Here is a 271,410-nt window from a genome sequence, read left to right on the forward strand (position 1 = left end):
TCTCAATGAATCTGGCAAGCACCCTAAAATGACAGAATAACTGCATAAATAATAATATATTGTTTGCTTTATGTAAATTATCAACATAACAAGAAGTGAAAGTTTGGTTGATCCGTGTTTTCTGATTATTCGTGCAATCTCTCCCCATCATTAGCCCAGATAATCGGGAGTGTGCTGTAATATGTACTCATGTGTCATTACCTTGATATGAGACAATGAGGCTAAAATAATTTTTCCAATCAGCATACCCTCATATTATTACTGATGATCATTAGACACCTAAGTCTTGAGATACAAAGCTATCGATATGCCATGTATGCTAAACATCGAGATTGATGACCAAGGTAAGTGTTTGGAAGGAGTAAACTTAAGAAATAGTAAACAAATTTTTTCTTACAAAATGACTAATTCCGAGGAATGGGTGCCACAAGCTCAGATAAAGTGCGCCCAAAAACTAAGGTTAGCAGTTCTACAAAAATGGCCATGAATGGAAAATTTTTCATTATCAGATTTGGCTTAACCCACAGAAATTTGGTACTCTACTTTATGTGTATCAACTCTGTATTTCACTAGAGAGTCATGGGTGACTAGTGAGGTGAGGGAGTTTCTCTCTAGTCATCATCACTGGTAGGAATACTATTAATGTAAAAATATACTTCAGATTAGCACCATCAAATCAATTATTGCTACACTCCTAATTTGATAATGAATAAAATGACAGCGCTTGTTCACACAATAATCAACTTTAATAAAAATTTTACCACCTTCACATACATCTATTCAATAAAATCAATCTACATATTCACCACGGTAAATAACCAATATTGAAACAATGTCATTTTAAAACTTTAATATAACAGTGGATAACAGTTTTGTATAATTATATCTCCATGTGAGAGCATGAATCCATAAAAATATCTCTATTAATAATACATGATTAGCATACATTTTATCATTCAACAGGGTAAAAATAGCAATATTTAACTATATAAAATAGTTACAGAAGACAAGGCTTTATTTCTTCCACTCTAGTGCTATAGGTCTTTACCAAATGTGCTTAGGATTGCAATGCTAATGAATGATATAACATATGCTCATTCAAAATACTTCATTACACTTCAGTCTTATGATTAAATCACAGTAAAGCTGTCAGCCTAGAGAAAAATTCTACAGCTTCGATTTTTGGACGCTAACAAGGGCATCATGCATTTCAATAAATGATTTTTCCAATGCTTGTCGGAATTTCTCGGCATTTGTGTCAGGGCAAGACTTGTAGGCAGATGTTCCAAAGTTGATTTCGTTTGGTAGTGGGTTGTAGCAGCAACCATAGCCATCAACAACCAAAGGTCCATAGCACATAAAAGAATCACACTTGCCCGAAACCTAAAAAATATTACATGACTTTACTTCCATATTTACCATTTACATTCAAAATTACACTAAATTAATGTAGTTAAAAATAATCTAGATAAATTATTCTTCAATTACATCATTGGTTCAACAAAACTGACTCCTACAGAGAAACAAATGAAGATCCACTTTAAATTTCTTGTGTTGGGGGCTAGAGGCAGGAGTTTTAAGTTTCTACATCACAATAAAATAATTTAATTACATACATGGAAACAGCACTGTCACAGGCCTACTTCGCCAAGTTTTTAAGCTAGGTAATTAAATTATTTTGACAAGGAAATAATTCTATTTTGTGTTCAAATGTTCAGCAACATGGAGATATTATACACCTAAAAGAAATCTACACACTTTTTTAGTCTATCTGAAGAAAACTTACCTGACTTGTAGAAATCCGCATGTGTGAGCTTCTGATATATGCTGTATCCATAAATAGAGTAGGTATATCCATTCCATTTTCAATAGCTATGAGCTTGAGGCCCAATAAGTGCCTATCCACACCAAAACCATTAACGGCCTATAAATGGAAAACAGATTGAATGTAGTGCTTTACAGATTCATTTATTGTTCTCAAAACATCTCTTGAGAGATACATTATGACATTATCTTATAATTCAGCCTTCAAGAGGACATCTACTTACCAAGAAAAAGTCCCAAGATTTTTAAACAACTCTAATTTTTTAATAACTCAAGCAAAGCAGTAAATTCTGTAATTGGGACCTATTTCTCTATCATCATAATTTTAAATTTGTTCCCTTAACATTAGATCTTTATTTTTAAGCAAAAATTGATAACAATCTAATATTATGTGATATGTATTTCAATCAAAAGGAGAGGACATGTACCTAGCTCTCCCTTATTTAATTTTTTATGGAATTTTCCCCGCTAGGAAGGGTCGAAAAAGGTTGGTGCTGAGAGTGTGTGATTATCTGCGACACCCTTCTTAACCCTTTCGCTGCTGTTCAATCTTCGAAAACCTACTCCTCACATGCGGCGAAAATGTTAAAATGCGTTTCGTGGGCCCTTGGAGCAGGTACTTCCAGGATGGGCGTGGTACACCCTCCGAAGGGTCGCTAATCTGCGACCCTATCCTCGACGAGCTCACCCACGCAGGGCCGTCTCTTCGACCCTACCAGCGGGGGGCCTCCCTCCCGAAAAATGACCGCTCTTACTTCATTTTGAAAATCAACCACTCAATCCAATCATCAAAAAATGATTGTTTGCATCGCACTCCTGCCAATCAGGCAATCAAGTACGTCTTTGAACCGTGTTTCTGCAATGAAAAATAACGATTTTGTTAGCTTTTCTAGAAACGTGGCTGCGGACAACCGGAAAAATGGCCATTTTAGCAAAGTTAACAAAATCGTTATTTTTCATCGCAGAAACACGGTTCAAAGACATACTTGATTGCATGATTGGCAGGAGTGCGATGAAAACAATCATTTTTTGATGATCGGATTGAGTGATTGATTTTCAAATTGCAGTCAGAGCGGTCACTTTTCGGGAGGTAGGCTGCCTGCTCGTAGGGTCGAGGAGACGGTCCTGCGTGGGTGAGCTCGTCGAGGATAGGGTCCCGGATTAGGGACCCTTCAAAGTGCTACGGCGAAAGTGCATGGCAGGGAGGAAGACACGTCCACAGCAGTAGCAGTAGCAGCAGAAAGTACGTCCACAGCAGTCTGCCGTGCGGACGTACTAGGTACGTCCACAGCAGTGAAAGGGTTAACGAATGTCCTGCAAAAATGCTCCGTATGGAGAGGACGGAAGAATCTCTCGGGGCTCAGTACAGCAGTCATGCTAAGGCGAGAACTCCACCGTCTCGAAAGGGTTAAGTGCAGAATCTTAGTAGAATTTTTACAGCCCCATCAAAACGTGGAATGTCAGACAAGACGAGACAACTGAATCAAAATGTCTAGCACCCTTGACTCAATAAACATTCAAAAATAGGAAAAATAGAATGCCAGGTGACGTCAACATCTATTTAGGTTGAAGCAGCGTCTTGGTTTGCACACTGAATAAATTTAAATAACATTGTATGCTAACCAACCTATTCCTTGTCCTTGTAAATACATAAATAGAATATTATTCAAAAGTACATATTGAAGTAATTTTGGGCGTTTTAAAATTCTTATTCATCACAGTAATCATGTAAGATTCACCTTGAATTTTGTAAAATTTCCCAGGAAAACCCGAAATTTTGCATGAATTTTTCCACTTCAATTTGCTGGACACCCAGGAATTTTTCAAGCGTGAACCTTACACTGCCTCAGAGTTGAAAGAAAGAACAACAGGAGAGTTCACATAAAGGTTACAAGCATATTACATTTATAGTAGAATCCTGATTAAAGATTTTTCTGGGGGACAAAAAAAACACTAACTGAGGACCTACCATATTTTAGATGTTTAAGAGTCTATAATGATTTGAATTGCTTTCTATGAATAAAAAATATCATTTAAAGTCACTTAAAGGTGTCAATGGAACAAAAACAATTTCATCAACTTCATGTGTTCTTCCAAAAGGTTAGAAAACTTTTCAGAAAACAGCTAAAAAATGGGAAGTGAAATTAATTCTGATAAGCAGTTTGTGCAAGATATTTTAAGAGATAATATCTACATGTTAACTTTGTGGCATTTTTTAGTGTCCCCCCCCCCCCAAAAATTTCTGGTACCCCCCCCTCCCCAGAAATTCCTTCGAACTTCCTCGAACTTCCTCCGAACTTATCCGCAGAACTTCTCCCGCCAAGAACTTTTCGCGCTAAGGTTTTTTCGCGCAAAGGATTTTTCGCGCAAAAGGCCTGTAGCAAAATCCTGTCTCTGCAAAATCCTGTCTCTGGAAAATCCTGTCTCTGAAAACCCTGCCTCTGGAAACTCAGCCTCTGGAATCAGCCTCTGAAACAGCCCCGAAACAACCCCGAACCAACCCCGAACCAACCTACCTGCAATGCAAGACTTATATAGGACTACTGCGGAGAAATTCTTCTCCTTGGCAAGCAAGGGGAAATCGGTGCTAAGGCCTTAGTATTGCACTTGGAGTGAGAAGTTTTACCATTGTCCTATCACAAACTCTCTCTCCCTCCAACACCTCACCCCAGTATCTCCTTCCCCTCCATGTGTTCCAATGAACGATTCCTCTGATGTCTCAACCCAGAAGTTGAGGGGAAAATTCTGGGTGCTGGCTGTTGTCTAAAAACCAGGGAATGGTGTTTTGTGGAGCGGCCGTTTCTGCAGGGGCAGTGACGCATCAGTGGGCGGTTGCTGAATTCGCCTGGCTACCCCTCCACTCCCTGGAAGAAGCCCTCCCCTCAAATGCTGTCTCGCCTTGCATAGGCAAGCCCTCTTTCTGGTCGAGACCTGCTGGGAGTCACATGTCTTGTGAGCCATGAGATTTTTAGAGCAATTTTCTGCTGGTAATGTTTCCTTGGGATCATGAATTTACTATCATTGTTTTCTGTAATACTTCTGATTTTTTGAATACTCTACTTTGAATAGATATCGTACGGTAATAACTCGTAAATTGTTTTTGGCTACCTTTTTCTTGTGAGCTGTTTTTCTTGTTTGTGGAGTCTTACCCTGATCCAGCATGTGACCGACGGTTGGAGTATTTCCCTTGTCTGGACTTACGTGAAAAATCAACCAGATTTTACGACGTAACGTCACATTTTGGTAGCAGAGCGTGGTTCGATTTCCTGTCCTTTCGTCGAGGTCTCCCGAGTGCTGGACAATGGTGACATTTCTCCACTATTTCTCCACTTTTTGCAGTTTCTGGTTGTTTCTTCTCTTAAAAGTGAGTTATTTTATGTTCCATTAAGTGCTTTTTGGTTCGTGTGGGATTACGTGACTAGTGTTGCCGACTTTTCCTCGTGGTCATATGCCATTTGACATTAATGTTCTTAATGCTCGTAATGTTCTTGATAATTTGGATAGCAGCTCGTTATTCTCGCACTATTTTTGGTGATTGGACTCTTCCAGCAGAGATAGATAGTTTTAAATCTCGCTCTTTCTCTCTCTTTTTCTCGTTGTCGTCACTTCACTTCTCAAAATGCCTGGAGGTAATACTGACAACCCGTACGAAAAAACTTATTTAACCACGGGCGAGGATCGTAAGGCCAGGGGTACGGCTAATGTGTCCGTAGGAAGTGAAGTTTCTAATAATGAACGGGAATCTTCTTTAGAAGTGGTTCCACCTCGCCCAACGCACGAGGAAAGCAGTGATTTTCACGTCTCTCACGAAATGTCTGCTTCTCAGACATTGCCAGTTTCTGAAGGTTTAGTGATTGTCAAACAATTACTCAGTGATTTTCCGCCATTTGAAGTGTCAAACAGTGAGAATTGGTTTAATTTCATGTTAAAAGTTAATGAAATCGTTTCTTTGTCCTTGGTTCCTCTGTCAACGTTATTGTACCTTGTAGTATCTAAACTACCTGCCAGCTCTCGTCATTTTTGGTTGTCTATGTTAAACTTGAATCTCGCATGGTCTCAAATCACAGAAAAAGTTTGGGCTAGAATTGTTAGTGACAGAGAGTTTGATCGTTTGATCACTACGAAAGTTAAAAGATTTCAGTTCCCTCGCGAAACGCCCCACGATTTCGTGTGTTCTGTGCGTAATGCCACTCAGGTGCTGGGTTTGCAGTATTCCGAGTCTTCTATTGTGCGACTCATTATTCAAGGGTTAAATCCTTTAACAAAATCTGCAATTATGTTCTCAAATCAGCCTAACACATTTGTAGAATTGGACTCTGTTATCACGCAGGCTTCTAAACATTTAATGGACTGTGCTGAATATTCCAACACTTTCCATCGTATCTCTAGGAATCCGTCTTCTGTTGCCTCTTCCAGTGCGCCTAGGGAAGTTTCTTTTCCTATTAATTGTTCTTACTGTCATAAACCTGGCCACAAAGTGAACGAGTGTCGCAAAAGACGACGCTTTACTCAGCCTGCCGTGAGTTTGATGAGCGTCCGTGACAAGTGTTCGACTCGATTGCCAATATTATCTATTAATCTTCATTCTATGCCATGCCAGGCTTTAATTGACACTGGGTGTTCAGTTTCACTGTGTGATGAAGATTTCTTTGCTTCTCTGAAATGTTGCCGGAGAAAGGTTATTCGTAAGAATGTTGACGTCGATTTAATCACTGTGTCGGGGCAGCCTTTTCATATTAATTCCTCTGTCTCACTCAAGGTTCAAATAGGCAAGTTTTCTTGGAACCACGTGTTTTATCTAGCTAAAATCCCGTTTCCCGTGTTACTGGGTGTGGATTTCATTTGTAATTCAAAGATGATTATTCGTCCGGCGAACGTCAGTTTTGAAATTGCCCCGAATTCTCTTTTTTCCTTTACGGACAATTGCGAAGCGTTTAAATCGGCGCCAGTTAGTAACTCATCCGAATCACATGTTCTGTCGTCCACTGAATTCACGCTGTGTGATAAGTTGAAGGGTTTATTGTCAAAGTATCCTGATGTGATTTCTCAAGAATTGGGGGTCACATCTGTTATGACCTACGAAATTGAACTGCTAGATTCTACTCCGATTCGATCCCATCCTTATTCATTGTCACCTCCAAAGGCAAATTTAATGAAGAAGCACATCCAATCTTTACTTGATAAGAAAGTGATTGAGGTTTCCAATTCAAACTGGTGTTCGCCAGCTTTTCTAGTGCCTAAAAAGGATGGATCTGAAAGATTAGTGGTTGATTACCGTAAGTTGAACAAAGTTGTTAAATCGGACGGTTATCCTACACCTTCTGTTGAACATGCATTCCAATATCTTGCTGATGCAAAATATTTTACTGTTCTTGATCTCAATTCTGCCTTTCATCAAATACCATTATCTGAGAATTCTAAGAAATTAACTGCTTTTGTGACGCCGTTCGGAGTGTACCAGTATAATAGATTGCCATTTGGTTTTGTAAATTCTCCTCAAATATTCACTCGTCTCATTAATGAAGTATTGGGCGATTTGAAATATTCATGTGTTTACCCATATATTGATGACTTGTGTATCTATTCCAAGTCTGCTGAAGACCATGTATCTCATGTTAATGCTGTCCTCAACAAACTACGCAGTGCCGGTTTGACGGTGTGCGAGGACAAGGTTAAGCTTGGTGTGGAATCACTCACTTTTCTGGGCCATCTCATCACAAATGGAACCTTGCAAGTTGATCCTGAGAGAGTGAGACCAATTGAACAATTCCCAGTTCCCAGAAATGTGAAGGAAGTGGCCAGATTCATTGGACTTTGTGGGTTTTACTGCAAGTTTATTCCAAGGTATTCTGAAATCTCTATGCCACTGAATCGCTTGAAACGTAAAAATGTTCCTTTTCAATGGACAGCCGTTGAAAATGAGGCTTTCTGCCAGTTGAAGAAAGCTCTCACCAATCCACCAGTGTTATCTTTCCCTCGATTTGACGAGGAATTTCATTTATTTGTCGATGCCAGTAATTTGGCGGTTGGTGCCGTTTTGAATCACAAAGTAAATGGTGATTTTGTCCCTGTGGCTTTCGCTAGTAAGGCACTCTTGGAACATGAACGTAAATTTTCTTCTTATGAATTGGAGTGTCACGCAATTCATTTTGGAATTCAAAAATTCAGTGTTTACTTACAAGTAAAACCATTTCACTTGTACACTGATAATGGTGCCTTGACATGGCTTTTCTCTCATCCTAAGCAGTTGGGCAAACTAGGCAGGATGGTTCTTAAATTATCCTCTTATAAATTCACTGTGCATCATGTTCGAGGAGCATCTAATTCTGTCGCAGATTGTCTTTCTCGCATTGAGCCATCCTCATCTACAAATAGTCATTTAGATGTGGAATCTAACACTCATAAGGAGTCAGCTGTTCCTTATTCTTGTGTGTTACATAAATTGCCTTTGTCATTTGTCGACATTCGAAAACACCAAGAAACTGATCTCGTTCTAAAGGATATTTTCAATCAGATTAATAATAATTCCTTGAACGACAAAAACTATTTTCTGAAGGGACAGCTATTATGTTATGGGAATTCTAAAATTAAGCGAGGAAGAGCTGTTTTGCCTACGGTCTTGAGGCCTATGATTTTTCAATATTTTCACTGCTCTAGTATGTCTGCTCACTTGGGCATGGCTAAAACTTATGATAAGATTAGCAGACACTTTTGGTGGAAGGATATGAAAAGAGAGGTTTATGACATGGTCAGAAAATGCCATCTGTGTCAAACTTGTAAACCCAGAAATGCTCCACCTCCTGGCATGCTATCGTCGCACAATCCTTCTGATGTTTGGGAAAGACTTTATATTGACTTTGTGGGTCCTTTACCTCTGACTAAAGGTGGACACCAATATGTACTTTCTCTTATTGATGGATTTTCTAAGTTTTGTTTTCTTGAGCCAGTTCGCAAGGCTACGGCCGGTTCGGTTGTTTCAATACTCACTCAAAGAGTGTTTCCAAAATTCGGTTTTCCAAAATTTTTGGTTTCTGATAATGCACAAGTTTTCAAATCTCATGCCATTAAGGAGATGTGTTTGCAACTGGGGGTTAAGCAAATTTTTGTTTCTCCATACTATCCCTGTTCTAATCAGGTAGAGAGATTGCATAGAAATCTAAAATCTGCACTTGCTATTTTGTGCAATAATGCTCACCATATGTGGGACTCTATGCTTGCTGACTTAAATTTTGCCTTGAACACTGCCTCTCATGAGAGCAGTGGTTATTCTCCTGCCAAAATAATTTTCGGCAGAGAACTAAAGCATCCTTTAATTAATCAGTGGGACATTCCAAAATCTTTATTCGAGAATGATCTCAGCGATAGTGACAGACAAGTTTTCCTGAATCATGTTATTGCTAATTTAAAAAAGGCCAGAAATAGGTATAAAGAATCCTATAATAAATCTCACTCCCAAATCACTTTCTGTGTGGGAGATCTTGTTCTCTGCAAAAACCATCCTATCAGTTCTAAAGGTGAACAGAAAATGGCAAAACTGGAACCTCTGTGGAATGGACCTTTCGTCCTTAAAAAGTATCTCTCTCCTGTAACAGTTATTCTGGAAGTTTCTCCTGGGAAAGAGAAAATTTGTCATGTTTCTCATTTAAAGGCATATCATGATGGCATTGGTAATTCCAGTAATTAAAAGGAGAGAAATATCATTGATTTTTTTTTATTCTTTTTTTTTTCAATGAATGCTAATGTTTGCTTTCTCAAATACTATTTGATGCTTGATTTCGGTGTTGAATTTCTCTTGATTCCTAATAATATTGTTTTGATTAATGAATAATAAGCCTATTTCTATGCTTGTAATTGAAATTGTTCTGAAATATTGTATTGTACTTGCTTATTCTCATCTGCTTAATTCACTCATGTAATTTAGTGTTGGTCTACTGTGATTGTGAGATGGGGTAAGGTGGAGGAATTATGGGTGCTTGGAGGGAGAGGACGGGAGATTAACTTGGGGGGAAATCCCCGAGATGGCTCGTTTCCAGATAAGCTGTGGAGGTGGCCCCAGTTATTAAGATTCAATTGTGTTTTGTGTCACCTTTCCTCCACCAAGACTTTATGGACATTCTCACAATTCTGGACAGTGATAAGTGTCGTGATTTTGCAGTGTTCAATATTCTATCGATGGCTGAGTGATTGAATTGATCAGCTGATCTTAAGACTGCCTACTGTGTTTTAGTGTGGCTTTTGGCGTTGAGTTGCGACCTTCATCGCCCGACAAGTATGAACTTTCATCTTGTCGCAACCAGCATGTAGCTCTCATTTCTATTGTTAATTGAAGAGTGAAATTTAGAGTGATTTCTTTTGTTGATGCAATATGCAGTTCTCATTTTGTTAGCATCGCCTATGATTCTTTTTTGACTTGTTTAATTAATACTGAGAGATATATATACACATCTTGATTAAATTTAGTCAGTACTTGTTCAATAGCTGACATGAATACCATATGCCTTATAAATTGTTAATAATTATTGGAAAATCGAGGAATTTAGTGCAATCTATTGTCATTTACGTAATCTTGTTGAATTTTGGAGGATTCTTTATTGATAATTAATTATGGACTGATAATATTTACAAACATGGAGGGTTTAAATGGGAGAAATACTAATGCCAATGTATATTAATTAAGTGAGACACATATTATGCTGAATATTTTTGCTGGTATTTTGATAACTAATAATTATTTAGTGAATAACCGTATTTTTGAATAAACTTGTACTTAATGATTATATAATATGGGGTATATATTTTGTTGGTCGACCCTAACTTTCTCTTGGGTTGCAATATGAATTTTGGGTAGAAGTTAAAACCCATTTTTGTCAATCGTTGATTTTTGATAAGGTGGTTGAACCCAACTAATGGGACAACCCAGGGTTCTGATGAACCCAACTGCTTCACCAACCCAATCTTGCCCATTTACTAAGTGGTTGGTTATTGTATTGCTTTACTTGGTTTTAAAAAAAACCACAAAATATCTCTGATGAGAAAAGGAACATTTGAGTTTGGTAAAGATATCCTGGTGTTATACCAATAAAAATCTTCCCAGTTCCTTCTGGTCGCTGATGATAATTATTTGTAATTTTGATTCACTGTTCACCGAAACAAGCATCACATTATGACATATTGATTATTAATTTCATTTTCTTGCTATGTAATACTAATTAATCTACTCTATATCAATTCAGCATATTTCTTGTCTCACTCTTGTAATTATGTCATGTTACTCACTTAAGAATTCTGTTGAATTCCAAACATCACTTCTGAGGTTATTATTTACAGAGTGATAAAAATGTATGTTCTTGTCAAAACTATTTTTGAGTGATATTTCTTGAATACTGTTACCTCAATCAATAAACTTTTCAATATTCAGTTCAATTCTAACCACTGAATAATGGTTTTTTGTAAATTCCATGGGGGGTTAAACAGTGGGGGTTCATCCAGTGAAAACCAGTGGACCTGTGATGCCTCGATAAGTTTTCTAGGCATTAATCAGTTCTTGGTGGACGTGTCTTGGTCCCCAAGTTCAAGCAATTTTTGTGGTCATTTTCCCACAGAGGATGTGGCATTTTTTAGTGTCCCCCCCCCCCCAAAAATTTCTGGTACCCCCCCTCCCCAGAAATTCCTTCGAACTTCCTCGAACTTCCTCCGAACTTATCCGCAGAACTTCTCCCGCCAAGAACTTTTCGCGCTAAGGTTTTTTCGCGCAAAGGATTTTTCGCGCAAAAGGCCTGTAGCAAAATCCTGTCTCTGCAAAATCCTGTCTCTGGAAAATCCTGTCTCTGAAAACCCTGCCTCTGGAAACTCAGCCTCTGGAATCAGCCTCTGAAACAGCCCCGAAACAACCCCGAACCAACCCCGAACCAACCTACCTGCAATGCAAGACTTATATAGGACTACTGCGGAGAAATTCTTCTCCTTGGCAAGCAAGGGGAAATCGGTGCTAAGGCCTTAGTATTGCACTTGGAGTGAGAAGTTTTACCATTGTCCTATCACAAACTCTCTCTCCCTCCAACACCTCACCCCAGTATCTCCTTCCCCTCCATGTGTTCCAATGAACGATTCCTCTGATGTCTCAACCCAGAAGTTGAGGGGAAAATTCTGGGTGCTGGCTGTTGTCTAAAAACCAGGGAATGGTGTTTTGTGGAGCGGCCGTTTCTGCAGGGGCAGTGACGCATCAGTGGGCGGTTGTTGAATTCGCCTGGCTACCCCTCCACTCCCTGGAAGAAGCCCTCCCCTCAAATGCTGTCTCGCCTTGCATAGGCAAGCCCTCTTTCTGGTCGAGACCTGCTGGGAGTCACATGTCTTGTGAGCCATGAGATTTTTAGAGCAATTTTCTGCTGGTAATGTTTCCTTGGGATCATGAATTTACTATCATTGTTTTCTGTAATACTTCTGATTTTTTGAATACTCTACTTTGAATAGATATCGTACGGTAATAACTCGTAAATTGTTTTTGGCTACCTTTTTCTTGTGAGCTGTTTTTCTTGTTTGTGGAGTCTTACCCTGATCCAGCATGTGACCGACGGTTGGAGTATTTCCCTTGTCTGGACTTACGTGAAAAATCAACCAGATTTTACGACGTAACGTCACAACTTTAAAAAATCAAACTCCAAATGTATTTATGGATGGTTATCAATAATATATCTAATTCCATTTTTATACATTTCCCCGTGGTCTTCAAGCATTTTTTCAATTTTATTCCTTAAAAGTGAGATATACATATATGGCTACGAATAAAAAAAAAACACCATCAATACATCACAGACATTACTCAAAAATTTTAAGCTGGAGCATAAGTATTTAATTGTCAATAAAATTTAGAATTTTGCAACCTGATGTTTTCTGACAACCCAGCTAAATGAGCCATTAAAAAGCTTCCATGTTAATATTTTGGCTTCCTAAGTCTAAAAAAGAGAATGTTATTTCTAGAATCTATATAAGTTAATGGTAATTAAACATGATGGTAACTGCAGCATATGATGTCTTTATGCAATTGGAATCAACCACCAATGAATTTTTGCAAGATTTTTGTTTTTTTTTCCACACTCATCTACTTTACAGAGAAAATGGGGCGACTTTTACACATTTCACATGATGCTGTTTCATACAGAAAGAATATTGCCACTCACCATGGATCCATGACAGGGGAAACACTTCCTAGGAACTAGGAAACCTCACCTCATAGGAAACTGACCTTGGAATGAATCTAAGAAAGGCTCTTTGGGTGGACTGTGCAGAAAATGTTGGGCAAACAATGAACTGCCCCCGTACAGTAGAGTTGAAAGGGGCGCATCATTGAAAATCACTGAATCATTGAAAAACACGAAAACCATCCTCGTAGCAGCCCTTAGAGAATAACTTGTGTTGTCAGTCGTCACATTATCATTGAAGTCAGACTCATGAAGTGAAAGGTAAGGTAGTCAGGTGATTTAGGATTGACTCAGCACCATTAGTGTAGCTGATTAGTGGAGCTGGGATCAGAAGGGGGGAGAGAAACACTACTGAAGATAAAACACCCGGCTTGTAAGTTGAATGTCACCACTCTGCATTCGTTGGGAATGCCGGATGAAGTACCACTCGATAGATGCAATCAATTCTTGCTAAAATTTCGTGTTAATGCATTATGCATTAAATGTCTTGTAAATGAGCAGAAATTAAAGTATATGAGTTATAAGTAGCATGGACTGTCATGAAAAAACATTCAGTTGGGTAAAAAACCATGTGCAGGGAAAATTTTTACAACCGAACACGCAAAAAATTGCATAATGGGAAAACCCTAAATAAGAATAAGTTTTTAATAGTGAATGAATCAGAACCGCAAATGGAGCAATAATTATAAAAATATTTGCAAGATCTAATATTTTTTAAATATAATATCTATGGGGTTAAATAAAATAATAAACTTCATACTGACCTCAATTGTGTACTGCTTGTGGCCGGTAACAGCTTCTTGAAGAGCTTTCACCTTTTCTTCATTTGATTTGCTTCCCAACATTGTCTTAGCAAAAGCAACTGATTCTAGAGAGCAAGAACGGATCACCTCAGTTCGTCCATCCAAATACTTTCTTGTCGAAGCAGTTTCATAATGTGCACCAGGCTCGTTGTGAATCCTTAATAATAAGTTAATAAACAGAAATTGAAAATCTTTCAAATCACTTTCAAAGCAAAAATTGCAACCATATTGGAGACGGTGCTTCACAATGCAGATGAAGCAAGATGATGTGGAAAATTTACCTATAGAACGCGAACTGGATAGCCATCTGTATATAACTATCAGGACTCATGCGTTGCGACTTAATAAATTCCTTTCCATATGCTTTCAAGGTAAAGCATGACATTTCTAGGTCATCCACCAACCTGCAGAAATTATGCACAAAGAATGTCATCAAACAAATTCTAAGGGTAAAAATAGTGGTCACCTAAATAAATGAGTAAACCATATTCATACATAATATCAAGTGTTAAGGAGAGGAATAAATAATTAACAAGGTATCTGAAATCAGTGGCGGATACAGGATAGGGACCAGGGGAGGGGGCTAAATTGGTTACCCTAGGGGGGGCTATTGCCCCCTAGCCCCTCTCTGGATGTGCCATTAGATTGTAACATACCGTAAGCATGTAAAACAGGCCCTAGGTTGAGAGCTAATTCGTATTCCAATTCGTAAAAGTAGGTTAATGTATCGGAAAATATAACTAAATACATTTGTGCAAAGAGGCAACCTAAAAAAAATTCGATTTTATCCAGTGTGTGTTTCGAACCAATGGGAGGGGCTACTGCCCCCTTGGCACCCCCCCTTCCCCCCCAACCATAGATCCACCATTGTCTGAAATCACATGCAATTAAAAAGGGGAATCCATGGATAAAGTAAATAGTTAATAAACTGTGGATCTGTCTCTGTTGCTAGCAGCCTTGTGGTGCTTAGTTAATAGAGCTTAATTTTAATCACATCTTACACTTACTTGTCAACATTTTCCTTGGCTGTCTCTAACACTTTCTGAACTTTTCCTGAAATATTGAACTTAAGTTTCTCAGGCTTAGGAGATTTTCCACCAGCCACATCTGATGGAGCTTTCTCACTGTAACAAAATTTTCAATCAAAAGAAATAACTTCTCATGGTCAAGTCAATAAATTAAACAAATTACAAACACAAAAACAGAGATATTTTATATAATTATACTAAAACCTCCATACAATGAATTTGTTTGGACCAGAAAAAATGATGCCCTGACTGTGGGGGTTTTCCTCTATGAAGGTGATATGCAGGTAGTGTCTTTGCAGGGGCATCCAAGTATTCTTAATGCTACACACTGTGTGGCGGAGCTCTCAGTTTCTCACAAAATTGCGCTCTTACTGGCAAAATTGCGATTCTCGTAAAATGCCGTACTCGCTAAACCGGGCTTCCACTGTACCTTCAAGTCTCAGTGGACAGTAAAACTTAAGAGTGGATCGGCTAAGACACACTACTCTCTGCTCTGGTTCTACTCCCTGCTCATTACATCAATATCGATGGAAAAATTACCTGTAAGAGCAAAACGTTTTTATTTTTTATAAATATTTGTAACACAGAGAACTTTTCCTGTTTTGGGCCCAGGGTTAGATTTCATTGTCCAGAGTTTTTGCAATTAGAGAGGTTTGTTACAAGACTTATTTTGCACGCATTGTCCATTAAAAGGGTCTGGAACATAGGCTCAACTTTGAAATATAGAGGTTACCCTAAAATTTTATTGCGTGAATTTCATTGTATAGAGGTGTTACTGCACATCTTCTTTAAAGATGAACATACACTATGAATCTGAAATTTTAGGCAATGACTACCACATACCAATTCTATGGCATTAGATATAAGTATTATATTTTATTCATTAATATCATGGTAACTCACATGTAGTTCACAATATGATCCATCAAAAATGCAATTGGAGGTCCTTCAGCAGGACTATGCTCGTATGTTAGCCCAACTTCTCCTTTATCTCCAACAATGAACTGAATTAAACAGAAAATAATTTCTTAGAATCTGTTGAAGATACCATCAAATTGAGATGCTAGACATCAAATTTAAAAGTAAATGCCACAAGGAAATAATTTAACTGAGAGTTTCAATCATGTCCCTTCAATACAAGGTAATTGATAGGGGGAAGGGCTTGAGGGAACTTAAATCCTCATGCATAAAAAATACCACTGTAAATAACTATAAGACAAATTCCCCCCATCAAATCATCACTATATAAAAAATGGACCCTAAAATTTCTTTCTGAAAATTAATAATGAAAATGTTTGCTCTAATAGTATGACTTAATTGCTAATTATCATTTGCCCTATATATTGAAAACACAATACACTGCTACAGCGTTAGCTGACCATGATACACCTACTTTTTTTATTTGATGCTTTATTGAACATATTACTACACAGAAAGAATGCCAGAAAATAGAATGGATGCTTGGCAACACTGCTCTCCATAAGAACTGTACTGCTCACCAAATGTGGAACACTCACTACTGGTAGTATCAAACAAAATATTTCAATAAATTCTACAAATCTCCAACTAAGTACAGTAAACTCTTGACCATACAAAGCAGGATATTACAAAGTTTTCGATAATATGTACTGAATTTGTGGTCCCGGCGAAAAACCTATGGTAAATACATGATGCTATTCGATAATAAGAAGTTTAAAAATACGAAATTTTTTGAAATTACGAACATCGGGCTTGCTCCCCAGGAGTAAATGGACTTCATTTATACAAAGTACGGCAAAAAATTTGTGAACATAACTAGTCATTCTAGTGAAAGCAGCAAAAAAAATCAACGCTTCCGACTGTGGTCCATCAAAAGAGTGAAATCATAAATAATAATGCAACTCTGGAGGAAAAGGGTTCGCCTAAAAACTTACCGTAGGAATCGAGGGAAAATAGGTGTTCAGTAAAAAAATTGTGGCTGACACAATGCCCCTATTTACGTGCCTACTCGTAAACATTGTGTCGAACATACTTCATAGTTAAACACATGAAGAAGCTCGCACGGGGTATTTCTTAAACTCCTACTTTTTCAGAGTAGGACAATAAGAAATACCCCGCGAAGGATTTGAATTTCGGAGGGGGAAAAGATCGGGGAAAATACTGCGGTTGTCGACGACGAGAGGTGGGGAGAGGTAGTAAGGATATACCGATGATGTAATAATACTTTATACACGAGCCCATAGTGAGAGTGAAATGGTTCTCCTATTGCCAATTTCAACGGGGATTTGATGATCCCATGCATTAAGTTTTTACTTCAGCAGCTTGCTATCTATCCACAAGGGAGGTGGCATCTGGCTGTCTTTCGTCCTGGAAGCACTGAATCATACAAAATGGGTTTGCACTAAATTCATGAGATAATATGTGAAGGCCTTCAGCAAGTGTCTAGGGAGTGTCTTCGCAGCAACGAGTAGAGAAGAAGCAGCGGCCGGGACTAGACACGACAGCAGTGATGAAGAAGATGAAAGTGAGGAGTATCTTAAATATTGGGCTCTATTTACCACCTAATTATTTTGCAGGCCACTCGTAATGAAGAGGCACTTCCAACTCTAACCATGAGCTTTCATGTAGCACTCCAATCTGTTCCCCCACTCCGAGTGATCTTTTTTTCCAAAACCTTTATTTTCTCTCTCCTTCCAGCTATTCCTGATCTTACTGGCACCCAACTTACGCATACCAAACCCCCCCCTCTACTAGCATTTCCCCCTTGTCAAGCATTTCCTACCCCTCTCCAGTGATGGAGCTTGAGTGCATCGTAAAAAACACAGCTTTAAAACTTAGTCTCAGGCAAGGCTCAATGCCCTTTACCCACCCCTCTTCCTCCCACCTGCTGCATCTCTCTTTATTCTGCCCCCACTTCCTCAACCAGGCAGCACGCATCCCACTCTTTCTAACCCCACCCACTTGGAATGTTCTCTGACTGTGGAGAAGTGTATGGTTCATCTCTACCGGCAACGGGGGTAAGTTTCTAACTGGAGAGAGGCTGGAAAAGTATTTTTCATTATCTGGGAAATGAAAAGGAAAACATTGCTATCCACATTCATTTTATTGGCTAGGACACGTGTTTTGTCATTTCTCAGCATATTTTTAGTCTTCCCTAGCTCCTGTGAGACTTGGTAGATTGACCATTAAGGAAATGCATCAGTGGTGTAAAAACAACAACCTCATTATTAATGAAGATAAAACTCTCTTCATACAATTCCTCATTAAAAGCTCTAACAAGAGAGTTCTTCTCCCTCATATTAATAATATTAATCACTCCACAAATGTAACTTCAACAAAGTTCCTGGGGTTTCTAATCTCAGATGGCCTCGATTGGTATCCTCATATTCAGGCCATAATCAATAAAATTTCTGTGGGTACTTATATGATCAGGAAATTATCTCCTATTGTGTCATTTGAAACCCTGAAAATGGTTTATTATGCCAAAGTACATGCTCATATTTCCTATGGAATATTGCTTTGGGGAAATTCAACTGCTGCCAAAAAAGCCTTTTCTGCTCAGAAAAAGGCAATTAAGACTATGCATCAAGTTCCTATCCGCACCCCTGGCAAGCCCCTCTTTGCTGCATCAAAAATCCTAACACTCCCTTCTCTCTATATCCTGACATGTGCCAACTTTATTAAAGCAAACCTTGATAAATTTCCTTCTAATGCCACCTTCCACCATCACCACACAAGATCAAGTAATAATATACACCACAAGCAGTACTCCAGCTCCCTCTGTTTAAAGGGTCCCAGGCATTCAGCCTCTGCTATATTTAACAAAATCCCTGACGAAATAAAAGATTGCACCTCAATTTATGTATTTAAGAACAAGCTGAAACTCCTTCTCTCTAAAAAGTGCTATTACAGCATTTCCGAATACATATATGGAAGATAATTTGTAAATATGATAATCTCCATGATGCTAGTTGTGACATCTTATTTTGTCCATACTACAGTAAAACTTTGATTTTACGCAGTTGGAGGGACCGAAATATGAGCACTGAGTAAAATCAAAGTGTGTAAAATCAAGAGTTGGTATTGAGGAGGAGTATAGTTTTCAGGATAACGCTAGCTCATTATTGCTCGGAAAATGAAGCCTAATAATCTTATTTACTCAAAAGCAACACCACAGATGATGTGTTACCTTAAGAGAAACAACTTTGCATTCCTGAACAGTGTTTCCCATTGTTGAACAAAATGATTGAAATGCCAGCATTTCTGGGACTAAGATTACTTCTGTTACCCAGGAGAAATTTCGGAATGGTGATACTAAATGCTCGCAGAGAAGCTACTTTTCGAAAATATTCTCATTAAAAGCAGTTTTCAGGATATCCGTTTAACCACCAGCAGACAAACAAAGATTGGAGATTGAAGAAATGAAATACCTGAGGATAGTCATCCAAATTAACCCCATTAACAGGGAGCAAAATTTTGCTAATACATCACAAAGCTTTGGCTTTACACCCTGTGGGCCGGGGTTCAAGTCCTGGCAGTAGCAGAAACTTATCAGAGATGGCCCTATTCCTACTTGAGTCTAATGTGGAGGGCACTTCCGGTGCACCACTCTGTCCATCAGATGGGAAGTTAAGTCCTGGTCCCTTTTGAGCTTATCATTACAACCTGGCTAATGCCAACATAGGGTTCTTATCCCCCCAGCCCTTACTTCATGGCGCTAATGACCCCAGTTGTTGGTTACCTCCAAATAGCATACCATAGATAATACGGAGCACACAGGACCCGGGATATTCGGAAATTCAGATTTTTACGGTGCTTAGATCACTTTTTTTAAGTGAGCTATTTAAATGACCGCGCAACTGCCGTCATGCCGCCCGTGATGAATAAAAAAATGACTAATAGTCCTGAACAATTTTCCTTCTTTATAATTTATACGCATTAAAAAAGCATTTCCCCATGAAATTTTAGCATAAGTAGATTGACTCTTCCGGGAATAGCTTCTCTGTCGGCATTCTTCCGCGAATTCAGTTCCGGGACCTTCGACTCACAAGCCGTGTGACTCAGCTTCACGTAATATTTGCTTTGCTTCCCCATATCTGATAACAACACCAGATAGGTCAAAAAAAAGGCCACTAAAGACAAAAAAGGCTGGTGGGAACAAAAGCAAACATATTTTTGCATCTTATTAAATAGGTTTGATATTACAAAACTCAATATTACGAAGTGCCAATTTTCCAGTCCTGCTGACTATGTATAAACAAGAGTTTACTATAACACATTACACAGAAATTTCATTTCACTCACCAAAATACGATACAAAAAGCTTTCCAAGTAGGCTCACATGTCATAGAAGGCAGTCTTTTTAACACTAAAATCGAAGGCCTAAGAATACATGCCTATCCTTAAAACTATTTTTTACCCAAGGTGATTTTACCATTAATAATACCATACATTCCATACTATTAACATGCACATGAACTTGACAGCATGCTAGCTTACAATTCAATGAAATACAAGTAAAGTTGGAAAATAAATAACAGTAGAAAAACATGTGACTCACTTGGACTGTCTTGTCAAACCACCTATTTCCAGAATTTGCTTCACTGCCATTACCATGGACTGTTTGTAATGCAGCTCTTGTTTGAAAATTCAAATTACCCAGGTCTGGATTGGGACCATCCAAGCACAGCAGAAAAAGTGAATTCTTGATGATATCTAGAGATTCCATATTTTCTCTATCTGAAATTAAAGGTAGAAAGGTTGGTAACACAGTCCACATCTACAACCACAGTCATCTTTTGTAAATCTTAACATCTCACAAACAAAGAAAAATGTTATCTTTTTAGGAAAATAGGATCAAGCAAGCTTTGAAAATAGATTTCTAAAAAACTTTTGATTAACTATTTACAATATTTTAATAATATAAAAATTGGAAAAAACTGAGATGAGGACCTAACTTTCAAACTTCAAAAATTAAAATTCCCAAATCTTTCTTATACCAAAACATTATTCAAATGCTTGTACATGTCCCATGGCCATGCATAATCACAGGTGTTATTGCTAATATTTATTGTAAAATATTTATAACCGAAGTAACACCTAAACTTAAACAAACATTAAAATTCCGGAAAAGCAATGGTTTCCCTTTCCAATGTCTCCATTCTTCCGGTGCTACCGCGTCAGTTGCTGGTCTAACAATAAGACAACAGTTTCATGGCACTGCTGCCAGCGTCTTCAGGTCAAAGATGAAACTGTTTTCTTAAACCAACCACTGACGAGGTAGAACCAGAAGAATGGACACAATGGAACCTCGACACCACAGAAACCTACGTAGACAACAGTTTTCCTTATTTACGTTCTCATTACTTGAATTAAATCTTTAATCATGAAGAATAAATCTCCAAATTTCAGAAGCAATACATAGTCACCAGTCAGCAATGAGGAGGTGAAATACTATAAAACTTGAAAGTTTTATCTTGAGGACAGAACCAATATTTTGTATAAATAATTTAATTACAAATGCGTATTTTGTAATTGTATTAGCATCCAATAAATTCTGCAGGATTTGAAGAAGGATATTTGAACTGTGAATTGGCCCACAAGAAAATTTGCAAACATTTTAAGTTCCTAGGAGTTGAAGAAATAAAAACTTAGCTTTTTCCACACCACATGGAAAAATCCAAGTTTTTATTCCTTCACCTCTAACTATAAAGGATTTACACCAAGTTCAACCGCAACTATTAATTATTTTAAGTTCCACTCAGGATGGAGTAGAGCTCAGGACACTTGATGTGAAACGTATTCCTTGTGATTACAGCAAAGTTTATGCTAGAGAAATAGGCCAAACAGTAGAGAAATAGGAAGGAGCAAAAGGGGTGGTTGCATCTTATTCACTGGGAGAGCTCTGCAGTTACCAAACAATGACTTTTTTACTGATTACCATACCAACGAAAACAGCCGGTTGATTTAAGTTAATTACATGAAACATATGGAGAACAATTATGGTATTTCACCTAATAATGAAGTTCCATCAAGTTACCCCTGAATCCATTTAGCTCATAAATTTTAAAGTTCATAAATTTGCCAGCCTTGGTGGCGGTGGGGTAAAGACCTTGCTTGCCAAACCGTAGGCTGTGGGTTCGAATCCCGCCTGGGTAGGTGATCCCTATCCAGGGCATGGATGTTTGTGTTGTACTACGTTAATGTAGGAAATCCTCGTTGTAAAAGGCCGTTATGTGCTATTTACGGGGATGCTGATAATAGATAAAAATCGATAAATAGATAAGGACATAGTATATATCAAAATGGATAAAAAAAATTTAAATGAGAGCAGCCTGTCAAAACCAGCCTAGAAAAGACTGTTTCTAAGAGCAAGAAGGAACAGAGCATACATAGCCAAACAGATACCACAGAGGAAACCATATAGACCCGGTATCTTCAGGCTTGATCAATTCACTATGAAGACAATACCAAATTATGCTACATAAAAGTCAGTGCTATTCATCAGCTACACCCTAATGGAAATTATTAAGTCATGTACAAAACTACAGGATCATTACAAATATTGATTAGGATAAACAAAATAATACATAATTTTCATTTCCACTCACCCTCCGACAATTTCTTGAATGCTTTACCCCATACATTCCTATTTTCAGCTGTCAGAACACCAATTGGTGGGCCAGGCTCACCGGCACTTTGAATAATTTCATTCAATTGCTGCAGTAGTTTTCCCCATGATAGAATATTGTTATTATCATCATACACTATTAATTTGTAAAACTGTGGGAAAAGCAAAGTTATGAAGTAAAAATTAAAAAGCAATATTCAGTATATGCGTGGAAAAAAATCTAATGATGCACTTAATTTTTCCAATTTGATTTTTATTATTCCAGAAAGGCATAAAATAAAAAAAATGGATCCTACTAATATTATTTTAAACAATACAATTACTAACTGGAGTTTACAAGGTTTGCATTTAAAAATGAGTTTTTTTCCAGGAAAACTATAGGTGATATTACCAAGTACTTGAAAATTTCTTATACGGATTGGGAGAAATGAATACTCTCACTTATACCAACAACTTTATATAGAAGTTTTTGTTATAATGAAGTGAAGTATTAATGGGATATGTTAGAATATAGTAAAAGATACGATTTTACAAAATTTTTAATCTATCTACATCATGAACCTAAGTCATGAAAAAAACGTTACAAATTTTGATGCATACGTGACACGATCAGAAACATCCACTTATTACAAATCACAAAGGTTTGCCACGTGCCTCACGCCATAGAATTTTAGAATTTCCAGGCTAACTGTGGTAGTTTGTGTTAGTGTTGTATTAGTGTAGACAAGTAATAACACTAGGCTGAGATTAGAGGGTACTCATTGAATGAGCGATCCTCATGGGGCACTGAATGTTTCCAAGGTGTGACAGAGGCAAGTTCATCAACAAAGATGCAATGTGTAAGACTCAATCCACAGCCAGCAGAAACAGAGGTGGTTCTTAACATGTATATGTGCATCCTAACATCGATGTTCCTTGACCTAATCTTCTACCTATAAACATAAAAGAGGATGTCTGTCTGTCTGTCCACAATGTTTTCCATACAGCTGCACAGATCATGTCCAAAGTAAATTTATGGGTGTATCTCATGCTCCAGAACCCCATACAGCTACTTTTGGTTTCATCTGACGCATCGTTTGTATCATTTTCTCATGACCGATTGTTATGTCATTCCATTCAACCTCTACGGTTGGACATCCTGCCGATTAGGCACACCCTAGACACTCCATGAGGGAAAACATATCTCAAAGGATATTACAATTACTTATTGATAGGGATATGCAAAAGTGGCATATGCGATAAAGCAAATTTTAGCGCGAATTTCTGGGTTTTCCCGCAAATACGTGAATTTCATGTTAATAGCGATATTCGCCAATTCATGGGAGATTTCAACCAACTCAGACGCGATTTTCATCATTTTTTTCTTCTGCTCAAGCTTCTCCCACGAAATTGTTTTCCTGCAGGCCGTAAAATCCAGAGAGATGTCTCAATTGAAAGCGGCCTGAATTTCATGGTGCCGTGCCGAGAAAGGCGGCCGGCAAAAATTCATCGCGTCTGAAAGTAGCCTCAAGGTAGCACTGTGTGTATTTCACGCCATAGATGGCACAACGCCGGGCCGGATTGAACTTTGCCTTGCTGACCGTTGACAATGCCTTGCCGTCAGCTGCGCGATTCGACTCGTTTGAAGACATCCGTTCAGACCAATTGTTATTTGAAAGCACGTTGCCAAGCCGTTGACGACGGCCAGAGCAAAGCCGGCTCGTCTGAAAGCGGCAAAAAGCAGCGGTGCGCTGTCTATGCCGTGAAATACACACGGAGCTACATTGAGGCAGCTTTCCGCCGAAACGATGTATCGTCGGCTGCCGTTCCCAGCAAAGTGCCGTGAAATTCAGGCCGCTTTCCGATGAGACGCCTCTTTGGATTTCACGGCGATGTGCCGTGACCGGTGGCCCGCGGAGATTCGTCGCGTCAGTGAGAGGCCAATGCAGAGAAAAAAATTCATGATTTCCACAAAGAAACACATTTGAGGAAATAAGGCGACTTGTTTGGCAGGAGGATGTCTAAACCACATTCACACGATGTCTAAAAAGTAGCCAAAATGCCATGGGAATCTGCTGGTTGACGCACTCAAATTACTGGAGGGTTCCAACTATCGTAATGCACACACATTCTATAGAGAGTTAGCCCTTTCGCTACTAACAACGAAAATATGCGGCAGGACGTTTCTTGACCCGAGAGATGAACTCTTTTCGACAGAGATTTTTCTATGCGTGAGAAGGAATGCCAAAACTATACATTACCTTACTCTCTCCCTTTTATGACGGTTGTGGGTTCGCAAAGTCTTAGTTTCGGGACCTAACTAGCAGGACTTAGGCCGTACTCTCGAAATCTGGGAGCAGGTACCTGAACCCCTCGTCTTATATTACCCCTTTTTGTGGTAAGGGACCACAGTCATGCATTGTTCATTCAGTTAGTTTGCGAAATAAATACATGCTTCTTTCTCAAAAAATATAAACCAAGAATTATATTCTTTGTCTTTTGAGCAGCATTATAATATTTAAACAAAATTCTACCATAAATATTAACCAATATCTCGATTTCAGTACAAAAATCAACATGGAAATTGTTAATGCATTAAATTCATTAATGCTGATGGTAGAGTTTCATTCAAAATTTTAAAATTCTCAGAATAAAACGAGGAATTCAATTGGAAGTCTGCAATTTACGTGCAAGCAACAATCATCCATATAGCTAATTCATATAAACAAAGCATGAGTTGACAGCGAACCAATGCCACCGGTAGGGTTATAAATCCTGAAAGGAAGAAGCCCATCTACCCTCTGAGTCCAAGATAATGAGAAGTCCCCAATAGGAAAGATCGAAAAACGTTGGTGTTGAGTGTGTGATTATCCATCAGACCTTTCTTAACAAATGTCCAACATAAATGCACCATACAGAGGTAACCGAAGAGTCTCATGGAGCTCAGTCCTCAATTCATGACAAGGAGAGAACTCCACCATCTTGAAAGAGTTAAGGAAGTTATAAATGAGTCTCCAGAATATTTATAAGAGTACTTTTTTTGATAAAACCACTTATTACATTTGCAAAACATGACAACCTCTAAAGCAGCTACTGTAAAGTCAATACCTATGCAGATGGCTGAAAAGGCATCAACCAAACTTAGTTCTCTGATGGTAGAAGACCTAAGCAGAAAAATAGGTATTTGAAAAGATATCAGTTTTTGATCCCCTAGAAGTTCTGACTACAGACATGAACCCTGGCAAAAAGACAAAAAAAATCATCGCCTGGAATCAATGGAGACAGAGAAGTTGATGTTGGGGTTGGGAGAATTACAGAAATTACTACAAAAGCAAAATTCCCGGGGTTCAGTGGATATAATTAAACCAATCCAGGAGCTCAAATGGAGCATCGTTTGCATCTAAGCGCCTTTAGGCAATTTGGTTCCCCTCTGCAAACCTGGACTCAGAAATATTTCTTTCCTGCTATAGCACTGAGTCAATAGATAAGAGAACAAACCTAAAAGAAGACAATATTTCATTTGAAATTACAGACATTCAAAGGTAATTTCTCTTCTATGTAAGCTGGATATATGGATTGGCGAAGGATAAAATATGTAAAATAGGTGAATTCAGTTAATACTCCATGTGTAATATTGCTTATATTATATTATTCCCAGTCAATAATATCCTAAATTTAGGGCAATGGGTGGGCCACAAAATCAAGGAGACATTTCATAAATTAATTGAATAATATATCTATCTATTCACAAAAAACAGTCAAATGACTCACATGATTTTTGTGGGAAACAATTATATGCCTGGGAGGATTATTGGGGTCTGCAAAATGTAGAGTATCTTTAGTTAATCCTGGCATTCTGCATGTTCTAAATACTTTATAATACTGAGACATTTCCAATGGTTCTCAATCAACATCAATTATTTTGACACTAAAATAACACCGATTTCAGGGCAGAATAACATCGCTTTTGTAAAAAAATATAACACCACTTTTGGCTATATAATAACCCCACCTTTTGCATGTCCCTACTTATTGATCCTCTGAGATCAAACCTTTTCGCTGGGGCATGTGTTCACGTGAAATTTTTGGTCCAAAGATGTATTGACACACAAAGATCTATGTAGTGGATTGCTGTATGAGCTGATTCCTTGCACCATATACGGAAATCGTTTTATCCATTGTTTGTTGTTTAATGTCTTCCACTCATCGTCTTGCTTCAATTTTGAGTTAACAGACATAAGGGGGGGAGGGGGGGGACCATCACCATACCTACTTTGTTCCTTTACCTAAAAATCCTACTAAGTGACCATGAATTCCAAGTTTTCCACTCCTCTAGGAAGGTATTATCCTTCCTGTGTAATGCACGGTGGACAACTAGTTTGTGATATTTCCTGACTTTTCCCGATTTCCCTGGTTGTGACAACCCTGACATTGCCAAGCATATCATACCATCTGAGCAGATCGGGGCTGTTTTTGAGAATGTCAGTCAATGTAAAGGAAAACATTGGAGGAGCTGGTCATAACTATTGTGATTTCATCATGCAAAAGTTTACATAAATTCAAATTTACAATGAAAACAACTAAAGAAAACTTTACACAAACTCATGGCAATATTCATGCATTATGTACATATTCAAATTTTTAAAATTTCATGTGAAAATCAACAAGACATTTCATAAATTAATTGAAAAAATATCAATCTATTCACAAAAAAGTCAAATGACTCACATGATTTTTGTGGGCAACAATTATATGCCTGGGAGGATTATTGGGGTCTGCAAAATGTAGAGTATCTTTAGTTAATCCTGGCATTCTGCATGTTCCAAATACTTTATAGTACTGAGACATGTCCAATGGGTCTTTTCCCAACTTCTCTACAGGAATGGCATCCCTATGCGCCATAAATCAAACATCAGAATAAGCATGAACAAAAAAATTACTAGAAAAATACAAAATTATAACAAAAAAAAGTTTTAAAATCATAGCCAAATATTGGAAAGATTGAATTTATAATACAAATAAACATGCTTATAAAATGCTATTACAAAATTTAAGATGATAAAAAATAAATATACAGTCCAGTCACCAAGAGTTGTCCACTGACAGACAGAGGGTCTGGTATGGGGTTGGGGGCAAGGTTGCCAGGTAAGAAAGGGAAATGCCCATGTCACATATAAACAAAAGGCTTCTGTGAAGAGAGGAGCCGGAAGCAACACTCAGCGTGAAGGACCCAAAGGAAGAATCCCTTGTTTTGGTAATTTGAAGAAAGGGTTTGTTTTGATGCTTCAGGCTTATTTCGGAGCTTCATACGCATGTGACAACGTTGCATGACTAAGCGAGAGTGTGAGGTGCGTTTGGGGGACAGCGATTGGCTGCTCCTTGCCTCTCCTTTTGGGTTGTCATTGGACAACTCTCGCTGGCCGGACTGTAGTCAAAAAGTTAGCTGAGATATTAAATAATAATATAACAGTAACAAACTACATGCATAGCACAATAACACAGTGTTCATGAAGATCCTTGTACAAGTAATGGAAAAATAAAGAAAATTATACAAAAGTATATAATGAGAACACTTGAAAGGTATTTTCAAGGTGTGTAGAACATTTGACTATCGCAGTGATTCAGTTTGAATTTTCTCTTACAGTCATAGTTATGGGAACTAATGCAGCTAAGTCATTAATAAAATGTTAATGCTATAGTAGAATCAGTCTGTCCATTAGAGGCGCTTCAACTGTTGCAAGCAACAGCCCATCCCCAGAGCAAGATACGACAAGTTTACATTAGGTAACTGATATGCAATACAGTCAATTTTGTGGCAAAATATTGTTATTTCTCTATAGTTATATACCTAGTGAAGAATACTCATCAATTATTAGCTTATGGTTTTCAAGTAAATAAGCTAGACAACTACGAGAATGCTCATCAGCAAATATTGATAAAAAGTATAACAATGAATTGGATGATAAGGTCCTATTCCATCTCAATCCAGTTATTATTTACATAAAAACTGCACAAAAATAAATGGATCCTGAGAATAAACACGGTAAAAATTTTGAATGCTGTCTCACTTCTTCACTGGACACTTTTCTCATAATATAAGTAATGAGGTAAATTATGAATTATTTCTAAATTTAAATACCTTGTTCACAAATATAAAAGCCATTTTACATGGGGCATATATTAGTGCAGATTAGAACTGCATGAATTTCTCATTAAGAATGCACAAACAAAATTAGAACGGGTTATTTTGCCATCTCACGTTCATGCAATCTACATGCATTCTTGCATTTCACCGCTTTACAAAATGCAATTTTGACTGAGCCTTAAATGAGCAGCTCTCTATGAACACGTAATGAGGCAAAACTCAAATTACCAAGAGAGGGACGACTTAAAGAGTTATTATTTAAACTAATCAAAGAGTGACTTCACAAGCAAGATTTTTGTCTACCTAAATACCTAACCATTACCTTCTATTAAGCAAAATCATTTATAAAATTATGACTTCAGGTTTGAGTGTATGTCCCCACCGATATAAGACATAAAAAAGCGTTTTGTTTCCATTCAGTATTTTATTACTCCACATCAGTGCTGTTGGATCTTCAAGCGAATTATTCAATGAGTCTAGCATTGCCTGAGGCAACAACAATACACAAGGTAGATGAACTGTTCCTGTGAAAGAGAGCCTTAACTCAAGCCCCGTAGGTAGTCACTTATTGAACTTCTAAATCATTCCCATAAAAGTCTAAATTTATGATGTTATCTGAATTTTAGCCCAAATTCGTAAATAAGGGATCACATAAGCAGGGTGAACGTAACTAGCAAAATGAACTCTTGCCAAATTACCATATCTATAATAACCATTTTTCAAACATAGGATATAGGATTTCTGGAGAGGTTGCTATCTAAAGAGTAGCAGTCTTGCTAACAGGCTACTCCACAGTAGTTCAGGTCTTCTGCATTGAAACCTCTAGGAAAGTGCATGGAGCCAATAGATACATCATTGAAATTACAGTGGAAGCCCCTTATAACGACAGCTGTTGGGAACAGAGAAATCTGTCGCTATAGTGAGTTGTCGTTGTTACCGAATGCAATTACATCGTCACAAAAAATCACTCATCAGGCGTCACCACAGCTGTTTCTGCCGAGAGGCGAAAATTGCAGCATGATAGCCGTTTTAAATCATTATTTTGAACATTTAATTCACTAATGATCATATTCACTTGCAATCTATGATCAAATCATATGTAATTATGCAGGATGCTATATGCCGAGGCATTAAGAAGTCGATTTTAAAAGTGCCAGCTTCAGACTCACTCGTACTGAACTGTGCATTATGAGCTGTTATTATCCTTATTTCTTGGATGCTCCAAATATACATGTCATAACTACCAGTTATGGCTATGCATCAGACTATTAAATGCTAAAACTTCGGAATCTGTTCAAAAATTCATACCTTCTATCTTTCCGAGTAGTAATGAAAATGATGGGTGGCTGCTGCAATTGGGTGACGAAAGGAGCGTGATAAAATTTTAGGGTTCCACATGAGCATTGCAATTCTATCTTTTTCAGGTTAACGGCGGAATGAAGGTGGAAGTAATCTTCTTATGCTTCAAGTCTGCCTGTATGAATGGTTTACTATCGTGTTTCAAAACAGCCGACTCAAATGCTATCGGAATCATGAAACCGAACAGCAATACGGCATCTAAAAGCATATTAGTCATATTAATTATCTTCGGTGGAAAGGGTGAAAAACTGTTTCAAATAAATAGAAGAATAAATGATAAATGAAGTCCACTCTTTGTCCGTCTGTTAGCAATATTTATGTTTCGTAGAGATTCACGCAATCGGACGCAATATCAGCGGACGTAGAGACCTCTAGCGGCAGTAGCGCACACTTTTTGATAGGAATGCTGACTGGAACTGAAGAACGCTCGTAGTGTTAGGCGGCAATAACACAATTTTAACGTTTCTTAGTTCTATTGGTGGGTGGGCTGGGCAATTGTCAATGAATAATAGTACTTTTTTATTCCTTCCACCAATCCTGGCATCAAACGCTCGTAACCACTGCGTGAAGATAGCAGCCGTCATCCAAACATTTTAATTTGCTTCGTAAGTGCAAGGGAGAGTATTAACTCCCTTAAAACATCGGGGATGGGCGGATTTCCCCACCATGGACGGTTTTAACTTATCTGAACCATCCATATTGGCGCATAAAAGAACAGTTACGCGGTCTTTACTTTTCTTCCCTCCTTTGCAGGGGTCCGTTCGAGTGGCGAGAGTTTTGTCCGGGAGAAGGTTAAAATATATGCCCGTCTCATCCGCGTTGTAAATATCGCAGGGGCTGTAATTGTCCAAATAGTCTTTAAGGACCGGAGCCCAGCCTTCCACAGCATTAACGTCAACACTTGATGATTCACCGGATAGTTTGTGAAGGGATATCCCCTTCCTATTTTTAAATCGTGCAAACCATCCATCCGAGCACTTAAAATTGTCTTCACCAAGCCTCTCACACAAATACTCAGCTTTAGCCTTCATCATTGGGCTGGTGATAGGAATCCCTGCGGCTCTTTGCTGGCAAAACCACGTGAAAAGAGCAGTTTCTAGCTGCGGATGCTCTCCGGGCCGCAGGTGTTTTTGAGTGCTTGGACGCCCTTCTTTAAGCACTCTCGAACGAATTTGTTCTTTTTTCATTAAAATAGTGAACAATGTCGATGTATTAATTCCACATCGCCTCACTATTTCACTCTTTGAACACTCTCCACTTTCACGATCTGCAATAATTCTCATTTTGGTTTTTAAATCCATGGACTTGCGTTTACCAGCCATGGTGCTAGCAGACGGGCGGAATAATTTTTAACCTCACTGCGGAGGCGCGGGAGGGAGATGACAAAAGAGCAATGAAATGTGTACTCGAGAAATTTATTAAGGAAAGAAGAATAGGAGAATACGGAACATGTAGACGTCGACGTTGGCGGAAAAAATGCCGTTTTAAAAGCATTGAATTCCAGAGATGTGGCACGTGGTCAAAAAGTCAACCTGTCGTAATTACGAATGGTGCAAGAGAGGAATCGAGCCATTATCGCTAATACGAATTTATTTTACATTTAAATCATAGGGTTTAAAATGGTTCCTTGGGTAGCTGTCGCTAATTCGAGCTTGTCGCTATATCCCGTACTCGTTATAAGGGGCTTCCACTGTACCTCGCCTTCTGACTTACAAATTTCCTCTCCTCAGTTGCTGATTTCTAAAATTAGAATAAGAGCAATTTTGCCAAATCATTTAGATAATAAGTTGACTTGGTGGAATATTTCTTCTAGGTAGAATTATTACCTCCTACATGAGTTTGTAAAAAGAAGAGAGAATAAAACATATTCACTCTTGTTTGATAATAATAACAAAATGAGGAAGAATTATTAATAATGAAGTATCACAGCTTAGTAAAATATTACTTACTCATCTAATTTCTTTTTATAATCCAAAGCACCGGCTATCATTTTGGCAGCATATGTCAATCTCTCGTCTGAAGACTTGAAATTCTGCAGAGGAAAAACTAACCCTGGGCTGGAGTAAACTGTTACAGGCGAACGAAACTCCAGATATGCACCATTAAGCCACCAATCTGCAAACTGGAGGAAAAAGTGTAAATACATGGTTTGGCAAAATCATTGACAAAGTACATACACCAGTAATATTAAACTTTTGGAGTAAATAATATAAAATAGTACACTCTAAAGACAACAAAAAATTCCTTAGAAGACTGCCATCTACGGGAAAATATGGGCCGATAGCAAAGAAAAGGGGCCTTAAACTTTGAAATCTTTAACTTCCATGTAACCAATCTAAGTTTATGGAAGTAATGAAAATAACAAATGACAAACAATTTCACAAGAATTCAACACGCATACAGCAAACTACTGATTATTCGGGCCAATGACACGGAGAGGCAGCATGAAGAATCAGAAAACACGGGTAATCCAACCTTTCACTTTCATTTCTTGTAATATCAAACAATATATTATTACTTATGCTCATAGTCTGTTATATGAGATCTCTTTCTGCAGGGCAATTCTACTAAACGGGGCCATACGTACAGCCAGCCGTAAGTTTCTTATGGTCTGACCCGAAATTACGACCTATACCGATTCCACTCTCAAAGGGCCATATCGTATGGCCCGGCCAAAAGTCTTAACGCCCTTTCTGCAGGCGAGTATGAGAATTATAATTGGTAATATAAGTTGGGTTCACTTTTTTAAACACTAGTCATTTTTTGAGAAGGAAGTTAATTCCAACGTGAATAAAAAATTAGTTATATGTTCCTTAACCGAAATGGACTCTTATTAAAGGATAAATCTGGATTTTATTTAAACACTCATCCGGCGGCAGACGCTGGAGATCTTTAAAAAAGTGAGGAACACAAATCACGGACGAGAAGAAGCAGAAGAAATTTGTACACGATTTGTACCGTGCAGTATTATAATATTCGTGAATTGTGCATGTAATGGATAGAGTTAGAACATGACATCATATTGTAGTTCTAACCCCCCTCCTCTCCTCCCAATGGTGTAACTATTGTCTCATGGCTGCAATCATTTGCCCCCAAAAGCCCTTAGAAATCCAGCCAATGCACGAAATCTACAGATGAAATTGAAACTTTAAGTTTCATTAGTTTTATTATCAGAGGCTAATGTTTAGGTAGCTGTATAAAGTTAAAACATCAATATGAGACTATAATTCTTTCCTTGATTTGTGGACGACTGTGTCCTTAACGCATCGACTTCCTGAAGATTGCCTTACTGCCAAAAAAAGTCTTGCCCTATGTTTCTTAGATATCCTCCGTCATGAACCGTAATGCTACGAGAATCTTAAAATATAAAAACATTTAATAGCAGATATTTCAAGCTACCTACAGCACAGAAAGCAAATAAAAGCCCGTTCCTCCGTTCATTTTAACAGAGCATCCATTAAAACAGTATTTCTAACTTTTTAACTACAGGCGAACTTTTAGTTCATACACTATATTTACTTAAAAAGTAAGTAACAACTTTTGACGCACGGAAATATTTGATGAAAATATCATCATCGTATGCGAACGGATTACCTACACGTATCCCGTATCCTCCTTATGAAATCGACGTCTTTCCTTCATATATCTAGCCAATCCCCATTGAATCCTCATGTGCTCACCCACAATATTCATATATTTCTTGAAATAATCGCTATGCAATCGATGACACTTCGTAAGTTTCTTTTATAACTCCTTAGGCGAGCAATGTTATTTCGTATGGCCCGTGTTATGACGGCCTCCTAGGCAGGCCATAGTATTACGACCTTTAGGTCATAGCTACCGCCCGACTTATGGCCTTTCGCACAGAGTAGAATCGCACGAAGCGATACGTATGTCTCAAGGCCGTAGTTATGGTCGATTTCGACTTATGGCCTGGCCATACGATTAGTGGAATAACCCTGCTGGACTCATTGAGAGCTTTCTTCACCCGACCTTGATCTTTTTAGCAGCAGTGATTGTACTCGATTCCCACTCCTCCATATACTCTAGCAACCTGTCTACACAGGCGAGCACCTGTCTACAAATAGGGTGGTTACCCATTATTTTTTTATTGCCTAAATCGAAAGATCATTACTCCTGGATTACGTATTTAACGCTTTTAGATTTTGATGAAATCTTCTCGGGAAATCAGCCGGGTGATGATGGCCATTGCTGCCAACGTTTCGATGGCCTTCTCTGCCATCGTCTTCAGGGCGAATTCGCCCTGAAGACGGTGGCAGAGAAGGCCATCGAAACGTTGGCAACAATGCCATCATCACCCGGCTGATTTCCCGAGAAGATTTCATCAACAGCATTCGCCGGGAAAGAACCAAATCCTGCTTTTAGATTTTTAAATGACGATATCTATTTTTCGTGATTAAATGAAAAGTGAAAATTTTCAAGCAAGCGAAAACGCGACGGCTAAGTAGGAATGATGGGAAAACTCCGTGTGACGTCGTTCTAGTTCCCTCTGCCGCAAGTGAGGTGACCTTGAGGCGAGGCAGGTAGCAGAGTACCCTGCTAGCAGGTAGCGCTGGGCTTAAATAAGGATTATTAATACCTTATCAAACGAAGGAAACTTTCCGACCTTAGGCAGTATTAATAGGTGATTATTAAGAGACGTTTCCCTTAGCTCTGTGCCTCATGCATGCATTGGTAATCTCAGATAATGTAAAACTCCTATCTACTTGTATAGAAACTAGGTCCCTGTGACGTCACGTGGAACGGCATCACATGGGCGCCAATCTGGCCTTTTTCAAATTAGGATAAAATTGACCATTGCCATTTGTCTAAACTGGGATTTCTAAAACCAAATAATTTGTATATTGTGAATACACTAATGGTGGGTAACAAATCGCAATCAATGCCTTTCGTTTTCTTTGATGAAGGAAACTACCCTATTACGCAATCTCTACTTCCTTTGTCTCTGCTTCTACTTCCCCTACTGCCTTCACTTCTGCTATTCCTTTCCCCTCCCATTTGACATAGACAAGTTACGGTGAAAAGATGCCCAAGTGCAACCACATCTCCGGTTCCCTTGGGTTTTATTCGACCTAATGCAAGGCCACGGTAGTAGTATAGGTACATTTGCAATATGAAAAACTCATTTAAAGACCATAGATAACATTTTTCTTAATTTACGATTGCAGTTAATCATTGAAGAATCTTTTAAATTAATTTTCCCCACCGCTCATCGTCTTCTGAAATGCTAGATCAGACGTCCAAGTAAACTTGAAACATTCCTTGTCAGCAAGAAAATAAAATAATTCTGGTTTCCGAAATTGATTCTAATGAAAATAATAAGCATGGTATAGTCTTGCATTAAATTGCAGTAACCGTGGGGTTCTTGCATCTGCATTTATTTTTTATAAAGATCGCGGACAACATCGAAGGAGAAATAAACTAATGCACGGATAATCCACAACACTGATAGTCTCCAGCCGAATAATTGGGAGTCTGCTGTACTTGATAATAATAATAATCTTTATTGGCCCCGTTGGTTTGGATTACAAACATAAGGCAGGTCAAATTATAAATTAAGATACATATTTCAAAGGTAAATTGGGTTGGAATTGATGAAAGAGTTCAACAACATACATAGAAATTTTAAAATCATCCTCTTTATTTTCATGCACACACAGTGGAACCTCGTTAAAGCGAGTACGGGCTATAGCGACACCCCCGCTATTACGAGAGATAGCCGATGCACCGTCAATTGACCCTATAATAAGCGTGTTAAAGAATTCGTTTTTACGAGACCCTTTCGGTGTTGGCTCTCGCCATTGCGAGGGTTTTATCGCCGGAAGACTTTCATGAAGACTCCTTAACCTCTGTAATTGCTAGCGATCTGTTAGAAATGGAGTGCTCAGTCTCAAATTTATGTGGTAAACTGTCGTTCGATAAATATAATGATTGACGAAACAGTGCTTTGCATGATTTTTATTTAGTGCGGCGCTTATAAATTGTTTGAATAGTTAGTCGTTATTTGAGTAAGGAAATTTAGTGATGCAAAAAAACATCGCCTTTCGTCTGGATTTATGCTTACGTTTATCGGATAGATGTTTATCTGTCGCCGCACCACTCCTGTTCCTGTATATCTGTTCGCAACAGGTATATTGGCTATTATTTGCTCCACCTCCGGTAAAGCGACAATTCGCTATAGCGAGTGTTTATTAGTGCACCGTTGGGTGTCGTTATATCGAGGTTTCACTGTACTTAACAAAAGAACTGGCATTAGATACGAAACTGAGTGAAAATACTAAAATCATTAGCAATTTTGACATTGTCGTAATGCAGCGATAGAACTAATTTTCTTATCACTACTTACAGTTTATTTACTTTCTTTATTCGTCCTCTTAATCTTTTGACGCACAAAAATTATGAAACTTCCATGTTTTCTATCTTTTGTCAAAATCAACAACAACCCATTATTGTTTTTTTCCATGACAACTTTTATACTTGAAGTTATTGAGGGTTTTCTATTCCATTTATAACATGCATATATACGTCAACATGTCATACACATTTACACCAGCTACCCTCCTAATATTTAAATCACTGATTTACCATATTTTCTAGCCCAAAAGACGTACTTTTTTATATTACGAGCTATATGTAATTCTATCATCACTATGCTCCAAATAACAATAAAACTTTACGTAAGGATTATGGACAACTATGCATAGAGAACTATACATAATCACTATAGAGAACTACAGAACTGTATTTTTTTAATTCTCACCCAATTAGTGGTACTCTTAGCTCTCTTTTCCAGCAATGACTGCAACTTCTCTCCAACACCTCCAGGGGCTCCAAACTTAGCCACAACATTTGAGGTTATTTTAAATTCTTCATCTGTTATTAATGGTTTAACAGTCCTAAATAATACAAATTTGACCCAAAAATTATTGGAATGTACAAATTTTCCTCTCATTTAAACATGAAGACAGAAACACCACCACAAATTTCATCTGTGTCCTTCCTTGGAGCAGTTAACCATTAAAATATAATATGTACATATAATGATATTGGTTTCTTACACTAAAATTAAAATGTGACATGGATGTCAATGGAAAATTATACCCACATCACTCATAATATATCAATGTTCCATTTTTCAAGAAAATTTGGGGGTGAAGGAGGAGCAGTTTATTTGAGCATGAGGTATTTGGGGCAGAGTTTACTTATAACACAAATCCACAAATTTTTTTAGGATATTTGAAATCATTGATCATTACCACCAGCCTTGGGAGTTAATGTGAGGCACTCCCTCTCAAAGAATGTCCAACTACAATAAATCAACTTCTGAAAGCATAGATCGGTTACCTAATTTGAAAAGGCAAAGGGCAAAGGAACCAATTTGACTGTGTGATAATTGGTCTACTACCCTTCCCTGAATTAATGGCTGAAACAATTAATTTTGAGTTGAATGTTAAAATGACAATTGATGGGAGAAAAACAATGAAGCAAGCGATAGTGGATGGTGATTGTTGTTGAGGGTGTGGAAGAGAATGGGGGAGTATGGTTGTAAAAGTGGTGGCGTGCGGGTGTGCGTGTGTCTTCGCTCCCGAGGGTTTCGCTATGTGAAGTGATTAAGTGTTTGTAAAGTATATAAACCCTATTTGTGTAATGAGGAGTAAATTTAAACGTTACAATTTGGTGCCGCGTCGTGTAGGGCACGACTACTCGTGTGCATCAAGACCACAGGAAACCTGAAATACGAGTTGTGTAGATAGTGGGAATTTTAAAATGGGGGGAGTGATAAAAACATCTTTCGAGTAGTGGATAGAAGAACAGGATAGGCAAGATAGACAATGGAGAGAAGAACAGGAGAAGCGAGATTGACAGAGGAGAAAAGACCAAGAAGAAAGAGAGAAGTTAGGGGGGACGATAAGGGCCTCTGCACACTAAGCCACCATGGTGGCGCCACCATGGAAGCGCCTCCACGAAAATCATTGAGTTGAATGTACAACAGCACACTGGGCCACTTTGGTGGCTTGGTCGCACTCCGTGGAGGCACGGCCAAAATTGCGGTGGCCAGAGCCCCCGACTTGCGCCAAGCTCCATGCTCCAAGCTCAAGCGCCACCATGGTGGCCTAGTGTGCAAAGGCCCTAAAGGAAATAATACAAGAGTGCATAACTGCGTTCCAGCAGGAATGTGGCAGTATGATCGCCCAGAGTAAAAATGAGGAAATATGCGACCCGATGGGAGAGGTGGTCACTGAAGTTGTGGAGACTAGCGATGAGTTGGAGGAGCTAGATTCTAGCCAAGCTAACGTGAAGACTGGAATAGAGGAAACCGAGGAGTGGATGAAGTAGATAGTGACGAAAATAAATCAAGAATCCACCAGCGGAGGATGCCAAGATTAGAGACCGCCAGGAGGCCGACCGCGACGATTCCCGGATGATAGAAGGAGCAGAGCCTGGAAAGGATATTTTTGCGGCCAGGAGCACAGGGATTTGCGGGAGAGGGGGAGAGTGTACGAGTGGGAGAAAGGGCGAAGTGCAGTGTGTTTGAATCTCCTGATTACTTTTAGTTGGAAGAGGATAAGGAAGTGAAGCGAAGTGTTGAATATCCTAAACTTGCAGTCGCAATGGAGGGAATTGAAATGTGTGTGACATATAGTTAAATACTCGAATATTGTGACCAAGTGGGGTGTGCTTTTGAAGAGTGGGCAGTGAATTTTGCGCTCCGAGAAGAATGAATGTGTTGACAGGTTACACTTGCATGTTTTTACATTTTGTGTTGATTATTGGCTTGTTTGAACATGTAAATGGGTAGAAATTGAACTTGAAGAATTCGATGGTATGAGTGTGATATTAGAATGAATGGTCAAGTGAATGGAGGAGAGTGAAATTAGCTGAGGAAGGAAATGTGTTACTGTATTTTCATAGGTATTGTTCCAAACGTGTCCTGTGGTAGAGCTTAATGTGCAAATTTTTTACTTATAATTTTTAAATTGCCAATCTAATATTCTTGCACTAGTCTCTAGAAGTCATTCATAGATTCAAATAAATTAATAACGGAAGGAATAGTAACTTTGCTATTTCCACATGGTGATTTTTTGAGACCGAGCATGGTTTCGTTACAGCGTAACAATGTCAAGGTGGTAATGTTATGCTGTAATGAAACCTTGGTCGGTATCAATAAGTCACCATGTGGAAATAGCAAAGTTATTATTCCTTCTATTCCTACGATTATGGATTTCCACCAAGTTACACCCACTACTATTAATTATAGCAACGGAAGGTTGAACCCAAGGCCTTTGCGTTTCGATTGTAAAATTTAAATAAGGATATGGTAACCAAATTGTTTGTAGTTGCTTTGTCTAAAAATAGTTGAGTTTCGAAGGCTCTCACCAGAAAATAATTTGTCCCACACAACATTTCTTATAATGGGGCTTATGTAACAATTAATTTTGAGTAGAATGTTAACGAGACAATTGATGGGAGAAAGACGATGTAGCAAGCGAGAGTGGATGGTGATTGTTATTGATGATGCAGAAGAAAAAATGGGGGAGTATTGTAATGAAAGTTGTGGCGTGCAGGTGTACGTGTGTCTTTGCTACCGAGGGTTTTGCTATGAGAACTGATTAAGTGTTTGTAAAGTGCATAAACCCTATTTGTGAAGTGAGTAGTAAAGAGGTACTTTACATTTAACTCATAAAAACTGTTTTAACCATATTTGTGAAGTTAAAGAGAAAAGTAAAACGTTACATGGCTTTCACTTCACCCTTTTCTAAGTCACTTCACCCTTTCCTAAGATAAAATAGACAGATTAAAAAGTGACACACGGATGTATTCCATGTGGCACATCAGATTTTTGCCCTGACGTTTTGTGGCCAAGAGCTGGTAACTTCTTCAAGGAAAAGGTAGTGGTGCTGGGTACTGCTGACTTGAAATTGAAATAAAAAGTCAGCAGCAGCGAACACCACCACCATTCCCTGGAAGAAGTAACCAGCAGTCAATCATAGAACCTCAGATCAAAAATCCCATTTACAACACAGCGTAAACCCATATGTCACTTTTTAATCACCACAAGGTGTGAAAGCTTTAACCAAGAAATATAATGGAGGATTTCAATTTATATCAAGGCCTATTTATATGTTTGCCTATGATAAGCTCTACTCTAACCCATTAAAGAGATATCAGGCAGTGGTGGGCTGTGCTCGTGATCTAAAAAGCAGCAGCACATTAATACTCTAAAATAGGTCTGTTAGGATCCTTTCTGAATACAACAGAAGTGATTTTCTGCACCGATCTAAGCACATGTACCAAGTCTTAGAACTCCACTCTGCATGAGGGACAGTAGGCCAAGGATATCCATCAGTTTTGTATTGGAGGCCATATTTTAAGAATTTAGCGGGAGCAATTCATTATTAAAGGCAATCTCTAAAGTGCCTTCTGCCAAAATACAAGCTTCTGAGAATATTAATAACAAAATCAGTAACAACATTAGAACCTAAGAGGTGTTTCTCATCGCTTGAGTAGATTAAGATTTATGGAATACCATGTCAAAGGAACAGCTAAGGGCAATACTCTTCATTGAGAATGATATGGTCTAAACCAGCGGTTCCCAAACTTTTTCTTTCCGCGACCCATTTTAGCTCATTCTTTTTAGCCGCGACCCCCTAAAAATGGTCGTCCAAGTTTAAGTACATTGTTCACCATATTATTAGTATCTCGCGACCCCTTTCCGAACGGCCTACGACCCCCTTGGGGGTCGCGACCCCCACTTTGGGAACCGCTGGTCTAAACAAAGCAAAGGGTTCAATACCAGGGTGATCGATAAATTCTGTAGCAGGAAGGAGCAGTATTTGGACTTCATCCTTTGCAGAGAGGCAATTAGATTTTAAATTTCTACACACTTCATTGTGGGGGAGGAGAGGAGGTAATGGAGAGGGGTGATGGGAAAGGTAGCGCAATGCTCATCGTCTGAATCAGCCACCACTGATATTAAGGCTACAATAAAGCCCCCAGTAAGGCAGAACTTCATGCTAGTACTGAAGCCTCAACTAATTGATTACGAAATACCACCACTGACATTACCGTTTATTACAATCATGGTAATTGTAAGCCACCTGAATGTCATACAAACAATTTTCTCTCTGTGATTCAATGCATATTACATCCCTACACATGGAGCAGTAGAGACCTTGTCCCTTATTTGCCAAAGTACTGTATGCAAAAAGTGACTTAACATGCAGTCATGCCCACAGATGCAAAGTAACTGGTAGTTTACCTGATTAGAAATCAGGAGATTCAGGTTCGAATCCCTACAGGGAAAAATGATTTTCACAACAAATTTTACCATTTGTATAAATAACTTTGCACCTCTGCATATGACTGCGCACTAAACCACTTTATACATGCGCTTCATAAAATGTCTGTTGGCATGTCTAATGCCAATTTCCTCCACCATGTAAACACTTGATCATCGATCAGGAGATCCGGGTACGAATGCAGGCAAATAAAAATGATTTGCTACAAACAAGGGCCATGACCTTTTTGAAATGCCTCCACTAATTTAGGGAAGCAAAGTCACCCTTTCATACACCTCCTCCTCATCCACCCCGTCCATCAAAATAATATAAGGTTTTCCATACATTAGTTTAATATTTATTAATATTAGATCTAGTGAAAATCAAATGATGACTCTGGTACCTGAGATACTTGTCAAGTGTCTTCTTCAAGGGTGGTACTGGAAGGTGGGGAAGATTCTGTTGAGTCATAATGCCTCTCATTGCCACAGTTATCTTAGCTTCAGAACGAGGAAACGTCTTTAAAAACGATGGACGTGCCTAAAATCAGATAGATAATACATATTTTCATCGTTTTCCACCAACGTGTCACTGTCTATGGAAGCTACATCATACTTCAACCACTCTTTTTTTCACTAACCACGGCACGGAATAATCCGACCAAACTCGTCATCTTCAGATTTGATGAATAAAATGAACACAACTTTCAAATTCGACGATATCGCACGGTGTATTGCGCGTTCAAATTAAAATTATTCTTAAAGTAATTCTTCAGACGGAGATGGAGGCTGTAACAATTAGTTCAGCCAAAAGGGAGAAGACAATGAAGATGCATGAATATTCAGGTTCGAGTTAACTACTACAGATATGATATCATAATTTTCCTCATAACTTATACGTAACAGTACCTTACAGACTCCTTCAAATAGGCAAATTCAATGGAATCCCCACGGAAATCCCCTTTTCGGATCCATTATGGGAACATCTGCCAATCGCGATATTGCGCACACCAATCGTTCATTCGTCATTTCGCACATGCGGTTCAGATGAAATGTGTAAACAAGAGTTGTTGTGTGAATGCGTGCGGTTATAATTTTAAGTTACAACTTTTATCTGTAGTTCACTGTGATTTGAACAAAAACGCTGTAACGGCTCGTGATTTCGTACCAAAGCATCCATTTCATGTCTTTCATTTGGTCTTAAAATGTTCAAGAAGCCATTTGTTAGCAAGCCGGGATTTTGCCCGAAGTGTGGAAGTATTCTCCCTGCAATGAAGGACACTGGGAATATAATTTGTTACTCATGCAAACAAGAATATACAGCTCTCGAAGGTAGGCCATCATAACCATTTTAGTTCCATCTATCGTGGTGTTATTGCGTATATCGGGTTCAATTGGTGTTGCCAGAAAGAAGGTCGTTATTCAAATATGTTTTTGTATCCGAATTACTACTGGTTATTAAGTAAAAGTTAATGTCCAATTGTCGAGTAATTTTCATTGTAAGTGAAAGGATTGAAGCTTACAGGTGATGTCCTAATCGTTAGTTGCCATTCAAAGGTCCCTTCCCTGATATTTTAAGTGTTTATTACTCAGTTTGTATCCGTATCTCGTCTCGCATCCTGAATGGAATTATCATAATAGCCCCTGCCTGCATCACATATATAGAGTGGAGTGTCCGGCTAGGCTAGTTGGAAACAATGCATTTCACAGAGCTATATGAAGTCTTTCTACGATTTCATTGAAACTGAAGCAGGTTGCAAGTGCTAACTTAATATGTATTGTTATTTGGAATTTAAAAATCTGAGTTCCCTAAATTATCGTTGTCATATTTATTGAGATCTTTGGTGAATATTGGAAAAGGTATGTCCATGGTTCTGATTGACGAGATTCACTGGGTGAGAATTTTGGATTGTGTACATGTTGGTGTCAGTAACTCAGAGATTCACCTCGTATGCATTTCACGGATTTCTCTCCTGCAGCCCCTGGGCTTTTTTTCATTAATTATTATTATGGGCCATTATATGGGCATAATATATATGGGCCCGTATTCATATGGAAAATGGTTCAAAAATGCTGATTGGCATTTATTCTTAGCAGTGAAGCTGACCCATAAGTATCAGGGCAGTGTAGTGGATTTTTGGTACGAGCATGACTATTTTGTACTGTTGCTCAAAAAAATCGTTATCTATTACATATGGGGAATATCATCTCAAATCAGACAGAGTGGTGTCAGGTAACCATCACTGATTTCTCTGAATTTTATATATGTGAAAGCAGTATCCTGATGGTGAATAATGATCACTTTATCCTAGCTCATAAATGAACCGAACACTTCGATGCACCACAAGGATGAATAAATGAGACCCTAATTTTATTTAGGTGCTCAAACATGTGGTGGAATAGCAGCTTGTTGAAATGGAGGAGGCAAATTGCCCACAATGGAGGTTTCCTTAAATAAAGTTCAACTCGCATAACGAGTGCAGGTTTTCAGGTGGCGCAAATTATAGGACTTAAGTGAAGTGCGATTGAAAAATACTCTGTGCATATTGCGACTCATCCACTGTTTCCAGTTAATAGCACTGGGTGTTTGCACACATTTGACACCATGGAAGTACACAAGATTGCACTTGCATTTAGTCAATGGATGCTAACAATCATTCAGATATGAACTTTTTATCCATTATGCATGCTAACTGGAACAAATCTTCATTTTTCCCCAAGATATGCAATCTTGGGGAAAAAAATAAATCCAAAATAAGACAATTTCACAGTTAACAAACCTTGAAAGATAAATAAATATACATCCATAGTCTTACCCAGCGAGGGACAGGGGGGCGGTGCCCCCCCCCCCTCTAGAAGCAAATTCAGAAAAGTCTTTAAGCAAAATCAGTACTGAATTGAAACGAAAGTATTCAACATATTTTTTACTTTAAACCCACAAAAATTATATGCATTAGTATAAGATATGTAACTAAAAAAAAACTTTTTTCAAGGAAATAAACTAATACAGCACTGTTATAATATTCTTAATATGTTGGTTTCATTCACCCTTTCCATGGTAAAATGTCACAACCTGGCTTACCCCCCCCCCCCCCCCCCCCCCCCGCCCTAGTTATCATCCTGGGTAAGCCCTTGTATATATCTTTATTTTTTTAATTTTCAGCCCTTTTACTGAATTTTAGTGTAACCCTTAAGCGATAGTTTCATAAAAAATTCGGGTATTTTTTGTTTTTTTTTCTCCAGAAATCCTCTTGCAACTGCAGTCAGATTTAACCTTTGGCTGTTGCATTTAAATGCCCGTTTGTCACCCTTCACTGCCAGATTTATTTTCAACACTGCCGTAATCATATGCCTGAATGAGCACGTGCCAGGCATCAAGTGGTGTTGTTTCCAATGCATGTTCGGACATGGTTGGAATTTAAAGAACCCAAGAATGCTAAGAACTGCACTGGATACTGAAACTAAACAAATGTGGCATGACTCAGCCCAGAGAATTTTCCATTCCCTGCCCACCTCCCTCAGTGGTCACAAGTACCTAAGGAAACTGCCTTAACCCACACGACCGTGGCACCTCCTCTGGTTGGAAACCTGAGGATTCATACAATTTATGAAAAATGACTCTAATGGTTGACTCCAGTTCCCAAAGAAGAGGGCCCAATCCCTTGTTAAGCTAGGTTTGGAAGGGCTACAGCATACTTGAGTTCACTGTTGAGCATTACTCTTTTTTTCATCCCTATCATTCGGTTTTGCCAATTTTCATTCTTTTGCCCTGGAAAAATCTCATTAGCCATTATGGCCATAGCCAACATTCATTCCTTGGCGAAGGGAAAGTTGTGTTGGCTGTGGGTGATTTTTGCCAAGAAAGATTTAAGGACACCTTTCACTTACAATCATATTCTTGTGGACTGGTACTGTTGGTGAGATATTTCACTGAATGCAGAGTATATCAATGAATTTATGGATAAAAAGAATTGCAGGTATGCTATTCAATGATAGCTGCTACATACAAAGCTTCATTAGCAATGCAACTTAAATGAAACATAGGGGACTTGTTCCCGTCCACTATCAGAAAGGATCAGTTTATTTAATTGAAGTAATTAATCAATGTTTCTCTAATTATTTTTACATATATCCAGGATATGCTCATAGTCACTGAAGTTTTATATTGTACAGTAAACACCTTGTATAGTTTGATCCAGGAGTAGACAGGGTTGCTGCATGATTTAATTGCCCTTAGAACCTATGTACTATATACTGACAACAAGCATGCATGTTGTTGTGGTACACAAGGCTTGTTAATAAAAGATGTAATATTTTTTTTCAGTTTATTCAGCAATGGAAAAAGAGTACACGATACATTTTAATTCAATAACTGGTAAAAAGTACGAAAAAAAGAAATCTGCTGGTTCTGAGGGGCCAATTGTTGAAAGGCAATGCCCAATGTGTGGCAATGACAAAATGTCTTATGCAACACTGCAGTTACGATCTGCTGATGAAGGGCAAACCGTATTTTACACCTGTACAAAATGCCAGTAAGTGTTTTTATACCATGTTATTGAGTATTTCACTATACATAATTAAAAACTTCAATAAAAATTCACCTTTTCTTTTCAGTTTCAAGGAATCAGAAAATTCATAAAGATGACCAACATCGTACGGACAATAATCAACGTGAGTGATGGCAACAACTGATGTACAATCTCAGGAATACGGTCCATATAAAAACATCAATACATACACCATTCCTCAGCTGAGTGTGTGAACAACAATGTCAAAGTTTCACCTATGACATACACCACAAATTAATTTATAATAAATAATTTGATTGTTTCACCTTCTATTATATGCCCTATTATATGGCCTTGAATCATGGTGATGTTTCATACTGCCACGTGGTCTTGTGCTTGCAGTGCTAAGAGCAGGATTCAAAGGTAGACCTCTCGATGGTCCAGCATTTAATTCAAAATCTTCTGTTGATCCCCTTTCCATCATCTTCAGTTTTGCCTCAATGGCTTGTATGACACTTAGGCGGCTAAAAAATAAATACAATATCATACAAAGGCATGGTTAAAGTAAAACTTAACAGGGACATATGTTGATACCCTAAAAAATGGTAATAAACTTAACCAAAAAAGATAATTACCTGACTTTCTTTTCATTCTTTGTGCCTGCAAGTGCTGGTATCTCTAGCTGTGGTTTCGGTCTTTCTAAGTCCTCCTGTAGTGAATAAAGGAAATATAACCAATGTATCCATCTCACACTAAACTTATTTTACAGCAGGGCAAGCGACCCACATGAAAAGGAGAGGGGTGGATTCAAGAATGGGTAATGTGTACCTACTACCTAAACAATGAAGATTTTTGGGTTTTCTGGGTGAAAAAAATTGAATACTTAGACTAATTTTTAATTTGATCCAGATTAATTTTTAATTTTATCCTAATAGAATCTCCCAATGTGATAAGATCACCAGTGAGTCAATTTAAAAGCATCATCTACAGGATTAAGGTTTTAGTTACAGGATTGTTTAAAGTTTTGTATTGCTGCCTCAACAAATTATTTCTCCTTCAGATTTTGCTGATTTTTCTTGTATGCATGCCTCTTCTGCCTCTGAGTTTGACAGAAGTACCTGAAGAGACCACATTAGTTTCTAACTATTGAAAAATTTGCAATGCATATCTAAACACCTTTTTCTTCCTCTTCTCAATCATCCATTGTTTTCTATTGAATAGAGTAGTAGCATTTGTGAGGGATGACAGTAGGTAGTTATAAATAAGGTCTACATATCTGTTAATAGTAGTTTAAATTTCAGTAAACATGTCTATTGGATGCTTTGTTCGTTAACATATCATTGAATTGCTACCACATCACGATCACTCAGCCAGAAACACACGGTCATTGCCTTCTCACTGTGTGGCAACAAGCACTCATGCCACATGGATGGCTGAAAATTAGGATTATGCTGTATATTAATTTGCTTCAATTGTACACATGAATAAATAGTTTTAGCCTTTGGAAAGCATTGGAAGACCGAATCTCTAAACCTGTGAAACAAGCTTTAATGTGAATTAATCCACTCGGTTCCCAAAGATGGCTGTGTATATTTTTGGTAATTTCTCCATAAACCTGAGGCCCCTTGAACACACACTGATTTTGGATGCTTGCACACACGCCAGATTTTTACCGGTCAAACGATAAGTTGGCCAGCTCCGATGATCCACACTGACAATGGCCAGCATCTAACTGGCTTTTTGTTGGTGCCGGCAATCGTTGTGTGTGCAAGCTCTCATGCCCTCCCATTGCCAGAGGTTAACGGCACTATATTGCGAGAGAAACTTTCACCACTCATTCCTTCATCGAAATGTTTACTCAGGTCAAGAAAACCTCTGGTTTTTTCTCTCTCTCACAAGCATTAAGGAAGAGTTCTTATTCCATTGTGAATATGCAAAGCTCTCTATAGCATGAGAACATTTGATGGTGCACCCAGTGGGTAGTAAACTAAATCTCCAGGGTGGTAACTACTTCTGTTCAGAGCTCCTTCACGTTTCAATGTTGTTTGTGGTATAAACATACCATGTTGTTGATCTTAATTTTAATAATTGTATTTGTTGTGGCAACACTTAAGTTGTTTACTTAAACTGTGTTATTCTTGCTGAATAAAACCTTGATTAGGTTTTTACTGAAACTGATATTTTACTACAATTTATTCAGCAAGAATTCTTTAGTAAGATGGAACAGCTTTTAAAGCCAGAAAGATTTGATACTGACCCTTCACATGTGGGTGCTGAATCGAAGTGGAAACACTGGAAAAGAACATTTGCTAATTTCCTGGGCCAAGTGAACAAGGTTTCAGAAGATGGTAAACTGCAATTACTCTGCAATTATGTATCTGCTAACGTCTTTCGGTATATTAGTGACTCAGAAAACTACTCAGATGCCATCAAAATACTAGATTCATTATATATCACAAAACGAAATGAAATATTTGCAAGACACTGCCTAGCATCTAGAACTCAGCAGACGGGTGAATCAGTCGACGAATATCTCCAGGTATTAAAACAAATGAGCAAAGATTGTGAATTTCAAGCAGTAACAGCTGATAAATATAAAGATGAGTACATAAGGGATTCTTTCATACGAGGCCTCAAGAGCTCTCGTATTCGAGAAAGATTACTGGAAAACACCAACGTCACATTAGAGAAGGCCCATGACCAGGCTAGGTCACTTGAGCTGGCTGAGCTACATTCAGCGTCTTATCTGAATACAGCAGATTCAACTCCTGTTGCTGCTGCTGACCATAGAGAAGATAGCCCTGAAGATACTACAACAACATCAGCTGCTTTGGTACGATCTGAAAAATGTTTCTTTTGTGGTAACAAACGGCACCCAAGGGACTCTTGCCCAGCAAAGGATATTATCTGTAGAGGTTGCGGAAAAAAAGGACATTACCAAAAAGTATGTAAATCAAGATTTAAACATTCATCTACAAATTCAACAGCTTCTACGTCGTTTTTGGCTTCTGCAGTAACAGCACCTCTATGCCTTCAAAAATCCATGACTAAGGTATTGATCAATGGAGTGGAACTAAATGCACTTATCGATACTGGAAGTTCTCTTAGTTTCTTGAATGAACGTTTTGTGGAGAGATGCGGAATAGTCGTTAAGCCTTACTCCGGTAAGATAACCATGGCTAATTCTTCTTTGAGTTCTGATGTTACTGGATGTGGTACGCTGACCTTGAAGATTCAGACCTATACATATGCAAATATTAAGGTGTTAATCATGAAAAATCTGTGTGCTGACTTCCTGATTGGGCACGATCTTCTGAAGAGTCACTCATCTGTAGAAATAGAATTCCATGGAGAACAAACACCTCTTAAAATCTGCTCACTAGCTACTGCTCGAGTTCCAGCAGCATCGCTATTTGCCAATCTCACACCAGACTGCAAACCCATCATAACTAAGTCAAGACGTCACACAGAATCCGACAAAATATTCATCGCTGCTGAAGTGGAAAAATTGCTCAAAGAAGGTGTAATAGAACCTAGTAACTCACCATGGCGTGCTCAAGTTTTTGTAGTTAAGGGTGAAAATCATAAACCTAGGATGGTAGTTGACTACTCACAAACTATTAATAAATTTACAATGCTTGATGCCTACCCTCTCCCAAGAATAGAGGAGTTGGTACGGAATGTATCACAATACAAGATATTCAGCACCATTGACCTCAAGAGTGCCTATCACCAAGTACCTATTCTAGAATCAGATAAGCCATATACTGCTTTTGAAGCTGCTGGAAAACTTTACCAGTTCCGCAGAATTCCTTTCGGGGTAACTAACGGTGTCCCAGCTTTCCAGAGAAACATTGACAGAATTATCAAGGAAGAAAAGCTCAAAGGTACTTTTCCTTATCTAGATGATGTAACAGTTTGCGGCCATGACCAACAGGAACATGACCAAAATTTGGAAAGATTTTTAGGTGCAGTAGAAAAGTATAATCTGACATTAAACCAAGATAAATGTAAATATTCAACTAAATCTGTGAAAATATTAGGATATCTGATCGAAGATAGAGTTATAAAGCCTGATCCGGATAGGCTTGCACCTTTGATGAACCTACCTGTCCCAAATGACATGCCAGCCCTTCAGAGAACCTTAGGTATGTTTGCTCACTATTGCCGATGGATTCCCAAATTTTCAGAGAAGATTCGCCCTTTTCTGGTAAAAGGACCATTCCCGCTGTCTGAAGAAGCTGTGACAACATTCAATTCACTCAAGAAAGATGTAGCAGAGGCATCACTCTCTGCAATAGAAGAAAATACACCTTTTCGAGTAGAAACTGACGCTTCAGAGTTTGCCATTGGGGCCACCCTGAGTCAAGCCGAACGTCCCATTGCCTTTTTCTCTAGGACACTTAATGCAGCTGAGCAAAGACATTCCTCTGTTGAGAAGGAAGCTTATGCTATTGTGGAATCACTGAGGAACTGGAGACACTACCTTATCGGAAGACATTTTGAGGTCATCACTGACCAGAGGTCTGTTGCCTTCATGTTTGATCAGTATCACTCAAGTAAAATAAAGAATGAGAAAATTATGAGATGGCGACTTGAATTAGCTAATTACAAATTCGATATCATTTACCGACCAGGCAACCAAAACACAACTGCAGACACAATGTCGAGGATTACAGCAAGTACCTACTTAGAGGGAAGAATGAACCTCAAAGAACTACATGATGCTTTATGTCATCCGGGTGTAACAAGAATGCACCACTGGGTTAGAGCTAAAAACCTGCCCTACACACTAGAAGAAATTAAAGGAGTGATTAATTCTTGCACCTGCTGCAATGAATTAAAACCTCGATTCTGTAGAAATGAAGGGCAGCTTATAAAGGCAACTTCTCCATTTGAGAGATTAAGCTTAGACTTCAAAGGACCCTTACCTAGCTCATCCAAGAACCGTTTTCTACTGACTATTGTTGATGAATATTCAAGGTTCCCTTTTGCATTTCCTTGTACAGATATTTCGGCATCTACTGCTGTGAGAGTATTGACTATGGTGTTTTCGCTCTTTGGTACACCAGCTTATATACATTCCGACAGAGGAGCTTCGTTCATGTCACATGAACTGAAATCATTTCTCACCTCCTTAGGCATTGCTACAAGTAGAACTACTGCCTACAGCCCCCAAGGAAATGGTCAGGTCGAAAGATACAATGGAATAATATGGAAGACTGTACTTTTGACCTTAAAGTCAAAAGGGTTAAAGACAGAACAATGGGAAGAAGTGCTTCAGTCAGCACTTCACTCTATTAGATCACTGTTGTGCACCTCAACAAATGCTACCCCACATGAACGTATGTTCACTCATCCCAGAAGATCTTTCAATGGTCGCTCCTTGCCTACATGGTTAACTAAACCAGGTCAAGTTTTAATGAAAAACCATTTGCGGCACAGCAAGTATGACCCGATTGTTCAGGAAGTCGAACTAATAGAGGCAAATCCAGACTATGCATATGTAAAGCTTCCCAATGGGCAAGAATCAAGTGTTTCCATTAGACATTTGGCTCCAAGAGGGGACTTCCCAGTCAAGCTTGACGGACCTCCCTTGAGCCCATCTATTGACTCCGGAGAACTGACATCACAAAACTCCTCATGCGATGAAGAGACAGGGCAAGATAAGGGCATACCTAATTCGAGTAAGTGTGTCTCTGAACAACCCAAGAGTCCATCTCCACAGAAAGGTTCTCCACGTGGACGGCAGCGAAGGCTACCAGCCTATCTAAATGACTACATCAGATACTAATCGATTTTTAGTGGGGGTGAATGTGGTATAAACATACTATGTTGTTGATCTTAATTTTAATAATTGTATTTGTTGTGGCAACACTTAAGTTGTTTACTTAAACTGTGTTATTCTTGCTGAATAAAACCTTGATTAGGTTTTTACTGAAACTGATATTTTACTACAGTATCGCTTCTTCAATCTCCACATGTCAAAGAATATTGTGTGTTTTGCAATTTCTAATCCTCTTATGAGGCAATTCCTTTTCTCAATTGGAAAGGATTGTGTGTTCTGCGTTGTATTTTAAGAGTAAATGCGTTATTACATTAATTTCTCCTTCTTATACAACTATACACTCATGTTAATTTTCTTAAGGACCAAGATACAACAAACAGAGGCCATTATCAAGGCCAATGGTCAAAAATTTAACACTGGTCAAGCAGAAAGGCACAATGAGAGAAGATGGAAAACAGTATTACTAAGAGTGGCTTCAACAAATGACCAGACCAATCATTCCACATTAAGTTTTTAACGCTGATAGTTTGGGTAGAGAAAGAGCTTCGTATGAGATAAGTGAAGTTCAATTACAATATTTCCCTCATAAGACGTCAAACGCAGGCGAACCCCATCACCAGATTGGCAAATTGAGTATATCATACCAGTGGTAAGCAACAGCTTCGAACATGTGAGAAAATATTTCTACATACCCACCAACTAGAGAGGGGTAGTAGCCCCCACCAAAGGTATCCATATTACACCAGATAAAGGGGTAATTCTGTTCAGTCCCCCCCACCTAGCCCCCCTTGTCGCTAACCTGGATTCGGCGCTGCCACAAACCTCCCTACTTCACGGTAACTGATCTTACTACATACAAGCATATAATCGTGCTTCAATAATTATTAATAAGCTTACCCTGCTAATGCTGTGAGCCCATCTCAAGACAATCCTCTTGCAACCAACCAACTTGCCATCCAGAGCAACTTTGGCTCTTGTAGCGTCTTCATTGCTCTCAAAAGTGACGAAAGCATAGCCTCTAGGCAGACCCACCAACGGTCCAGAACGATGAAATAGAAGATCGAACTTCTCAATAGGGCCGTATTTTTGCAGCAGTTTTAAGAGTTGATACCGTTAATAAGTAAAGAGAATACATTTTTTGCTGAAGCTGTTTTCAAAATTCAATGGAAAATTCATAGAAAACACAGGTAATTTTCTTCTGTTAAACTTACTCAGTAATTCTAGAGTCAAGATTTCCAATCCAAAGTCGCCTTTCTTCAAGTGCTTTCTCTGGCAAAGGCTCCAAGGGTAATGGCTTCTGTAAAGGCTGGTACAACAAGTAGCAAATACAGTAAGCATGAGCCCTGAACAAATGAAAACAAGTTTACATATCATGCAAATATATACCTCTACACCACTCATGCTGGCCTTGGAAGAATAATACGATCATCTTAATACAGAAGACAAATAAATATCAACGAGCCATATCGACCGTTCATTGACAAAAACAATTGATGGTCATAAATCCAAATGAATCCCAGCTTCCCTCGAAGTTGCCAAATGTATCTCGTATAGGGTCTTCTGCTTTTTAAGGGTTTTCAAATACTAATTTTTCACCAGAACTGAACATTTTGAACACTAATGACTTAATTAATTTACGCTAGGAGAATCTGAAAACGTGATATTTACGAAACTGAAAGATAAATCAGAATACTTTCACTCGTAGCCTAAGTCTGACTATACGCCTGGCAACAGTGTCTTTCTGTTGTGTTTTCAGTTGTTTGTGTAGTGTGTGGGCTTCTATGAAATTTCGCCGGAGATATTTGGCTGAAAAATGGTAAGAAAATTTATCAAGAATCGTTATGTGTTCATAGAACTTTGATTAATATATTTAATTTTCCTTCCAGTTGCCGTTAACTCTCCTTAAAACTGCTCAGAATCACCCTATGGTGAGTAATCTGTAAAATGGATATTACATGTCGTTGATGCTACGCATTATACCAACTTAAATTTTATTTTCAGCTCGTTGAATTGAAAAGTGGCGAGACCTACAACGGGCATTTGGTGACATGTGATAATTGGATGAATATCATGCTCCGAGAAGTCATCTGTACCTCTCGGGTAAGGAGTGTATCTCACTGTTTAAACACTATTCAAATATTTTCTCTGCTCTACCTCACTTATACTGATCATACCTACAGGAAGGAGACAAGTTTTGGAGGATGCCCGAGTGTTATGTTCGAGGTAGTACGATCAAGTACCTTCGAATCCCGGATGAAGTAATTGATATGGTGAAAGAAGAAGTGGCATCTAAAGCAAGGGGAGGTGGTCGTGGTGATGGAAGAGGCGGCGGGAATCAAAGGGGTGGGCAAAGAGGACGAGGAGGTGGCGGCGGCGGCCGTGGTAATACGTGAATTTGTTTGCTCTTTTGCTTTTCATTTAAGTCGATTTGATTTTTCCATTTATCCTTCGATGACTTTTGCAGGTGGTTTTGGTGGAAGAGGACGCTCTGGACCAATGGGGAGAGGAATGGGTGGACGAAACATGGGAAATAAAGACAAAATGAAGTAGAAGTATTCCGCTCTTTGCGAGAATTCATCTGTACATGAGGTCACCCCCTGTAACTATAAATTTTCATCACATGTTTACTGTGTAAATACTTTATTAATTATATTATGCATTAAATGTATCAAGATTTCCTTGTAACTACAGTGAAATTTATTTGATGGAGACAATGCATTTCGATGACCATTCAGGCTGTATCCTATACATATGTCATGCCATGAAAGGAGGAGTTTCTCTTCCTTCTTCCATGGCCATACGATTGAGTTCTCTTGCCGTACTATATTTCTTACGGTGGACTTTCTTGTATGAATATAGTGCATTCCACATTGTGCACTTTCTTGCATGAATTGGTGACCTCTGGGTTGACATAGTGTGAGGTATTTTTCAGCAATATTTCAGGTCTCGTACCTGGTCATTTAATTACACACATAACACTTACTATCTCTGGATAGATTTCAGTGGAGATCTGGTCTTACCTTCCCCACTCCAACTATAGGTATCTGTTGACTGCTGGAGGCTTGTGAATTTTTCAGTAGTATATGCATAAACATTCAAATCTGTTGCACTCAGATGACTGGTATTCATTGAGCTTAAATTTTCTAGTCATCCCACAAATGAAGCAAGTTCTTTGCTAGAAAGTGAAATGCCCATTTTTGTTATCACAGATTTATGAGCAACGTAAATATGTAATTTTGCATTATCCACAGTGAATACGTCAATAGTGCTCTCTTTAGCTTTATTACAGCCGTGTTAGCCATAGTGGTGGGCAGACCTTTGTTTTAAGTGCAACCTTGTTGAATAGCCTGAAATGAGATTGAACCTCGCTTGATTCTTTATGCTGGTTTATACCTATGATATGAATATAGGGTACCATTTGAAAATTTTTCCGTGAGTATGTACACCTGGTTCCTTGAAAAATTATAATCGTTGATACTAGCATTTAATGAATTCTAGCCATTTTAGGTGCTGCTTTACCAGCACCACAGATATGCACACTCATCCATACAGCATTGTTGTATTAATTGTAAATGAAACACCTTTTAAATATATTTTTAAAAAATACATTTTTGCAGCCACCTGTAAAATTAAAATTTGGCTTGCACATTATTTTGGAAGTCAAATTAATTACTTTTGTAAGGGAACCTCGCAAACTCCTTGCATTTTAGGATGCAGAAATACATGGGTGGAAAACCCTATGGTATGTCCCCACAAGCATATACTGTGGGACAGCGGGTAGCTCTGAAACCATCAAGAGTAAAATTGTATTTCAATGTTCATACCGTTGACAGAAGCTTACAATTGGTCGATTTAAGCATGAAACTCCTCAAAAGTAATTTCAGAAGGTAAGTAGCTAGCAAAAACCGCTGAAGGCTATTATTCCCGCTTTACTAACAAGATCTGAATGGGAGAATCCTACCCAGAGAATTCTATAGAAGCCGCCCCAAGGTATGAAGCTAGCAGCTAATCCTGCAAGATGAATTTCAAAAAGTACAAAATTAAGAGCCGCGCGATCAATCAATGCGTCATCTCACACATGAGTGACATCTAATTGGACAGATGTGCTGGGGGTCATCGAGTTATGGGTGGACAGCAAACATTGAACGACAGCGATATGTTTTGAATCTGATAACGACGGCGAGCAGCATCGTAGGCTGGCATTGGAGCTCTATATTTGAAGCCCTAATCCACGAAGAAGAATCCCTTCTCACGAAGACAGTTCATTTATAATTTGCATGTTGGACCCGCATTCGAGTTATTCTGCATAGTCTGGCACAGTGACCTTGGGGAACGGCGAAAGAGAAGTACCGCAGCAATGTCCTTTGTCAACAAAAATATCGTGAATGCACGAGAAAAGTGCGTTGAAGAAATGATGGATGGGTTGGCAGCTGCTTATAAAGGATTGCTGCATATCCATGAAAAGTATCCTAAAGTGGCATTCTCCAACTTTGTAAGATTCGCACTTAAACTTTAGATGTGATTCGGATGCGTGATGGTGTGTGGCAATAAAAGAAGGTACGTTTTTCAAATTATATCATTCTGATTGAAAACATTTTGCGATTATTTTAGATTCCACCGGGAAAAGTGTCTCTCCTTTCTGGCGGAGGGGCGGGTCATGAGCCCTTCTGTGCAGGTTACGTTGGAAAAGGTATGCTGTCTGCCGCAGTCAGTGGATCAGTATTTGCTGCCCCTCCGTCTTCTCAAATATTTGAAGCTATTCAGCAGTTGTCAGCCTATAATAACGGTAGGTTTTTGCGTGGTTGTCACTAGTATGCGGACTTGAAAGCATTTCGAGTGGTTATATCAAAGTTATAGGTTCCGCATTCTTGTAATCGAATGACCTATGTCGTTAATGTAGCGTTATAAAGATTCATTTTGAATCTTCACAGGTGCTGGAATTTTAGTCATAATTCCGAACTACACCGGAGATCGCCTTAATTTTGGCTTAGCCGTCGAAAAGGCACTGAAAGTGGGTGTCAAGGTAGGAATGACCGTCTTGAAAACCCTAGTTCAAATTTGGAATGTATCCTTTTGAGCACCATCCTTGTGGACCTCTTATTTTCAACCTTCACTTGCTTTCATTAGTTCTCCATTTTACCTTACCTATCATCGGCTGCTTCCTCCTTTCTTTCTTTAGTGAAATTTATTATTGCAGGTGGATTCGGTGATAGTGGGAGAAGACTGTGCCCATCAAAATGCTAAATCAGATTTTGCTGGAAGGAGAGGTCTTTGTGGTTTGGTCCTTATTTTCAAGGTAATTTACACAAAAAGGAGCATATATTACTCTTTCCTTAATTGCAATACACCCCCAATCAGCTATTTCAACTAGGGGAACCTTTCTTCATTAAATAGATTGATATTTCTCTTTTCACAGTGTATCCATACTTCACAGGGAATAGTATAGGCATTCATATCATGGAGCGATTACTGTTTTAGTTTCATTATGTGAATCCTGCATGCAATGATCAGGGAAAGGAGAAGAAATGGGGTGGTTTCCTATTATTTTTTATTGCCTAAATCGAAAGATTTTTACTCATGGAGTACATGTTTCATGATTTTAGATTTTTGCATGATGACATATATATTTCTTGATTAAATGAAAAGTGAAAATTTCCAAGTGCGCGAAAACACGACGGCTAAGTATGAATGCTGGGGAAAGCCCATGTGACATCATTCTCGTTCTGGCTGCCGCCGTGTGAGGCCACCTTGGTGCGGGGTTATGAGCGCCACCACGATGCAGGCTGCTCACAGGTATCAGAGTACCCTGCTAGCAGGTAGCGCTTGGCTTTAATAAGGATTATTAGTACCCTATCAAATGAAGGAAGCTTTCCGACCATAGGGAATTTTAATGAGTGATTATTAAGAGATGCTTCCCTGAAGTCTGTGCCTCATGCATGCATTGGTAATCTCAGGCGATGTAAAACTCCTATCTACTCGTACAGAAACTAGGTCCCTGTGAGGTCACGTGGAGTGGCATCGCATGGGTGCCAATCTGGCCTTTTTCAAATGCAGTTAAAATTGACCATTGCCATTCGTCTAAACTGGTAATTCTAAAACCAAATAATTTGTAAATTATAAATACACTAATGGTGGGTAACAAATCGCAATCAATGCCTTTCGTTTTCTTTGACGAAGGAAACTACCCTATTGAGCTATACATACTCAGGTAAAAATTTCTCCCTTGAAACTGGGCTGAAACAACCTTTAAACTCACTGCCTTGCTTCTATGCTGAAACTGCATTGAAATTGAAACAAAACCAGTGGAGTTTGGAAGAGGGATGGCAGTACAGTAGCAGTGTACTTAAGTACTCCAGCTACTCCAATGGAACTCCTTTGGCTGACTAAACTGAAGCTCCCTTGGCTAGCTAGACTGAAACTCCCTTGCCTTCTGAGCTGGAACTCCCTTGTTTGGATGAATACAATTCCCCTGCCCAATCCATTTAAATTCCCAAGTTAAATCATATGAAACACCATAAATTAACAACTTGCACAACCTAGCCAACAGTGGATGATCACATAGTAGGTTTCTCCCACAATTTTGCATGCACCTAACCTTGGGTTGGTATCTATGGACTTCTGGTCCATGAGAAATGGTGAAAGACCTAAGGTTGTTACCAGTAGTCACTTCCAGTTCCCCATCACAGTAAAGTGATGATGTGTATGAGCTATCAAATAAATACAAAGCCATCCAGTGCCGGCTTGCTCATTTAATCCGATCACCTTCCTGGACCAAAAATACTATAGACAAAACTTTCCAGACCCCTCCTTATCCTTCCCCTTCCTTTTCCTCTTTTTTGCCCTGCAAAGAGTTAGGCCTTGGGGAATTTATTTCTATCAACTGTCAGACGGCTGTAGAACTTTCATTTATTTATATGGTATCTTGTTAACTGAGGTATCCAGATAGAATAAGCATTCTTTGACAGCAGGGCTCAATTAACCTACTGATTGTCTGTGCAATAGAAGAATATGCTTCTTCCTCGCTTAGGCTGCAATCCTTGATTGGCTGCACTATTCCGGTATCAAATTCATTTTTTCCACTACCATTCTTGGTCTTGTTGAATTTGCCATGCACACTTAACTGTGCAAAGAGTCAGGACTATTCTAAGCATGCTCCCATGGGGTGTCATGAGTGGAGATATCTCAGGCCAGAAAGGAAAATGGGCAGCCTGTCAAGAGAAATACAAAATATCTTTGATTTCCATGCCTTGACAGGGAAAATCCTCAAAACCTTTCTTTCACCATTAAAATGATTTATAAATATAATATAATAATTATTACTCTAAATATTTGAAAAATATTATTTTTGCAATCAAAGTGATAGCAGACTATACGAAACAAAAAATATTTTAAGATTACAATTATTATAATTGGTTATCTACCAGTTAGGGTAGATGTATGTGGAAAATTTTGACCTCACAAACTAGTCCCAAGTTTTACTCTTAATTCCCTTCTTCAATTTAGCCTATTACTGGTAATTCTATGGGCAGATATACATATCTATGAAGCCTGTTCTCCTGCTTCCCCTATCACCCAAGTTTTAGGTAGCAGGTTGTCAAACAAAATTTAAGCAGTCAAAAGCTTTGCTCAGGTCAAAGGAAGCACCTGCAGCCATCTTATGGTCTTGGAAATCATCACAAATTTGGTTTAAAAATTGGAATATTGCAGTATTTGTTGAGTGGGTTTCCCGGAAACCATGCTGAGCACTTTGCAGGATGTTGAAAGGTTTTTAGGTATCACTGGGCTTAGTATGCACTGGGAGATGCATGCGAGAGGGATGACTGTCTTTATGGAGGTGCTGACTGCCCTTTTCAGTCCGCTGGCCACCTCAATATCATCTGCAGTGTGTGGGACTGGCTGTGATCTGAGAAAGTCCTCAGTGTTGAGTCTTTGGTTGGTCTACTTGGCAGCCGTATATTCAAACCTCTCAGGATGATTGGGCATACCTAGATCATTCCGAGGGGGAGCCTAGCTAGCTTAATTCACTATTTGCTCCATACTTCAAGGCCGTTACAATTGTGATGATGCGTGATTTGAATCTATACCATCAGCATGTCTCCCAAAATTGACCTGAATTTGCTGAGCACTGATCAGCATTATCTTTTGGAAATTTGAAATGCTGCATCTAAAGACATTTGCTCCAAAAATTTGGCCAAAAATCATCATAAAAGGCCCATTCCCTCTGGCTTCCAATGGCCAATAGGTTACAGTGGCTCTACTTGGCCACCATAAATCCAAGAACCAATTCAGTAAATTTAATAACTTTCGTTCAAAAAGTATACTTGCCCATCTGGATTTTAGTAAAGCAGCATCATCATATACATGATAGAGCTGTAAATTTTTGTAGACTCATCAACTGGGCGAGAACCCTGCCGCATGAGCTGAGAGCAGTCGTAGATATGAGTTTTTAAAGGATGGATTTTTCGGTCACCCTGAGAATGTACTGCTTGTTATGATAACTGATGAGCCCAAGGAAGAGTCAGGATGAGTGGATAAAAATATTAGAGGCACACAAGAACACATGTGTAATGATCAAAATGAGACTTGTGAATTACCAGATTTTAATATCAATGCAGAGGGCTTCCTGTTGCTGATAAATTGGGGAGGGACCATGGTACCTCCGGCTATGTCTGACCTTACCACTGCAGAAATTCAAAAATCCTTTGAGTGACGTTCAACTTTGAAGTTAAATATTCCCTGCATTACCCATGTGGTCAAAAGATTTGTGAAAGAGGTCATCCGAAGCTTTGTTGACAGCAGCAACGGACGAGGAGTGACGATTAGTAATGCATACAGAAAAGACTGGAAACTCGAGCAAAAATGCCAATCTCCAAGTCTCAATTAATTCTGTAATATAATAAGTTTTAAATTCAGATGCCTGTGTTAAGTAGTATTTTAATAGTAAAAACTTTCATATGCCAATAGAAATGTTCTATTAAGGCCTGATTACACGATACATTAACACATACGGGTTAATGTCTAGATGTATGAACACGAGAATGAACGCAAAAATGCACCATGTAACCACCCAACTTGTGCAAATGCATGCACAGAAAATAGTCTGTTCTAATTTGGTTCATGCATTCATTATGTTCCATTCCGGTTCACCAAAATCATTCGTGCAAATGTACATTAACTTGTACGTGTTAATGTGCCATGTAACCAGGCCTTTAGACAAGGTTATTTTATTTTCATCTGATTGGTAAAGCAAAATTTGCATGATTGTGTTTCAGAATATATTTAAACCTGGTACAGGCAAAGATTTCCTCACTTTTATTTACCTATGGATGTGTGGGTAGGAGACCTCAAAACTGGTTAACAGAGCTCACCTCGTGCATGTGAGCTTTGGTAAATATTTTTGCTTTAATTTGCTTATTTAAGGGAAAATTGTATAAATAGGTTGAATCCTGCACAATCTGCAAGTTTTTTCTTCTTCTACTTTTGTTATATTCATGGCATTTAACATTAATGTCCAATACATAATTCTTTTGTGATTGTTCTTCCGCTGACGATGCTGAAACACCTATAATATGTAGTGGCTAGCCTATAACGACATAAGGCACACTCAAGTGTTAATTTTGCTGTTCTCTGGGCATGGGAGGGGGAAGAGGCAAGTGGGTATGAGATGTGAGCAGCCTGCTTCTTCTCTTCCCAATACGCTGTGTGGGGATCGTAATATGTATTTTGTTTGCACATATGCACTCAAAATTGGCATTTTGTGCTTAACAGTCGCAGATACGTCACAATGCACGAAAATTTTGTTCATATGGACTCAGCAAAATTTATAGGGAATGACCATGTAATATAAAATTCACCAATTTGTGACCCTCCCTGCCATAAAATGGTCGATGAGTAAGGGTCTGGTGTTAAGTATGTTAAGGGTCGGGTGTTCACCTTAAGGTCACAAATCTTTTTGGTTTCATTTTTGATTAGTCTGACGACTTATTTACTGGGAGCCAGGTGAAAAAATCAATTTCTCCGATCTGCCTAAATATACATGTGTTTATATACTAATATGTACTTACTTATCGATTGGGAGACCGATTCTGATAGAGAAGAGGCTCTTTAAGCTGACAGATGGATGCCTTCATCATAATTCTAATTGATGTTACGAGTGTCTAACAAAAAGCTTTTTACTTAACTCTAACCCTTATTATTAACAGTCATTAATTGAGCGATTTAAACAAATCCTGTTGCTTCATTTTTTTATGGTTGTTGTATTATTTTTTTTTTTTAGATAGCTGGTGCTATGTCAGCCGAGGGGAAGTCTCTTGAGGAAATTGTGTGGATGGCCAAAAAAGCTGTGACAGTAATGTCTACAATTGGAATATGCTTGTCACCATGTATACTACCAGGTAGCCATTTAGTCTTTCAAGTTTTGAGTAAACACACATTTACCAATCAAAAAATAGAAGTCATTTTGAGGTGACTAGCAGGGCTATACCCAGGGTGTAAAGGAAAAGGGTATTGGATGTTGAGATCCTAAAATTCCACAATTTTTGGCCTTCCCCTGTTTGTATTTTTGGAAAATGTCACGCCATGTTGGGAAATACTTTTTTGTGTTTCTGTATTCCAGTGTGTAAACTCATTCTGGTGATGACTAGCAAGAGTAAATTAGAATATCATTACCTGGCTGAAATCTGCTACATACCCTGACAGCATCTTAACTATCATCTTGCCTTGTTGAACACTAGAAATCTGAATACCGAAATTTTGTACCAAGCTCATCTCCTTCACTCATACCTCCTAATTTCCCTCTGGTGGCCGCTGCTCCATCTCAATTAAGAAACTGTCCGATTCTCTGTTTTCTCTTCTCACAAATCTCCCTTTGTTCTCTTTGTACGTAGGTCACAATTGTACAGTTTTACCTTTCACTAAACAATGGCTGAAACAATCCTCAAAAAATGTCTGAGTTTGTGATTCCCTCAAACCTGATGCCCCGTTCACATTACCATCTTTCTTAACCAGCGTAAGATGACGTCAGAACCAACGCGCGTTCACACTTACCATGGTTAGACCCTGGCGACATCTGATGAGTGGTAAAGTAAGTGCAAGTGAAAAATGAATATACGAGAGCGTATAACCTTTTGGAAGGAAATAGAGAATGTGCAGGGAAAAGTTCTTGTGTTAATTGCAATGATTTTCAACGTATGTGCATATTATGAGCTGCTTATGAATTAAAAATTGCATTACAGCGTCGACAATCATTGTTCCTTGCTACGTAGAAGGTAATATAAATGTGTTCGTCCAACTAATCATTTCATCGATAGTGTGGCTTGCATTCTCCTACTGCTCTATTTAATACGAATAAAAGCGAATATTAGTTATAATTAGGTTGATATCAACAACATATACTACTACTTTCCCTTGATTCGGATGTGTTGACAAATCATTGATGTAGGTGGAGAAAATCGAGGACCTAATCTTGAGACTTGAGCCTCAATTGAGACACACTTGTGATTTGGGATGGAGATACACTTTTCGCTGCATTAAATTCTTCGCAATTATTGTTTTCTGATTTGGCAAAGGACATGATCCAATCCGATGCTCTACCGTAAATTAAAACTCTTATACCTCTTCTTCAAATGTGGACGAATAACTTGCAGAAATGTGACGATTATTGAAATTTAACTTATGAAATAAGAGAAAGAACGTGGTACTTTTGCGATATGTAGTATCACCCGAAGTTTCTAACTTTATTTTCTATAGTTATATCTGACAAGCCATTAGCCTGATATTTTATATTGACAGTGGAACTTTTGTCCAAGGATGAACATAAGTGATCTTTTTCAAACTGGGACTAAGCACTCTTACCAAAACATTAAAATCATAGTGACTTTCGGATTTCTATTATGGTAGTTTCGCACATTTTACTTAATTCTAGCAAAATATTAATATAGATTATTCAATCTGTCCGTAACAATACAATACGAGCTAAAAGCTAATTCACTACGAACTATATAGTATATCGCATAACTTAAATCAGGTCTAAAATCTCATAATATACAACAAATTACGGAATGAATCAATAACACTTTCCTTAGAATTAATTCTGACGAATATAGTTCAACAATAACGGCCGTCTCCTCTTCGAATGCTTTACTTTCTGTTTTTATTCCGTCTATCCCACCTAGTTGCTGCTTCGCCTTCTTCTTTTTCTAACCAGCTTTTAACCAACTTGCGTTCACACACGCATGAACTACCGCCAACCGTGGTCGGAAAACGGTGGTCAGAATCCCAACCACGGTTAGCGGTAACTTGCGTTCACACCTCGTTTTGTAACCATGGTCGGGGCTAACCGGCGTAAGAAGAACGTAATGTGAACGGGGCATGAGTGTGTGTGTATGATTGAGACCTATGCAGAATTTTGTTCCATAGAGCAAATCTGCTAGGTGAGTGAGTGAGCTTGCATTATTGTTTATTTCATTGTGTTTCAGTTTAATTTTTGTATATTATACTCCACCGTCATCCTTCTAACTTCCCACATCCTCCCTACTTTTTTGCCCAGCAAATTTGGGGAATTTATTTTCTTTCAACTTTCATTTCCTTTTAATTCAGTTATACTCCTTTTCTTATTCTTAAATGTAGTCGTGGTCACAAATTCATTGTGCCGAAGCGGTTTCCTTTTATATGACTCCACATTTTCCTTCTGTAATCAATATTTATTCACTGGTAATGATAGTTTCATTTGAATTTCTTCATTTCCTCTAAGATCTCCAGTCCTGCAATCTATTGATGTATTCAACGGTGTTCGGCGAGATGTTGTGGAACATAATGTTACAATGGTAAATGAAGAGCAAACTTAGTGCATGTCCACAGTAATTTTACTTGGTACGACGCATTTCAGCGACCTTACTTCGCTATCATCAGGTACAAAATGCCATATTATCGTCAAGAAGTCATATATATATACAATCATGCAAATGGGAGGGGTATATTTATGAGTCGGCGGAAGTGGGAGAGGGTTTGGGGGGGGTAAAGGATGGGGGAAGGGGGTGGGGAGGTGGTTGGGATACGTAAGGATTTGGGGTTCGGTTGAAGGTTTTGAGTGGGGGGGGGGGCTAACAACGGGGAATGACTCAGGAACTCAATGTCATTCAAAAGGTTTTCCTTGCGTTTTCTCCTCCTGGTAATTTCCCATTGCTCGAGTGCGTCGAGCCGACGTCCTTTTCCTTCGAAGGCCAGTATTTTAGGTTGGAAACTGCATGAATGGTTCTAGTTGATAAGGTGAGTGGCTAGCTGGGATTTGGTGTCTTTCTTATCAAAACATCTTTTGTCTGCAATCTGCAATCTATTCTTTAATTTCTTTCATCGCTGTCACAATAGTAACTCAAAAAGTATAATGTTAACGACCAAAAACAAAATTAAATTTAATATCATCAAAATGAATAAATACTTTTAACTTCTGGTTATCAAGTAATTAAATAATTTCACTCTCTTAATATGTGTCGATTTTTGAGGGTACTTACTTTTTTAGGGAGGTTCATTTGCTAGGGGCAAGTAGCTACTAGGTAAGACCATATCTCCATAAAATTTTTGGGATATTTCACGCTCCACTCCCAACGCTATAATATACTCTTTATTGCCATGTATTTTATTGACCACTCAAAATTTGACGACAGGCCTACGATGATCTTTGAATTTTTCTTTCAGATGGGACACCTTCATTTACTTTGGCAGAATCAGAAATAGCATTAGGAGTGGGTGTTCATGGTGAAACTGGGATCGGAAAGTTTGAGGTAAATTCTGAGGAGGACTTATGACAGTATGCTTTATACAAACTTATAATCATGCATACAATTTTTTCAGCTCATATTGCATTATTTTTAAAGAAATATAATTTCATGAGACATTTTGATTAGCCTAATAAGCTGACTCTTCATTTGCATTATTGAGTATGCTGACTGGGAGTTGTAATTCTTGCAGCAGCGACAGTGATTTAATGATCAATTTGGCCTGAAATGATCTACATACTTCTTCGTTAAAACTTTCGCGGGTGCTCGTCATGTTGAATTAAAACTTTTGGGCTATATCGCCGCATCAGATTTTGGGTGGCCCCAACGTTTCCCGACCTATGCTGGTTGCTTTCTCAAGGGAATCTGGGTCGCTTTCTCAAGGGAACAGATTCCCTTGAGAAAGCGACCAGCATAGGTCGGGAAACGTTGGGGCCACCCAAAATCTGACGCGGCGATATAGCCCAAAAGTGATTAACATGATCTATATACGTATGTTACTAGTTATGCTTTGCATGTAATAGTGATGGTGCACATATGAGTTAATTTATTAGTGCATTTAAAAGATTAATTAGTATATTTAACAAGGTTCATTGTAATGTGTACCCAAGGAGGCAAGTAGCCAGAAATTTGCTGCGACGGGAGCTTGGTGGTATGTGGGTTGCCACCAACCATACATTTCATTAAATCATCTAGGTCATTTCACCTCAATTCAAGAAACATTTTTCCCTAGAAGTCCAAGGTTTTGATGAAATCATATTTTTTCTATGATTCAAGGGACTTTTTTTGCATGAAATGAAAGTATATTGAAAAATGGAGTGCATCTGATAGGGTGGTTTCCCATTTTTTTTTAATTGCCTAAATAAAAAGATTATTACTTCTGGAGTACTCATTTCACGCTTTCAGATTTTTTAATGGCAATATCTATTTTTTCCGATTAAATGAAAAGTGAAAATTTCAAGCTCACGAAAACACAACGGCTAAGTATGAATACTGGGAAAAGCCCATGTGACGTCATTCTGGTTCCAGCTGCCGCCATGTGAGGCCACCTCGGTGCGAGGCTATGAGCGCTGCTACGATGCAGGCTGCTAGCATTTAGCGCTTGGCTTATATAAGGATTATTAATACCCTATCAAACAAAGGAAACTTTCCGACCTTAGGCAATTTTATCAGGCGATTATTAAGAGATGTTTCCCTGAACTCTGTGCCTCATGCATGCATGGTAATCTCAAACGATGTAGAACTCCTGACATCTCGTGTAGCATCTAGGTCCCTGTAACGTCACGTGGAGTGGCATCGTATGGGCACCAATCTGGCCTTTTTCAAATGAGGTTAAAATTGACCATTAACATTCTTCTAAACTGGGGAATTCTCATACCAAATAATTTGTATATCATGAACATACTAACGGTGAGTAACGAATTGAAATCAATGCCTTTCATTTTCTTTGATGAAGGAAACTACCCTGTTGTATAACAGAGCACTGATTTCTTCCAGGAAATCACATTTTTTTCAGTTAGTTTTTAAAAATATCTCAGGCATTTATTTTAAAGTCTCAAGTAGTCATTAATCTTTGCATTCTTATGAAAATCTGATAAGGATCACATCTAAACATCATTATCTATTAGCATTATATTTTTGGTCGGGCAGTTGTTAAGATCCTGTAAAATTTCATTATATTTCTTTTCTCTAGCAAAGCTACTTAAATGATACTGTGGTGATAAAGTTAGTTTCAGCCATGCTAAAATAGTTGTTGGTTTATTTTTATTATCAATGGCTTTTATTATTTTCAATAGCTGTGCTCTGCAAAAGACATTGTCTCTCTTATGTTGGAAAAAATTAAGGAAAGTCTCTCTCTTAAAAATGGGGATGAAGTGGTTGTATTGGTTAATAATCTTGGATCTACCACAGAAATGGAACAATGGATTGTTGTTAGAGAAGTGACCATTCAGCTGAGTAAGTTGTAAAATTTATGTTTTCCAAAATATAATGGTTAGTTCTTGGCTATTTGTATTATTTAATCTTTTAGGTGGAGATGGAATTAAAATACTTCGTATTTTTTGTGGACACCTGATGACTTCTTTGGGCATGTCTGGGGTTCAGATATGTATACTAAAATGCAAAATAGAAGATGAAACATTTGATGTGCTAAAGTGGGTGGATGCTGACACAAATGCACCAGCTTGGCCTGCCAATGGCTTATTGACCCTATCCCACTTACATACCTCAGGAGTCAAAAAATTAAGTCATAAAACAGTTCCATACATTGATTTAAAGGTAAGTCCACCGAATTGATCTTTAAAATCAGTAAGATACATGTGTGAGAATTATCGCTCAAAAGTCTAATAGATACCCCAGTAAGCCAAAATCTCCCTTAGCAAAAAAACTGTTCGATTTTTACAGTTACTGATGGATTTTCTACGGTTGCTGTTGGATTTTCTGCAATTACTCTTGGATTTTAACAATTACTGTTGGATTTTCACAGTTACTGTTGGGTTTCATCAGTCACTGTTGGATTTTCTATGGTTACTGCTGAGTTACAGCAGTTACTGTTGAATTTTCTACAGTTACTGTTGGATTCAACAGTTGTCCCAATTAACTGTAGAAATTTTCAACAGTTTTTTTAACAGTTTTTTCACTAAGGGCTGCAAGGACCTTAATCTCCTTCTGATTCCATGTACAGCACACTCCCAATTATCTGGGCTAATGATGGGGAGAGACGGCACGAATAATCGGAAATCACGGATAATCAAGACCTTCACTAAAATGTCTTGTATTGTTCATAATTTACATAAAACAAACAATATATTTTTATTCATGCAGTTATTCTGTTATTTTAGAGTGCTTCCTGGACTCATTTTGAGCTTTTCTCGCCAGTTCGCGATCTTTTTAGCGGCGATAACATGGCTGTACTCATATTATTAATGCTCCATGTGAGGACTAATTTCCAAAACCACACATCCGTGGCTGTGTGATCACGGTTACAGAAAAGTGGTTTGCACGAATACTTCAAAACCACTGCTTGACGTCAGAAACTACACTGTCAGGCACCACACTACGTAGTCTCATCTTGCACAAGTTGCCTCGGTCGCAACTGCTGCACAATGTGTATCTGTGATCAAAGGAGCGCGGTCACTCACTGCGAGGCTTGGAAAACAGGAACACGGTGCTCCCGTGAATGCAGCTAGCACATGATCGCTTCTGTTTTACGAAGGGAATTCTTACGGAAATAATAAGCATCCTAGCATTATTGCCATAATTCCGATGATTTTGCATCTGATTTTTTAAAACAAAGATCGTGGAAAAAATTGAGCGAGATTGAAAATCGTGCATGGATAATCCGCAACCCGGATAAACCGCAGCCGGATAATCGGGAGTCTGCTGTATATATCTATTTTTAACCATAATGTATGTAAAGAGCAATATTGTCAATCATGAAGTGAATAGAGCATTCCACCATCATCACACAAGGACAAAAAATGATATGTATCAGAATAATGTACAAACAAGAGCTGCCAAAACGGGGCCCAAAGAAATGGGCATTAATTAAACTGTATAATAATTTGCCATTATGTTTAAAAGAAACAAACAGCATCAATGCTTTTAAATCTGATCTATAAAGGTACTTAAAAATAAGCTACCTAATCTATTCAATCAATGAATATCTCATTGACTCTTAATGTTAAAATATTCAATTGTATATAATATGTGGATATATGTGTTTGATTATGACGTGCCTTATATCTATGCATACAAATGTATCTGATCTCCAGGCAAATAAAATGTATTATTATTATTATTAATGTTTTATTAGCTGAAGTTTATAATACCCCTTAGGTGGAGATGGATAAAAGATGGAAGTTGCCTAAAATTGATAAGAATGGAGAAAAACTCATTTTTACTTGCATACAAGATGCCATGCAGGCACTTATCAAAGAAGAGACTAAAATTAATCTGCTTGATACCGAATGTGGAGATGGGGACTGTGGTACAACTCTGCGCCGTGGGGCCGAAAGTATGTAATTTCATAAGAATTCCACGCATTTGGCATACGTATTAGAAATAGAGCAAAATCCCACTTAATTACAATATTTCCTGGCACATGAGACATGCTTTTTTAATTGCAAAAGTACCTTAAAATTAGCCTGCATCTTATGGGCGGAGGGTAAAACTTTGTCCTCTACTAACACAAGCTACTTCACTGAGAATACAGTTGTCTTTACAGCAGTTGCCAATAAAAACTAGTAGAATTATTTCTATTCTGATTTATTTCACGATATTTTTTGTCAGAGTTTTGACGAAAAGATTCAATTCTACAAATTGCCAATACATGAATCATTGTTTTAGCTAGCTTAAGCTTAAAATTGCCAACCTCACATTAAGGTAATGATTATTTATGGCATTTATCAAATTTATGTATTTCGTATTTAAAACATGTCTCTAATTTTCACTTGCCATATTGTTGGTAATGTTTTACATTCTCATGCCTTAGCTTCCAATCCACTAACTGAAGGTTCATTAAAGTGACTTAACTTTAACTTATTTGCATTCTTAGTGATAAGTGATGTTTTGAAAATATGTATATTCTTCCATCATTTTCCTTCTGATTTAAGTATTTTTCATAAGATCTAATCTGAAAAATGACATGCAATTATTTTCTGGTAGGCATCCTATCTGTTTTGGATAGCCTCCCTCTGGATTGCCCTGGAGCGCTAATGCCCTGCCTTGCTGCAGCCTGTGAGCCTCATATGGCAGGTACAGCCGGAAGCATTTACTGTTTGCTGCTAACTACCTGTTCTCCTCCACTTGCTGACATAAAACCTCAAGAGAATGAAGATTCTTGGCTGTTGTGGGCAGAGGCTTGGGGTAAAGCTTGGAGGTGTGGCTTGGAAGGAATAATAAAATACTCAGGAGCAAGAGTGGGAGATAGGACGATGGTAAGGATTCTTGGAGGAAAAAACAGCTAATAAAGTCAATCTCAGAACAGAAGTGATCAGATTATAGATATTCTTGATTACGGTAGATAGTATTGCAATTGCTCCAATTTATCCCCATGCATTAACTCAGATAATTATTTTTTATATAGCGTACAATATGAGTTATTTCAAGTCTCTGCCATAAGATATTCTTTGTGTCACCTCAGTCCCAAAATATGCAAGCAAACATCAACGAGGATGGAAAATACAAGCGAAATTTAGATCTTTCTTACTATGTAGAAATTGACCCTAGGTATAATAAATCAAATATTTTTCCTTGACAATGAATGTATTGAAGACATCAATAAACCAAAATACTATGAAAAGACTGAAAATTTTTTTGTCTATGGACGTCAAAATTTTTAGTTGGACATAGATATTAGAGGTATCCTTTAGTGTAGATCTCCAAGGCACCCAAAATCTTATACCTGTTGCTGGCTGGGGAATAATCTTTTCTTTTCGAGCAATATTTTTCCCTCATCTATCTCATAAAGTCATGCATTCATTAGTGATATTTGGTCAGAGTGAATTACCCCATTAGAAATATTTAAATGGTAAAATTTAAAAATAAATTCCTTACACTTGCCTTATCTTTTATAATGAAGATAGATGTTTTAGAGCCAGCCTGTACTAAGTACCAGCTTTCTGCAAAGAAATCAATTAAAGATTTGATGGTGGCCTTAGAATCAACATTGGAAGCAGCAGAAAAGGGCTGTGCTGCCACTGGAAAAATGATACCTAGGTGAGTTGTATTTTTACCTCCGAAAAAGTTGCTTGGGATGTATTCATACTTTAATAAGTGCATTTTAGGGTTTGAAATGTAATAATAGTTTTGTTGGTCTGTTGATACGTGGGGACAAATATTTTATTTACGTATTGTACCAGTTGAGGTAGGCTTACTGTTGGCCATCACCTCTCCCATTATGGATTCCCCTTCAATTCAAAAAAAGACCTACTCCCTTTCATTCCATCTGTAAATCCAATTCTCTCCCTCCCCTGATTTACAGGAACTCTTCCCTCTTGCACCGTTTTTAACATCCTCTACCTGCTCATTACTCACTCCATCCAAACCCTCTGTGACTTCCATATCACTCATCTAGAAGTTTTCTCCTTGCCCACCATGTCTATTATCCATTCCTCTTCCCCTCCACTTAACCTTCTCATTCTCCTCCTCACACAAATTTCGAAAGTTTCTTGTATCTTCTCATCTTCCATCCCTCGCACCTATGTTTTGGCTCAGTACAACTCTACACTCTAAATCAATCACTTCACTTTACTTATTTTTTGACTCTTACATTATGGTCTTATTAGACCCCTCAAAAAATAAGCCTAGAATATGCATAGCATTATAAGCATGAATTGCAAAAGAAAATTTTTATCAGTGGGTTATTTTATGAAATTTAAACAATTTAATGAAGTGTATGACAAATTCAAATTTTCAAATTGAATTTTGATGATGTAGCTACCCATTTGAATTACCCCATTAATTGTTGTTAAAGGTATAAACCTCCTCTACCAATTAAACAAAAATTGGAGGGGATAATATTTGATATAAAAAAGAAAAAATGTTGATTGAAGGCTTAAAGCTGGTCTTTTTGTTTACTTAGTTGCTATTGATTTAATTATGGTGTGTGAAGGGTGAGTCAAATAGTAAGTGATTGGCAGCATATCACTTCTCTTCTGTTATTACTTCGAGTTAAATACGTAAGTAATGCAAGTGAGAGGGATTATGTGAGTGTGGTTTCCTTTGCTCAATTTTCAGAGTGGGGAGAGCCAGCTATGTGAATGCAACAAACCTACATGAATATGATGCTGGAGCTTATGGGACTCTAGTGTGGCTAAAGGCAGTTATTATGGTCCTACAGAGACATTTTTCTCTGCTTTAAACTGAGAATATTCCATCATTTGATATTACTTTATGAGGGCTTTCAATTTAGAAAAAAATTGTTTAATAATCAAGAAACTTATTCTATTCTCAACATTTATAATTTGCGTGGCTATTTTCAAGTCTGATTACATATACATAAATGCATTAAAAGGAGGGAACTCGATTTCTATCAGCATTTTCTCGTGCCAACCTGAGTATTTTCCTTGATTTGATTGTATCTTGTGAAAATTTTACAATCATATAGCTCATTGCAACCTCAGCGTTTAGTTTCTTTTGGTGGCATGTGGAGGAATTAGCCCAGGGTGAAAGTGAGTTTGTCACCTCAGTATTGACATGAAATGTTTAGATTATCTGATGTGTTCCTTGGAGGAAATAACTGTATTTGAGGTAAAATAAGTGATTTTTACTTGCTGTACAATTATTAAATTAAATCTAAAACTGTGAGAAGATTTAGGCATTGGCATTGTGATGAAATGATGGGAAATTCCCCACATCATACCAATTATACATGTATTTCCGTATGGATTACTTGCATTAGAATTTGTGTAACTCCAGCTTACTACCTATATGAGATTTCATAATTAAAACTCGTGAATTTTTATATAATTTATTTTCTCAATATGTTCACAGTAGTTTAAAAAATGCTATGTACTTCCTATAATCACATTCTCAGTTGTGCTGCAAATGGCAGTGACTAGAGTGCAAATTATGCTATTGGAGAGTATTTGCACTTAGACGAAAAACAAAGGAAAAACTAACCTTAAACTATTCAATGAGATATAACATTTTAAAAATAATTCATAGGCAAACATTCATTAGTTGGATGAGTGTCATGAATGAAATTCTACATAAAAACTTGCTATCATTGACATATTGCTCATGTTCCTCCATGAGAAAAAAAAATCATTAAAAGTTTTCATGAAAATGTCATCAGAAATTAGAATGCTCAGGGTACCCAAATGGTACTCTTGTTTATTAGCTCTTTTGGGTACTATTTCTATACTTTTTTATTTAAGGACATGTAGAGATCAAGCTAAAATTAAACCTCATGCAGTGTTGATGACAAAGAAAGATTAACGTCATTGACATTGATTATTATGTATGCATGAAGCAAGCATGTTGCTTTGAATGATATTTGATGAACACAACAATCAACTAGGATACCAGAATGAGCTTACAATTCTACGATTTTATGATAAACTTTCCTTATACTAAACAATGAGTCACTATAACTAAGACAGAATATATGCTTATAAACATAAAAAATATTGGATGCACAGTGCATCGTATAAAAATTAGAGGACATTTCATGCAAAACATCATTTCTTCTCATTGGCTCTAAGTAACTCAAGCATATTTTCTCTACTTTTTTGATATTCAAGGATTCGTTAATTTGTACGACATATTTGTATTTAATATCTAACATTAACATTCACCTTCATGCCGTAATCATGGATCAATGTCTCATACACACCAATTATGTACAAGGGGGACTCAAAAATGACCAGACAAAATTGCTGCATACAATACTTAGTAATATGTGCCTATGGATGTAATTTAAAGCCTCCCTTCTAAGTCAGTATACAAAGTGGCATGATTTCAACTGACATCAGTGCGTCCCTGATAATCTCATACGATATACATTTTTCTACTTCTATGGAGTGTTGAGAAATGGCAAACTTTACGACCACAGACATAGGTGAAATAATGCTTTCTGCTAAGAAGAAGAGCATCATATTCTATTGTCATGCTATTCACTTTTTATTAAGAACCTGCCTTGAAAATTACTTCGTAGTGAGTTCGAGAGACATTCACAGTACAAAAGTGGCAAACTAATGATGGAAGACATTCGATGCCAAGGTGGGTCGTTTATTTGGTCGAACCTGATGAAAAAATGGAAATCACTTGAACATATGAGCAGGGGTGGATTCAGCGTCAAATTTGGGGGGTTCATAGCCTGGGTCCATGGAGTATTAACAGAGAAGAGAGGGGTATTTTTACAGTAGACGTGCTACACTCTATGTTAAATACAACTCATACGTTTCTCATATTTGGGATTTTTAGCCATGAATTTTCATAAAGACTCCCTTCACTCTTTTGCTAGGATACAAAAATTATTAAACTAATAGAAATCAAATATTTTTTATAAAATTTGCGGTCATAACCCCTGTGACCCCCCTAAATCCATCCCTGCACTTGGGCATTGTTGATGGCCTTACTGACCTATCCAGTCTTTTATAGAGTTTTGGGTGATGTGCATCGGTCAAAGATTAGAAGATCATGACACAGTGGGGAATGCTTGATCCACCATGTCGATACACAAGCTCACACAGCCTTTTCTGTGAATAATTTTAGTAAAAAAAACTAGCGTAACGCCACTCCTCACCCTGTGATTTGCTCATGTTCCCTTAGAAGAAAAAGGAGTTGATAGGGAAAAATTTCATCATGTCAAAATCAGCAGCCTAAGTGTAGAGTTAACCTCGTAAATGTAGACTCAACACACTAGGTTATTCCTGTTCTGTATTCATTGCAAGTTAATGAAAAATATAATGCCAAACATTGTGATTTTAATATAAAAAATCTAAGGCTAACACTATGCTGTGTCCAGTTATTTCCAACATAGTTACTCTACCTTTCGGAACACAAATACGGCTTACACTCTATCAAATCCATTCACGAGTCCATCCAAACAATTAAATTCTCTAAGGGCAGTATATATTTTATCTGTACACACTATTAAATACTGAAATTGCCAATAAATTATGATCAACAATCACACAAACCAACGATAAGGAGACTTTACTGCTGGAACATCTCTTAGTGCCACAGCTAGAAATTATTGAAATATATATTAGTGGTAGCTAACTACATCACTACTAGCTTATCTCTCTATCTAGACCAGGTGTTAATGTATTGATGGGAAAAGAGAGAGACATTAGTGTAGAAAATGAATAGGGTATGTACAAAACGTGGCTCTCCTTCAAAGGAAATTACTAAAGGAATAGCATTCCTTCAAGTCAACAAATGCATGATAGTCAATATTTAAAGCTGAGCAACTGTTACCTTCAAGGCAACTTGAGAAGCTTAGTGAACAAATCACAATTCCTACACCTCCTAGGACATTGAAAACTGCACATTCAAGGGGAAAATTCCTTTTCTCTGTAATCTCAATGATCCATATTTCCAGTCAGGGCTGCTTCCATCTGAAAAAAACAAACTTAAGAGTTAATAAATGCAGTTGGAGATGATTAATAATCAATCACAATGACTATATTCATTAATGTCTAACTTAAAAAAAAAAACATGTAATTGGAATATGGAAAGTATGTGCTGGTTGCTCATGAGAAACATGAAGTCAAAGCCAACATTGGATAAAATGACTGTTTGACCTAGCGAATATGAAGCGTCTTAAGAATTTCAATCATAAATTTTTTAATAATAAGCCTTATAATCTCTCAGGATTGTCCATGTAGACTTCCAAAAGTTAAAACTAGAATAACTGCATTTTTACAAGACCTAAAATTTTTGTAGTATTAAACAGTTAGCTTTTAAATACTTGAATGATTCCATATCTTGTAAGATTATGCATTTGTATACAACTGTCCATTGGAAATTAACTATAGTTATTAACAATCTTCAGATATTTTTAACACTTTAGAGGAAGTCCTGTTTTAAAGGGGTGCCTCCTCTCGTCGTGGGACTTCTTTTTCAGTGTTGTTGAAACTTTTAGTTACATTCTACTAGTATTATTTGGTTATTTTATCTTAACTTTAATTCTCTTTCTTTTAGAATAAATGCAATCCTTTAAATCAAATTATCTCTTTTACTTGGCCAGAGTAAAATATTAATTTTAAACAATGGTAGAATAATATTACGTCTCCAATTAATGTAGTAAAAAATGAACTAGTAATACTACGTCTTTAAAACTCTAGACGTTTTACTTAAAAAAAATAGATCAATCACTTAATAGAATCTTAGAATTGCAAAATGCAGAAATTCATCCTTCAAAATTTACTCTGTAAAAATGTTTTTCAGCATGAACGTTGATTCTTACCTCATCTTTATTCTTCTGGGACTTCAATTCCTCTTTTTTCTCTCGTCTGAAGAATCCCATCTGGAATAAAAATATTGAGCAATTTCAGCAACAAAGAATATATGTTTTGGAGAAACAAATTTAAAGAATGGTTTTCTAAGTAATTGAATGGTATGAGAACTACAAGAATATCAATGGAAGAGGAATAAAATAAGGAGATTAGCATGATAAGGAATAATTATCCATTCATATCAATTAAAACCTCAGATCTCAATTTTTCTTCAGGAATAAGTTTTGCTAGAAAGATGATCATGATTGATGAATTCTCAGCAATAAAGTAAATGCATGTATTTATGTACCCACAAAGCAGAAATAACCACAAACAGGTCCAAACTTCAGCATTTCAGATCTTGAATGAGAATGAAATTTTTCAAACCTTAACAAGTAGCCAAATGAGGAGTGCCAAAATCAGCAGTCCAACAAGTATCGCCAGAAGAATGAACCAAGGAGATATTTTTGATTCTGGAAGCTTCCCATAAATTATTGTGCTAGCATCACCATAGTCTGGCCTGAAAAGAGAAAAAAGAGGAATCCAGGATAGATGACACAACTATGTCTTTTGAAATATTTGTATAGCCTTGCTCTTTTCAACAAAATGTCATTGCTATTTATAATGCCTTGTTAGGCCTCTAGTCAGCCAAAATTATCATATGTTCCCTTTGTATTCAATAAGAAACTGATTGCCTACAAAGAAAGCTGAATCCAGGATTTTGTTCTGCATAGGCACAATGATACCACATAATAAAAAAATGCAATGATAATGGAACCACATTAAAAATCTTGACAATTTCTTAAGGGTCTGGGGGGGTTGTGCCCCCGTTCCCCCCCTAAATCTGCTAATGCCTACGAAGCACAGATATAATATGTGGCACAAATTGTCTGTGTCAAATCGTCTGTGGGGTATTTACTCTTCTTTGCTCTCATCTTTGCCCCCATCAGAAAAATAATTACAGGAACAGAAATTACCAATAGAGGGCAGCAAAGGCTTCCCAATTGATCCAAATCATGTATTATTCATCTGCTGGCTTAATTTCATTTTTTTTAATATGCTAATAATTTATGAAGTCAAATGTACCGTAAAGAAAAGATACAGCTTATACAAGCCACCTTGGGACCAATTATTAAATCAGTTCACTTATAACCCAGCTTTGCTTTAGCTCATCCGCCATGTAAATACATAGGGATGTATCACATGTTACCTGTAAATAGCGGCTACCAGTTGACATAAGCAATTTCCATGAGTAGACAAGTATATACTAGGCACTAAAGGGCAAGGGAATAAGAGGTGCCTTGTATTCTCTCATGAATATTTGAAAGCAGCCAGTTTCATATGCCCCTGTATACACGCAACACATCATGCACATATGATGTCGTACCTGTAAATAGGCAACCCCCAATGCTTATCGACATTTACGTAGTGTGCTCGCTAATACTGGTCGGAATTAAGTCCCAGATAAAAATGAGTAAATTTCAAGACGTAGACAATTTCTACTGAGAACAAATAGCTACATGAAGGGGTTGTAGAGAGAATATTTCAAGAATTTGAAGAGGTTTTCTGAGCCTCCGAAAAACCTCTTAGAATCCAGTTCAAATGTTCAAGGCAACATTACTATGCAATCACAATTTATCTAATGCCATGAAAAGGTTTTAGACATGATTAGTGTAGGCACGCAGCAGTCGATTCATAGAGAATAAGAAGGTGGGTCTTGAATATACCACCTTTTTTTACCACCTATACCACCTAGGTTTTCAAGAGACTTGCTGGAGGTTTTCTGTTGTCTCTCACCAAAAACTATTGGTTAGGATTTGTAAATGCTATGATGAGGTTTTTGACTGGATATGTGGAGGGGTTCTCAAATGTTGTACAGAACCCTAATAGATACATTCATTAAGTTTCAAGAGGATTTTGAAGAAAAATCATCTTGCAATATTCTTCAATACATACCAAAGTCTCTCAATGGCTCATGATTTTTGTTGGAGCATTGAATGGATATGAATACAAGTACTTTCATAAGCTGATTTTTACCTAACTGAAAAAACTATTTGAGAAAGTATCTCTATCATACGAGGGAAACTACATATTATAATAAATACAAATTACATACTTACTCAACAAGGGGTGAGAGAGGGAAGGATGCGGAAGGTCATTGGTGGGGTAAGAAAGGGTCAATTAGGATTGAAAAACATTTAAAAATAATGTCAGGCTGAGTATAATATGTCTCAGTTTGAGAATGAGCAAAAATTATTTTATCATGCATAGAATTTAACCAACCAGCCTTCAGGAGGAATCATTGGGTGGGTAATAATGTAAAGTTGAACGGTAGCTTAGCTTACAAATTACAGAAAGTGTCAAATATTCATTTAGCCTAATTTTTTTTTTGAAATAATTATTGTAAGTTCAGGGCCACTGAAAAACTGCAGGAGAAAGAAGGGGAAAAATAAATGTAAAAGCCGCATCACTCTAGAAAATTTTTGGGAAATTAAAACTTTGAGGTACATCGTAAAACAAAGAGATCCACCACCTAAAACATGAGAGGACAGCCTCAACCGGGCACATTTTGTCTTTTGTCATGAGGTGTTTATAACATAAATCTCAAGATATCACCTTAAAATTTCAAGCATAGAGGGTTGACAATGGTCAAATTTTCTTCAGTTTCAAATATGGATATTTAACATTTAAGAAAATACTGAGGTCAAATTTTTAATTTTAGATGCAGACAGAGAAGGACCACCTCCATTATCTTGAAATTTTTTAAATTATGAATTAATTTTATGCTCCCAATTTGTAGTGAAAAAAGACATGTTAGTGATAGTTATATACCCTTTAAAGGGATTGCTGACTTATAATGAGAGAGTTGCTCCTGAAGGTTGAAGGTTAGAGAGGGCTGTCATCCCCTTGTTATAGTGTAGGTATTACTCTGCTTTACTCTTCCAGCAACCAACTAAAAGTCTTAGAGCAGAACAATGCGTTAATAACCATGCATTTTTTAATTAGATAAGGTGTAATATGATTATGCTACAGTAAAATTTTAAAACCAATGGGAACATACCTGTGATCAACTGGCTGTATTGAGTGAAATTCACCCTGAATCTCAACAAATCCAAATGAGGATAGTACTACAATTTCCTTGTCCTCCAGTAAGGTTTCTGCAAAGAATGTACATGCAAATTAGCTCAAAATTCAAATAAATTGAATTTATTGTCCAACAAACAATGATTGTTTTTAGGGGAAAGGAAAGAGGACTTATTAAGAATGTACAGAAATACAAATATGAATAACCGTACCAAACTCTTAATGGGATGATTAGCTTCTAGAAGGAAGACAAAATATGTAGTGATATGACATTAAAAAGTGAATTTAGGCTGCAAATCTACTGAGCACTAGGAGATGAATGAGCATTTTACAATTAGTCTTGTCTATTTCAATCCCTTCAATTCGAAACAACAATGAACTCAAAGTCGTGAGCAATATCAATAAATGGAATAAGAAATTACGTAATATAGATTGTACTAATTACTTTTTACAGATCTCATATGCTCAGTGAAGTCAATAGTTTTGCCCAGTAACCCGTTTTTTACATTTATCAAAAAAAACATCTACTACAATTATTTTTACATCAGAATTCATGCTTTGTAGTGTCTTGTTTGCACGCTTAAGAATACAAGTAACTTGTGGCAATGTTTTTTTAATTCCACGGTGCACTAAGCACCATTCTCTGGGTGACTTTTGGGTTGATCTCGAAGATAGTGAGACCACTTAAGCAGGCATACTTAACACACGAGACCGTAGCAAGCAGGAAATTCCAACTGTTCAAACCCCCCTAAAGTTTTTAACAGATGTAGTAAGTCCTCAACGTATGAACAAGATGTGTTCTGAGACCTTGTTTATAAGTTGAAATTGTTCGTAAGTTGAAGAGCCAAAGAAAAACATTGAAAAGTGTAGTTATCCTGCAGCATGCAGCACTGCATTACAATTTTGCATTAACTCACGATGGTCACAAACTGATACAGCACAATCCTCAATCGGCCATCAGTTTCCCAATACTCTATCAGTCACACTTAGCGATTGTTTTTATCTAGCAATATTTTAAAAATCGTGTCCCTGAAGGATAGTATCTATATAATATGATAGTATAGTCTAAATTCGTCTCAACAAAGAATTTGTCTCGTACAAGTTCGGCCCAAAGCCCCAATAGAGAGTGAATTCCTCCATCCTGCACCGCCAGTTGTATCAGCCAACTCCATAGGTACCAATTTTGAAATTTCGGACAATGAATTTTCGTATCACTGAAAGTTTCTATGTTGAAGGTTTTTTAGTAGAGGACTAATTGTACAGTCTTAACGTATGATCGTACATACCTCCAGCTGAATCTCTACCAAAATTACCCCATCTCCAAATAACTTAAACCCATTAGCAATTCTTTTCAAGAAATCGTCGGAACCAGAGATTAATTTTTTTGGAAAAAAATATATTTTCCAAGTGCAAACTCTAAACCTTAGGGATGGTGTTTTTGACACTTTCCCGAATAAATATTTGATGGTTACGGCATTTAATCTCTTTACAAACACATGGAATTCCAAGTTTCTTGATGGGACACATTTCTCTCCCACTCAACTGCTTGTACTCGGCTTGATTTTCTTAGATAGTTCTTGGTTCAAACTTACACCATCATGCAGAAATTTTCTGGATGTATGGAATAGGACTGTTTCAACATTTACCTGTATCTTGCACATGAAAATTTAACCACAGACAAAATACATAGGTGAAATTTTCTCATTTATACACAGATGTATGTTGAAAATAGTCTTCTAAATCCTGTAACCTGAAACTTTCCAGAAGATAGTGTAAGAATGAAATTAGTAAATCAGACCAGTTGAGCTGAAGTGATATCCTGTTAATTATGACTGATAAGTCTGTTAGAGTAGGTGGTAAAATGTAGGAAAAGGTAAATATTCGACAAAAAGACCTTAATAACAATGCTGGGCAGGACTTGAAATTGGAATGTAAATGGATTTATGTCATTTCTAGTTATTCACGAATTCAAACCAACCTTGATTAGAAGATTTTTAAAACTCCAGTCTAAGGCTGCTAGCCAACATCAAGGCATTTTATAAACTTAAAGACTTCAATCATTGATACCATCACTAAATTTTAATGAATAAACACCAGTCATCAACAAGATATAGACATTGAAATTTGCACTCAATCACATCTTCAATGATATTGTTGTCACCATAAGCAATTGGATTCGCAAATACTCCACTGAATTGCAGTGAGTTAAACATTTTAATATCTTCATTTGAATTCCCCTCTTATATGAATGGGTTTATACTAGACATGTGCGAATAGTATCCGCGAATACGCAAATACCTCGAATACTAGAAAGTATTCGATATTCGAGGTCTCGAATAGTTATGCGAAAAGTACCGCCTCGAATACCTCGAATACTTAGAATTTCGCATCGTACACTGTCGCACGCACATCGTTGGTAGTTGACTCGAAAAAATATAGAGAACTCTAGTCTTTTAGTGCATGCAGCGCCGTTTTAGGCAAGTTGACGAACTACATCAAATTCGCGGGTTATAGCGGTAAAAAGAGTTCGACGTGGGGAACCTAAATTGATCCGGGTGAAAAAATCCGAAAATCCCTGGTTTCCCCCACCAGGAAAACCTCAGTGCTGTGGGATAGTAACTACGTAGCACAATTCCCAAAATCCGCTTCCCCCTCCATCCATCAGCCCTCGGCCCCTCCTCCGACGCTTTCCTCCTCTTTGAAATCAAACAAAAGGCCCCAGCTAGCGCAGGTTTCGTATAAATGAGACGAAGTGTTTACCATGTGTCATTTAAGGCTAATAAGGACAGGCATTTAGTTTGAATCTTTTCCAGGAGATGAAACTACCATAGGGAGAAACTCAGTGCCGTGGAATAGTAACATTGGCGCATTTCCCACGATCTGCTATCCCCTCAATTCAGCACTCGCCTCAACCACTCTGACCCTTTCCCCTTCTCCGAAATCAAACAATAGGTCCCAGTTTGCGCAAGGATCATATTCCGAAATATCAAGTTACACGAGAACAAAAGAAATGTGTTTCGTGCCCCCCCCCCTTTTCTTACCCACTGACCTTTTTCAGCCTACCTGCTTCTAAGTTTCCAGTTACTGGAGGTCAACTGCTGCATGAATCACCTATTAGCTCAAAAGGTGTCTAACAATGACTTTCGGCAATTGATATTACACCTTTGTTGGATTGAAATATTAGTAATGTGCGCGTAATTTAAAAAAGAACAAGACCAAACGCAACGCATTTCTGACTTTATTTAAGCATTTTACGCGAGGGAATAATAGTCGAGACTTGGCATTCTGGCGAGACTCGATATGAGCAGCAGAGCTTCTCGGAAGTTGATGCGGTATTTTTTTCCGAAAACATACATCAAGTTACAATTTATGAGTTGTGCTATAAATCTCTATTGTCAAAGTCACAGACGAAGCGATATTTTCTCATGATATTTGGTTTCTCCCTGATAGCAATTCGAATTCATCTGCTTATATCGTGAGAACTTCCAAAGATGGACTGAAAATAATTGAAGAATATCCGGTGGAGAAGAGCTAGTATTTTGCAAAATGCCTCAGATTGTCAGCTAGCACTTGGCAGCAGGAGTGGGGGTAAAGCGATGTTAGTTGAATTAATGATATGCCCAATTGTTTCCATAAAATTAAAGTATTTCATTAATCAGCTAAATTCCTGTTTGAATCCTTTAAAGGAAATCAAAATTACTGCCCAAAATCTTGTGTTGCCTGCTGCATAGGCAACCGAGTCAAGCATTCCAGCATTCATCGTTTAGTATTCGAGGTATTCAAATATTCGAGCAATGATTTAATATTCGAATTCGATATTCGAGTTCGAGAAATCTGCTATTCGACCCATCTCTAGTTTATACACTACATGGACTTACCTAAGACCTTAGGATTAATCCTCAGAGGTAAGGATATTACTGATCTGGATTGATGTGATTTCATGAAAGGCCCTGCTACACATTCAATAACTCCACATTCCAATTCTTGTGATGAGCAATTAATATAATGAGTTCTTTCTGGAAGGCTGAGGGAAGATAGTACGGCATGATGTGGTTTAGACATTCCTTCCTTCTTTTCAGTCTTCATTTCAATCTTCTCTTTCATGGTAGATTGTTCTAAATTATTTAGGGTTTCATTTCTCACTATAGAGACATCTTTGCGATGATGATAGTTAAAGTTAACAGGATTGCAGATCAAATCAGTCGAATCTACCTTGATCTGAGAAATAAAAATAATGGTTGAAAAATTTTTAAGGTAATAAATGTCTAATAAAAACCACAACCAAGGAACCATTTCATTCATAAAAACATGTTAACACATACTAAATGTCTGGGTTCAAATACATAACAGACTTCTGTAAATGGGAGGAACCTACATTTTCTAAATTTGTAAAACCTTCAACTGCAGTGGGATGGATTCTTTTTTACTTCTTTTCCATTACTACATATATATCTTAAAATAAGGCTGTACTGCAGTAAAGTGACCCTCACATGTAGTTGATCTCATATTTAAAAAAAAAACAGTTCTTTTTCACCCCCACCCCAGGCTCCGTCATCACCCCCTCCCCAACCCAAAGCATATTTCTAGTTATGCCACTGCTATACAGTACATAGTTAATTAATTGACCACCACTAAATATGCATAAATACCTTCAGCAGTTGCACAAATTTCATTGAGTGATATAATATGTTATATGCAAATTATTACTGACATAATTAAGTTAAAATAAGATGGTGGAAAAATCTTCTTAAAATAAAACTATTAGAAAAAAATTTGAATACCTAACTGAGGACAAATATTTCATAAAAGTTTTAAGGCTAGTTTAAATTGCAAAAGAAGTTATGGCATACCTTAGGGTGATATATCTCAACCAGCTCAATGGACCCTGATGGAGTTTTGTATTTCAATGGAATGAAGAAAGTCAATTTTGCCTCTTCAACTGGACTCACTCCATGGTTACTGATCTAAAAGCATGAAAATATAATATCATTTATTTACTGGAAAAAATAGTATACTGAAATTATTCATTTCCATGAAGATATACAGTAAATTCTTGGCATACAACACAGGTCAAAAAATAAATCAGACGGGCAGGCATGGACAAAGAATAGTTGGAATAAGAAAAGAAAATACAGTTTTAGAAGGAAAACCAATAAAAAGAGGTACAGAAAGAGACGAGAAAAATCTAGATGGAGGATGTATATGAGGTAGGGATGTGCAAGTAGTATTTTTGATCTCGAGTCGAGTTGAAAACTACTCGCAAGTACCAGGTCGAGTCGATTCTGGAAATTCCTGAACTAGGCAAGAGAGCTCCAACATATTCTCATTTTTCAAAACCTCTTGTGAATTTTCTATTTGGAATGCTTAGCTTGATCTAAAAAGGAAAAGATAATGAGTGAAGTTGACGGTAATTATGCCACAATTAGGAGATAAATGAAAATTAATGTGTCTTAAACAGTTCCACAAGCACCATTGTAATGAATTTACCCCTAGTAATGTGTCGTCAATTTAATTAGAATATGCATCCAAACTGCTCATGAGAGCCCTCAGTCAAGGCATTTTTACAATTGTAATAAATATTTTATACGTAAATAAATCATGCAATATTTTATATTAATACGCTACCAGGTCAGAAGACAGTCGGTTGACGAAAAGGTATTCGGTGCCCACGTTGATTACTACAGTGCTTGACTGTTCCGTATCATTACAAAAGCTGAAAATTCTAGGCTAAGCCTTTAGAACTACTTATCAACTTTAAAAACGATATTATTACATGAGTTTCTTGATAGCACCACCTGTTGACAGGTTTCTGAATTAACTGGCCATGACAGCTCTGTAACACTCAAGTCGAGTATCAACTACTTGACTAGGCTCGAATTTTCAAATACCCGCACATCCCTGATAAGAGGATAGGAGGAAGCGAGAGTTAGGGTGACCAGATGCCAAGAGGTGAAAAAGAGGACAGCACCCTAAAAGGAGGATAAAGGGAGAAAAAGTATAACACTTGAAAAATTACGACAATTTCATAACTAAGGATAATAAAAATTTACTAGCACAATGATTTTGTATATTTTTCTGTGGTTTAAATTTTTTCAAGCAATTTTTACATTTTTAACAGAACTCTTTTTATAAATTTTTACTGAGTCAATGCTTTTTTGTTTCTCTCAGCAGTCCACTGAGATGATATTAGATAAAATACCTTTTTTGAATATGCATTGTGCCCTGCTTTTCTGAAGAAATATTAAAAAATTTTGAGAAGTTCTGAATGGATATTAACAGATTTACTATATCGAGGGCTAAGTTCTATACCCTTTTTCCGAACTGATGGCGGCTGGGTGGAAAATAGCAAGTAGCCAATGAGAAGCACTGCCCCTTCCACCTCTCCATTCCCCTCCATCCCCTCCCCTTTTCCCCCCGCTCCCCTCCATCTGGCCGACCAGCATTGCCAGCCTTGGGAATAACAGTACTTTCGGGGGCGGCAGAAGATTCTCAGATGAACGCTGTGCGATCTCCATAGATTCGGTTTGGCAACACTGCTAGCTGCAGGAGAGCGATCTGCACTGCATGGAGTTTGGAGAGAGACTGAGGGCTCCTACACACTTTATCCTGTCACTCTTCTGTGATTTGCTAAAAGAGTCGATCGAGCATGATCAAGGTCAGCCGCCATCAGTTCGGAAAAAGGGCATAACAACACGTATCTCAAAATTTGGCTGGTCTGAGTTAATACTGCTTATACAATTAATAAAAAATAAAATTCAAGCAAAAAACAACTTTGTTTGCAATTGTGTGCTTCTATTTCATTTTTATGTATTTTTTGTTTTTAATTAAAATTATATGCAATCAAAAAAATAATCTTTTTTTTTCCTCTCCTGAAAAGTTGCTATTTTTGAGATGTGTTGTTAGAACTTAGCCTTCGATATGCATAATAATGATTTTCAAAAAGGAGGGCATTTTCCGATTCTTGAAAAATCTGCCCGGACACTGGACGAACATCTGTGGGTTAATCCGGATATCTTGTCACCCTAGTTGGGGGTGGAAAGGTGGAGAAAAGTGGTATAGGACAGAGAAGAATGAAAGAAAAATGTGAAGAAGGGTAGGGTCCAACACAGGCTGTAGGGCCAAAGGAGATGACGATGAAGAATGAGAGCAATTCACAATCATATAATTATGTCAGACTCACCTCATACACATGATGAAAGGCAGTACCCTTGTCTGGAAAGGATGCATTAAGTGTGGCTAGATCTGTCTGATGTGGACTGGACTTCCTGGAGAAAGTTATTACATAGTTTTAATTAATCTTGCAGTATTTTTTCTGGCTGCTAAAATGATTCTTGAAAAGAAAAATACTTTTTCTTAATAAAGTATGTATCTAACTCTAATGAATTCAATATAAGATGTATATCAGCCTGCTTTAGCTATATCCATTGCTAAACTGATACACATACTGACTCTGGGCTCCAAGACTCAAAACTATAGGGCAAATAGGTACATATCATTTTAAAAGTACAAAATAATTCTAAATAATTGACTTAAAATATTTCATTGAAGCCATTAGTCTATAAACACGTATTATGAAAAAGGAAGACAGAAAATCAAAATAGCGGTTACGTGTGGTAAAACGCTATGATTGAAACTGGTTAACTTACCCTAAAATTGACAAGTCTGAAACTGTCTTTAATGGTAATTGTATTTCTTGTATATTATCCACACCATCCACTTCTTCACCAGCACTTCCAGAGCTGATGTTAAATGTAATATGATCAGTTCCTGGTTGAATATTCTTGGTATCAAATTCAAGCACAAGTTCTTTCTGAAATTCAAGCATTCAAGCCATAAGTCATTCAGAAAGGATACAAATTATTGATGCAATTGGCTATGGGAATAATTTTTTTTATTAAGCATATGAATTAGTGGCCTTACTTTTTCATTAGCAGCTAGTGGATTTCCCATTTCACACTTTAATGTTACCATTTCAAGTGTGCCATTCAGAAATACAAGTTCTTCACAATTCTTTGGGATTCTAATGAGTGGTGTGACTCTTGGGAAGGTAATATTGGTTTGAGACAGGAATGCTGGATCTCCTGAGTTTCTAACTAAGACTTTCATTTGTACTGAATCAGTGCTTCCAATCACAAGTGGTGAGCTGTAATTATAAACAAAGCATGGCAATGTCAGTGAACTTTTAGTTCAAATGTACCAAATCAGTTGGAAAGATTTCAAAATGACTTCAAATCATAAAAATCATTACTGAATAAGGAGAACTTTTGGCAATAGTGTACAACATTTTTAAAAGTACTAGCTTTGAAGTTGATGGATTTCAACTTTCCCATATGCTTGCTCACAGTAAACATCTTTATAATCCATAACACTTGTACAAAATGAAAATATATAGTGTAAAAACATTGATGTACATTTTCTTAAAATTTTCAGTGCCAAATATATGCCCCAGATAGGTTTGCTAAACACGTTTAGGCTGATTATGGCTGTTCCCAGATTATGGAATTCCAGATTCAGAATGCTCAACAGTAGTTGACATCAATGTGAGTGTCAAAGGAACTGTGGATATGCAGGCATGACACATCAAAACCGTGATGGAAAGTACAAGAGTTGTAAGTTAACAGTGAGGTCAATTCATGAGCAAACACAAATTAGAAGAAAACTATAAATAGGAAATATTACCTAATATCTGTCAATGATCCAACTGTCTTTATATCCGTTTTGCAAACATCATCTGCACTGCAACCAGTGACATATGGTACTTTATGAATAATGAAAGATGGCATTGATGGGTCTACCACAGCACATTTACTGCAAAATTCGCCTGAAAAAATAAAGGTAGAGTTCCAATGTTAATAGCTCAATGGGGATAGAAATTCCCATGCAATAAATATCTTCATGAAATGATACTCACTACTTGAACCACCAGATCCATCACTTTCACCAATCAGTTCAAACTTCATTTTTATTTCAATTTGCTTTGAAAAATCTTGAAATTCTTTCTGTAAATAAAATACCAACATGCTATTTCATTGTCATCGAAACTTTTTCTATATTCATATTTCCTAATTTAACAACAGGAGAACTAGAGTTTCACACTACCTAGAATGGTTTGCATGGATCATTATAGGTGATAATGTTTTCCATCTTCCAACAACTACCTCTTTCTCCAGGCAACTTCATCTCTTTCACAATACACCGTTAATTTTTATTCCGATTTCTTGTCAGCAATTTAATTTATTTTCAAAGTGAACTAAACATATATAACACCTAAATATGATTTCACAATGCTCTCTTCGGCTGAACTCAAGCTATTTTCAAACATCAAAAGTTATCTTAATTAATTTAACCCTTTTGCTACTAACAAAATAAAAGGGAAGACGTTTCTTGATCCGGGAGAGGAAAGCCAAATATTTTCGTCAGAGATTTTCCTATGCGGGTGAACAAATGCTGAAAGTATGCGTTTCCTTGCTCTCTCCATTTTATGATAGTTGTGGGTGTGTGAAGTCATAGTTTCGGGACCCAACGCAGGGAAGTTTAGGTGTTACCCTAAAAATCCGGGAGCAGGTACCCAGATCCCGTGTCTTGTACTTCTTTGCAGTAGGGGACTGCAGTCACAAAATTGTTCATTCAGTCAGTTTGCAAAATGAATAATCGTTCCTTTCTCATAAAAGATGAATTAAGAATTGAATTCTTTGTCTTTTGAGCAGCGTTTACAATTTTGAAATGATATTCTGTGATAAATATTAACTTATTTTTCAATGTCAGTATAAACATCAACGTGGAAATTTTTAAAGCATTAAATTCGTTAATATCGAAATTAGAGCTTTGTTCAAAATTTGACAATGCTCCGAAAAAAATGAGGAATTCAATTCAAAGTCTGCAATTTACGTGCAAGCTAGAATTATCCATGTAGCTAATTCATATAAACATATCATGTGTTGCCTGCGAACCAATGCCGCTAGTAGGGTTATAAACCCAGAAAGGAGGGAGCCTAACTACCCTCAGAGTCTGAGATAATGTGGAGTCCCTGCTAATAAGGGTTGTAAAGGTTGGTGCTGAGAGTGCGTGATTATCCATGATACCCTTCTTGACTAATACCCTGCAAAATTGCTCCATACAGAGGGAACCGAAGAGTCTCTCGGGGCTCAGTCCAGCAGTCATGCTAAGGAGAGAACTCCACCGTGTCAAAAGGGTTAAATATCTGACCTATCTGAGAAAATCCTATTCCTCGATAAATGGCAATTTAACAAAATGCTTTTACAAAATTTGACTAACTAATTGCACACATATGAACCCTTGGTGCAGGAAAGGGAAAGCATATCCCAGTAATATGAAGATGTCAGCCTCTGCCATTTACTACCCTACTCATTGGAGAAACAACTCAACAAACAATGAATAGTTGGCTAATTGCAAGAATCACATCCATTTTTATACATGATATGCCTACCTTTTGTAAGAAGTATGGACAAGTAATTTAGAGCACCCATTTACAGATTTGATAATTCGCATCTTCAACGGCATGAATTATTAGATTATCCTTTTGTGCACGCAATCCTCAAAACCCTTATGTATTACAGAACACCTTTTATTGGAGTTACCATTCTCCAAGGACCCTTGATTTTATTGGACGGAGATTTTATAGGACAACATATAGAACATTTCCAAGTGATTCATTTTTGAAAAAATACCTCAAGATTTATCTTAATAGGCTTAACTAATTGGAAATAAAATAATTCTATTTGGAATGTAATAACAAGAACTTACCAGAATGTTTACATCAAATATTGTACAGTTCTCAACTCTGTATTGTAGATTAAAATTTGCGTTATACACAGATTGATTCATGGAATTAAATATAAGGTGAGCTCTGCCATATGTTTCATCAACACTAATGGTGACCGCAGAATCTGATAAATAAATAATAGAAATAAAATAAAATAAATCAATAAAAGTACATGATTAAAATAATCAAAACTTAATGAACAAAGAGTAAATAAATGAAAGTCAGAAATAAAATGAAGGGTGCTGTGATTGGCTCAGTGAATTTTTCACTGAAAATATATGTAAGAATAGAATTAACCCTTTCGCTGCTACAAGCGGGAATACCCGCAAAAAACATTATGGTTATTGCCTGCGACATGCGGGGATATTCCACGACTTTCAAAAAACTTTTCCTTTCAACACGAAATGCGGGTAAATATCTACGTTTTCGAAAAACCCTCCCTTCGGTCGTAGGTGCTGTCATCTGCTCGAAATTCTAGCGGAACTACGTCCATTCGTGCGGCGACATTCAGCGACGTCAAATGAATGATTCAATTCATTTTTTTCTGGATAATAGGCAAAATAATGGAACCGATGAAAAATCTATTGAAGCAGCAAAAGGGTTAATCCCAAGAGTCTTCATCAAAGTGACAGTACAAAAACTTTAGTGGGTAGTGTCTATAAGTTTATTATAGGATTTCTAGAGCTAAAATACGGAAATTATTAGAAATTAATAAATAAATTTTATTTAAAATTATCAAATTTTCAATTTTAATACTGAGAAATTGTAGAAACAAGTTTTATGTTAGTCAAATGAAATAGGTCATTCCAACCAAATTCAACCAGGCGTTTGCCCCTTGGGATACCGATTTCAGCAAAATTTGGCAAATCAACTTCACTTTATTCGAAACCGAAAACCACAAAGTCTCTCTGAAATGCATGCAATGGTTTACAAGGTATTGCAGTGTTGTAAAATTGCAATTTTATGAAAGGGTCTTCTCATCAGACGTCATCACTCCAGAAATGCGGAAGGCATAATAAAAGCTTGCAATATGCAATTTTATCATCTATGTGTCATATATATTTTTTACAATTACCAGTGTAATTTATTTTTTATTTAGAACTACCAATGGCTTTCTTAGCCTTCACTACAGTCTGAAGAATTTATTTGATATTAGTGAAGGATATTTTATACCCATTATAGTGGGTTTACATGGAAGCCTCGCAAATCACAATCACTTCTTTCTCATAGTCTCACACTGAGGGAATTTAAAATAATGTTGATATCTCCCAAAATAATTTTTTTAAATACTGTTTCATTGAAGGAAATAGTTAACTCGGCAAACATCTACTGGAGGGCAAATCAACGACATTAAAATGATGGATAATATGTTTAGGATCACTTTCCTAGTAGTTAGGGTATGTCTTTGTTCTGAAATTCATTTTATTATCAGCATTTTTGCACCCATTGCATTTTAATTTAATAGATATGTACTAAAGTTTCAAAGTATGTATAGAAGGGAATGAAAGGAAAAGTATGAGAGATTGACAGGACTGATGACGAAACTGCTATTTCTCCAACCAATCGTCAATAGATCTGAGAATATTGTATTCTTAATTGTATAAGTAAGCAACTTAGAGATAAAGGCACATGATTTCAGACTTACCAATTGATGGTGGAGCATATTGCCCTGTATAGTGAATGCAAGCTTTTAATCTGAAGCCTTTTGTGGTGAAATTGATTTTGTAAACATCTGTGGCTAATTTGGCATGAAAGTAGATAACTGGCTGTGATCTAAATAAAACAGCTTGCCCAGAACCATACGCTCCCACAGCAACATCTGCAAAGTATATTAAAGGATTTCATGCTCGTGTTTCATCAAATGATTACCTTTTTAAAGAGAATAGGAATTTGAGTGTAAAGATGCAGATGTCAGAAAACGTTAAGATAATAGATATTGAAGGAAACAGCAATTATAAAAATATGCAAAACAATACATCATATATTTCTCAGAATAAATATGCACTTAAAAAAAAAAAGTAATTGCATACAGCCTGAGAGCATTTTAAGCAAAGGAAACATTATTTTGGAAGGTCTACATAAAAAAGTAGATTTTTATTAATAATGTGGGTCACCCAATAAACATATTTCTTGCATATAAGAGGCCTTACATTTATGTAAATAAAGAAATTTTCTATTGTTGATTTACAGGTGAGTCAAAGCAGGCAAACCAAACAGATAATCAAAGCATTTTACCCATTGAAATTGAGGGATTTCCACTAAAAAGACAGCTTCTGATTTTGACTGAGTGACCATTTTAAATGAAGCTTCAGTGTGGTTCTCTACTTAATGGATCAGCTTTATGAAACTTACAACCTGTTAAAAAATCTATGCAAATAAATTAAATCGAAACTTGAGGCTTTTAAATGGTGGAAGGGCTCCACATTAGCAATAAAAAACACCAAAATGCAAATAAAATGTGAATTTCACACTATAAAACATAGGTACTCATGATTCTCTATGAACATTTAGCATTAATATATGGTCATTAAACTAGAGATTAGTTGATTGCAGGATAGCCCAGGGTATTGTATCGTGGAAGGTTATTCAGGATTTCTACTGACTGAGTCAGAAACTCCATAACAGCTAACGTTTCCATCAATGAGTCCTCCATCAAAGTGTAGTCGGAGATCAAGAACCTGATGCTGTAGAAATCCCGAATAACTTCCCACAATAGAGATTAGTTGTTCGCAGTAGTGTGGAACTTATCATTCATGCTAAATATCCCTAATTTCCAACTTCGATTGAAATCAAGTTTTTTAAGCAGGTACAATAGTAAATAAACCATAAGAATGCCAAATTGAAGCATATAACCATATAAAGAGGAGAAGAGCTTCTAGCAGTATAGAAAACAGTTTAAGGGAAAGCATAGCATAAGAATTGGCCACCTGCACATTGGGAAAAATATTTATATTCCGCCAACAATTCATAATCATCAAGAAATTGATTAAAAATGTCTCATTATCAAGGAGATTCTATACGTACTTACCATTATAGCGATTCCCATCAACATCAACACCTTTGCTGATACTCATTCCAAACCCTTGCAGATTAGGATCAATTTTACTAGCAGAAATTCTTTGCGCAAACTTAGGATTGATACCCTTAGCAGAGCCAAGGTAAATGTAAACAGCACCATGACCAAAAGAATCATATGGGGCTCCTACTGCAACATCTGGAATTGAGTAATAAACATTTGTGATATTTTTCATCATGCACTTAAAGGTCTATGGAGCTTAAGTTATGAAATACCTGGATATGAATCTTTGTTTAAATCCCCAACATTTGATATGGCTGTTCCAAATCTTGCTCCGGGCTGCTGGGAGCCCATTATATCTTTTTGATACTTGGCCTCTGTGAACCTCCCCTAAAATTAGTACATATAAGATGTTCTGAGAGAGATCAACATTCTTTGCAGTAAATACGATCGATACAGTAAGTCCGATAGCAAATAAATTCTGTTTTATTCTAGAGAAATAATTATTTTAGTTATTGACCAATTTCTTCATCATGACCTCAATTTACATAGTAATTAATTATTTATTGGAGTGTGGGTCAAAGAAATGAAATGAAGATGGTTTGCCATCGTTTTGGTATTATATTATATCTTCATGAGGGCTATGAATAATGGTTACAATAAATTAATACATGAAGAGATACATGAGTAGAATCGCTCGAAGCCATACGTATGTCTTGAGGCCGTAGTTATGGTCGATTTCGACTTATGGCCCGGCCATGTGATTAGTGGAATAACCCTGCTGATGTCAACATGATTATACTTATACCTCAATTAGATCTGTTATACATCAGTTGATACATTTAATTAGAAGATAAATTAGCTTTATGTAGTTCAAAACACAATTTCAGCTGAACTCACCTTATCTTGATTAATGAAAACATAAACTTTCCCCTCATCTCCAGCATCTTGAATAATGCCGGATGTGGACAAAGAAAATTGTGGTGCTCCAATAACTAAGTCATCCAAGCCATCAGAATTCAAGTCTACCACACAAAGTGCTGCACCAAAGTATTCTCCAAGTTGCTGTCCTTCAAGCATTACTCTAATTACCATTGACTCATCATCTTCTATGGAATAAATGAAAACCTGAAGAAGAACATCCACAATATACAGTGATATTATAAAAAATAATAACTGTAAAAGTTGAAGAAAATTGTTCATTACCTAAATTGTGTATACAATGAGACTGGTGAAATACTTCATGAGCCTATTGCTGAAAACATTATAATTATAAAAAAATTTTCAATGAAGTCCAGAGAGATATTTTTCCCCATGGGTTTCCAACTTCGTCATCCCCACACGTATTCTGGAAACTGAAAAATACTCATCTACGGCCTCTATGATCTCCCCAGCAGACATGAGGCACTTGATCCTGAGCCAAGTCATCATGATAGGGAACAAAAATAGTCACATGGGGCAAAGTTGGAGCCCTGCAAAGCACCCTACAAACTCGCCAACTTTCACTCAGCTGGAAGTGAAATCGAATTTATACTCTCAAGCCTAGAGTTTATCAAGTGTGGCTGTGCTTGACCACTCACTTGCCTAGAGTCCACAGTCAACAGCTATATGGAAGAATTTGGGTGACTCAGCTGCTCCTTAGTAAGTAAGACAACATTTCTCAGGCAGGTATATTAGTATGATTGTATTCCATTTGGCTACAATCGACAGTTCTGATTAACCCTTCTCAGTACACATCCTCCATCCATTCCTCCATCAAACACTTGGAATGAGAAATGACTCTCTTGGGGCCAACGTATTGTAGCTGAGTTCAGAAGCTGTTTTTAGGACAGGTCTGGAGAAAATGGAGCAAGCAGCAGTGCATCATAGCCTAACTGCACCAATTTGACCATTGGGATTCGTGATGAATGAGCAGGAGCATTGCCATGGTGATAAAGGTTTTTTTTCAAGGCGAATGGGTAGGGTTTTTTATTTAACACATATTTGTCTAATTCTATCCATAAATCATTGCAATACTATCCCATGATTTCTCTTCCTGTTGCCAAATAGCTTATGTGAATGTCACTTAGAGAATCTTAAAAAATGATCACCATGACCTTCCATTATTCTTTTTGGGACCACATTAGTTTTTTTCTGAGCAATTTCACTGAGTAAAGAGCACTGTTAGAACTGTTGTTTGACTTCTGGTGTGTAGTGATGTATCAATGTTTCATCTTCAGTTATATAATGCATAAAGATGTCCCTCTGATTTCGATCAAAAAGGGCCACACACTTCTAGGAAGAGGTCACATGTCTCCTCTCATTGTCCACAATTAGCAAATGAAGTACTCATCCAGCTAACTGCTACCTCATACCCAAATGTTTGTAAATGATATTTTGCACTCATACTAATGACAAGTCACATATCCCAAATCCCTTTGCAAATTTCCTACCGATATTGTTATATTTCCATAGAAAAAACAACTTGTCCACTTCAAACAACTGCCACACAAAAACTATAATTGATAGAATAAGTTGATGTGGCAACTGCGGCTGTTTCAAAGATGGCCAATGTAAACCCCAAGTTAAGAATTGTTGTTGAGGGATCGCTTCTGGGCTCATTAATTATCATACCACCTTTTTGCAAAGAACAGAATTGTCACCAAAATGTATAATTATTTGAAATAGACTATGTTATATTGCCTTTTCCCATTCTAAGGCATTGCACATTACCCAAAACTGGTGATGTTAATCATACAGGCATTGAACAATTTAGCACCAAAAGCACAACATTCCTTAATTCCCATGAAAAGTTCGCCAAGGTTCATAGTGCTATATATTTATGTCCTCACAATCCATCAAAGAAAGCAATTAAATAGAGAGTGGACTCTCAAGAAGCCACAACCAGTTGAGAACCTCAAAGCATTCCAAGTTGGTGGTACACAGTGGCATAACTATGGGGGGGATTGAGGAGGATAGATGCCCCCCAAAGTCTCAGAAAAATAAAAAAATATTTAAAATGATTGTATTGTTTTGATGCATAATATCTGCATCTGCTAAAAGTTTAAGATCATTTATCAATATCATGGCAGTGAGACGAGTCGCTGGATACTGATGAGTGACGAAGGAGTCAGGGAGGGTGCGCATGCCGTGCGACTGCACAGTGCTTCCTCCCTCTCCCTAAAGTTCCGCACCCCCAGGCCTCCCATCCCCTCCCAAAGCATATTCCTAGCTATGCCGCTGGTGATACATGTGATATATTTGAAACCTATGCCCAAAGAATGATTTTGATACTCACATAATTCTACTTTAAGATAAATGAAGTAAATATGAATATAAATACAGCATACTCCCGATTGTCCAGGCTAATGATGAGGAGGGGTGGCACGAATAATCGGAAAACACAAATAATCCAAACTTTAAATGTGACTTATAGTAATTTTCAAAATTAACGTAAATCAAACAATCTATTATTGATTACGCACATTGTGTGTTATTTTAGATTGCTTTCCGAAATAATTTAGAGCTTTCTTTTCCTGACCACGATCTTTTTAGTGGCGATACCGTGATTGTACTCATATTCCCACTGTTCCATGTAATACATGGTTTCGGAAAACCTCACACCCATGTCTGTGAGATCACGGATTCAGAAAATTGGTTTGTGCTTCAAAACCAATGTCGGAAACTACACTGTCAGGCATCACGCTACGTAGTCACATATTGCACAAGTTGCCTGATATGGAACTGCTGCGGGACACGGTTCCATGATCACTGAGCGCAATCACGTGCTGTGATGTGTATACAACATGAAAAAAGAGCTTCCATAACGGTAATGGCTGCAGGATCACCCCATCGTAAAGCAGCGATTATAGGAAACCTGGACTTATGGCAATTCACCTACGCAGACAAGTGCCTGGCTATGACTTATGCTGTCTCTACTTTCACCTCCCCCTCTGCCTTCACTTCTACTACTCCCTCCCTCTCCACTTTGACCTTGACTAGTCACGGCATAAATATGTCTGAGTGCGACGTAATCTCTGGTTCCATTGGACCATTTTCAACCGAATGCAAGGCCACGGTAATACCGTATTCCTCCGAATAGAGTCCCCCTCTGAATATAGTCCCCCCCCTAATTTTGAGGCTTGAGTTTTGGGAAAAAATGTAAAAAAATGGGTTTGAATATAGTCCCCCCCTTAACTTTAATCATTTGAAAAAAAGGGGGGGACTATATTCAGACATATACGGTAATTGCGCATTTGCGATATGAAATATGCAATTATAGATGGTAGACAACATATCTCTTAATTTGTGATTGGTTAAAGATTGATTAAAGAATCTTTTAAAGTTAATCAAGAGATTTTTCCCATCACTGATCGTCGTCTGTATGCTAGAGCAGACGTCCAAGTAAACTTGAAACATTCCTTGTCAAAAAGTAAATAAAATAATTCCATTTTACAAAGAGGATTCTAATGGAAATAATAAGCCCAGTGAAGCCTTACATTAAAATACAAATATCCTGGTGCTTTTGCATCAGCGAGGCTCATGAACTAGTATGAGGGTCTCAACTGCTTGAGGCTTCATATTGATGTCAATTTTTTTGCATTACCTTCCTTGAATGACAAAAAATTTCCATGTGACAATAACACAAATGACCATAAATTGCCATGGGATTTAAATAATGGCAATCAATATAAAATACTGCATATGGCTGCTTGGAGGTGAATAGAGGACTGGAATAGGGGAATATAAGGCTTTGAAAAATATCAATACATAGTGGTAAAAGCTATCATAAGTAAATAAACATAGTACTTAATGAATTGAATAAATAAATGAGATCTTTTGAATCAATTCAATGTAGGTAATAACAAAATGATGGAGTGTATCTCCAATTAAGTTAATAGGTAATGTTTTATTCAAGTATTTCACCTTTCCTTTGAGATTTCCATCCCTTGGTGCTCCTGCAACCATAAGTATGTCCTCTGATGACAAGAAATGACCAGAGCCTATCGAATACCCTAAATAAAGACATAATTACAAGTATTAATCACCTAGCAAACTAAAACAGCTGTAGAAATCTAAAACTTAAAATTTTCCTTACCAAAATAAGAGCTAATTGAAACATCAATTCTATCAAGTGGATTAGGAATGATAAAGCCATCATCATAACCATTTTGCCAGTGTATGCCTTTGGACAGGATTCCAGTTCCTGTATTAGAGGAAATTAAAATAAATGGTTAAAAGATTAATTTACCTCATTCGATATATGCATAGACAGCATCAGTTAATTTTTTTCATGATCATTATGAAAATATTTACTTAACCCATCCACTCTAAAACTCCGGGGGCTCCGATGATGATTTCTGATGAATTCTACATGAAAGAAGAAGAGTCATTCTTAGGATATTTTCAAGCCTTAGTGGAATCCAGTATGAATAGATACAATTTTAACACTTACTTTCAAAAAATCGACTGAAAGTCCAGCTTCTCCATATAGATAGTAGAATTTAAAATCATCTCTGTTTTTATAATTAACGATGCCTTTCTCCCTTAGGTATTTAGCGTATCCTTGGTAAACTGTGTGAAAAAAATTCCTTTCGTTAGTTTTGTACATTAACTGATTAGGTTGCAATACCTAAAGAAATCACAAGCTAAAAACTTAAAAGAAAAAGTAAAAATTTGATTAGGAGAGAATTATTTTTATGAAAAAATTAATTTCAAATAAACTTGAAATGTTAGGTAAATGAAGTGATCAGGAATATTGATCCAAAAAAGTAAAATGGATTAAACTTAAAAATTTCTCTGAGCTCTGGGGGGGGGTTTAATCCCCCAAAACCCCCCCTTGCTGTGCCACTGTTTTGCACAGCCTAAGAACGGTTTGTGAACAGTTCATTTTCACCAGGGAAACTAGAGTCCAATTATGTTTTTGCAAAATTTTTTTGAGTAGCACAGTTTGAGTGCCCACTAATACATGTCATATTTATGGGCATAGCAGGTAGGACCCGAGAGGGTGGTGGGGAGGGGCCAGATGACTGCAGGACTGTATGGTATGATAATCCATGATTCTATACATCGCTCAACATGGAATTAAGTTGCATAACCAAAGGTTTAAAAAAACTGCTATGCTATATCTTAATAAATTCTTGAGTACTGAATATTTTCACTTACTTAACTTTTGAAGGGGAATTAATTGCGTAGCTTCTCTGTCAAAGTCTTTGGAGCCATTTAACCAATAGCATATGCCATTCATGGCATAATAATCATTCAAATCATGCTTCCAGCGTGGACCACAAACCTATTTTGGGACAGTGATGTCAGAGAAAGATTTTTTTAATATTAAGATCAACAAAAATAACAATACACATGTAGACAGTACCTCATTTTTCTAAAATATACAATCAATGGTTTGATACAAAAACATTAAAAAATGGCATTCATGAGCTCCTTTTAGAAGATTAATTGATTGAAAATTTTCAAGACACTTTTTCCCTTAATACACCTGAAACAAAGGTGGATTTGAAAATATCCTAAAGATTGGATTCAAGTTGCAACTATTTATGCATTGATATTTGTTATATCGATACCTCCACTGCAAAAACGCTAAAAAATCGGCCAACATATCAAATCCGCTCATCTAGTATTACTAGGATAAGTAGATGAGCAGATTTGATTCGGTGGGCAATTGTTGAGAGTTTGTGCAGTGGAAGTCGATCGATATGCAATCCAGAGGCGTAGCCAGGGGGTGGGGGGTTCAGGGGTTTCCCCCCCCCCCCAAATACAAAATATAAAAATACAATCATTTTCCTTCATAGAAGAAAACAAAATATTGGATAATAATGAATTTAAAAAATATTTCTTTAATAAATGAAGTTATTTTGATTATGAAAAGTGTTAAAATTAGTTTAAAATGCATTACTTAGTACCCTATTTTTCAAAAATTTCCCCCCCTGGTTTTGGACCTCCCCCGAACGAAATTCCTGGCTATGCCACTGATGCAATCAAAAGCAGGAGCCATTCATACAAAGAAGTATTAGGTACTGCTAATTGGTGGTGGCCACACTGAATAGTCAAAGGTAGATTTGCTAAGAATTCACTTCCTCAAATAAGAAAATATGCATAGATAGTTAGATAAAATATACATAGGCAAATAAAAAATTACTCCTGAATGGCCAATGGAAATCGAAAAACCAGAGCAGTGGCATAGCCAGGAATTTCGTTTGGGGAGGTCGAAAACTAGGGGGGCAAATGTTTTAGAACAGGGTACCAAGTACATAGATGGCTTTGAACAAATTTTAACACTTTTCTTTATTGAAAAAACTTCATTTTTCAAAGAAATCCTTTGTAAATTCATGATTTTTCAAATATTTTGTTTTTCCTTATGGAGAAAAGTATATATGTTTTTATATTTTGAGGGAGTGTCCTTTGATCCTCGCTACATCACTTGAGCCTCGCCCACCTTCGCTACACCACTGAACAAGAGGGTATACTTTCAAAATGGTAGTTTTTGCTTGCATAAAGTTCTGATGGTCACATTTTATGGGAAGGAACCAAATTAATTTATATGATGATTTATGGTCTGTACCCGAGTATTTAGAGTTTTCAAATAGTACGTAAAATAAGCTATCAACCATCTTATTATGTACAATGATTACAATGTATAATGTGACAGCAAAATTTTTGTGCAAGCAAAAACAAGCATTTTAAAAATATCCACCATTTAAATGTTTTTTTCATTTATATAAAATGCTTTGAATAGTATTTTTCATTAGGAATGGCAAATAGTGTAATCAATTTTCATCAAAATATGAAAAGTTAATTGTTAACTTCAGTCCAAAATAACTTGGAATGACCCTGAGCCGGATCAAGGGTTTAGTTCTGGAGGGGGCCCAAGGGTACCCCGTAGTACAAAAAACAAATGAATGCAATGATAATAGGGCTGTATAAAAAATCTTGCCTATTTTTTAAAGGTCTAGGGGAGGATGTGCCCCCGTGACCCCCGAAATCTGCCTATGGAATGGCCCACTTTATACTGATCAGAGAACTCTCTTATATAGTACTCCAATTTTTATTAAATATTTTCTAAAAATTTCTTATGTACTTTAGTGATGCACAAAGGTTAAGAAAAGACTTCGCTGTTTCACAAAATAAAATATATTTTTTTGCGACCAGTTTCGATACAGTGTATCATCATCTGGCAATTACAAGTATCAGTACATAGAATTTATACCCTTGAAAGCGTTAGAGGGGCGGTAGAGTGGAGGTGGAGAAAGGGGGGAACTTCGGAGTACCCATTATTGGATGCAATTAGTTTGATTGTGTTTAGCTCCTTCATCCTGTTGTAATTTGACAATGGAATCAATCATAGTCTGTGAAGATTACAATGTATTGCTGATAGTTTGTGAGAGAAGTGGTGTCGTGAATTTCGGTTGAACTAATGATTTGAATTACAAGAATCAACACCAGTTTAATAAAATAGTGGGAATCAATTAAAATGCATGACATTGGTACTTCAACCCTGCAGCATGCATGGCAGAGAAATTCACATTGATTACCACAGGAAAAATTCACATCCAGGTAATTGAACCATGGCTTTCTGGACCACTGAGCGGGCCACTATGCTATCCAGGTCACTGAACTCAAAAGCATCGAATGCTGCTTGCTATGCAATGAGCAGAGGAGCAGCTGAGGCTACTCTGGGACCACCAAGCATGGCTTATTCCTATGTTTTTTAAATGGGGATATGAGCAGGCCCGTGCTGGGACACCGGGACGTATCCCGGTGCATCCTCCAGCCTGGAAATCTTTGCTGTCCTTCTGTTCCAAAACTGACACATTTTACAGCCAGAACAGAGGTGCAATGGAGCCGGCCGGTGTTCCGGCACTGGTTAACAAAAGATATAATAGTTGATTAATACTTTTATCGATTTCATTGCCTCAATATTTCTTTTATATAAATTCCTAACCAAAACAAAAAAATTTGCAATAAAATGTAAATAATAACTTGTATTAAACAAAACACACAGAGTAATATGTATATCACTTCTAAAAAAAGTTACGGAAAGTGCATTGTCGCACTGCTAATTTTGTCTTGACGTCACTGGGCCAGAATTCTAGTATTCAGCAGTTAACTTGCTTTCAATCGTGTCTCATTTAATAGGATATTTAACATTGTCTTTAGTAAACAGAAAAATAATTTGAATTAATATAATTCATTCTGAATCATTCCAGTAGTCCTTCCCCTTCATAGTGCCTGTGCCCTCTGGACATGGCTGTCTGCTGCCCTAAGAAGTGATAAAAAATTATTATTTGCGGTACTCTGTATACGAAGTCTTCGCGCAACTGAACAAGCTTCAGCAGTTAGTCCGGAGAAATAAAAAATCAGGTTCCACTACCGCACTTCTCAACCATTAGTAAAAGAAACTTTCAACAAAGTAAGTCAACAAACCCTTGACTACCAAAGTACATATAGTAATGTTTCCGTTGATAAAAAATGGCATTGTCCGCAAAGATACGAAATTACGTATTTCATAGAAATCTTAACGAGAAGGGGTCCAGCATGGGCCTGGATATGAGCAAAATTCAATTGAAATAATAGTGTGTTTTGAGGTGAAAAAGCTGTACTCAGTGATCTAAGTAATTTATCTTCCAAGTTGTAATCTCATTAGCTTAATATGAATTGAAAATTGAGATTTCAAAGTTCTGAGATTTCCCATGTATTTAAATGGAGTTCAATCCTAGAGATCCTCCTCTAGACATAAAAATGCACAATTTTTAGGCTTCACTCGGGAAAGGAGTATCAGCATTCCATTGCTCCGAGTTCAGTGCGTCCTGGATTCCAATGGCAATTTGCCGAGGTTCATGGTGCTATGTGTAAGGCCCTCACAGTCCATTCAAGAATAGAATGCAAGGGAATATGGGCTTCCAAGATGCCACTATCAGAAGTGAACCTCATACCAGCACTAAAGGCACACTTGACAGTACATATACGTGATATATTTCAACTCTCCCCCATTAGCAGCAGTAATATTCACATTAATTTTCAAGGGAAAAAATTGATCCTGGATTGGAAATTGATCCATAGACTATTTATATTTCTTTGACCAACGTTACCCCGCCATGGGAATGTAGGAACCTATAGCCTAGTGGCCAGTGGAATAGCTTGGAGGCCCAAATGTCTGTTGTTCGATTTCCGTTCTGGGGATATATTTTCCCATGGTAATTAATGAGAGTATACCGCATTATAGCAGCCATTTTAATAAGGCCATTTTACACAGGGCACATGCATAATTGTGCAGTTTAAATCTGCATTAATTTCTCATTAAGGCGTGCAATTTTGTTAATGCATGTATGAAATTAGAATGGGCTATTTTGCTATCTTATGTCCATGCATTCGCCCAAGCATCCTAGCAATTAGCCTCTTTACATGAAGAATTTTGGATTGCACCGTTTGGACTTTGGATTTGAGCACAAAGAATTTTGGATTCCACACATTATATTGTGCAATTACGTGCACTGTGTAAAGCGGCCCAAGGAGTTTTCATTTTGGGGTGATTAGAAGCCAAGGAGGTACCTTCTGCATACCACAATATTTCCATTTTCATTTCCTTGTACACTCAAGGATCCTCCAATCCAAGCATGGTCCTTTTTGTGGATGGAAGGGGGCCTGTTCAAATGCCTTACACGAATATTCCCTAGATGTAAAGAAAAATGGCACATCACAGTCAAATGGATAGAAATAATAATTCTTTGAAAAAAATATAATCCCTTACTTTGGAGGCAAATGTGATCCCTATAGGGTCAGGACTTTTGGGGTAGGCAGTAGCGTAGCCAGGGGAGGGGGTCCAGACCTCCCCCAAAATATAAAAACACAATTATTTTCCTTCATTAAAAAATATTGAAAAAATCATGAATTTGCAAAACATTCCTTCAACAAATAGTTTTTTTTTCTATTATGAAAAGTGGCAAAATTAGCTTAAAACCCTCTACTTAGTACCCTGTTTTTTTTATTTTCCCCCCTGGTACTGGACCCCCCCTGAATGAAATTCCTGGCTACACCACTGGGTGTGGGCTCTTAATCTGATGCAGAAAGTTTCTTTGATAAAAAAAATCAAAGCTTATTAATTCATGAGGCACCAAGATAAGGAGGAAAAAATGGGCATGTAGGGCATCATTTCTGCTTTTTCAACAATGGGAAATCATTATAAAATTGTTTGATAAATATTGACGACATTTGGTAACATTTACAATAAATATTTATGAGATCTATGTTGATAAAGAGTGGTATTTTCCTTTTGTTAGACATGGAAGATGAGGAGTGGAGTCTATAGATGAAAGAAAAAGGCACAACATTAAAAATTTAAGATTACAACCAACAACAGGATTGTGATGCCTCTCATATCAAAATGAACCTCTTCTCATGTAAAAATTCTGTCTACGGTAGTGAGGATACGTGACAACATGGAAAAGTATTGGTGATAACTCATGAGAAGCTCACAAAAAAAGGGATTAAAGAATATGAGAGTAATAAAATGTCTATTATATGGTTCAAACCACTCACCTTTTGGGTCCAAAAGAACAGATTTACATGATTCCTTCTTTCCCCCAAGCTCACACTGATATAAGACACCAGGCTCAATCACATCACTTATAGAAGTGGCGTTCCCTCGAGGAGCTCCGATCAGCAACCTAAACAGATAAAACAACATTAATTAATAACCGGCTCAAATGGGTTTCTACCTAAAGGCCTGGTTACACAGTTCATTAAAGCATACAAGTTCCACATCTGTTTGCGTGAATGATTTTTGTGGACCGGAATGGAATATGTACGAATGCATGAACCAAATTAGAAAATTTTATTTTCTGTTCATGGGTTTGCACGAATTGGGGGGTTACAAGGTGCATTTTTGTGTTCATTCACGCATTCATACATTCAGACATTAACTTGTTCATGTTAATTAATGTATCGTGTAGTCGGGCCTTAAAAATTACAACAGCAGAGCTTCAATTACGAGCGACAATGGAGGGAAAACTCCATTATTATATATTTCTCAAAGAGATGGAAAACCCATAATCATTTTCCCTTCAATTTCTACTTTGGTCTCTATGCGACGCTTCATCTGCATCTTATGCTCCCATTCCATTGAAATAAATAGTTATATTCAGGAGTGTGAGGGTAGGAAAGGGAGAATGTATACAGGCCATAGCCAGAGGGCGCCAGCACTATGCAAGGGGAGGAATACCAGGGGGCACCAAAGATACCCAGGCTGGAGGGCACCCTGGGATATGTCCCAGTGTTCTGATGGCCCAGCACGCTGTGACGCAGCGAGGGGGATTCGGGGGATAAACCCCCCCCCCCCAAAGCTCAGATAAATTTTTAGGTTTAATCCATTTTACTTAAATTGATAGATATTACTAATAGAATAGTGCAAGGATTAATAAATATCCCTCAGAAAGCCGTAAAACTCACCATTTTGAACCATTTATCTTAAAATTCCACAATTTATTAATTTCGCACCTACTGCTTATCCTGGTGGGTATTCCATACCCCCAACACACCCTGGTATTAGTTGCACCTAAACCCTCCCCCCCAGCCTTAATTCCTAGCTGCCCCCTGCCAGCACGGGCCTGAATGTATGCACATAATCCAACAAATCATTAATGGAATGGCAGATAATGAAGGCTCTACTAAAAAAATATAAAAACCATAAGAAGATATTAATGAAGTGTGTATTGTGACAATAAGAACATATGAACATAAAAAGAACGCCATCATCAATAGGGTGGTTTCCTATTATTTTTTTATTGCCTTAATCAAAAGATTATTACTCCTGGAGTATGCATTTCACATTTTTATATTTTTAAACGGCGATATCTATTTTTCGCCATTAAATGAAAACTGAAAATTTTCAAGCATGCGAAAACGCGACGGGTAAGTGTGAATGCTGGGAAAAAGCTCGTGTGACATCATTCTAGTTCCGGCTGCTGCCGTGTGAGGCCACCTTGGTGCAAGGATATAACTGCCACTCTACGATGCAGGCTGCTATCAGGTAGCAGAGTATCCTGCTGGCAGGTAGCGTTTGGCTTAAATAAGGATTATTAATACCTTATCAAACAAAGGAAACTTTCCGACCATAGGCAGTTTTAATAGGTGATTATTAAGAGATGTTTCCCTGAGCTCTGTGCCTCATGCATGCATTGGTAATCTCAGACGATGTAAAACAACTCCTGACTCCTCGTATAACATGTGTGTCCCTGTGGCGTCACATGGAGTGGCATCGCATGGGTGCCAATCTGTCCTTTTTCAAATGAGTTTAAAATTGGCCGTTAACATTCGTATAAACTGGGATTTATAAAACCAAATAACTTTTATATTATGAATACACTAATGGTGGGTAACGAATCGCCATCGATGCCTTTCGTTTTCTTTGATGAAGGAAAGTACCCTATGGGCATTCGATTTTTGTTCTTTATGTCGCAAAACACATTAAAAGAACTGTAATGGAACAAGTGACAAAACATAGAAAGAACGTGTTTGGATTATGAAAAGAACTAATTTTTCTGCCAGGGAAATCACCGAAAAAAATCATTTGCTGTCAGAGGCATTCCATTAATTTCTTTTAACATATCAGATTTTGGGTCTTAAAATACCTGAAGATGACTATAACCATTTGCCTGAAGCATTTTCACCATCCAGGAGAAACTACAAGGTGGAACAGCAAGATATATCGAAAGCATTAAGTTTCCAAGAATTTTATTACATTCATAGTGAAATGATTTATACCCTAACTTACTTCCTCCATTTAAATATTCCAATGAATGCAGGTACCTATAAGGTTAGTGGCATAATTGAGCTTCGAAATTGGGGATGCAATAGTTAATGGTGAGAGGGTCCAGTGTAGCCCAGGGAAAAATGATAGCCAGGCTGTTCTCACAAACTTCACAAAATATGGTTAAATCTGTAAAATCTTTGCAAAGGATTATCACCAAAGGCTGTTGGATTACCCACTGGGTTAATGTGTAATCTCATTGAGAGAGCATTAAACCACTTGGAAACACAAACAGTGTTCAACGATGCTATATATGTACCAGGAAAGAATCAAATACATATAGGCGAATTTTTCTGCCAAAAAATAGTTGAAGACATTTTCCATATACCCTAAAACATTAAAATAAGTCAGGGCAGGTAGAAAAGTAGGGGTAGAAATCTTGGGAAAGTAACTGTAGGGAAGTAGAGAAAGGATTGAAAAAAGTGTGTGCTCAGTACCCTGTAATTTTTAATGTTTACATCGAGAAAAACATCAACGAAATCAAAGAAAAGGCTTCAGTAGTCAACACCCACAGGGAGAGAATTAGTATGTTGTGATTTGCTGATGACATAGCAGCCATTTCTGCAACAGATAAGGATTTGAAGAAGACTCAAATATATGCAATAGAACCTCACTTATGAAACTTTCAGCGGAAAACCAAAAAAAGTTTCATGAGTGAGGAAGTTTCATATGTGAGGTTTTTCGGTGTTAAGCAGGAAATCCTTTCCTATAGGGGCCAGTTTGTTTCCAGGATGCAATTACTCATTAGGAGGCAAGAAATTGAAGCCTAATAATCTTATTTACTCACAAGCAACACCACAGATGTGTGTTACCCTAAGAGAAACATAATTTTACATTCCTGAACAACATTACCCACGGTTGAACGCCTTGCATTTCTGGTACTAAGCTGCAAGGCTATCATACTGGAGAAATTTCGGAATGATGACACTAAATGTTCACAGAGAAGCCAATTTTTGAAAAAAGTTGACTCATTAAAAGCAGTTTTCAGGAAATTCATTTTACCACCTATAGGCAACCCCAAGATTGGAGATTGAAGAAATGAAATACCCGAGGAAAGTCATCCAAATTAACCCCGTAATTAGGGAGCAAAATTTCACTAATGCATCACGAAGGCTTCACACCTTATGGATCCAGGTTAATGCCCTGGCAGAGGCAGAAAGTTTTCTGAGATGGCTGTATCCCTGCTTGAGAGTAGTGTGCACGGAACCTCCAGTGCAACACACTGTCTGGCAGACGGTTTAGCACGACAGTTAAGCCCTGGTTAAGCCTATAGTTACAACCTGGCTAATTCCAACATTGGGTTTCTATACTCTCTCCCTTATCTCATGGCGAAAATGACCCCAGCTGTCGGTTTCCTCCCTCTAAATACCATGCCATAGATAATATGGAGCAGTCGGCAGTGGCGTAATTATGGTGGGTGGATGAGGGGATAGATCCCCCTCCAAAGCCTCAAAGAAATATAAAATATTAAAACAAAAGTCTAGCTTTGATATACAGCAACTGCATCTACTTAAAGTTAAATTTTACGTGCCAAAATGATGTAAAACATATTTACAGGCTTGCCTTTTTTTTAAATTTTACGGGAATCACCGTTGTCTCGGGGGGGAAGGGGGGTGTAGCCGCCTCCCAGGAACTTCCATTACCCCCAAAGCATATTCCTAGTTACGCCACTGGTACCCGGGATATCCCGTGAATATAAGACTTTTCCGGTGCTTAGATCACTTCTTTTTAGTGAGCATTTGAAATAATCGCGCAACTGCTGTCAGTGATGAATGAACAAAAATAGATTCAGAGCCCGGAAAAATCTCCCCTATAATGTTTACGCTCTAAAAAAGAATTTTCCCATGAAATTTTAGCAATAGTAGATTGAATCTACCGGGTATAGCTTCTCTGTCGGCATTCTTCCGCGAATTCAGCGCCAGGAACTTCGACTCACAAGCCATGTGACTCATCTTCACGCAATATTTTGCTTCCCGATATCTGATAACAACACCGGAAACTTTTTGTACTTCGATATAATGGTTATAAGTCATTCCTGAGTCGAAAGGAACTGCCTTTTCTTTCGCGTTTTGAATTTGACTTTAATGATTACGTTACTACAAACGACGCGAGTTATTCTCCGAGGGCATTCGTTCTAACTCTCGTTCAGTTAAAAAATGAACGCTTGCCACCAGGCAGACTCAAGCTAATAGCTACTCAAGGCCCGACTATATTTCATTTAAACCCACAGATACAAGCTGGGTCAGTTTTGATCTGCGCGCCGCGTAAGCAACTTTCCCCCGGCTCAAGTCGTCCCGCGCATGAGGGATTAGCCCGCGGAATAAGACCACGCATACTGTTTTTACCATCGTGTTGAACCACCATCGACTTACGTCCATACTGCAAGTACGATAATATTTTTTGGATGACCTTGGAAGCCAAAATTTTGGTACGCGAGGATTTTTAACGGCTCATTTAGGTGTTATTTCGCTGGGGCGACGGAAAGCATAACCTTGGAAAATTCTAGACAATCTTCCGTTAGAGATAGATATTCCGGATTAACAATCATCTTCTGCAGTTAAAATTAATATCTAATAAACAGCATCGCTCATTATTACAGCTCATTATTCTTCATTGACATATCTATGTAATGAGCACATACTACCCCCGCTCCTTTTACCATTTTATCTAGAGTAAGTTGGATACCCCAAGCAGGCCCGTGCTGGGCCGCCGGGACGTATCCCAGTGCGCCCTGCAGCCTGGAAATCTCTGGCGCCCTCCTGTTCCGAAACTGAAAAATTTTACTCTCAGAATACCAACATTGATCAGATAACTTTATTTCAATGTCGTCTCATTTTACAGCATAATATACACCGTCTTTAATAAAGAAAATAATAATTAAAATTAACACAAATTCGTGCGTAGGTTTCCGCGGCGTTGTTCACGATGACTGCTAATTTTCGGTCATCCTGCCTTCGGCCTGAAGACGAAAGCAGGATAGCTTTCGAAACTGTTGTCAACCATAAACGACAGACGCGGCTGGAGAACCCGAAAATTAGCAGTCATCGAAAATTAATACAATTCAATCAGGTAAGATTTAATTAAATCTCAAGAGAGCAAGGATTGATATTTTAAAATTTATTTGTTTTATTCCACACCCCCATGCCCTCCGGTAGTCCTACCCCTACATAGTGGTGGCGCCTTCTGGCCTTGGCCGTCTACCGCCCTAAGAAGTTGTCCAGCACAAGCCTGACCCCAAGCCTCTCTCTAGATCTGCCACTGATTGCAATTGGTAATCAGTGTATTCTAAAAGTGTTTTCCCTTGGGTTGTTGGGAAAACATAAAAATAAATTCATAATTAAATCAGTATCGGATTCAGGATAGGGGCAAGGGGGGGTAAACTTCCAGAAGTATTGCGGGCCCGAAAAAAAGTACCATTCTATCTAGTGTAAATTTGATGTCCAAAGGGGGGCTATAGGCCTCCCCCATAGATCCGCCACTGAATTAAATTATTATTAACCATCCAGATTTTTTTGTACACCCACGCAGAGAGAATAGTAATAAACGGCAATATTGCTAAATCAGGGGATTACTTCAACAGGATGACGTTGAATTACATTGATTTCAAGTAAATATTCCACCATTGTTACCCCCTATAGAAGTAGATGAGTCATAGCGTGTTACATAGGTCCTCGACGAAAGACGCGTGAAGCATGAATCTATTCGCGGCCTCCCTGTTCATGTCGATCGGGTAAGAGACGCCAGCGGCCTACTAACGCCACGCTGCGATGCGTACGTAGGAGACCGCGTGTTTACTGCAAATACATACCTACTCATGTTGTGAATTTAAGATCACAGATACGACAAAATTCATTGATTTTTTCCGATTGCGCCGTAATATGGTATAATATGCGAAAGGATGACTAAAATTCGAATAAGGATATAGTAAAGTGCATAAATAAATAGGCATGTTGTAGATTAAGGATCACTAATAGGCATAATTCATTGATTTTTTCCGATTGCACCTTAATATAGGTAGTAAAATATACGAGGCATGAATTTAAAATTTAAATACGGGGAAATAAAGCAGAAGTAAGAAAAGTAAATAAATAGTCATGATGTGGATTAAAGATTACAAATACGAAAAAAGCCATTGAATTTTTTTCTGATTGCATCGTAATATGGTATATTATGGTAATATGCGGGGGATGGCTACAAAATTCGAATACGAAGGATGACTCCGAAAATCTAAAACATTGAATATGCGAACCCTGAATATATATGTTGAATTCATTAGCCGACGGCTAAGTATGAGGTGAGGTCTACCATTCACCAACTTAATCTTACGTTCGAAGATCATCTCTTGCTATTTTATTTCCAAAGTTCCAGTTCTCCATGGATATTATCTACAACCAGCAGTTAAAAATCATTCCAAAAGTGAAGAAGAAAATAGTTATAGAGATAGATATGAATTAGATTAGGTACAAATCAGTTATCTTAAATGGAAACCGTTTCCTGCGTATGATGGTATGGTATGGTATCTGGCAGTGGCGCCTGAGGGGGTCCGAGCCCCCTCAAAAATTCGTTATGGGTGTGAGGAAAAAATGTGTGAGGCTTGTCGATTTTCCCCGGAGTGTCCAGATATCGAGATTCGAGTTATCGGGGTTCTAATGTTGATCATATGACTTCTAAAATGCTTATAAAAAAACTTAAAACTCACTACTTATAAAATTTCCCGGGGCGTGATCCCCGGTTTGGGTCCCCCCAATATTTTTTGTAAGTCGGCACCCCTGGTATCTGGAGAAGGCGACCGACAGATGAGGTTATTTGCGTCATGAGGGAAGGGTGGAGAAAAACCCAGCATTGACATTGTCCTTCTTTGGGTACTATCCCGACCGGGAAACACCAGGTTGCCCGCTTGTTCAACAAATAAATGATTCCTATTCTTCCTTTCGAAGAACAAATTGCTCATAGTAAAATGGACTCTGAAAACTGGGGAACACGGCTCAACGTCGTATTACATGGATCGAGGTACGTAATAGGTATTTGGAGGAGGTGACCGAGAGCTTAGGCCATTTGAGCCGTACCGAAAGGAAGGGAAACCCGGCGTCGGTGATAAGCCGCACTTAGCGAAAGGTGCTAAGGGGACCACGGCTCTAAAAATGTCGTCAAAATGAACTTCAGACGAAAGTTTTGGATTAGTTATGATTTTTCCTGTCCTACATGTTCCGTAGGCTGTTGAGCGGGACCGAATCTGAGATTTCAAGGCCGTACCCAGCGAGGGGCAAGGGAGGGGGGAGGGGCTCCCCGTGCAGCAAAAATTGCAAAAGTCTTTCAGCAAAATCTGTACTGAATCAAAATGAAAGTATTCGATAAATTCCTTTAAACCCACGAAAAATGATATGTATTAGTATAAGATATGTAACTAAAATAAAACTATATTTTTTTAATGTCACACCTTGGCTTGCCCCCCCCCCCCCCCTTGGTTTTAATCGTGGTACGCTCTTGTGAGATTTGCTAACAAAATTTAGCGACGCAATAATAAAAAAAATCGCAAAAAGTCAAAAATTGTTACTTTTTTAGGTTTTTCGTTAATGACTCGGATCCATCAGCTTTTAAGGTGTCAGTGTACATTAAAAATTAGACTTCTTAAAATTTCATACAACTTGATCATACATCCGAGACAAAATACATCCGAGTTATTAACGAAAAAGCTAAAAAAAAGTAACAAATTTTGTCCTTTTTTTACAATTTCGCATCACGAACTTTTGTTCACGAACTTCCTAATCGTACTCAACAGCCCAATATTCTATTAAGATAAAAAAATCAAAGCTATACCAAAACTTTCCTGTTAAAAGTACATGATGAGTGGACTAAATGTCTCATCCGACAAAGCGCTGTCTGTACTTAGCAAGCCCAGCAGGGATCGGGTTCTCTGAAAAATCTCCACCATGAGAAATTTGATTTCAGATTGATTTAACAAATTTGAACCCAGGCCCACAGGGTGGGAATCCAACTCACAAGCCAGCACACCAACACAATTCCAAGAATCTATGGCTCGAGTGCAAATCGCATGTTCTTCCTCAAACCGTAGATCTTAGCTTCGAGAGAAATTGGAGGCGGCCCATGAAAAGGTAATTGCTCCTAAAGATTTGGGAATTTCAACTGTGTATAAGGAGACATCCATTGAATGCGTGGGGTGTTTGGAGGGGAAGGAGACGCCGAATCTCACCCAATCTCATGCGAGGAAGAGCAAGAAGTATCACGTAATTTTTTTCCGTAAAAAACAGAGTAAAATGTGATTCTAGACTACGATGTTTGCCATCTTAAATAATAGTCTTCACTAATCTGAAATAAAAATAATATTTTTTTTATAATTCCAACGCAATGAAGGTATTTTCAATGAAAATACGCATTTTGAACAATCTCACGTGAGATTAGAGAGAGGGGGAGGGGGTCGAGCCAGTGGCGGATACATATGGGGGGCGCAGGGGGCGCGCCCCACCCCCCACCCCTTGCGGGGCTGCCTGCATTGCAGAACCACAATTGTAACTTTTTTGTATCATAAGATGGCACAGTCTTGCATATCCGTACAATCAGTTTATATAAAACTATCTTAAAATTTGCATGTAACTTGACTATTTTTCATTACGATAAAGGTATAGGTAGCTAAAATATCTTTGGCGCCCCCCCTCCTTGAGTTTTTTCTGTATCGGTTACTGGGTCGAGTCAGATATCATGATATCTCAATAAACGGGGGGTCAAAAATCACCTAACATAATAAATGGACGCTCCCTAACGGGAATTCATACGCCTATGCAGGGGCGGATCCAGGATTTCTTTCTGGGAGGGGCACAAGCAAGGCCGTATCCAGGATTTTGTTCAGGGGGGGCACAAGGATACCTCGTCATACAAAACGAACGAAATGATAATGGGACCATATTAAAAATCTAGCATATTTTTAGGGTCTGGGGGGGGGGGGGGGCACGTGCCCCCGTGCCCCCCCCCTGGATCCACCTATGCGCCTATGGTTTGCACGGGGTGAGTTCTGCTATCACACAGCAAAGCAAAATTGAGAAAACTTACCACGTACTGAGAAAAAGCTTTCATAGTTTCCGCTGTTCAAAATTAAACCCTGAAAACGGTGAATAAAACATTATTATGAACATGGTCGGAAATAGGAGTTCTGTCAGGGAGGTAAAATATCAGTTTGCCGTCCCCCTTCCTCTGATCCTCCCTCCCCCTTACTAACCACTAAAATATAATACAACCGTTATATATTGTTTTGATGAAATGCGGTAGTCGAAATTACACACACACATTGTTTGATATTGAGAATTTTTATTAATATTTATAAATATATGTTTAATAATTTATAAATTAATAATTATTATTAAATAATTTAATTAGAAAATTAAATACCTTTTTAATTAAATTATTCAAATTTTGCCGTCCCCTGAAATCTGCCGCCCGAGGCTCGTGCCCCCTCTGCCCGCCGAAGTTCCGGGAAATGCGGGAAGATTGGAAACGCGTTTGATTTGATGGGTAACAGTTCCTGCAAACGGGATGTAGTCGTGGGTAGTACGAATCCATTGTGCAATCAATATCGAAGAAGGAAATAACTTCATAGCGATGGAGGACAATGGTCCCTTTCTAAGACTCTATAGAGCGTTATCAACTTAGTTTTTATGCAGATGATAAATCAGTCTTAATTTCTCGCAATCAGTTTCCCAGTACATCTACCAACGACAATTCCCCTATAGCAGTGAGATTTAGCATTTGTACAGTCAACAGTGAATTGGATACTGGAATTATATATCCAATTACAAATTACATTACGACACGGACGCTCCTTCACTAACACTGGAAAGGTTACACTGATCCCTTTACACTTGTATTGTCATATTTATCTGCGTGTGCACTTTGCACACATTCATCGCCGCTGAAGAGGTGATAATATATACACACCGGCAGCTGGCCCTTTCCCGGCTATATAAGCCGGGCGATTTTTGAGGGGAACGGAAGGACGGGCCGACGACGCTGACGGATCTCTCTCCTTCTCTATAGTCTGTCCAATTCCTCGAAGAGTGGTTGCAAAAAAAATGTATTTTCCCTTCTTTTTAAGTGTTACATTAAGTGTAACACAGCTAATTTACATAACTCAGCCGTGTTTAGCCTCTTTTTTAATGAAACCACACGTAGAAATCAAAACCGTAATAAAAAATTACAAATTACGAGTACTTTTGCGCAATAATCTTTCGGAGTGGAGTGCGATTCGTGACTCATTATTGCGCACACGGTCAACAGGACTCCGGCAACTGTTTGACGGACCTCGGGTACGCAGCTAGTGTTGGGCTCTCGAGCGACGCATTAATCTCTTACCCACCTTCCCTGTTTGGACAGACTATAGAGAAGGAGAGAGATCCGTCAGCGTCGTCGGCCCGTCCTTACGCAAAAATCGCCCGGCTTATATATCCGGGAAAGGGTCAGCTGCCAGTGTGTATATATTACCACCTCTTCAGCGGCGATGAATGTGTGCAAAGTGCACATGCAGGGAAATATGAAAATACAAGTGTAAAGGGCCCAGTGTAACCTTTCCAGTGTTAGTGAAGGCAGTGGCACAGCGAGAGGGGGGTTTTGGGGGTTTAAATCCCCCCCCCCGCAGAGCTCAAAGAAATACTTAAATTTAATCCATTTTACTTAATTGGATTGATATTACTAATAGAATAGTGTAAGGATTAATAAAATACCACTCAAAAAGCCGTAAAACTCACGATTTTGAACCGTTTATCTTAAAATTCCGCAATTAATTAATCTCGCACCTACCTCTTATCCTGGTATTCCACACACCCCAGTATTATAAATATATAGTTGCACCTAAACCCCCTCCAGCCTTAATTCCTGGCTGCGCCTCTGAGTGAAGGAGCGTCCGCGTCGTCGGGACTGAGAGCCCGAAACATTAAACTACGATCGGCGCGGACACGGGATTCCTCAGCTTCACATTCCCTCCGCTGGGGTCAAAGGCCTTGCTGTTTGACTTCAAGTACCTCAGCCCCGTCGCAAGCCTACCTTATAGGCTCTCGTCAAATCAAATTCAAGGCATTATTAACTCATAACCAAATGGCAAAACAAGGCAATTTAATGCTCTTCCTCTTCTGATAAGGAGAACATAACTTATTATTGCTCGCGTTCTATTCGAGAAACTACGTAAATTGGACAAATTTTATAATCGCGGCAAATTGAAAGTGTTTATTTCAATATATTTACGCACAGTTTCAATCCTCCGATGCGTGCGTAAGCTAATGGTTTCATTAACCGGAATGTTTTCATTTTTCGCATTTTTTTTCTTCCTATACTTTCTCGAATATACTTGAGCACAAATAAGTTCTATTCTCCTAATCAACACGATTGACATAATTATAAAATTTGTGATTTCATCGTTTATTGAACTAACTGGCTAATATAAAAGGCGATTGAATTTCCTCTTATTTCAGTCAGTAAATTGAATAAATAATTACAACAACTGTTAAAATTGTGTTGAGAAGGAGAACGTAATTTATTAGTGCTCACGTGATATTCGAGAAATTACAGGATGAAAACATCAGATAACATGTGTAAGTGCGGAGAATAAACCATCAAAGCTCGCGCACGCATCGAAAATTTAAAAAAATACGTAAAAAATTCCACATTCATTGAATTCGAGCCCGAACCGTACCATTCCCCAGCTATCGCCAAATACCTTTTGATCTGTGTACGGAGTCCGTCACCTAGTCCGCGGTGTCAATTAGAAATCTTAGAAAAAAGGCAGTCTTGAAATAAATCTAGATAAGGAGACAGCTCCGTCAGCGTCTTCGGGAATAGGAGCCAGAAAGATAAAACTCCGATCCATGAGGACACGGGGTTCCTCAGCTCCACATTTCTTCCGCTGGGGCCTATTTGACTCCAGGTACTCTAACCCCCTGCAAGCTGTCCTGTTCGGGACCATTTGACGTAAAGTCCGTTTGACCATTTGACGTATACTACGAGGGTAAAACCTCTTGTGCACTGTGTGGCTACCCTTCTGAGTTTTTCCAGGAATTCTTCCCATACATTAAACCGATGAATGGATCATAGACGCCCGCAGATTTTTCCATCTATTTCTATCCCAAATGCTATAGGTAATATTCTTAAGAGTCGCGTATTTTGGACAGAAGGGATTTTGTTGGGATAGTGAGATTTTCGGATTATCTAAAAAATGTAATGGTTGCAGTTAAACTCCATTCCATCTCCATGTTTTCAAACTTAAGTTGCATTTGTTCTATATTGTGGTGAATTGACTGGCATGACAATGTTTGGGTTGTTTCCAGAGTTTTTTACCAGAAATTCTACTCGTTCATTCAACTGGTGATCGCGTCATAGAGGTAAACAAATTTTTGGAATTGATACTACTTTCAAAACACTTAAACGGTAGCTGGACTCAACTCCCATGTACACAGGATAATCCTATTGAGTTGAATAACCTACTCCTTCAGTACGGAAGAGTACAACAAACATTCGTAACGCTCACCACATTTCCCTTTCGATTGCAAGAGAAACGAAACCGTGTCAGTCCATATCATTAAAGAAGGGATGGTAAAAGGACCACTGAGCGGAACATCTCCGCATGAGCATGCAACGCACTCAAAATTGTGAACGCGTCTAATTGATTTGTCACGCGATTCGTCCCACGGCCCGACAAACGGAATTTCGAAGCCAATCAATTAGCGTGTGGATTCGGTCCTTGACCCGAGTACAAAAATACGCAACCCCGCCGCCATGACGAGGAAATATTATAAGTATCAATTAAAATGTTTACTTTCTGTATAATCAAATTTGTGAAATTTTATTTTGCCAAAATCTAACAATAAGATAGTACCGCATATACGACGCATTAAGTTAAAGCCTTCCACCCAATTACTACCAATAGGTCCACGAGTCTACCAAAACTTTCAGTACCAAAAACGTTCTAAACAAAAAGCATGGCGCGCATTCGATTTACATTTGACACCGGAGTGATATAAAGTCAGCGGCATACATATGGCTGTTGTAGCAAAGCAATGAATATTTACTGGGAAAGAAGGTGGTTGGACAAGTAGAAATTTATGCGCTCCACGTTTTTGGTTTAGAATACGTATACTTTTGTCGGTAAAATATAAAAGTGGGACCCTGTGTAACGACAAATTGGTTTATTTTCTTATTTTTTGTCAGTATATGGACATGGATTTTAAATTAACTTTTCAATATATTGCTCTCCGGAAAGCCTTCCGGAAGACCAACTAACAATAAGTTGCCGCGTCTTCTTGCGGCTATAATAGTCTGTATACCGTAGGGGTGGCGCACGGCCCCGCCAGCTACCTGAGTCGGTCCGCGAGTGCTGGGGGGAGGAAAGGACCGACCATAAAAACTATTGTTCAGTTATTAAATTCATTTCAAATTCATATTATTAAATTCTATTCAGACTTCTATTATCTACCACTCTTCTCAGCACTTCCTCCTCATTACTTACTCGGTCGGAATAGTTCCACAAAAATGGCATTTGCATTTTGGCAAGAACGCTTTCTGCTTGTAAAAGGACGGCTACTTGCGTGGGAGCTGAGACTAACGGCCCGATACCCGTCACTAAAATCGCGGCTCAAAACGTCTTCCTTCGTGGGCTTCAAAACCTGTGTCTGAGCGGCAGGGAGGAGGATCCGCGCGCGGCCCTCAGAGTACTCGCTGTTCTTTGCAGCAGGGTCGTGGTTCAGCGGCATTGCCAATTCCGGTCTCAAAAAATTTTCAGCTTCTCGGTGGTAAGATTCTCCTTTTCAGGACTGTACGAGCTCAATCAATTCCCATGATGTAACTCCTGCGGCAGTATGCAGCTAATTCCTAATTAACAAGAGCATTACGTAAGAAGCCAAAATTAGTTGAAGAGGAAGCATTTGTCACTCTCCACCGGTTCTTTTTTCGCGACGATTTTCTCAATTAAAACCTGCGAGATAACATTGAAATTTTCAATTTACATAGAGTATACTATTATCTACATTTTCCTGTACTTAAATGTAAAAAATTTACGTCAGAGAAAATACCGAGGTAAAACAACCAACTTCGAGGTATGAGTCCAATATATTATTTACTCTGAAATTTCAAGATAAAACCTTGATGAAGAGGGAAAAACAGCATATTCTTCCGTCTCTCTCCGTGTTCGTAGTTTTTAATCACAACAGTTTCGCCTGTGTTCCAGCAGGCGTCTTCTGGTCGAAGTGGTGATTATCCGGGTGTTCCGCCTTATAGGTCCCCCGTATAGGCAACAACGTTAACTGGTGTCATTACAAACAACGAACACAGTGTGAAACCCAGGTAGATACTGTAGTTCACTACGCAACACCTTGGAAGCCTTCGCACCAACTTGACAAAGAGAGTTCTTTCAGGCTTAATCCGCGGAATTATGACACAATACTTAATAAAAGTTTACTGGCAATTTGCCACAAATATTTAAACTGCACCAGAGGATTCAATTCAATTTTTATTATCTTCACGTTACCGGATGAAGATACAAAATTCATTGAAACCGGTCGTGCATTTAAATTATTAGAGAAAATTGCTTAAAAAATTTTAATTTCTTAATGTGATAGCGTACGTTTAAAACGTTCAGTAAAGAGTGATTGAGTGGGAGTGACGCGTTACCTTAAGCAGTCACGTAGTCCGAGTATGGGGGCTTCGTCCCCACCGAAAACTTTTCCTTGTGGCGACTAACCGCGATCCAGCGGATAAGGAGATGCCACTATCTCAAGAGCATCTCTCAGCTCTCTGCTTTCGGGATAATTTGCTCAATAAAAACACGAGATTGCATTAAAATTTTCACTTTATATACAGTAACCCATTATCTAAATTTTCCTGTATCTAACTGTAAAAATTGTACATTCAAAATAATACCGAGGTAAAATTTACAAAATTAAAATAAACCAAAATGTTGACTGAGTCTTCTCTGACCAGTGGCGCAGCGAGGAGGGGGTTTGGGGGATAACCCCCCCCCCCCCACTCCCCCAGAGCTCAGAAATTTTTTAAAGTTTAATCCATTTTACTTAATTGGATTGATATTACTAATAGAATAGTGTGAGGATTAATAAAATATCCCTCAGAAAGCCGTAAAACTCACCATTTTGAACCACTTTATCTTAAAATTTCGAAATTTATTAATCTCGCACCAACCTAATTTACTAATCTGCTTATACTGGTGTGTATTCCATACCCCCACACACCCCGGTATTAGTTGCACCTAAACACCCCCTACCCCCAGCCTTAATTCCTAGCAGCGCCCCTGTCTCTGACACTCAGTTTTTCGATACAGCTCCATCTAAAAAAATATGCCAATAACGAACGATGTATTTAACTTTGATCAACAGTGATCAAACGAAATATACAGCTGACTTCTAGAAATGTAGATGTTTGCGGACGCGTGACAACAAATTGACAAGGTTTGACAACAAATATCCCTACAGGCAAGGCTGGGCAGTATTTCAAATACAAGTATTAAAAAAATAAATATTTTGAAATACATTTGTATTTGATAAACCAAATGCACGACCTGAATGTATCTTGTATTTTGTATTTCAAATATGGATTTTTGGTATTTTTCCATTCTAAAATGATAAATACACTCGTAAAATACTTTTGAAGTAGCTCCGATAACACTTCTATAACATTATGCTTCAGGGATTACTTCGTTTTCGTTAGAATCGTTTTCTTCATGTTTACAACTATACATAACGTGCCGATGTAGGATATATTTTGTAAGATCTCATAGCTTCCTTACAAATGTATTTTGTATTTCAAAAGGTATTTAAAATATTATTTTGTAGTTTGTTTTTCAAATACCCAAGTCAAAGGTATTTTGCATTTCAAATACATTTAGAGCGGTATTTTGTATTTCAAATACTCCTCGGCCCGTATCTAGCCAATAACTGACTACAAGCAACCCTCATGCCTCAAAAAACCCGAAACAAATTGCCTATGTGTCTGACCTTAAGTTAGGAAAATATAATATCTCACCATGATCTTTCTTTTGGTCGCGTCTCCTTCAGTAGTGCGACAGTGAAACCAAAGTAACTCCCAGTCTGCCGCGAGGGGTCGCTAAACACCTTGGCGTGCTCCACGTTCAGGTTAAAACCCCCGGCGAAACCGATGAGCACCAAACAAAACAACAGCGGCGACATCCTCGGCCGCGGAAACCAGAATCGTCGCACGACCAGGCACAGAACCACAGAACAATGATGTCCCCGAGAGCACGATATCCAATGCCGTGAATACGGCGGAAAGTCTCGCTAGCGACTGACGCTGGGCCTGGCGCGAAGACGACGGCTGGATATAGATGTGCCGTTCATGAGTGATTCGTTCATTATGAACGCCTCATTGTCATGAACCGAATGAGTTGAATCACCTTATTCGTTTCAAATGGTTCATACTGGATCAAATAGTTCATATTATGGCAATCGAGGTCATTTGCGCTATGAGAGAAGGATGTTAACAAAACAGGTGCAGGCAATAGCAGGATCTTAATGAATGGCGTCAAGGGGACTGTTTTACTACTAATGTAATTGATTAAAAAATATAAATAACGGACGTCGTTAAAAACATAATAACATAATGAAATATGTAAAAGAATATAATAAAGTAAAAGAACATAATAAAATACAAGAATCCAAACTAACTACCACTTTGCACAGAGAACCAGGGTACCAAGATATAATATAACACAACAGCCAGGTTACACAACAGTCATAAAAGAATTAAGGAGGGAACGGGTGCACGTGCCCCCCCCCCCCAGACGCTTAAAAAATATACAAGAATTTTAATACGGCTATCATTACGTTCATTTTGTTTTGTTTACTACGAAGCCTCAGTCATTTAAGCCTTGAGCCCAATTCAAGAAGACAGATTTGCCGGTCATTAGTCATTCGCCAGTCAGCGCTCGAAAAGAGCATCGTCCAAGTGGGAAAGGGGCTCTAAAACTGATGTTATTATAAAAGTAACTTATTAATGCTTTCATATTACAATAAAGAGAATATTTCGTACAGTAATCGTTGCATGTCGTTTTTAATCTGAAATATGAGAAGACCATTTGCCTGTCAGACCCCTTGTTTCCCCCCCCCCCCCCCCCCCCCTAGAAAAATTCTGGATCCTCCCTCGGCAACAGTGGTCACAGGGCAAAATTTTGGGGGGGAATGAAGCTCCCAAAGTCACTTTGCCACGTTCCTGCTCCCCCAATTAAGCATTCAAGAAAAGATATTGCAGTCTTCGATAATTTTCTGAAAATAACGGGATCGTTTTCCTTTTGAATGTATTGTATATGTTGTATATGGTCTTTATTTATGAGATTATTCTTGTACTTGTTTTTTAATTATATTCACATAATTTATTTTGTTCATAAATCTCAATGAAAATGCCTTAGTGCTGTTTTTGGTGTTAAATAAATCGCGCAGAAACAGTAGCGGATACAGAAAAAAACTCGAGGGAGGCGCAAAAGATATCTTGAGTTACCTTTACTTTTATGCTAATAAAAAATAATCAAGTCACATGCAGAGTTTAAGAAAATTTTAATTAAATTTATTACACACATATACAAGAAAATCCCATCGTATGATGTCCGGAACCAGAATGACGTCACACCGGATTTTCCCAGCATTCATGCTTAGCCGTCGTGTTTTCGCGCTCTTTAAAATTTTCACTTTTCATTTAATCGCAAAAAATAGATATGGTCATTTAAAATCTAAAAGCGTGAAATACGCACTCCAAGAGTAATAATCTTTCGATTTAGGCAATAAAAAAATAATAAGTAATTACCCTATTTGCCTCGTGTAAAACGGCCTTTATGCATGAATCACCAGCATACAGCATTCTATAGGCCGTTTTACACGGGGCACGTACTTGCACAATCTGACATGTGTACGAAGGCGCAGTCAAAATTGCATCGTGTAAAGCGGTGAATTGCTAGAACACATGCGAGAACGCGTGGTCGTGAGATGGCAAAATAGACCCTGTTCTAATTTCGTGCATGCATTCGCACAATTCCGCGCTATTTTTGAAATTAATGCAGTTCTAATCTGCGCACTTCCGTGCCCCGTGTAAAAAGACCTTAAGAACGCTGTATGCTGGTGATTTATCACCCTTTGCCAAACACCCTAGAGGTGACTCGCAGGATATAATGTATACGTACATGTACCGTGATCAGTATGAACCGTGTGCACCCACTAAACGCATCACGTAAGTAAATACCTCTCTGAGGCAGGGGCGCAGCTTGGAATTAAGGCTGACGGGGTTTAGAAGCAACTAATACCGGTGTGTGTGGGGGTACGGAATACCCACCAGGATAAGCGGTAGGTGCGAGATTAATAAATTGTGGACTTTTATGATAAGTGCTTCAAAGTGGTTAGTTTTACGGCTTTCTGAGGGATATTTTATTAATCCTAACACTATTCTATTAATAATATCAATCCAATTAACTAAAATGGATCAAACTTAAAAATTCCTCTGAGCTTTGGGGGGGGGGGGGGGGGTTTATCCCCCAAACTCCCTCCCCTCGCTGCGCTACTGCTCGGAAGTACATACATCCAATTTGGTTAATTTTGAACGACTCGAAAGAACGACTCATCGGCATAAACCTGATCGCATGACTCGGGTCACCGAAATGATTCCAAAACCTTCCCCCTCCACAGCTGGACCCCAGAGTGCACGTCTTCAACCCCTCCTTTATTCCCTCCTTCCCCTTTAGAATAACCGCGAGCCTGCTTGCACGATTGTAAGCGACGTACGAAAGTGCCCCCGCCATCTTCTGACCAATCAATGGTCGTGAGTGTGAGGTTGGGACGTTACGTCATGCTAGGAGGGGAACCTACTCCTTTTTCCTCTTATTTTTCGCCTCTTCCCCAGCTTACAAGTTGTTGGCAGAGGGCGAGACTGGTGGCAGAGGGGAAAAGGACTGGGCTCCAGTCTGGAGGATGGGGTGTAGACAGTGGAGGAGAAGGGGGCGTAACATAAATTGTCGACTCGTTCTACCACCCACGCAAGACGGGATAAACCGAACGTTTTTCCTGTTTGAAGGATTCCTCCCCGTTCTCTCTTCCAGAGTTTAACCGAGAGATTTTCTTTTTGGAAAAAGTGGAACTGTGTTGCGCCATGCTTCAATTTAGCGATAAACACGAGCCATTGAAAAACTTTTTTTTTAACTTTTACCCTTTATTTCGATGTATTTCATATCTCACTTTTCACTGTCTGAGACAACAAGGGTGCTAACTGAGAAACGGCATAGGTTACATTCAGTACATCAATCATAATTTTAAAATGCCTAGCAAAAAAAGGTGTGTACATAGGCGTTTCACTTAGCGATTAAAATTCATAATACGGCCTGCGGCCAGCATAAAGGGCGGTAAACATCGGCGCTCCACTTAGCCATTCCTATTTAAAATACGGCCTGCATGCATAAACTGTAGTCTTTTAATGATTTAGAACGTCAGAGATTTATAGAATATTTTAATAGGACGATAAACCTCACATGATGCGATAGAGACGTAATGAAACCCTTCGCGTGTATAGAGGTAAATGAAATTTTTATTCCTTACTCTGAGGAATCTGCGGAGCTCCGAAAACAATTTCTAAGTTACTCAATTTCTTCGTGTGTTTCTTGACAGTGTCACAAAATCTGGGTTGCGCGCGTAAGCCAAATAAAAATATGTTCTTCTCGACAAGACAACTTCTTAGTCGATATTCAAAACACATGGATGGAAATGACGGCAAATTAATGACCTCCTTGTGAAGGCTTCTGCGGATTGATATAAATGAAGAACAACATCTTCAATTGAACGATAAACACGATACATTGATTTTTTAAAACTTTTATCCTTTATTTCAATGTACTTCACATCTCACTTTTCACTGCATCAAAAACATGAGACGTCCTTCAGCGCATGAACAACGAAAGGAAAAAATTAGAACCCATGAACTTGAGAGTAATATTGAGGTCAGATTGCCAAACTCATCGTCCCCAATTCCAAACTTTTTCATTTTGATTACCACAGCGACAACTTATATGTTTCCTCAGTAACTTTTCCTCAACGGCTTATGTTAATATTTACATGTCCGCCGGCATCACGCTATCACAGGGCTCTTTCTAAAACATTTCGCTGAATCAGTGATCCAAGTAGTATGCGGCTTGGAGAAGGCGACCGACAGCCGAGGTAATTTGCGTCTTGGGGGATAGGTATGTAAGGATGGTGGAAAGAAAAGCGTCGGCACTCATATGGAAACCCACCGCGTCCCATTTCACGGACATAGAGTTGCACTTGAGATGTCCTCCACACTAAACTCAAGCAGGGATCTCATGATTTCTGAAAACTCTCCGATAGCGCCGGGACTTGAGCCCGGGCCCATTAGTGGATACAGAAAAAAAAACTCAAGGGGGGCGCAAAAGATATCTCGAGCTACCTTTACTTTTATCGTAATTAAAAATTAATAAGTTACATGGAAAGTTTGAGAAAGTTTTAATTAAGTATGGTATGGTAATTGGGGGAGGCGACCGACAGCTGAGGTCATTTGCGTCATGAGGGAACGTTAGGTTTGGAAGAGTGGAGAGAAACCCGGCGTCGGCATTTGCCTGCTCTTAACGAAAGGCACCAAGGGGACCACGGCTTAACGTCCCATCCGACGGACGGAGTGTTGCGTTTGAAATGTCCTCCACACAACATTCAAGCAGGGATCGGGCAGTCTCTAAAGTTTTATTTAAATTAATAATAAAAATATACCTACAAGGCAAATGAAATCTTATGTTATAAAATAGTTACAATTATGGTTCTGCAATGTTAGGCAATGCGGACGGCCCCGCAAAGGGGGGCGCCTCCCGGACCTCCTCAATGTATCCGCCACTGCCCCGTGCCCGGGTGTGCAGCTTACACACTAGCCACCACACGCGAATCCAATCCCCGTAGTGATTTAACCACGCGGTTGGTTTGAAAAGGTGGGCGTAGAGCTCATCACAGAGTAACCTTCGGGCGCGTAAATCTTTACACATTTATGGTGGGGGTAAGTTCCTTTCCATGGGCCACATCGCACTTCGAGGGTTGACTTGAGGGGTCTGGAGGCTTCATAAATAATTAAACTTCAGGAAAAACTAAACACAACCAAATAAGTACTGAAATGCAATTCCGTCGAGTCCCAGCGGGAAAAAAGACTTGGTGATCCCGATATACGAGTTCCGGCATATACTTCGTCACTGACGATAACGCGCAACGAGTCATAAACCGCACAAGGAGGAAATTGTCTTTGCAGTTTGCATTCCTCCCACTTGAGGTGAGAATGTGCACGCGGTATGTGCTATAACGTGTGCAGCAAGGCGAGACGAGAAACGTTGGCAGGATAAATTGATGAAAGCGGTCGCTCAATTACGTCGCGATTAAACAAGGAGTGGGAGAAATACAGGCCGAGGAGTATTTGAAATACGAAATACCGCTCCCAATGTATTTGAAATGCAAAATACAAAATACCTTTGACTTGGGTGTTTGAAAAACAAACTACATAATAGTATTTTAAATACCTTTTAAAATATAAGATGTATTTGTATGGAAACTAAGAGATCTTTTAAAAATATTACCTGCCCTGGCACGTTATGTATCGTTGCAAGCATGAAGAAAACCATTCTAACGAAAACGAAGTAATCTCTAAAGCATAATGTTATGGAAGTGGTAGAAGTGGTACTTCAAAAATATTTTACAAATGCATTTATTATTTTAAGGCCTGGTTACACGGTACATTAACACGTACAAGATAATGTACGTTTGCGTGAATGATTTTGGTGGACCGGAACGGAACATGTACGACTATATGAACCAAATTAGAACAGGTTCTATTTTCCGTTCATGCATTCGCACAGGTTAGGTGGTTACACGGTACATTTTCGTGTTCATTCACGCGTTCATACATTAAGACATTAACCCGTACGTGTAAATGTATCGTGTAACCAGGCCTTTAGAATGGGAAAATACCAAAAATCCATATTTGAAATTCCAAGTACAAATAACAAATGTATTCAAATGCGTATTTTAAAATACTTTCATTTGTATTAATCCCCAGGCCTGCCTGTAGGGATATTTGTTGTTACACCTTACCACTTTGTTGTCACGCGTACGAAAACCTCTACATTTCTGTAATAATTCAGCTGTAGGTATATTTCCTAGCCTAGCCCTGGATTAAACTTATTCTTCATTCCAAAATCTTCAAACCATTATTAAAAATACCCCACACAAATATCATATCCTTTAAGTTGAACAACTAAACTACAGGTATGATCCATGAAATGCGTATTGCAAGTAAAACCAAAGTAAATCATGTTCAATGGAATCGAAAATGGAGAAACATTTTCGAACTCATTTTCCCCAGGATAATGATAGACGACGCTAGATGTCATCGATATTTTAAAAAGATCTATTTCTAGGTAATTTGATTACAGAATTGTATTACCAATTTTTTCAAACTTAGCGCGACTTAAAGGATATTATTATTTGGATAAAAACAGTGCTTGGATAAAAAAATATGAATTTCAGTAGTTTACAACTGCTTTTATTTGGAAGAACAAAGGCACTTTTCAGAACTAAAATTGCCGTTCGACAGCCTGATAAAAAATATACTAGCCATTGAAACCCGCGGTTGGACACTCAAGGATAATAATGAGAAAAATGGAAGGAAATCGTAAAGAACGTGTAAGTGTACAGTAAAACAAATGGAATAATTGAAGTGACATACAGGAAAGAACGCATCAGGATGGCTACTCCATGAAATTCATAAATTACAAGGCAACTGTAACATAAGTTAAATCGTGGGAGAATTTCCTCTATATAAGTGAAGATAAGTGAATAAGGTGGCGAGGACTGAAAATTATTGAGAATGAAAGGCAATCGTAAATATGTAGGAATATAAATCAGCAAATTATGATGTGATACCTCACCCCTATTGCACGCAAGTATTTCAAAATGAGTCTTAGCGCTTGTTAAAGTAGAACCACTCTCCTTAACGCCTTTGCAGAGATTTGCATAGTGCCACGTAGGCTGTGAGTCATGCAGCTTTAACTTTAGTGAGTGTTGAGCATTTGGCAAACACGACCTGTTTCTTAGAAGAAGACGTGAGGTAAAGAGGTCTTGCTTTCCGAGAACAGTAAACATAAAGACATGCGGAAATACTGCTCATTTCGGCGGAATGATTAATACCGCAAATATTCGAGGAAGAGTCACCACACTGAAATTTGCTCCGGGAAAGAGTTTATATCGGTGAAAACCGCATGAAGCCCGAAAAACTAGGAGCCGTCTTGGGTGATAGAAAAGTCCACCGAGGCGGTATTCAAACACGCGACCTTGATAAATTCAATCGTGTCAGGCGAAATATGATGGAGCTCCTTCATGATGTTTCAAAAAAGGAAAGACAATGGCAGGTTCGACAATTTATTGATTACTGCGACAGATTTCGATTACATAGCATCATCAGGCCTGATGATACTATGTCGCGGTAATCAATAAATTGTGGAACCTACCTTTGTCTTTCCTTTTTTGATACATCGCGACCTTGAGCTGGATGGAAATACGCTTACGCCACCGAAACCAACAAATATAATTATTTCCATTCCTGAGACAGTAAGAAAGTTAATTGAAAAACGGTGTAGCCAAAATTCAGTACATCAATCATAATTTATTATAAAATGCCAAGTAAAAAAAGTATTTGCAAGGTAATGGCGTTCCACTTGGCCATTTCGATGTCAAATTCGGCCTGCAAGTATAAACTGTAGTCACTTTATGGTTTAAAACGTCAGAGAAATATATAGATAATTTCTATAATACCGTAATTGGGAAAGAAAACCTCGCATGGTACAATCAATGCGTAATTAAACCCTACGCATGTATAAAGCTACTTGATTTTTTTATTCCCAACCTTGAGGAAGGTGTAGGACGCCGAAAACAATCTGTAAGTTAGCGAAGTTCTTCACGAAGTTCTTGACAGTTCCACCCAACCTGAGTTGCGCGCGTAAGTCAAGTAAAATACGTTTTTCTCAACAATTCAAGTTCTGAGTAGTTATGCAAAAACATAGCTGGCAAGCCAAGCAAATTAACGATATCCTCATGAAGGCTTCCGCGAGTTGATATAAATGAATATCCACATCTTCAACTTAGCGATAAACACGAGCCATTAAAAAATTTTTACTTCATATCTCGCCTTTCGCTGTATCAAAAAACGTGAGACATCCTTCAGCGTAAGAAAAACGAAAGGGAAAAATTAGAAGCTCTGAACTTGGGAGTAATAATGAGGTCAGATAACCAAACAGACTGCCACGATCGACAAAACCGAAAAGTAACGCCATCAATGACTTATCTTCCCAATAAGAAACTTTTTCGTATTCATTATCACAATAATAAATTTTAAGTTTCCCAACTAACTTTTACGCAACCGACCCAGTTTACAGAAAGTTAATTTAATTATCAAGGCAATTAATTAATTGTTGTACACATTTTGCTAAAACAAATAGTTAAATAAAATTCTGCGTGGAACTTAATAATCACTTTGAGATTTCTACCTCATCCACAAATTACCCTGGTAATATTTAAAAAGATATTCAGAGGGTAACTTGTGGAAGTCGTTGACCATTATCTCCGAAATTGATTTAAAATTATTACAATATTTTTTCGGTCCTATTTGAAAAAAATGAATTGTGATTAAAAAAATACGGAATGTCTTCGGAAAACCAGCGGATGACTTGCATTAAGTGCTGTAGAAAAAAAGATGAATCCACTACAGTGGAAGGAGAGAATGATTATAAATTTTGAATCGTATGCACGAAACTAGTTAAGGTAAATCGCACCTCCTCTTTGACGTTAGAGTACCATCTCAAGCTCACGAAGTCTTAAGCTCTTCCACGAGAGAACATTTTGTCAAGTTCCAGTGATCATTCACCGCTATCAATATTTTCCGCCATGTATATTCATGTGTATGTTTGCATAATTATGTAACCCACTGAAGGCCGGTATATAAAAGGGTGCCAATAACTTTCCCTCCATTCAATAAATATGGATCGTCTTAAAAGCAACGTGAACAGGATGAAACAAAAAAGAACTATGATAAATAATAGTATTCATTCAGTTCACGACCTAAACGCATCAGGGCAACTCTTGCCCGACGAGAAATTCTGCTCCGATAAACAGTCGTGACTAACTTCGGCTGCCACCTATGGATAAAATCAAACACAAGAAATGAAATTGATTTCCATACTAATGCTCTTCAAAGGTAGTCAACGTGAGATCCATATGGCAGGCGAATGAGAGGAAAACATTATAAAACCTATTTAGAATGTTGTGAGGAAATCATATAATAGATATAGGATTGTAGTTTTTCACGGCGAAGTAGTTGCATGAATTCTCACCGGTTCGTCACTCTGTCAGGCTTTGTATTGCCAACGTTTCGATAAGTACGCGAGTCGAGCAAAGAGTTAATAATGTATTTAAATATGGCCAATAAAGTATTTAAAATAGGGTTATGCTCATTGTAAGAATAACGAGGAATAAGTCACATTAGTTATTTCAATTTAACATATCTTTTTAATAGTTTGAGACGTCGCGCCGTCAGACAAAAATCAAACTCATTTTAAGAATCACAGAAATGGATCGCTTATAGTTAAAATAAAAATAAAATATTTGTGCCCACTATCCTCGATATTTGATAAATCTTTCTCTTTAATCACCATCGAAACATAGTTCATCCGCATTAATTAAGGAAAACCTAAATTCAGATTTTAAAAATTATCTTTTGATGACAACTACGCGGTCACTGTCAAGCATTATAAGCGGTAACAGACAAAAAACGACACCGATCATTGGATTAGAGTAATTAGTAAGCGCCGATTTCTTTGAACTCAATCCTCTCGTTCTGACCTTGTTTTTATCATGTTTCACGCGTTGTGAGGATTCAAAGCTTTGGCTGGAGTCCCAAGAGGGAAAGTGACTCAAACCTGTTTTCCATGAGCCGAGGAGCCAAGTCTTTATCAGAAGGATTTAGGTTTTTCACAGAGGCGCCCAGATCAATTTAAGTTCCCTCGCGGAATAGCTATCCGTCAGAGGATCACGCCTTGAATAGCTCCCACGGAACTGCCCTGCAGGCGCACATGGCATCAAGAAACGGTGCCTATGAATAACCCTTGAAAGCTTTTGTGTATTTTTCTCCACGGAGGAGGGAGATTTTAGACCTGGAACCTTCTGCACACGTACTTCTCCCACGCAAATTGACGGCGCGATCGTGTCTTTCTCTCGTTTGCTTACTTCCAAAGATTTCGAAACTGGATAAAATTGAAAAAAATAATGCAAAACTGGATAACAAGGGAACAGAATTTTAACTTTTTTCCACAAACTTTCCTTAACTCATTACATTGTGGTGTTCTCATTCGCACCACTTGTTGTTTTATTATCCATTCACTCTATGTGTACACGTAGTTCATGAGTATTTAGTTGCATTATTTAAATTACCTACGTTTTATTTATTTGTTGTTTATGCAAATGTATTATCTTGGTTGTATATCCAAAAATGTCTTAAGGACCAAGAAGTCCACGATAATAAATGTTCATTTATTCATTATTTAACCCATCATAGCACAATGTTGCTTGTAAGTGACATAAAAAATGTTTAAATTTTCAGCTCTATTTAGGAAAAATCTTAACTAAGTCTTCTTTTGTGGTGTGAAGTTTAATGGAAAAATATATAGCTGCCACGATAATTATGGTTTAGTGGAAAATTTTAATATTTTTAACATGAGAAATCTTGAAATTTTATTTCTCCCAGTGGCAGCTCTGGGTTACATATGGTTTAGGAGAAGCTTACCTCCCGTTCAATCGCTTTTTTATGACGAATTACTGGCAAAAAACTTATGGTCTCCTCTTGAAATTTTCAGAATTTATTTATATATATATTGGTAAACTCTGGTTAAAAATACCTCAGGGGCAATTTTCAAAATAAAATTTTCAACTCACTATTTTCTTGGATACAATTTGTTTATATTTTCGGTACAGGGAATTTTTGACAAAAAGGTACTCCATCATTATTAAAGTACTCAAACGATTAAGGTAGGTTCGCATGGAGCTTCATGAAGCATTCTAGCAGAGTCCCCTCCCCTTTTGGACTTCCATCTTAAATTCAAAATAAGGCCTCATCATCATCATCATTGGTCAACAATCTTAAGATTGGTTTGACGCAGCTCTCCACCCTATTCTCCTATCAGCTAATCTTTTCACACCTACGTATTTCTTCTCTTTCACATCTCTCTTTACTTGTTCCATCATGTCTCAAGATGTGGCCTATAAGGTTGTTCCGTCTTCTTATTAAGGTTTTCATGAGGCTTCTCTTCTCTCCTACTCTTCTTAGGACTTCCTCGTTACTAACTCGGTCGATCCATTTGATTTTCATCATTCTTCTGTAGCACCACATTTCAAAGGCCTCTATCCTTGCTTTCTCCACTGCGGTCATTGTCCATGCCTCACTTCCGTATAGGAGCATACTCCAGATATAGGTTCTTATAAATTGTTTCTTTACTTCCATATTTAAGTTTCCCGCTGTAAGCAGGTCTCTCTTTTGGTGGAATGCTCTCTTCGACTGGGCTATTCTGCTGATAATTTCTTTCTTGCTTCTCCCGTCATTAGTTATTTTGCTTCCCAAATAACAGAATTCATCCACCTCTACTCCCTTTCATTCTATCAAAAAATCCTATTCTCTTCCTCCCCTCTCTCGTTTACCCAACATCCTACCCCCTAACACTGTCTTCAATATCCGTACCTTCTGTCTTCTCCGTATCTCATCAAGATGCGTCCTCTCCTCTCCCACCATTTCCAGTACTTCGTTCCTCCTCCTTTCCGTCCACTTCACCTTCTCACTTCCTCTCCACACCCACATCTCAAACGTCTCCAGTCTTCCTCATCCTCCTTCCTAAGTGCCCACGTTTCCGCACTGCATATTTCAAAGCGATAGCGTAAGTTTCAATGGAATAATAAGCCACCAAAAATACATGATACGACCGGCCATGAGGGAGGACTGCGTCTATCTTACTCTCGTACATCATATTTTTTTCGCGACGAAGTTTTCGTTTACAAATTATTTGTTTTCCTTTCGTGAACTGCTGAGTCTGAGTCATTTTAGCTCGATGTTTCGCTCCTCTCAAGAAGCAGACAATATCCATTAGATATCTAAATAAGGTTGATATATCCAGAACCCGTTTTTATTACAAGATGGATATTTTTACAACGTCACATAAATTTCCTATTTGTAACATCCACGACGAGTTGTGGAAATAATGTTACATAAATATCCAAGGAATAATACCCGTGATATTAAAAAAAATATTCAAAACAGCATCCATTGGTAGCATATGTGCTGTATAAAATTGAAGAGCACACATTTTTTGATTGTATGCCTAGGGATTGTCAAAAACCATAATAAGCACACCCATTTTCTATTAATTTGATGTTGTGAAGATATTTAGAGATGTAATATGGACCTAATATGGTAAGTAAATTGTTAATGACCCGGAACTCAAATAACTTCACCACGATTTTTTTTATTTAAATTATGAGGGAATGGCTGTATGGGGAACATTTCCGTCGTATCATATGTCTATCTTTTATCTAAAGTAGGATTTTAACAAATTGACATTCCGGTTCTAAGATAACGACCCAATTCTGTTGCAGGGAATTCTCACAAATAAAATGATAGAAACTTCAGTGCCCTTCTATATTTAGAAAAGGCAGTGACACTTAAGGCATGAAAAGATCTACTCTGAATCAAGGATATAAGACTAAGTTCAAGTGTACCGAAGAGAGCCATCCGCAGTCTATATAAAGAACAGAGAGAATAGCAATTATCGGGACTGCTTCCAAAGAAACAAGGATGAAATACGACAGAAAAGATCGCTCACGTTCGCCCTTGATTTCCTTGTTGTACTTAAAGAAAGCGGCATCTTGAGTCAAAGAAAAAGATTTCGTCCGCGTGTACGTGAAAATAATAGAATGTTCAGTTTTGGCGACGGCAAATCGCATGATTTCCTTGTTTATAAGTCTAATCGGTTCTCATTTTTGTCTTTTCACTCTTATTTCACGCGAAAAAAATATGATCGATTGTTATTATTTCGATATTTTTCCAGTAAATTGGTATTTAGACAAAGTATTTAGGCTCAAGGGCGTACCCAGGATCAAAACTAGGGGGGAGGAGGGGGGAAAGCTATGGTTGTTCAAGTTATAGGTAAGATTTAAGAATGGAAAAGGTGCATGAAACCAACATATTAAAGAAACTGTAACAGCTCTTTATTAGTTTTTAAAATTATTTGCTTGAAAATATATTATTTTCCTTCAAAGCATTGCCCCTCGCTGGGTAGGCCCATGTTTCGGCGTCTTCTAAAGATTATCCACTTTTGTGATGGCGGCTACTCTTATTGTCCTCAGGTGCTATCTATCGATTTGATCGATGGATTTTTCTTCCTCACAGGAAAATCCTCTAAAATCGCTGGCACATTAATGGCTTCGCCTGGTTTCGCTAATAGTAGGGCCCTCTTCGCTTCTATAGCGCTGAGGTGTTTTTCCCTTGTCCCGTTCCTTCCGCACCTTTCCTCTCTCAGAGGCGTCGTCGGGCTCCTATCGCGGCGGCGCCTCTTTCCTTTTCCCTCCTCTACGCCCTCCCCGGGTGATCGGGCGTATAGGCCACTGGCTTGGTTCCCGGCCCCGGTGCGTTGTACCCTCGAAGGGTTCGCCCTGAACCCTCATACTCTCTGTCCTCAGGTGCTCCTTCAAATCTGGATTTCATTTTTTACGGGTTTTCCCCATCTCTTCCCTGCCATCCCAATACTGAGCTCGAGAAAATGTCATGGAGTTACTGCTTTTCCAAATGTTTAGGATTTTTTAAATATCAGATCTAAAATTAACATACTACTAGGTAAGCAGGCAGTATGTATCACTTTTCGATGATATGCCACGTGTCCTAGCCAAATGGCTGTCTCCTGGTATTTCTAATATTTTTGGTTTCAAAAATTATTTTAATTCACTAAATTAGTCATAGCATTGCAGGAATTTGGAACATATTACTATCGTTTACTTACTCTAAGTTTTCTCGCTCAACTAATCGCAACTTATAAAGTCATACCTCTTTTAATAAATATTTACCCAATTTCCTCCATAGTATCACCTGCTAAAAAAACAGTCAATAGATCCAGCACCTTTAAATGGGAATTACATTTTTTTACCTTGACCCTTATTATGCCTTCAGGTACTCTCGTCTTGCATTAATTTTTTAATCGGCTTTCCTTTTATCCCATCCCTTTCCATATTACTGCACTGAGTTCTTGAACGACGGAATAAAATTCTATCAGACCTCGAATCGAACCAGAATATCTCAAATCCGAGCCCGTAGGAGGACACACTCTCTCCCTCTGGTTCTCATCTTAGCCTGTCTATGTTCGTATTGCAAAACGCCTGGCAGGGATATTAACTCAATCAAGGAACTCGAGATACAACGAATATAACATCGAGAATTTCTGGACGAAACTTAATCATCGAGGAATTTCAATAGCCCTAAGTAGATTGGGAGAAATACATCAATATCCCAGAGAAAGGGACAAATACAGCATAGAGGGTATTCAAAATTTACAACAGATAAGAACTATACTCAACAAAGGAGACCAAAAATTTTATTTACTGCATATTCATCCCCCATTAAACCCAAATGTAGATATACACTTAGACGTAGATGTTTTCCAAACTCTGGGGTGAACTCCTGCAGAAAATAACCTAAATCTACTGTTATTTATCTAACTCTGGTCTTTCGATATGGGCTAAACACGACAGCGGCAGAGATTTGAAGTTACATTTTAGCTTTACTGCTAAATTTATCCTCCCATTAATTCCAATACACCAAGGACGAAGTGCGCCGCAATCGGAAGAACCGGGTTCAAATCCCTATCAAGCCAAATAATTTTTCAAGGTGGACTTCATCCTTGGTGTATATAACTTTGCACCCGTGCGCGTGAGTGCGTAAAAATTCACTTGTTTCATGCAGTGCTTTATTTACTGGCGTTAAATATACCCGAAATGTGCACCCGTCACTATAGAATCACCTTCATTCAACTTAGTCTATGCTGGGGAGAAATATTTCCCCGATCAAGAACCCATGCATATGTAGATGCCCTCTGCGCTCTGCTGTGAATTCCCGCTAAAAAATAACCGGAATCTACTCTACTTGGTCCTCGTCTGTTCTTTCAATATGACCCAACCACGACAGCGGCAGCGATTTGAAGACCCTAAATTTATTCTCCCATTAATTCCAATGTGTCACTCATTTCCCAGTAAATTTAAACTCCGCATTTCTCCTTCTTTGACTAGGTCACAGATTCTGCGCAATATGTGTCCATCAGCTCTTCTCGAAGTCCCTTCACTCATCTTGGTTGGCACCCCCGCGTTAGCTTTGAACGTTACGACTGGCGTCATCATCTATAAATGTAAAAGAGGATGTGTGTTTGTCTGTCAGCTATGCAATTCATACGGCTGCACGGATTGGAATCAAATTCAGTACGTAGGTGCATCTTATGCTTCCAAAGCCCGCTGTGCTTCTTCTGGTAGTGTCCAATCGCGTCCTTCGCGTCGTTTTCTCAGTACCGTTTGTTACGTCACGGTTCGCCGAATCGTTCTTCCAATAGGGTAGTTTCCTTCATCAAAGAAAACGAAAGTCATTGATTGCGATTCGTTACCCACCATTACTGTATTCATAATATACAAATTATTTGGTTTTAGAAATACCGGTTTAGACGAATGGTAATGGTCCATTTTTATCCTCATTTGAAAAGGGCCAGATTGGCGCCCATGCGATGCCACTCCACGTGACGTCAAAGGGACCTAGTTTCTACACGAGAGGATAGGAGTTTTACATCGTCTGAGGTTACCAATGCATGCATGAGGCACAGAGCTCAGGGAAACATGTCTTAATAATCACCTATTAAAACTCGCTAATGTTGGAAAGTTTTCTTCGTTTGATAAGGTATTAATAATCCTTATTTAAGCCAAGCTCTACCAGCCAGCAGGGTACTCAGCTACCCGCTAGCAGCCTGCGTCGTATCAGCGCTAAGCCTCGCCTCAAGGTCACCTCACAGGGCGGCAGCGGGAACAAGAAATACGTCTCACGGAGAGATTTCCGGGCATTCATACTTACGCGTCGCGTTTTCGCGCGCTTGAAAATTTTCACTTTTCATTCAATCGCGAAAAATAGATATCGTCATTTAAAAATCTAAAAGCGTGAAATACGTACTCCTGGAGTAATAATTTTTCGATTTAGGCAATAAAAAAATAATAGGAAACCACCCTATTGTTTACAGTTACATATGTATACCGTCATCATACCTGCTTTGTTCCTTTTCCAAAAAATCCCGCCATGAGAACATGAATTCCAAGTTCCCCACTTCTCTGCAGGGATGGCAATAGAAACTAATCAAAAGTCAAAACCAATAAAATTGCAATAGTTTCGTTGCGCAATATGTACAAACGAAACGAAATGGATTTATTTAAACACGGGGAGCTTAACTCAGGGTCGAAACGAAATCGAAGTCAAAACTACTTCGAGTCGAAAGTAGACTAAAACTCTGGGACGAAACCAGTGGCGACGACTCCATGGGGCCTGAGGGGGCCCGAGCCCCCTCAAAAATTCGTTATGGGTGTGAGGAAAAAATGTGCCAGGCTTGTCGATTTTCCCCGGAGTGTCCAGATATCGAGATTCGAGTTATCAGGGTTCTATTGTTGATCATATGACTCTTTTTAAAACTAAAAACTAAAAAAAAACTTAAAACTCATTACTTTTAAAAATTTCCCGGGGCAAGATCCCCAGTTTGGGCCCCCCAATATTTTTTGCAAGTCGGCGTCCCTGGACGAAACGTAAATAATTATTCGCACCGGAGGGACCACGTGCTTCAACTTCGAACAGTTTAGTTTTAACCCACACACCGAGTACAAAGTATGGTTGAATGAAATAGAGGTTCGGCCTTCTTTAGATGCCATTAGATGCACGGGGCACTCATATATTTACCACGAACAGGAGAACGGTGAATACGGTGAACGGTGATACAAACCGGCCATTCGATTTTTATGCCATATGTTTTAACCTTTCTACACGTATGTCAAACACAATGGGTCGTAACTATTACCTCTTATCCCCCTCCCCTCAACTTCTGGGAAAGAAACATAACTATCAGCAGCAGGAGTTTGCATTAATTTAGTGTCGTTCCTGGGAGTAAAGTTTCGATCGGATAGAAACTAAACTCCTAGGTGATTTTAATTTTATGCGGAAACGAAACTAAACCTAGGCCTCGTATTTTCGTTTCCCTCCGCGTCGAAACGAAACATTTGCGTTTCGTTTCACTTGCCATCCCTGCTTCTCTGGGTACTATTCTTCCCAGGCAACGCCGCGTGGCCTGCTATTAGTATAATAAAATTTCAAATTAAGTCCTCCTCCACAGAAGATTTTTGGCTACACTTGGTCTATGGGTTATACGATCCGTCTATGGTCTTACCAAAAACCGTAACGAGCGGGGAAATTTAGGTTCAACCTCAAAAATGCTCGGGGATACAGTCTTAAATCTACCACTTTCAACTGAACCTCCTCCTTCGGTGGAGTGACTGGTAATAAAGCTGTATGGGATTTTTTTACAGGATATATAATTTACATATGACCATCGTTTCATTACTCTCTATTTCCTCTAATCATAGCTACTTATAAAAGCATAGCTATTTTACTAAATCACTCACCCGAAACTTTTTCTGGCTTCGGCTATGGTCTTACCTTAAGTCTGTATCCTATAGTCTCTCCATTGTCTCAATCGAAAATCCTCAACAGAGGATCACATTTAAAATATCCTTACAGCCGAGATTGGATTCCATCGATTTGTATTATCCAAATTTATGCTCTGTTGTACTTGACTATCGAAGTGTCCTATTTGCAGTCGCCCAATAAAAGGCCCAGCATAACCCGAAAGCCCTCACAGATTACCTCAACCTCATTGACCGATATAAATCAGTAGTACTCATTGAGATGGAAAGCTAGTAAATAGTTAATCAGCATAACCAAATTTGCCTATTATTGAATAAGTGCTAAACACTCAAAGTTACAGGGAATTTTTGTAAAAAAAACTCTATTATAAATATTTTCACTCGCTTCAAATGGTGAATAGTTGAATGAATATAAATATACTTGCCTATCAATACGTAAGTATTATTGTTAAGATTATTGTTCTAATTAAAAGATACATTACTCAAAATTACGTGAAAACAACACGCTACCTGTTGATTAACCTAATAGCTAGGTCTCATTAAAATCCACTATGTTATCTTTTTGATAGTTAAGATAAAACAGATATTTGAAAAAGTCCATTTTGAGTCTTCTTTTACGGTAAAAAATAAAAAGAAAACATCATGAATCAACGAATGCGACATTCAATGTTTTATGGGTACAAGAGTTACAGATGATGTAGCCATCGTGTTAGTCTGATAGTGAAGAAGTTAAATGAGCATGCCTGTCGATAATAATCTATTGATGCTCAGTTGTTTCATGAGAGCCCGTGTGCATTGTAGCAGCTGCTGAACACCTTTTTTTAAAGGGGTATCGAGATTTTATATGCAAGGTGCTTCGCCGCTTTTGCTATTCCGAGAGAATGGATGAGAGGTGAATATATAAGCAGGTATTCGGTAGAGGGAATAGTTTCCCGTGCGAGAGGATCCTGCACAGGTGACAAGACTTTGATGTAGTAGAAGGACAATAAAATAAGGCCCATTAGAATTCTTGGGAACAAGAGAGCGTCTATGATGGTATAACGTAAATGATGATTTTTGTTTTCGCATGTATGTGAAGTATTCAATCAGGGGCAGTCTTGGGCGAATGGGGCCCTTTGGTTTGGGCTCATGATGGGGCCCTCCCCGGAAAATGATACGAAATTGCATGCCCGGAATTAGACGCTGCGCTGGCTCATAAATACTAGATAAAAGTTAATAAAAGTAGACATTTCGCCAGAAAAAATAGTGCAAAAAGTGAGAAATTCACGCCTAATAAAATTTGATCTAAAAAAACCTCTAAAATAAGCTTTTCGAGTGACCCTTTCAAAAAAAGAATCGGGTTATCTACATTCTTCTGACTCCTTTACTTTATTTATTTTTACTAGACCTTCCTACATTGAGTGCGTTGTAAATAAAGCAAATTAGCTTAGAATTTTATATTTGCAAAAAATATTAGGTTTAAGTAATCCGATTCTTTAATAATTACACCTTTCATGTACGCTTCGCTATAGACGCGAGCGTTGTGGGGGCCTCTTACGCTCGGGGCCCTCGGCGATTGCCGACCAGCCAGACTGCCCCTGTATGAAATTAAGCATGTAGGCGATTCCATGAAAAAGGTCCGAGAGATACGGTAAAGATACTGGAAAGATGGTTCAAAAATTAGCTATAGACCCATTTCGAGTTGAGAGAAGATAGAGAGAATTTCGAGAGGAAAGAATGAATAGTTGCAAACCTGATTTTAATCAAAGACGTTATAAACTTTTCTACCTCAGAGGTAGCTGGTAACAGCTAGCTCTTTCTGGGAGAAATTAAATTTCAAGACTTCTCATTTTAAAAAAGTGAAACTTTTCTACTCAATCATGATTATTGTAGCTACTACATATTTCATCATTAAACTTCAAAGCACAAAAGAACATAATTATATTTTAAATCTTTTCTGAATGCAGCTAAAAATGTATACATTTTTGATTTTACTTTGAGGCAACATTGGGTTAGAATGGAATAATTAGCAGTCAAATCACATGGAGTGATTAAAAGCGAGGATGCAAACTTTAACGCTACATATTGTTTAAATGATAATAATGTTAGAAAAAACGGATAATATAAGGACGTAAGACGAACAATACGTTTTAATGTTTTGTGCCAAAGCCCCTCGGAACATGAAAGTACAAATGCATGCCATCACGGAAAAAAGTGACTAAAATGGTCGGTTGGTTTATAAATTGAGCCTCGGGAATTATCGCAGTTATTCATTATAAGGAAAGAGGAAATGTTGGGAAATGAGGAAACCAGGAAAAGGTAAGACACGTAGTCATAAATTTGCTTCCGGGGCGGTTCTTTTGTGGCATGCGGGTTGCTTATACCGATGTCTTGTTTCCAATTAGCACGGTCTGGAAAACCATATACATACTAATATTTGATACTGATAATACTTATATTTTGTTTTCAATCCGCACGCATAGGAAAACCATACATTTCATTAAATCAGCTAAATATTTTGTTTTATCTAGTTGATCCGGTGAACTTCGTGTCACAGTTAATATCGAAATTAGCCTAAAGAAAGTGAAGAAAGTGTTGGGTAACTAAATGTGTTAATAAATAATGACAGATGAATTTTTAACGACTATAAAAAAGAATTTATTTTTCAAATGAACTTAGAAGGAGATGTTAAACTACGTAAGCAATACTGACTTTCGTGAAGGGGACAGTAAGCCGGGAACGCTAACATTTCAGCATTTTCATGAATTTTTTTTCAAAATTCACTATAAGTCACGTAGAAAACGATAATCGATGACAGTAATAAGAATTTTTATTTATTTTTTCGTTCGAATGGTATATGCTTCAACTATATGCCACTATTATCACTAATATAAATATGCAAAAGAAAACAAAAGGTTCGCAAGCATTAATAACGAACTCTGGAAGTATTTCTTATGGAAATGATTCAGGGCCCATTCCAGGGCCTCGTGGGTCCTACGGAGTAGCATTATCACATTTTAAACTTACACTGGACTTCCAGAAATATTTTAAAACCAAAATTAGCCAAATCGGTCCAAAGTAACAAAGACGGCGACTGGTGAACAGGAATCTGTACTATTAGTGCAACGTGCGTACCGTATTAAATTCGGTTTTATGACGAATATTCACGAATCAATAAGATTCAGTTGGGGTAATAAAATCCGAGTCCTGTAATTACAGCTCATCTTTCCGAATTAAGAAAGAGAAGTCGCAACAATTACCAGAGAGACACAAATCAACGTCTTGGAAGAACCATCAAATCGTCTTGACGCGTGCCGTTTGACGAATAGTGCTCACATTGACACTGGTGGGCTTTCATGTAAAACAGAGTGAGTTGCTAATTCATTTGATACATGATTTATATATCTGTAAGTTTATTGTAATAAATATTAGAAAGATTTAAAATCCCGCTATTCATTTTAAAACACCCGATATGATAAAATCCGTAACAGACGGAAGGATGCGGCGAACTATAGTACGGAAGTTAGCGATTCGGTATGAGGAAAAGAACAAGGTTCCAGGAAAAAATGGTGAGAAGGCGGTATTTCAAATTAAGGAAAACTGTGCTTACCAGACAAAAACACATTATTTAAGTACTCTAAACCTTCACATAAGAATCATTGTGAGATATTCTCACCGACCACAATCCCCCATAATTTGGTCGTGGACCAACAAAGACTCCGATGCAAAACTTTGTCTTTTTTTAGAGTTAAAAATTCTTCTGATTGCTCCACTTAACTTCTAAAAGTGTTGACCTTCATTTGGTACCTATATCACATTCACAATTTTAATCGCATCCTAAATATTATTATCGGGGTATGCGTTCGAGTATTTTACCATCGTTAACGATTTTTGTTCTTATTGCATTCTTACGTAGGAGTACGACTGTCATTTGTATGTATATTTACATATGTAGATTTTAGCCGTTATAATTTTTTGTTTTTAAAATTTTTGTTACTCAAAGCAGTGGCGTAGCTATAAAATGAGGGTATAGATCCCCCCCAAAGCCTCAGAGAAATAAAAAAGTCATTTAAAACTGCTGTATAGTTTTGAAATTAAATAACAGCATCTGCTTAAAGTAACATTTTTGTGCCACAATGATGTAAAATGTATATCCAGGTATGTCATTTTTTAAATATTTTCCCGCACCCCCCGTTGCCTGGGGGGGGGGGTCGCCACCCCAGGCCAACTCATCCCCCCAAAAGCATATTTCCAGTGACGACACTGACTTAGAGGTTAAATAAATCGAGAAGGAAAATACATGTCTAATCAAAGTACACCTTCAGGAATAGCTCTTGTTCATATTACAGGACTTGACCGTGATACTGATATTCCAACGCAGAGCATTCATCGACCGGCACTCCTCTTGATTATATACACAAAGCGAACCCCCGAGTAATTATGAAGAAGAAGGATAATCGACTTCTGAGCATGGGACAAAAATACTGAAAAGGCAAATTCAGAGATCATGTAAAGTTTATAATGGATCTGATCGGCTTATTCTGACGATGGCCTTCGTTTTCATTTTGGTTATTTCGGCTGGAAAGTTTATTTCCGTCAAAATTTGAGCTCAGGTGGGAGAAGAAGTATTATGATGTGAATAAAGTCTATAATATGTACATCATTCGCTATTTTCCATTTCCCAAAACAGCACTTCAGTTGAGGTTCCAATGCTGGCCCCGACTTTCGGTTACTGCGCCGCCACAGTGAGTGTTCTCGCATACAGAATGTCCCATTAACAGTAGGCTATTTTTATCTCTAATTTTTAACACTTTAAATAGTTCGATTTGATGAAGTTTGGCACAGATCAGGAAAGGCTGTATGTTTTGTTTAATGAGAATTAAATATTTAAAAGTTTGGCATTTGACCTCAAAATGTGCGTCCAAAAGCAAAAATTGATTTTGCCAGGTGGGGTCTTAATGTTATAAATTTCTAGATAGAAAAATGTTTGAATTTCTCAGTGAAAATGTCATTCCCCAGGTTGTATGGCACGATATAAATAATGAAAGAACTTCTCTTTGCAAAAAAATCCATTCGTGACCATAGGAGGGTCAAAGGATTGGTTACCTCTAGGTAGTTCAACTTTGATGAAATTTGGTACAGATCAGAAAAGGTTTTACGTTTTGTTTAATGTGAACTAAATTTTAATAAGTTTGAAATTTGACCTCATAATAAGGGTCCACACAGAAAATTTGATTTCGCCATCTGGGACGAAATGTTAAAAATTTAAAGATAGAAAAAAGCCAGAATTTCTCCGTGAAAATGCCATTTCCCAGGTTTTCTGACATGGTAAAAACAATGAAACAACTTATATCCGGAAAAAAATCCACCCATGACCATTTGAAGCTAAAAGGATTGGTCAGCATCTTATGTATATTCTCTCAGGAGCGAACAAAGTTAGAGATTGGACCATCGTTGAGCTTCCAACTGAACGAGAAGAGAGACTAAAAAACCAGGAGACAAAGAATTCGAAACTCGAGAAGTGAACCCACGACATTCCTTATTTAGGCGTTTGACACGAAGGGGAGGTGGGTAGAACAGGACAACGGAACGGTGTATTTTCCGAGTCAAATAATAATGTCCTTGAAGAAAGCGTCGACTCTTTTTTTTCGTAGGAGTGGTGACCCAAACCAGTCCCGCGGCGGCGGTCGTGGGAGTTCCCGTGGGCCAGCCACTGAACGCCCCTCGAGCCAATGGCCGCGACCCGGGCAAGGGAAACATTCCGTGGGCGGGAAAAGGAGATAAAACGTGAGGAGATGCCGTAAACCTTGGCACCCTCAACTTAAAAGATTCATCTCGTCTGCACGGGCGTGCTCTGAGAACAAAGCAACGGGGAAGCATCCTATTCTTCTCGATATCGAGCAGGTGGGGCGGAACAGAAGCCCAGTGACATGCCACGAGTTCGCTGCAAGGGCACAAGGTACGAAGAATGCTTCATGATCACTCTTGAGGATAGGTTTTATACATTCAAGTTAAATTTAAGAGGAGCCTTTCTCCCTCTGGCATGGTCGCATTTTGCCTCATTTTGGGACATATTGCTCATTCATGACTTACGGTACCATCTTTAAATTATCAGGGTATTTGGAAAAAATTAATTTCAACCGGCGAATGGCTGACGTAAACAGTTCTCGGGTTTCCGTCCGTGTTAGATCCTCTATATCCATCCTTGCCGACGTTTCGGTGAATGATTTATTTATCGCCATCGTCATCGTTGACGATGAATAAGTCATATTTATTGGCCGCTGGGAAATCACATACATTAAATTTTCAAATTTGAGGCATAGGAATATATTGACCAGAGTCAACCTAATTCACCTTGAAAATTTAGAGATGATATCGTGAGTTTTAAAAGGGTAACTCCCTCGCAAGCGGACTTTTTTGGTGACAGAATACTCGCGTTTATGGTTATCATCCTAAAATTTTTACGACACTAAAATTAAACGCAAAAAAATTTTGTCTACATCTCAAACATTTAAAATAATGTAAGCTAATAATTGAAAGGAAAAGGTAAAATTTTTAAATTGAGGTACATGTAAATAAGGGCCACTTCTCTTAAAACGCTGTCTATAGAGCAGAAGAGGACGATTAACAACCGATATTCAGAAGTGTATCTTATCGAAGTTAAGGCCGAGGGTGGTCGGCCGAAAATTCATGGCCGCTGCCCGTTGAAAAGAGGTGGAATTAACACCGCTACTGCGTGAAATGCGTTCGGATTCTGGGAATGTTGAATGAATCTAGTTAATGATGTGAAATAATATAAAACTCACGGCCAAATTATAAAAAATGGTGGCACCTCAATGTACCGTCCTTTTCTTAAAGTTAGGCACTATATTTTATTGCTGTAACTGAAGTCGAAATTCGTTTCTTATATCAAAATAAGAATAATAAATTTTTGGTATTAAATTAACTAGCAGAATAAAAATAACTGTTCGTAGGCTAAGAGAAAGACAACACCAAACTCTAACTTTAAGGATATCCTTACGATTAGGATTATAAGGATGCAATCCCCAGCAAAATAATTTGAAACTGTTGAAAATTAGGGAATATTCTTATTTGTAAACTTTTTATATGAAAAATACGTTAGCAAGGCTAGGAGAGGAGAGCACATCGCAACGGAGCATAATTAGTCCCTTGAAGACAAAGAAAATAATGCTTTGCAGAGAAAAGTTTAACTGTAATCCAAGGTTAAACTTCGTCAGAAAAAAATTAAGCAAAAGAATGGTTATACGGGAAGAGTTCCGTCAAGCATACTTAAGTGCGTTTTTCATCATATTTTATGCACTTACTTAGCCAGATGAGACCCTGCTGAGTATAGTGGTTTGAAATGGAAAGCAGGAACGATAACATTAGTCCGCTATCGGGGCACTGCGAAGAATACCATAGGGTCAATACTGCGGACCGGTATCTGGTTATGCGTAGTTGAGGAGCTTCCACCCTGAGAGTGACAACTAAAAAAGGGAAAAAAATAGAAATAATATTAACTTCGCGTGAGATTCAAACACATTCCGTCGAATGGTAGCGTTAATTAAAAAAATAGTGCTGATCCTGGCAACTTACGAGAAAAATTATATTAACACATTTTCGATTTAATTTAGCATGAACATTTTTGAGTCATAGTCGTAATTTTCCCCACTTTATTTTGAATTGTTTTAGCGTTTTTGCCGTGCATCAAGAGAAGAAGATATCGCTGAATGAGAAATGACATGAAAGGTTACATGGATATCAGGAAAATGTTCGTGCCTTTTTAACGCCTGGGGCGTCGACATCGTGGTGAAACGGATTTGCTGTATCTAGAGTGGAGAGGCTCAATATGTTCACGTATTAAAAAGGTGGAATCTTCTGGTTTTAGAAAAGTTTTTGAAAAGTACTTCCGGGCAGCATACTAAATTTCAACATCATATCTTATTTAGAAGAAATTGAATTTTTAAAAATTTGGTGGGGTCGGATACTAGGCGATTCTTAGTCACCAGTTGAAGTCTCCTGTAGTAAATTGGGTCAACCTTAAACTTCGTCAGTTTTTTTTCAGAACGATAAAATTAATTGAAGAGTGGATATTTCAGATGGTACATATATCGGGTAGTCATATATATAATAACATTTCAGATAAGTCGAATAGCATAGCAGCTAGAGGCGGTCAAGTACCGCTGTGTACCCCAAATGTATCAAACTCCTCCATTTTGATTTTATTGGGAATAATGTAAAAAGATTTTTTTTTCTCGGATTTTTCTCTCCTATTAATTCCGACCGACTACCTAATAGTGCGGTTTTAATATGATGTTCCAAGGTTCGCTATATAGGGCATCTGTTTTTAATTACTCAAGCAATCTAAGCCTATGTCATAGGGGGGTTAATACTTCCAACGTTTCAACGGCTGAGTCTGCCATCGTCTTCATGGGTATACTCTTTACAGTACTTTTTAGGGTACTTATTTATTTATTCATGTCCTTGGTTGCCCTTATTGTTGTGTACGCGTAAAAAAGTTAGAGCAGAACTCACTGTAGCCTGAGCAAATGGCGTTTGTTGCCTCTGCTTCGCCGAGCAAGCAAAATTCATTTTTGCTGACAGGGCGATTACATTTGCTCCGCGTACAAATGCGATTCGCTCCGCCAGGGGTCCGACTAGCTGAGGTAGCTAAGGCATCTGATATTTCAGCGTTCAGTCGTTGGTCCAGCTAAGTGGTTTGCTGGCTCGACAGAAGTAATTGTAGCGTTGGCATTTAATTTCTTGAGAAGTCTTGGCATTTAATTTCTCCCAGAAGCACCTCTGGGTTAGAAAGGGTTAACAACGCCAACGGAAAAAGTGTTTTTTCATCAGCAGCGTTTACCATTTATTTACGCTAATGTTGACGACTATATGTTCACCAAAAAACAACCCGGCTTCCCTTCGAATCCGCTCACACATAATGTTTTTTTTCTGTTTTTCCGATTTTGTGAGATTTACGTATATACTGGCGGAAGGCTCATGCTTGGTGGGTGGCCCAGGGCTCGGCCCCTTGGGCCCCCTTTGATCCGGCCCTGATAGGTCACAGCCTCTGAGTCTCTTAGAGGATCCAAGCCTAATTCGTGAACCGGCTGTGTAAAGCTTTCTGTTCGTTTTGGCAGTTTTTGATGAATCGCCCAACTATATATTTTATTTAGTTCACGTATCAAACCTTTGCGTGCCGGATCCCATATGCTAGCTGTGTATTCAAGGTGCGGCCTTACGACGGCTAAGTACAACCTTTCTCTCACTTTTTCATCTGAAAACCTTCCCAGAATACGCTTTCAGCTTTGCTTATTTCGTAGCTTCTTTTAGGATCGGATTATTCAGAAGAGGGTGGAATGATATAGAGATTAGACAGATATCATAATGATCGCATTCACTAAGCAATTTTCGAATTACAAAGTTTCGAAATCTACAAACGATGAGGTACGAGATGCTTGGACTAGTATGGACTGGATGTCTGGTTTAAAGTGCAACGGTAGAAACGTCTAAAATGGAATTGAAGCAAACTCGAAAAATGTTTTCCAGTAAAATTGTGACGCCTCGAAGCCCAAAAATCACACAGCGAATTTTTCATGATTCCATTACCAGTAGCTCTCATTTTTACACTCATGAAATTGAAATTTAATAGGTATACGCGCACCAATGAAAGCGTTATTGCAAAACTCCTTTAGCGCTCAAGTTTGTATTACACTTCATTCACGGCTGAATCTCGAGTATTTTGGGCTGTGAGCTCTTAAGATCTCGTACAAGTGGACGAGAATGCGTATGGAATGAGTCAGTGATTTACGGTGGGGACTGTAATGTTGTATGGAGGACTCCACGATAAAACAAATTAAAAATTGGTGAGGGACAACTCTGTTCTAATCATTTGAGAACGGCCGTGAACTATTTTTTTTTCAAGAGGGGCCTGCACCACGCATATTTTTTTATTGTTATAATCGCTCTAGAGTCGTGACAGTGATTTTTTGTCTATATGCGTGAATTTTTTACTCACCTTATTTCGAGTGGTACATCGATAATCTAGGAAAACAAAAGTTTGCAGAGTTGATAGAGTTTTGTTACCTAAGAAGCCGAATCACCAATGAAGCAAGAAAGAAATAGTCAGTGGAATAGTGAAGACGAAGGTTTTCTACAAGAAGAAGAATCCTCTTAAAGTTGAGACTACAAACATAGAGGTGAAAAAAAAAAATCATCGGATGTTACAAATGGAGTATGTTTCTCTACGGAAGCGAAGCTAGGACGTTGACAGCAGTAGAGAAGTCAAGAGGGGAAGCATTCGAAATGTGGTGCCACCGAGGAATGGTGAAGACAAAATGGATCGCCTGTGTAAGTAATGAGGAGGTGCTAAGAAGAGTGGGAGAAAAGGGAATTCTTCTGCAAATCTTAAGGAGAAGACGAGACAACATACTTGGCCACTTTATGAGGGCCGCTATACATGGTGAATGATCTTGCGAATGATCATGCTGAATGATCACGTGATCGTTCACGGGATCATGGCGAGCAAAATAGAACATGTTCTAATTTTCACTGAATGATCATGCGCATGACACTTAATTCGCGAATTTTTCCGTTAAACAAGGCGAATGATTTCATTCGCATGATCATTCAGCATGTTCATTTGCATGATCATTCACCGTGTACAGCGGCCTCGAGGAATGATGACCTGATGAAAAAAATCGTGGAAGGACAGGTGGAAGGAAAGAAGGGTACGGGACCTCCCCGAATGAATAACATAGAACAGGTCATAATGGATGAAGAGGAAAAGAACGTCGCTATGAAAAGGCTAGCGGATAGGAGTGTTTGGAATGGAGAGCTGCGTCAAACTAATCTTAGGATTTTTGACTAATGATGATGATATATCAATTTACCTCCCACACCTAGGCCCTTAGTCACTACTCATGGTATTGAGCTCAATAGACCGAGAGAGATGTAATTACTGGGTGATGACATTTAGATGAAATGAATAACGGTTGATGGTGATAAATTCTTATGCAAGCCTGGCCAGGGGAAAAATTAGGAGGGGAAAACGGCTGTGTGACGTGCAATAACTGATCTTAATTGTTTATCTTGCAAAGGCACTAAAAAAATTTACTATCTAATAAACAAACTATTCGAAATTCACTAAATTTATCGAATGAACTATCCATTTCATAATCCCTTATCATTGCACTTTGCCCGATGTAGTGAAAAAACGTTCAACGTTTTGCTTTATATTTCATTTCATATTTCCCTTATTTCCATAGGTTATTACAAGAAGACGTTTTCAATTAAGGAAGATGTACACACGGGACACGCGGGGCGGTGCAGCGTAAGAAACGACCATGTTAGGCAGTAAGTGTAAACAGCAGACAAAATAGGGAAAAAATGAACAAACACTGACATGAACAATGAGGTAAGAACCTCCTTGGGTAAATAGGAAACTAGTGGACTTCTACCCTAAGCTTCTACGTGTGAGTAAAGCAAAAATTCTCACGAAAAGATTCTAACATGGATCCTGGCACTGTTCAATATTGACGCGCGGACTTTCAGTCAGCAAGAGGATGAAGTAGGAGTCCGTAAGCATCCGACATAGGGGTGTGGAGGAGAATTGAAAAGGCCCGTGGGTGGTGAGAAAGAACCACAACGATATTCTCCTCATGATTCGCGGAGAGAGGAAGGATAGGAGATTAGGAGTCAGACGGAATGGTCTGTGCGTTCACTTATAGGGTTTGGGATGCTTAGATCCTTTGATAGTGGTACCATAAGGGACAAGGATGAATAGTGAATGATTGAAAACGAAGACAAAGTGAAGAGATGGGAAGAATACCAAAAGGTTTATACAACGGAAGTAAACTTATCGCAAAAATTATCGAAGAGGAAAGTGAAGTGGAAAATGATGACAAGGGAGCCAAGTAGTGATGAAAAAATGTCGGTCAAAAACCATTTTTCGAACAATCGGTATTTAATCGAAATGAAAACTCGACTTTTCAAAAAAAAAAAAACGAATTTTGAACCGAAAGATCGATTAATCGAAAAATCGACAGTCCTTTTCTCAAAAAGACAGTTTTAACAAAAAAAACTGATAATTATGCATTCGAAAAACACTCAAAATTCACATTTGAGATGTAAAAAAATATACTTATCATACATGTGTGAATTATAAGTAATAAAAATTTACAAATGCACCCACATTAAAACTTTAGGATCACCGCTTGGAGCCATTCGTCTTTATTATTTTTTTTAGAAAGATCAACTGATTGCGATGCTTTCTTGATGATCGAGGGCGTGCTTTCCAATTTTACCCGCCTTAGAGAAAAATCTTTCACATGGGACGGATGACGTTGTCATAGGCTACTTGTGACGCTATTGAGATCAAACGAAATGGCCGAGATCGAAGTTGAAAATTTGAGTTTTGATGGAAACTCGAAGATCAAGGTTCGATCTCGATTTCCTCGATCTTTGGCATTTGAAACTCGATTTTCGATCTTGATCGAGCTCGATTTTTCCATTACTAGAACCAACATCGGTATTTGACGCTGCAATAAGAGTTCTGCGAAATAATTGGGCGCCAGAAGCATCTGATATTCCAGCTGAGCTATTCAAACATGCAGGAGAGAGTAATTTAACTCGGCTGTACAAAACCGTCTGCGAAATATACTCGACAGGAGACACACCGAGAATCATATACAGGAGGATAGAACGAAGAGCACAAAAATTCCTGCTTGACGATCAATACGGATATAAGCAAAGGCACTAGATGAGCATTTTGGCCCTTAATGCCTTGTCTACACTACAGACTTAACTTAAGTGACTTCACTTAAATATAATCTTAAATGTGGTGCGGTAGCTACACTTGAGCTTTAAGTCGACTTCAGCACCGTGATTGTCTATATCGGGAAACAGTTATGTTGACAGATGAAGGTCTAGGAGAGCAATTAGCGATTCTTTGATCCAAAGCGACTATTATTTGAAATAAACTTCCGAACTCCGTGAATTAACCATTTTGGATTGAGAAGGTTAAAAGGAAAGACCGATTTCAGTTCCTGAGGGAACGCTATATGGCGAGAGGTGATGGAGCCAGAGGAATTTAGAATTACTAAGCGTGACTTCGTGGAATGGCATATTAATTACGTAAACAAAAACACTTATTGCTAGTCAAATTCCACTGCTTTATTAAAACCATTGATGTTAAATTTCAACCATTAATTCCTCCCACGTCCAATGAAATCGCCACATCTTATCTCCCTCGGCATCCCTAGGACTAAAATTAAAGCCCTATGCAATAGTTTCAATAACAGTGTGTGGGAAGTTACTGAGTGCATTCGTTTACGTTATTTTCGATTATGACACCATGGAAAATAAACTGTTTTACCGGATCCTCTGCCGTCGTCTCATTGTCAGTCTTAAAATTCCTTAAAACGTTTCTAAGTTTTATAAATCGAGTTTCACCATGAGCAACAGGCATAGCAATTAGTTTTCACGGAAATAAAACCAACAATAAGATGAGAAACACCACAAAATAAATTCGTCGAATTAATAACCCCAACACTAGAAATTAACTAACGAAATAGAACGCTCAATAACCACATCATAGAATACAGCACAACTTAGAACATAATCAACGGGATGATTCAGAAGTGAGATGGGTATTATGTGCCATTTACAACACTTGAAGAGCTTCAACCGTGCGGAAACAGTTGCCAACGCAATTTAAGTTGGGTCCTAAGATGACTTAAGTGGAGGTGTACTTAAATGAAGCTGGTGACACCTACACTACCAACTTAAGTACAGAGCCAACTTAATTAGTCACTTAAGTAACTAGTGTAGACCCGGCATAAGCTCCTCATAGCTCCCCATAAGAGAAGATAAAAGCGACTTTCATAGCATTTTTCGACTTAGAAAAGGTCTTTGATAACGTGGAATAGGATTCAATGCTTAGAATTTTGAAAGAAATTGGAGTGCTCCACGACGATCGTAGAATTTTGCACAGATTGTATAAAAACCAGATAGCTGAGATAAAGTGTGGACCCAACTGTGCAGAAGCAAGAATAGGAAAAGGAGTGAGATAAGGGTGTGCACTGTTCCCCGTAATTTTTAAAGTTTACCGAGAAAAATCCGTCAATAAAACCAAAGAGAATGCTTTAGGTGTAAATATCCACCGAGAAAGAATAAGTATGCTGGGATTAGCTCACGGCATAGCAGCTATAGCCGGCACAAGAAATGTTTTGAAGAAAAACAGAGAACCATGTTCTTTTGGGCAGGTTTCACTGAACTTGCTTCATTTCATACTCCATCGATAATATTCCCAACAGTACTAACAGGTCGATATGTGCGTATTTTTTCTTGTATGTTCTTACTAACTATATAGTGTATGCGGAATGTATTTATATAGATCAGGGTCTGTTTGTAATACGGAATCAATAATGAATTTCGAGTGCGAACTGAATAGTTGATGAATGCATCCATCATTGTGGTAGCTATGCTAAAACTATGTACTAGGTAGCTTAACGAAAGTTGGGTAAATAAAATCTCCCTACCAAACACCTGGGAGGAGGATCGTAGAGTATCATGGAGAAAGGGGGTTGAAGTTTGATTTATACTGGTGCGTTGGTAAAATTATTTTTGACTTATGGCAAACTAACTTAAATATTAACCACGTTCTACTTGATACACCCTGCAGTTGCGGATCCAGAATAGGGAAAAGGGGGGGGCTAAGAAGAGGGTAACCTCCCAGCAGTAGTGGGAGTCCGAACAAAATTACCATTCCATCTAGTGTGAATTGGATATCCAAGGGGACTATAGCCCTCTTAGCCCCCTCCCCCTCCATAGATCCGCCACTTACACCCTGTAAAGTTCAAGATGATAAAATTAGCTTAAAACGAGTAAAACGTAGCCAAAAAATATCATTTTATTTAATTTTTTTATTTATAACAAACATTATTCCCTTTCAGAGATCATCCTTTCCTGTAATTTAGTGTTAACTTTCTCATTTGGTAATATGGTCCATAAATCTTCTTTTAACTTCAAAGTTGACGGTGGTGGGTCGATAGGTTCGTTGTAACAAGATGGTTGAAGTGGGGAAAAATGACAAACACTTGCATTACGTAAATATCTTCTCATTATTAATTTCTGCAAGTAATTTCCATCGTTTTCGACATTTCCAGTTACGAATTTTCGTCAGCCTCGCGCTCATTCAAAGATCAGCCTCAGCTTTCTATTAGTGTAATAAATAAACTTTATGGATTAGACACAGCCTTGATAAGACTTATTTAAACTTAAGCCAAATACGAATGGGAGAAGGAAATATCGAAGACCCATAAAATGATGAAACACGAAATGATAGCTTGTTTGGTTGAGAGTGTTACAACACATTTTTCCTGACGGATTGATGGCTCCTGATGATGGTGAACCTATGCTGCCTATTTTCGGTTGCCTTTAAGAAAATTTTTCTCTTGCGCAGCTATTAATTTTACGACCATTTGTCGGATGAAATCTCGCGGAGGATTAGCTAATGGCCAGTGTTGCTTGGTTATTTATTGAGACAAACGACAAATAATGTAACTTAATGATTCCTTGGGTATGATTGGTATTCGAATAGGACGAAGGACGAAGAGAGACTAGACTTTGATATCGGTCTGCTCTTCAACGCCTACGAACATTGGGCCGAAAAAAAGAAAGCTAGCTAAGCAGCAAAATTTCAATTTCTTTTGCTTTCAAACTGGATTTTAGAGGATCCATGGATTCAGTTCACATTTTAGAGCATCCATGCTCTTCCAAAATAGAAGTTATTTTCATTTAATGAATTAACAAAGTTACTTCATCCAGTGGCGTAGCCAGGGGGGGGTTTCCGGGGGTTCGAAATATAAAAATACAATTTTTTTCCTTCATAAAATAAAACAAAATATCGAAAAATAGTGAATTTACATAATATTTCTTTAACAAATTAAGTTTTTTCGAATGCGAAAAGTGTTAAAATTAGTTAAAAACCCATTTCTTAGTACCCTGTTTCTCAAAAATTTTATGCCTCTGGTTTTGCCACCGAACCCCCCCCCCCGAACCCGAACGAAATTCCTGGCTACGCCACTGACTTCAGCCTACGGAAGACTTCTCAACCCTTCGGAAGACTTCTCAACACACGAACGATAATAAAATTAAATTCCACCTAATTTTGCAAGCGAATTTGAAAGGCAGTATTCTCCAATTCGAGATAACATATTAGCATAGCATCAAGCTTAACATTGAACGCAGCTTTCAAAGAGGAGAGTAAAACCTATAGATGAGTTAATAACTCCTTTAAATTCTCTGTAAGAAATCTTCCTACGCTGCGTATCTTGAGACAAAAATATAGTGAACTGCTTACTTCCACAGACCTGGAGCAAGTTCCATTTCGCTGAAATCAATTAATACAATTACTTTAAATTTAGGATAGTTATATTAAAAAATAATTTGCAGGAGGTATTGCACATTTTGAGATGAAAGAAACAGAAAATACTCACAATTCCGTATAGAAGCAATAATTTGAACACGGATTGTGACTTTTCAACCTATTAAGAAGAACAGTAAAGTTGACATTCAGTAAGAACCAGCTTAAGTAAGACGTTATTTGCAAAATGTTGTTACCAGATAGATACGAATTATACCATGCACCAACTAACATGAGTAAAAATAAATACATTTAGGAAAATTATAATGTTCACGTTATATTAAAATGTTATAGGAATTCAGGGTGATAATGTATGAAAAGGACATTTAGTGACTAAGTCAACGGAGATTTTGAAGCACAGCCAAAGAATGGCACATAAGACGCGACTTATGATTCCTATTTTTTAATCGTTAAGGGGAGAACAAGTGTTCGCCGATTCATGCGTGTAAATTATTACATTGTCGGCTATAGTGAATCAAAGTGTAAACAAGCGAGGATCCAGCTGTTTGAATGTGGCAGTTTTTATTTTACGTACGAGAAAGAATTTCTCTAGTTGTTTTAATACTTAAAACGATGATAAGTACAGCCAGACAAGACGAATGTAGAATTAAAGTTCGAATAATAAATCCCGGTACGGATACGAATTTCACATAAAAAATTGACTAAAAACAGAAAAATCATTCAAAAATATTTACACACGTTGGCAGAAATTTCACAAAGCCAGGTTGAGTGTCGACGAGTTCACTTTGTGTAAATTCATCGATATTAATACAGTGGCGGATACATACGGGGGCACACGCCCCACTTAAGGGGCCGCCCGCATTGACGAACATTGCAGAACCACAATTGTAACTTTTTTATATCACAAGACGGCTATGTCTTGTTTATGTATATAATTAGTTTAAATAAAGCTTTCTAAATATTTGCTTGTAACTTGATTGTTTTTCATTACGTTAAATATAGGTAGCTCAAAGTTTCTTTTGCACCCCTCTCTCCCCCCTCTTATTGAGTGTTGTCTGTATCCGCTACTGTAATAACATCACAAACAGCTGCAGTAATTTTACATACTTTTTTATTTTCTAAACCTTGAGCTCTTGATAATGATGTGAAAACATTGAAACTGGTTGAGGAAATTATCAGAAGTGCGGAAAATTAATACAGCTGTTTTTATTATTACTAATGTCACAAAGTGTTTGACTAACTATAAATGAGTGTCGCTTCTATAGCTGGTCGGAAACTGGAAGCGTATTCAGCGGCTTCGCGCGGCAATAACCCTCGCGTCAGACGCGTCAACGGCAGGCGCCAACCGGCGCGAAGCTTCAGGCGGACTCACATTCGCGCTACATATCCTGTTTGGGTTGGATCTGTCACTCGTAGACGGTTGACCTGAGACCTCCTTTGTCTATAATTTTCTCTTAAATATTTAAAATATAACGGAAAGTGCTTTGTGTCATCCTATAGTCGTCGAAACACTTTGGCGGTTCGTTTTCCAAATCCATATGCAAAATGGTTGTTCTCGCCCATCGTCCTCCTCTTCTGATAAATTGGGTTCCCCCAACAAGATCTTTTCTTACCAGCTAGCATCCAACGTCTTACGAGGTAAGTACTGTCAAGCAGGTGTAATTCCTAGAAATCCCTGTTTACTGATAACGTTGTTTTTTCAATTATCCAAACTCACGTATATCTGTAACGAATACAGAAGTCCACTGGTAACGCAAGTTCGCTTGCAGTGAGCCTTACGCATGTGGCTGCTCATCTTGTTGCCGCTTCTTGCCTCTCGCTTCCAGTGTACGACCAGCCTCAAAATATCGCCATCATTGCATCCACTTCTCTCATCATTTCCTCAGTACAATTAACTTCTCATTTTTTAGGGACATTCGATGAATTCCAATCCATTTCCTCTCGTGAGAAAGCTGAGACGGCATTTCGTATTGAAGAGTCGAGAGTAATTCAGCGAACACACTCCCATCACGGGTTCCATTACATTTTTTGCTCGCCCATAACAGTCGGTAGTCGTAACATGACGATTAACAAAGAATGCTGAGATAATCTTGTAATGGATTTCACAGCTCGCTAATGCGTTAACAGCAATTTCAGATTATCGAAGCAAAGTGAGTGCCTGCAAAATAAAAAAATAACTAATGAAAGAAATAAACGGGTTTGGTAGGTACCACCGCTTCTTAAAGAAATGTGGTCACTGAAATAAGTATTTCTCAACTACCTACTCTAATTGATACACAATTATAGTCATACCCTTCCAGTTGCGGATCCAAAGAGGTGGAGGGGGGTTATAAAAAAAATAAAAAAACCTGGGGTGTCCAATTTAGTCTAGATATAATGGCAATTTTTTCAATTGTCGAATGTAAAAACGTAGTGCATTATAGAAACTTACCATGAGGTGAAATTACGGAAAGCACAAATAATTTTTTGTTTTAAAAACTAATACTTTAGGAAATTAGAATTGAGAAAACCTTAAAGTATTGTTACAAGCCTCGAAATACTACAAAGTTTCGTAACCTCCCGGACCCCCACTACTGCTGGGAGGTTACCTCCCAGGGCCCTGATCTAGCCCCCCCCCTTGTCCTTATCCTGGATCTGCCACTGTACTCTTACAATTTATTGCGTTATCAGTGTATGTAAAATATTTGATTCGCTGAGATTTGCACCGAAACGTAAGTAAACATCTTACTCAAGGCTCTCAGGGTTCAAGAAAATTTACTATCAAAACATTCAGAGGATAGTTGAAAATATTTCCAAAACAACACATTATCTAAAGATTAGTACTCATAATGATTAATTATATTATTTACGCTTTATGTGATAATTCATAGACATAATGAATGTTTTCACAATATTTCTATTTACAAGAGGTTTTCTACTTCCAAGTGGGTTAAAATGCTTATTTGTTACCCATTCTTTATTTATTTAAAAAGATGGAGAATCATAGCTGCAATAAAGAATCTTTACCATTTTAATACACCCAAGGAGAGCTAATGAGAATCTGACATAAACGCAGCCATAATAAATGCTCGTATAGCTAGGGTCTTTCAAAATTCTGTTTGGGTGTTAGGTAACCACGCCATCGCAATAGATAATAGCGAAAATGTATTAGGTAGTAGACCTGATATTTATTTTCCAAATATATACAAGAGCCTGGATAAATGTACTAAACGCAAACTTGTATTCGGTTAAATTTTGGCAGATCGCCTGAATAGATTCGGCATATTTTCGGCTTCACTAGATTTATCTTCGCAGAATTTATGTCTTTCCCTGATAACTCAATTAATGTCCGTAAGAGATTTAAATCTTCTTTCTTCCATAAAAGTATCATCAAATAAGTTCAGAGTATGGTGCAGTGGTGATCTCTTAAATATAAATTCGCAAACCCCAAAATCCGAGGTATATCTACGGGTCAGCGAATGGACCTCTTCCCTCTGAATGGATTCTCTTCCCTCTTCCTAAATTTAAGCGTTAGGGTAATTATTAAAAAGTATTGAACTTAACTACATTACCAGAAGACGCGCTACGTGCCTATACGGAAAAGGCCATAAGTACAGTTTGTTTAGACTGTGCCAGTGGCGTAACTGCGGGGGGATGAAGGGATATACCCCCCACAAAGCTTCAGAGAAAAAAATAGTTAAAGCTATTGTCTAGTTTTGTCATGTATTAACTGCATCTGCTTAAAGGTAAAATCTTTAGTGCCAATATGATGTAAAATATTTTCCTAGGCATGTCATTTTTCAAAAATTTGCCGTTGACCCCTCCCTCATCTCGCCCCGCCGCCCCCCTCGCCTACAAACCGTATTCCTAGTTATGCCACTGCACTTTGCCGTAAGTAAATTAAGCTAATTATAATTAATCAAAAATAAAAATGAGTCAACCAAAAAATCTTAGTATCTTCATTTCGCACTCAAGTCCTGGCATTTTACTTTGCTCAATTGACTGCAACACCATCACTCAACGCTGCATCCGTCGCTGGCTCTGAAGGCCATTTTACATGGGGCACATCATTGCGCAATCTGACGTATGTACGAAGGCACAGTAAAATTTGCGTCGTGTAAAGCGGTTAATTTCCAGAACGCATGCGAGGATGCATGGATGCGAGATGGCAAAATAACCCCTGCTCTAATTCCGAGCTCGAATTCTTGCAATTTAAAAAAAAAATTCAGTGCTAACTGCGCAATGACACGCCCCATGTAAAACGGCCTTAATAATTGACCATATAATCAATTTATGGTTGTTACTCGCGAAAAAATTATCCACGATTCATAAAGTTGAGGGACTCCGGAGCAATTAAATGATTTTGGACTTTTCTTGCCACTATTAAACCTAATGTAAAGCTTTCCCTGGGTGATCATTTAATTTTTAAGAGCTCCTTGTGGATTATGCTGCATGATAATTCCGGCGATATACTGGCGTTTGCGCGAACACAGAATTTCTTACTAGTCGAGACATTCTTTCAAGGATATTCCCTAAGAAAACCACTGAGAAAATGAGGTCACTAGGAGACCCTAGAAAAATTAACGCGTTTAAAGCAAATGCTTGTTTAATGAACAGTAAACTTAAACCTTCACAATAGCCTTCTTCCTCAGTGACATTGTTTATCGCGGAGTAGTCACTTAGTAGCCACTAACTTCTATATTTTTTTCCTCTTCTCTAAGCCTTCTTCTTCGCTAAATGGCCGAAGTATGCGGATGTGTGTCCGCTGGGATTGATGGCCTCTTCTGTTAATGGCGGGAAAAAAGTAGCGTGGGCGCCCTCCTGCATTTCTTTTGTTTGTCTTTCCCGCGCCCGGATTCAGTGGCACAGAAGAAAAAGCTCTTCTAGTAATGTGCCCAATTTTACCAAGGCCGTAGCCAGCAAAGACTCTGGAAAGGGAGGGTTAATTCGAAGAGGGGAGACTCATTTGGAGGACCGCCAGTGGATCGGTAATTTGAAGATGACATAAATGTGGCCATAAAAAATGTGGCTATTCAGCTAAATCATCGTTTCCTCATGGAAATGCCGTTTGCCACAAAAAAAAAACCATTATATCAGAAAAAAAATAAAATATGGCATATAGGTTTGAACTTAAGGCCGTATATCCTAAAATATCCAAGGTTTGCACCCCATTAATCTCCACCTCTCCTTAAGAGCGATTATTTCCCTCTATGCTGAAATTGAGGCGCTAGCCTTTTAATGTGAAATAATTTCGATAGTAAATCACTCTACCAGGTGTTTTATAACAACTTTCCGCAGACACTCATCCGCAAGAATAACACGATTTAATCATATAAATTAATTTAATACGGGCATTGGAACACATCAATGATAGAGGTAACAATGAAGGTCAACTTTGAACAGGTACACCCATTCATCGATGATATCACCGACAGAGTGGCCTCGCATTTCATTAGAGGTGCGGCGAGATCAATTCACATCAATTAAGTTAAATATTTGGAAATCTGAACATGAACACAAGAGTCGACATTCGATTATACGGAGAAAATATCGTGGGAATCAAATAAAAATATAGTTAGTTGAAAATTTCAGTTCGGGCTTTGCTGTAGTAAAGGTTCTACCACACCTTAAGTGAAGACAAAATGATTGTGCACCTTCATAAGGCAGATTTCTTCTCAAAATATAAATGAAGGGTATAGCATTACCAAATTTTTCTAACCCAAACCGAAACGCTTCACTACACTTCCCAGTAACCAATGGAGATAAAAACAAATAAGTGATGAAAATGGTAAATGATTGGTGCAATCAATACACCGGAATACCCAACGCTACAACTACTACCGAAATACTGCCAAAAATCACCTTAGAGATTTTACTGCCTCGTTTAGATCTATTATTCGTTGAATTCCTTCAACGTTCAGCAAATTTGGAGACCAACCCGTTCGGCAAAATATCTCTCTGATTTGATACTTTACTTTAGATCTAAAAATATGGAGCAGCTCAAGCATTATTTATTACGTCTAAAATATATCTGCTCTTCATTTTTTAATCAGTCTAACGTCTAGCAAGATACATGTTTTCATGATATATTACTTAATTTAAATTCACTGCGGATGTAAGGATATCGATTGAAAAAACCATAATTCCACTTTGAGTGTATATAAAAGATCTTTGCTTAATCGGTGCATAATGAATATTTGTATAGGAATAATATAAAAGCGTAATCCACAAAAAATAGAAGAATGGTTACCATGGGTACGCATGGGGAATAAGAAATGAGACGGATTCTAAGAAGAAAATGCATCGTCAGAGGATCCTAAACGATTATTCATCCGTTTAATGAGAATGAAGGTTACGCAGAAGGTTTACTCATTGCACGAACGGAAGAGTTCGTTGAAAAATAATTGATGAATATCCAAAAGCCATTTGTACAGCGCATATCAGATCTCAGATGTATTATGGCTGAGAAGTATTGCAAACTACCAAGGCGCCGAGGAAACTATGTACGCCCCCCAAAAAGCGACATTAACCCGCCATAATTCAATCATATGAGAGGTTTTCTATTGAATTAGCACTGTGGTCAAAATTATGGGAGCTCAGTGTGGAGCGTTTGCTCCGCCAAGAGATATGTTGATACAAATTCCGATTATTTCAGATAGGGTCCGACAATGGACCTATTTGAGTATCCTGGCCTCCCCCTGTGAGTAACCATAATCGCAAGTTTCCATACACGCACGGAGTCTTGAACTAACAAAGAAACACCACAAGAGTGATGCTTGGGATATGAATACCCATTATTTCCTGAAAATATACAGGTTATTTAAAAAAGCGTCACAGCTATCTTCCCCATAGGCCCAGATTCAACGGATAATCGCAGATAAAGATTTGGCGCACGATGACTTCCCCCGAGTAAGCGCCCGTCTTTCTAGCCGAGTGCGTTGAGGCGGACGTCATGAGTGCGAGTCCCGGTGGAGTCAATTTTTTTTTCTATTTGGTAATAAGAGGAATCACTGTTACGACCCAATCCCATTCATTTAAGTCAGTTAGATTAGTAATAGGGTTATATACGATATAAGTGTATTGGTAGAAACAAAACAGGAACGACAGTCTGTTCGATAGATTACGAAACACGATAAGTAAATTCTATCGAACCAAAGTCGGTTGACAATATCATAGAGTTTGATAATTTTTACCAAACAAGCAAGCACTTTCGTAAAATCAATCATAACTTCGATGAAAGTTACCAAACTCTTTCGTACAATTGACCAAATTATGAAATATCGAAATTTTCGATGAAATTTATCAAGAGCGTTTGATAAAATAAATCAAGAGCTTAATAATTCACATCAAATTTTAAGTAATATAACAAAAATACTCCATATCACACCAGTTTGATAGTTTAAATCAATTTTTTACCGTGTAGGGTTCCCTCCATAAAACACGCAAATGAAGTCGGTATTAATTGCAATATCCACACGATAAACATGAATCACTTATCGATGTTATTCATGAATATTTCATCGTCTCTTATGTCCTTTAATAATGAAACCACATGATCCGCATAGCCAGATTTACATCTGTGCCTTCTAGAGGGCAATTAATTTTTTTCTATCCTCCATCCTTTATGACAAAGTGATTATTTACAACCACCATACCGGGACTTAGATAGAATGGAGTTTTCACTCAGAACCGAAATCGCAATCCATGAAACGCATTCGAAAGATGTAGGGAAAGATAAGTAACAATGTCCTCATTCATTCATTCTCTTATTAGTTTAGAATAAAAAACGCGATAGCTACCGCCTCTTTTCATGGGTTTTTGAGGTCTCTGGAGTTATGGATCATCAACTCGTTCAGGTATAACCGCTCACTGATGGAAGAGATCGCTGTCAAGAGTATAATTAACAAAGAACCACGTGGATAAGAAAAAGAGGAATGCAAAGATAGTGATTGCGAGTAGCGGTGACGTCATTAACGTATTTTCGAAATCATTTAGGCCGTCTGTTTTTTACGCGGAAACCTCATAAAGTATATGACGTGTGAAAAAACGGGAAACATTGGTATCTTCATACAGCGAATAAAATCACAATGAACAATAAAAATGACTGAACTAGTCCATAGTAAAAATCCAACCGCAAAATTCCGTGATCACAGTCATAATTTTTTTTACTATGGGTTATTAGGAATGGAAAGAGAAATTAAGACCTTCATTCATTGAAAACAAACAAAAAACCACGTGGTTCCGGCCACAATCATTAAGTTTTCGGCTCATAGCACTCGTATTCTCCGCGATATTCATGAGTTTCCCGTTAGGCTCATTTAGCCTTAAAAGGCATGCCGCCTCCCAACGGCTGCCGACTGTGAGAGGCGCCGCTGACTTTCCGTCTTCATTGAGCGGAGCCATTACGCGTGCCCACGCACTCCGCTCTTCAGCTCTTCACGGTCAGCCGACCGCCCGGCACGTGTTGCGTCATCCGGACGGGGGCGGTTTATGAGATCGTGGAGAAAGCCGCGTGGGTTGATCTACGTATTGTGGGCAGAGCAACCCTCTACTTAACTGAATGTCTCTCGCCCACCGTCAGGTAGGGAGTTCTCCACTGATCATAGAGTCGGATGGTTAGTAATTTGTGTAGGCGGTTTAACAGCTGAGGTCATTCGCGCTATTGAATACTACGAGGAAAGGTCAAGAGATTTTGAGGATGGGGAGGGTCAAGTCATGTGAAGTAAAAAAAAACAATGAAATTTCAGATCCTCCAAATAAAGTTAAACAAATATATTATATTTAAATAAGCTATTACGTACTTGCAGATTTAATGTAATGGGATCCTTCACTCACAAAGAACAAAATCAGACATTTTGCTAGACCAAAAATCGCAATTCAATTTAAGAATTCGGTCGGCAAAATGGGAAGATAAGTCACGAAGAAAAAAGATATTCCTCATAGAGCTTTTTCTCATTAGTTTAAATAAAAATAAAGCGAAATTTGATATGAAAAACGCAATGACTTTTACACTAGGCAAACGATAACAATGGATAAATATTTAGAAAAATAAATTCATGAGAACGTAATACGGGAACAATTTACAGTCATAAGATGCAATCGGACAAGGAAAGTCTCTGGATTGACGACCCAGACTGATATTTCCGTGGAAATTTATATGTGATGTGCTGTACAAAGCGAAAAAGGGAAACAAAATTCGTGAATCCGGACCGTGCCAGACCGTATTGAAATCAGCTAACAAACCCGGCTGAGCCATCTTTAACAACAGCTGTTAATAGCTTGAGTTTATTTTTCCCCCAGGGACTATTATTTAAATTAGGAAATATGAATTTACAAATCAAGATGCCAGACTCGTATTCCACTCCTTTCGCCATCTACGTTAACAAAGTAGTAGGCCGCCCAGTGGCAGTCAGACACCTCTAAAATCGGCTCATTGTGAAAGATAGGCACCGCTGGTTTTCATTTCGACAGCAACCATTATTAATCCCACTCACCACTCCTAAGAGCTCACGAAAACGTTTAACTTGTGTCTGCAAGATCGGAGATCTTGGAATGAGTGGGAGAGGAAACGCTTATCCGATGATGATATAATGAGGCAGTCCTTCCACCTTTGATCATCACTTAGGCAAAATCTTATTTGCTAATTCTCATCACGAAAAAGTTTACCTTCTCCCCGTATCCAATTGAAACATATGAATGTGAAACCGGACATCGCATATCATACATTTAATTCCGTCGGAAAACTATATAAACATTAATTACAAGATAGATAGCGTGGATCTGTACATTATTTAATTCACACATTTCATTAATAAATACTAAATGCAAGTATTTTAATGATAATGTAAGCTTTGACATCCAAATAATGTTATGATTTCAAGGACAACAGCCAAAGGGTAAAAGTTAATGACAGTGGATTAAATTTGACGCAAAACTAAATACTAATTTGAATTCAAGTTTACGATTTTTTATGCCAGCCCATCTTGTTCCCATAAACATAAAACTAGAAAAATTACACTATTTAAAATAAAAATATTCCACTTTTATGCATCACAAGCCGTCACACGACGTTGGCCAACGATTAAATAAAAAATCCCAGGCGAAATATTCATATCCACCAGCAATACGCAAAGACAATTTCACGAAATCAAAAAATGTCAGACATTTTGTAACCAAAACTACTTCGTCTACGTCGAGGTTCGAACTCAGCAGTCCAAATTCTCGGAAATGTATTTTAGAATTTTACCACGGTATTTTATTTCACGGCGACTTTGAGGGGTTCAGATATTAGAATGCAAATTATATTTCCACGGTGACTTTCACTGGCATCACGAAATTTGAAGGCAAATACAGGGTTACTCCAAACTATGGACTCATTTAAAAAATTAGCACATATTAAGTATTGCACATTTTGCGTTAAATTTATTAAATTGATATCACACACAATTAAAAACCTTTGACACTTCCTCTTTTCATCGGTATAAGGCTTGTTCAATTTGGATTTGTACTTGAATAAATACGAAATTTTGAAAATGGGACCAACAATTAGAATAATCCTGTATTACGAATGGCCAGCATACTCCATAAAAAATGTCTTCCTTGTATACATCTTCCTTGCATACGTTCTTGTATGCCTTACGTTCCTCTATCAATAAAATTCATCCGAAAAGAGTACCTGCAATCCACGTAACATTCAACAACAGGATCCACTGAAAGATTCCTATATCATATTGCCTGCTCCTAATCCGCTTATGAGTGACTTTGACATACTGTCACGTCTATTTGAAACACGCCAACTCATTCAATTGATCTTGCTGCACTTCACGCGAATTCCGTCCTTAAAAGTACAGGATGACTTCGTCTGCATCACCTTCGCGCGCTCCTGCCCTGCAGAGAGGGGACGAGGAAAGAGGCCGTGACCTCAATATACATTTTGCTCGTGGGCGCCGCCACGTAGGGGGGGAAAAAACCAATCGGCTCGTGCCTATATTTGGTATGAATATGCAATGCCCAGAGAAAGTTTGAATGTTAAGTCATCGCCATAGAGGGAAAAGAACCGTTCATTGAGGAACGTCACAAAGACTTTTCGAGGTCCCGAAAACACGAAGTTGACTTTTTCTAATATTTCGCACAGGTATATTCATTCTGTGGCGGATAAAGAAAAACCTCAAAGGGGGAGGAGAGTGCAAAGAATAGCATGAGCTACCTTTACTTTATCGCAATAAAAAAATAATCAAGTCACACGCAGAGTTAAGGAAATTTTAATTTAACCTCTTGCGCTGAAATTTTGAGTCTAGCTAGACATGAATTTCCAATGTCAAATGGCGCAATGGCGAGAGTAGCTCGACATCAGATTTTCATAATTTAGCACTATTTAGGGGACCAATGTAAATATTTTGAATGTTTCGCAAATTTAAAACATCCTTAATTCACATAAAGAACTCATATTTCACGAAATATGATGCATTTGAAGTTATAAAATGATTGTAAACGAGTAGCGATAGCTGAGTTGTCGACGTATTTAACTAGACACATTGCAAATGAAATAATAATAACTTTTTATTTCACTGTTCTACATTGATTACAAACTAAAAAAAGATCATTTTATTACCTATAAATCCATTAAGTAAGAGCCAGTGAAAAAAAATGAATAGAGGACATGAGCACGATATTCAGAAAATAAATTGAAGTGGGGTCAAACTGATTATACATACATACAAGACAATGCCATCTTAAGACGTAAAAAAGCGACGATTGTGGTTCTGCAATGTTCGGCGATACGGGCGGCCCCGCAAAAGGGAGTCGCCCCCCCCCCCCCCAATATGTATCTGCCGCTGTATTCATAAGGGGCGGATTCAGAATAAAAAAATTGTGGGGGGGGGTCATGACCTGGGTCGATGGAATATGGGATGCCCCCCGGGAGAGAGGGGGGTTCTAACGTGTAATTTTTTTTCTCATTTTCTCTTGTTTTTCATCGGTTTCAATCCCAGCAGATGACAATGCCTGAAGTAAGGATGTCCCAACCATGGCTCCTTTATGCCCAACGAGTTGGGACACAGTGTGCTTTATTTTTTAGCTTGTTTTTTGCAGTAGGGAGTGCTACACTCTACGATAAATAACTCAAACTCCTCTCACATTTGGGTCTTGTAGAGATTCATCAGCATATACTCCTTCACAAGAACACAAAAACTTTTGAACTAATAAAAATTATTTTTTTTTTATAAAATTAGGGGAGTGATGACTCCTTTGACACCCCCCTAAATCCGCCACTGAATTCAATGGTAGTTGTTCAATTCAACTATCGCTCGCGAAAAAAAGAAAAGCTTCTCGGGATGCTCCGCCACACCTTTACCGCACTGCATGAAAGGAATGATTTTGTACGCAGTCACGCACACGGGTTCAGAGTTGAATACACCAATGGATGAAATTTCGCCATGAAAAAATATTTGACTAAGACGAGATTCGAATCCCTGAGTTCGCTCTGAGAAAATGACTTGAACGAGAACTGGCTAAGACGCCCGACCGGCAATTGGGAAATTCTTGTTCAAATCCCGGCTAAGTCTAATATTTTGTTTTTTTTTTGTATGAAGATTTTCACAGCTTCTTTTATCAATGTTGGTGGTTGCTTTCGGGAAATGCTGCGTAGGGGTCATTCCATGTGAATCCAACACACCACTCAACCCGACCACCTCATATTTCTTTCAAATTTGGTGTATTCAATGGTACTGGTAGGTGATGGAAAAATACCAATTTGTAGAGGTCAATGATGATTTTGACAAAAGTTACAGGTCCGCAAATGTTGTGAATTTGTCGAAATTTCAGCGTGTCTCTCTAAAGATAAATGACTATAATTACGGTTCTATTCAAGGTAGAAAAATGAAGCCTATGGTTTTGGAAAGGTAATATATAGGGCTTTACAATGATATACAACACGGCCTATTTATAATAATGTTAATATTCGAGGTCATTGACCTTGACCTTTGACCTTGAATATCTCAAAACACCCCCCCTTCAATTTTTTTTATAAAAATATATGTTAATGCTCATACATTTTTCTACACGCATACAAAATATCAAGATGGCACACTTAGGGCGTCATGCCCAAAAAATTATTTGTCTACAGAACTACGCAAGCAAAATGCAAGAAGTACCACTTAAATATGAAATGCCCATTGTTGAACGGTATAGGTCATGGCTATATCATTACAGTGTTACAGAAAACAATGTGATGGGTAGCTTCAATGAAAATACAGTTAAAATTGGTAAAAACCAGGGGTGGTTCCAAAGAGGAGCTAGGGGGGGCTAATCCCCCCTTCGGTATCCAATTTACACTAGATAAAATGGTAATTTTTTCGGGCCCCCTCCACTGCTGCAAGATTCAGGTCAATGCCTTCACTATTATTGCCACGATGAAAGAGAAAGAAAAGCAGATGATAATGAACCACAGAGGAAAGCAATCAGCGCCCCCATCCAGAACACACAATCGCTAAGAAAACACATAAATCGGAGCGTGAGTGGAAGACTATCTTCTGTGAGGGTCCATCAGGCGCTGCTCCCAAAGGAAGCATCCTAGCATCAGCTGGAAAAAATATCATTAAAAAATACGAGCACGCAAACGAAGGCAATGAAGAGGCACAGAATGAAAGCAGGCAGATATATCTCATATACACTTACTAAAAGTACACAAATGGAAGTGTAAGAGATAGGAATTCTTAATGAAAGACTCGGACGCCTTTGGTCTATCGCCCACGCTTTAGGCATGGCATTTAGAAGACGCATACAGTGCGTTGCGCACGCTTAGAGAGGAACTACGGGCGAACTACGGTACCGAGCAACTGGGTGGCCATCTAGTGTGAAAATAAATCTTCCTTCTTCAACCATTCCCAAAAGCTAAAACTTAAAAAGGCCACCCACCCACTTTTCATGAGTTGATAAATTCTCATTTGAGTTCAAATTCATTGATTCCTTCAGGGATAAATGCTTACTGAGAGAATAAATCGCTCAAAATAACGAACCATGTAAGACTAAGGTACGGCACCGAGGAGTACCAGAAAAGAAGTGTGACCCAGTGGCGCAGCGAGGGGGGATTTTGGGGGATAAAATCCATTTTACTTAATTGGATTGATATTACCAATAGAATAGTGTAAGGATTAATAAAATATCCCCCAGAAAGCTGTAAAACACACCATTTTGAACCATTTATCTTAAAATTCCACAATTTATTAATCTTGCACATACCGCTTATCCTGGTGGGTATTCAATACCCCCAAACACCCCGGTATTAGTTGCACCTATACACCTCCCAGCCTTAATTCTTAGCTGCACCCCTGGTGTGACCCACTCAGCTAGAGTGTATGACGTCAATTCAGTTATAAAAGGTTTACAAGAGTATTATCCCATAGCATCCACTCCAAAAATCTCCCTCTTCAGGCCACTTCATTTCGCAGATTTCTAGTCTGACAAGATTCAACCTTTGCACTTCCAACTTAAGGTTTTCCAGCTTACTGCAGGTCTTAAGTGACCTCACGCTCCATGTTCCTATCCTCATCACTTTATCACAGTTGACCAATGTACCCTCTCAGGTAGTCCCCGCCTGGAGATCTGAATGGAGGACTAGTTTACCCCTGGAATGTTTTACCTATGAGAATTCCATAATGCCTGATTATTATTTAAAGTTGGAGTCACTGCGCCTCCTCAGGATAGTGATGCAGTGATTTCCCTTTGCCTTCAACATCGCAGTACCACAGCCGTTAAAGTAATTGTTACCATGCCTACAGTGAAATGAGTGTCACTGTACTGACCACTGTGGTCGCCACCCTTACTCTTATGAAGAAGAGATGCTGCCCTCTTCCCTGAGTGATGTGAGTCATAATTGTTGGTGGCCTCCCGTCGCCAAGTCACGGCATCTTCACATGCTCAATGTATCATTTAGATGGCCCATATTACCCAGGGATAGACCCATACCACCTTGTAATACATCTGCTTTTTGTCCATGACTGCTTATTAGACAAGTAAACTTGCTTATATCACAGCTAACCTCTATATCTAAAGGTTGACCCCTCATCCACAACCCAGTGGACGCACTTGGTGGCTTAAAGCTCAACTGCGAGCCATTTCTAATTGTAACATTGAAATAGTCATCAACTTTTAATAAATGGGAGGTGACATGAGTTAGGATTGGAAAAAAATAATTTTGGGAGGGTGGTTGGCAGAAGGCAAGATAATTATTAATTTCAGATTCCCAGAATGGTAGAATATATTACCACGAAGAAAGCTAGACAAATTTGTCATTGATGGAAATAGATTGTTCTATTAGTCGTGAAGGGAGGAGATAGTATAGTAAGAAGGGGACTGCTGCAGACATGTTTGAGAAAGTGGATTGGTATAAAGGATTGAACTTGTTTTGTATCTGGGACTGTTGAAGGTCCTGACTGTTTCAGTCGCTTTTAAAATGATGGAAAGATTTGGCAAGGGGTTCATAAGGTAGACTATGATGGAGGGTAATTTTTAGCTGTAGTCTGGTAATTTGAAAGAATGGGAACCTTGACGATGCATTTTATGGATTGCCAGGCAAAGAGTATTTAGCTCCTTTCAAAAGCTCAAGTCTTACTGAGTCACCAAAGAGGCCTTTTGGGTGGTGGTGTGATGCCTATAGGTATCAGTCAGTATGTGTAGACTGCTGATGACATGTCTAAGAAAATGGATTGATATAAAGGATTGATCTTGATTTGCATCTAAGACCGTTGAAGATCCTGGAAGGGGATTTGAAATGGGTTTTTGGTTTTTAAGAGGTTTAAGGTACTTTTACCCACCTGCCAGGTGCAATGTTTATAGATTGGGAGAGACAGGAGTGTGGGAAGAAAGGAGGGTAGGGGACAAGACATAAGGGTCATGCCTTGCATCTGGGACGGTTGCAAGGTGTGAGAGGTGGTGTGTGCCAGCTTCTCATTTCCATTTCAGAAGATTTCCATTAACAAAAATGTTGTTGTGTGACATCTTAGAATAGCCAGCTATGTCAAACTATGACTCAGGATTGGTACCTTTCACTTTCAAGAACGTCTAACCTTCTTTTTTGCCTTCCTCTTTGTCGAAAACATCCTTGTTTCACCTTTCATATGTAGGTACTGGCACAGTGGAGATGCTATCATGACCACTTTTCAGTCATCAGGCGACTAGTCACTGGTCATCAGTCATCACTCGACTACTTGATACTCTATCTCTGACAGTTTTGACACAATGTAGCCACCAGTGACAGTCAAAGTGCAGGCCATAGAGGCCCATAAACTTTAGGTAAAGACTTCAAATATCAGTGTGTGATTATTCGCTTTCCAACACCAAGGGCAAGAATCCGCTTTCCAACACCAAGGGCAAGAATCAACACATTAACGTACGACCCACAATGCAATTCCGGTGATGTATGGGACGGGACTTTACAACTGTGTGACCCACTGATTATTATTATAGTATTCTACCGATTAAGGTAGGTTTCCATGGAGTACTAAAGAAGTGATCTGGGAGCCTCCCTTTCCTTCCAGCACTGCCTTCTTTAATTCACTGTAAGGCCTACTCTCTTTCAATCTATCTAAAAATCCTATTCTTTTCCTTCCCCTCCCTCGTTTCCCCAACATTCTACCCTCCATCACCATTTTCAACATCCCCTCACCGCTAAGCACTAACTCCATCCAAACCTTCTGTCTCCTGCGTATCTCATCTAAAAGCTTTCTCTCCTCGCCAACCATATCCAGCACTTCGTCGTTCCTTTTCCTCTCCGTCCATTTCACCCTCTCCATTCTTCTCCATACCCACATCTCGAACGCCTCCAATCTTCTCTCGTCTTCTTTCCTCAGAGTCCACGTTTCCGCACCGTAGAGAGCAACACTCCAAACCAAACTCCTCACTAACCTTTTCTTTAAACTCTTACACAACGATCCTCTCAGAAGCTCCTTCCTGCTCATGAACGCCTCCTTCGCTAATGCTATTCTCTTCCTGATGTCCTTACTACTGTATCCGTTTTCCTCTAACGTACTGCCCAAATAGTTGAATTGCTCAACCTGCTCAAGTTTTTCACCACCCACCTTTATCTTGAGTCTCACATTCCTCGCTCGTGATGCTTTACAAAACCGCATTACCTTAGTTTTCTTCTGATTAATCCTCATCCCAAACTCCTCGCAACGTTCGTATAACGCATCCACTAGGGCCTGAAGCCCCCTTGCTGACTGACTGATCAACGCCTGGTCATCCGCGAATCTCACTGATTTGAACATCATTCCTCCCACTTTTATCCCAGCTTCTAACTCATCCCACGCTTCCCTTACCATCTCTTCAGCATACACGTTAAAGAGCAGTGGCGATAGAGGACAGCCTTGCCTCACACCTCGGCCAATGCTTGCCCACCCAGATTCTCCGTCCGCTATCCTCACTTGCGCAGTCTGGGCCATATACAGATTACAAATCAGTCGTCTTTCCCTCCAGTCTACACCTATTCTCTTGAGAATATCCATTAACTTTACCCAGTTCACCCTATCAAACGCTTTTTCAAAATCCACGAAACACACATATACGTCCTGCTCATATTCTAGGTTCCTCTCCACGAGGGCCCTCATTATTGCTATTGCATCACGAGTTGACTTCCCTTTTCTGAAACCAAACTGATCTTCGCCCAAATACTCGTTTGCCCTCGCCTCCATTCGTCTGTTCAATATCCTCAGCACTACTTTAGCCGCATGGGATATTAGGCTGATAGTCCTATAATCTCCGCATTCCACAGCTTTCTTCTTTTTCGGAAGCGGAATTAAAACCGTCTTCACGAAATCCTCCGGCCAACATCCCTCCTCGTAGATCTTGCGCACTAGTTCGAAAAACCTTTTCTTACCTTCCTTCCCTAGATTCTTCAGAAGCTCACACGGGATGTTGTCCACGCCTACTGCTTTCCTAGCCTTCATATCACGGAGTGCTCTCTCTATTTCTGAATCTAATATCTCCGGCCCAAGATTATCCTCCTCCACTTCACTTTCCTCCTCTAGAGTCAATCTCTCTGGTCTGCTCGTTCCGTCATACAGGTCCTCCACGTATTCCTTCCACCTACCCTGTACCTCTTCTCGCTCGGTTAGCATCCTCCCATCTTTAGCCTTAATTTTAGACATGGCTTGTCCTCTTTTGCCGCCCGATAGCGACTTAACTTTGGCGTACAACGCGCCTACTTCTCCATCCTTCTGGAACTTTTCCATTTCCTCGCACTGTCTTTTCCACCAAGCCTCCCTTGCCCTCTTAGTTTCACGTCGTAATCGATTATTCAATTCCCTATACATTCTTTTGCCCTGTTCTGTGTCAACGTTCTTCCACTTCCTCCTCTCCTCCATTTCATTTACCATAGCCTCCGTTATCCACGGCTTCTTTATCCTTCTACTGTCAACGTAACCAATTGACTTCTCCGCCGCTTTGACTATTCCCGTTTTTATATTATCCCATCTTTCCTCAACAGTCTTAGTACCTTCAATCTCCCGTATACTAATGTCCACTAGTTCCTGATATTCTCTCCTCATACTCCCCTTCAGGGCTTCTACGTTCCATTTCTTCCCCTTCCTAACTTTCATAAGTCTTTTGAATCTTACGTTGCATTTCATGAGCACTAGATTGTGGTCCAAATCCGCATCCGCTGCAGGGAAGCTGCACGAGTTTTTCACACTGTTCCTAAACCTCTGTCTTACCATAATGTAGTCTATTTGATATCTCCCCGCATCCCCTGGACTTTTCCACGTGTACCTTCGCCCTTTATGATGATTGAACCACGTGTTTGTGATGAATAATTTGTTTCTCCTACAAAATTCTGCTGCTTTCTCTCCCCTGTCGTTCCGTATTCCTAGACCAAAATCTCCTATTTCGTTTCCATCCCTCCCTTCCCCGACTGAGGCGTTCCAGTCCCCCATCACTACCAGATTTTTCTTACCCGGTGTGTCTCTAATTATTTCCTCGAGCTGTTCATACACCTCGTCTACTTCTTCCTCCCTATGATTGCTAGTGGGCATGTAAACCTGGACCACCACAAGGTTGGTGGGCCGCGCCTCAATTTCTACCACCAGAATCCTATCGCTTACCTGGTCTATACCTACCACACGCTTACCCATCTTCCCGTTTAATACTAAAGCTACCCCTCGCTGGCTTTCTTCCCCTCCACTATATATAACCCTATACCCATCACTCCAATAGTCCCCCCCATCCCTCCACCTCACCTCGCATAATCCTAAGATATCTATCCTCCCTTTATCCATTTCCCTTTTGATATTTTCTAACTTTCCCGCCCTCATCATAGTCCTCACATTCCACGTCCCCACATTTATAGCAGACTTCTTCTTCTCCATCTCTGATAGTTACCAAAGTTATGGTAAATGAAAAAAATGATGAAACGAAAAAGAAATTTTTCAATGCCCAAGACTTAAGTGACAAGCAACGGATCACAAAACATATGGCAAAATCGCCAGCAACACCACAAAGCTTACACCCCACCCGTACGTCAATTTTCTTCATCTAACTGTTTTTAAAAAGCTGAAACTGGGATATCATGACACATTTTATCCAAAGGTACACATTTTAGATGTAACTTGGAATAACATTGCGATAAAATGGGTTACACTTACTCAGTGATGTTCTTCCAAAGATTTCCACGGTACTCATTTTATTGATGTGACTAAGGTTTCCCCACTCAGTTGGTGCTATGAGATGTCACTGTATCTTCAAGTTCGAAGTCTTTCACACTGAGGGAACTCCATAAATTATGGGTAAGAGAGCAGTTCCTTTTGATGGACCTGCAATTTTTAGAAAGATCTGAATTTCATAAAGTTCAACCACAAATTTAGCTATAGGACCTCAAGACTTCACCTGGAATTAGCTCGGACAAGCATCTCAATTAGACACATTTTATCCAAGGGATTCAAAACACTTCATCACAGATGTCCTGCTGAAGACTTCCACTGCACATATTCTCTTTATCAGACTCAGGTTTCTTTCCCGCGATCACCTGTGAGTTTTAAAAAAGGTTTGAATATAAATTTTAAACACAGATTTAGCTTCAGTGTCAAAAGGCTACACCTTGATTTGAACCCAAGACTCTTTAGTGAGGATCCCAGCAAACTACTACCTAAGCCATGATACCCACTAGTTTTATTTTATTAGATGGTTGTCTTCACCAAACTTAACCATGGTGAGTGGATTCCATGTATTTATTTGGGGGACAAGGAAGAGTTACTATCCTGTGGGCATTTGTAATTTTCAATTAAGTTTTCACTCTCTCACTCAGTGATTCAATATGAAGGATGCTTTGGATAGGATAGAGCTCACCCCAGACTAAACACAGGCATGTTAATACAATGCATTCAGGGCCAGTTCCTTTACCTGCGCCACTTTGCACTACAAGGATTTAATTTAGTTGTGTCCAAATACCTTACCCTGGATTAACTAAGTACATACTATGAATAATAAAATCACTAAGCGAGGATTTTCACTTCTGCAATTTGAATCTTATCTTGTGTTCCATAGCCCAGCAATCTGCCTTCTCGCAAAGATATGACCTCGTGGGTGATATCATAGCAAGAAAACAGAACAAGTAGAGAGGAAATAAGAAACAAAGTTAACATAGGAATACGTATCATAAGAAAGTGGGATAAAGAATAATCCACAATTTATTTTAAAATCAAAAGTCAACCCGGCTGTAAAGAAGCAGGAATCAAAGAAATAAGACGTAGTTACACTCTCTCCCCTGTGATTTTCAATGTTTTTTTTTGCTTGTTGGTGAGCAATACAGTCTCATTAGTCTCAATGCACAGCCAGTCATCTCACACTGAAGGAAGTCCTCTCTCGGTCGCTGTTCTTGAGTGTCTCTGTGGTGCTTTCCTAGCACTAGACTTCACTCATCCTGGCAGTTTTTCCAGGGACCTAGGGCAGCAACCTCAGCCAGGTGATGCTCCCTGGTGGTGGTGCTTAAAACTAAAAAGCTCTGCCCCACTAGACAATCCCAAATATATATGTGCTAGGGATGAAGGAGAAGGGTTATTGAGGGGTGAGGTTAGTTAGTAGTAAGAGTCTTCATGGAGCGAGAGGTCGCCCTCGACCTCTCGCTCCATGAAGACTCTTCATCAGGCCCAGAGGACAGCAGCTCTGACGACGACGCGGACACCGCCTCCATCGCCTCGCAGCACCAGGACATCTCCCCCGCTCCTTCCCCGGAACCCCCAGAGGACGAGCCCTCGGCTGGCCCGGGCTTCGGGCACATCCACATCGCGGATGACGCGGAGATGAGACCCCTGGAGGACCTTCTTCTTCGTCCCCCGGACATTCCTATCGCAGTAAGTCCAGAGTTTGAGATTCTACCTCGTGTTAAAGTGTACCCGTATGACGATGAATCTGTGCTGGACCTAGTGCTCTCCGGGGCCAACGTCCCGAAGCCAACCAACGCGCCATACGTGTTTCTCCGCACTCCTCCCTCCGAGGATATTATTTCGGTTCTTGATTCCATGGTATCCAGGCGTATTCTTGTGCGGCAGAAGCCGAAGTGTGCTTTTAAAGTGTTCTTAATCCCAAAATCCTCCGGTGGTTACCGGTTAATACATGATCTGTCCCCTTGGACTGAATTTTACAATAAGCCCAAGTTTAGGCTTAAGGATGCTGCGCAAGCAGTCTCAATGATCCCTTCTTCATCTTATCTATGTAAATTGGATTTAAAAGATGCATTTTATCAATTACCTGTTCGTTCTGATCATTCGCGGTTTTATGGCATTTGTTGTGGTAATAATTATTATTGTTTTTCACGTCTCCCTATGGGACACTGTTTAGCCCCGGCTATTATGCAGCGCTGGGCCCGCGCGGTAGCCAGGGAGGTTTATTCCAGATTCCAAACTGTGTTAATTCCATATCTTGACGACTGGTTGCTTGTTTTTACGTGTGATAAACCCACAGCTCGTGTGTTAGTGTTTCAAATTGTTAAATTTTTAGAAGATGACCTAGGAATAAGTCTTAACAGACCTAAATGTGTTTTGTCTCCTGTTCAGTGTATCAATTACCTTGGTGTTAAAATCGACACTGTGTCTTCCACTGTGCGTCTCACTCCGGGGGCGCTTTCACGACTTCACCTCGCCATAAATATCATTCCTCGTCTCCGTGCTCTAGACATCCCGAAACTTGCGGGTTATGTAGCTTGGATATGCTACATTATGCACTTGCCCTACTTTCTGATTTCTGATGTGTATAAAAGAAGAATTAAGTGGCTTCAACAGTGTTACAACGAAGGAGTGTTCGCCCAGGTCAGGCGTGTGTCTTCATTTAGAGTGTCTTACATTGGCTACGCCGATGCGACCCCGTTTCAGTGGGCGGTCGTGTCTCCGCAGCTTTCCATCGAACATATTGAAATGTTCCCCCATCAACTGCCAATCTATTACGCGGAGGGAGTGGCAGCTCTTAAGGGGATGTTATACATGTTTAAGAATGTGCCGGAATTTTCCGATGTTGTGTTATATATTGACAATCAAGCTGTTTTGTACGCAGTTCGCAAAGGAACTGGCTTGTTATTTGACAACGATGACTTTTGTACCATTATGATTCAATTAATAAAGAATGCGACGCGGGCCGCGTCCTGGAGGTTTGTTCCGACTGAAGCCAACCTGGCCGACCGTCCTTCAAGGACAGTACTCCCTGCAGCTTACTAGCCTAGGCCGGCCATCTTGGTCAGTCTAGGGTATATATAGCCGGGGAATACTGTATCTGACGGTCGTGATTAAAGTTTGGTTTCGGACGGAACAGGCGCCCAGTCTCTCTCGAGAGTGGAGTGGGAGGGTGGATGGGGTTGTGTGACTAAGCTCAGGGAAGGAAAGGCTGGGAGGGCTAGCTGCTCGGGGATGGGGGTTTGGTTTGGTGGCGGGTAAATTGAGAAGTGATAGCGCCATGGTAAGTAGATGTATTCAACGGTGTTCGGCGAGATGTTGTGGAACATAATGATACAATGGTAAATGAAGAGCAAACTTAGTGCATGTCCACCACGCATGTTTTTGTACCTGATGATAGCGAAGTAAGGTCGCTGAAACGCGTCGTACCAAATAAAATTACTGTGGACATGCACTAAGTTTGCTCTTCATTTACCATTGTATGGTAAGTAGAGGTGAGTGCTTTTGAAATTTAATGAGATTGAGTACTGGGCCCAAACTCAAATTCCTTTTAATCTCTAATTCTTCCAGAAGGTCCATCTTCTTTCAATAGGGTAGTTTCCTTCATCAAAGAAAACAAAAGGCATTTATTGCGATTCGTTACCCACCATTAGTGTATTCATAAAACACAAATTATTTGGTTTTAGAAATCCCGGTTTAGACGAATGGCTATGGTCCATTTATATCCTCATTTGAAAAGGGCCAGATTGGCGCCCATGCGATGCCACTCCACATGACGTCACAGGGACCTAGTTTCTATACGAGAGGATAGGAGTTATACATCGTCTGAGGTTACCAATGCATGCATGAGGCGCAGAGTTCAGGGAAACATGTCTTAATAATCACTTATTAAAACTGGCTAAGGTCAGAAAGTTTTCTTCGTTTGATAAGGTATTAATAATCCTTATTTAAGCCCAGCGCTACCAGCCAGCAGGGTACTCAGCTACCCGCTAGCAGCCTGCGTCGTATCAGTGCTCAACTCGCCTCAAGGTCACCTCACAGGGCGGCAGTGGGAACCAGAAATACGCCACACGGAAAGATTTCCCGGCATTCATACTTACGCGTCGTTTTCGCGCGCTTGAAAATTTTCACTTTCCATTTAATCGCGAAAAATAGATATCGTCATTTAAAAATCTAAAAGCGTGAAATACGTACTCCAGGAGTAATAATCTTTCGATTTAGGCAATAAAAAAATAATAGGAAACCACCAAAAACCATGGTGTTGAATCTCAAGAATGAAGTCATTGTTGTGTACGGCTTCCTACAGGTGTTCTGCTAAGTGGGACTGGTTCTATTCCTGTAGCGATAATACCTCAAATTTTCCTCTACTCTCGTCAAGAGTGCCCAACTCAATTGCCTCACATACATTGCATCATAATCTTCGCATGTTAATTTATGCTTCCCTCTTCTTTAAAAGTTGATCACCTTATCTTTGGTCTTATTGAGGAGATTTTTCAATTTGTGATTATAATATGCTGGTCTGTATTTTTCCTTAGTGAAGACATTTGACATTTTTTCTGTGAGCTAACCGAATATTGCAACCTACACCATTCTAACTCAAAGTCATTATTTCCCATATTTTCAATACTGGAATACATGCTCTAATAGATTGTTTTTTCTTTAGCATTTTGTCTATGAAACCCTCCAGATAACCATTTCTTGCAGATAAATTCTTTATCCTTTTAAGTTCTTCATCAAAACTGGTTTGTAACAGAGAGAAGCCCAACAACCAGTTAATTAAGAAAAGGAATGTAGATAGCTTTTGGGAGATGTAGTGATGGGTGGTGGCTATTGAGGATTGTCTAGTAAAAACATTTGCACTTGAAAATGACGGCTTAGAGTCGCAATGCATCATATGTACAAAATTTAAAAAACCTGTGAAAATTTACAATGGTTGTATATCTTCATTCAGCATGAATACATATTCACCAAGTGAAAGCCGAATCGATCGATTTCATAGAAAATAGGAATATATATGAAAAGTTACAATTGGCATAATCAAGTTTCCCACATTTTCAAATACCATGAACATTAAATTGCATGGAATAGGAGTTAGAGTAGGTAATTCTAAAAATGGCAAATACAGTTATTAACGGAACATCCCAAAAAGTGGGTGAAATTATAGGTACTAAATTATAAAGATGAACAGTTAAGTTTGAACTGCTCAGGATTGATGGGGGCTAGGTATAAACCCAAAAGCTCATTTCTTGTGAATTGGTTAAGTCCTTGGTTATGTGATGGAGGAAGGTCATCCACACAGATCCAAAATCGATTTTCATTTAAAAAATGTGTTGTATGGAAGGAAAAGGTAAGTTACAAAGGAAGAAAAATGATATCCAGAAGACTATTGGCCATGTACAACTAATTTGATAACACAGGCATGGATCCACAGGATCACCCTCCCTTCTAAAGCACCTAGAATCAAATTTCCATGCTATGCAATCAGGGGCTAAGTATGGTCTTTGTTTTGTGGGGAAGGCAGCTCATTATTTATCACAGCACCTTATTGGTATACAATATGAAAACAATAATGTATCCATAGAGGGGTCTGATATGAGTAGACAATTGGCATTTATATACACAGTAAACCCTCCATTATACGAAGCAGGAAATTAGAAAATTTTTGATAATACATATGTAGTCAAATAAGTGGCCCCAGCGAAAAGCCTATGGTAAATGCATGGCACTACTCGAAAATACGAAATGTTTTGAAATTACATTCATCGGGCTCAGTCCCAAGGAATTCATTCGTACAAACAACAGCAAAAAATTTGTCAACATAACTAACTATGCAGGCGTAAGTAGCAAAACAATCAGCGCTTCCAATTTTGGTCCATCGAAAGTGTGAAATCGTAAATGATAGTGCTACTTTGGAGGGAAAGAATTCGCCTAAAAACTTACGGAGGAAATCGAGGGGAAATAGGAGTTCAGTAAAAATATGGTGGCTGGCACAATGCCCCCTATATATGTGCCTATACGTAAATATCGTGTCCACAACACTTTTTTTTTGTGTTTAGTTTAACAAGTGAAGGACATGAGGGGTATTTCTCACACTCCTACTTGACCCAACGTAATTGAATCATACCACAAAAATATTTAAGTCCATAAAATTGCTCTTCTTGGGGGTTAATAAGCGACCTCGTGACAACACTTTTCAAATCAACAGTTGCAAATATGAGGAAGGAAGAGAATTAAGTCACTCAATGATAGAGGAAGAGTTAGGTCTTCTGCATATGAAAATGCCCATTTGCTCTGCCTGCGGTTTGGCGCGAAAGAGTTAAAGTTAATTTTTCATGGTTTAAATATTTTTCTTTCTAAAATGGATGGGAATTTCTTTAGTGCTGATATCGTTGATATTTAACTTTATTAAATTATATTTCAATTATTTGTAAACACTGTTTGCTAAGCTGATGAATTACGAACTTAGTCTTAAAAATTACCATTCTGTAAAATAAATTCTGTAGAAGTTATGCAGAAGGGCCATTAACCCACTCCCTACAAGAAATCCACCATTGTATGCAACGAGAAATCAGCGCCTCATGAAGCTGTGGTAGACAGAGGGGTTGCAAGAGGAGCAGAAATTTATTCCTTTGTGGCGACTACCCGAGATTCAGTGGCTTAGCCAGGAATTTCGTTCGGGAGGTTCCAAAACCAGGCAGGTCCATGGGAAAATTGTTGAAAAATAGTCCACTAAGTATAGGGTTTTTAACTAATTTTAAATTTTTATAATCTAAAAAACTTCATTTTTCGAATAAATCTCTTGTAAAACTTGATTTTTTAATACTTTGTGTTCTTTCATGATGAAGCAAAGTAATGGTGTTTTTATATTTCAATTGGGTTCCGACCCCTCCCTCACTATGCCACTGTCGTGTCTGCTGAGGAGGAGACCACTACTGTAGTTGTAAAAATGATATGCCGCTGTATATTTTGTTGATTATGGATAATAGAAAAATTACGATTAAATTAAAAAGTGTTTCTATTAGTTGTATTTCTTATTTTGGGTTAAACTGTAGGACTAGATAATGTCAAAACATTTTCGTTAATTAACAATAAAACATGCGTTCAAAAGATACACAAAAGCCATTTTCTTAATCTACATAAACGTTTGCAACTTATTGTGAAAGATGAATGATGTAGACATAGTAGCTTTCCCTAGGTTGAGTTACTAAGTTCATAACATTGACAAAACAGCTAATTTTATGGTGTGTGGAGTCACTTATTGCGCAAACTAAATTTTTATTTTTTTCACAAAACAAAAAATAAATCAGAATTAAGTATAAAATTTTCTTCAAAATGACGTATTATTCATTATTCTAGCATGTGCTAAAGACCAGATATAAATTTGCGAAGTACAACGGCACATCATTTTGATGCAGAGAGTAGCCCAAGAGCATCTATGACTCTGACACTCCATTTTTTATGTAGTTACATATCATAATAGGTGTCACTTAATGATGAATTAAACTTTCAGCAATATACAGATGAAATACATAGCTGACTTAAAGAAATGTGTAGTTTTCTTATGCTTGTCAACTGACAACAGAATATTAGTACAGGTTATCCGAGCATATCTTCGGATTAACCCCGAAACAAATTTCTGTCTACTATCATGGAACTAGCATGCAATATCACAATATTTTCTCATATCACAGTCTCTACAATGAAAAACAAAGAATTAATTTCACGTCAGAATTTGTCTTTATTTGTTTACCTATATATACATATAAACATAAATAAGTGAATGACCCATGGATGAATATTAACTTATATTCACATTGATTTAGCTTCAAGTAAAATAATGAGAAATGGGCAGATAAAACATCTATTTCTGCCTTTATTTATAATCCTTCAACTAAAGACTGCAGGTAGACAAGAATTTATTAATTCAAAAAATAAGAATATCAATTGCAAAGGGATACCATACTTAAAACAAATGTAGGCACATTCAAATATACTGTTAAGGGTACCCAAGAAGAGATTGCCTGTATACTCATGAGTCAGTCTTATAGATAGCATGCAATGGATAAATTTAAAACATTTCGAATTTTCTCAGCAAAAAAATTTGGGCCAATGCAGCAAATGTATATTTGAATCAAGTAAGAAAAATAAATGCATCCCAAGGATGTAGGCTTCAGGCATAGAAATAACACAAACTAATAAAGGCAAATAATCATTGAATCCACCAATTTACTTGAAACTACGAGAGAAGAACTAAGAACCTGTTTATTTAAAACAAAGACCTTGGAAATTATCTTCCATTTGATAGTTGTTCATGAAATTATTATCAAGTTTTTAATACCATAATGATTTCATCTTAAAAAATTGGGCCTAAATAAACCTAATACTATAAAATCTACGTAGACACATTTATAATCGCAGTCAAAGTGTAACATGACCAGAAATTTACACTTATCCAAGTCTAACATTAAAAATGTATTGTGCAAATGAATAAATCTTTGTAATACATTAATTTTCATGAACTACATTTACATTAACTTATGAAAAATTCATTTTCACATTTTTAGCACTGATAATTGAGAACTTGAATACACAGCTTTGATCAATTTGATACTTTTTATCAATACCCAACATATAGGTAAACATGCAAAATGCCAGTTATTATGGCATTATTCAAGGAAAATCTTGGAATACAGCAGTTTAAAAAAAAGACATAATCAGGAAATGCTGTCTTTTTCCAATTATATGATTCCCTTATACAGATATTACTTTGTCCAAAGATTAGCACATCAAAAAAATTAAATAACTAAGTATTGCCAGAAACATTTTTTGAGCCACACATCAATCTGCACAAAGGGAAAACAGCTATTAGAATAAAAAGAACACATAAAAGGCAATGAAAAAATCTTCAATTCTAAAGTAACAAAAATATATTAATGGATAATCGTCCTCCACTTTCAGAATGAACCACTCTTCACACAGCCACGTACACCAAAAACTGTAGAAATTCACCCAGTATTAATTGAGTAATGCATGTGATGAGGTAAGCAGAGATTATTTGATAATACATTAACAATGTTAGGGTGAATTATTAGCATCCAAACGAGGCCTTTTCCTAGAACCAGATTCTTCTGGTGGGTCCAAGTTCATGTGATCTCTCTTCTTCTGAGAATTCTATTAGAGAAGAGACATGAAATTATTTTCAGAAATAAGAAGTACATCTAAGAACAAAACTACATTCATATCCTTCACAAAATGATACCAACCTTTTTGTCCCATTGCTGATGTAAATATCTCAACAATATATTGGTCTTTTCTGTAACAATTACTGTGGAAAGAATGATTTCAAAGTAAGCAACAAATACAAAGACAGGAGGAAACAAAAATACACAAAAGTTACCATATTATATTAACTAAGACCTTAAGACAAATACTAATGGCCTAATAACTGGGTGGACCTCTAATTAAGTGCTTTTGCATAGATTAACAAAAACTACTTTAAATTGACAGTACATAGTAACCAGCATGGACAATTATCCCAGTTCCAAACAAATTACATTAATTGGTAAGTGTTAGTGAATAAACACCACAATTATGTGGGAAAAATAGTAGCAAATGAGCATGATGAAAACTGGAATTGGTCATGCTTTACTCTTACAAGGGTTCGATTGGGATTGAAACTAGGAAATAGGATAGAGATAGTAGATACCATAAACAATAGGAAGGAGTCAATATTCTCAATGCAGCATTGTAAATTTTCAAGAGAGCCTTTCAACGCCAGATGAATTTTAAATGTCGCATAAACAGTAGTACATACGACATACTATGGCATCATACTGTCAACTACAAGGGCTATCAAATACATGCTGCATGTATACATATACATATACCACAACTAGAGTTACGCATTTTTTTTAGAATAATATTGAGATTTTTTAGGGCATTGCAAATTATTTTCTTCAGAGAAAAATGATGAGTTTTTACTATGCCACGATGCTTATGATTTTTACCTATAAAAAGATATGCAACTCAAAGAAATGATGTTTGCCAGTATTTAACAAAATATTCTTCTAAAAATAAGAGATTCCAATCACGAAATTTCGTACAAAAAATACCCAATGATGCAGACAATTCAATGATACCAATCAACTCTGTAACTACTGCCTTCTGACTCTATCAGAGCAATATTTGCCCCAAATTCTATAGTATCAATAATGTGCAGCACTTTGGCACATCAGTATGAGCATTCAGAAACAAATAGGGACCCTAACCACAATCACCTACTCCAAATTACAGAATAACTTTCAAATGCAATTACAGACTCCAAGTCATGGGTCATTCTACGAGAAATAAACCAGAGATGGTTACCAAGACTTTTTTCTATTTTGTACAATCTTATGTGCTTGAATGTTGATTAGGAATCACTTCTTGTCATTTTTCGAGAGCACCTTTTCAATGCAAGTGAATGCTACTACTATTAGCATGCTTTCAAATTCGAAGCAAATATTATAATATCTTTTTTAAAACATAGGCCCATAGAAATTAAGAGGAGCTAATAAATTTAAAATATATTGTAAAGTAAGGAATGACCTTTCCTCTTCAAATTTGAGCTTATTTCTCTAATAACTTCAAGGCTTTCCTTACAAGGGGAGACCACGAAACTTGCTCCGCCTTTTTCAATGCCATATTTTTTATCGCCTTCGGAATGAACACATCCCTGAACTAGTAGTGGTTCCGTTGAATGGGCCTTAGTTTGGCTGTAATTAATTAATTTACATGCGGTACTTTTCACAAGCCGCATATAATTTCATAATATCGCACCTCTCAGCAGACGGGTCAGGTGGGGTAATGGTAGCGTTTAAGGTTACCACCCAGGGGACCAGGGTTCGGGGCTTCGTGATGGCTATATATTTTGTTGTCTTCATTGTGATCATACAGCATTAACTTTTTCATTAATTTAAATTGCGACAAGCATAGACATGAGACTTTTTTATCATCATAATGGCGTTTAGGTATTTAAGCAGTGCCATTTCCAACGTGGAGAAGTGACGGCTCCACTTGCTACTCTCCTCAAAAACATACCGAAAGATTGACGGGGGGCTTTAACAGTGGCTTTTTTTCGAAGAAATGACATTTGTTGGTGGGCTTCTTGTTACTATATTGGAAGGGAATGCAGTATGCAGTGAGTAATGCAGTATGAACTTCAGAGGCTAGCATTGATAGCGTCTGATAACTTCTCACAAATATGTATTCCACATATTTATGTGGAATTACAATGTTTTCTTTACTTTTCATTGTGACAAGTAGATTCCATACATTCATGCCTATTTCTTACTATGCATAGTAATTTTACTTTCTTCCTCCTATATATTCCAATAACTCAAAATTGGGACCACATTTCTACATATATCATTTTAAGATTAGATCTCTACATATTCGTGTATCAAAGGCAAATGTTTGTGCAAATTACCTCTCTTTGTCCCCACAAACCAATCACAAACAAGTGAAAACTCAAATTTTGACATTTTCAACACCACATACATACATCTGGAATGAAGGCCTAGTGATATTCTCAGGTAACAAACTTATCATTATAACCTATACTCTCATCAAATTGTGGTGTCGGGGTATAGGGGTCTGTACCATGCATATACTTTCAAGGTCTGCAAACGGCAGTATCAAAGATTAAATCAAATTTTATATTTCAACAAAACAACCACTACATTGTCTCACATTTTTGCTAAAACCACAAACAAAAAGATTAACCATCAAACTTTACTTCCATGCTTCCTTATGTTATCTCATCCATACATGAACCACACATTAGGGACCTTCAGTAGGTCCCTATTCCATGCATGAACTGATTTCACTAAAAAATTGCAAGACCAACAAATGCAAAAGCCTGGAATGGTAATACAAGATTTACATGTTTGTGAGAAGTTATCAGACGCTATCAACGCTAGCCTCTGAAGTTCATACTGCATTCTGACTTGAATGCCGAATTTCCAGAATTAAGAATACAAATATCACTCAAGCAGGCAGACAATTATCCACTATAAGCTACGAGACCATTTATGCGTTAGTACAAATATAAGTACACTTATGAAATTGTAAACAGTGACTGGATATCAACTTCATGCATACAGGATACATAGATAACCTCAGGTGCTGTGAGTATAACAAAAAACTGGTTGGACTCACATCTGTCATACATTCATACAAGGAGTTGAGTATAAGTACCTAAGGTAGAGCTAAATACACATGCACTAGATTTCCATGCATAATGGAAACTCGACACAGCACTCACTTTGTTCAGATGGATAATCTTTCGTAGGAAGGTACACTGATGGTCTTTTCACACATGTTCGGCTACCACTGTCGCTATGAAAGCGAGCAAAATTGTTTTCATTGTACGACGGCAGGCCTTTCAAAAATTCGGCAACAGACTGAAACAGAAGGTTATTGCAAATTATACTAGCACATTTCAAGGAGGATTACAACCTTCAATCATTATGTTAGACACATAGGACACCATGACTAATGGTTTAACAAGTAAACCAAAGTAGTGGTGATACCAATGCATCACAACTATTTGAAGGAATTTAGATACGAACTTTAATACATACGTAGCTGTTCATGGGCGAGATACGTTACAAACACGTTTGAAAGAACACAGACAAATGCAAATTATTCATGCGTTATTAACTGTACTCTCAGCTAATACGGATACACAGTAAACAATGGCTTTACAATCGAAAGTTCTCTTCAAGCTAGGCGACCTTGCGTACTATCAAGCATTACTACCAAACCGTCAATAAAAAATATAAAATAAATGCATCAAAAATATCGCACTTATTCATTAAATAACTTTTTGTAACTTCTAATTAAGGCAAGGCCATGAAAATGGGCTAGTTATGTCGAAGAGATAGTGTAATTTTGTATTGCGAATTTTCTGCCATTCATATGGTTCTGGTTTGAAAATGTGAGGACATATACAGTTTTAAAGACAACAATTCAATACAGAAGCAACATAAGAAGTACATTAACTCACCATTGTGAAATCAGCTAAAGAACTTCATGAACAAATTGCGAAAACTAAAGGCGATGATCGTATATTTTCTAAAACATGGCACCTTGTGTTCTTAGATGGCACGATATAACAACAGTAAAGTTGCACATTTAATAAAAATAAGCATTAAAAGATGCAGTTATTTAAAAGAAACGATTTTTACGCGAATAATTTCCAATCATATGTTTAATTAATTAAAGCGAACGTAGCAACAGTGCACAAGATGCTGAAGCACAAAGGTAATGATGTGTTCGGCGCTGCATTAAATGCTTTTATTTCAAACTGAACTTCAGAAGTAAAATAAATAGGAATTAAATGTGCAGCTACATTAAATATTTCCTCGTCTAGCAAAATAACAGTAATTCATAAAACCATTCAAAAGTTGGGAGGACATTGAATGATTAATTCGAACGGAAAAATATAGAAAATTAAAAAAACTACGACAAAACCAAAAGTCGCAGAAATGCGGTCAAGTAAAGAAAAAGAACTTCATACTAAAGAAATAAAAAGCATTAATATTATAAAAATTATTACAATGGCATAAAACTAAATAAATTCTTAAAATTCTCTTCCATATGAACAAGCATCGGTGGTTCAGTGGTAGAATGCTCGCCTGCCACGCGGGCGGCCCGGGTTCGATTCCCGGCCGATGCAACTTTTTTTACCGCGGTGAAACTATCCTATTCTGCCTAGACTAAGAATATATTCATTTAAACCGACATTTTTTCCTGCGCCAAGCTTTTTCCATTCATAATGCTTTTTTTACTCTTGGGATAGGCAGGTCAATTTCATGCAGGGTCCAAGTCAGGAGCATGGAGTAACCTTGCTTAAAAGGTTGAAAATCGACAAATGGATCCAGTCAGTGATAATGAAAAGAAATGAATTTCAAATAGACAAGACATAGGGTGTACCACAGTTTACAAAGTTGCATACCCCTCAAATACACGTGAGCATAGTAAATTTCATGGTTCCAACATTTAAATAGTTTCCAGAGCACAATGATTACTTAAGTAACCTAAAAAAAACCCATGGCCATGTTTCCCATATGGCCCCACTAATTAGCAAGCAAGAGCAACTCAAAGAATGGTTTTTGTACGATTAGTCAGAGGGTTGAAGCCAAGGCCAAAAGGATGGAATGCACAGCATCAGAGATGGCCATTAAAATAGGTTGTACCCACAATTATTCCCGATATTAGTAGATCAACCACAAGGGCTCCCTCCTGGCAAGAGGCAATAAAAGAAGCCTGCCTATTGACCGTATTCTTTCATGATACCTTGTTGCTCCTTTTCTACCCAAAACAAATGTCAGCAACCATTATTTCACCTGAGGTTCTGAACTATTTGATTTAATTTCAGCTCAAACCTTTTTCTCACAGTGTCAACCAGCAAGGCAAACCCGACTGGATGACAAATGACCAGGGCAGTCAACAATCTATGTCATTCAGGCAGGCATAATTTATTTATTTTCGTAATTGTTCATAACCAGTCAATTTGCCCTTTGTATTGAATAAAAAACTTAAAATATGCATTTACCTACATTTGGTAATAAAAGTGCTAACATTAAAAATTAAGATTCAAATTCAAAAGGCTTTTTCAAGCAACCTAGGAATGAGCACTAAATGGGAAAGGTCAGGAGAAGTCAAGGTTTTCAGTCATCAGCAGGCCTGTAGTACAGTCCGGCCAGTGAGAGTTGTCTGATATCAACGTAAAAGGAGGGGCGTAGAACCCTTTGCCAGCACTGTTTGCAGCCAATCGCTGTCCCCTAAAACACACCTCGCACCCTCGCCTAATCATACAATGCTGTCACATGCATATGAAGCACCGAAACAAGTCCTTTCTTCAAATCACCAAAACAAGGGATTCTTCCTTTGGGTCCAGCACGCTTGTCGTCCCTTCCGGCTCCCTTCTTCACGGATGCCTTACGTTTGCATTTGATGTGGACGTTTTCCTTTCTGACTTGGCAACCTTACCCCCCAACCCCGAACTAGACCCTCCTGCCTGTCATCCGACAACTCTTGGTGGCCGGACTGTAGCAACCAGCAAGGCCCAGCCTTAATAGAGAGAACCACCATTCACTAATAGCCTTAAATCAAAACTTTCAGAAATTTTTAGCAAAAAGCCAAGTATAAGACCTCCACAATTTTCCCCAGCCTTTTTTCGCGTGCTACTTCATTGTATTTCTTGTTGGAGTTTGTTAAACTCAACACTACCAACGATTTTACCCCGTCCTGAGTTTCATACCCATTTCCTCTTTACCTAAGGTAGTTAGTTCATGTAACACCTTGTACTTTTAGACAAAATTTCCAATACATTTTGAGGAGAAGTACAAGATACTATCAAAGGCATAAGATAACTACATGTTAGGACTAATTTAGTTTACAGTAATAGGGTAATTATGGGTACATATTGTGGTGCTGTCTAGATTAAAAGCTCAAAATTCAAATACATATAGCATTATGTTTGATTTAAAAATAACATCAACCAATCAATTATAAAAAATTTGATGATCCAAAAATGTGACAGATACCCAACAGCATGCTGGTGTATCTCACATATGACATCATTATAGACTCTGAAATATGAGGCTAATTGCTATATCACACAAATAACCATTTTCAACAATTTTTGTTAATAGCTGAAGTATTCTGTGAAGGTACTTTCATCACTCAACAGGACTCCTACCGCTTTACACTAAATCACTTTGGCTTTCTGCTTAATGCAGGGGGCCTTAACACCCCTTGATACTAAAGGAAACTGCCCTTGTTAAATGTTAATCCGTCATGACCTTTCAGCTCTTCATAGAACTGACTAGAATTTGTATGGCCAATGGATCCCCTTGCTTATTCAAGCTTTTCAACACTTCGATTTAAACTGTTTCAGCACTGTAAGAAGTTAACTTACGAGTAAGTCCACCGATGGCTAAAATTGTGTAACAGATGATTGCATAATCTCTTGCTGCTGCTTTTATACTTAAAAGAAATATCAGTAAGCATTTCTTTCGCCTGAGGTTGTGCTGGAACATTCAGGACTTACACTCAACTAACCTGCACCAAGAGAAGAAACCACAACCCCATCCAAAAAATAGCAGTACTTATTCTGCTATTTCATAGGATTCAGACTAGACACCTAGCTGAAAACCTGCAAAATCTATACTTTCTGCCCAAATGGCCTTTCAAACTTAAAGCAACGTCGGGATATATTTAGTTTGGCTACAATGATTGACGTTTATTCACAGTTGTTTTTCTGTCAGTGATAAAACGGTTAAACAGGGAGTTGGAAACACGCACCCACACAGATCCATCAAACTGCACTCCAACACATTAAAGTAATACAATATGCAAAGGCTTAAAAAAGACTCAAAGCCTAAATAACATCAGTAGCTATGATGCTACTACTCGCCTAGGAGATGATTCGCCGAGACATCAGAAAACGTTGCTATTCCTCAAATGGAACACTCCATAGGCGACGAAATCTGGATGTTTTGGCGACTACTTAATCATTTATTCGAAATATAAAGGATGTTAATAGGCATCTCTATAGCTAAATTTTCAATTCCCACGAAGGGCTAATCTCCTACAAACTCACGAAATGTTAACTTACGATATCGCTATCAAGGAATTCAGGGTGAAATATCGTTTAACATGGTACAGCTAATCAAAATATAAGCACTTAGATGCTACCCATCGGTTCATTTACAATTAAATTTAAAATAAGCTGTCACCTTTTTTTATACCATCTATTATCTCAGCCACTTGGGTCCTCTACGCTCCACTTAAAGTTCTACCAGGACTTAACGAGATCAACTTTGGAGTTAATCACTGTACTAAATTATTTTCGCTAAAAAGAAAACATCTTTTTATGTGCTTAGCAACATAGCAAACAAGCTTTTGTACTCTTTTTCATAATTTTCATCAAGGCGCGATAACAATTGACAAGCATAATACGTGGTTAACCCAAATACGCAACACCGCAACATTTAAAATACATTGCAAGGTCGACCTTTGCCTGCCTTCCCTTAACTTGGTATTAATACGAGGTTTTAATCGGTACGTATTTTTATTTATTGAAATGGATAAATATAATTCACAAAAATGCTTTTTATATACCGCAATTTCTTTTTACGCGAACGAGAAATCGCTTTTCCATTAAAAAAAATTATTTCCAACACACCAGTCCTCATGCGACTTAAAATGTAGAGTTTCTTAAAATTTTGGAAATATGAAAGGAAAATTTTCTATTGCTTAAGTTTAAATAACTTTTTTCTCACAGAAGCTCCATTTATATTTTCTTTATGGCAAATATTTGTACCTATAATGTGTATAAGTGATGGAGGCCCTGGGTGCCTATCAATGTCGTTTGTGCATGGCCCATGATAGTTTCCAGCTCAATATATTCCGAGAAGATTTACATCATAAGCATATATTAGCAAAGCTGCAAACATGCTTGCCAGTAAAGGTATATTCAGTCCATTCCACATTTTAAATAATTCCTTCAATATAACTACAATAAGTCATCTCAAATGTCAAAATAATTCCTTCAATAACAATAATTGATTAACGCTTACTTCATTCTTTAATGATTGAAATAATCACTATCTATTTGTGACACAACTTTTTAAGGTTGAATATGGAGATGGATTACCTAGTTCTATATGCTACAAATGTCTAACTCAATTGGAACAATCTTTTGAGTTTTGGAATAAGAGTTTTAATTCAGAGGCCATCTTCAGACACAATTTAGCAAGAGGGAGAAATCCACCTACCTTGCCAAATGTACCATCTCTTACAGGCTCAGCTATCTCAAATGCTAGTTATAAATCTTTTGATCATGAAACATATTTCATTGAAGCTACAGAGGTAACCTTTTCAGGCAAAATTTGACATATCCTGTAATCTTTTGGCCAATATTTCTTTATCATTACTGCATGAACTCAATACAAAATTTTATCATTTTTCAGCATATTAGCAGTGATCCACAAGGAAGTGATGATGCAATCTTTTCTGAATCATCCAAATTGAAAGAAAATATCACACTTATGTGTGACAAGCAAAGCTATTCTGGACATCTTGAAAAACCGAAAAGGAAATGCACAAGGTGCTGTATTTTATGATAGAATACATGTAATATATACTATAGGTCAAAAAAGTTCCCCAGCAAATTAGGTGGTGACAATACTGCTCTCATTGAAAACTCAGCTTCTTCTCTCGTGCTGTACCATTCCTAGGTCTTGTTACAACAACACACATGTCTTTACGAGTAACACACATAAATTTTAGCACTAGGCTTATTGAATGTAGTAAACTGACTCGCCAAAACTCATAGACGATGATCATTCCGCATGAGTTTTTTGCTAAGCATATTTACGTGGCGTGATAATATAGCCTCAATAGGGTAGTTTCCTTCATCAAAGAAAACGAAAGGCATTGATTGCGATTCGTTACCCACCATTTGTGTATTCATAATGTTCACATTATTTGGTTTTAGAAATCCTAGTTTAGACGAATGTTAATGGTCAATTTTAACCTCATCTGAAAAAGGCCAGATTGGTGCCCATGCGATGCCACTCCACGTGACATCACAGGGACCTAGTTTCTATACGAGTAGATAGGAGTTTTACATTGTCTGGGATTACCAATGCATGCATGAGGCACATAGCTCAGGGAAACATCTCACCATAGGAAACATAGTCACCTATTAAAACTGCCTATGGTCGGAAAGTTTTCTTCATTTGATAAGGTATTAATAATCCTTATTTAGGCCAAACGCTACCTACTATAGCTGGGTACTCTGCTACCTGCTAGCAGCCTGCATCGCAGCGGCGCACACATCCTTGCCCCAAGGTCACCTCACAATGCGGCAGCAGGAACCAGACTGATGTCACACGGGGTTTTCCCAGCATTCATACTTAGCCATCGCGTTTTCGTGCGCTTGAAAATTTTCACTTTTCATTTAATCACAAAAAATAGATATCGTCATTTAAAAATCTAAAAGCGTGAAATGCGTACTCCAGGAGTAATAATCTTTTGATTAAGGGCGAAAAAAAATAATAGGAAACCACCCTATTGCATTTGTTTACTTCTCACTCAAATTATAGAGTACTAAGACTGAGCTTTTTCATAGTTTATTAAAATTTTATTTTTCACTTTCTTCATCAACAGGAAAATTAGCATGACCAAATTCATACCTATATAGGCTACCTAGACATCTCAGCAAAAGTTAAAAAAAAAGCTTACACCCTCATCTTTACTATGAAGGTTTTCAATTTTTAAATTGCTTACAATTAAAGTTTTTGGGGGTCAAGGGGTGTAAACATTTTCCTGTGAGTGTTCCCATACCTCTTATCTAACTACGCCATACTATCATCATCACTAGTTAACAATCCTAAGACTGGTTGTGGTGAACTCTCCCCAGATGATATAACCCTGATTTACTCCATCCCAACCAGTGGTGGACTGATCGGTGATCACTGAGGATCCTGAGCTTAGGGGGCCCCCCAGAATGCTCGTGTCCATCCTTAAGCGTATATGATATATGAGCGTTATGAAAAAATACTCATATTAGTTAAAACAAAGTTTTTACACAACTATTTAATTCTCATTTTCATTAGCTGCTTTAATTAGAACATACTCAGTGTAAAAATATCACATAAAAAATTAATAAAATATATTTGTCAGAAGATAAAAGAGAACCTTAAGCTTTCTTGGAGGGGTAAAGGTTATTTTAGTGGTTTTTCTAGATTTCAGTACAGATTCAAGGAAAAAAATATTAAATAGATAATTGAACTATAAAACATTACTAAATTTTTTAAGCTGTGAAATTCTCACTTATCATAATTTTTTCTTAAGAAATTGCTATTTTTATTAACTTTTATCTATTTTTTAACGGCCTCAATAGCGTTAAAATTCATTTTTCGGGCATGTAGTTTCCTAAAATTATCTGGGGGATAACCTTCAAATCCATCGGTAAAGGGGGGCCCATCATGTCGCCAGCTGAGGGCCCCCAAGCAACCCAGACCACCCCAGATCCCAACAATTTGAAATACCCTCAGGATAATTTTCTGTGTATGGACTTTCCCCCAAAAGACACCCCTCCTAATGTCCCCAAATTTCTGAATAACCTTGAACAGAAATAAATTCAATGGCTTCTACATCAAATCTAAACTGCTCAGTAATATTTTAAATTCCACTCTGAATTCAACCGTATTTTGACTATTCAATCACTATTATAATTCAATAAACATATCCAAGTCCCTAAGTAGGCACTTCACTTATTATTTTTTACAAAATGTTTTTACAATTCCTGGTTTTAGGATGATATCACTTTCTAAGGATTATCCAAGCAATTCTAATACTGTGCATTTGGAGAAAACAACAGAAGAGATGATCGAAGATAACTGTGAAAGGAGAACTTATCCAGCTAAAAATCAACAAAGATTACGAGACAGTGAGTTGGAGGCAGTAAAAAAACTCCACAAAGGGAAGAAAGACCATTTTGGAGGGGCAGGAACAATGTGGATGGATAATGAAGAATTATCCAATGATGAATCAAATGTGAACAACAAGTACATAGACAAGAATCTTTTTGGCGATGATGTCCTGAAAATGTATGGCAACTTGAAATGGTCTCTTGGAAATTCCAAAGAAAAATCAGATTTGAGCACTAGAAGTGGCGAGAAATGCAATTCTGAGAGGAAAAATAAAACTCAATTCTCCTGGGAGAAAACATGCAAGAAATGCTCAGAAGATCCAAGTGACAGTTCTGAAATTGAAGGTAGTAAAGATAATTACACAAAAATCAAGAGGACAACTCCTAAAACAAAGGTGAGTAATCTCTCCATCACGAGTTTTGTTGATATTATTTGACTATACGTAATAAGATTTCATGGTAATAACAGCATTTAAAAAAAATAAAATATCATATTACCAGCCCCATAAGGTGCACTTTTTTTACTCGCAAATGTGCTCTAAAATCAGCCAACCCCTTATCAGCAAAGGGTATAACTTTGTATAAGGGTATAAATCCACAAACTGCTTTACGTAGAATACGGTTGTCTTCATTGCAATTGTCAATAATAGGTGTATTGAGCCAGTACATAGCAAAAGGGCTTTTACGAGTAATAATTATTGTTTTTATAATCATCTATATGCAAACTCATTTCATTGAGTGATATTTTGAAAATAGTTATATCATCCTTTAGTCTTAATCAATTATTTTTCATAATATCTGATCAGGAAAATCAGTTCACTACTGATACCAACCATTAAGATTTTCTTTTTTGAAACACAAAAAAACTCGATAATGCACATATCCCTTCTTGTCGAATGGCATCTTGAAAATAATCTTTCATTGAATGACAATAAAATATCCTTCATGAAATTTCATTCTAAATATTTCCATCTAAATGCAGTCCATGGCCAACTTAAAATAAACATTCAACACAACCTTCGCCAACAGTAAAATTCTTGGGCCATCACCTCAGAGGACCTCAACTGAATGGACAAATTGAACATGTAACCAGCAAGGATGCTGCTAGTATTTATATGATTAGAATACTTAGGCCAACGACAACTATTACCACACTAAAAACGGTATACTATGCTAACATCGACTCCCACATAATGTACAGATTAGTTTTTTTTTTAGAGATACCTGGGCAGCCTCTACAACTCCCTCTTTACAAAAAAAGCTGCTGAAGCTATTTGAAGTTTGTCAATTAGGGCACCAGGAAGGCAAATCTTTGAAACTCTGGGTAATATTCCATCCCCTTACATGTATATTACGTAATGTCGTATGCTAGTGAAAAATAATCCAGCTTGGTTACCAGTAAATACTAAATATCATACACGCGAGACTCTTGGAAGAGAGAATATTCTTGTTGCTGGTCAAAATCTGGAATATTTTAAGTGAGTTCTTCTTTATCAAGCCTGATTCCCAGAAGAAATGAAATATCTCTCGCAAAAAAAAACTGTGCACATGTTATGTTATACTTCAGCCATGCTAGCTTTTGATGAGCAGGAAACCAGGAAAGAAAATAGTTTAGGCATATGCAGGGCCGTATTTACTGTAAGACAAAATAGGCACATTCCGAGGGGCATCGCAGTCCAAGGGATGCCTTCAAGGGCGGCAGCTCGTTCAGTAACAGCAGTACATAATGTTTTTATTTTTGAATTTAATTTTCTGTTTTTGTTGTGTGAATTAAGGCTGGGCATCATTTTTGGAAAGGGTATCCATATAGTATTTTAGTTGCATAAAAGTTAAACTGTTTCATGTAGTTTTACTCCAAGCTGCTTTTCTTTAATTGAATTGTCTGTTTTCCCTGCATAAAAATTCAAGCATAAACTTATGCTGTCAGTCATATATCAGTTTATTCCTTTTTTCCGAGCCTTACCTCATGCGAGTGCCATATCATAAAAATTGGGGAGGAGGGGGGGGGGGGCTCAAGTGAGGAGGGGTGCTAAATGGAGAGGTGCCTACAGCGTAACTTTGGGTAAATCCTGCCCAGGGTATATGTATATATTATTTTGTACACTTTATCACAATTACTCTGGCCCAATAAGAGCTGAGTTGAGGTTAGTTTCTAAAATACGAACTCCATGTCATTTTGACTCAGAGAGTGAGGACTCAAGATTGAGTCGGGATCTATGTTATTCAAGTCAAGTCTAATGCATCCAATACTTATGTTTTCATAACATCACCGTACATTACTTTAGTTTACATTTAAAATCAATGTTTTTATTTTATGTAAAAGATGAGTTCTACGTCACACGACAGGAAGAACAGCAAATATTATTATTATAAATTATGCCCATCAGTTGTATAGCAATCAACAAATGAATAATTCACAATAGTTCAATTTGTGCCAATTTTGATTATCATTGATTCTGACTAATTATAAATCCATGCATTGTATTTTTCAATTGAGTTTAATTGCTTAATTTTGACATTTATTTTGGCAATTTTCCAGGAAACTTTAAACATAGAGGGATTGCAGTTTGATCCAAACCACTGCCCAAAATGCAATACGACTCTTACTCCATCTCAGAATTTGTTGGCTCACTTTCAGTCACACATAGAAGATGACTGAAGGACACTGGATTGTACCACAAAATGATATCTGCCTTTAAAATAATTATGTGCACTGTTAATTATGGGATACTTATATTCAACTTGTGAGGAATAAGTGTGATATGAGTAAATATGCACAAATAATTGTAGTATGTATTTAAAAAATAATAAATATTAATACTATTTCAAGAAAATTGACATATAAAGTTCATTCACTGGTTGGGAGCCCAGGGAAATCTTGCCCTGTGGCAATTAAAATCAATTCAAATCCAGTTCTCGCAGTAGGTTCAAAATACATCACATGTATTGTGGTGTTCCACTTAAAGCCAATTTTTTATTGTCTGATTAACCTCAACTGAATGATAACGCAAATAACTTTGACTTTACTGCTTGGCCAGTAATATACATGATCACACCAATTCCATTAATTATTTTGATGATTAGGATACAAGGAATTCATACAATTTGAATTCTTCCCTTGCAACAGGTTTTATGAGATACTGTTAAACTGGTGTTTGATGTATCCAAACCTTAACACTTCTAGGTCCGATGCTTTTACATTTGATTAGCTCTTGAGGTCCCCCATTTTTAGCATTTTTGCAGGGAAGGTATAAGCATACAATTAAACTCACACAACTCAAGCACTATTTGTGCCAAAATTTTGTCTCAAAATAGTGAAAAATATTTTCCCCCATAATGTCCCCTCGCCACTCTTGTTCTACGAGCAACTCATGTTCGCAGAGAAACTCCAATTTAAAATCCCGCCAGCCAATCGCTGTCATCTACGCTTCTGCATTTCCCCTCTCTCCCCCCTCCCTACGCTAGCTAGGGACTTCCCCTCAATTCGTGCCGGCAGTTTGGCAGGTGGGCGGACACCCTCTCTTCTCTCTCGGACACGCACCGACTAGGAGCTCTGCAGTGACGAACTTTTCCTGTCTCAACCCGTCTATGGCCGCAAGATTGCAATGATTGTATCACGGTATTTCGCCTAAGGGCACTATGTATTCTATTCTTAGTTCAATATATGCGTTCCCTTGTGGGACAATGTGGTAATTCTGAATGGCTGTCTTGTATTCATTTAATTCTGACCCCATCTGTCTCCCCAACCTAGTCAGTTCGAATTTGAGCGACTACGAAACCATTTCGTACGTTGCATATTGTATGTTTTTATATACACATTTTTAACATAAGTTTATATTTATTTAATGCATATTATTAATTTTTTTGCAAGAACTAGAACTTTAACCAAATAGTCCAAAATAATTCTGTTGCAGGGAGTCGATAATCAAAATGCAAGAACACGTAAGAGGACTACAAAGTGTTAAGGTTGATTTTATGATCAAAGTGATAAAATACTCCTTCACTTAGTGATTCAACCCAAAGGTTGGTCAGGATAGGCGAGGATAGAGCAAACCCCAAACTAAGCCACCAGCATGAGTATTACACAGATTCATGGTAAGGGAGCTGGTTGTTTCCCGGGGTCACACTTGGGAGGGTTTTGTTATAGGGTGTCAGAGGGCTTCACCCAGAATTCAAACCCAGGACCCCTCGATCAGCAGCCAAATGCTCTACCCATTCTTCTACTATGCACCTTGACTTAATGCAATGCATAAATTATAATTTTCGTCCAACCAAAGAATGACAATGGATATTAGTTGAAACGTCGTACGGATGATCTACAACCAAGGTCAACTTCCACCTCTGAAGCATTTATTATTGAGGCTGTTTCAAAGGGTAAATTTATAATTGAAAATCCATGATTTATCAACTGCAATTTAATTACCTATTGACAGATACTGCATTCAAAAACTCAGAGACATCATTAAATACCATAAAAAGTATATCAATGTCTTCAAAAAGTCAATGGTGTTAGTCATTTTGGAACAATAACAAGAAACATCATCCAATCATGCATATAGAAGCTACTTTGATACAAATAGATACTATTCACAATGATTTGGCAAAAAAATATAAAGAGTGATCATTAATCAAAAGTAGTTAGATTTACTCGTATGATTTAAGTTTATAGTATCATGAAGCTATCATGCTCTTGAATCAATAAAAATACTCATTCAATACATGTAGATGTTAGAGGAAAAATTATGAAATGTTTCAAATGCATTCTATGTAATTATACTTTTATGTTCCCAACAAATAGCACACTTTACATTTCAGCTTACAGCTTCCAAAATAAATTATCAAATAAATAATAGAATTTTTACATGCGACAATCAATTAGGAATTTCCTTGTGTTACACATGTTTATGTGATGTTTTGATTGTAAGAACAGATCATTACAGCTAAGAGGTGAATTACACTCTACCACCAATAATTATACACTGAATACTAACAATCATTAAATGTGGAACAGGAAACAAAACTCTTCACAAAAATAAACCAGTATTTAACGTTAAATATTTAAACTGTGCATATTTAATACTTAATCTTTCTAGTGACACGTTTTCCCATCCATCTAGTTCTGCTCATTTTCTGAACAGGTACTTTTGACCAGTACAATTTATTTATTTATATACCCCAAGAGAACTAAATCTCAGAAAAATAGTTCTATAAGAAATGTGGTATTATAATGAAAAATAACTATTACTTCAAATAACAATATCGGTACTAAGAGAATAATACAACTAGACAACAAGTAGACAACTACGTATGCCTACATATACTTGTAGATAGAATTATAATCGTTTACCTACCACTAGCACAACCATAAAATTCACTGTAAATTGTGAATACTTGTAGAATTTAACTGAAAATAATGAAGTTATTAAAATACCATATGGTCAAACACTTTAAGTACAAAATTTAAGTAAACAACAAGATGCCATTAAACTGTTTTGGCATTCAAGGCAGATGGCGTTTTACATCCAATGACATACATAAGGCCATTATTAAAAGTCAAAAGCACATTTTTACTGATACTTTGTTCAGGATGGACCACCTTTAGGAGCAGCAAAATCTTAATGATGATGCCCTTCAAGAGGGTCACAGATTATGGTTAATGCTCTAACAAGTTAAACAATGAATTTAAAACACATACAATGACAGTTCACAGGAGATTCTTAATTAAAAGGCCATGCATATGTTGCTTCAAACCATTCACAAAAAAGTAATGGAATCCACAATACAACACTTCTTGATAATATCAATGTCCAATGAATGATATTAAACAAAGCGAACATGTTCTTCAATTTTTTTTATCAAAATTATCACTATTACCAAATCTACACATTTAATCGCACTACACCTTTCCAGAAGCATATACAGATAATTGCACACAATCAATTTAACGAGTACCATGGGATGAAAAAGTCAAGTTTGAAACTTTCACCAGCAGGTAATTTAAGCCCAAATTACTAACACTGTTGTTTCTAAAAAAAATAAGCAAATAATACACATTAGCTCATTTTCAACTTAACCGTTTCAGTGCCAGCCTATTTTGCCCGGTATGCTGAAGAATGCCAGGGCTTTTTTTTGGTAAATTTGTACATTTGCACTTAAAAATTTACACAAAGCCTAATATGCATTTTCAGAAACTATTTTTTTTTTATTTGCTTCCAAAAATAACGGGTATGTTAAAGCATGACAGATACTAAAAACAGTTACCAAAGCTACGTGAAACACAAAAAATAAAAGGCGTGAGTGTAAAAAAATCCAGCCAATAGATTGGCCCTTGGCACTCTTCGCAATACCCCCCCAGGCCAATGGATCGGCCCTCTGGCACCGTAAGGGTTAATATCCAAAGTATTTCCTCAAAAATATCTTGCTATGCTTCACTGACTCTTAAATGATTTGGGTCTATATGGGATGAAAAATATTCGACTAATGGAATAATTTCTTCTTATATATTGACTGACTGTAACACTATGCAGGGACTATAGTCTTTATATCACCACGAAAATGACTGGATCAAGAAATTCATCACAGAAATTCTTTCATTTACAGATACTGATACAACATTTTTTCAATAATGTTGAATATATGAGGGAGAATCATATTTTCCCCAGCTATCCATTCCGTTTGGTTCATAATTATTTTCAGGCTAACCAATGATTTCAGCTTGCGATGTTTATTTCAATACACAGAGAGAAATCACTTTTAATTAGACATTGCCTTTGGAATCGCGGATGGCTCTTTCCCTGTGGACTTGATTGGAGAAATTGAAATGTACTGACTACATAGAAAACATGCAAGTTCTACAGAAAAGCTTGTGTTTCATTGCTAATCAGGGCCTAGAAGAATTAAGTGTACTATCACTGTCATGCTATTAGTTCTGACTGTTGCATTTCATTCCTGTAGTTTATCTAAACATCACAGTACCTTCGAAAATGTAGGGGAGTTTAGCATGAACATTTCTTCCCTCATTTTATTTAGTATATAATGAAATTAGGTAGTCACGACATGATTTCACAATTTCATTGTAGCAACATACCCTATTAAATTAATAATTGAACTTACAAAAAAGTAATTTTCTTGCCTACAAAAAACCAATTTCTCAATTTGGTGAGGCTCTAGTCCCACCAAATTTTAGCCATAAATGTCTCTGACAGCCATTCAAACTCAAACAAGCTGCCTTGGATGTTTAAATGGTTCCTAAAAAAAAAGCAGTTTCCAAAAGTTTTGAAAAACCCCAGATGAAATAGAATGATTTAAAATATGGATATACCATTTTCAAATGCACTGGCACTGCCATATGCTATGCCGTCAAATGGAAGCTTTCACAAGATGTCCAGTTCAGCACCTATGTCAGCACCGGCACCAACAAGAGCAGCTGATGAAAAATTCATCAAGTCAGATGCCAATGCCATCACCGATAGTCCAGTTCAATGTTTTTAAACGCACCCTTTCACATGGATACTGACTTTCTCATAAATGAGGTTTTATATTTAAATAGTCTCGCCTACATCATGTCCAAAATCAAACTGACTGCCAGCATTGGCAATATCAGTGTGCGTCAAAATAGTCTATAGTTGGTGCCGATGCCAGACACTGCTGGTAGGTGTGAAAACATGTTAAGTCTTAGGTTGCAAAAGAGATCAGTAAGGCTCCCTAAAATAGACATGGATGATACATTTGTATCTGCACCCACTGGATAGGGCAGGACAATGGACAATTGGTCTGCTATTAAAGGGGAAAATGAATTAATCACTCAAAATAGACCATAATAAAATGAAAGCTGTATAATTTGAAAATGAAACTACACAAAAATTGGCTGATATCCTGCATACCCACACAATACTCAAAAAGAAACTTAGCAATGACACTGAATACATACTCCAGAATACCTAGTAGCTGATTAAGTTTGTAGCTACCTCCCCAAATTATTTTTTCACGTAAAATAATACGATTTTGATAAGAAAGCATGGATTTATAAGGATATAATATATATATATATATATATATCTTCTTAAAGGATGAGTCTAGCCAAATTCTTGCCATAAATGAAATCTAAATATACCTTTTGAACAAGCTGATATTTTTTAAATTTAAATGTTATTCCCAAACCCCCGAATACAGCTCACATTGGCCATTTTGTACCGGATTATTCAACAAATTTAACAATTGCATGTATACGAACAACCATGCCCTGAATAGGGGTAACTTTCCCAGGCTAAGACTCGAACCCGCCACCTCTTGTTAGGCAGGCAAGGACTTTACCCTGCCGCCACAGAGGCCGGCAATAATATTACGTGTTAGTGTATTAGAAGCAATTCTTCAAAGAACTAAAGGCAATTTCAAGGTTTGTAATCACCCATGAATGGCTTAAATTGTAGCATAGCGGTAATTGATACTAGGTTACATGAACCTTTAAGGGACTCAAGAAGCTTTGGAAATAATGCTGCAAAAATGACAACTATCTCTTACCACTCAATGAATAAAGGTTAATTAACCATGGATTAAGACCTCATATGATCACTTTGACAAAAACAGCTACATAACTTAATTCATAAAACATGATTAATGTATCTTTCCTCGTCACTCAAATAAATACAATTCCAAAAAATATAATTCTTAGTAAGTGCTAGCTGTAAAAGGGCCATTATTGCAAAACAATTAATACTTCATTGGTTTTTTGTTGACAGTTGATTAACTATGCATCAAACCAGAACTAAATTTTTGTGCTCCTATTCAATCATGTGAAGATAGATGCCATCCTACTATTTTTATGATTTCCAAGATTCAGAGTAGGTAAATTGGCATGGATATAACACTAAAACAAGGCCAAATTGCAAGTTCTATCATTTATAAGGCAATTTACAATTAGGCTGTACGTGACGAGCATGTCATTCGAGATCTTACATTCAGAAAAATCAAACCCCCTGAAACTTCAAAGTTACCCGCAGTTGAGGCATCCATTGGTCTTTTACAATAAAGGCTCACCATTTACAAAACCACCCACCAACAATAAAAATAAGCCTTGGTGTTCCATCAGGTAAGCTTAAACATAATGTTCAACAGCTAATACTAACGAAGGAGGCTAGAAGATATTATGTAACACTAACTATGAAATGCATTCCGATAACATCAATAGAATATTCTGATATATACTAATGTAGGATGCACCTCAAGGTAGACAGAGTGATACATGAATAAATTTCACTTTCAATAATATTAAAATATAGGAATAAAAGTGACATTTATGGCCCATTCCTTGTAGTTAAAATATAACAAATACAGGGACAACAGAGAACCTTGGGCAGTGGACCCTTACCTGAAGGACACATTTGGAAGACGTGTTAAATCAAAGGAGTGCATGAGGCACAAGCCAAGTCATGAACATGTCTACACTAGCAGCATTACCATATGCAATAATTTATTTGCAAAATAATAGCTACTTATATTTACAACCAAGAAACCAACATAGGTGAAAATTCGTCAAAGTGCCATAGATAATTGAGTTTTTAAACAGAAATTAAGGAGAATTGATACTGCAAGTAAAATTAAGGAATGATAACATACATATAAATGCAGATTTCTCTTTTTTTAAAAGTTGATTGACTGGCTATTGTCAATAACAGGGAGAGAGTATTTTCAAGGAAAGAAGGCAGGGATAAACAAAATTATAGTTGATTTAAAGTTAATATAAATGACCAAAAAACCACAGAAGAATGAAAATCTAATAAGAATACAAACCACAACAAGAAGCATAACTAAATAAGCAACAAAAAAGATATTATTTAACTGGCACCACACAAAAATTAATGAAGGTGCAGTATTTTTCATAACAATGAAGAAGAGCACTAGAAAACATGGCACTACAAAGTGATGTTCTTAATAATGTTTATATTGGGTAGGTTTGTTTTCCCCAAACTCAGAGACACAAAAATAAGCTATATGCTAACAACAAAAACAACCCATATATGCATAATGATACTGCTCTGTTTTCAACATTATAAAAAAATATTATGCAAATTTTCAACGAGGGAATAAAAAAATAGGATTGATTAGGGGTGAAGTTTGCAACGAGGATATGAGTGCTGATTGGATTTGGTAATGTACTCATAGAAATAAGATGCGACGATGGCATTAGACATTTCAAAACATGACTTTTGTACATCCAAAAATTTTTCATCTAATTGATACAAGATGTAATGAAATAAGTACTTGATTCATGACTCATTATCTGTAATATGGGATTGACACTGAAAATTCTGAATTGATAAATGAAAAATCCTTTAAAAGCATAGCAAGTCCCTCATGTAACAATCCACAGAAAAAATCTTAGAGAGACATAAGAAAAAAGACTTCAACTCTTTACCCATTTCCATCAAGGGCAAAATGATTCTCTAAATCTTATGAAATTTCAGTTTATATTGAGTTACAATGACTTTAGTTTAAGGATGGGTCAAGGATTGGAAATTCATTTTTAACCCTATGGAATTCTTTGATTCAACGATTAACTCAAATATATTTGATTTATAGAACATACATTAACATAATGGAAGGTTGGAATGCTTGCCATAACTGAAACCAGGGGAAAATCAAACTCTAAAATTGTAATAGATTAGCGATGGGCAGTTAAGTTTCATTTTTTTTCTTTGAAAGAGCCTGTTCCTTAAGCAACACATAAATGCAATATCCATCTAAACATTGCAATATTTATCATTTTGTAAGAGGCACCACTTCATGACTCCTATTTCTGTTAGATTAAAAATTTTGTTGTACTTTTTTCAAACATGATTCTTAGTTGAAAGCTAGAAATGATTCGTGGAAGTTGAAGTTGTCATTAAATTCTTGAAAGGGTTCATGCAAAATAATACTAAAATTGATGCATAAAATAGCTAAGATTTGTGGGCCGTAGGGGTAGGAGGTGAATCGTGTATATATGTAAGCTTGGGTTCAAAACTCGTGTGCTATACATTTCCCCTGCCTGACTCAGAGTTCTTATGAATGACATTTAGTATACAAGCCGAGATAGAAACTGAATTGCTTGGATAAAAATACAATTATCTGATACACATATTTCTTTTTAAAATTTATTCCAAGCAGAAAAATTTTCATAGAATGAATAAAAGAACTGCGAGGGTGGAAAAAATGTATCAGTTTGAGTTCTGCACATAGAATTGTGATAGGCCTGTTCCATTTATTAGTTCTACCAGTTCTTAAGCAATGAGAACCAGAATTGGAATAGAAGTCAAAATGAATACGTATTGAAATAATTTGCGCAAACCCTTATTTGAAAACCTTACATCAAAATAATTTAAACTACATATTTTAAATAGAATGATGCTGTGAATTTAATCATGTGAAAAAATAACTGATGAGCTATATTTGGTAGTTTTCATAATACCATAACAAAAAATATAAATAGGTATTGAAAATTAAGTGATGATGAATTAAAACAATTAAAAATCCAGAACCAAGAACCGATGCTTAGATATGAACCTTAATCAGAACTGACAAAAAAGTGGAACTGGTCTACCCCTATATAGTATAATAAACAACATTGTGAAATAAAGTATGTCATGTAAATTAGGACACCTATTTCCATTTTTGAGAATTATTCTGTGCATAAAATTTAAGAATGTTACAGACTAACAATAACAATGTCCTTTGTATAATTAAAAGATGTTTATGTTACCAATACAACACTATGCTCATCAAGAAATCTATCAAGGCATTTCCAAATGATGCTAGACTTGTAAATTACCAAAACAATTCTCCATAGTAATAGCAGCCCTTCTATCAAAAACTAAATTAAATCCACCCATTCAAATGCCACTAAAATGAATGCATGTTCAAGATGATATCAAATAAAATTAATAGTTTAGAAAGACTGAAACAACAATGACTAGTATATCTTATTCTTTTGTAACTACAAAGAATTTTCAATCATACAAGTGTAGAAAAGTGATATCCTTCGTTAATTACACCTGCGTTATAGTACTAAAATTGATAAATATGGATAAATTTTCATTATAACTCCATGGATATAACATTTTAAGACATTTTCTGGAATCAATGTCTGAAATGGACCCATTTTGTCATTAACAACATGCCTTCCATAAAAACACCTAGGCTGAATTGTCACCACATGAAAATGTATTTTTCACCCATTAAAATCATTATCAGAAAATAATTTCAAAATTTGAATACCATAAGAGGCATTAATGCACAGGCAACACTAGCCTTAGTGAACATTTATTAAAAATTTTGCTACAAGGGGATTTGGAGCTAAAATATAGGAAACAATCCTATCAACAAAGAAATGCTAAGATGAATAAAAGCAGAAGAATAATAATCAACAGGGAAAGAAAGTATAAGAGGATAACAAAAGATCAAAAATTGTTGTCAGCTTTGTTCACACAAAGGAATATCTATAAAGCGTGAACAGAAAGGATCAATTCAAATTTTACAAGCAGAGAAATTGGGAATGCTTACTCTAAAATAACAACGTGGACAGAAACCATTGGAAATCACAAAGCATAAAAAAGTAACAAAAAGTGAGAATATAAAAAAAAGAGCAAGGGCTATCAAAAGCAAACATTAAAGCCTATAAAGTCAACAATAAAAAAGATCCCTTTGCCAAGCTAGAATACAATTGGAGAGCTAAAACACAAGTACTTAGTGGCAAAAGAATTTAAAAGCACCATTAACACACTACCCTCCAATACTTCAGAACGACTAGACATATACATACATTATTTATACTAATGTTTGGACTAATGCACTGATGCAACAACATCACAACATGGCTTCATTCAATCACAAATAATAACCTAACACTGCATATTCAGGCTTGCTTCCAATCAGTTTAACTCAAATCACTTTTCTTAGGAAAGTGTAAAAGAAATTAAATAAAATACCATTTTTTAAAAATGGACAGGGACTTCCCAAACCTACACATCCTTATCTTTGAAACAACACTATCACATATCAATTACAAAAACGATTTTTGTTCCAATATTGGTCTTCACAAAAAAGCCAATAATGCCTTCTCATTCATTACCAAGTTTCAAAATAAACTTGCTTAAAAACATTTCAAAATAAACTTGCATATTTTCCATCACAGCACAAGATTGAGGAAACAAGATATATTCTACCACTTTAACCTCTAACAAATTTTCCCATCCGAACCACCGAATCAACATTTACAATGTTTAAATTCATTTTTTTGGTATAATAAGACCTTGCAGCATGTCAAATGAGTTGCCATCTGGGTGTACCGTAAAGACGGAGCTACTTCCAGACGGCTTCACCTGAAGAAAGCCAAATGTATCAATCCCAGTAATGATTCCACTTTGGGTCTGACCACTTGGAAAGGAGACCCGCACTTCAGCATCACTGTAAATGAAGATTCATAATTATAACGAAATGTGACACTTATTTCTTTATCCAGGGACAAGCATCCACATAGACAGGCCACCTTGGGAGACCATCTTCTATATCATCATCATAAGATTCAAATAAAAACTGGTCCTAAGAAATATTAACCCTTTCTTGCCGACGCCAAGGAGAGGAAAACATTTTTCGTGCTATGAGTAGGAAAAGGATATTTCAAGCCTCTCTGTAAGGAGATTTTTGGGGAGGAGTTGCCCAGGTGTCCCTCTGATTTGGGATTCAACTCAACCGAGGTGCCCGGCCATTACCCCGGCCACTGGAATAGACACTCTAACCTTGTCTTAGCACACGTTCACAGTCAACTTATTGCATTACCAGTGTATTAAATTAACAGTGTATTAAAACAGTAATTAAATACAGTATAATCTGGTTATAATGAGGGTCTAAAGTGAGGGAGTTTATACCCACGTTATGGGAATACTGCATTACTATGGGAAAAGTTTTGGGAAAAACATAGGTCATCTGCAAATCAAAATACTCATTGGCTCCACCCTAGATTCGACGTGAATGGGTTAACAGGTCTCATACCAACTTTACATTTTCAACTTCCATGAGTTTTCCCTGATTCCCTGAATTCATTTATTTGAATGGCCAAGCCATGGGTGCTGGTTGAAACATTATCAGGACAGTGCATTCCGTGCCGCTCCTGGGGCATTTCGATACCAGGTGTGGTGATGAAGCTTTTGTTTAAACTAGAGATGTGCGAATAGTATCTGCGAATACTCGAATACCTTGAATACTAGAAAGTATTCGATATTCGAGATCTCGAATAATTATGCTGAAGGTACGTTCTCGAATACCTCGAATACTTTGAATTTCGCGTCATACTCTGTAGCACGCACGTCGTTGGTAGTTGACTCGGAAAAATGTAGAGAACTCTAGTCATTTCGTGCATGCAGTGCCATTTTAGGCAAGTTGACGAACTACATTAAATTCACGGATTAGACCAGTGAAAAGAGTTCGAAATGGGGAAACGAAAATGATCGGGTGAAAAAATGCGAAAATTCACGGTTTCCCCCACTAGAAGAACCTCAATGCCGTGGGATAGTAACTACGTAGCACAATTCCCAAAATCCGCATCCCCCTCCATCCATCAGCCTTTGGCCCCTCTTCCAATGCTTTCCTCCTCTCCGAAATCTAACAAAAGGCCCCAGCTTGGAAAAATGTAGCAAGATATATCGTAAAATAAAGTCAAGCAGCAGTAGTAGCAGAAATAAGGCCTATTGTACCACGTTGGCCGAATGCCGTGCTGTCCAGCCAAGAAAGTAACTAATCATCCCTCACCGCTTGAAACCAGCAATGTTCCTGTCAAATACTCCCCAAGTCCAATCACGATTTTCAAATTTTTCTGCATGCCTGAAGATTTTACCTATCCATTTGGCTAGCAGTTTCATATGGATTGCAAAAAATCTCCTGAGGCAGATTGTTTCAACTTGATATGGACTTGAATAAGGTTTCTCTGAGACCACCATGGACCACTAAGAGCTACATGGTTCTTAAAACAATAAGATGATGGCACTGGTTATACAACGATATTAGACACTAAAAGGCTTTGCATGACGTCTTGAAAAAAGGAAGGCATTTTTATTCAAATCTGTATTTAAGGACAATGAAATGATTATCAAAAGTAAGACGTATTACTGCCAAGACAAGGTAAAGTAACATTTAATACTTCAAAGTAAATAACCTAGAATTAGCTTCACAAAATGGCCTTGCTATGGGCTGCAATAACAGCTTTAATTACAACACTTACCTATGAAGCCAGTAATCATAATACAACTTCATCACCTTGTCAACTTTGTCACTTTGTACTGCATCAATCAGCTTTTCCAGTTGGTTGAACGTTCTCGCAAGAACTTTTTCAACGGTGAGAGGAGCTACTCCTTTGCCATCTTTATTTGCAACAATTCCTTTACTCTTGTTTTGGTTTTTGATAAGGTCATTCACACAAACTGTTGGCACCGAGTTGCTGATGTTCAAACCACAGCCTATAAGAATTATACACAAATATTATAATTCACAAAGAAAAAAACAATCTATAAAACATTATGCAATTACCGGTGAAAATATGAAAGTCAATTTTGTTGCATCAAAATTTCAAACAACAGAACCTGACAATAAAAAATAACATTGCTCTAAGGAATTTCAAGCATCAAGTTGAAATATTGAATATTGAAATAGCTAAAATATAAAATTTAATAAACTATTGACAGTCCTAGACAAATATGATGAACCACTTGGGCCTGGATTGAGGGCACCACTCTCAAAATCTCAGTAATTGGCCGTCATTTGGCAACACTGCAGCCCCTACCCTGTGCTTGCAGGAATCATTCACAGCGGTCCAACCCCAAACAACATATTCTCTAGGGAAGGGTCATCCATTCAAAGGAGGAAAAGCTCACAAATTTTCTCAGCATAAAGGACATTGATAAGAAGGCCTGGGCAACATATAAAAAACACGAGCACTTTTTGTACAGAAATCATCCTAACAACACCCATCCATTTTTGCATTACACACGCTTGTAATTTAGAATCTACAAATTAAGTATATCATTTATTTTGGATCAAGGCATGTAATAAATACACAAAAGAGAATCACTTCATTAAAGAACTTCCAATTATTAGGATACACTTATGATACAAGCAAGGTGGGATGACTGCAGATGAAAACAATCTTTAAATAAGAAATTATCTCCAATATTATGACACCCAGATTTTAACACATGGGCTGAGCAAAAAAATTTATCTGATTAAAACTGTTATCCATTGCTGCATGCTTCCTTAACTAACGACTGAAAAAGTTTTAAAATGTTGCAACAGACAATGCAAGCTGAAAGTACATATAAAATTAACATGCCTCAGTCAAGAAAGGATTATAAAATTAACATGCCACCAGTAAAACGTTACGGATAATAATATTTTTTTAAACTTGAACATAATTCACTTACCAACATTGCAAACAAGGCTATTTTTAGTAGATGTACTGTTGACAATAACACCACCTATCTTATCAGAGTTCCCAGCATAAATGTCATTAGGCCACTTTAGCCTCAGATCCAACTCCTATTCAAGAAGAAAAGATAGTGGATAAATCAATTACGATAAGGCAAGTAAACAGTGCTTGTAAAATAAGATGAACAAATCCTAAGTAGCCTACTTTCTCAGGCTAAGGGTGTTCTATAACTAACTCAGTGACTCAACATGAAGGTTGACTTGGATAGGTAAGGGTAGATCTCACCCCAGACTAAGCCACAGGCATGTGAATTTCACAGATTCATGATTGGGGGAGTGGCATTTCCTTTCCCTGGGCTTTGTATTTATTTGTATGGTATTTGGAGGAGGAGGCTGAGGTGATTTGTGCCATGATGAAAGGGTATGGAAGGAAGGGTGAAGAGAAACCCGGCGTCGGCATTAGCCTGCTCATAACGAAAGGTGGTAAGAGGACCAGGGCTTAACGTCCTATCCAACGGACGGAGTGTTGCACTTAAAATGTCCTCCACACAACATTCAAGCAGGTATTGGGCAGTCTCTGGAATTTCTCTGCCAATGACAGGATTAGAACCTGAGCCCTTAGCATGGGAAGCCAACACTAGCCAACACACCAAATAGATACCTCAGGATTTGTTTCGGTGTGCCCTAAAACTTCACCCCGGATTTGAACCCAGGACTTTTTCATTAATACCAGAGCACTTTACAAACTTGGCCACCTCACCCCCTGAATCCTAAACCCCCAGGAAGAATTTAATAATAATAATAATAATAATTGTTTATTACTCCAAAAAATAAAAAGTACAGAATAGAATTAATTACATAAAACGGAGTAATTTTAGGTAGCCATTGAGGACAACCTGTTTTTTGGCTAATTGCTGCGAAGGTTCTTTTGATGTAACTAACTGTGATTTTACTATCATTTATTATAATTTTTTTCTTTTTTCAGATTGTTGGAGTAAACAATGACAAATAAAGGTGAATCAAACACTCATTTAATTAGCATAATAATATGAATTAGCTATATGGAAGTAAAAGAGTAGTCAATTTTCTCCTCCTATCTTCGGACACAGAAAGGAAAAAATACAAAATTATTTAACACCCATCTTTCTTATTTACAATGAAACAAAACTCAAAGATATAAGTAGGATTATAACCTTGTTAAGGATTTAAATCTAGAGAATATTTTTTCATTATTTAAAGCATAAAATTCTTACTAAATTTGCCATCGTTGGAATGATTTTGAAGGAATATTAAAAGATCAAGGCCAAGTATACTATTCAAGAGCAGCAAACCCTTATTTAACACAGATTACACTAAGTTTTCCCTACACATAATTTATTACAAATCCTTTTTATAAACTGGCCTTTAAGCTTAACGGGCTGCTCAGTTGCTAAGTACACCACTAGCAAGTCACAAAAACATTAAAACCTACCTCACAGCCAGGAATTCCATTGATAGCGCTAACAACAGATAATGCAATTATGTGCTGCAACAGGGGAGCATGACGACCAAGATATGAAGTGTCAGGTAACACTAATTGTAGAGAAAACATTCCACATCCTTCTGGACTGAGCCATACATTTGAACTTCGTCCTGAATGAAAAAAAGCAAATAAAAAACAACATAAGCAGAGATAATATACAAATTAAATCACAAAAAATATTCCATGAAATATGTCCATATGCGGTTTGTTGTGGTAAGTAGTATTTGGCGAAACATTTTAAGTAGGTTGTTGAGAAAAGGAATTCAAAAAGCTACTTCAGTAAAGGGTATTAAAAAATTCCATCTTCTGAAACCAATTGGTAATCCATTTCACTAAAACTAATGTTTATACTACATCAAAACTTTTACAGACCATAAATTAACAAAACAAAATACCAAGGGTCTATGATTAAATGATTGAACTCAAATCACAGACCAGTACCTATACATCAATTGTGGTATACGCTTAAGTATGTCTATTACGAGGGTCATCCAGAAAATAAGTTCCGTTTTGGTGTGTAGATCGCTAGAGGCACTTTTTGACAAAGGTGGCTACATTGTACAAAAGAGGGGAATCTTCTGAATAGAATGAGAGGGAGATAGGCTCAGTAGCCTTGAAAACAGATTCACAGCAACTCGTTGAAATGGAGTCCTCGACGTCGCGTCCCGCCACCTCGGTGCCTGTTCCGTCTCGAGTTTTTGTGCGCGGAGTGATTTAATTTCTTCACGCCAGTGGTTTCAAATCGGTTGAAATTCATCAACAGCTTGTTTCTGTGTATGGAGAGGGTGTAATGAGTGAATCAATGGTGAGGAGATGGGTTCGTGAATTTGAGGCGGGAAGACATTTACTTGAGGACGAAAGTGGAAGAGGCAGACCCTCAATTGTCACGGACGAACTTGTGGCAAAAGTCGACAGTGCTGTACGCGAAGATCGCCGTTCCACTGTGGATGAACACCATGAGTGTTTCCCTGAGATCTCACGATCCATCATTCATGAGATTGTCTCGGAAAAACTCGATTTTCGAAAAGTTTGCGCCCGATGGGTTCCGAGAGAGCTGACGCCCGAACACAAGTCACAACGAGTGGCTGCAGCTTGTGAATTTTTGGGCTGCTACAGAATGGAAGGGAATCCTTTTCTCAAGTCCATAGTCATTGGAGATGAAACCTGGGTGTCCCACTATACCCCAGAGAACAAAAGACAAGCCATGCAGTGGAAACACACCACCTCCCCAAGTGCGAAAAAATTCAAAGTTGTCAAGTCCACCAGGAAGATCATGGCCTCTGTTTTCTGGGACCAAAAAGGGATCCTCCTGATTGATTTCTTGCCTCAAGGAGAAACGATTAACGCCTCCCGGTATTGTGAGACTCTGAAGAAGCTTCGTCGGGCAATCCAAAACAAGAGAAGAGGAATGCTGACCTCTGGTGTGTGCCTTCTCCACGACAACGCAAGGCCTCACGTCGCTCGATCCACTACGGAACTTTTGGATCAGTTCGGTTGGGATGTTCTGACCCATCCACCTTACAGTCCCGACTTGGCCCCTTCAGACTTTCATCTGTTCACCAAAATGAAGGAGGGATTAGCCGGAAAACGTTTCACAAGTGACGAGGAAGTGAAAGCAGCAGTCACCAACTGGACCAAGGTGGTGGCGGGAAGCTTCTATGAGGAGGGGATTTCAAAGCTGATTTCTCGTTATACGAAGTGTATTGAGGTCTCTGGAGATTATGTGGAAAAATAATACATATTGTCAAAAACATTTCCTGCAAGTTTGAATTTTTTTCAATAAAAACTCGATTTAAAAAAGAAAAACGGAACTTATTTTCTGGATAACCCTCGTACTTTGAGGTAATTAATTTGGCACTGGTGAGTTCGGAACAGGAAAGGTATCGTTCAAAAGAGGAAATATTGGTACATGGAATAGATGTACTTCAATTTTCGTTAACTAACAGGAAAGAATTAGAAAATAAGTGTAAAAAAAGTGATGTTCCATTCATTTAATTAGGAGAAACAGTTGCGATGCTAATTTTCTTGCATTACAATGATTTATTCACTTTTTCTACAATAGGAGCAATAACTATTCTGCTATAGGAAAGAAGCTTCATAAATCAAAGGGAGTTTTATCAATTAATTTCATTAGCATGTCAAAATTTATTACTTAAAGATATTAATTAATTAATCATATGTTATACCCCATGATTTATCAATTATGATGTCATGCTGTGTTATTTTATATCCTTATCCATACAGAGAGTTTTTCAGGCTTAATAACATGGAACTCCATCACATAATTAAAATTAATATTACAGCCAATTTTCTACAAATGCTTAGTTTAATGCCAAAATTTGCTTGAATGCATTTTCTACTATCTTCAGATCTGGAGGCAATATGAAACATATTGAGGGCAATCCTGGGATAAAACTCTTAGTAAAAATTGCCATAGTTTTTACTATATTAATTTACTAATTCCTTATTTCATTTTGGAAAGCTTAGGTACTTGCTTTCATTTGCTTGTATTTTACATTAAGTGAAAAAACACAAATATACACAAATTACACAAAATAGAGCAAAACACATAAGTTGAAAGAACTACCTCCCACGATTCCACAAAGAAAACATCATGATTAGTAGTACGACATTACCTTTTCCTTCGGTCTGTTGGGTAGCTATAACAGCAAGGCCATGGTGAAGAACAGGACCAGATAACACATTCATAGTAGAAGTTAGGATCCTTGAGTAGATGACTAGTCGTCCAATCGACTCAGTCTGCAAATTCTGGAATGGTGAATTAGTCAATACATTCACACATTCTTTTTAATTTTATACAGTAAAACTTTGATTTTACGCAGTTGGAGGGACCGAAATACGGGCACTGTGTAAAATCAAGAGTTGGTATAGAGGAGGAGTATAGTTTTCAGGATAACACTTGCCCATTATTTTTAGAATGCTTAGCCATACACTTTTGTATAGTTATGATTTAGAACCGGAACCAGAAAAAGTCTCATATGTGAGTTTTACAGCAAAGGAGCATGAAATTCTTTTTAATCGCGTCACATATATGTTTCCCGGATTCAATTACTCATTTGGAAGCAAGAAAATGAAGCCTGATAATCTTATTTACTCACAAGCAACACCACAGATCACCTATTACCTTAAGATAAACAACGTTGCATTCCTGAACAATGTTTCCCATGGTTGAACAACATGGCTGAATTGCCATTTTTGGCACTAAGATTACTTCTGTTACCTGGGAGAAATTTCGGAATGGAGATACTAAATGCTCGCAGAGAAGCTAATTTTCAATAATATTCTCATCAAAAGCAGTTTTCAGGAAATCCGTTTAACCACCTGCAGACAAAAAAAGATTGGAGATGGAAGAAATGACATATCTGAATGGAGCCTCTAATTACAGCCTGGCTAATGCCAACATACGGTTCCTATGCCCCCAACCCCTACTACATGGTGCTAATGACCCCAGCTGTCGGTTACCTCCTTCCAAATAACATACCAATGATAATACGGAGCACACAGTACCCGAGAATTCAGACATTTCCGGCGTTTAGATCACTTTTTTAAAGTGAGCTATTTAAATTAGAGATGTGCGAATAGTATCCGCGAATACTCGAATACCTCGAATACTAGAAAGTATTCGATATTCGAGGTTTCGAATAGTTATGCGAAAAGTACCGCCTCGAATACCTCGAATACTTTGAATTTCGCGTCATACACTGTCACATGCACGTCGTTGGTAGTTGACTCGGAAAAATGTAGAGAACTATAGTCATTTAGTGCTCGCAGCGCCGTTTTACGCAAGTTGACGAATTACATCAAATTCGTGGATTTTAGCGGTGAAAAGAGTTCGACGAGGGGAACCGAAAATGGTCGGGTGAAAAAATCCGAAAATCCCCGATTCCCCCCACCAGGAGAACCTCAGTGCCGTGGGATAGCAACCTTAGGGCATTTCCCACGATCCGCTATCCCCCTCCATTCAGCACTCGCCTCACCCACTCTGACGCTTTCCTCTTCTCCGAAATCAAACAAAAGGTCCCAGCTCGCGCAGGGATCGCATTACGAAGACCCCTGCTTCGAAAAAAATATCGAGTTACGAGAACAATAAAAACGTGTTTCACGCCCTCCCCCCTTTTCTCACCCACTGACCTTTTTCTGGCTACCTGCTTCGAAGTTCCCCATTTCTGGAAGTCAACTGCTGCGTGAGTACCGTGGGAAACTTACATTAGCGCATTTCCCAAGATCCGGTATCCCTCTCCATTCAGCACTAGCCCCCCCTCTGAAGCTTTCCTCTTCTTCGAAATAAAAAAAAAGGTCACAGCTAGCTCAGGGATCATATTACGAAGACCTTAGCTTCGAAAAAATACCAAGTTACACGAGAACAATAGAAACGTGTTTCGGGCCCTCCCTTTTCTCCCCCACTGACCTTTTTTTCCCTACCAGCTTCGAAGTTTCCCATCTCTGTGGAGGTCAACCGCTGCATGAGTCATCTATTAGCACAAAAGGTGTCTAAGAATGACTTTCGTCATTTGATGTTACACCTTTATTGAATTGAAATATTAGTAATGTGCGCGTAATTTAAAAAAGAATAAGACCAAACACGACATATTTCTGAGTTTATTTAAGCATTTTACGCAAAGAAATAAATGTCAAAATACGATGGAGACTTAGCATTCTGGCGAAACTCGATATGAGCAGCAGAGCTTCTGGGAAGTTGATGCTGTATTTTTTTCCGAAAACATATATCAAGTTACAATTTATGAGTGGTGCTATAAATCTTTATTGTTACAGTCCCAGACAAAGGGATATTTTCTCAGAATATTTGGTTTCTCCCTGATAGCAATTCCAATTCATCTTCTTATCTCGTGAGAACTCCCAAAGATGGACTGAAAATAATTGAAGAAAGTCTGGTGGAGAAGAGCTTGTATTTTACAAAATGCCTCAGATTGTCAGCTAGCACTTGGCAGCAGGAGTGGGGGTAAAGCGATGTTAGTTGAATTAATTATATGCCCAATTGTTTCCATAAAATTAAAATATTCATTAATCAGCTAAATTCCTGTTCGAATCATTTAAAGGAAATCAAAATTACTCCCCAAAATCTTGTGTTGCCTGCTGCATAGGCAACCGAGTCAAACATCCCAGCATTCATCATTTAGTATTCGAGGTATTCGAAATTCGAGGTATTCGAATATTCGAGCAATGATTTAATATTCGAATTCGAGAAATATGCTATTCGACCCATCTCTAATTTAAATAACCGCGCAACTGCCATCATGCCGCCAGTGATGAATAAAAAATGATTAATAGTCCGGAACAATTTTCCCTCTTTATAATTTTTACCCATTAAAAAAGCATTTACCCATGAAATTTTAGCATTAGTAGATTGAATCTACCGGGTATAGCTTCTCTGTCAGCATTCTTCCGCAAATTCAGCGCTGGGACCTTCGACTCACAAGCCATGTGACTCATCTTCACGTAAAATTTTGCTTCCCCATATCTGATAACAACACCAGACACTTTTTGTATTTCGATTTGATGGTGCTAAGCCGTTCCTGAGTTTAAAGGGACTGCCTTATCATTCACGTCTTGAGTTTGACTTCAATGATTACATGACGATTGACGACGCAAGTTATTCTCCGAGGGCATTAACTCCCGTTCCGTTAAAAATAAACGCTTGCCTCCTAGCGGAGTTAAGCTAATAGCTATTCCAGTTCCAACCTTGTTTCTTAAACCCACTGACAATGAGATACAAGTTGAGTCAGTTCTGATAAGCGTGCCGCACAAGCAACTTTCCCTCACCTCCAATTGTCCCGCAGATTTGGGGTTAGCCCGCTGAATGAGACAACGCATGCTGCTTTTACCATCATGTTGAATCACCATCGACTTACGTCCATACTAGAAGTACGACTATCTTTTTTGGATCACCTTGGAAGCCAAAATTTTGGAACGGGAGGATTTTTAACGGCTCAGCTCGCCGTTATATTTCGCTGGGGCGATGGAAAACATAGCGTTGGCAAAATTCTAGAAAGCCTTCCGTTAGGGATAGATATTCCGTAGTTCTTAATTCCGGATTAACGACCATCTACTGTAATTACAATAAATATGTTATAAACACCGTCGACCAATAAGTCGCGTCGCGGCTGCGTCTTCGATCTATAGTAGTCGTCTATCGGTAGGTCTCCACTTTAAGGAGATTAAAACAAAGTAAGAGCAACAAGTGGTATCACTGATTGTATGGTGATCACCGGGGATGTTGACATTATCACCTTTCGTGATAATGTTAACATCTCCGGCGATCATCTGTCTTAATCAAAAGTAGTTACGCATACACAGCCATTGCCGTATCTTTTAGGTTTCGATATCCTTCTACGGCAAATTTGAACTCAGAGCGATATTCCCGTTCGTACAGGAGCCAGAAATATTACTGAGAGGGCGCAGGGGGAAGCAATACTTAGATTCGCGATGTTTTTAGCTTCACGCTCAACAGCGCGACGTCATTGCAACCGTTCCTGTATTCATTTTTGCAACTCATTGAGACAAATAAATAACCTAACTCCATATTGCTCCAGTCGGCATTTTCAAAACAAGTCGAAAGACAACTGCGTAAAATCAAGATTAGCGGTCTCTTTGGGGCTGGGATTGTGCTGTGCAAAATCGAAAAACTGCTTAAAATCAAGAAAAGATGTAAAATCGAAGTTTCACCATTGCAATTCCCTGTGCTTTCCGGCCTGACTTGAGTGTCGCTGCGTAAAAACGAGACTTGATGTAAAATCAAAGTGTGTAAAATCAAAGTTTTACTGTAATCTATCTTTCCTTATTTTTCTAATCTATTTTTCCATAAGCTTCTCCAGTTGAATGCACACTAATTAAAAGATTATCTTACCTCAAAGTATTCCACAGTGGAAAACTTTGGAGGGCATGTATGAAGAAGAACAGGAAGAAATGAAGATGTAGCTCCACTTTTTGGAATGTCGGCGATGGACTGGCAAAATTTCAAGGAGAGACCTCCCCCATTGATAGGCAGTACATTTTCTTTCAACCGGTCTTTAATACTCGACAGAAACTCCAATTTTAGCTGTAAAAATAAAAAAAAAAGTTAGATCAGTAATAACTTTTATGTACACATAAAATAACAACAGTGAAATATCATTTCTTCTACCTGTGAAAGATATCACAGAATATAATGAGCAGAGGTTAACGAGGGAAAGGGAACTCAGCTCTGGCAAAATATTCATATTCCCTACTCACTGATGCATCATGAGAAATGCTCTTTCATGCATTGATTTTAAAGATCAAGGCTATTTTTATTTTTCTAGTGCAAGAATTTGCAAAACCTTGGCTATTCCTTTTGGCCATTATCAAAGCCTTTTTTTAGTGCTGCCACATAATTTATACAGAGAGTTTCATAGGAATGGAGGTTTGAGGAACACAGTCAATTCATGAAGGAGCCAAATTTTCTGGTTATTCAAAGAAGAGGTTATGTAAAGGAGAGGATGCCTCTTTGTGTTGCAAGTTGCATACATTAGTCACTGGGCAAGCAAGTGATTAACCACAAAAATATCACACCACACCCGTTTGAAGGCCATTATACATTAGCACTTGAGTAAAACTGGGGTACATTTAGGACAAGCAGGGTGCCGATGGTCTTTGTGCGTTAAATTTTCCTTAGAAGGTCACAACTGTGCATTCCTGTGATTGCAACTTTTAACTGCCGATCTAAACATTGAATGTGAAGCCAATTCAAATACAGAACAGTAGTGACTACCTGACATAAAATTAACTGACCATTGGATTATTAAAGGTGTGCCCCTCAACTAAAACCCCATCCTTTCCCCACCCTCCCCTCCTACAAATGTATTTGTTGAACTATTATATAAACCCCATGTATTCGAGGCAAAATAATATCCTTGGTATGAATCGTTGGCCAAGTACTGCCATTTGCATTATCTTGGCCAAATAATATCCTTGTCCAAAAAATACCATTGGTAAAATAAATAGCAATACTTGGCCAACAATTCATTCATCAATAATTCATTGTATTATTTTGGCCAAATAATACCAAGGGTATTATTTGGCCAACAGAGTTCCTGTTCCCTCATAGAAGAGCTTCTATTGCAGACGCAATACACAATTCTAATGTAAGCAAACAAAGTATTGTTCTGTAACCTTATGTCTAAGCCTCCTCCCTTGTCCCTAACATTGTAAAATCCTGACATTCTAAATGCCCATCCCTCAACTGCTTATTATTGCTTTAGTTCCTGTAGAGAATATCATCAGTTTGAAATGCCTGAAAGGGTGGATGGAAAAAAATGTCTTTTTTTGCGAAAAGTTATCCGCTTGAGAAAAAGTTGTAGAATTAAGTAAAAATTCAGTCCGAATAATTTGGAATCTCTCCACAGACTAATTCTCACGGTATGCACTTGGGGAAGGAGGCTGAAAATCAAAAATGCATGATTTGTAAAGTCATTCCCAGAACATTTTGTCAAGGAACAGTGCTTTAGAAGGAATTTATCATCCATTTGGATGTATCTAGGACTGTGGTGAGACTCTGTAGATAAAGCATATATTTATTTGAATATTTATTTTATCATATTTCATTATTATATTTTTTATCTGAATATAGTCCCCCCTTTTTTCTCAAAATATGCCTGTGGTAATAGAAAAGGGGGGACTACATTCAAGCATATTTTTTTAATTTTTTACCGAAACTGAGGCCTCAAAATTAGGGGGTAGGGACTATATTCAGAGGGGGACTATATCCAGAGAAATACGGTAATTCCAGCAGAGAGGTTTTTGGGACATGCACCGCTTGTGTCCATCTTCGTAGACAACAGTTTGGCCAGCATTGCTGGCTCCTTCAGGTCGATGAAGTAGCAATGAGAAGACACCTGATGTATACAAAAGACGGTCGAAACCAAATCTCTGCACTTCATCGACCTGAAGAAGGCAGTTGCAATGCCGGTGAAACTGTCGCCTACGAAGATGAACACACGCAGTGCATATCCTGAAAATCTCTCTGCTGAATCTTCACCACAATGTAAAAGCCAATACAAGTAAAGTGCATAATTTATTCCAACCAGTGGCATAACTAGGAATATGCTTTGGGGGGGGGGGAATGGAGGGACATGAGAGGGCGACCCCTCCTCCCCACTACTCCCCCCCAAGGCAATGGGGAATCCGAAAATTTTTTGAAAAATTAAATGCCTGGAAATACATTTTACATCATTTTCACTTAACTTTAAGTTTTTTCAAGCAGATGCAGTTATTATATGTCAAAACCAGACAATTTTAAATAATTTTTTTTTAATTCTTGGAGGCTGAGGGGGGGGGGAGGATCTACCCCTTCCACCTCCCCAATAGTGAAGCCAATGATTCCAACAACAACTGAATATTACTTTGACAGTGTTGCAACAGTCATTGATAAGCATCCCACTGCATTCTGAAAGAAGAATGACATTATTTACCTCATGGCGTCCGAGAAAATAGCCATTGGTGAACGTTGCTCCTTGTCCTCCTTTAGAAGAGGGAGATGAAGATACAGAAGAAGGTACTGACGGGGATGAAGATGCGCTCAAGCCCAAATGAGACGAAAGGAGGTCGTTCATGACTTCGAGGCATTTCTGCTCACTCTCCCCTGACCCCGTTCCCAATTTGACCTTCAAGGTAAAATATTTGCATACATTAGGAAACAAATACTTTTTTCCTCGAGAAAAATCACTTTCGTGATTAAATATCTTATGTACAGTAGACTCCTGAAATATAATGGATCCAACTTGTGATGCATACGACCTGAGGTAATTTTCAATAACTTTTTAAAATTTCAAAATTCACTGATTTTATAGGTGCCACTTGGCTTTTGGGTTGTCCTACTTGTCTATTCATCTTCGTATGACACTTTCCCCTGCATTGCAGGAGGCATCTTCAGATTTGAAGTTTCAAACCTGTAGACCCCTGCAGCTACACTAGCGAAACTGTCAAAAAAAGATGAATCTACTTAGAGGACAACCCACAAGCCAAGCTGTGCCTACTGAACCACTCAGCAAAAGCCTCCATCAACTTGTCACTGATTTTCTTTCCACTTGTACAATATGTTATCAATTATAAAATACAACGCTTCATTTTCTACTGAAACATGTTTATAAATAGCAGCATTTAAAAGCTGATGCTCTTTAAACTGTTTCCTTGTCTGGAAATCATTCAGATTCACCATACAATGGAATTTGCTTTATGTTAGTCTTCTATAATGGATTAATACTGTGAAGTCTACCATATACTAAATTATTCTGATTTGTGAATGAAAAACTTTGCTGTTTCTACAATTTGGAACTTTATTTTCCTGACAAGTTTCGATACACTGTATCATATTCATAGGACTAGCCTTCTTAAATTATTCTGCAGATAAAAATTGAAAATATTTTATTAGACAGAGAAAAACTATGGCATTGAATAAATAATTTCCATTATTGCAGTTTAGTATTAGAGAAAAACAAAAGATCATTAGCAATTTATCGAAGATAAAAAAATTTTATCGCTAAAAATATTTGACTCCTAAGGAGGTAGAAATTAAAAATGGGTCAGCCTGGTTCTTTGATTCATAGCTAAGTAAAAAAGTTTTGTTCTTTTGATTAGAATAATTAGTCTGAATTCTCTAATTTTTTTTAGGGAGTATAGCATAATTTTCATTAAAGATTTTGCAAATTTGGAGAGCATAAGAGGTCTATATCAACGGAGATTATCGCCCAAAAGATCTCCAGAGAAAAAAATCATCTGCCTTGACCGGGATCCTGGTTAAGGAGGATGATTTTTTTCTGTCTTTGACCCGGCCTTGACCAGCCTTGACCGAGATCCCGATTAAGGAGGATGATTTTTTCTCTGTGGATCTTTCGCACGATTGTGCATTGGGGGTGACTCCCGTAAAAGTTATCACCATGGCTAGTCCCAGTATAAACTAACGAAGACTATTTTTACAAACTTTTGCATTTCATAAATTGGATGGTGAAATGTGTTTTTACACACATGGAGGAGACAGAATAACAGGTGCTTCGTTGAATTAATGAAAGGCACACGGAAGTTGATTAGTTCTAGCAAATAACTACCGTGATTTAGATTTAATAATAAATGGGAGAGAAAGATTATGCCGGCTTGATTTCCTTGTAATTAAAGATAACATGTTCAGTACAGTCATTATGAGGTTACAATCAAATCCTTATGTTGTCTCTGATTTTGTGAGACTTCCAATAGCCATAAGAAGCAAGCATTAATTTTTCAATTGTTGCCAGGTGACCTTCATAAAAAGGTGACAATATTCCAGAGCTATAATCAAGAATGGGTAACACAACAGAAGAGTATGTAATTCAAATTTAATTTTTTCTTTTAACTCTCTTTAGAATATTGTAAAAAAGTCAAGAAAATGCATTAAAATCTAAATATAATATATTTATGCATGTATTCTCTTACCATAGAGATAAGAATTTTTCCAGCTCCTGATTGTGATGATATGAGTAGCAGCACTGGTTCATGGCTAGTATCCTCAGTAGCCAGAACTTTCAAAGTGACATTAAATTTACCTTGTGATTTGGCTAATTCCAGCGTAGGAGGAACATCAGATGCTCTGAAAGAAAAGGAAAATTACTTTAACAATAATGGGATTAAAAATTATCTTTCAGTGAATATAATTTCATCAACATAGATTCCATAATATGCAAGAGCAACGCTATACAGGAAAAAATACAAGAGGGTTGATTCACCAACCGAATAATTCCTAAACATCCAAATCACACAAAACCGGGGTAGCTTATTAACAATAATTGCATTGAAAATTATCTTGAAAAGGCTCATTTGATTATTTGATTAATTAACTGAAACTACCAATCAGCATTTAGAATCACAAATGATGTTCACTGGGCAATGCTGACAATTTACATACATACTCCAAAGAACTTAGCACTCCTTAGCACTTTCAAATTTCTGTCAATATATTTGAAACTAAAAATTTCAGTTTGAAATTAAAAATAAATCAGTTTAACTATGCAATTTAAAAAAATGACTAGGCCATTGGTAGTGAAAAGTTATTACAATTTAGGTACATGCGCATGGAAAAAATAAGATAAAACAGGAAGTACTATAAATCGCAAAATGGTTCATACATAAGGAGTTCCAATAAACATTTTTGACTCCTAATTGAATTCTGGGTGAAAAAAATAAATTCAGTAAAGGCAAACATGCATAGCTGATGCTTTCAGGGGAAGGCAAGGTGCACGAGTGCTCATAAATAACACTGAGAAAGTGAATTTAAAGAATATGAAGAAATGGGTGGAATCTGACACGATGTTCTGGTTCCAGGTTAAGATTCAACAGTTGACCTTATAACAGGTCAATACCAATAAAGAGACAGGACCTTAATCATAATACATTCATCCTATTCTACATATGCGCTAGACATGTGCTCTCAATTATTAAATTACTTTTTTCGTTGATGTGGAATTGGTCTCTTCTATTTTATAATAGATGAATGAATATTTGCACAGAGGATGCAAAATATGATTGGCTAATAATGACAGTTTAACAGTAATAAATAATGGAAATCACAAGTCCAACACATGGTTTGGAATATTAGTTCATATTGAATTATGATGTTAAAAGCTAAATACCTGACTCCAAGCGAGCAATGAGGTAGTTTAAGGCCTTTCCATTGTTTATACGACACAACACCCTTGGATTCAAGGGAGTCCTTAGCATTGCTGAAAGCGGGGCAGGGAAGGAGCAAGCGTAGGAATTCAGCCCCAGGGCATACACACCAGACCCTGCCACCTTCAGCACCATCGTTAGACCCTGACATATAATTTAGAATAGGCTTCACCATATCCCCATTAAGTCTTCCGTGAGTGAAAAGCATACTTGTGTTGTCTGCCCATGGTGTGCGTGAACATACTTCTGCCTGAGTAGTGGAGTACAAAACATATCTGAAAGGAGAATTTTTTATTTTTAGATTTTAAGGTATTCATTTTTTTAACAACAGAAAACATTGTAAATTTAGATATGCAAAATGCAATAATCATCAATGCCAGGTAGTAGCCAAAAAATACAAAACCAAAGCTAAATTGTTATTCTTGGTTCCACTTGAAGTGGATTGTACGTCTAAGCAACCATATTGAGAAGATCTAAGGCAAGCCCAATTCTACCCTGAGTCCCTCTATTCAAACTCCATTTGAGCAGAAATAACTTTGATTACCTAATAATAAACTATGGCCAATAGCAATAACAACTACAATACTGATAACTCATCAGTTCATACCTGAATGCAGGAAAGCAGAACAAAATTTGAACTCAAAGATATCCAAGACATACCGATTGTCCTTCCTGATTTCAGCAAAATAATAGGCTCTTTTAACATTAAAAAAAAAGTCTTTCACTTGTAGACCATTTACCATGCATGCACATTAATGGAATAGTGAATACCATTTAACATTCTTGCACATACAGCAGACTCCCAATTACAGTAAAACCCCGTATTTGCGTTATCGGAATTTACGTTTTCCCGCAAATTGCAAGTTTTTTTCTGGGTCCCATCAAATTTCCTATCTCTCCTACGTAAATAGAACCCTGTATTTACGACGTGTTTTTTTCGTTTTCCCGCCATGTGCATCACGACTTGCCGACGAAAAAAAATAATTTGCCTACTAAAACAATTAATCGTGCAAGTCAGCCCTTAAAAACTGTCTTTCGGCTTACTTTCGCGCATTTGTATTTAAAAATACAGGAGAGAGAGACGTAATGAGAACTATTTTCAGGAAGAATTTGAATGTGGCGGGACACAACGCTACTAGCGTCCGAAAGTTGAACTACGTCATCTCGTTTTCTGTCTGCGGCGAAAAGATTCACGATATGAAAGTATAAGGTGTTTTGAACTATCCAGCTATGTAATAATTATAATGTATGAACTCCTGATGGAATTTTGACAATATTCATGTAGTCTATAATTTGATATGATACAATTTTGAAAGGAAACTAGACGTGATGAAACGTGATAAATGCCGGAACTATAAAACTTGACCGGCAACTGGGATCATTTGCGCTGACTTCATTATATAGTTGCGTAGCAAGTATGGGTTAATTAAATACTTTAAAAAACTTATTTAAACTTGACTTATCCCATTCGAATCGCAGTGCATCGCAAACTTTTGTAACTTTCAAAAATTATGAAGTCGCACGGCAGTTTGTACTGGTTAATCGGCGAGGAGTAGTTCAGATACACGCGTGTAGCCAAGTTACCCTCAATTAGTACGGGAAATAGAATTTATCCTGCTTGAAAATGGATATTCGAAAATAAAAACGGAAATTTTTAATTGAGGACAAAATAAAAATTTTAGAGCTACCTCGTTGGTTTGCAAACGGGAACCCGCATCGATGCAATCTGGCGAAGCAACTCGACTGTTGAGACAGGCAATCTGACTGGATTGCCAGTCTCAACATTCAATACCGTGCTAATCGCGATGCCATTGTAAAACATGCAAACCAGAGCGGACATTTATCAAAAAAGAGAAAATATGAGAAGAATTCCAGGTAAGAAGAATTAGAAAGATTTCTGAAAGTGGTTTTTAGGTGCAAGATCGTGAATGGTGTCATCTAAAGGCCTGTTTACATATTACATTAACCCGTACAAGTTAATGTCTAAATTTATGAACAAGAAAATGCACCAAAAAAAATGTATTCACCTAAATTGTGCGAATGCATGAACAGAAAATAGAGCATGTTCAAATTTTGTTCATGCATTCATAGTCAGATTTAGGGGCAGGGGATGTGCCCCCCCCCAAATGCTTAAAAAAAATAGACAAAATTTGATTACGGTTATCATGGGAGGACCTAGGGGGGGCACGTGCCCCCCCCAGATCCTTAAAAAGTATGCAAGAATTTAATAAGGTCCTGTTATCATTGCATTCGTTTTGTCTTATGTGGTATCCTCTTGTGCCCCCCCCAGAACAAAATCCTGGATACGGCCTTGCTTGTGCCCCACCAGAAAGAAATCCCGGATCCGCCCCTGACAGTTATCATTACGTTCGCTTTGTTTCGTGTTTTACGGAGGCTCAATCATTTAAATCAATAATAATAACTTTGACATAAAAATAAAGAGAATTTCGTACAATCATTGTTGTATCTTGTTTTTAATCTCAATTAAGACAAGATCGTTTGCCTGTCAGGCCCTCTGTGCCCTTCCTAGAAAAAGTCCTGGATCTGCCCCTGCAAGCATTCGTACATGTCCCGATCTGGTCCACAAAAATCATTCATGCAAGCAAACATTAACTCGTATGTGTTAATGTATCATACAAACAGGCCCTTGAGAAAAAGTATTTCCCCATAAGATTGGGAATCGAAGATTGCACGGTGTCTATAATGGCTGGTTGGATAGATTAAAAAATAGGTACAGTAGGGCGGATCGCAAAAATCGATTTTTTTCAAATCCATCTGGCCCAATGAAAAAAAGTTGTGGGACCGATCAAAAATAAGGCCTGAAAAATTTGAGACCTCTAGGTGAACCCCTGACCCTCGCTCAAATGCAATTTAGGGGGGGAAGGTCAAAATTCGAAAAATATAAAATTTTATGGTCATTCCCTATAGATTTTGCCGAGTTACTGCCCTTTTAGGGCAAAAATTTTGTTCATTTTGACGTATCTGCCACCGTTTAGCCACAAAATGCCTAATTTGAGTCCGCGCCCGCGAAGAAAATATTACAACGCCCGCGCAGCGTCGCGGATACAAGAGCAGCAAGGCGATTCCGTCCCCTCCCCGCTCGCTTCTCCCCCTCCCATGCCTCGAATGCAGCAAAATTCATCTCGCGTGTGCTGCTAGGAGGGCGTTTATCTTTGATAATATAAATCGGAAGATGGTAGAAGGTAAAAAACGGTGCGTAGTGAGACGACTTGTCCCTTATTTGGCGCCTCGTCGGCGTTAAACAAATCGATGTTACCAACTTTTAGAGAAGTGATGAAATATTTTTAGATCTGCGAACGCAGGAAAGGAGCCTGCGGTCTATGAAGAGGCCTCTCGAGTGGCTATAAAGGTGTGCGAACTATGGTGACGCGCTTCTCCTCCATTGTGAATGTGACTAAATGGATTTAACGGTACCACAGGAAGTACTATAACTTACGGAAAATTAGAATAGGCCAAAAGTAGGGTTTTATTGAAGTATAAAACTCAAAGAATTTTAAAGGAACATTTTTAATTATGCGATATTTTTGCGTGTAAGTGCAAGGAGGAGCATAAGTTTCCCCCAATGAAGAAGTAGTTTGACAGACAAGCTGACGAAAAGAAAGATAACGGCTGCTCGATTGAATCCTAAAGAAACTCGACAACTGAGGAAAAAAATGGAATAATCGGAGATCGATGAGTCAACATCGTCAATTCTTGTTCGGGAAAATAGTATCAAAAATTTTCTTCATCAATTCATTCGAAGAAAATGAAATTAGCCGAGTTGTATCTCTACTTTCCTCATAGATTAAACATTAAGGACTATAAACTCAAATTGGAACTTCTTCGGGGAAAATGCGTCTGCCAACTGTGATAGAGGTATATGCAAGAACCAAGCAACAGCAATGATCGTTCCCGCAACTTTAGCCGACGCAAAAGTCATAACTTCGTAAGATACATCAAAGCTAGTGTACCAGAATCACTTACGTACACAGAAAAAGATTCTGCCTACTGACAAATCGCTGTCGAGTTTACAAAATTATCCGAATATTAAGAAAATGTTCATCAGGTTTAATGCAAGCCTATGCTCATCTTAACCAGTGGAAAGACAATTTTCATTTGCTGGGTTTATCCATTCCCCTGTGAGGGGAGCTCTGTCGGACAAAGTTTTTGAAAAACTTGTATTCCTCAAGGGGAATGATTCATTCATAGAGAGCAACAATTGATAATTTTTATATTGAAAAATCTCAAATGTATATGTGGTTGTTAGAATTTTTATGTTTATTTATGTGTTAGAACGTTTTAAAAGATGTCTTAGTTTCCTTACAAGTGTATTTTGTATTTTAAAAAGTATTTAAAATACTATTTTGTATTTCAAATACAGAAGTCCAAGGTATTTGGTATTTTGCATTTCAAATACTCCTCGGCCTGTATTTTGCCCAGCCCTGCCTACTGTGGATAAAAAAGAGAGGTTTCATCAAAGGGCTCCATTTTATTCGAACGAAAGACTACTCTTGTCTGATAAAAAAATGGCAAGAGGACTTATCAATACAAGTTTAGAGGGGAATGTATGGTGTTAATTGAAGAAACAGGGTCCCACTTTTGGAGGTTTGCCTCCCCCGTCGGAGGATTAGCAAAAGTTATAAAATCTGCGATTATCGATTCCTTTCGGAGTGAAAAGTAGACACAACATTGAAAAAGGAGGCATCATCCCTTTGCTATAAGCATAATTCCAACATCCCTTAAAGTGTGGACAAACTCATCTCCGGATTCCCACCGGGTTAATTTTTCTATAATGGCCAAAATTTCAATCTCCGACTCGGGGCTCATCCTAAGAGATAAATTTTGTTGAATCCCGAAAAGAGTTTACCCACATCATTCGTCGGGAAAGCATTAAATCCGTATTTCATCCCTTACAGTGGTCTATTTGCTAATTGCACTATGCTGACTTGGATTTGCGACAAACATCGGGAGGGTAATCTAGGGACCCAATTTGCGTTGCAGCAAGGATGCGTTTGGCGACAAATCCGTGATTTTTTAATTGCTGGATTTTAATATCGACGTAAAGGACTACACGCTGATGATATATTGGAGAGAAACTCCTGTTCCTTCGGCTATATCTGAGATTAGCGCTGTGGAAATTAAAAATCTATTAGTGAACGTTCAAATTTGAAGTTAAATATTCTTTTTATTATACATGCGGACGAGATATTCGTGAAAGAATTCACCAAAAGTTTGTTGAAAGCAGCGAAAGACGAGGAATGACACTGATATAAGAAATACAGACTGGAAAGCAGATAATTGAGTAATTCTTTCGTAATTGTTCCTCGCCGGACGATGCTGAAACATCAAATTTTAGTAAGACTAACAAAGAACGACGTACTTGGTGTGAATTTTGGTGCATTTGGGGCGTGGAAGAGGCGAGCGGGGAGGGGACGCGAGCGGCCTTCACCCAAAATCCATTTAGACTCAGCTGTCGGACAATACCAGAATAGAAGTGTATATCCTAAGTTCCCACACCTTATAGCCACTCGAGAGGCCTCTTCATAGACCGCAGGCTCCTTTCCTGCGTTCGCAGATCTAAAAATATTTCATCACTTCTCTAAAAGTTGGTAACATCGATTTGTTTAACGCCGACGAGGCGCCAAATAAGGGACAAGTCGTCTCACTACGCACCGTTTTTTACCTTCTACCATCTTCCGATTTATATTATCAAAGATAAACGCCCTCCTAGCAGCACACGCGAGATGAATTTTGCTGCATTCGAGGCATGGGAGGGGGAGAAGCGAGCGGGGAGGGGACGGAATCGCCTTGCTGCTCTTGTATCCGCGACGCTGCGCGGGCGTTGTAATATTTTCTTCGCGGGCGCGGACTCAAATTAGGCATTTTGTGGCTAAACGGTGGCAGATACGTCAAAATGAACAAAATTTTTGCCCTAAAAGGGCAGTAACTCGGCAAAATCTATAGGGAATGACCATAAAATTTTATATTTTTCGAATTTTGACCTTCCCCCCCTAAATTGCATTTGAGCGAGGGTCAGGGGTTCACCTAGAGGTCTCAAATTTTTCAGGCCTTATTTTTGATCGGTCCCACAACTTTTTTTCATTGGGCCAGATGGATTTGAAAAAAATCGATTTTTGCGATCCGCCCTAAGGTACAGTCTTGTATACAAGACGGTGAATGGTGAAATCAAAGATGTTAACATAGAGACAGCAACTCAGTGGAAATAATCTGAATATATTAGACTTCTGGAAGTTACGACCCAAAAGATGTTTTCAATGCAGGCAAAACAGGATTATTTTTTAATTTTTGCTGCCAGCAAAAACACTGTGCTTCAGAGGGGAAGAATGTTATGGAATAATGCTATCCACAATTACAAAATTAACATTTCCAAAGCCAGTATGTGAATAAAAGTGAAAATTCTCCATTTCCCACTATTTGCATTTTCCCGCAATTTACACTTTTTTTATTGGGTCCCTAGAAAAGTGTAAATAAGGGGTTTTACTGTATCTGGGTGAGGTTTATCCGTGCTTGAGATTATCCGTGCATTAGTTTACACTCCTAAGGTGTTTTCCGCGATCTTTATAAAAAAATAAAATTGGACGCCTCGTAAAATGGAATTATTTTATTCACTAGCTGACAAGGAATGTGACAAGCTTACTTGGACATCTGATCTAGCATTGCAGACGACGATCAGTGGTGGGAAAAAAACTCTTGAGCAATTTTAGAAGATCCTTCAGTAGTTAACCAATCGTAAATTAAAATAAATGTTATATATAATAATTAAATGTATATTTCCTATGGAAATGCAGGATTATTGCTGTTGACTCGCATGTGCTTGAATAAGGCCCAAGGGAACCAGAGATTTCATTGCACTTGGATATGTTAATGCTGGTCAAGGTCAAACTGGAGGGGAAGGGAAAAGTGGAAGAAGATGAGTCAGGGTTCCCACTCAACTAAATTGTAAAATTAACGGTTTTTCCAGGTTTTCACGGTCTAAATTATGTCAAATTCACGGTCTGTTGATAAGCCATTTTAGGAAGAAATATTGATCACATAAAAATCACTTGCCGCACGTTAACTAAAAATATAGCAAACGCAATAAATGCCGGGAATGAAAACGCAGCAATGAAAGTGCTCTTACGACGTCGCCTATCTTTAGCAAAGTTTTGGGCCGGCTAAGGGTTGTGAGTGGGAAAATGGAGTGTGACAGGGAAGAGAAGAGGTGTCTGATTTGCCAAGGTTAATGATCACTTTGGCTAACGGACTTCCAATCACAGCCTTAAGGTCTGTGTGTCGTCATGACACACGGACCAATATTTGCGCTTCGAATATACGTGTGCAGATAAATGCGTGGACAGTGCCTGCGAGTGTCTGACCTTGAATATGATTGAGATAACGATTTTTGTTTTTATCTGTCAATCGTAGATCTACAATCGAGTTTTTTACAAGAGTTTACGACGAATTTCACAGCTATTTCCAGTTTCTTTCACGGTAGACGGAATTCAAGGCTTATTCACGGTTGAGTGGGAACCCTGTGAGTAGAAGTGAAGGCAATGGGGGAAGTGGAAGTAAAGTTAGCATTAGTCATAGCTAGACTCTCGCCTCCTTAGACAATTTGCCATACGTGCTGGTTTCCTATAACCACTGCTGGGCATTGGGGTGATCACATGCCAGTTGCCATCACAGGAGTTCTGTGTTCCTGTTTTCCAAACATCGTGCTCAGTGATCACGGATCTACATCCCGAGTAACTTGTGGGTGAAGCAGTGTGGTGCCTGACAGTGTAGTTTCCGACGTCGCACAGTGGCTTTGAAGCATTCGTGCAAACCACGTTTCTAAATCTGTGATCTCACAGCCGCGGATGCGCGGTTTTTGTAAACCAGGTATTACACAAAGCGGTAAGAATACAAATACAATCATGTTATCGCCACTAAAAAGAACGCAGTCGGGAAAGGAAGCTCTCAATGATTCCGGGAAGCAATTTGAAATAACATAAAATGTGCGTAGATAATAATAGATTGATTGATTTACACAAATGTTGAATATTACAAGAAGTTAAGGTGCAAGTTTTGATTATACGCGTTTTCTAATTATTCGTGTTGCCACCCCCCATCATTAGCCTGGATAATCGGGAGTTTGCTGTAAATTCAATTTTTTTGCAATAAAAAGAGAAATGTAAAAAAACAAAATTATTACATTGTTGTGTTATAAATAAAGTTTTTCATTTAGTTATTATTAAACATACATTGTGTTTTACTTTGAAGAACTCCAATGAAGATGTGAAAACATGTATATATTCGTTCAAGAAAGATTTCAAACTTACTTATGCTTCTGTAAGGCAGCCTCCAATGCTTCCTTTGACTGAACAGCAACATCTTGGCTGCCAGTACACAGGATAAGAATATTTGGGGGCTTTTTGCCATGCTGGGGTGATGACCCTTGCGGCAGTGGGGGTGCTGGACACTTGCGTGTTAAGAATGCATCCTCATCTTGGGGAGCAGATGTGCTACCTTTACTGGAAGTTGTGGCTGATCCAGGCCCTTTTGGACTCCCTGATTTGGCTGAGGCAGTGCTTGCAGAGCCTAAGGAACGAATAGAGTCACTGCTTTTTTCTTTATCGCCAGGAATGAGTGAACCTGTTTGTTTCCCTTGATCAGGTTTTGCCTTCACTTTCTCTGCATCCGCTAAAAAGAAAAAAAGCAGGGTGAAACATGTAGTTAATCACTGAAATTGCAGCCTTTTAAGTGGGTGACATTATGAATGTAAAATTTGTCTTACTTATCCAAAGGATAGCTACATAAATTTAAGCAGTTTATCTGCCAAAACAAATTATGAAGTCAAATTAAAAATTTCCCTTTTCTCATTGAAATAAATTAAATTGCCTGAGTTAGAACATTACACTTTCCTTTCCTCATTAACACTATTGACATCACCATTGTTTTATAAATTTTAGCATAAAATAAGGCCCAAGATAATGGAAACAAAGGTAGTACAGAACTTATCATCAGTTCAGCAGGACATAAATCAAATAAAGATAACAATACCTAAATTAGCATTAACATTAATCTACATACAGAGACAGCATATACAAATTTCACAAAGTAAATGTGGTCATAATATGATATGAAAAACGATTACGAACCAGAAACCAATACATATTCATACTCATTGCAGAAGGCATGTGTAAGTGTTAAAGAACTTTCATCTAAAAAGAACCAAAGAACTTTCCCACCAAAATAAAAAATAAGTTTCTTTTGTGGGAAATTATTGTCTTGAACAGAATTATTTTCTTATTTTCCCTCTTTCAAATCAATGTACATACTCTCATCATAAAAAAATACCATAATTTCGAGTATGCTTAACAAGTAGAAACAAATTATTTAAAAAAATCTAGATAAAATACAACCTTTGCTGGCTAGTAAAATGAAGAAAATGGCCTTTTAACTAACACATGCCCATATAAAAAATATTATTCCACAGGCTTTTCACAAAATATTTTTAAAATCTCAAATATTTTAGTGTATATAAAACCAAAGTAGTGTTTGCTCTAATTTTTGCCAAAATAAGACCTCAAAGTGTAACATATTCCATGCATTGAAACAAAAATAAATGGGCACTATTTCACTTCAACTCACTAATTCATGCTTCATTGGAAAAGGTTAATTACCTGATAAACTCTTGTCCAAAAGGTCGCGGCATTAATGGATTTTAGCCAAACAAATGCAAAGAAAATATGACTGTCCACAATTTCATTCAATTTTTTTAAAAACTGATATGAGTTACACCATTAACTTAGGTACACATCTGATAATAATCTGAGAATACATACATATCTCGCTAAACGACAAGATAGCTACAAAGTTGGAAAATTGGTAAAGTATTATCCGAAACTTCTATTATAAAATATTACATAAAAATAATGCATCTTATGACACAATAAGATCAGAAAAAAATGACATGATTGGAAAAAAGAGAACTCATTACTTTTTTCTAGTTACAAATGGAAATGTAAAGAGAAGCATCAGAATGACATGAGGACATTTGTCCTTTAAAATATGTAATATAATGTTAGCATTGGAAATAGAAGGGACTCATTGTTAAAATTAATTTGGTGAGTGTATGGATGGTCAGTTAATATTTCAGCAGAATGAATAATTTTCATGGATTTTTCCATTTAAATTTCTTGTTTGGATTTCAAGAGGTGTCTTCCATTTAAAACATCAGCGTAAATGACCACTTTTAATATTAAATGCCTTTCTGAAACTGGAATGAATACAGACCCTGATTAATAGAGGAATCGATGGCAACACTGGATTATTTACACTAGCTCATGGGTAATACCCTAACTTTTCATTCAAATGATGCAGTTACACGATAGGGATCACTATATTGCCAATATGTAACTAAAAATGCAGTCCATACATTACAAACTCTAATTTACAAAGTAGAAAGGAGCCAAATTTCTTTATTTTGTAAATTAAAGGGTTATTAAAAGGGTGTTTGTAGTTGTATGTTGTGGATTGGATGCATTTTTCACCAGACCCATGTGTATGACTATCCTTAAAAATGCTACCCCAGTCACTTTCTCAAGCCAGTATTTCAGCAACATGGGATTAAATTCTTAAATAAACAGTGACAGCAACATGTTCTTCTTGCAGCATCAAATGTGTAGAAGGCCAATACTGAAAACACTATGATTGATTTTTAAGTAACCATCTGGACATTGACCGATCCATGGAAGATGATGCTGATTTGAATACATGATGGTACTATCTGACATAAATTATCTGACCATTAAACTATCTAGGATGGGCCCCTTCAAAAATACCTCTTCCTCAAGGCCACAAATGTGACTTATTCTTTGAACATATGAGTTTTTTTCTCTTTTCTATCAACTAAACAAAGATTGTTTTAACCAATTGCATCCACCAAAGGCTGGGAATCAGCCACTCATCCAATGCCCACCTCCCATTTGATAACCTTAAATGGCTATATGAAAACCAACCTAATTTTTTAAAGATTTTTACACAACATAATCCAGGTTCCTGAAATTAAGGATTACTGCTATTAATAACCTACTTACTACATAGTAATTGAAAATTAGGGCGTAAAAATGTGTGCATATGGTTACCATAAACAACTAGAAATCAAAAATTAAATATACCAGAATGACTCTGACAAACAGTTTAGTTTAAATGCTGACATTGATTAAAATCATTCTTTTAAAATAAAATAATTATTTTAAAAACTAAAGGGCTCAATCGTTGCAATTATCTTTTATAGATAATGTGGAATACATATACGGCATGATATTAACATGACAATGTAACAAAATTTCCAAAATTGTAAGCGATAATGACGAGGGATTTTTAACTACTAAACATCATTTTCATAACCAAATCGTGTATAAACCACTGCCAGGGCAAAAAAATAATGATGTAACATAAAATGCAATGAGATTTGTTGTCAGGTATACATATAATGTTGGGGATGAATGATGCTTATGATTGTATAAGAATCTCCTGATTCAAAATATAAAGCGAAGGAAAAGATGTAAATTAGTGCAAAGTTATCAGCAAGAAAGCAGGTCCTTAAGAACAGAGAAAGAGGCATACCCTTTATTCATTCTCGTACTTGGCCTTGATCATTGCATGACATCCAGATTCTATTTCCCGGTGATCAAATGGCATCACCCAGGATCTGAACCCAGAACCCATTCGTCATTCTCCAATTGCCTTACCCAAAAAGCTACCACAATACCCTCTTGTTTTATACAGCAGCAGTAAAATAATGCAGGCTATCTATAGAGGAAAACTTTTCTCCTCCCTTCACCCTCCACATATTCATCTATCCTAACCTAACCTACGGACGGAGTCTATTCATGTAGGGCAGATTTCAAATGTGCATGCATACAATATTATCTCCTTATATATTTCTACTGTATAGATACCTTTTTCTCAAATTATACGCAACCAAACTCTACAAATGAGGTACCAAAATGCACAGAATTTACCAGAGAACATGCGACGGCATATCTTACTTCCTAAATATTGCTATTGTTTCCTAAAATTGGTTTAAAAAAATGGCTCTTCATATTTCTCATAGGGGATGAGGCTATCCGCCATCTTGACGTCACGCACTCGCTCCATGGTGCAGAGCAAACCTTTATTTCAGGATATTTAATTGATACCAATTTAGTTTCAGATACACGTATTACATTTTTTGCAATATAACGCACTCTCAACATACAAGTATTAACAGAGGAAGTGTAATTACTTCCAATGTTGTGTTTAAAGAGGTCCTCTGACCTCAATTTGTACATGAACATTCCAATTAAATTTGTACATAAGACCCTGCCTTTTTTTCTATATTTTAAAATTAGAAACGCGGCTATCCCTCAGTGGACCTGCATTGAAAAGAGCGGGGGAAGCCCGCTGGGAACAGGCGCATCATGCTCGTAAATGCATAATTGATCATTTGTAGAGGTGTGGGCGGAGTGGAGACACATGGGTTGTCCTTTATCAGGGTTCACAATTGCCATTTTTAATTTCCCATACTTTTCCCTCATTTACAGTCCACATTTTAAAAATTTCATTGACTTCATTTCAATGGCAAAGCAGTCATATCATAGGATCTACGGAAATGCAGCAAGGTATATTGTGAATTTAAGTCAAGTAGTAGATAAAGTTAAGAAGTCACAATAAAGTTAAATAAAGCCAAATTGGTACTATCCCTAGGGGCCTGGCCAGGATTGCAACAAAAGCCAACTCACAATTACCAGCTTTAATGCAACAACACCTCAACAGCAATTTTTACCTAACTGATGAGCTTTGGGGGTTTTTCTAAGACCACAACCAAATTTCCTTGACTTCCAGTCCTAATTCCTTTACCATCGCATTTCCCTGATTTCACAAATTTATAAGGAAGTTAACATTCTTTGCTCTGTTCTCAACTAAAAAACAATATTACCACATGGAGTAATAAAAGTTGATTTGACTGCTGTGGGTTACATTGTTAGCCATTCAATTTCTAAAAGTATGCTAAAACTAAACCTGTACTAAATAGTAAATGTTTAACAAAACTAAATTTAGCAGGTTTGGTATTCACCACTTCCTGTAACATTTTAAAGCTAATTTCCTAATTGCAAGCAAAACTAACCTCCTCGAGTGCAATAGTATACTATTACTATGATTCTAAAAAATAAAAATACAAGAAAAATTGGTAAAACACAACAATCATACAGTAGAAGTAGCAGTCTGCTTAGTATGAAATCGAAGTATGACAAAGGAGTGGAGTAAGCAAAAGACAAACAAATGAGTTTATTAATTTTATTTAATATTTATGTAAATATATAATTAATTCTTCTCAATCGATAAAAAAGTAAGTTTCAACACTTACCAGAAATGCTTTTTGCAGGCTCTGGACCAGAAGAGGCAGCAACAGGTTTCTCTCCGACAACAAGAGCACCATCCTGTAGACTAATGTTTGGCTTTGGTTCTGCCTTCTTAGCATCCACATCTTTAGCAGGGCTTTTCGATGAGCTGCCATTGCTAGGAGTTATCCCTTTGAGGACTTCCAGACGAATTTCATCCTCGTCCATCTTAAAGTTGTACAATGCCTTCAAGCTGTCTTTCAAGGCTTCTGAAGGCTCAGGTCTTCTAGGACTTGCTGATGTTGGCACCACGGAAATAGACCTATCGGCGGCTAAAGTTATTTCCCCACTTGGAGTTTCATCAGCTGCTTGACTAAAGTTTTGTAGAAGTTCTATGTGTGACTTCCACTGCATCGGAGACATAGCTGCAATATCTTGGAGAAGGAAAAACTTAGATATATTATCTAGAATGATATGAATAGGGGAAATTTTGATTTGGGTACACCATTTATATATATATATATCCTAATGTACACCCCAATTTTTGAGGATTCAATAAGGATAAAATGGTCACTTGAATATAATTTTTTCCTGAAAATTGAACAGAAATGGGGATACTCAAAGATTCAAAATCCCATTCCCTTCGAGGCTACTACAGTAAACTCTCGTTAATACAAACAACGTTATCATGAAGTTCTCGTTATTACGAAGCAAATCGTTGGGCTCGACGAAAAGGCCTATCCAATCTATAGTAAAAGAAACGTTATTACGAAATTATTAGATATTACAAAATTACGAACTTCAGTTCCGGACCTAGAAGTTACAAAATGAACTTTATCACTAAGCTCCAAAGATAAGCAATGACGTGTAGGTGGATATACACTATGATAAGTTTTAATAATTGCGCCACATTTAAGTTCCCAAGAGCGTCAATTACGGTTCTTTCTTCCGTATGCATGCAACATCATATACAGTGCAACCTCGATATAACGACACCCCACGGTGCACTAATAAACACTCGCTATAGCGAATTGTCGCTTTACCGGAGGTGGAGCAAATAATAGCCAATATACCTGTTGCGAACAGATATACAGGAAAAGGAGTGGTGCGGCGACAGATAAACATCTATCCGATAAACGTAAGCATAAATCCAGACGAAAGGCGATGTTTTTTGCATCACTAAATTTCCTTATTCAAATAACGACTAACTATTCAAACAATTTATAAGCGCCGCACTGAATAAAAATCATGCAAAGCATTGTTTCGTCAATCATTATATTTATCGAACGACAGTTTACCACATAAATTTGAGACTGAGCACTCCATTAACTTCATTTCTAACAGATCGCTAGCAATTACAGAGGTTAAGGAGTCTTGATGAAAGTCCTCCGGCGGTGAAACCCTCGCTATGGCGAGAGCCAACACCGAAAGGGTCTCGTAAAAACGAATTTTTTGACACGCTTATTATAGGGTCAATTGACGGTGCATCGGCTATCTCTCGTAATAGCGGGGGTGTCGCTATAGCCCGTACTCGCTTTAACGAGGTTCCACTGTAGTAAGTTGTCTCGGAGTCTTCCGTGGCATACAGAATTGTTGGATTTCTTCATTTTCGGATTATTGCCGCGTTTCGTGGTCAGAGGTGACGACAGTTTCGCCAGGATTCCACCAGGCGTCTTCAGGTCGAAGTGGTGCTTTCCATGTTTTTGCCGCGTATGTATAGCTCTCCCTCCTGGCGGCCGCGGTGTTGTTGGCCGGTTACCCTTGCTGCTGCGCCGTGATTGGTTGGATTTCTAAACACTCTCTTCCAGGCGTTGGTTATATTGTATCCGTCTTCTCTATTAAAATTTTTGGGAGTTTTGATGATCTCTATTACCTCCCTTATCAGCCTGGGGTAATACCTCTCTTCTTTTGCGATGATTTTCGCTTCGTCAAATATTATATTATGCCCAGGCTCACTCCATGCATGCTCGGCAACTGCTGAGAGGTCGAATTTCTTGTTCTGCGTGGCCCACTTGTGCTCCTGCAGGCGATAACCCAAAAATGGAGAAATCCAACAATCATATGGTAAGCTTAATTCCTCTGGAGTCATGGTTACTAACTTATAACCGCTCATAAATTGGATGTACAGGTAGTCCTCTTCCTACGAACATTCGATTAAGGAGCTTTCAGAGATAAAAGAATTCAAAAATTTCAAATTAATAATTTGGCGCCTTTCGATTTGGCCGATGCGACGCAGTGTGGCGTGGAGGAACTCGTACTTTGGGCATAATCTGAAAAAAGTATTATTGAATCTAGTGTGAAGTTAGGAACTGTTCAGCATTTTGCCAGCCCATCCTACTGTATTCTACTGTAATATTATAGCTGTTAAGAGGATGAGGGAGCAATAATAACGTTTTTAAAATAACTCAAGGTATTTGTAATTTTTGCCTTCACTTGATCAAAGAGTAAAGGCAGTTGAGACAGAGATTTGGTTTTAGAAAACAATTTTAAAAAATACCTCAAGTCAATTATACAAGCTAAACAAAGTAAATGCTGTGTTTTATTTAAAAAAATCAAAATTAGATTATTTTATCTAAAAAAACTATTTTTTTGCAATGTATCCTTTTTTATGCTTTTCTTTATGCCTACTACATATACCCTTGAACTCATCATCACATTTTGTAAGACTTTCTGCTCATGACTGTAACCATAGGAATTAAAATTCAAATTCAATGCTCATTGTTAATAGACCAAAATTAAGAACTACATGTATAGGTAAGCAGTACTTTGGTGCTCTTTAACACTTACACTGATAACTGAGGGGCAGAAGCATTCATTAATTAGCCCCAATGATACTCAAATTGACATCTTCTTGGTTCCTTAATGTTGACACACAGTGTGACTAAAGCTACCATGTGATTTTAATAATTTGAATAAAAAGAAGCTAAACAAATATTTGCAAATAACGCTCTGATGCAAACTTATACTTTTTTATTTGCCCGATACTTAGGTTATCGGGCAAATTGAATTCCACATAACAGGTCCTGCTAAAAGCCTTCATGGTCATAGGTATTCAAGGGGAAGTAATGGAGCAGGGGCCGAGTTGCATATGAATAGCATCAACATGTACAAGGGGCCGAGAGAGATTCTCAAACACATTGGCTTCTTCCCCTTCCAGCATTTGTGAGCCCTCTGCGTCTCAGGAATATAGGAATGTGGATAGAAAAATAAAGAAGTTATCAAGAAAAAACACAAACCAAAGAAAGATTGAAAGTGATCTATTGTTTGGAAAACGGAGAGTGTCAAAGCAATATTGTGTGTAAGTTTAAGCTCAGGATGTCAACAGTCTGCACCATTATTCTGAATAGAGACGAAGTTAAAACGTCAGTGACATTAGCCACACCAACTGCAGCCAAGCGGTCAACACGTACATAAAGTTCATTGCTGGATAAAAAATGGAAAAACTTCTAATTACCTGGATTAATCATAAACGGTCAAATGATGTTCCTCTATCGCAGGCAGTTATTTGCGCAAAATCTGTGGCTTTATTTGAATCTATAAAATAAGATAAGGGTGGTGATTGCTCCGAGACATCAAGTGGAAGATTCAAGACAAAAGGGCTTGGGTGACACAAGAATTTTTGAAAGACTGGTTTGAAAATTCTTCACCTGTCGGTAATGCAAAGCAAACCCCTGAGCTAGCATGTTATTTTCCTAGATGTTAGCCCACGCGCACATAAGAAGGGAATTTCAAAAGCACGTACGAATTTTTTTAAATCGGGACCCTGAGGCTCGGTAACTGAGGTCGATTTATCAAGTTTTTTCAGAATTAATTCTTAAAAATCGTCATTTGAAGCATGGCACACAGTCAGTATTGACCTAAAACACTATTACCAGGATAATGGATCGATCGCCTTGACTATTTAACGCATTACTCTAGTGAAAATGGTAAGGATTAGATTTTTGTCTGAGTTGGTATTACATACATAAGTTATTTTCCTGGGACTTTTATCTTCAGCTCTCATCACAACGGACTTCTATTGAATAAAAGTGTGAAGTTCTAATATTAGAAATATTAAAAACCACCTACCAGTGAAAGAACTCCTGCTCATAGATCCATCATCTACCTCTTCACCAGACTCATTCTCCTGAGGTCTCTGACGAATTGTTCTTGGCATTGGAATTGAATCAGGATTCAATAATTTGCATGGATAGCCACTGCATGAGACAGCTGTCAAAGAAGAAGTAACAGATGGTAGGTACAATAAATAAAATACTTAAAAATGAAGCTTATTCCATAATTTATTTGATATAACAGCTCTTAGTCATGGTCAATACGTAAGAATACTCAGTCACCACATGCAGCCTTTGTAGAGATTAGTTCGGTAATTTCTATAAAAATTTACATTACAAAGAACTCTCATGTTTAGATTTCTCAAATTAATCACAAGTACATATTCCAAGGTGAAAGAAACATCTATCATAGTGCACATAGGCATTTAAATTATAAATAGCAGCCATTGCAAGTCTTTGAGAAAAATTGTGGCTTTGATGCTTGCATCAGTTGAAAGATACACTTCAGCATGCAAGGACTTTCATTTATGAAGTGAAAATCTTGAGGTCCCTTCATAGCTTTAAAAATTAAATTCTTTGTACACAGCTGAAAGAATTCAGAAATAGTGAATGACTCATTTAACGATTCAACCCTAAGGTTGGTTTGTTTAGGTATGGATAGAGCTCACCTCTGGCAAAGCCATAAGTGTGTAAAATTCACACATTTATGTAAGATGAGTAGTTCCGTTCACTGGACCAAGTCACATTTACAGGTTTTTTTACTAAGGGGATGTACAAATTCTTCAACCAAGATTTGAACCCTGAACCCAATCAACCCTCTACCTAAAAGGCCACCATGTTCCCCAAATGGAGAATAAATTGCCTCGATATACCTCTCCATGTTTAGCATTGATGCATATGATTTCCTGAATTTAGTATAAATATTTACACACAAAGGACTGAACAAGATTAACCTCATCATTTATCCCCCTTCTGTTACAGGTGAATCATGAGGTTTTTTCCCAAGAAGAAGGGTCAGAACAGAGGTGAAAAAGTAGGTTTAGGAGATGAGAAAAGAGCTTATATTATAAATATAAGTTAATATTCACAACAATTACGTAAAAGTACAAAATATCAGATTGAATAAAAGATTCTTCCACGAAGTAACTCCAAACATGGCTGAGAATACACTCAAAGGTGAAATAAAATATTTTACAGATTTAATATGATATTAACTAGCATTCAGTTCACTATAAAACAACTACCCACCAGGAATAATACTTGGGCAAGGGGCATGTTGAACAAATTCATGTCTTTAACATACACATATAGGGAAAATAGGCAACAGAAAAAATTATGCATAGATTTACTTTACCAACATTTGGCCCAAAGAGTCAACCTTCCGAGTGAATTTCTGCCAAATAGATTCCAAAATTTCCAAAATGGAAAAATGATTTTTGAAAATTTAAGCAAATTCTGTACTTACTTTCCAATCGTATTATCTCCATACCATCTTGAATGTTGGGATGTCCAAACAAAAAGCAAAGGCCTAATCTTGCTAGGTGCTCCATGTCAGTTTCTAGGATCAGGCCAAAATGAGCACTAGCCTTCCACGCTTTCAGTACACCATATGAATCAATCTGGGGGATAAAATATAAATGGCAATGAAAAAATAGACATTCCAATCAAATACGTACAGATGATCTCCAAAAGTTTGCAGATATTCATTAACATGTAGAGATAATCTCAAGAAATAAAAAATACATGTACATATGTATTTAAAAGAAAAGAACAAGTTTTCTGAAGAACTGAATAGGTTTTCAGGTGTCGTTGGCATTACCATCATGGTGATGGCAGAATTTCTCCTTTTCTTCAGTAGGCACCCTCTGGCAATGCTACTGAGGATGCCTTGAGTTATACAAACATTGCATTTACCATGATGACAACATGGATGATACAAAAAAAGCAAACCAATGGTTTAAAACAACACTGAAAATATCTTAGAAGTCTTCTCAACCAATTATTATTCCCTACTACTGAAAGCAAAGCCATAGTGAGCAGGGGTAGGGGGTGAGGTCAAGGAGTTAAACCCTTGGACACTCAAAGTGCCGATATATACTATACATCCGTATTCAATCCCATGTAAAAATGTTTTTTTATTATATTTTGAGTTTGTTTCACTTTTATCCTGGAAATTATACAAACGTTTGTCACTCCCAATGAAATAGTATTTCTTCTACAGTAAATCCTCGACTTATAAACAAGATGTGTTTCAAGACCTTGCTTGCACGTTGGAAAACCTACGCATGCGACGAAAAGTGAAGTTATCCTGCAGAATGCAACACTGCATTACAATTGTGCGTTACACCCTTTTTCCCAACTGATGGCGGGTGACCTTGAACGTGCGCTCAAGACCCACCCACTTCTCTAACCAATCACAGAAGAGTGGCAAGTGAAAGTGTGCAGGAGGCTGCAGTCTGCGTCCGACTTTCGTGCAGTGAACATCGCTCTCCAGCTTGCAGTGTTGCCAAACTTAATCTGCGGAGATCGCTATGGTTCCACCTCACATACAGTTATTTCCACAGGCTGGCAACACTGGTCTTCTGATTGGCTACTAGCTCTCTACCACTCAGCCGCCATCAATTCAGAAAAAAGGTATAGCTCACGATTCAGATGAACTGATCTAGCTGAGTATGCGACGCGGCTGGAGCCGAAAAAAAATTTCTGCCCACAGGAAGGAAGAACAGGAGAAATGCTGAACAGTAACTGACTTCACAACGGATTAACTGATTCAGGATGGTGACTTTGAGTCGTCTCCTATGCCCGTGTGTCCTTTATCGTACATAGGTACCCGCAGTGGCGCAGCGAGGGGGGGTTTTGGGGGTTAAACCCCCCCCCCAGAGCTCAGAGAAATTTTGAAGTTTAATCCATTTTACTTAATTGGATTGGATAATACTAATAGAATAGTGTAAGGATCAATAAAATATCCCTCAGAAAGCTGTAAAACTCACCATTTTGAACCATTTATCTTAAAATTCCATAATTTATTAATCTCGCACCTACCGCTTATCCTGGTGGGTATTCCATATCCCCACACACCCCTGTATTAGTTGCACCTAAACCCCCACCAGCCTTAATTCCTAGCTGCGCCCCTGGGTACCTGTGGGTGCAGGCGCACTACGTGCGTTCGCACTCACGAGCCGCCACAAGCGCTGCTGGACGTCTACGGACACAACAGTATTTATGTATTTACAAAGACACGGAATAGGTTAGTTGGCACACATAGCATGTAAAATTTAAATCTATTCCATGCAAGCCAAGAAGCTGCTTCAACCTCCTAAGTAGACTTATTTAAGTATACCGGGACTAGCCACGGTGGTAACTTTTACGGAGTCACCCGCAATGCAATCATTCACCTTGACCGGGATTCAAACCCGGATCCCTCGATTTCCGGCCGAGTGCTGTAGCCAGCTAAGCTACCGAGGGATCCGGGTTCAAATCCCGGTCAAGGCAAATGATTTTTCATCTGTGGATTTTTCGCACAATTTGTGCATTGCGCTTGACTCCGTAAAAGTTATCACTGTGGCTAGTCTCCGTGTAGGTACTTAAATAAGTCTAGAACGAGCACCTCTTTGTGTTCAAAGTTCGGGCTTTGCTCTCCGGCTGTGGCACCGTGCGTACAACTTGGACTGCTAGTCGCATAATATACTTAGCAGTCCACACCACCTTGTCCGCTATAGTCCACAAATTTCCACAGGGGAGAATGACGCCTTGGTAGCTTAACTGGCTAAAGCACTCGGCAATCGGAATTCGAGGGATCCGGGTTTGGAAATTGAGGGATCCGGGTTCGAATTCCGGTCAAGGCAAATGATTTTTCCTCTGTGAATTTTTCGCACTCCTAAGTAGATGTTGACATCACCTGGAATTCTATTCTTTGTGTTTGAATTTCCATAGAGTCAAGAATGCTAGACATTTTGATTCTGTTTTCTTGTCTGACAGTCCATATTTTGATGCGGATGTGAAATTTCTACAAAGCTTCTGCACTTAAAATTACAACATACACATTTTAGGCAAAAAAAAATGGGTGTTGAACTGGAAAAATTTTAAGTGAAATTAATTTTAACCCTTTTGGTGCGGCGGGCCGGCATATAAGCTTTTGCCACTCGGGCAAAAAGTGCGGCGGACTGATACATTGGCTTTTACGTAGTCCATTATTTAATTTGCTATAACTTATTACATTGATATATTTTATTTCCGTAAACGTAAAAATATTTTGTAAATATTAACCAGTTAAACTTCAATAATAAAAAAACATGTGTGGATATGTAATAAAAGAGCTTGCTATGTAATAATGTTTTTTTTCCTAGTTGCTACATTTTATGAAAATACTGCATTTCTCGTCCATACCCCAGGAAGAGGGTAGCACTAAGTGGGTTAAATAAAAGATTTTGAAATTCCAGGTTGGAGCAAACATTTATGAATAGTTCAAGCATAATTCCAGGGATTAAAAATTCATGCACAATTACCAATTTTCCTGGTTGCTGGACACCCTATAATATTAGTTTAGTTTTTTGCTTTATCCAGTTATCAATTAAGTCATTTCTTGAATGTGCCAATAAAAATCGGTATCTGACCTCGCTCCCGATCCAATTCCATATCGGGGAAAGGATTGCCATACTCAATGTGAGATAGAGCAAATGAGAAGGTGGAATTGAACGAGTTCCCATACCAAATAATGTGATTACTATCCGATAAAACTACATAGCTAAGTAATTGGCTCCCTATACTCAGATTTTCCCCCTTAGAAAGAAAGCCCAACGTCGATTCCTAACTTAATCTCATGTTTGTTTTCAACCTGTGACAGAGGTAAAGCAAGGATACACTCACTTCACTAGATCTACATGAGGGAGCGTCAACTCTGGATTACTTAAGAATGTCTTAACGTGTGTGCAAACAAGACATCAATAGGCTGGCAGAGTAAATTTGAATGTGTTTCATCTTGTTGTATGTATATTTCTTTATAGTAGGGAGGCATGTATGATGGCAGCAGTGGATAAAATCACGATTGGAAGCTGTCAAAAAGTGCTATTATAAAAGAATTATAAAGATCCAATGGATAGATTGTTAGAGTAATGTAGTGGTGCTTATAAGATTATGAGTAAAGAGAGGTCTTTTGAAAATCTTAGGTAAAAAAAGGGACAATTAAGTAGACCAATTCATGAGGCATGAGGATCTAATGAAAAGTATCGATAAAGGAACAGTGAAAGGGAAAAGCCGCATAGGAGAGTTCATGACTGTTGATGATGATGAAAAAGCTAGTCAGTGGGCACAGTCACTGCTTGCTAAATTTTGTTAAAATCATCCTACAAAAATTAGAGACATCTACAGATTACATTACTCCTTACAGAGGGGGTGGGGCCTGTCCACATCTGCCAGCCCTCTTATCACCCAAATAATATTTTGATAAACTGATCTGTCGACATAATGATAAGTATTGAAAGCTTTTCCAATTTCACATGATTAGAAAACTGTACTCCTATAACACTCTCTGTGACAGCGACCTAAGTTGCAACGACAACCAATCAAAGCATTAGAAGTTGAGCAGATATATAACTGAAAAATCCCAAACATTTGGCGCCTGTACCATATAAACAGTGAAGTGCTATAATACATGCCAGCAGATAATTTAAAAACGCAAAATGTAACAACTATTTGATAAATGCATCATGATGCGTGAAATAAAATGTACTTGAAGCAAAAGACTACGGCAGAACATATAAGGAAAACTATCAAAAGATATGAGTGAGGATCACTAACACATAAAAATGAAAAAAGCAACCTTTGCAAATTCCCCAGGACCTTGGCCATCCAAAAAGGCTGCTTCAATAAGAACATCTATTTTGTTCTCCATATCAATTTCAACAGTATTATCTGTATCAGTATTAATGGGGAACACAGAAGGTCCCTTGTCTTTGAAACTTATCCATTGACTGAGGTCAACGATTTGCTGTAAGAAATGAGAACCTTATTAATAAAAATTCACCAACCTCTTCCATTTGAAAAGTCACTTACAAATTCTTTTCGTACTTTGGGGAAAAGCGAGTAAACTCTTTTGCTCCCAACGTTCCAGAGTAGGTCTCCGAGTTTTGCAACATCTTTGTTTATACAGTAACTAGAGGACACACTGGGAACTTGTACGGTAAATCCACCTGAAATACGGGGTTGATGAAATATTGGATTGATGGACTGAAATAACTTTGTACAATAATGTTAGAGAAACTTACCCTCAACAGAAGCGTCCGATGAAATATCTACCTCGGGAACTTGATATAAGACCACTGATGCATTTCGAACAAGATATTCATTGACTCTGTTTTTCAGATAATTTAATCTCCATGATTGTATCCATGTGGCAGCGACATAATATATTGTGAACAACATTGTTCTGTTTCAAATTAACACATTTCTAAAGAAAAAACATTTTACTACTGACTGCTTTTTCGCAAACAAAACAAAGACTTATTTCTACGGTATTTCAGTGAATTGAGAATTTGCATAACATGGAAAATATCCTCACCCTGTAAAGAAACGACCAGAAGATATGAGGTAAGAATAATACTGAAATGTCGAAAATTGCATGCAAAGGAGGCAGAGTAAATAATTTCGGAAATTTTCAATGATTCCAACTGAGCGCACCAGTGCGCAAGAATGAACAGGGAATGAAGGGATTGAAGCGCTTCTTTTGGAATGGGGCGGAAGAGGGAGACAAAGGCGGACAAAGGGGCGAAGGGGAAGGGACAAAGTCAAGGTAGACAAGGAAGATTGCAACACATTAGGGGATCGATATTTAGTCTAGGTTATGTGTTTTCTAATCAGATGATACTTTTAGGATAAAACGTCTTGAATCTCATGTGGTCAATGTGTTTTCCGCTAGAAAAGGTCACGTATTTTCCCAATCTCTATTGTACTAATATGTTGTGTTCAATACGTCATCTGACTCCTCATAATTTTACATTATTGCTATCATCATTAAATTAGCAGCAATTAGGAGATTAACGTAGTTTATAGAGAGAAAGGAAGGTTTTTAGAAATCACTGTTAGTGTGAAAATGTTAACCAAAGGCTCATATCAAGGCCATTATAATACCATAGTGGTACTTGTTGATATCTTCATAAGTGTTAATTATCATAAGTTTTCGTGAAGAAGAATGGTTAGTTTAATGGAGTTATTCGTTGACGTTGTCAATAGGGGCTCGTCCTTTCGCTCACCCGAGGAGTGCTAGTTAAGGGTTGGCAGAAGGCAATTTGCATGAATATTAACCTGCCAAGCATGGTTATGCAATGACTAAATTTAGAAGGCGTCTAACCTTCAAGTTGGCACCTCATGAACTGGGTACTAACTCTGCTAATGCTGTGGGGGCGAGTGAATTGCATTTGAAGAGTTCAACTCTTCATTTCTTTAGTTTTTTTGTCAGTCAGTTTAAGTAGGTCAATTATCGCGTCTCAGATGATGACCCCCTTTCCTTAGAAATCGTTTCATTTCAATAATGCGCCGGTTTTATACACTGTTTCATACATCATAGGTTACTTTTTTGTAAAAAAACAGCCGTTTCGCTAAAAACGCATTTTTGGAAAGATAGAACAAATTTTTATCTGATTTAGTGATTATCAAAGAAAACCTTCATAATAATTTATGAGCCCTTAAAGTTTTACTGTGCTAGGTATTGTAGCATTAGGAGACGAAAATTGGTCATGAAGGTCAGTATGTGAAATACTTCAGCACTTGTGTTTGAAAACTTCTGAAAAAATCCATTACTTTTTTTTGGTTTTCTGCATTTATCTTACATATCACTTTTGTTTACATCATTGAGGCAACTTGACTGCAGAGAGTGGCGATTAAAGCCGAGCAATTTTGTAATGGGATCCCTATAGGGATAAACACTGTATTGTTCATTCAGTCCTTTTCTTGTATCTTTTTCGTTGTCTTGGAACGTAATCTAATTAATTTATTTGGATAGTGACTTCCAGTTGTGGCTTCATGTAGTTTAATATTTGTTGAGTTGCATTTCATTTTACCATCACTGAGTGCACAGTTTATAGACCCTGTTTCTTGTCATATAAACCCCATCTGTGAATTCTTCAAATACTAATTTGAGCACTTACTTTTACATAACATGAATTTTTGATTGCCTATTGTGGAAGAAGTTGGGTGGGGTAGTTCGAGGAAAAAGTTGGAGCCTCTCAATCTCACATGGGCATTGGCAGCCAGCAAGGAAAATTTCCACCACGGGTTTTATTGACATTCTGTATTTGCATCAATGAACTACACTGTGAGGATATTGTTTGGATACAGAATGGCAAAACTTTAAATGAAATATAACAGGATATACAATGGGGAAAATTTAGTTTGCAAGAACGAGGGTGGCCACCCTTCTGAAAACCTGAAGAGTCAAAGAAAGTTGAAAATAACCCTGGAAAAATTATCTTTGTTCTAAATTTCTGGTGATGTAATCTCATCATCATACAAATTCATCATTTGAATAACTGATGCATGGCTGATAGCTATTTCTACAATTCGATTATTATTTTATTAATGTATTATTACACCTCAGTAATGACATTAAATCAATAAATGAGGTGGAAAATTACATACACTCTGGCTATAGGTGGTGAAAAGTCTCTTAATCAGAATCTGAACTCTTATCCTTATGTTAACAGATGACCAAGGTGCACAAGGGCAAAATTCTTGGGGTTCTGAGCATCTTTCCTCTTCAAATTTTCTTTTTCAGTTTCACCTAAGGCTAATATATATACATATTTGATGAAGAAAACTACCCTATAGGGTAGTTTTCTTCGTCAAATAAAGCGAAAGGAATTGATTGCGATTCGTTACCCACCATCAGTGTATTCATAATATACAAATTATTTTGTTTTAGAAATCCCAGTTCAGGCGAATGGCAATGGTCAATTTTAACCGCAATTTGAGAAGTCCAGATTGGCGCCCATGTGATGCCACTCCACGTAACGTCAAAAGGATTTAGTTTCTACGTGACTAGATAGAGTTTTACATCGTCTGAGATTACCAATTCATGCATGAGGCACAGAGCTCAGGGAAACATGTCTTAATAATCACCTATTAAAACTGCCTATGGTTGGAAAGTTTTCTTTGTTTTATAGGGTATTAATAATCCTTATTTAAGCCAAGCGCTACCTGCTAGCAGCCTGCATCGTATCGGTGCTCAAAGCCTCACCCCAATGTCAACTCACACAGCGACAGCGGGAACCAGTATATCACATGGGGTTTTCCCAGCATTCATACTTAGCCGTCGCGTTTTCGAGCGCTTGAAAATTTTCACTTTTCATTTAATCGCGAAAAATAGGTATCACAATTAAAAAATCTAAAAGTGTGAAATACGTACTCCTGGAGTAATAATCTTTCGATTTAGGCAATAAAAAAATAATAGGAAATCACCCTATTGTTTTTCCTTCTCTGTGAACTCGATTCTATTCCTTCTCATTTCTCGTTTACCAGGGACATAGTCAGAAATTTGCTTCAGGAGGAGCTTTGGTGGAATTGGGTTAGCCTACACTGATAATTTTTTTAGCATTTTACATGCATTCAAAAAGCATTAATTTTTTAAATCCTATATGTTTTTGCACAATGAAACTTGAATTTATTATTGGTTATTGTCAGATTTGCAAATGTATGGCAAACGTATCTCTATAAAAAATGAATTGCTAGAGAATGGTTTTCCCATGACAAGTGGTCTCATCAGCGGATATATTGCAGGTAGTCACCACAAGGGAAAATATTCTGGGTGGCAAGAGCTGAAGCCCCCAAATCCCCACTTATTCAGCATCATTCCCTTTGTAAGGCTCTCAGCATCCCTTAATCTTAAGCACATCTACATCCTTGCTCTTGTCCTTATCTTCTCCAAAAGTTTCATCTCTATCCTTTCTCTATTACCCACTGTACCCAAATCTGAAGCTTCTCCAGACCCCTCATCATCCACATTCGTGCCCTATATACAGTGGATTATCTGTTTTTAACGAGTGCTCATAATCCCCAGAAAAACTTGAAATTGGCATACAATACTGCTTGAAAACACTGTAGATTGTGGCAAGATCTCTGCCCAGCCCTTAAGTGGCATTGATCAGTCCAGAGTGCTGTGGATCAGTGTGAGTGGCCTCGGCGAGTTATTGTTACTGCCCCAATCGGGGAGAGGCAGCCTGGCATGCAAAAAGTCTTCTCCCCACACAAAGCTACACTGGCCTTAATGTTGCGGCTCTTACATTAAAACTCCATGGTCTAAAATTCTTTTCTTCGAAAGTTAGGACAAACAACCAAATGATGCTCAATAAAGTGGTGCGTAGCAATTATATTGGTGTGGTTGAGTATGTTGTAATCTTGATTCTTAGATTGTCACTAGCCATCATCTGCAAAAAAAATGGGTGCCCCTATTACTTTCAAGTTATCTTGTAAAGGACAGCTGAAAAGATATACCCCATAATAGAGATGTTATTTTGAGGAGGCGATGGACAGCTAAGGTCATTTGCACCATGAGGGACGGGTGGAGAGAAACCCAGGCATCAGCATTAGCCTACTCTAAACAAAAGTCACCAATAGGGGATCACGGGCTAACGTGCCATCTGACGGACAGAGTGCTGCACTTTAAATGCGCTTCAGAAAGCACTTAAGTAGAGATTGGGCAGCCTGGGGCAGCCTCTGAAAGTCTCTGCCATCAATGGGATTTGAACCCAACCAATCTGGATGAGAAGAAGGCACTCCAGCTTGATTCCCCCCCTTAACCCATTAATCCCCAGCGTTGCGTAAACGCAACATTATTGAATCGTAATTATTAGAAAAAACCTTTGCGTCAGGATTATGTTTTCTTGAGTTTTTTGAATATCTAAAGAACTTTTTGTTCTTATTAAGTTAGTTTTGTAAAAATTTTCATTAAAATAATAGTTTTTATTTTACTTCGAAATTTGCCTATTTCGATGCGTTGAAGTACTACAAATTGTAAATGATTTTTTACCAAGATTTATTGAGTAATCTTACTAAAGGTAATGTTTTATCTTAGTTCTAAGTTTCTTTATTCATCATGTTTATTTTTGTTACGAAATTTCGTCGTTAATGGTATAAATATGGTTGTTGTAAATAATGTTGCGTTTACGCAACGATGGGAATTCTCTGGTAAACCAGAGGGCTTTTCTCAAAGCATAACGAAACTTGTCAGTATGGCTTTTAATCGACAACGTAGTCTTTTGGAGGCAGTTGAGCTGCATTTTTGGGACTCACAGGTTGTGAGTTTACGAAGTAAAGTGTGAATGGCTTTTTAAAATTCCAGGATGGCCATCTGTACGAATTTTACATCGAACACTCTGGTACTTCGTTGAGTCGAACTGTTGCGCGCACACATGGAACCGATACAGGGCAATGTCATTCCCATGTCGTTGATTGTAAGTATTACATAGTAGACGTTAAATTCAGCTTTAGATGCATTCAGTTTCAGAGACGGTAGAATGATAGGGTGAGAAACTTATTAGTTGAAGCAGGATTGAGATGGAAGGTGGAGTGTTCCTCTGTTCACTCAATGTAATTTTCTCCGTGGAATCCTTAGTTACCTATTTTTTATTCTATCGCTTAGGTGATATAAGGCTAATAATCTAGCTTCAGTTGGGTTCGTATCAGTTTGATAGTCCTCTGAAATGCATCTTATCTCTTATCCACTAATTATATCAATAATACCGCAGTAGCTTTTTCTCAGCGTTTTGCAAAATAATTCATCCAGGGGTTTCATTCAGATATAAAAGTGAAGAAAAATTTACCCGTTATTTCTACGCCTCAGACGTATACTTTAGAGGAAGCGTCAAGAATATAACTTAAGAATACAAATTAACAGGAGAGGCGATTTTTAATATTTTCTAAATTTTGGAACTGCAATGGGGGTTGCATCTTTTGGGTCCATTATCTTGACCCACGTAAGGTCATCCCACGCCCTGGGAAATAGCGACAGTGAATATGTAAAGAAGGAATGGTTTGTATTATTGTTATTTAAGCGAATTTGTTAATGAAACGAGGTGGAATAGTTAAAGTAACGTTAATGATTTAATTTAACAATATGAAAATAATGTATTTTTGATATAATGGGTGAAAATAAGACTTTATCATATTAGTGTAGACAAAGCTTTATTGGGTTATTCATAAATACATAAAAGCGACAATGCTTTGAAAACAAGCGTACAAGTAGAGGTAAGCAATCAATATATATGTAACGTACCATTGCAACCCGTTTACAGCAAAAGTATGTTAACAATAACACTGTAATTACTAGGGCGCTATTTAAAAAACAGACCCCTTGGGAAACGAGAAATCAGGTAAACTTTGACATTGGATGTTACATAGCATAAAGACAAGGCACGAATGAAATTATTCCTTAATGCAATGGGAGATATTATAATCTGTGAAGGGGATCATTAAAAACATCGTAGTATAACGATAAAGAAACAGAAGACATTATATAAACTGGAGCGCTATCGGAATGACGCCTCGTCGAAAAAAGTGATTGCAGGCCATATGTCACTGTGTCATTCATTTGAACACCTATACGAATAATCTAAAACAACGAGCTTCATAAGAAAGAAGAAATAACAAAATTTATTAAACTTAGGATCCCCATAACCATTCAGCTCACATAGAAAAACCAAATTTTTTTAAAAATAGGGCGCTATTACATTTCGACACCGAAGAAATCCTCAGTAGGGGTTAACATTTACACTGACACATTCAAAAAGGTAAAAAGCGAATTTTATTCAAAACGCAAACCTAATTGTGATATGCAATGACGAAATAAAGACACAGCCGGAGCAGTTTCTAAAATTGGAATTAACGAAGTAGGAAAATAAATAATAATAATTGACCTACCAACAAATCGAAGTAAAGTTTCAATGGGTAATTTTTTTTAAATTGCAGGGAATTTTTTTGTCCGAACTCCTCTAAAATACGATAAAAAACATCGAAGATTACAAAGCGTCCATAGACCAAATCGTTTAATAATAAATACAGTAACCTGGAGTCAACAAATACTAGGGCGCCCACCAGGGGCGGATCCAGGATTTTTTCCTGGGAGGGGCACAAGGATACCTCGCAATACAAAACGAATGCAATGATAATGGGACCGTATTAAAAATCTTTCATATTTTTGAGGGTCTGGGGGGGCACGTGCCCCCGTGCCCCCCCCCCCCCCCTGGATCCGCCTATGGCGCCCACACGAAATCACGCCCATGAAAAAGGATTGAACAGGCTTGGAAGTCATTTTTTTCTAACGACTGTGACGTACCTAGAGCTGAGATAAAGCATACATAACAGAAAAGACATGCGAGACCAAATGGAAAAAATGAAAAACAATCATATAACATCACTTAGCCTCTTTAAAAACTAAACTTGGGCTTGCACAACCCACAGTCTCCGCACCAAATCAAATTCAGGAACAGTAAAAATTTTTATGTCTGATTAATTTGCAGCTGCGATGAAAGGAAAAAGTATAGACACTTTAATAAAATCAAAATAATAGGACTTGAGGGTTTGAAATAACTTTCACACATAAAAGACGGAGAAATAAAATAATTTGCCAGAAAAATATTCGAGAAATGGGTTTAAATTCGTCATTTTAAAAAACCGTTAAAGCGAATTTCAGATGTAAAGTCACCAATATTACGTGTGAACACATCTAAGATTATGGGAATCCCATAACCCAAATCGTTTTAATAGAAATGGAGAAACCACGAGTAGAAAAATAATAGGGAAGCCACACCAAATCATCCATATGGAAGGGAAGTGACATGAATGAGAAAATATTTTTTTCCGACGACTGTGCCCGGCGTAAAGCCGTGAGAACACCCTAATCATAGTCAAACATTTTCAACCAAGAGATGAAAATGAAAAACTCTCCATTCAAATTTCGTCTTTGAAATCAAGGCCTGGGATAGCCCAAAATACAGCCTGCGACAAAAATAATACATGAAAAAGTAATAAGTTTTTAAATTCTTTATTTTCGGTAGCAATTTGAAGAAGTTTACAGAGTCGCAAAAGAAATAAAAACACGGCGATAACACCGTTTTAAAAATTAACTGCAAAATGTAAAAAAAATAGAGGAAAATAATAGACCCAAAAAAATGGAAGTAAACATTTAAAACTCTAATTTTCAAAACTCTCCTTCAGAATTACGGATCGAAACTCATCTACATTTCGAGGAAACAAATCAAAGATTACGCTACACTCATAGCCCATACAGATTTACATTACATAGAGATACCACGAGACGACAAATACTTGCTCGCCCACACCGAATCAAGCGCATGGAAAATAGGTGATGCGAATGGGAATATATTTTTTCCGAAGACTGTGCCCGGCCTACAGCTGTGATGACACCCCAATCGTAGGAAAATGTTCAAACAAGGGATTAAAATTAAAAACGACAGCGTAAGTACTTCTCCCCTTTGAAATCTAGGTCTTGGATGGCCAAACCCACAGCACTCGACGCAATCAACAAAATCTGGAAAAGTGAAACATTTTTAAAATTTTTATTACCGGTAAAAGTGAAAAGAAATTTACCACAATCCCAAAGGAAACGAAAGCATGACGAAGCCTCCGTTTACAAATGCATTTGAAAAATTTACGACACTAGAGGAAAATACTTGACCCACAAAAAACTGGAAGGAAAAATGTAAATGTGACATTTTAAAAAGACTCCATCAGAATTTCGGATCGAAACTCGTCTACATTACGAGGTAACACATCAAAGATTACGTAACACACATAGCCCATACAGATTTACGTTACATAGAGATACCACGAGTCGACAAATACAAAGTCGCCCACCCCGAATCACCCGCATGGAAGGTAAGTGGTATGAATGGCAAAATATTTTTTCCCGAAGATCGCGCCCGGCCTAAAGCTGTGATGTCAGCCTAATCGTAGAAAAACATATTCAACCAAGGGATGGAAATGAAAAACGACTACGAAATTACTTTTCCCCTTTGAAATCTAGGTCTTGGATGGCCCAACCCACAGCCCTGGACGCCATCAACAAAATCTGAAAAAGTGAAATATTTAAAAAAATTTTATTTTCGGTAAAAATAAAAAGAAATTTACCACAATCCCAAAGGAAACGAAAGCATGACGAAACCTCCGTTTAAAAATGCATTTGAAAAATTTAAAAAACCAAAGGAAAATAATTGACCGAAAAAAAATCGAGGTAAACATTTAAACCTTTCATTTTCAAAACTCTCGTTCAGAATTTTGGATCGAAAGTCATCCAACTTACGAGGTAGCACATCAAAGATTACGTAACACACATAGCCCATACAGATTTACGTTACATAGAGATACCACGAGTCGACAAATACAAAGTCGCCCACCCCGAATCACCCGCATGGAAGGTAAGTGGTATGAATGGCAAAATATTTTTTCCCGAAGATCGCGCCCGGCCTAAAGCTGTGATGTCAGCCTAATCGTAGAAAAACATATTCAACCAAGGGATGGAAATGAAAAACGACTACGAAATTACTTTTCCCCTTTGAAATCTAGGTCTTGGATGGCCCAACCCACAGCCCTGGACGCCATCAACAAAATCTGAAAAAGTGAAATATTTTAAAAAATTTTATTTTCGGTAAAAATAAAAAGAAATTTACCACAATCCCAAAGGAAACGAAAGCATGACGAAACCTCCGTTTAAAAATGCATTTGAAAAATTTAAAAAACCAAAGGAAAATAATTGACCGAAAAAAAATCGAGGTAAACATTTAAACCTTTCATTTTCAAAACTCTCGTTCAGAATTTTGGATCGAAAGTCATCCAACTTACGAGGTAGCACATCAAAGATTACGTAACACACATAGCCCATACAGATTTACATTACATATAGATACCACGAGTCGACAAATACAAGGTCGCCCAGCCCGAATCACCCGCAAGGAAGGTAAGTGGTATGAATGGTAAAATATTTTTTTCCGACTATCGCGCCCGGCCTAAAGCTGTGATGTCACCCTAATCGTAGAAAAACATGTTCAACCAAGGGATTAAAATAAAAATGGACTACGTATTTACTTTTCCCCCTTGAAATCTAGGTATTGGATGGCCCAACCCACTGCCTACGACACCATCAACAAAATCTGGAAAAGTTAAACATTTAAAAAATTTTTATTTTCGGTAAATATGAAAAGAAATTTACCACAATCATAGATGAAACGAAAGCACGACGATACCACCGTTTTAAAATTCAACTGAAAAATGTACGACACTAGAGGAGAATACTGGACCCACAGAAAACTGGAAGTTAGAATGTAAATGTGACATTTTAAAAAGACTCCATCAGAATTTCGGATCGAAACTCATCTACATTACGAGGTAACACATCAAAGATTACGTAACACACATAGCCCATACAGATTTACGTCACATAGAGATACCACGAGTCGACAAATACAAGGTCGCCCACCCCCAATCACCCGCAAGGAAGATAAGTGGTATGAATGGCAAAATATTTTTTTTCGAAGATCGTGCCCGGCCTACAGCTGTGATGTCAGCCTAATCGTAGAAAAACATTTTCAACCAAGGGATGGAAATGAAAAACGACTACGAAATTACTTCTCCCCTTTGAAATCTAGGTCTTCGATGGCCCAACCCACAGCCCTCGACGCCATCAAAAAAATCTGTAAAAGTTAAACATTTTTAAAATTTTTATTTTTGGTAAAAATGAAAAGAAATTTACCACAATCCCAAAGGAAACGAAAGCATGACGAAACCTTCGTTTACAAATGCATTTGAAAAATTTACGACACTAGAAGAAAATACTTGACCCAAAAAAACTGGAAATAAAATGTAAATGTGACATTTTAAAACGATTCCATCAGAATTTCGGATCGAAACTCGTCTACATTACGAGGTAACACATCAAAGATTCCGTAACACACATAGCCCATACAGATTTACGTTACATAGAGATACCAGGAGTCGACAAATACGAGGTCGCCCACCCCGAATCACCCGCATGGAAGGTAAGTCGTATGAATGGTAAAATATTTTTTTCCGAAGATCGAGCCCGGGCTACAGCTGTGATAACACCATAATCATAGAAAAACTTGGTCAACCAAGGGATTAAAATAAAAAGCGATCGCGTAATTACTTTTTCCCTATGTAATTTAGGTCTGGGCCGTGAAATTTAGCCGTGTTATATATAATCAAATATTTGTTGTTCCCATGGATTAATAATATATAAAATGAATTCCTTGTGTTTGTCTGAGCGTTAAGAAGTTTTAAGCGAACTCCTAACGATCATATTGACGGGTTTAGACTACATATTTTTATTCCATATTGGCTGATTTGGAACTGAAATGAACTCCACTGATGTTAACGCTAGAACTCCGATTGAAATTTCCATGTGATAAGCGAAAAACGAAGAATTCATGACTAACTTCAGGTATAAGCTACGAATATATTTTCGGAAAAAAGACCACACATAGCAGTGGAAGACCGCGCGGAGGGGATAGAAAAGGGTCATTCAGTTCTATGAAGGGCATGGGCTCGAGGGACATCCAATAAGCTGGTCTTTTGTGTCCTCGGCGGTCCCTTTCCTAACCCCCGCGCGGTGCACACGCACGGTCAGGCTCTTTAACCACTTTTTCGGACAATTTCGTGCCACACGGCATGAAACTATGCGACGCGGAAAATAAAGTGTATGGGATCCTTAACTTTCAAAAGTGAAAAGCTTCATGCCGGCCTGGTCCGAAATGAATCGAATCGTTTCGTGCCTTTTCGTCAAATGTTTGTTTCACCGCAGCTCAGTTGTATATACGTTCATAAAATTTTCGTAAATATTTTCCGTTAACACGGAGTCATAAAATTTTCAATTGTATTGAGTGTGAAATCCTTGATTTGAAATTCATCTACCCCGCAGCCGCCTAAAAGGCGTATGGCAGAGGGTGTTAGGACACCAGCCGTTTACAGCTAAAAAAAATGAAGTGTTCAAACGAAGTTCGGACTAGCGTTTATTAAAGTCCTATATGGTTCGGGGAAAAACGAATTCCCATATCTATCTGGCCCGAAAATTGGGGTGGGCAGGCCCAAGGCTAGTTTAAAAGTATTGCAATGAGTCTTGTGAATTTGAAACGTACGCGATTACATGTTTTTACGATGATCTTAGAGCAATAACAGTTTTTAGCGCGTTAAAGTCGCCGTAAAAACATTTTTCGATGCCAGTCTTCCACTGGGCCGATTTCCGGAAGATTCTGCATATTGTTTATTGGTTTGGGGATGTTCTGCTTCACAAATAATGATGTGTAATATTATTAATAGTAGCGGGCGTAACTTGGTGGAAATACATAATCGCAGGAATAGAAGGATCTACAACTTTGCTATTTCCACGTAGCAGTTTATTGACACCGACCATGGTTTCGTAACAAGGTGAAAAATGCAGGTAAATTGATAGTATGTATAGCAGAGGGTTGGGTGTGGAAATACATTACAAGATTTCCCTACCCAACACTGTCAATTTACTTGCATTTTTCACCTTGATAATGTTACTGTGTAACGAAACCATGGTCGGCCTCAATAAATTACTATGTGAAAATAGCAAAGTTGTTGATCCTTCTATTCATGTGTAATATTTATATTGAGGTGCATTTACAATGGAAATTCTCTTTATTTTTTATGAATGACATAGTGAAAGATATATTTTCATTTTTTTCCAGGCTAATTATTTTGTTTTAGCGTCGTATTTTGTTGAAATCCCGTTTTAAAAATTTTTTACTGTGCCTCGCTTCTATCTAAGTTTATGAAAAATTGCATATTTTATTTCCCAGAAATAACGACATGATTAAATTATAATTAATTTTCCTGAGTCTGAAGTACCTGTTATGAAATTGGGATGGAGTGGCCCAACGGTTTTTTAAGCGGAGAAGCAATGAAATGGGTCTTGCGTTTTTTTAACGCTAGAGATAAGATTATTATACGCTGATGTAGATTTAATAACAATTTTAGGCGCGTCAAATTCGTTGGGACAAAATAAGTTCCGATGCGTATGATTTCTCTTTCCATAGGGCCGATTACCGGTTGGCGCACTAGTATTTGGTGACCCGGGAGTACCCTGTATGTACATCGATTACGGTTTTAAGGAAGTTCTCTTTCTTTCATTTTATTATTTCATTTTATATCAATCCATCTGAATTTCATTTAAAATTTTCTTCAATTGTTGCGTGATTACCCGGAGAAAATATCATTTAAAATTTTGAATGTAAAATATTTTCCATACATTTGTCTTAAATATTGTCATAATTGTCTTAAATTCCAAATGAAATTTTTCACTCGTTGCGTCATTGTTGCATCTAAGATCATGAATAATTTCATTTAATACTTTCCAGAAAATAACAAAATTATAAAATTTTTACTTTTCCTAATCGTGATTTTTTAGCTGGGCAAATGAGGTGGGCATAGATATCAAGATATTTCAAGATAGATTCAAGCATAATTTCAGGAAGAAAAATCAATGAAATGGGTTGTAGTACTTCTCGACTTGCATGTGCTCTGAATATTATTTATTGGTTTCGGGATGGCCTGTTACATCAATTTTGATTTTATATCTTGACAAAAGGATTATTCGAAATTTGCTTTTATATTATTTGTAAATGACCCAGTGAAAATTATATTTCGATTATTTCGTGTATCTTTTCTTTTCTTATTTTTCAAACAAAGAGTAGATAAAATTGTAAACATTTCTTACCATGTGCCATTATTAAATATAAGTGTGTGGTAAATTTCTTTTCTTATTCTCCGAAAATAACGATTAAATTAATTTTAAGGTGGGCCAACCAGCAGTGGCGGATCTATGGGGGGCTACTGGGGCTATAGCGAACGTTAACCTCCTTGGGAATCCAATTTACGTTAGATAGCATGGTAATTATTTCCGACCCCCAATATACTGCTGGTATTTTTGACCCCACTTAGCCCCATTCCCTTTTCCCTATCCTGGATCCGCCACTGCCAATCAGTGGCTATTTATCAAAGCGGAAAAGTATTGAAATGATTCTGATGTACTATTACGTTATGGAATAACATACTTTTACTATTTAAAACATCCTGGAATAATATCAGCAATCGGCACAAAAAGAGTCGACGGGAAAAATATAATCCAGTACGTGCCATTTCTCATCCGCCGCGCCGCGCCGGGACGATTTCGTGCAGGCGCCCTATTAATATTTATTGATTCGCAGTTACATTATACATAGTTAAAGTTTGGGATGGCGTTCTCCCGCAATATTTGATGTTTTATCTTGTAATATAGAAGAGTTACGCTTTGAAATTCGATTCCAATTTTTTTTAAATAACGCGTTAAAAACATTACTTCGATTTTTTTTGTCAGTAAAATATTTTCCTTCAGTATCCTCCGTTGGTTATATCCAATTTCAAACATCGGTGACGTGTCGTTCTGCCATCTAGTTGTGTGGAAAGTTTCCTTAAAAATCTTCAGAAAATAAGGAAGATATAAAATTTTTACCTTTCCCTGTTTTGAATTGGTGGCGGAGACAGTGGGTTATCCCATGCCTCAAGGGGTGCGGTCCAATGAATGCTACTTTCGCTGCCAGACGCTACAGACGGAAGTGCTCCGGAGCACCGGTCCATAGGCGCTACGTTCGCTACGAGAATTTCTTTTCGGACCGGTCAGGAGCGAAGTCAAGATGGCGGAAATGAACGAGGGTTGGCAAACTGGGATTATGAAATCGAAGATGTGGTTTTATTTGCGAATTGAGGTGATTATGATCATTGAATATTAATAAATATGTTTGAATATCATTAAAATGAATTTTATTTTTCAATATCGAGGCTCCACATAGTAAAGGAAGAAACTTTGGACTGTATTTCTCACACCAACCCTCGCCTACCCTTCTCAATGAAACTCATTACCCTAGTAAAGGAAAAAGTAGGTACTCTACCGTTTTCCCAGTTGAAACATATTAACTTATAATGGTTAATGACTATTAAAAACATTAATCTATTTCATGTATATCCTATTTTTCTTCAGATTTTAATTTATGGCATGAGTAATTTTGTCGATATATGTTCTTACAATCCTTTCTTTATATTACATGCCCCTTTTAATAATTTTTGTTGCCTTTTGTATGTAAAGGCTGCTTCCAAAGACATTTGAGTTCATTTTGGGGTAGATACGAGAATGTTTGTCGATATTTAGTTCTTGCTATATATTTATTTAAATCACAATTAAATTTACATCTATTTACTAAGTGCGTCTACTCCGTTACTTCGTAGTCACTTATATAGGAGAAAGGCGTCCACATTCAGCGTCCATCATCTGCAACGTGAGTAAACTCTCCATTGCCTCAGTGCATTCCCTTCGAATTTCCGCCAAAAATTGACTCGCTCCTCCGCTGACCCAAGTTTTCAGGGGAGCGTCTGGAGCTGGTCCGGAGCGAGGCGGGAAACGGGTGTATGACGTTTGCCGTGACGTCACAGCCTAACCTGTAGCGCTCCGTAGCGAATAACGGACCGCTTGGTGGCGCTCCGAAGCATTGGTAGCGTTCAACGGACCGCACCCAAGGTCGGTAAAAGGCAGGTCGTGTCACGCTCCCATAGTGCATTTCGGTTTGATCATCTTGGTTCCCACCTGTCTGTTGTTTACATGGTGTTTGCATAGGGCATATGAATTAATTTCAAAATATTGTGTGCTGCAGTGCTCCGATTTGCTCCAATTCCACGAAAAACGGAGTAATAATATTTCGTTTTTCTTCTGATCGTAAAAGAGAGGCTCCTTGGTCGATATATTGCAGAAGAAACAAATGGAAATCTACAATAACATCGCACATTGTGAGGTAAGGAAGTGACAATATTATAAGTATTTTTTGCCTGTATTTGTACTTTGTAAATATTTATATATGCAACGTAAGTCTTAATAATTATAGCAATAGCCTATGTCAATGAGGGAACGTCACATAGTAGAAATATAGGCTTCTCAAAAGTTGTTGACAACGCTGTTGTCACCAGCATATTTTGATACGGATTCATCACGTTTTGCCTTGAAATTATGTTAAGTAATGCATAAGTGCCAAACTTTTCAATGTTATTTATTACTTCGGGTCATGTTTCATACGGAATAATACGGAAATGGTGCATTTTCATTGTAAATTAGTAGAATAATCGGATCGTATGTAGGCTCGCTTGCGCCAGTATACATTTCTTCAATTCAGTTTTATACGTGCAATGGATAATGCCTTCTCTGTTCAGAAATTCCACAATTTTTACGAATATTATTATTTAGGTTTGTTTCACTGCGGAGAAGTTAAGAGTGTCGTCAACAGGATGGTCGCAAACTACATAAACAAACTGCCGTTCCAACAGCGATTTCTGGAAAAAGGTATGTATTCTGAAGATAAGTTATACAAAGTTTGAATAAGTTTACATAGTTTTAATATTACAAATTGGCGACAGTCGAATCTAGTCTTTTCTAATAATTTCAGTTTTTTATGCACTTTTGGAAGTCGTAATAAGATGTCCTGTTAAACTCGTGCATTCGTTATACGTTATGCATAGAAATTCTTGCATCCAAACAACTCGGATATCAACCCGTGTGCTGGAGGAGAGTTGGTGGAAGAACCAGACGTTCCCGACTATCAACAGGACGAGATGTTGGTGATTAATTAGGAAATCCGGATGCTGAAAGCAAAAGTAAGTGTATTATGATATTATGGAAAAGTATTTACAAATTATGATTGTGAAGTTCAATGCAACCATGTACGAGAAGGTTAATATATGCTTTACTCGAGTTTTAATTCTGCTAGTGTGTAGTAAATTTATGAGTTATGTAGTAGAATATTGAATTATCACTTGTTACGTTATTTGTTTGGCTTTCAGTTAACTTTTTTGTATCAGTGCTGCTGAAGTGATATTTTCATGATACTGGATATTATGCACACCGAATTGCAGTAACCTATAACTTCATACATGGACTCCTTCGCGTATAAATTTATATAAAGCCTATGTACCGTTTATAAAGTTGTCTGGTAGTTTTTGAGAATGTCGCAAAGTATATCTTCATTTAAAGGAAGGGTCTATTGACAGGAATTTAATTAAAGTGTGGGCTATAGGGATAACAATATATGGCAGTTCAATTATTTGACAGTTATTTGAGTGCAGTCATTGTGTGTTGAATTCATGGGAATAAGGACATGTGGTATTATGTGAGGTTAAGTTATTGAGAGTGTAACAGTAGTGTGGGAAAAATAGACCATAAATCTATGCTATCATTCGTTTACTGTGTAAATGGTGCAACAACATCAGCCCATTTTATTGTGGATTAGTGCAAAAGTTGAACATTATATGGCCAAATTCATGCAAGAAGTAATAAATATTCAACATTGTAATAGATACTAATCATTATATGTGTTAATAGATTACCCACTGTAGGATGTGAATCAATACGGTGAAGCTTATTGAAAATGACCACATACAATTTATAATCTGATATTATTGTGATGAGCATTGCTTTTCTCAGGCATTACCTGTCCTTCCTATGCAAACTATTTCCAAGGTTGTTCCTATTATTTCTGCCATTTTTTCAGGTTGAACTATGATGAGCTAGTCAGGTGAAGCAGCAACAAAATAAAAATGTACTCATGAAAGCATTTGAGCTGTGGAATGACTGCTGGATAAATTAAGGAAGCAAGTGACAGTCTTATGAGGAATACTGCCTAAGTCTTGGGAGCTGTTTCATAAGTACACAGGTGTAAGTAGATGTTTCTTTCTATTGTCCTCCCTTGCAATCGCAAAATATTGTTATAAATTTATAACATATTACCAAGGTTGTTTTTATCATTATTGTCATCCTTCTAGGTTGAACTAACTATGGTCTATGGTCAGTTGAAGCGTGTACATATTACTCATGAGAATTGGTAAAATCATTGGAATTGTAGAATTTTGCTGGATAATTTAAGGACAATGTGACAGTTTCCTGGGGGAACATTATTGAAAGAAGTCATAGATGCTGTTCCACAACCATAAAGGTGTAAGTAGATGTATTTTTTCATCCAGTCCTTCCCTTGCTACATATTTCCATGGTTGTTCTTTTAATTCTAATAATTCTTCTAGGTTGATATATGATCCATGGTCAGGTGAAGTGTGAACATGTTACTTATGAGAGCTGGTAAAATCATTTGAATTGTAGAATGTAGATAGAGAAATTAAGGAAGCAAGTGAGAGTCTTATGGGGAACATTGTCGGAAAAGTTTATGAAGCTGTCTCATAACCACACATATGTAAGTAGGTGCATTTTTTCATCTTGTGTTCCGTTGCAACATATTCCCAATGGTGTTCATATCATTATTATCATTCTTCTAGGTTGAATTATGATCTATGGTCAGTTGAGGCATTAACACGGTATTCATGAGTGATGGTGAAATCAGTAGAATTATGGAATGATGGCTGGAGAATTTAAGGAAGAAGTTGGTTGCCTCATGAGGATTATTTATTAAAAAAATGGTAAGTCATGTAAGAGAATTAGAACTTGTTTCAATAATGTTACTGTGCACATTTTTCCCACCCTTTTATAGGCTACAAAATATTTTAGTAGGATTAGTTTGGGAACTGGGTAGTATTTAGTAATGGCATGAACTAGCTTGTGTTATTTAAGAATATGATACCTTATATATTGCTATGAACAGCCTTTCATATAGCTGGCAAATGCTGAATTACATGTTAACTTTATTCTCATGTTTGGTTAATATGTGAGATTTTACAACCTGTGAAAGTTATGTAGCATGTATTGTTTCAAATAGTCTTTGTAATTCTATTATTCAGATGTACAAGGATTTTATTTGGATCTTACATCAGGGAGAATATCAGTTTATTTTAAGAAGTTGATGACTTTAAGTATGGAATTGCTGGCATTTGGTATACTTTTTATAATGGTTTTTATATGTTGTGTTTTCTAGCAGCCTGGTGCAATGGTTATTGATGAACTACTTGAAGAACAGTTATTCTTAATCCAGGATGTTAAAATGCATATTATAACTATCCCTCTTAATGATCAGTGCACACTCATATGACTTTTGTGAATATAGATACAGTTTTGTGATTAACTTAACCGTGGAGATTGTAGTGAATTATAATATAAGAATGTGATTATGATGAGCCTGGATGATTTATTTCTCTCTCCATCAATGCAACATTATTAGTATAGTTTGACTGCATATTGAGATGCACCATATCTTTCCTTTCGGGGTAATCTCCTGCATTTAGCTGGGTATTAATCATTTCGTTTCATTTAATACCCATTATGTCTGTACCCCACCCTGTATCTATAGTGCATTTCAACCCATAATATATCCATTAAAATTAACACATGAGCGCAGTATTCTACTGGATTTGTACAACTACTTCCTACAATTTAACAGGCTTTATGCTTCAGTTATTTACATCCATGATTGTCTTGTCATTGTTAATTGTCTGAGTCTAATTGCTCAATTTGGAATGCATTTGCTCCGTGCAGCATTTGCTGACTTAAAATCAGTGATTGAGTTTGGAATCCATCCTATTCTAATTAATGTTCTGATGTATATTCCTCTATTGCAGTTATTTGTAAAATCTTTAATGTACCTAAAGGCTCACCTGAGTGCACACTGACATCACTGTGTCAGATTATTTGCCGTGATTCTTGGAATATTTGCATGCGGATTATTCTAATATTACATTCATTATTGGGATTGGCAATATTTACAATTTCTAACTAATTAACATAGGCCTCAACTTTAGACAATTAATAAGCATTCAATGAGAGTTTATTATTATCATATGGACATGTTATCACTTTCCTAGGTTCCTTTGTCATCTATGGTTTGGTGAATTGTGAACATGTTAGCCATGAGAGTTGTTAAATGATTTGAAGAATGGTATAACATCTGTGTTAACTATGGGAGCAAGTGAGTCTCATTCGGAACATTGTGGAAACAGTCTATGAAGATGAATGATTGGCAAGCATGAGTAAGTAGGTGCATTTTTCATTTGTCTTGCCTTTTCGAAATGTATCCAAGGATGTCCTTATAATTATTTTCTTTCTTCTAGGTTGATCTGTCTTCAATGGTGGAGCAAAAGAGATACCCATAAGCATCACATTGCTTTAGGAAAATCTTAGTATTTTTGACCTGTGGGGATGGTGAAGTCCGATTATCTTTGGTAACGTTGGTGAAGTAAGTTTGATAAGCTGTCTCTTAAGTTAGATAAAATCAGGGCAAAGCTGTTATAATTCAAGAATTTGGAAGGTAGTGAGACAAGGCTGTGCTTGTCACTGATAACTTTAAGCATTTACCTGGATGAAGCCATCCATGACAATAAGGAAGAGGATTAGTGAGTGAATGTAAATGGAGAAAAAATTATCATGCTAAAATTTATTTCTGACATTGCCATCATTTCGGAAACAAAGAAGGTTTGGCAACCATCCTTGTTTACATGAGTCAGGGAATGCACTGAATCGTTGAGGCCTTTACTTCGTAGAATTCCATTTTTTATGGTTGGAAGGAAATCACTTAGCTTTTCTACAAAAACACACTTTATTGCCGACTAGTTTCGGTTACACTGTACCATTTTCAAGACTTTTTTTTCGACTACTGTACTATATCAAAGTGAGCCTTAGACAATTAAGGCAGGTAAAGTGCATTGATAGAGGCTACTGTATGTAGGAGAAATGTAGTGCTACAGATATATGAAGTGGATTTCATGGATCGAGTTAGTAATGGGGAAGTCCTAAGAAGAGTAGGAGAGAGGTGTAGCCTCATGGAAACCTTTATACGAGACAGAACAATCTAATAGGCCACATCTTATACATAATGGCCTGATGAAGACAATGGTCGAGAGACAAGTGGGTGGCAAGAATGGAAGAGGATGCCTAAAAAAAAATGTGGAATAGGTGAAGAAGGATGTGAAACAGAAGAAATATTTAGGGGTGATAAGATTAGTTAATATGATAATTGAGCAGGTAGCTGCATCAAGAAATCTTAGAATTTTTTACCAGTGGGGATGATGAAGTCCGATAATCTTTGGAAACCATGATGAAATAAGCTGGATAAGCTGTCTCATGACAACACATGTGTGATTACATGATTCTTTCATAGCCCTTTCATTGATATGTATTTCCAAGGTTATTCTATTTTTTTTTCTTCCAGGCGGGCGTAGCTGTGTTATATGGTCAATAAGAGGGGGAAATGTTACTGATAGGACCTTTCAAAATGATGTGAATTGCGGATTGATATCTGGAGAATTTAAGGAAGCAAGTGAGAGTGTCACGGGAAACACTTTTGAAAAAAGTTTGAGGAGATGTCTCAGGAGAACACATGTGTGAGTAAATGATTCTTTCATAGCCCTTTCATTGATATGTATTTCCACCCTAGTTTTCCCACCCTTTTTTGAGCTAAATATTTTTATTCTTTCTAGGTTGAGTTTGGGAACTGGAAAATACATTCTAATGGCATGAACTGGTATATGCTATTGGAGTATATGAGGCCTTATGCATTGCTGTGAACTTGTCATTTTGCAGGCATATGGTAATGGTGAATGGCATTTCAACTTTATTTTACATATTTGGATAATGTGTGAGACTACTGCTATCTGCAATCCTTGGAAATTATGTAATATGTACTGTTTCCGATAGTCTTTTTAATTGTGTTTCAGGTTTGCAAGGATTTTATTAGGATCTTACATCAGGAGGAATATCAGTATATTTAGAAGTTGATGATTTTAAGTATGGAATTGATGTTTAGTACAATCCATTTATTTGAAGATATTATTCTATTAACTACAAACACAATTACATAGTTCTGATTTTTTCGGGATCATGGTATAAGTGTTGTTGGGTATTCTATACACTGACCTATAATGATAACTTGGATGAACATAACTTTTTCCTTTTGAATGTTGATTTCCCATGAACATACTTGTGCATCTCAAAATGAATGGTTTTTTCAATTAATTACATTGTTAACTCTTCGGTTTACTTTGTCTCATGGTATTTATATGTTATGTTTT

The 271,410-nt window shown here is 37.7% G+C and overlaps 9 protein-coding genes, 1 long non-coding RNA gene and 1 other non-coding gene across 26 annotated transcripts; 6 read left to right on the top strand and 5 right to left on the bottom strand.

Annotated features, from left to right (window-relative positions):
* Positions 1-724: 724 nt before the first annotated feature.
* LOC124168775 (carnitine O-acetyltransferase-like) lies at positions 725-42,251 on the bottom strand. 3 transcript variants are annotated; one of them, XM_046547069.1, is made up of 15 exons: positions 42,154-42,251; positions 41,886-42,033; positions 41,649-41,785; positions 36,727-36,862; positions 31,895-32,067; positions 27,261-27,332; positions 26,213-26,303; positions 22,443-22,614; positions 20,393-20,571; positions 15,757-15,857; positions 14,833-14,949; positions 14,107-14,229; positions 13,787-13,982; positions 1,787-1,924; positions 725-1,383 (listed from the first exon to the last, which is right to left on the bottom strand). In XM_046547069.1, the coding sequence occupies exons 2-15, from the start codon at positions 41,916-41,918 to the stop codon at positions 1,168-1,170; spliced, it is 1,884 nt and encodes a 627-aa protein (XP_046403025.1). In that variant the 5' UTR covers positions 41,919-42,033; positions 42,154-42,251; the 3' UTR covers positions 725-1,167. The 3 variants fall into 3 exon arrangements, with proteins under 3 accessions (XP_046403025.1, XP_046403024.1, XP_046403026.1); XM_046547068.1 differs by lacking the exon at positions 26,213-26,303 and having other exon boundaries at positions 27,170-27,332; positions 42,154-42,250; XM_046547070.1 differs by lacking the exons at positions 26,213-26,303; positions 41,886-42,033 and having other exon boundaries at positions 27,170-27,332; positions 42,154-42,227.
* Positions 42,252-42,274: 23 nt separating this feature from the next.
* On the top strand, positions 42,275-46,196 carry LOC124168779 (DNA-directed RNA polymerase I subunit RPA12). The gene is made up of 3 exons (XM_046547077.1): positions 42,275-42,576; positions 45,569-45,776; positions 45,859-46,196. Exons 1-3 carry the CDS (start codon positions 42,450-42,452, stop codon positions 45,881-45,883), a joined length of 360 nt encoding a protein of 119 aa, XP_046403033.1. The 5' UTR covers positions 42,275-42,449; the 3' UTR covers positions 45,884-46,196.
* LOC124168777 (probable RNA-binding protein 18) lies at positions 46,034-53,043 on the bottom strand. 2 transcript variants are annotated; one of them, XM_046547074.1, is made up of 5 exons: positions 52,927-53,043; positions 52,752-52,846; positions 52,438-52,558; positions 46,388-46,461; positions 46,034-46,276 (listed from the first exon to the last, which is right to left on the bottom strand). In XM_046547074.1, exons 1-5 carry the CDS (start codon positions 52,939-52,941, stop codon positions 46,075-46,077), a joined length of 507 nt encoding a protein of 168 aa, XP_046403030.1. In that variant the 5' UTR covers positions 52,942-53,043; the 3' UTR covers positions 46,034-46,074. The 2 variants fall into 2 exon arrangements, with proteins under 2 accessions (XP_046403030.1, XP_046403029.1); XM_046547073.1 differs by having other exon boundaries at positions 52,438-52,651.
* Positions 53,044-53,247: 204 nt separating this feature from the next.
* On the top strand, positions 53,248-54,225 carry LOC124168778 (U6 snRNA-associated Sm-like protein LSm4). The gene is made up of 5 exons (XM_046547075.1): positions 53,248-53,356; positions 53,427-53,468; positions 53,542-53,640; positions 53,721-53,922; positions 54,005-54,225. Exons 1-5 carry the CDS (start codon positions 53,354-53,356, stop codon positions 54,088-54,090), a joined length of 432 nt encoding a protein of 143 aa, XP_046403031.1. The 5' UTR covers positions 53,248-53,353; the 3' UTR covers positions 54,091-54,225.
* Positions 54,226-54,324: 99 nt separating this feature from the next.
* On the top strand, positions 54,325-76,693 carry LOC124168776 (PTS-dependent dihydroxyacetone kinase 1, dihydroxyacetone-binding subunit DhaK-like). Of its 2 annotated transcripts, none has more exons than XM_046547072.1 (12): positions 54,325-56,032; positions 56,152-56,326; positions 56,472-56,563; positions 56,738-56,836; positions 61,817-61,934; positions 65,233-65,318; positions 67,109-67,268; positions 67,342-67,589; positions 69,150-69,327; positions 69,978-70,249; positions 70,894-71,030; positions 76,609-76,693. In XM_046547072.1, the coding sequence occupies exons 1-12, from the start codon at positions 55,898-55,900 to the stop codon at positions 76,625-76,627; spliced, it is 1,719 nt and encodes a 572-aa protein (XP_046403028.1). In that variant the 5' UTR covers positions 54,325-55,897; the 3' UTR covers positions 76,628-76,693. The 2 variants fall into 2 exon arrangements, with proteins under 2 accessions (XP_046403028.1, XP_046403027.1); XM_046547071.1 differs by lacking the exon at positions 76,609-76,693 and adding an exon at positions 72,051-72,782.
* LOC124168774 (integrin alpha-PS3-like) lies at positions 58,091-121,237 on the bottom strand. 3 transcript variants are annotated; one of them, XR_006866982.1, is made up of 25 exons: positions 120,971-121,237; positions 104,674-104,801; positions 103,698-103,807; positions 99,286-99,412; positions 98,576-98,694; positions 98,442-98,490; positions 98,219-98,326; positions 98,047-98,135; positions 94,042-94,269; positions 93,417-93,531; positions 93,154-93,339; positions 91,771-91,944; positions 90,107-90,249; positions 88,254-88,341; positions 88,022-88,163; positions 87,263-87,485; positions 86,989-87,152; positions 86,523-86,607; positions 84,193-84,306; positions 83,221-83,560; positions 79,320-79,416; positions 76,646-76,778; positions 76,231-76,290; positions 75,240-75,379; positions 58,091-58,748 (listed from the first exon to the last, which is right to left on the bottom strand). XR_006866982.1 is itself a non-coding variant. In XM_046547065.1 (24 exons), exons 1-24 carry the CDS (start codon positions 121,132-121,134, stop codon positions 75,344-75,346), a joined length of 3,222 nt encoding a protein of 1,073 aa, XP_046403021.1. In that variant the 5' UTR covers positions 121,135-121,237; the 3' UTR covers positions 72,771-75,343. The 3 variants fall into 3 exon arrangements, 2 of the variants coding, with proteins under 2 accessions (XP_046403021.1, XP_046403022.1); XM_046547065.1 differs by lacking the exon at positions 58,091-58,748 and having other exon boundaries at positions 72,771-75,379; XM_046547066.1 differs by lacking the exons at positions 58,091-58,748; positions 104,674-104,801; positions 120,971-121,237 and having other exon boundaries at positions 72,771-75,379; positions 103,687-103,773.
* A 61,251-nt stretch (positions 121,238-182,488) lies between these two features.
* On the bottom strand, positions 182,489-188,256 carry LOC124169161 (DET1- and DDB1-associated protein 1). Its single transcript, XM_046547672.1, has 4 exons — positions 187,823-188,256; positions 187,079-187,217; positions 184,038-184,099; positions 182,489-183,945 (listed from the first exon to the last, which is right to left on the bottom strand). Exons 1-4 carry the CDS (start codon positions 187,823-187,825, stop codon positions 183,850-183,852), a joined length of 300 nt encoding a protein of 99 aa, XP_046403628.1. The 5' UTR covers positions 187,826-188,256; the 3' UTR covers positions 182,489-183,849.
* Positions 188,257-188,423: 167 nt separating this feature from the next.
* Trnag-gcc lies at positions 188,424-188,494 on the top strand. The gene has a single exon. It is a non-coding gene; the product is annotated as a tRNA-Gly (tRNA).
* Positions 188,495-191,581: 3,087 nt separating this feature from the next.
* Positions 191,582-198,099, top strand: LOC124169318. 3 transcript variants are annotated; one of them, XM_046547900.1, is made up of 6 exons: positions 191,582-191,886; positions 192,110-192,295; positions 192,460-192,696; positions 192,798-192,934; positions 195,150-195,660; positions 197,805-198,099. In XM_046547900.1, exons 2-6 carry the CDS (start codon positions 192,167-192,169, stop codon positions 197,922-197,924), a joined length of 1,134 nt encoding a protein of 377 aa, XP_046403856.1. In that variant the 5' UTR covers positions 191,582-191,886; positions 192,110-192,166; the 3' UTR covers positions 197,925-198,099. The 3 variants fall into 3 exon arrangements, with proteins under 3 accessions (XP_046403856.1, XP_046403857.1, XP_046403858.1); XM_046547901.1 differs by having other exon boundaries at positions 192,113-192,295; XM_046547902.1 differs by having other exon boundaries at positions 192,165-192,295.
* A 4,978-nt stretch (positions 198,100-203,077) lies between these two features.
* Positions 203,078-250,042, bottom strand: LOC124168760 (biotin--protein ligase). 3 transcript variants are annotated; one of them, XM_046547040.1, is made up of 17 exons: positions 249,905-250,042; positions 249,612-249,793; positions 249,415-249,536; positions 249,167-249,334; positions 244,814-244,967; positions 243,365-243,505; positions 239,323-239,730; positions 234,248-234,506; positions 225,890-226,201; positions 224,697-224,850; positions 222,704-222,895; positions 220,123-220,314; positions 215,873-216,005; positions 213,186-213,346; positions 211,711-211,825; positions 210,516-210,750; positions 203,078-208,705 (listed from the first exon to the last, which is right to left on the bottom strand). In XM_046547040.1, the coding sequence occupies exons 2-17, from the start codon at positions 249,766-249,768 to the stop codon at positions 208,528-208,530; spliced, it is 3,081 nt and encodes a 1,026-aa protein (XP_046402996.1). In that variant the 5' UTR covers positions 249,769-249,793; positions 249,905-250,042; the 3' UTR covers positions 203,078-208,527. The 3 variants fall into 3 exon arrangements, with proteins under 3 accessions (XP_046402996.1, XP_046402995.1, XP_046402997.1); XM_046547039.1 differs by having other exon boundaries at positions 234,248-234,608; XM_046547041.1 differs by lacking the exon at positions 249,167-249,334 and having other exon boundaries at positions 234,248-234,608; positions 249,400-249,536.
* Positions 250,043-267,833: 17,791 nt separating this feature from the next.
* On the top strand, positions 267,834-270,961 carry LOC124168856. Of its 6 annotated transcripts, none has more exons than XR_006866997.1 (5): positions 267,834-267,873; positions 269,209-269,373; positions 269,455-269,579; positions 270,552-270,723; positions 270,820-270,961. It is a non-coding gene; the product is annotated as an uncharacterized LOC124168856 (long non-coding RNA). The 6 variants fall into 6 exon arrangements; XR_006866996.1 differs by lacking the exon at positions 267,834-267,873 and adding an exon at positions 267,887-268,284; XR_006866995.1 differs by lacking the exon at positions 267,834-267,873 and adding an exon at positions 267,887-268,263.
* Positions 270,962-271,410: the final 449 nt, after the last annotated feature.

This window comes from Ischnura elegans, chromosome 12 (assembly GCF_921293095.1).
Source record: "Ischnura elegans chromosome 12, ioIscEleg1.1, whole genome shotgun sequence".
NCBI classification, from domain to species: Eukaryota; Metazoa; Arthropoda; class Insecta; order Odonata; family Coenagrionidae; genus Ischnura; species Ischnura elegans.

Coding starts and splice junctions, on each gene's coding strand:
- LOC124168775 (XM_046547069.1), bottom strand. CDS start 41,918: ATGACGAGTTTGGTCGGATTATTCCGTGCCGTG. Junction 36,863..41,648: donor ACACTTGACAAGTATCTCAG/GTACCAGAGTCA, acceptor TGTATTATTTAG/GACTGTTAAACCATTAATAA. Junction 22,615..26,212: donor TTGTTTCCCACAAAAATCAT/GTGAGTCATTTG, acceptor CTTTTCCCACAG/TTTTACAAATTAATAGTGTA.
- LOC124168779 (XM_046547077.1), top strand. CDS start 42,450: ATGTTCAAGAAGCCATTTGTTAGCAAGCCGGGATTTTGCCCGAAGTGT. Junction 42,577..45,568: donor AGAATATACAGCTCTCGAAG/GTAGGCCATCAT, acceptor ATTTTTTTTCAG/TTTATTCAGCAATGGAAAAA. Junction 45,777..45,858: donor TACACCTGTACAAAATGCCA/GTAAGTGTTTTT, acceptor TTTTCTTTTCAG/TTTCAAGGAATCAGAAAATT.
- LOC124168777 (XM_046547073.1), bottom strand. Junction 46,462..52,437: donor GGGCTCACAGCATTAGCAGG/GTAAGCTTATTA, acceptor TATTCACTACAG/GAGGACTTAGAAAGACCGAA. Junction 46,277..46,387: donor AAGAATGAAAAGAAAGTCAG/GTAATTATCTTT, acceptor TTTATTTTTTAG/CCGCCTAAGTGTCATACAAG.
- LOC124168778 (XM_046547075.1), top strand. Junction 53,469..53,541: donor CTGCTCAGAATCACCCTATG/GTGAGTAATCTG, acceptor TTTTATTTTCAG/CTCGTTGAATTGAAAAGTGG. Junction 53,641..53,720: donor AAGTCATCTGTACCTCTCGG/GTAAGGAGTGTA, acceptor TCATACCTACAG/GAAGGAGACAAGTTTTGGAG.
- LOC124168776 (XM_046547071.1), top strand. CDS start 55,898: ATGTCCTTTGTCAACAAAAATATCGTGAATGCACGAGAAAAGTGCGTT. Junction 56,327..56,471: donor GTTGTCAGCCTATAATAACG/GTAGGTTTTTGC, acceptor GAATCTTCACAG/GTGCTGGAATTTTAGTCATA. Junction 70,250..70,893: donor GAGTGGGAGATAGGACGATG/GTAAGGATTCTT, acceptor TTTATAATGAAG/ATAGATGTTTTAGAGCCAGC.
- LOC124168774 (XM_046547065.1), bottom strand. CDS start 121,134: ATGTCGCCGCTGTTGTTTTGTTTGGTGCTCATCGGTTTCGCCGGGGGT. Junction 104,802..120,970: donor CGACCAAAAGAAAGATCATG/GTGAGATATTAT, acceptor TTATCTGTTTAG/GTTGCTGATCGGAGCTCCTC. Junction 76,779..79,319: donor ATACAGCCAGTTGATCACAG/GTATGTTCCCAT, acceptor TTCTCTTTTCAG/GCCAGACTATGGTGATGCTA.
- LOC124169161 (XM_046547672.1), bottom strand. Junction 184,100..187,078: donor AGATTATCCATCTGAACAAA/GTGAGTGCTGTG, acceptor TTCTTTCCACAG/TAATTGTTACAGAAAAGACC. Junction 183,946..184,037: donor ATCAGCAATGGGACAAAAAG/GTTGGTATCATT, acceptor CTTCTCTAATAG/AATTCTCAGAAGAAGAGAGA.
- LOC124169318 (XM_046547900.1), top strand. CDS start 192,167: ATGGAGGCCCTGGGTGCCTATCAATGTCGTTTGTGCATGGCCCATGAT. Junction 192,296..192,459: donor AAACATGCTTGCCAGTAAAG/GTATATTCAGTC, acceptor CAACTTTTTAAG/GTTGAATATGGAGATGGATT. Junction 192,935..195,149: donor CCGAAAAGGAAATGCACAAG/GTGCTGTATTTT, acceptor TCCTGGTTTTAG/GATGATATCACTTTCTAAGG.
- LOC124168760 (XM_046547039.1), bottom strand. CDS start 249,768: ATGTTGTTCACAATATATTATGTCGCTGCCACATGGATACAATCATGG. Junction 249,335..249,414: donor TTTACTCGCTTTTCCCCAAA/GTACGAAAAGAA, acceptor CATTTCTTACAG/CAAATCGTTGACCTCAGTCA. Junction 224,851..225,889: donor CATTGCTCGCTTGGAGTCAG/GTATTTAGCTTT, acceptor CTTTTCTTTCAG/AGCATCTGATGTTCCTCCTA.